The sequence below is a fragment of the Corvus moneduloides genome, chromosome 5 (assembly GCF_009650955.1).
Source record: "Corvus moneduloides isolate bCorMon1 chromosome 5, bCorMon1.pri, whole genome shotgun sequence".
Classification (NCBI taxonomy): domain Eukaryota; kingdom Metazoa; phylum Chordata; class Aves; order Passeriformes; family Corvidae; genus Corvus; species Corvus moneduloides.
The window spans coordinates 27,899,692-28,176,872 of NC_045480.1; the positions used below are offsets into that span (position 1 = coordinate 27,899,692).

A 277,181-nucleotide genomic window follows, 5' to 3' on the forward strand; every position below is an offset into this window, starting at 1 on the left:
CAATGTTGAAGTGGAGACCAGTGACAAGTGGTATTCCTGAGTCAGCATTGGGACTGGTGCTATTTAACACCTTTGTCGGCGACATGCACAGTGGGACCGTGCACGTTCAGCAAGTTCATTGGTGACACCAAACTGGGCAGTGTGGTCAATGTGCCGGAGGGAAAGGATGCCATCCATAGGGACCTGGACAGGCTTGAGAAGTGGCCTGTGTGGACCTCTTGAGGTTCAACAAGGCCAAGTGCAAGGTTCTGCACAAGGATCAGGGCAATCCCAAGCACAAACACAGGCTAGGCAAAGAAAGGACTGAGAGAGCCCCAAGGAAGAAGACTTGGGAGGTGCTGGTGGATGAGAGGTGGGACAGGACCCAGCCATGTGTGCTTGCAGCCCAGAAAGCCAGTCGTATCCTGGGCTGCATCCGAAGCAGCGTGGTCAGCAGGGCAAGGGAGGAAATTCTGCCCCTCTACTCGGCTCTGGTGAGACCCCACCTGGAGTGCTGCATCCAGCTCTGGGGCCACCAACATAAGGATATGGACCTGTTGGAGCAATCCCAGAGGAGGCCACAAAGGACTAGAGCACCTCTCTATGAAGGCAGGCTGAGAGAGTTGGGGTTATTCATCCTGGACAGAAGAAGACTCCAAAAAGACCCTGTAGAAGCCTTCCAGTACTTAAAGGGAGCCTACAAGAAAACTGGAGAGGGACATTTGACAAGAACATGTAGGAATAAAACAAGGGGTAATGGCTTCAAATAGAACGAGGGTGATCTTAGATTAGATATTAGAAAGAAATTCACTGTGAGGGTGGTGATTCACCGGCATAGGTTTCCCAGAGAAGCTGTGGATGCCCCACCCCTGAAGTGTTCTAGGGCAGGGCAGCCTGATCTAGTGGAAAACATCCATGCTCATGGCAAGGAGATTGGAACCAGATGATTTTTGAAGTGCCTTCTAATACAAACCATTCTGTGATTCTATGATTTTATGACCATGTGGATCTTATATCATGGTTCATTATAATACTGGCACATTGAAACATTTTAGTAAGAATCAGTAATTTAATATCAGGTATGGTCAATTTTACAGAAGGACAGTGAGCAAGCAGTGAGTAGTACAAGAACACAAGGAGATCTGAAAGAAGTTTGGGTTTAGGGAACTTTAATAACCTGTCTTTGATACAAAATTTTTAAACAACAAACAATGCAACTCCATAAATAAACACGTTAATAGCAAAAAATTTATATGCTTTTTCTTATTATGCTTTTTATTTATATCAGAATGGTAGAAGAAGATCTGTTGGGGTCCCTCCCCTGCCATGTAGCCCTGGGAGAGGGGCCCTGAGGGGACAGACACGGGGTTTCCCTGCCCCTGCTCAGCCTCGTTCCCATTGGTTGGTTTGTGTTCCCTGCGCGGGCAGAAGGACCCTTGGTCCTGTGACTGGAACAGTTCCTCAGCAGAGCTCCGGCCATGCGGCTGGAGAAATAAACATCTCTGAAACAGCTAGCAAGAATCTGTCTGTCCATATATATTTCCTTTCCACGGGACTCCTGGTTTGCTATATGCGTGTTGCAGTATCCCCACTGCAACAAAGATCCACTGAAGTCAGAGTTTTCTGTATTATGTTATAAAGCATCAGTACTTAGAAAAAGTATTATCAGGAAGGTAATTTAGTTTATAAGGATTTAGTTTCCCTTGGCACAGAGCCTGTCCTTCTTATTTTAGCGTGCTGTATTAGGCTACTAAAAACTTCCTTAGATTTTTGTCACTTTGCACTTATCCTTCTGTATTTTTGTTGGTCTCCTGGTAGGGAACTCTGCCTATATCAATCCATCCAAACCACTGTTTCTAGGGAAGGTCACCTTCCTTTTCTTCTATTCTTCCTTTGTCACTTCACTCTGAAAGCTGTCAATTGGTGCAACATATCAATTCTTCATTTTCTCGTATTTAGGGGCTTACCTACTGTTTTCTCTATGCATCCAAGTTATGAAGAGCAATTACTCAACCTTGCATTAATGGCTTATTTCTTAGAAGCTTATTAGAGCTCATAATGCAAATATTTGCTAATAACATGAATTACATGTATGAGTGGCACCTGAATTTGTTTTTTTACATTGTGATTTACAAATCAAAGTTGTTTCATTGCACTCCTTAGACATCTGGTTGAGAGAGAAACATTTCTTCAGCCTGTGAGGTTTAAAATCTCTATGATAACCTTACCCAGGTGGAGTTTATCTTAGTTTTATTCCTATTACCTGTTGCATTCTGCAATATCTATTAGTGAATGACTTAATTAAAAATGACTTTTGATGCTGTGTATCAGAGTGAAGAAATATGAAATAAAAGTCTAGGAGGAACCTCTGTGAAGAAAGTGTTTCTGAGAGGGCAGAAGGCACTGGAGTCGAGGCAGGAGATAAGTGTTTGGGATGGTATGAGACTGTTATGACTTCTCCAGCATCTCCTTCATGCATCTGAATATGTACATTTGAGTATACAGACTCAAAGATCAAAGCCAGTGCCTTTTTTCCATGGGCTGAACACAACCTAACAAACAAGATAGGGGAAGGGCCCTGCTTTACTGCCTTGAGCTCAGATGGTCCCATATCTTGAAATACCATAGTAATTATTGTGCATGAAAAATAATCCTGATCTGTAGCAACCTCAGGGGTTTAGTGCGACGTCTGAAGGCGTATGCAAGGGACAAGCAGCAGAGACCATTTTTTCCAGTGTAAGGAAGAGGTAAGAGTAATGTATAGGTCTGTGTTCACATTTTATGAGAGACATTGAAGTTCATGAGAAAAGTGCAGAAGAGGGAAGCAGTAAAAGAGGAAGAATAGAAAAATGAAAGGTGGTTTGATTACACTGAATTTACGTTCACAAGTAAAAAATTAAAGGTCCAGAGACAGAGCAAAATCTGGCAGCTGGAAGCCGAAGCCAAAGCCTTACATGTCTGATCACCCTGTTTGATCAAGGGCAATTCTCAGGTGAATTCTCTGCCTCTTGTTGAATTCATATGAGTGCTGGACCTCTTCCAGAAACTGCTGAGGCAGGAGCACTCTTGGGAGGAGAAATGGTCATGCAGAAAGAATGGAGGTGAATATGCTTGATGACAGATCTTTGTTTGTCTGGGCTGTGGCAAGGGATGCTGTGGGTGAGAGGGAGAACCCCAGCAGACGCCAGAGGCAGATGGCATGTCATATCCCACCTGCATGGGTGTATCAGTCCTCACACTGATCATCCCCTGACTCCATTCAAACACCACTCAGTGAAACCTGATGTTCTCATATATGTATCAAGTCATTATAGTGAAATAATGACCCTCTCTGGCTAAGTAGTAAAGCCAGGCTGTTTACAAAAGAGTTGTGGAAGGTCCTTGAAGAATCATAGCCATCACCTCTCACACAGCAGGCAGGAGAGCCAGCTGGATAGAGGTTACATGTCTGCCCAAGAACCTGAGCTGGTGTGTGTGATGGTGGGTTGGCCATCTCCATGCTGCTGGCACAGTGCACAGCGCTTCTTGCTCCATGTGGTGAAGGAGACTGCAGCCTAATGGGAAAGGGAGCCTCCATAGTCTGGACTAGCTAGTTTAGGTTTTTCTTCTGAGTATGTAGCAGCTGTTACTGGGTTTTTTTCCCTTGGGCTTTTTTTGAATAAAAACTCTCCAGCAACTCTGCATTTGAGAGCTGAGCCAGCTGCAAGTCCAGCTGAAGGCCAAACGGCTGGGACAAACCTTATTCTGTGCTGAAAGTTGAGGGAAAAGAAATGCAGCAGGTTTGTTCCGACTTAGGCTGTTCAAATAAAGCTGCATGAACTTTCACACTTTATACTATTTTTTATGATGTTTTTCAAAATGAACCACAGATGTTCTACTTTGTTGAGTTTTTTTATCCCTGGTTGAGTCACCTATTATCCAGGCCACATCTGGGCAGCTCAAACAGGAGTCTCAATGAAGAACTCTCAGAAAGAAAGTCAATATTTTATTTGAGTTTTAGATAACCCTCTGCACATACCTAAAACCATAATGAAATAAACGTAATTTCTACTAATGACATGGTGTAAAATGTTGGGAAGCAATGGATCCTATTCAAACTGCTGGTGTTTCCCATCACTTAAATTGAATCAATGAGGATGAGTTAGGATTAAATTTTGTCTACAGTTTGCAGCTTTTCTTTAAATATTCTGCTCTGATTGCAACATAGGAGTAGAGGAGATCGAAAAGTTTCTGAGAAACCTTTGATCTTAACTGTATATCTTTAGCTCTCTTGAGCAAATGGATCCAATCAAACAAATCAAACTGGAAATATTATGTAAAATGTCAATATGTTGGCAAATGGCCAAAGACATGTTCTGAAAAATGCCAAATGTCACAGCAGGGCGTGGAAATAGTCCTTACTTCTCCTTTTTAAAAAAAAATAGTCACATATTCTGTGACAAAATATGTCAACATGTTATGGCAATATCCTTTGGGGTTGATACCTATGTGCAGGAAAAAAGATAAATTATCTGGCAAGAATAAATAAATGTAACTCACTCTGTAGTCTGCTGAGTCCTTCTTAGAAAGAAGAACAGAGATCTGGCTGTAGACAGCAGATTGAGAGTAGTAGATGTCAGCCCATTTGAAACAAATGTTCCCATCCAAACACATCCCTGGGCTTTTTTACTGAGGTTTTTTGTTTTCGAAGAGTTGCGTAATAATACATTCATATCCTCAGAATACATGTTATAGTTTTAACAGAGCATTGTCCTTGGAAAGTTTTCAAAGTGGTTCTGTATATTTGCACTATCTGTAGTTAGCACACTCAAAGTCAGTGATTCATTTCCTGCCCAGTGGCCACTTGTCGTTTCATGCTTCATTTTTTTTTTTTTAATTGGCTGTACCTTTACAAATATAATAGAAAAATCACTACTTGCAGGTAATGAAAGTAAAGGAATTAAAAATGAAGAGACATAACAGAAAATGTCAGCCATGGAAACTCATTTGCAAATGCCAGAGCATACCAGTACTTTGTATTAAATAGCTGTGGTAAGTGCCTACATGTTTGCAGTTAGAGAGTCAGTAGTTAGAGCCTTGGGTTACTTCTACAGTGTAAGTTCCTGAGTGGTGAAAACTAAAAAAAGGTCCATTTTATTGCTTAATAATTGACAATTCAGTGTATTCTTGTTTGGAGTGAATCTGTTAATCATGACCCTGAGAGTAGCTCAGTTGGTCAGAGCATGGTGCTTATAACACCAAGGTCATAGGTTTGGTCGCTGCACAGGCTCATTCCCTTAGGAGCAGGACTCGATGATCCAGATGCAGGTCCCTTCCGACTCAGAATATTCTGTGATTCTGTGACTAATGCTTTGTATATCTAGCCATCAGTAATTTTTCTTTGAAGGTGCAGTCTCTCTAGAGACTGTCAGGTATTATACATGTAGGTGAGGTCTGAGGAGTAGAGTTTTACTTGTGACGTTTGGGTCTTACCAATTCCAGAGTCTGCCAAAACCAGGTCCATGCTAATGAAGTAAACCTTATTGTATGTTGGATTACCTCCCTAAATTTGGTCTATTTTTACTAAAGAAAAATATAAAGAAGCCATTGGACTCCTCTAGTCAGTCAGGTCAGAGCAAAACAGGAGTCCACAGGAGGCTTTAACCAAAGCATTCATGTATTTCTATGGCTCACATCCTATGTTTGTCCTAGGAAGTGACCTAGCAATGCCAAGGGCCATTGGGAGAAAAGCAGCAGCAGAAAGGCGAGAGGTACTAATTAACACTAAAGATACACTAGCAGTAGACAGTGAAGTGTCCTGTCATGCTCTCAGAAGGAGTTAATTTGACTGGAGTCATATACTTGACGAAGGACTTTTGGTTACAAAATCTGATATCTTTTCTATTTGAATTCAGGAAAATCCAGGAAAAAGAGGCACTGCACCTCTGAGAAAATCCAAGATTATATATGATCCCTGATTCTATCCTCCGATTTTATCTTCCTGGGAAGATCTGATCTTCAAATAACATGAGCTAGTGTCAAGAACTGTGACTGGTTTAATGTAGAAAGAGAACTTTGTGGCCCTCCATTTTGGAGGATATTGTAGAAGTCATCCACAACAATAAAGGGTCAGATCAGGGGTTTTTTTATTATTATTATGACTGGTTTTTAATCTGTTTCTGACCATGGAAAGCGGAGAGACTGAATCATCCAGATTCAGATACTGCAAAGATCAAAGAATCACAGGATGGGCAAGGCTGGCAGGAACCTCTGGAGATCACCCAGTCTAACTCTTCTGCTCAGGCTATTTTGTTCACAGCCATGCCCCGTCAGGTTCTGAATATCTCCAAAGGTGGAGAGCCCACAGCTTCTTTGGGCAACCTATGCAAGTGCGCAGTCACCCTCACAATAAAAAAGTGTTTCCTGTGTTTCAGTTTGTGTTCTCTCCCCGTAGGGGAGAGAAAACTGCTGAGAAAAGCCTGACTCCCTCTCCTTCCCCTCAGGTATGTACACACATAGATAAAATCCCCCTGAGACTTCCTTTCTCCAGGCTGAATGAAGAGTCTCATCTCTCTCAGCCTTTCCTCATTTGAGAGATGCTCCAGTTCCTTAATTGTCTTTGTAGCCCTTTTCCAGACTCACCCCAGTATGTTCATGTGCTTTTTGAACTGGTGAGCCCAGAACTGGACCTAGCACTCCTAGCACACCAATGATGAGTAGAGGGGTAAGATTCCCTCTTCAATCTGCTGGAGACAGTCCAGGTACAGTCCAGTTCCTAGTGCAGTCCAGGAGATTGTTGAACTTCTAGACTGCAAGAGCACATGCCTATCTCATGTTCAACTTCGTGTCCATCAGGACCCTCAAGGCCATATCTGCCTGATTTCCAGACCTTCAGTCTCCAGCCTGTACTGGTGTCTGGGGTTACTCTTCACAAAATGAAGGACTCTGCATTTCCCCTTGTTGAAGTTCATGAAGATCCTGCCAGTCCATTCTTCTGGCCTGTCCAGGTCCCTCTGCATGGCAGGACAATGCTCTGGTCTATCAACCACTCCTCCTGATTAGTACTTCAAACTTGCTGAGTGTGCACTCTGTCCCATCATGTAGGTCATTCCTGAAGTTGTTAAACCTGTTACTCTCTATTCATTGTTGTCTTTGGGAGATTAACAGAAGCAGGAGTGCCTGTCAATGCCCTTACATGAATGGGGCTTCTCTCATGGTGTCACAGAACAGTGTGAGCCACCTGGCTTGTGGACAGACCATCAGTGAGTGGCTTGGAGACAGGCAGTAGTATGAGCAGCCCAGGGAAACAGCTGAGAGTGAAGACAAAGGCATGGGGGTTTTGGGCTGGGAGGGAAATGGATGGCTCTACCTGAGCTGCTGGAGGACCACCAAAGTCACGTATTCAAAGCGGATAAGAAAGCTACCAAGGATTTCCAGGATAAACTGGCAATGAACCAACTTCCAGATCTTTCAGCTGGTCTTCAGTTTGTGGATCAAGGTCAGTGGATGGATGCCAGATGACTGTGAATGGCTCTGGAATTTGCCATATTACTTAAATTTTTTCTTGTAGTAGTGCAACTGAAAAGGAAGCAGGTGCTAGCAAGGAAGATGGCTGCAGATCATTAATGAGCCTAATTACTCCAGCTCTGTGTCTTGCTGAAAGTCAGCAGTTCTGGTGTGACTCATGACAAAGTGTGAAGGACCAGAAAACAACTCAGTTTGCAATGATAACAATTCTGTTTCAAAACATATGAAATGGTCAGACAGAAGAGGATGGAGCATCACAAATGTAGATGACTCTCTGAAGTGGACACTGAGGAAGCATCTGAGTGTATGAAAATCAGTTTTATGGTTAAGTCTGGGTGCATAAATAACAGTTGTAGGCTTTTTAATATTGAGTACACATTGCGTAAGATTAGCAAACAGTGTAGTCACAAGACAAAACTTCAACGATTTTCTGGAGAGTGAGGGATTCTGACTGGAGCTGAAAACCAGACATCTCATTCTTCAGTGAACAGGTAAACTCAAACATCCATTTGGAGGTCATTACAGCTTCTGAATTTGCAGTAAAGAACAGGCGTAGTATAATACACGGACAAATCCAAGCATGATTATTTTTTAAAGTGGTTTGTGCAATGTTTGGGCATTTGTCAGCAAAAGCAGTTAACAGCTTTCAGGAACAGTTGTAGGGTCCTCTCACTGAGAAAAGGACCTTGCAAAGTAAAATCAGGGTACTATCAAGCTGCATCCTGACACCAGCATCATGACTGGCTTTACTGACTGAAGTTCTTGTCAAATTAAAGCAAGAAGTGTTATTTTTTCATAGATATTCACTATCCAGCAAAGGCAATCAGCTCCGTCGCTGGATTTTACTTCTAATTTGCAGGACCCCACATGTTGCCTGACCATCTACATGAATACCTGCTGTACATGCAGCTATGCATATATGTACTTCTCTTTGCTCTCCTGGCATCTCCAGACTGTGCTGCAGGCGCCACAGAGATTGTGTAAAGCCTGGAGAAGTCTCTCTAACACACCTTATTCTCTCCTGTTGCAGCATTCTGGGCAAGAATTTGAAAAGGATGTTCTTGCTGTATTACAAGCTTCACCACCAGAGCAAACCTGGGCTGTGTTTACTCTCCTTTTTGCTGTGTGAAAAAAAACATTGTTTATCACTGATCTCAGTTGGAGCCATTTGATGGTTTCTTTTTCAGCTCACTTTGCTTCCAATTCAATAAGAACTAAAAATAATAACATAGATAATCTAATTGCAGATCAGTAGATATCCTGGCTGCTCTCAGTCTCAGAACATGTATCCCACGTACACTGGACGCACACACACTGCATGAGCTTTCTAGCAGCAGTAGCTTTTCACCTAGGACAAGGGTGACATTTGTGAACTGTAAAGCCTATCAATGTTACCCTGCCCAGCTGATACAGTGCAGAGGCTTTCTTAAAATAAATAACATATGTTGATCTCTTTCTGTGATTGCATACCACAGACAAGGGGAAAAAATGTTTAAACCCTTGAATTTCATATGCTCTGAAGAAATCTCTGCTAGAAGAAAACAGGAAAGCATTTGTAATATTAAAAATAGATTGCTTCCTGGAAGTAACAACCATGATGTTCTTATTAACTTTTTTTCCATGTTAAATGCCATATACAGAAGCAGAGCCACTCAGCTCCTACTTTTATTTTAAATTTGCCTGAAATACAAAATTTATATTGTAAATTTTAAACTTTGATTTTATTCTTTCTCATTTATTTTTATGCAATAATTTTCTATTTAAAATATGTTATTATTGGCTGTGATGGGAAAGACTGACTTTAGAGAAGCATCTCAACCTTAAATGTCATAAGTAAGCAGGGTAAATATTCTGGACTGTTACCTCAGCTTTTACTGGTTGTTGTGGCAGGTAAAAACTAAGTATCAGAGCAGAAAGATTATTACAAAAATAAATATTCTGAGTAACATTACAAATTCTGCTAAAACCCTTGTCATAGGCATTCTGAGTTTCAGTGGCAGCTTGAAGCACATTGTACCTTGCTACCCTGTTGATGCCTGAAATACAGACTAATTCCCCATGAAATTAACTGTTTATACACACTTGAGTTGTGTCCCCATGTTTTGCTTTGGATAAACAATGGCCAAAGTGGTTTATATGCTATGGTTGTTTTCCTTCTGAAAGGTGATTCCTTAAACAACTTCAATCAAAAGACGTGCGAAGATGAATGATGATTTTCTTTTTCCAAGGCTCTTTCAACCCTTGTTTAAGGTGCCTTTCTACAGTTAGGCTCAATTTTTCTATAAATGAATCATTGCTTTCTTGCCATTAATTGCAATCTTTTATTAGTCAATGATCCTTATTTTTACAGTGTAAATATTACACTTCAATATTAGGTCATTGCCAGTCATCTTGTTAACCAGATAAACCCAATGCCTTATTTCAAAAGCATGCAGCTTAATTCCAGGACAGATGAGTGTTGACGACATCCAAATGTTGATAGTAAAATTAGTTTATCCACATGCAACCCTTATCCTGTAAGTGGGCATGGCTCAGTGTTAAAACCTTGTCCCTCCAAGCACATCTCATTTGACTTCCGTTGGCCCCTGGGGCTTGTCCCTGCTGGTTACGATGTAAAGCCCTGACCAGCCAGAGCAAGCTCCATCCTGGTCTTGCTTCTCAGGTAATTTGCTACAAGTTCTGTGTGGAAATAGATAATAAAAACAAAAGAAATAGAGGCTTCCAACTACCTAAACTGGAGGACACAGAGTGAGAAGACAGTCTCTTACACTTTATCTTTTCCCAAGCCTGATCTCTTCCCAAGATCTGACTAAAACATGCAGCTTGGCCAACGCAACAAGTCATCCTTCACACCACATATTTTTTGATCTGTTTTACTGCACTCCTTTGGTGTGTCTGGGTAGCAGGGCCAGTTGGGCAGAAACATATCTGCTACCCTGCCTAGTCATCTTTACCTGTTCTCACTTCATTCAGGAGGTGAAGGGAATCATTTTCCCAGGCCAGTTGTCTTCATCCCTGAGCTCACGGTTGATGACTTCTCACCTTACTTACCAGGGACAGAAAAGGGAATGTTCAAGCGTGAATTCAAACTCCATTATCTCCCTACAAATTTGAGTTGGGTTATTGCAAAACCTCTCTCCTCCTTTGCTCCCTTATAAAATCTTGAAACCTAAATTAAAATAAATCAAAATTACCACTAAGACTAAAAGCACCACATGAACTTGACTTAGAAAAATGGAAACAAAACCAGATGATCAGATAAATGCAAGCTAATAGGAGCAGAAGGAAAAGAAATTGTGGTTTACCTAGTGAGGAATGCAGTGTTGGGAAATACTCTAAACTGCTTAAAAAGCACATCATTCCCTTTAAGGATGGATTCATGGAACATCAACTGCTGATGCAAAAAGAAGATCCTGTTTCTTTGGAGAAACACACCAAATGCTTTGGAAAGAGGATGTAGCACACTTTCTAAATCATGAAGCAGAAAAAGATACAGACACCTCATTTCTTTGTAGGTCTTTGTTGAAGGTTCCTGTTAGTCCGTACTAGCTCTTTCCTCCACCATCTCAGGATCTTGCTTGAGATGGCCTGGAATGGTATGACCTTCCCCAGAGCTTCTGTCCAACAGAATCAAATTCCCTGTGACACAACCACATCTGAACGTACTTGTGAATTATGTGCCCTGTGATTATTTCCAGGCATCCAGAAACTAGGGTGTCTTCCCAAAGTCAAAACAGAGAAAAGTGTTTATCAGTAGACCAGAAGCCACGATTATTCAAGGTGATGGTGCTGACAGGTTCTCCTCTCTCTCTTATCCCTTTTTGAAATGGCAGGTTTTAAGTTTTAGGACTGATTTAAGTGCATAATCCTAACTTTTTCCTTTTTTTCTTTTTTTTTTTTTTTTTAAAGAAGGGGAATGCTATAATATCTTTCAGCACAATTAGGTTGATATGATGCTGGTGAAATGACAACGCTTCCATTAATTTCAAGGAGCAGAAGCTGACTTTCTTATTATCCCTCATTTGCTATTCATTATGATGGGAAGAAACCTGCTTAACTGATATACTACCTGATGGATGAGCAAGTTACAGAAAAGTAAGCAGTAGGAATAATGGTTGTAATGGTAGCAATCAGAAGCCAATAAAACACATCTGATGCTGACCTCAATTAACACCAACATGCTCTCTCATTTTAGCAGTAATATCAAGTGACTGCTACAACATAGTTAAAACCCAGAGCTCCGTTTTCAAGCGATGCTTGTGACAGTTCTGTTTTCAAAACAAACAATTAGAGGCCACAAATCAGGATACCAAGTTGAAATGTGGTCTCCTGAGGATCTCATGATCCTGAGCTTGAGCTGTCAGATAAACACAGTCCTGCTACAGAGCGAGTCACATTGCTTTTCTCATTCCAGATGATAAACAGGTGTAACCTGCAATTTTAAAATCCTGCCAGGAGTGGAGCAAACATCTACAGCTGGGATGACACAGGCATTCTTCCAGTTTATAAAGGCAGATAATATGAGATACTCACTGAGCAGCAGGCTTAACCTTTGAGGTTAGAAAGTTCAAACCAATTTGTTGAGAAAAGCTGAAGGCTTATATTAACAAGTCATAGGAAAGGACTGGACAAGGAGAGGGACCTGGACTAACGGTGATATGGAAACTCCTACAGTCAAGACCAGTATTCAGGGTGGGTAGCTCAGGCTGTACTGACCTTAGCAATTTTGTTCCTTTTTGAAGGAACATTTTAGAAGCAAATCTTCCACTCCTGCTCATGGCTGAATTCTTTGCTCACATTACAGCTTGTGTAAACCAGGATCCCTTCAGACGATGCCAGACAAAAGGGTGAGCTCTAGAAACACAACTGACGTGCCCCAGCCACTGAAGGGCATTCGGGCTCCGAGTCAGATTAAAAACAGTTCAAAGCAACCTCCCCTCGCCACATACAGCGTGGTCACTGAGTCCTTGGCACCAGCTCATGAATCATGCTACAGAGTTGCACTGATGCTAATGTAGACATAGCCTTATAGACAATTCCCCTTGGTCAACAAATCCAAGAGTACTTACAAGAAATTACCCAGGTACAATGGCAAAACCAAGTGAGATTCTCCAGGATGACAAAAGGCTTACTCACCTTCCAGTAGAATTAATCTGAGCCTGCACCTTTTTTTATGCCTCACCAGCATTTGCAAGGGAGGGAATTCCCCACACAGCAGAATTTTGCCTGTCCTTCCCAGGATAATATCTCACATGACTGGAAAAAGACTCTCAGAAAAATCTTGAGCCAAACAAAACTGGGCATGTCTTTCTATGGATCACAACTGCATGTGGAAGCCCTAGCACTTGTGAGGATCCAGGCACTTATTCTGAGCTTTCCAAGGAGCTACATATGAAATTACATGTACTGGTGTCCTCCCGGTACTTGAAAGGCAATAGCGTCTGTATAATGGTATAATGCATGTAAAGATGTAACTGTGGCTCTGGCTGGGCTGGCTGCTGCTTTCTACATTGACTGCAGCAGAAAGCACACAAAGGTCAGCGCAGAGTCCAAACATTCCAGGCAGACAATCCAAGAATGAACCATCATTGGTACAAGTGAGTGATGAATAATCCAGCATTAATTGCTAAAATGTTACAGTTGTCTATGGATGGAAAGAGCAGTTTACCCCAGGCACATGATGTGACTCTTTGGGATGGTCCATGGCCAGAATTTGGACCTCGATGATCCTTGTGGGTCCCTTTCAATTCAGAATATTCTGATTCTGTGATAAAGATGTTTTTATCTTGGGTCGTAAATGGCTATACACCTCTTTCATTAGGACAGCCCACTTATCCCAGTTATTCCTTCTGTAGATATTTAAGCATATGTAAGCATATCTCCTGTTGTGTGGATTGAGGCCATCTAGCTCTTTTTTAGGTTTAAGTATTGAATTCTCTCTAAATGAAAGGATTGTCTCCTTTGAGTCAACATATCACCTGGACAGGAGCAACAGAAACTTAAGAGTCAGGTGTCATCTATAGTTTGATCCTTTAAGCTTGCTGGTTGACATCCATTAATCATCACAGAGCCTTTATTTCTCATCTAGTATCATATAGACATATTGAATAGAAAATGCAAGAGATTAGACCCCTGTGGTAGCCCCCAGAAGAGCTCACAAGGCTGAGGACCAACTACCTCAAAATATTTTCTTGGCTTTCTGGGGTTAACTGAAGGACTGAAGTGACTCTGGACCCTCCAAAAGTTGTAGCTACAGTCCAATGAGATGCAAGGTCCCTCTGTATGGTCTTTGGAAAGTCAGTGAAACTGGGAGAGGCCTCTCTCTAATGACTGGAGAAAAGCTACACACACATGGTCAGAAAAGACCAAAAAGGACAACCCAGAGCACTGCAGACAGTCAGCATCACTTTGATCCCTGGGAAAATTTTGAAACAAGTACTCTTGCAAGATATTTTTTGGCATATAAGGAAATGAAGGTGATTGGTATCAGTTAGCATGGACTTAAGAGTGGTAAGTCATGTCTGATCAACCCGATTGTCTCCTGTGATAAAGTAACTGGCTTTGCAGGTGACAGGAGAGCAGTGCATGTTGTTTACCTAAAGCCTTTAGTGAGGCTTTAGAGGTTGCTGCTCACAATGATCTTGAACCCCATGTTGAAGCTCTACACTCTGGATGGGTGGATAACCAGAGGGCTGAAAAATTGGTTGAATAATCAGGGTTTGAGGGTTAATGGGTCATCCTCCACCTAGAAGCTGGTAACAAGTGGGGTACCATGGGTGTCCATCTTGTAAACTCTTGTGTTTAACATCTTTATCAATATCTCAAAGGGCGTGGTGAAATGCACTTTCATCTAACCTCAGAGCTGGCCATGCTTCAGCAGGAGCCTGGAGCAGAGACCTTCTGTAGTCCCTTCCAAACTCAGTTATCTCTAGAACCTGTGAGAAGACATTAAATGCACTCCATGCACTTCTTTCAGAGAATATTAACATTTGTTGTGTAGCATGCATCAGCATTCTTTGCACTTCATCACAATGCCTGCTGCAGGCAATTTCCCTGTCTGTTTTTTGCCTAGTGGGTATGTCCTTCACAGGAGACCGAGATGGGTCAAAAGACTTTGTTGCTGACAGTTCACATGCTGAAGCTGTGGTTTGGTTTTCTCTCTGTTTTCACTCATGCAGTGAATTTCAGCTCTCAGCTCTCACTTCATACATTCTAGCTGTCACTATGGTTTCAAATCAGTCCAAGGTTTCCCACTTAAGGAGTTAAAAAGAGGTGCAATATTCCAGCACTAATGAGTCAAATACTATAGCTGAAAAAGGGCTGTGTGTCCTGAAATAGATTGGAGAGGATCAGTGCTGTAACCAAGTTTCCGTGTGAACCTCTGACTTTTATAAATACCAGAGACTCTTTCCTTTAGGATCCCAGGTTTACCTTCCTCATCTGGCTTGTTGCTTCCTTTAGCTGCATTGGGAGGGGACTGCTGTTTTGTAGGGAGAAGCCTGGGTTATTGTTGTCTAACTGGACTTGTTTTTTTCCACAGATACTGTCCCATGGGCTTCAGAAACTGTGAGGCCAGTGAAAGGTGATTTTTCTATGCACGGTTCTTGCAGAGACAGCAAAACTTAAAATATTGGCTGGATTAAAATCCAGGGTGAAACACTCTTGGGTTTCAATGAGAACAAAGTTTCACACAGTTCTTTCTGCAGGATGATGCTCCTCACAGGGAGGAGGTTTATAAGAGGGAAAAAATCCTGCGAACTTCAGAGAAAACTGGTTCCCTAGACTGTCTAAAAAATGTATTTGGTCATTGTGGTATAATATGTATGGCATTTAAGTTTTTGCGTAACATCACTCTGATGGTTCTTGCAGATCCTGGGCAGGAAATCACTCTAATATGATCACACTGTCTGCCTGTTCTCCCTTCCTGACCCCTGCAGTAACTTTTTAGTCAACTAACTATTTGAATCTACTATTTTCCATTTTATTATTTTATATATAGTCCAGTGCTGGCAAAAGACTTCAGATGGAGTTTGTGACTTATTAGGCACTAAGAAATCTGACCGCGAGAACAGGAGCCACAGCTAGTTCAGCTTCTACGCTTAGAGGGCAGACCTGTCTGCTTTCCCCTTTTATTTCAGTCTCAGGTAGTATTAGCATATTCTTCCTCTAATGAGTTTTATTTTAACATGACCTTGTCTGCAGAGAGCTGAGTTGAGAGAAAACCAGATGTAACTTGAGTTTTCCCTACTGCTTTCCTAGCAGAACAGCAAACATTTGTTCCCAGGGGCTGATTAGTTCCTGCTTTGACAATGCCAGTCACAGCCTTGCTTGCATCTCCATCTATTCCCAGCAATGACTAAGGAAAGCTATACCAGAGCCTTTCTAGAGTCTTGCTCTAAAGATAGCAGGGAGGGTGACTGAAATGTTAAGGTGTCAGAGTGTAGTGAAACAAGGGAATAAGGAAGAAACAACCTATTTAAATAGTTAACACCTAGGGTCTAAACTTAAAATTTTAAGGTAGAGTATTTTTAAGGGAGAGTAAAGTAAGTTGTGTCTTAAATTTCCTGTGGCCCCACCCCAGATTTACAGAGATATTTGCAGAATAAACTTGTTTACAAGCTTACATTATACTTCTCACATGGGAGAACACTTAAAGTGAGCCAGTGACTTGCTGGAAAAGGACACAGATAGTAGTGAGGTGTCAGCTGAAACAGGGAGCTGGGTTTTCCAGAGGGCAGCTTTATCAGACTCTTTGTTCTGTTTCTCCAGCCTTATGGGAAAGGCTTGGAAGAAGTCAGACAGGTGAACTGCTGTGTTACAGTCTTGTGAAGTCCTCTAACCTGTATTGCATCACACATGGTTTGTACAACCCCTGGATCCAGATCTCTCACATACCTGCTGTGCATGGCCTGACAGAGCTGCAGCAGTACTGTCAGATATTTGGTGCTTGTCTGCACCAAGTACCAAGCTTTAAACCTGACAGGGTGTTTCTGCTCAGGCTCATATTCAGGGCAGTTTTTCATTTGTCTGCAGAGAGGCTGTGGATGCACAAGTCCCACCAGCTGCAGGACTGAGCTCAGTGTATCCAGCTATGTTTCGTCACTGGGGATTTTACTGAGGCCCGAATATTGACTCTCTCTTAATGGTTGATGCCACAGGGAAACATCCATAGACACTAAAGTAAACAGCCTTTACATGTCATGGGCTTTCAGCAGTTGTTTAGAATTTCCATGCTTTAGGCTCGAGGAAATTTTTCCTTGTAAAATTACTAACTACACAGGCATCCCAATGGTGTCAATGAGCTTTCCCTCTCTGTGCATTGCTGAGCACGGTCTCATGTTGTGTTCAGTGAACTTTGAGCTAGAAGCATGGAGTGATAAGAAAAATGTGATTTAGTTTTTCCTTTATGAATTACCAATTTACATTCACCTTTTGGTTTTTTCCATCTTAAAAAAAAATGGTAAACAGGTTGACTTCTTCACCAAGACTATGTGGAAGTACAGGATATATATATTTAGCACCAGTCAATCTGCTGAGAATGAGTAGGAAACTCATCAGTTCCTGAGGCTGTAATAGGTTTCCTCTGCACAACATGTTAGCAGCCTGATGGAGCTGAGGATATTCTGCCTATGTACTTGAAATGTCAGGAATGCAGTGTTTATTTGCAGCAAAAAGGCTGAAAATCAGGGCCCAAAATCTCTCACCCAGAAGGTACTTGGCTCTTCAACAGGCTGCTAGAGAGGTACAAGCTGTGCAGCTGGTGCTTGGTGATGATGAAGCATCACTGAAATCAAACTGCAGGCTGCAGCCACGCATGTGAAGTACAGTGTCTGGTCCACTGTCCTTCACCCTCTCTTTGGAGACACAGTCATTTTTCAAGGGCTTGGAACCACTTAGAGCAATTTTAGCAGGATTTGTTTTACCAATGTATATGGTGCTCATTGCAGAGCACTTTGTGTGTTGGAAAACCCACATTTATCATCTTTTACATGCAGCCCAAAAACGGCAACACTTGCAGAGAATTAGTGTCAAGACAATGTTTTAGTTAACAATTAGAGCTTACAAGTTCACTTATAAAAGCTTCAGGGGATCATATTGCAGTACACCAAAGCACCATTCTAGGAGCTTTAGCAGTCGACAGTGGAAGCCAGAGGAACAGTAAATCAGCAGGATAAGCACATAGAGAACTTCTCCCAAACACTCTGTCTCAGTTTCCCATGATTTGCAGCTCAGAGATTTCCTGAACTTGTGATGGTGTTTTATGTATTTAGTACCTCTGAATGCTTTCTTCTGCCATTAATTTGCTCAACAGTTTGCTCAACTGATGTAAATTTTTACAACCTGTGGAAAAGAATTTCACAAGTTTACTAAGCACAGATGAAAACTGCATTAATGTGTTTGCAGCTGATGGTCACTAGTTCTTATGCTGGAAGAGATAGAAAACAGGTTTTCCCTTCAACTCTACTTCTGTAAAACAAAACCTATGTGAGGAGCGACCAAAGTACTATCTATTCTCTGTATTATCTTATTGTCTGTGACACAAATAAAAGGAATGCAGAGAACTCTTTTGATGAAGACTTTTACACATCTGAAGGAATATCTCCAAGTTTACTTGAAGTTCCTTCACTAGTGAAGAAAAACCAAGTACATAGTGGATAGGGGAAAATGTCTTTCTTACCATTTCAGAAAATGCCCCAGATGGGAGCAGTGGGTGACTCTCCCCCATTTGCAGCTCACAGCCACATAGACACACTGTGCTACATCCGAAAAAGGTTGCAGTGGTTTTAGTTTCACAAGCAGTGTTAGCTGGAGGAAGGACTGAAGCTGTGCCTCTCCACTACTGCCAGCACCCACAGCTTTCTCTCCTGCAGCTGCCGTGTCCCTTTTTATAGCTGTGATGCTCAGCAAACTATGTCCCAGGAGTTGAGTTCAAAATAACCAATCAAACAACCAAATAACCCCACCCCAATTTGTTTTCAGTCATCTCTGTCCTTTGCTGGCACAAAAAGCCCCACACAACACAGGGTAAGAGTTAAGCCCAAGAGTCCTAAGGCAAATTTAGGGAGTTTCTTCTATTGAAGAAACTGCCCAACTCTGACACTTAATGTCAGAGTGTCAGAGAAATGCTGGGCTGAGCTATACTGAAAGTATATATAGTGCAAGTACAGCTCATGAAATGAGATGTACCTTACATTTTTTGCCATGATATATAAGCTCTGATGAACTTTGATCTGCCCAAACCTAAGGATATGCTATTAAAAAAAAAAAAGCATCATATAACGAAAAATAAAAAGCACTTCATCAATTCAGATGAGAAATCTGTCACAGACACTTCTGTGGCAAAGAGTTCTTCACCTTAGGCTAGTGAATTTTTGGAGTAATTGACAAACTGGTTTATGACATGGTGATTTGAATATGCGTATTTATGTGAATATATTGATTTGCTTGAAAGCTATATAGTGGTCAGGAATTTTAATGATGTTTAGGAGTCAGAAGAGGGGAAAAATTTTTAAACATACAGCAATGATTTTTTACAGTCTACTTGTAAAACTGTTAATTGAATACAAAGATTTAAGACTGAGGACAGATTTTGCAGCCTTTTCTTCAATGTCTAAGACATCTATCTCATAACGCAAAGCCCAGTTTCAGCAGAATTATAAAGATTCCTCCTTATTTGATTTCAAAGCTGGCCCCATAACAGACTCAATGAAATACAGCTATTAAGGGACTCTACATGATACAATATTGATTTCTTTAATAGCTATATAATTATACTGAGAAGCAAATTGCTCATCAAACTTAATAATCCTCCTGAAAAATTAGCAACATTAGCCTGCAAGCAGGCTTGAAATGACTAAAGCCATTGTTCTGATAGCATTACCAAACATATATTAATAGTTGTATTGCATTAGCTGCACACTCCCTGCTGTTTTAGTACTTAACTAAACTGAAATGCTAAATAGTTGTTGCCAATTTAAGAAGTTTATCAGACAATATAAAGATGCCTTTGTGACTGCAATACAAAACTACACAAAAGTGTACCAAAAAAGTTCTGCTGGTGAAGTTATCTCCTAAGAGCTCTGTTTATGGGTATTACCCAAAGTTTAAAGAGAGCTTTTATACCCCTGAGTCTGAGTAAGTCACTGATAAGATAGGCCTGGCTTTCCCTCTGTTCTGCTGGTTCATGGTGGTAAATGGTGCTCCTGTTTGTGCTGCATTTCAGTCACCCAGCCCCTGCCTTCTGCCCCTTATCCCTCCCTGCAGCCAGCCAGGAGCCAGCACAAACAGCCTGGGAACGGGGCGACGCTGCACACAGGAGACAAGTCCAGCCCAACCCCAGGAAACCTTTCACCAGCCAAAAATAGCAGTGCTGAGAAGATGCCGGCAAAGTCGGGTCTTGACATTGACTGATGTTTGCCAATGCTGCGGTACATCCGTCATGCGAGTCAGTTGACAAAACACGGTCCTCTGCTGACTGTCCCACACCCTCCTTCCTCCCGACGGAAGCCGGGTATCTTGCGGAGACCTGCTTCGGAATCATGCCAGACAGATGTCACCTTCTCACCAAGGGGCCCTATTTACAGGTTTGGGGAGATGCAAACAGATTTTACAGGAATACTCTGATTCGAAAGGGAAAGACTGGGAGATAGCTGTCTATAAAATCCTAAATAACATGAAGGAAGCGGGTAGGGAAAATTTGATCAACGTACTGGAAAATAGCTTTGGCCATCAATTGAAAATCTGCATGCAAACAGCTCTTGCTGCAGGATGTTGCAGATGTTAAGGGTTACACACGAGTTCAAAAAGTGGAAAATCCATCAAAGGATGTTAAACATAAGGGTCCATTGCTGGTTCAGATGCCTTGCCCAACTCATCAGCTCTTAAACCATAGCCTGAACATGGTGAACAGAGAAATAAATGGAGCAAATGTACAAGTGAAACCCTAGAAAACGTCAGGAACTGTCCTTCCTAGGAATAAAGGGGCCCTACTTCTGCATGAAACATGCACTGTAAAGCAGCCTCTACGTAACTAGCAGCAAGCAGTGCTGGTCTTCCAATTTGACAGTGCAACCTGAAGGTCTCTAACAAGCAAAACCCCTTTGCTCTTCTTTGGTTCCTGGTGCTAAAGCACAACTCTCCAGTATAAGTACCTATGCATAATTAAAAAGGATATACACGATTATTAAAATTTTCTTTCAGTCTTTGGCTCCTCTCCCCTGCTCCGTGCAATACAGCACTGCCAAGTCTAGGCCGTGTCAGTCCCAAAACCAAGGCCACCTCTGCCTGCTGACCCCCACCAGCTGCAGAGTTAACCAGAGTCTACAGATCCAGGGTCTGGTACACTGGGAGTAAGTGATGGAAAACAACCTGCCATCTTCAGCCTCAAATGATTCAAACAGACTTTGCTATGTGCCCCACTATCATGGGGCACACAGCCATCACTACAACGGGTGATGCTGGGCCAAGCAGAAGTCTAGGCTGCTGAGCTCTCACTGGTACTGCTGCTTAGCGAGGCAGGACGAAAACTACCTTACATCTCTCTACAATGAGTGGCAATCATGCTTCTGACTGTAGTGTGAAAACAGACTGAGAGAAATAAAACTAAACACTCTTTGCGAAAACATTGCTAATCAAGTCACTTAGCATGACTATACTGAAAGAGAGAGCAGCATGGAGCTCAGGGAAACAGCTCTGTAGGATGGTGAACAGATTCAGCTCTCCTTGAAAAAGATAACTGAACTTCATTTCATACATTCCAACTTATACGGAAGTCTTTTTTTGACCAGGACTCAGGAAACCACACGGCACTTCCATATTACCTGGCACCAGAGGCTGTGTCTGACATTACAGCTGGGTCTGTAAATTGAATTCATTTCCCCCCTGCTCTGCCCCAAAACTTACAGAGCAGTCATCATTCACCATAACATGTCATCCTAACAAGCTGCAAGGAAGAGATACTTCACATTTGAACCAACCGGTGGCAGCCAGTGAACAATGCCTAGGTAACCAGAACACCCTTCGTCATGAATCTGATATGTTTAACAGCTAATTAAACCTGTGTAGGGATTAGGCTTTACATTGTACAGTTTTATGGCAACAAAACCTGAGCTTCCTAAGATTACATTGACCAGCTCCTTATCTCTGATGCTGAGATGTTTATCAGCACCATATGTTACAAGCTCCTGCTATGTTTCCCAATGACCTTCGGGGACTTAATCAGCCTGAATGTCGGGGGTTGAGGAGCTGAGGACATATATCACAACACAGAATGCAACACTCAGCCAGGCAGAATAAAAATACAGGGCTGAAGTCCAAAGAAAAGGTCTCTGTCGGTTAACTCCTGTCCCTAATAAATTTGTCAATTAGAAAGAACAAACGTTAACTTTGTTTTCCTTGCCCTTGCTGTTGCTTTGTGAGGTCCCATACTGCGAGGTAACACAGGGTGTGTACTCAAGTATCAGTGATGAGGGGAAACCTCAGATGATTCATGGTTTGGGAATGTTTCGCATAAAAATAGCAGATTCCAGCTTTGTATCTGGAGGCTATCCATGCTACCCAGTTACGTTTTGCAGCCTTGGAACCATAAAAAGAGATGCCATTAAAAGGAAATTTTTGTCCCCAATGTCAGCAGCTCTGTGATTGTAGTGGTTTTAGTAACATACTGCTTTTATAATTAATAAGCACTCTGTCCCAAAAGTCTCCAGGCACGGTCTTTCGGGACGCCCGCATTAGAAGACATGGAATATTATCCTAACACTTTTATTCTCATGTGAAATGCACTTGTTTGCAATTGGAGATGCATTAATAAGAAAAGCTTAGGCTGGATTTGCCAAGACATTTCCATGCAAAGGATGAGATACATTTTACAGTGTCTTTTGCAGGGAGAAGGATCTACCTACCATGCTTGAACACCCCTGCATTCTTCAGGTGGGCTGTGTTTACATTGATAAGAGCTGACATAAGCCATCTCCAAGCCCTGAAACTGCCTATTTCTGGCATGGCTGTGCCTGATTCCCCACATCCTAACCCACCAGCCATTACAGTTCATTCTGGCAGTTCCTCTGAACAAGACAAGTCAATCCCATCACTGCTTCTCCTCACTCCAACCCAGCTGCTCACAGTGATATGTTTGGATACATAATCTTCTAAGTGTCCCTTCTATCTGTAGCTCACTGGGCTCAGATCCAGGCTGAATTTCATGGATAAGGATGCTGATCCAAATGTTGACGCTTTGCTGCATGGCTGCAGGGTAGAGATAAAGCTGGGACTGGTTTGCAAGGCATTTGCAAATCTGTGCATTATATGTCTGTTGTTTCATTGAAAATATCCTTTTTGGAATTTAAAGCATCTCAAAGACAGATGTGGCATGACTAGGGTTCCGCTGAATGTGCTGTATTCAGAATACAACAAAAAGTCCAGGTGTTTTAAAGGATGTAATGGCCATGGTTTAAGAAAAGAATTGTGTTACTGGATGCCAAATATATGAACACATTTATAGAACCTTTGCTTGTTTCTGACAGTGAATATATGGTTTGGGTTGATTTTTTTTTTAGAAACCAATTTCCTTTCCTAAAGCAGGTGTGTGCTAGTTGCCACATTTTCCAGGCATATTTAAAACTATTTGGACGCAGAAGAGAGCTTAATTGGCTGATTAGGATTGTAAGCGTGAACTTAGTAACTGACATGGCTATGTCTTGAAACTTCATCAGTCTGCATCGTGGTGGGTGGCTCTTTTAGAGGTACCATGAACACCCAGGGAAGCCTCTGACTGCGTTTATATGGCACATATTGTGTGTTACACCAAGCTGGAGAGGAAAAAAGCTACAAGATGAGATGTCTAAACTGAACATCCCAAACTTTGGGTAGTGCAGGTATCAATGACACACCTCCATCTCCACCTCACTGTTAGGACTCTCCAACATGTGCCTCATCAACGTTCTCTCAGTGTCAGTACTTTATGTCCCTTGTGTAATAATACATAGAAGAGCATTTTCATTAAAGATATTGAAAAATATTGCAGAGGGGGGATGTTAAAGGATGTAGCATTGTCTGTTGAGCATACTCTGATTGCTAGACTGTTGCCTGGGAAGCAAGACAAATGTCAAATATATACATGAAAATACAAGTCCTTCATAGAACCCCTTGCACAAAATTTAGGAAGTCTCTCCCTTTTTTTTCTATCTGACCTCCCTGCTCCTGATTTCCTCGCTGTAAAATGCTTTAGATTTAGGGGGAGCAATAGAGAAACATTTACACCTTGATATCTCATAATCTTGTATTTGGGCAATGCACATAATGTGCAGAAGGCATCAGTCCCATATTCAGCCTGAGAAGAATTCAGCAGTGAGATCTCTCACTTCCTAGACAAGTGTTCTCACTATGCAGTAGCCTGTCTCATTTCAAACTGCAATAAAGAGAAGCTGAATTAAAGTCTGCAATTTGTGGCTTAACTTCCCTTGCACTTTATTTTAGCATAAGCTGTTATGTCCCTAGCAGTGGACAGCCTTGCCCTGAGAGCAAAGGCTTACACAGTGCAGAAGAGAAAGTTAAAAATTGGACAACAGAGTGAAAAGGTAGGAGCTTTAAGTACAGATCTAAAATAAAGGAAGACTTCGCTGCACAAGAGCAGAGACGACATTTAGTCAGTGAGAAGTGAGCTGGAAGAAACACAAGTGGGAAAAGATGAATAAGGCTTTAAGGGAAAATGCCACTCCCCAGGCAAAAGCCACTATACAATTAGATCAACCATCCCCAACTGAACATAATAAACTCTTTCAGAGGAGATTCAGCTTGCACAAGCAGTCTTTTCCTCTGTCCATTTCTCTAAAGGTATTTATTGCCAACTGCTAAAAACCACTGAAGTTTCCTTGACTACACATGTTCATAGACTTGAAACAAGTAGTACTTTAGAATCTTCCCTATCAACAGAAAGGATATAATGAAAGAAAACAAACCTACTTGTAGCCCCCCACTGTAAATTTCCAGTCCCTTTTAATGAAGTGAAAAGTTTTAGCTATTAAAAAATTTTGTGACCTTTGCAATGTTACAGAACACCGATACAAAATGTGAATAGTACAATATCTGTTATATAATATATATTTATATTTTAATATATTACATTTATTTCTACATAAAGAGGCTATAAATACTGTATATGCCTTATATTCATGGTTCCCAGCATTTGACATTATAGTAAGTACAAACAAAAAAATACTTAAAAAAATACAAAAAGAACTCAGTAGAAATAGCTTTACACTTCAAAATCTTGTAGTCCTCACTGTGTCTATCAATAGAGTTCTGGGACTACAAGAGCACAGGTAAGAAGTTGTCCAACAATTAGGCACAATTTCGTCACTCGGAGAAGATCAGAGCTGCCATGAAACCAGCCACGGATTCCCAAGGCTACCTAAACTGAGATCTCTGCCACTCCAAACAGACTTTGAGTTTTCAAAGTGAAAGAGTCAGACCTAAATCTGTGGGAGGGGGGATGAAATGAGAGGTAGGGTGCCCTTAGGATGCCCCACCAGAACCACAGAGCTTCCTGTGTCCTAGGGTAAATGACATTGCCTTTTCTCCCTGTTGTAAGTGGTGATTCGGGGGGAGGGGAATATTTTTTGCAGCAGTTTCAGGCAGCTCAGAGGCAGGCAGGCAGGCATTTGGTGTGAGTCAAGGGTGCTGGGGATGAAAGGGGAGCAGAGCCATCCTCAGAGGTCAGGCATGGCCCTGCCATTTGAGTCCCATCACTTGGCTCAATGCTCTGCCTTCTCCTTGCTAACCAACTTCACTGAGAAAATGCAGCTCATGAGGACTTGTACAGCAGCCTTTTTCCTCTGCCAAGGACAGAGACCATCACCCCCACCTATATTTAGCCCAGCCTATGTTTAGTCTCAGGCTGTCAGTGAGTGCCAGAGCCTTGAGCTGGAGGTTCCTTTTTTTGTTTGTGAAGGTACAAGCAAGGAATAACTCTGAGAAACAAGAAGCCAGTGCCGTGCTGTTTCCTTCCTGGAGTCCAGCCACACAAGGGGAAAAACAAACAAAAAAACCCCCACAAAAGCAGGGATGTGCCATTATTTCGTACAAGTAGAAACATTTAAGTTGAATGCCGTGATGCTGCCTGCATCAGGCAGATGCTCCACATTTCCACAGGGTCAGCTCCTGCCATGGGGTTGGCACAGCCCACACACCACGGCTGGGGCTTTGCACCCTCAGCCACCAGCATCTCTTGAGGAAAGAACCCCAGTCTGGCACAGCGCAGTTTTGCTGCCAGATGCTTCTGCATCATCTTCAGGAAAAATAAATGTCTTTTCTTACAGATGCCATCTTTCAATACGTCAAACCTGAATACCACCAGCCCAGGCAATGAAGGCACATCCCAGGGGGAGCTGGAGCTGCCAGCTTCACCCTAGAGTGGCGCGGGGCTCTCGTAGGGGAGCCCATGAGCACGGCAGAGTGGGGGCGAAGCCTCCTGGGCACACAAGAGTTCCGTTTCTTCGCTGGAGTAGACGGTGGTGTCCATGTCATCCGAGTGGTATCCTGACTGGTACCCACTTGTCTGGTTGGAGGCTTCGGACATGACGGACTCATTACTCTTGCTGGGCACCAGTGTGCTGCAAAAAAAAACCAGAAACAGGGCTGAGAGAGCTGTGGAGAGAGCCGTCTTCTGGAGGGCAGGTGGGCGACTCCAGATGGCAGCTGCTTTCCATCACAACAACAACCAAAGCAAAAGGCTGTACTTAAACCTGGCTTCAAGCCTTTTTAAACATGCATTTGATTATAAGGAGAAACCTTTTCATATGCCCTAACTTCACTAATGCATGAAAAAGATGTTTAATTTTATGACAATACAAGGAGTTAGATTGCAACCACAGATGAAATTAAGAGAAAGCTTTTAGAGGCTTTACTTCAGCTGTGGTGCAATTGTAACTGCAGTATATCTTAGTCTGCACTGAAGTAGTTCTGGAAAAAAATAATTCCTGAGAAGCTCTCAGACAGCATACGTGAGGTTTCAGCTCCATGCACACCACTGTGCTTCCTGTGAACTGCACAATGAAACCCCTGTAAAATGCTCTGAAAATACACCTAGGTACACCCTGAAAATTTGTGTGTCAGCTATTAAAAAAAAAAAAAAAGAAATAAAAAGCAAGCAGAAAACTAAAACCAAGAGTTCAGACAGGTCCTTGTGCTCAGTTTTGTGCACCAGCTCAGTAGCTTCGAGGGCTGATTGATACTATTGCAGCTGATAAATACAAGTCCTTTCTGGGTGCTGACTGGGGCTTCCAAAAGCTGCATTACCTCTCCTCTCCTAATACCAAATGCAGATGACCAGGCATACCGGGCACAATTTTGCTTTCTGTTTTTGAAAATACTTTAAGAAAAGATTTTGTCTTCCAAACAATTCTACAAACCAATCAGTCTTCTGACATACTGCAGGTAAAAGGTCATATTCAATCCTATAAACTTACCTAAAGGGTATTTTCACTTGTTTTTCATTCTCTTCCAATGCCTTCAGCTCTTCAGATGCAAGAACCATCCCACTATCTGTCTGGTTTTCCTGCAAAGATGTTGGAAATGCATTAAATGGAAAAAGAATAAAAACACAAAAAAAATGTATAATAGAAGGAAGCATGTATAAATAGACAAACTCACCTCCTGAACAACTTTTACAGTGGTTACCAAAGGGACATCTTCAAATGTTTTCACACTCACTGGGCGGCTTTTTCTCTTGCTACCTTGTCGGTACTGACTGCAAAGAAAACAAAACAATAAAATTCTGTGTCCACTATCCACAACTTGGCTGCAAACAGCACAATGATATCAGAACCCTTTTATCTCTCTTCAGAGAAGTTAATCCTTTTGTCAAAACATATTATGCAAACTTCAAAATATCTATTTATTGAAAGGGATGAACAGCCTAGAAAGTGGCATATTTCTGACCTTCTGCTCCTGACAATACTGATCTCTGAGCAAATTCTAAGAAATGACTTTGAGAAAACATCTTCTTTCCTCAGTTACACTGGAGGGCTTCACTTCCTGCAAGCTTTGCTTAGAAGTATAATAAACAGAGAAGCCTGGAGCACAGACGTGTGTCTCTTCCTTCGGACAGCACTTCTGAGACCCCTGGCTGGACCTAGGACAACAACAGCAGACTCAGCACACTGCTGCCCTTCAGCCGTGGGGATCAGGACAGGGAGTGCTAAATCTCTCTTGAAGGCTCTTCTCCAAAAGAAGCCCTCTGGTTCAGGATGACATCCATAAAAAATATTGGACAAAAAAATAAAATTTACTTTCATGGAGATACTAATACAGCAAACAAAACGGCACCCTCAGCTTTCTGCCTAAGTGAATATGGAATGAAATGGATGGTGTCCCAGTTAAACAGGGCAAATTTATGTTCTTAACAGCTAATGAAGGAAAATCCATGGAGTTAGTAGAGTAAGCTGCATCCACTTGAAGTGCAAAGCTAGGGACAGTTAAGAGTATCATTCACCCCTTTTCCCAGCTTTGAGTCTAGCTCTGCTGAATCCTGCTTATCTCCAACAGAAATTTATTTAAACTAGTGGGGATTTTACAAGTTCCTTTTGTAGCCTGCTCAGGTGCTCAATCACACTTTAGAATGATTTTCAAATATTAAACCCAAGTATTTGCTGCAAATCAAATTTTTCCTAATGCTGGGGACACAGAACAATTATTTAACACCCTCTTTGGAGCAAATTTTCATGTACTGAAAACTGCTACTATGTTCCCTCTCTATTTTCTCTTCCTAAACTTAACAAAACCAGTTCTTTTCAAGCTCTCTGCACTGGCCATGTCTTCTGCTCCTCTGCAGTGGTATCTAATCTATTTCCCATCCAACACTACCAGGACCAAAACCATCAAATGGACAATCTAGTCCACTCACCCTCCTGGACAACCTGATCTTGTACGACTAGAAGTTTATTCCACAACTTGCCTTCTAAGTTTGGAAGCTCCCTCTGTGCTTGCATTTAAATGTCCACCCAGGCACAGAGCTGCATGGCCAGCACTACAGTTTTCCAGGGTGGTGAGGACTGAGAAGCCCAGCCGCTTGATCTGAATGACTTCCCAAGTATGGGAGACCTACCTCTGCTCAGCCCAGACAAGAGGCAGCCTACAAGGGCTACAGTGAATGAGATCCTCCTGGTTAAGCAAACTACTGTTCAAATAGGACTAGAAACAGTGTGCAGGCAGAGAGAGGCTATGCATGGAGTCTGACTCCTGCTTGGTGACAGTGAGAGCTCAGCTGATGTCCTCAGAGTATTTCCTGACATTTGCTTGCATTTTGTATTAGATTGTCCCATTAAGAAAAGGCCAAAAATGTTCTACAGGAAATCAAAATGCATCTTCTCTGCTATCCTCCAGGTCAATTATTCTCTCTAAGAATGAAACTTCAATTACTTTGACTTGATTTGTTCTCGATGAATCCATGCTGGCCATTTTTTAGTTATTTTCCTGTAGGCATTTACCATTATTTATCTGAACATTTATTCCACAATCGTTCCCAGAATTCAAATTAAACTGATTTCAGAATTACATTTTTTCTGTTCTTTCTAAGAGTAGGCATTACCTTTACACTTTACACTAACTCTTCTATACCTCACCTGACTGTTTTTAATGACAATCTTTCAAGGTTCAGAAATCGCATATCTATTTACTAAGCGAAATATGGCAGATGCTAGGACATCCTGCTGATTTTAATTTACATCAGCAATCTAAGAATTCTTTAAGACTCTCCATGTTTTCCCTGTGCTTGTTATCCTCCTCCAGCTTTGATTAAGAGATTATATTTATCAGCCTTTCCTCATAGTTAGTACTTTTGTGAAGATTGAAAAAGACATCTCTGAACAGATCAATCTTTTCCACTACCTGTATAGCAAGATCCATGCTTACAAAATCGTTTTCAGCTACCAGAACGTAAGAATAAAGCCCCTAAGCATGACTTAACCTCCTCACTTTGCCTCTCCTACCATGATTTCCACAAGTGCTTTCACAATCCTATAAGACGAGAAAAAACGTTGACAGAGTGCTTTTACTTCTGTTCATAACAGGAAATGGGGACCAGGAAAAGCCATATAGGAAGTATTAAAAGTGGAAAATAAGTGTGATATTTTCAGTGTTAAATCATGCTTTTTTGTCTTTTAAACATGTATAGTTTGAACTGTCCCACTACTAAAACATGGGTTCAGCTGCAGGATCATAAGTTCAGCTGAAGTGTGAAATGTATTGTGCCCAGGTAGTCTCTTCTAGGACCACATAGAAATGTTCTCCTGCTGTACCCCAAATCATCGGGAACTCCGTCTGTGGTGAGTATGATACACGCAGCGAGGCAGAGGGCTCTGCTTCATGGAAACCACGTGAAACCTGCCAACAGACTCTGTCTCCACCCTGACGGTTGCATCCATCTCTTTCTATCCTCCTTCTTCTGAGACTGGATTGAGCAACCCAGAGCTCCCAGCATCTCAGTGGCTGCGCCGGATGAGAAAATGCCTTTCTCCCTTACATCCCAAGCCAGAGGTCCTCAAAGTGTCCAATATAAGCCCCTGAAGTGCATTAGTACAAACTCCATACTGGAAAGTCACCTCTGCCATGATACCCAACAGCATCTACCATTATGGATGTCCTAGGAGCCCACCAGAAGCAAGCAGTGGACAAAACCCAATGACAACACTATTTACATCACGTTCCTCTTGGCTATCAATTCATGACCTATTTTCCAGTATTTCATTTTAGGAGGAGAAACGCCAGAGAGATTATTAATGACAGATCTATCATCATTAATACTCTTGGCAGCTGCAACACAAGAACACTGCGAACACAACTGAATTGGACCAGTAAAACCTTCTATATGTTCTGGTTCTTCAAAAACAAATAACAGATATTGTCATGTTTTTTGCTTTTTTTGTTTGTTTGTTTTTGAATGAGAATACCAAATCTTGAAAGGGTAGCAACATTTAAAATAAATAAGAAAATCACTAATTGGGAAGGTAAGAAACAAGCTTTTGCCTACAAAAGCTTTACAAATTCCTTCTTATCCCTATGGAGAAGGTTAAATATGGACCAGGCAGCTGAAATCTCTTCCTTTCATTTTCCCTTCCCCCAGCATGAACAAAACCTTCCCAGAGGCCCCAGTAGGATGTCCACCATATAAAATACCTAATTCCTGCTGTGTTGTCATAATGGAATTTAGGATCACAGACTTCCTCTTCCTCCCTACAGGAAGCAGGTGAAGTTGGGAGAGAGAGACCCGAATCCTCTTCCATATTCAGTGATACTGACAAAGGAAGGACAATGTAGTCTTTACCATCCTGTAGAATGCAGTGAAAAAATACAAAAAATAAATAGGCTACAGAGACACACAGACATAAACAGATACATGCATGTACATGGAGAATGCATCAGCCCAACAGTGTGGGTGTTTTATTAAACTGTGAACAGTATACCACCTCTGCAGGAGCAGCTACATTAAAAGAAAGAAGCTTAATAAGAACCACTTTCAAGTAGTTTTGAATTTTAAAAAAATAGATTTTTATATGATCTACTGTAACATAATGTATAAACTGGACTTTTTATTGACATCTTTGAAAAAATAGAAGTAGATTTTAATAATGTTTGAGTCCCAGTGCCACAAAGAAAATGAACCTGATGTTTTAGAGGGGCAGTGTAATTTGCATCATCACTGATAGGCTAGAAAGGGAGAGTTTGTCTAATAGGGGAGCACACAGCCAAATAAATCCTCCTTCATTCAGTGGGCTCACATCTATTGCCCCGGCCTTGTCCACTTCTGTAGTAACTGAAGAGGAAGCCACAAGATGGAGAGCCTGAAAGGGAAGCCCATGTACCACCTGGTCGCAGTGGGCTCTTTTACTGGAATGCCTGCACACAGGTCATGCCTTAATACATTAATTTGCGTGGAGCCGCTCACAGGCAATGAAGTTTTTGTATCCTTGTTTTCCAGGATAGCCATTAAAAGCATTGCAGCCCACAACCTCACATACACGAAGATAACCATCTTTGGCACAATAAGATCAACAGGAGCTACCTGCTGGAATGCATCTGCAGCATGCAGAGAAATCAGCAGCAGAGCAGGGAACTGAGCCTGTGCCAACAACTCCCCAGCAAAGACAGCAGTAGTGTCATGGGAAGGCTTACTGGCAGGGCGGAGTGACCTGTGGTTACCACAACACAGCCTCCGGGATCTTTACACCGCAAGTCACTCTCTGCTAGTCGGAGACCCAACTGGTGGTCAGTAATGGGAGCGCTAGAAGAAGCCCAGGCTCCGTGACAGCTCCAGCAGACAGTACCCAACTATGGAATGCTGTGGTGGCTGGCAGAACAGGACAGATTCAGCTGGTGGTTTTAGCAACCAGAGAATACAGTTCACGTACCTGACGGACGTTGGCTTGCAGTAAATTCCCCAGGTGCTCCACGAGCTCTGAAAAAGTTGGTCTCTGCTTAGGATCTCCATGCCAGCAATCCAACATTGTTTGGTACCTAGAACAACAAAACCAATTAAAATACCAGCATAAAGAAAACAGCACCTATTGCTTGCTCCTGCACCTGCTAGTAGTGTGGGGTAAAGGTGGGCAGCTGGAAGAACAGTTTCTCACATTTCTGGTGTTGTATAATCTGGTGCTCTCATTCTCGTTCCTTCTTTCAGTCTTCTGCAAAATTCTTCATCAATTTTCACTCCAGGGTACGGTGATGCACCTAAAATGAAAGCAACGGTAATTTTAATGCATTAGACTCTAAAATTTTGGGATTAATTTTCAAGCAAATAACTTGTTATGGTTTGTGTTAATAAGGCAATTCGGTGTATTTGGATGTGTAAACAATTTATACTTATGATGGAAACAGCAACTGATTGAGTAAATGAGGCACATCATCACGTACTGAAATTGCATGAAGAAGCATTTCAAGCCTACGTTCCTACATTTGCATTTTGAAGAAAATTTTGGTGTTTTATTTTGATGGAGAAAATACATAGGAATTTTTCAAGAAGTAAAAAGAAAATGCAACAGAGGATCCAAGAACACTTTGACTGTTTTCTTCAGACTCTTTTGTTTAGAGATGGTTCAGTAAAATTAAAGTGACTCACCTAATGAAAATATTTCCCACAGCAGAACTCCAAAGGACCATACATCACTCTGAATGGTATATACTCTATCAAAAATGGTTTCTGGTGCCATCCATTTTAGGGGTAGTCTGGCCTAAAAGCATTTTCATAAACAAAATGGTATCACAGTTTAGCAAAACACTGAGTTTCCACAAACTTCTTTAAGGGAAAAAAAGAAAAAAGAAGTCCTTATTTCATATTAATTCTCTATCAAACAGATAATCTGAAACTTACATCTCCTTTCCTGACGTAATCTGGGTCTTTGTAGATGTCTCGAGCCAAGCCAAAATCACAGATTTTGACCACATTATTGTCTGACAAGAGGATATTACGAGCAGCCAGGTCCCTGTGGATGCACTGCAAAGAGAAGTAAACAACATCATATGCTGCCTGTGGTCACAGCTCTGTCCACAGGGCTGATCTCTTTCACATATGTGCTCTCCTACCCTCAAAGGCCAGATAATTCTTAAAACCTTTTAAGAAAAAGAAACCTCAGCATCAACAGTTGCTGATTTTAAGTGCTTTTTTGATGGTCACAACTGATTTGGCTCAGGGAGACTTGTGTTCTCAAGTCCAAACATACATCTGTTTATCCACTGTGCAGAGAGGGCCTTTGAAGTTAGCTAATTAATTATCCTAAGAAGCTGACACAAAACAGGTTCAGATCTGATTACCTTTAGATTTACTTAGGTTCACTCAAATCTGTGTACTCCACTATTTCTCTGAAAAACACCACACTAAAATGCTGACTTGATTCCAACACAAACTAATCTTTACTACAGAGAAAGAAGTCCACATCTCTACCTATGCAGAACAACAGCTTAGTTAACAACCAAACACTTCAAAACTCAAGCCTCAATAGCCTGAAGTAAAAAAATCAGGCTCTGAAAGTGGCTACAGGTTTGCTTCTAGTATGGACTGAAACTGCAGATTCTGGAAGAAGGTATTTTTACATATGCACATAAATCAAGATGTATGAAAGGCAGACAAGAGCATGTTTTTAGAAAAAGACTCTGAAGTCTGCTCTTGAACACCTAGCCTGCACTCTAGAGCAGTGTTGTATTTCCTGCTTCTATTTTCTTTTCCCATTTCTAAGTATTTTTTGTTTCTATACAGCTGCAGGCAATTCCTCACTCTTGCTGGAATTGTCATCCTTTGAAATATGTGCTCTACATATTTAGGCTCAAACCAGAAAAATACTTCTAGAAGGCCAAAATGCAAGTGAGGTGCTGTTGACTGCCAGGGTGTCTTCCACAAGAGATTATCCAAGGAGTCATCCATGAAGTTTCATAGCTGAGTATCATCTCTCCTCACATTGCCCCTCCAATCCCAGTGCACAAGGTACAAGAAACTTTTTGCTCCTCAGAGAAAAATCTTTTATTCTCATTTAGCTCCAGTTACCAGGGATTTGTCCCTAATTCCTTTAACTGTCCTTAGAAGTCAGCTCCCCTCCTCCAACCACTTAACCATTCTTCTGTGAAGTGGTGGCCCATAAACCTTATACAGATCACTAACATTTGTGTCAATAAATGCACACGCTGTTTCACTCTGTAGCATGAATAATTTGGGTATGTCTTAGAGCAAAAAGAAAATGTTGTGGGTGACTGCTAGTCCAAAGATGAACATGCTGTTTCCTTCTATAGACCTACAGCATTACTTCCTACAGTCAAATAAATAACATGCCACTCTTCCTGAGAAGTTCCTTACTTTGCGTGAAGCCAAGAACTCCATTCCCCTTGCCACCTGGAAGCTATAACAGATGAGGTCCTCCATGGTCAAAGGGTTCTTGCAAAGGTCTTCAGGACCAGCTGCAAAGAATCAGATGACAGTCAAACATGCCCTTTGTCACTGATTTCACCAATAACTGCTGTTAGGTAAAAGTCCATGTGAACCTTATGCCACACTGGACTGGAAGAGCAAATCAAGCACTTTTTTTGGCTGTATAATTATCACTAACGACCCATTTTACATCAAACTAGTCTTGTGTAAAATAAATTTTGAGACGATGGGCTACACCCTAGGCCTCCTTGCTTATTTCCAGAGTTTCCACCAGAGGAAAGATTTGCAAAACAATCCCAAAAGCAAAACAACTGAAACCCAGCTCACAAGTTCCTAGGACAGTAAAGCTTTCTGTGGTTTCAGTTGAACTTAGAAACGAAGGAGAGGGAGGCCCCACCTAGTCTTTATGAGGAAAGAATGTGCCATAGGGAGAAAGACTTCAATTCAGCAAAAAGCCCTGCTAATTTAGTGTAGAAGAACCCTAACCTCATCCTCTAGTAACCTGGAGGAATAATGTACTCAAATATCCAAAGATACCTAGGCATTTAGTTCATGCTGAAATAAACAACTCTTTGCTCAGCTTCTCATTTTAAGCAGGCATCTACCAAGAACTACAGCACTGGTGGCTAAAACCCTAACCTAAGGGCTGCTTCAGGTAACATCCCAGCTCAGAGGGTGAATGTTTACACCAGGGGGTTCTGGAAAGGGACCATGATGGTGTGGAAATGCATGTGTGACATTACCTATTGGATTGCATTGAAACTGCAAGATCATTCTCCCTGTTTACATACTGATGATGACGTCACCCTAGGTGAAATTAGCAGCCTCTGAAATGGCAGCACTGAGCATTTTGTGCTGCATCTGCCAAAGGAGGACATGGCAAATGTATCAGTGAAACCACTGCAGAGGATATGTGCATCCTGGGGAGGCTTTGAATGAGCGGATAATTCAGGCTTCCTGTTCCTGACAGACCACCTGGGCCGAGGGAAGGCAAAGCAAGCTCTCTGCTAACAAGCAGTGAAGCAAATAGCATTTCACAGTATTTAACTTCTGGGTAAACTTTAAGGAAATTCAGTTAGCACCCTGGTGCATCCCTCTCTGCACTGCCTTTGGAGTTTGTGCTCTGTGATTTTACCAGAAGATATAGGGGCATTAAACACACACATCTCCAAAAGGCTTCACACTAAAAACAGACCCTTTTCAGACAGGACATTATCTGGGACTGGGCTGAGGGGTTTGGGATCCTGATCTAGATAATCCATAGCTCAGGAACTTTGGTCAACCAGAGAATAGCCTGCACACAGCTTTGAGGGAGCTTCGGAAATCACAGAGTCTCCAATGTCCCTCATCAGCCCCACCAATGACACATGTTCCAACACCAGGAGAAGACATATCCTACCATCCTCCTCTTCCACGTCACTCAGGGACCGCTCCTCCACAAAACCAGAGCTTGCTGAGCTCTGGCTGCTTGTGATGCTGTCCAACCGTCGCTTCAGGTCAGAAGAGACATCACCAACGTAGTTCTCTTTCCCCTGCCGAAATCTGGCACATTTGGTCTAGAAATATGAGGGGAGGGTGAGAAAAATCAGAAGCTGAAAGCATGCCAGAAGCTTCTACTGGAGAGGCAGTGGTGCTCCCTATGGTCTGTGCCAAGGTGACCAGGGAAGGCAGGGACAGCAACCCAGTGAAGGCATGATCAGCTGCTCTGCTCCAAGCCAGCACTGGTTGGGGCACCAGGCCGGTGCACTGACAGTACCAGCAAAACCCAACCCATGGCCATGCAGGTTCACCAGCTGGAGCACCCTCTGCCACTCCACAGCACAACTTTTGCCTGCTTTCACAACCTCCCAGCCAAACCCAGCAACATCTCCACATGCTGGGGACTAAATGCCCACTGAGGAGCTGGTCTCCTCAGCCCCTGGTGCCCCCCACCTGTGAAACAAACATGGATGGATGCTGCCAAACCCCCTCATACACTCCAGCCTCTCCGTACTGCTATGGCTTTACCTCCTGCTGCTGCAAAGAGCCTCCTGCTAAACCTCTACCTTGGCCAAAACTCTAACAGCCATCTGACTTATTTCCTTCTTCCCCTAAGCCACTGCATGCCTCTAGGGAGGAATTCAGCCCCAGAGGCGTCTTCCAAAACATTTTCATTTTCTCCATTGCTTTGGTTTGGTGATTTTTTTCCCTGGCAGAGCTGTTTTTTACCATTGCCAAATCCCATTCCTGCCGCTTGTGTAAGCGAGGGTCAGCACCCTCATGAAACCCTGTCTCTTCCTTCAAGGCCTCTCAGATATTTGTTTATCTTTTTACCTCACAAGAAGACGCAGTGAGCTGCCTTTGCCAATACAAAATAGTAAACAATGTCTCCAAGGATAAAGAAAAATAACCCCCTGGAGAACCAACAAGCAGTGGGAAGAAGCTCTGATCTAAACACAGCAGCTGCAGGAAGATTCAAGTCTACCAACATGGCAGAGCACAGCCCAGAGGCCTCCCTCTTAGCTGTGGGTGGAAAAGGGTTGGGTCCCCAGGGTGACCCTGAGTGCTGGGTACACACAGCCAAGTTCTTCAGACAGCAATCTGACCCTCAGAGGGCATAGATCCTCCAGAGGGATCCTCTAAAGAAATAATACTCCTCTCAGAGCTACCCAGAAATGAGTTTGAAAATGCTGGTCTTCATCCTCCCCCTTCTTTCAAATCAGGGTGCAGAGGGGGTGCTGTGATGGAGCTCCTGTTTGCAAAGGACTTGGGAGTTGAAAAGCTGAATGTAAACTCATGAGTTACATCAATTATACAAAACTATTAACAGCAAAAGAAATGTATAGCCTCATTCAGCAACGAGCCAAGGGAACAGATAATCACATGATAGTAGATACCTATGGATATCTGATGGATATATACACTAAAAAAGGAGTGCAGTTATTTAAGGTGGTCTGGAGCTTAACTACGAAAGGAAAAAATTCAGGCTGATAATCAGAAAAAACTTCCTGAAAGATATGGCCAAGTGTAGAACAGTCTGCCAAAGGAAATAGTGGAAGCCCAGTTCCTTTGCACATTTTAAGCTAACAATAACAAAACAGCTACATTGCAGGGGCCAGGGGAAAGACTAGATGACCTCTGATGTCTTTGCCATCTCTCATTCCCATGAGAAGTACACTAAGACATTCAGCGTCCCCAAGGATTGCTGCTTCAGCCTGCACTAGAAGAAGAAACATTGTGTGTGGAAAAAACCCCACCAAACCAAACATGCTACTGTTAACCTTGACTCCTTACCTTGTAGGGGACAAATTCACTCCTCTTGCTCCGTAGGTAAGCTGACAGATTTCCGAACTTGCAATATTCCACAATCACCATGAGTGGGCCTGTACAACGCATAAAGCAATTCATTAGACCATTAATATCCCACCTTATCTCACAGCACAACTTCCAGCTAGAAACACATACAGTTCAAAGAGTATTCTGACAGCCAAAGGTTTTAAAAAATATCAGTAATAAAAAAAAATAAAATCTAATCAAAACACTGAAATTATTCATTTTTCTTCTGTTTAAGGGAAGAAAACAAAGCACATAATTTTGAAAATCACAGGCTTAGTTTCATATGCCAGAAAGTATAGTGGTGTGCTTATACTTGAAGCACCAATAACAGCCCAAGTTAATTGACATTGTAAGGATGCGACATAAATATTTGAATGAACTTAAGTGCAATTAACCTCTGCAATAAAATACACACACGATTATCCATGCACTTTTCTGCAGGCAGTTAAAGTACTAAAAATTTAAAACTGGAATCTTGATTTCAGACATAGATGCTTTAATGTACAATCTAAATGTGGTATTTCATGTTCAAATTTACTTCATATAGGCATATGCTGTGGTGAAAAATTTCCATCCTAGGTTTCACATACTGGCCATTTCTATTTTATTATGGAATAAACAAGGAAATAAATATTTATGGATTATGTTTCCTTCAACTACTGACTTCTGTCATGGAACTTTACAAATTAAATTTTCATCCCATTGTAAGCCAACAAGTTAGTGTCCCTGAAAAATTATTACTGAGTTACTTTACACTGAATTTCTTCCAAATTAATTTGTAGCACTAGATTTGCTAAACAAAACATCTGTCCCTGATTATAAAGTGAAATAGGTTCATCCACCCAGAGCTGGACTCCAAATTGAAATCTCCCCTCCTACACACACACAGAGGCACCAACAGCCCATCCAAAGACAGAAAGGGGAAGTCCCAGCTTGCAGTCATGCTGTAGCTGGTGACAAGACTAAGAGTAACTGGTTAAATCTGGTGTTAGACTCAGCTCTGAAGTCTGTTACACATGGGCTGTCCACTATAAAGATATATCTCAAGTACAGAAAAGCAAAGTGAGAGAACAACTAAGGGATGGAGCTGCATGGCCCTTATTCCACCTTTATTTCACCTCTGGCCTGCTCACTCTTATCAGATTTTTTTTTTTTAAGAAAGAACTACTCTTTCCAATCCTCAATTTGAATTTTAATTGCCTATGCAGCAGAAACGGAAGAAATAGGGTTTTTATTAGCACCTCCTCACCCACTAAGAAGTTACTCACCTCCCGGCTTTGTGCAGGCTCCAAGTAAATTGACAACATTGAGATGATGGCCAATATGAATGAGTATCTTCAGCTCTGACATAAGTGCTCTGTGCTCACTATGGGTTGCCCCTTCTGCAGATGTAAAGCAACACAGGTCAGGAGCATCATAGACAGAAAGGTTTTTCCCTCCTACCCATTCTCTTCTGGTATTTATCCAGCCCATCATGTGAGGAGCCTTGTTGGCTGGTAGGCTGTGTCAAAAATGCCAGTACAGCACAGGGTGGAATACAGCCCCTAGCTGCTGGCAGCCCCATTTCGCTGCTCTATTACATGTTCTTTAGAAACAATGTGTCTGGGAACCACACATTTCAACTTTCCTGTGGCAAATGTGAGGCAGTATAATATGATTTAAAGTGAGGAGAAAGCTATTCCAAATTACAACTCAGTTTGGAGCGTGCCTAAGCCATTGTCTTGAGACTTGCAGAAAACTTCCCACGAGGATGCATAAGGCAAAAATGGACATGTGCAAATTGATTGCAGGAGCAACTTTATGTTCTGAACCTAAGTGGAATTATAAAAGCAGTGGCTAGGAAACCACTATTGCTCCAGTTATCAGTGAGGGAAAGGCACATACTTTCTCTAATCATTGCTTCATGATAACACCTGTTAAACTAAACTTTTACAACAATGGGTACAATAGTTATAGTGTTGACAAATATCCCTATATTGTATATTCAAGTTGAAGTTTTAGTCATTATTTTTACCTTTAAGCATTTTGACTGCCACTGTTTTGCAGGTAGCAGTTTTGTCAATCCCAAACGCATCTGCTTCTATGACCTGGCCAAAAGCTCCACGTCCAAGAGGTTTACCTTGAAGTGAGAACACAAACATATTCTCTTGGCACAGCAGGCAAAAGTTGTAGAATAAAAAGCAACTCCAAAATGAGTTAATGAAGCAGAAATTAACAGAGGACTTGAAATGTAGACAGGATGCACCACATCCTATGGGAACACAGAGCCCACTTAGGGATCATGCAGCAGAGCAGTCCCGTGGTGAGCCAGGACCCAAAACACCCTCCAACATAGTGCTGGCTGCAGCATCACTAATGGCTTATGCAATGAAAACTCACCTAGCTTTAGCCGGTCTCTGGGAAACTCCCACTTGCTGGCATCATATGGGAGCCTCTCACAGTGCTCATCTATAGGAACTTCATCCGGATCCATGATGATTGACAAGTAGCCAGTCTTCATGTCCCCTCCGTTGGCCTGGAAAATGGTATTAGTTGCAGTTGCACAGTTTTTTGCTAGCAACGTGCAGGCAAAATGCCATTTTCTCACTTTAGAGTATTTCATTAGTTCCCAGAAATGCCAGGCTACCATTTCCCTACACCATGTCATCATGAGTGTGATCATTGTTAATTACTTGCACTTTTCTTTTCTTGCTCTCTCTTTTTTTTTTTTTAATAAATAGAACCAGATGAAACATTTTTCTCTTGCAAGGGCCTGTTCAATTAAAAACAAATTTCTGCACTCCTGGTTCCAGGCAAGAATGTTATGGCATGGAGAGAAAAAATGTGTCTGTTGATTTAAGAACAATGGAAAGAAGCAACACAAAAGGCCTCAAGTCAGCTCTCATTTGTCATGCAAGACCAGTGCTGATAGGACAGTATGAGAATTTTTTCATTACCCGCTTAACGGTCCGGAGGATGATTACGAGAAGCAACCAGAAGAACATGGCAATCACTGCAGTGCCAACGAGGATAATGAGCTCCAGATTTGTTTTCTCTTCAGCGCCTGGGAAGAAATAAATGAATATTTGAGTGATAGTTGGAAGCATATTTGTTTTGTTCATTCATTAAAGTAAAGAACGGAGCTCCTTGTTCTGAAGGTTCATTTTAAAAGTGCAACATAGAGCAAGGAAACGAAATCCAAACAAAACAAAAAGCTTGGGGGGGTTATGTTGGAATATTACAGTTCCATGTTGCTTTACACACCATCCAATTTCTCAGCATCAACTTTGTCCCGAGGACAGTGTCTGAACCTTTGACAAATATAAAAAAAGTAAAATTCACATTTTGGAAAGAAATAATTGTTTTAGAATACCAAAAACTAATTACTCTTTCTTTAGAAAGATACCCCCATCATATAGAAAAACACCCCCATCATATAGAAAATAAAGAGCTGTGAGAATGACCCAGGGAACAATCTCTCTCTTGTCTCTTGACATCACTCATCTGGGCCATGAAAAATGTGGATCTACAAGAACCCATGATAATAAGGTCTTATTTACAACGTTCCTTTTCCCATAAAATAGTGGCCAGCAGATACCACTTGAACATCTTTTAGTGCACAGAGGCAGCTCTCTTCTTCAGCTCCTGTTTGCCGCATCATGCTCCTGTATTTCATCCTTTGCACCACAGAGATTTTCCCACACAGTAGCACACTCCATTGCATGACCCCAATGAGCTGCACTAAAAACTTCTTGGAGTGAAACAGTATGTCTCACACAGATTTCAAATTTCTACAGACGTGCCCCAGCCATATTTACCACATCAGCTGAGATCTACATCGATATCATCTGCAGATAATTTCCACCCCATGTAAACATTTGCCCAACATCTAAATATCCTAAAGGGACCTATGAGGATAACATGATATTGCTTTAATTACCTTAATGGAACAGATCAGACAACCACCTTGACTGTAAAAACAGAGGTTTGTGAAGGGTTCAGTGACTAAAGTATGCAAATGTATTAATACCAAGAGCAAGGAGCTTTTAGTTTGAGGCTTCTTGTTGCAACTTTTGAAAGTCCATCGTGGTCCCAGCTACCCACATTGCAGACTAACCTCTTGCTAGGATTTATTGTTTGTCATTGCAACTTGTATTTTGGTGTGCCACAACAGGACTGGAACAAGTGACAGATGGGTCTCACAAATGCTGCTTTCAGAGTGTGATGGACCAAAGCTGGAGTCCCCTAACTCAAAATCACTACCTGTTTCAATGAAATGGGACAGCAATCACAACAGACTGCAAAAACTCTTCACTATGTTTTTCTTAGATGCTGTGAGAACAATGACATAATTTTGAAAGGTACAACATCCTATGCTAAAAAAAATAGTATGTCATTTATGTTACCTAGACAACAGAGATGCCCCAGGATAGCTGCATGTTTATGTAGCTCCGTTGTATGGGTTTGCATGTAATATAGATTGGCAGAGTTTTCTTTGCAAAAAAAGTAAGATAGATGCAGTTTTTGTTGAAAAGCTCTAAACAGCATAGTGGAGAAGAAAGCATCAACCTCAACAGCTGGTTTATGACAGCTATGACAGCACCAAATTTGAGCTTGTTAGGAACGGTCAGGACTTTTCACAAATTCCATAGCGTATTTTCAGATCTCCCATCAGGATAGCCAGTATTATGCACAATCTGGAAAGAAGCTAACACCAACCTTCCACTGAAAAAAAAGCCACTGCTTTACTGCATCCGAGGACATTGCATGCAAGGCAGGTGTATAGCCCTCCATCTTCTTTCCTCACTCGACGGATGGTTAGTGTTTTGTTCCCATCTTTCAAAACAATACCTGGAAAAAAATTATGGTTCTTAATTTTGCTATTTTTATGCTAATTTTTGTTAAGAATTCAAAATGAAACTTTCATGGTGAAAATCAGCAGTCAGTCCCATGAAAGAAAGCATTTTAATGACAATAGCAAGGCAGCAATCCTCACCTGAATCTTCCACAAGGGTCTCGTTATTTTTAAACCACGTGATGCTTGGAGGAGGAATGCCATTCACTGCACATGACACTTCTATAGTTTCACCAATGTTTGTTGTTTGATTTTCCAGATTTCCAACAAGTGTGGGTGCTATGGGCTCTGTTGATTTGAAAATACAGTAAAGTTACTGATTATTAATAAAAAGATCAATTAGTAGCCATTCATGTCCCAGTAACAAAGTATCAGATCCTTTTATTACACCAAGAGCCACAGCATTCATGTTAAGATCATAGCTCAACTTCCACATGACATGAAAGGATTAATATAGCCAAGAAAATTTCAACAGTATTGATATAAATTGCTTTAGCTGATTTAATTTGTAACTGCTCAGGCTGCTGAGGGAAGAGGGAATACTTGAGAAATTGCTTCCCTCACATTTCTACGTCCAGGGTCCTTATGAGAGGCTTGACACTCTTAGTCCATTAAACATCCATTCAAGATGGGCCATGAACATGTATAAGTATTTTCCTGAATCTGCCGAATCAACCTAGACATCTAGGTCCCAAAGCAAAGTCATCACTATTTTTGTGAAATCTGACTGATTATCAGCTTGCATTGCTTGTGCCTGAATACCAGTATCACTTATGGCAGTTTTAAATTATAGGCACTGCTTCAGACTCGAGAGACAGCCACACAAAGCAACAGCATTAATGCTATGAATACACATGTGCATATACAGCTACAGAGAAAAATGTGTTCTGAAAAGTAGAGTTGAGAAGCTACTGAGCTAAACACATTACCTCAGCAGGAGCCAAACACATCTCCTTGCACAGTACAGTGGCTCAGTCAGTGTTTCCTCACTGGCATTAATGAAAGAGTCCCTGCTGCCTGGACAAGCCCCAGAAGTGTGTGTTACAACAACCGGTTTAAATCTATTTAACACACTGAGTGCACCATTAACCAAACACATGCAAAGCCTGAACACACCAAAAACTGCCACTACTGCAATGATTTTCATACACAACCACTCATTTTGCTTCAGAGTAAGAGATTGGTACCTTGAACAGTAAGGTGCTTCACCAGGCAGTGCTGTGTCTTAGCCTTTTTGTCCTGAGCAATGCAAACATAGTCCCCTCCATCTTGCAGGGAGATGTTACGAAGGATGAGCTCCAAGGTGATGTTTTCACCATTGGTATTTGAAACTGTCTCATTCAGCTTCTGGAGAGCATTGAGGTTCTTGCAAACAGGCATGGGCAGCCCTCCAAAGGGAGTCTGTGAAACGTGAGCACTGAGTTTGTACCATGATAGCTTCTCAAAGGTGAATTTGTCTGCTGTGCATCGCAAGGACATGTTATCCTTCTCTGTCAGTTGATTCTGAGGCTGGAGATTAATTTCAAGACCCCCTGCAAGTTAAAAAAGTAAAAGAAATTCCTATTTGATTCTGCATTTTGTGGCTAACATTAACTTGAAAAAGTAATTTTGGAAATACAGATTTTGTCATCCTATCTGGTTAGAAATAAGGAAAAGAAACACTGAAAAAGAGCAATCAAATCAATCAGTCATTTAACCAATCAATTATCTAAGGAGTACAATCTCATTAAAAGCAATATATTTCAAATGGATCAAATGAAAGACTGTGTAACGAATACAGTTGCTTTTCCTGTAGAAACTTACAGCAACCTAAGATGGTTCTCAGCACTATCTTATAGTTAATTTTAAAATTTGGATTAAAATAAAATTTTGGCGTGTGAATATGGGGACCGATTGTTAAGGAGACAGAAGCTCTTTGCCACAGGTTTTGAAAATGTTAGTCTTAGCTCTTACAGTATGTCTTTATTCATTTTGTGACATTACCATATTTTCTCTGTAGCTCTTTTAAGTGACTGTAAAAGCTTAAAAGTAGTCACTCTTGGGAGAACAGCGCCCATCTTGCATCACCTTCACTGGCCCGCCACTCCACTGATACTAGCAGAACTAATCACTTGGCTGAAATTAGTGGCAACTTTAAAGGCTGCCTAAAGAAAACCTTAGGTAAACCTAAAATCCAAAAGAATTAAAGGATTTCATAAAGGACGGGAATCAGATAACAGCACTGAAGTGCCTTTCACTAGCAAACAGACAAAATAACATTAATTTAACATGGCTGTCCTTGGCAGGGTGCACTTACTGGTCACATGGAAGGAGATCACTCTCTCACTTGACCCAGCCCTGTTTGTAGCCATACATCTGTACAAAGCAGATACATTTGCTGCTTGAATCACAAGGGTGCTCACAGTCTACGAAAGAACAATCAAGCAATTTCATACCACATCAGTGCTGAAGTAACACCCAACCACCTCAACAGCTCAGCAAAGGGCTCTGCAGATATCTGCACAACCGAAAATCCCTCCAAAGCACAAGTCCATGGCATGGTAGAAGCACAGTCCCCTTCTGAAGTTTACATTTTTGTCCTTAACTGTGTAACAACCAGGTAAAAGGAAACGGGAAGAAGCAGAAGGTGGACTTTGGTATACATGTTAAAAAATATTGTACACACAATTTTTTCTGCTTTTCAGTCTCTTCAGCTTCTAATTACAGTTAATTGGCAAGATTAACTCATCTAACTTCAGACCACTAAAAGGTAGTTACTGAAATCTAAGTCAGTTATATTCCTCCATGAAGACTCTCTTCAGATCAGTGTTCAAAGGACCTGAAAGTGTGTATCTGCCCCTTGGCTTCAGCAGGAGCTTGCCTGGCTAGCTAAGAGTAGATCCCTGAGCTTAAAAATAGGTGAAAAGAGTCTCATCTCTAGTGATGTATTTCCAGATATGTGGACTGCCTGAACAGGGTTAATCATCCCCAGCCAAGTGAAAAGAAACTCTGCTCACCTTTGTTTTCCCAGCAATAGTAACGACCCGGTGCTTAATTTCAACCTGATTCCCACCCTTTCTCTCTGAGATCACTTTCCATTTCTTGCATGCATATGGATTGGCTCCTGAGCGAACCTTCCTGAAATGTAAGTAGACACATATGCATTAGATAAGAGGAATATTTGCCCTTCAAGAGAGTGATTTTGGGTTCTCCTTAAAATATGCAGGTATCTATAAGTCAGATGCATCACTGGCCACAGCTTGCATCTCTGAGGGAAGCATATGCTTCTGGAAGTATTTCTATTAAATTTCACCCTATAACCTCCTGACACCTTCATGCTCTTCAAAGTAAAGGACCCCCAAGCCTAAAGGTGAATTTCCTAATTAATCTGCCTGTGTCAGCTCAGTCGGGATGGTTGGAGGAAAGCAGCTACTCTGGGAACAAACCTCCATTCATAAATGGATGATCCAAGTTGATTTAGTTCAAAGGAAGACAGAGAGACATAGAAATTACTGAACTCCCTACAAGAATTTCTTGAGGACAGTAGCTATTGTGTAGGAAGCAACCAGGCACCAAAGGAAGAAACTAGTGGAATCATTTTAAAAACAACAACAGGAAAGAAGAATGCTTTTTTTTTTGTCCCTGGCCTTTTTTTTTTTAAAGGAAATCTGGGCTTATGGCAGGCCCAGATAAGGGAAGCTGCATGAATCTCAGTCAGGCACTCTCTCTATCATTCCCCAACATCAATCAGTGCACTTCCTCTGAGATACACTTTCACACAGATAAAGAGCACCATCACACTCAGCACTTGAGCACAAGAAAAAAAACACCACAAGGACGCGTAATTAGCATAAACAGCAAATTTCCTCTGTTTGGGATGGAGTTTTGGGCCTGCAGCCCACAGGGGGATCTGAGGGAAGGGCATGTGAACAGCTGCATTTGAAACCCCGTGCAAGTCGAGATGCCCTTCAAGAGAGCCCGACAGCAACATGCCAGCACTGCTGGATCCTCTCTGCGGGTGGCCCTCGCCTCTGCCAACAACGACCTTGGCAGAGCCTGCCTGCAGCAATCTGCAAATTAAGTACAACAATCTTTTCTTCACTGGCCATTGGGTTTGCACTCAGTAATGAGCCTGGATGAGGGAGGCACCAAACAAACCCCAACCCAACACAAACATCCCTTAAGATCTACATAAGCTGAGAAGATAGCAAGGACGTGGCACTCACTGGGGGCTGAAAGTGCACTCCTCCTCCAGCTGCCAGTGCCAGAGCACGGTGGTGGGCGGTGGGACAGCGTAGACGGTGCAGGTGAGCACTTGTGCCGAGCCGTACTTGTAGGAGTCCACAGGGGCCATCAGCGCATTCTCACCGATCTGGGGGGGCACTGCAGGAGAGAGCAGCAGGTCACACCTCCTGCTGAAGGCTCCCCAGCGTGCATGCCATTAGACCCAGGGTGACCAATTCACACCATGCCCCCGAGTGCAACACAGAGCGTCTCCAAGGACATGTGGGGAAGCAGTGAACCTGCCCAACACTTTGAGGATCAGGATACTTAGGGTCTCCTACAAAATCCCCCTTCAATCCTCCATGGTTTCAAATGCAGTTCCTGGACTCTCACCACCATTCCCAGCCATTAAGTGCACATTATTCCCCAGGCCTGATCCCACTGCACGTAGCTTCGCTGACCTTTTCAAGACCTGCTGTCTTCAAAGCACAGGCTGTTTCCTGGGGAGCAGAAAGGAGGAGATAGGGGAGGAGGAGGAGGAGGGTTGTAGAGGGCAGGGCAGAAGAGGAGGGATAGCCTGTGTGGGGCAGGAAGGATGGGTGAGGCGGGACAGGACCAGGATGGAGCGGGGTGGAGGAGGACTCCAGCAGCACAGCCAGCAAGAAGGGCAGGAAAAGAGCAGGACACAGAGGCAAAGAATAATATACAGAAAAAAACCCAAACCAAAACAAAAAAACCCACCCCACACATAGGATCATCACAACACCAACACCCAGAGTCTGCAGCCTCTTGACTGACACATCCTAGAGACAGGAGAGACAGGTCACCTCTGCCCTCCCAGGGCTGAGATTCAAGGGCTGTTCTTCCTCAGTACTTAAATCTTCATAGCCATGGGATGAATTAAGCCTAAGGATGGTAATATACCACATCCACACATGAAAGAAAGGCACCTCTGATACCCCACTTACCATTCACCAGCAGGGTAAATGTATGTCTTTTCTGCATCTTGTTAATGGGATTTGTAAGGACAACTGTGTAATTCCCTGCGTCCTTTTCAGTTGCTTCAGTGATCACTAATGCATAGCCAAGTTTAACTGTATGATTCGCATTGACGGCTTTTCCATTTTTATACCTGAAGAAAATACAGAGCACTTTGAATATTTAATTATTTTCTTTAACTAAGAAAATCTCACTTTTTCAAACACATTATATCCCAGTTCTTACCATTTAGCCTCTGGTGGAGGATATCCTTTAAACTTGACAGGAATTTTGACTGTGTCACCTAGCCTTGTCTCAACGACATTGTCCATTCTCTCCAGATGAATAAAAGGACTTTCTGGGGAAAAAAAAAAGGAATTAAACTAAATGGTCCTTCTTTGTGGACCAAAACAAAAGTGCTTTCCATTTGGGTTAGCACCTAAGAAGATGACAAATAGAAGTTAGTGATAGGGCTATGGGTCACTGGTAAAGCACAGCTGGCTCCCAACTGGACTCTGGAGAGATGCCATCATGAAAACCTAGTCCTTTCCTTCACACAGAGGAACAGACCAGTTCCCTCACCGAGGAGCTCTGGAGAGCAGAGACAAGACTCAGCTCTCAGGAAAGTGTGCCAACTGTCACACCTGTATACACATACACATATATACATATCATAAAACTCTCTCAGTATACTCATTCCAGGAAATTAGACTATTCAAAACTACAGTGTGATAAAGTTAGATACTCTCAGACTATTCTCAAGTATGTATTTGAACCACTGCGGTCACAGAGTACTTTGAAATTATTTACATTACTTGTTATAAGTTATAAACTTGCATTCAGACATAAGACAGTGATTAGCCTTTTGACTGAATTAGACTTTTGACTAAGATTTAGAATGGTTTAGACTTAGTATCTGGTATATTCAGAATAACACATGATCTCATTTTGGCTCCTGAAGAGCAGAACAGAAAGAAGCCAGCAGAAAATTCAGTATATCTTGAAACAAATAACTTTCAAACTTATTGTGGGCATAGTGATTCTTCTTAAAAGTTCCATTAATATTCTGGCTCCTGAAATCAGACCTCAGGAAAACCAGTCTCCTTCAAAATATAAATCTCTTTGTCTGACTTGGTGATTAAAAATGAGCCATTCTCATGCTGGTAATTTTTTTCTATAAGTAAGTTAGTGGAGCTGGGGCTGTGCCCAAGAGGGGGTTGAGAAAAGGGTGTAGGATGTGGCCTCATACTTATCTATTCACTTAGCCAAAGCTGTTTCCCTTGCATCATTTCCGTATGACCAAAACTCCATTTGATTCATCTATTCATAACGCAAAAGCTGAAAGTTTTATTTTCTTAGCTTCATTCATGCTGACCCAGACTCTTGTGTCACAGAGCCACCAAAATCTAGCCTTAGTTCACCAAGAGTGAGAACAGGCAGCCCTTATACAAAGCCACCTACCCAAACTGAGTTTTACAGGACCTTAAGGAAGTCAGTGCAGAAGAGGATGGAGGCTTACATCAGTTTATTCTACTGCCCACTTTCTGGTGGGATTCTACAGCTTACAGTAACATACAGCATCCTTTAAAATCTTACTATTAACTAAGGTTGTGATAAAAAAATAATCCCATACTAGTTGCAAGAGAAATACTGTAGCTGCAGTTTGGTTCATTTCTGTCATTTGATTCATCATCGAGATGCCTTCTGCATCCCAGTAATTAATCCCAAATCTGAAACAACCAACAAAACTGAAGCGGATGATGTCATACCATGGATAACAAAGTAACTGCTGTTTTTCATGTTCATACGACCACTGGATGCTGCACAAGTATATCGACCCTTGTCACTTAAGGACACACTGTCAATGGTAAGGGTGCTTACAAACTTCTTTATTTCTCCTGCAGTGGTTTTTACATCCCTAATAGTGGCACGTTTTTCCTGTAATAGACAAAAGACAGAGATGTTTGGAAATGTCATTGTTATTCCTTCTGTCACCTTTTGCACACTTGTACATGCCAGAAATTTCGTTGTATATTATCATCTTCTTTCTCAATGTTTTGAAGGGGGAAGTGACATTATACCTAGATCAAATTGCATTGTGATGAAGGCACCTGTAAGTTAGTACAACTTTACCTTGATGGAAGGGTAGTCCCATTTAAAATCGATTCCCACATTCAGCTCTGTCCTTACAGTGCAATTGAGAACAAGTTTTTCTCCTACTGCCAGCTCTACTTCATCGTGCGGGTTCATTGTCAGGTCATAAATTCGGTACCCTAGAGGAAGAAAAAGGCACGCATAAAACACGGGGGTAAGAAGAGTTTTCTTTATGGCACTCAGCACCAAATTTCCCAGGTGAATGCACCAAAACTCTACCGAAACCCCAGCTACAAAAAAGCTCCTTGATACCCCAGTGCAGCACAATAATGGGTGTACAAAGGAGCCTGGAGAGAAGTGATGTGCCTGCCCTGAGCACTTCCCAGCTGAGCCCTGTGTCAGACAGTGACACGGCAGAATGTGTGCACTTGATCAGAGCCCCTCCAGTGGGGGGAGCAAGCAAGAGACAGTGACTCACACAGTTCCTCTGCCTTAGACACCTTCTTCTTATCCTTATGAGACCTAAAACTAAAGGAGATATATACCCATTCCCAGCAGTAAGCAAGAACTTTACAGAGAATAACAGTGGAGCATTAGCAAAATTATCCAAAGTTTACTTTGTGCAGTAAAAAAACTCAAAACAGAGTATTCTGAATGCAGAAATTCTACAGATATTCTGAAATTCCTCCAAATCAGAGGGAGGACTTGTGAATTTGGTGGAGAAGTAAAAGCCTTCTGCACAGAGTAAAGAGGGGAGGGCTGCTATGCCTTCCTGACAAGCCAGGAGAGACTGCCTTGGTGCCATTTGGATACTTTAAATGGTCACTGTGTCCTCAGCTGAGGGAGAAATAGCTGCTGAGTTTCAGCTCAGACTTAAGCCTCCACAGAATTATCACATTATTTCTGGGGTTGGATGAACAACTGACAAAATATACCAGGAAAGCATAAAACCCTGTGAGAGTCAAGATACAGGTCTTTAGAGAGACAAGATAACCCAGCTTGTTGTGCAGCCTTCAGATCCACCCTTCCTTTGGTACCCCTTCAGAGCAATTTCTTTTCATCTGCTGCTGATGGATGCTTGCCTCTCACTTCCTTCAACTATGACTTGCATTGTGGATAAGTGATTTTAGGAAAAAGGTCTGCATTGTCAGAAAAAAAAAATTAAAATCCCTGGCATCTATGTAAAACACTAAAAATAGAAGCACTTATCCCAACGACCAATCAGAAAGAACACAATACATTGCATTTAAAAGAAAACTGATATAAATCTCAACATCCATTTTGCATTAGCTGCATTGTCAGTATTGAATAACCTAGTGTCCAACCAAATGTAATTGGTTCAGTATGCTGTAGAAAGCAAAAGAACATTGGTTATAGAGAAATAAAAAATTTTGGCTTACCTACAACTGCAACTATGTATATCACAGACTGGTAGCTTTCATCATCTATTTTAGCTTCACAGAAGACCATGCCCGCATAGTTGATTAAGTGACTGGGTATAGTGAAGCCTTTTTTATTATTCCACGAAATGGATTTACCATCAGGAACAAATATCTTTTCTGGATATTTCTGTTTGAAATATTGATAAAATACATAGTCAAAAATCAAACAACCCTGAATTGTCACCTCCAGCATTGTCCACAACTGCAGGGCCCCCATTTTAACATCCTAGCTCAGGGAATTAGTACACGCTTTGAGAGTGCAGTGCCACAGACGAGTACAGGTACAGCACTCACCTTGTAATCACAGACTATAAAACTCACAAGGATGGAAAGAAGTTTTTAAGAAATATATTTATACTTCAAGCAACATAGTTATGCCACAGTGATTTCAACTAACTCTTGAAAAAATAACAGGCTTTTTCCTTACCGCATGTAGAGATACATTGAGATTTGATACGGTTCCAAGGCACGGCACTACCACAGTTTTATTCTTAGTGATGTATACAACGCCAAGCTGATCACTAACTGAAGTCACAAATGGTGATCTGTAATCTAGAATAATATTCAATAGATAAATGGGTATTATTTGTCACATGATTATGGAGAAAACTTTTCCAGTTTTCTTCTTTCCCTATTATTTCACAAATCAGTTTTATTATTTTCTATGTCATAAAGCACTGAGAAAATGAGACTAAATAGGGGAGGTACATGTTTTTATAGATACTCCACCCCCCAGATTTAGAGTATCATTATTCTCAAAACAGTTATCAGCAGCAGAGTGCACTTTGGAGAATGGCTTCCCGCTACAGCAGTCCTTTTGCCAACAAAAAACTGATTTACCCTAGTGTGACTTTCCTTGCATAAGTATTACAGGAAATATCAGTTAAAAGTTGTGACATGTTACACTGGCTCCCTTGATGGCAGCATCCTTTTCAAAGTCAGACCAAAAACCAAAAAAAATAGGTCCATGACATTATAAAACAAGCTAACTCATGTACATGATTACATCTCATTTCTCCAAGTGGTAACTATAAGTTAACACTAAAAAGGAAACAGGATGCACATGGGAACGAGGGTGAAGCCAGCAGTGCAAAAAGGCAGATGCCACAATGAATGCACTTACTGAAGCTGAGCATGTAACTGGAGGCTCTGCAGTGTCTGCGACACTCAGCTGTGCTGCTGCCAGCACAACTGACAGCCCGAGTCTGAAAACTGAGCTCTAACAGCCTACACAGATTTTACCACCACAGTCAGCAAATGTAGGGAAGTTTATGGTTTGGGTGGTTTCTCTGAGTTTTTTTAATGGTATCAGTACAAATTATACATGGGATTGGATCTGTAATTTTTAACAAATATACAGTCTCTGTAATCCTCTCTCGTATGAAACTCCTGCTGAGGTCAGTAACAGCTCTGCATTCATGAGGACAGGCTCAGAGCTCAGCAGAGATATGTATGCTACATTCTGGGTGGAGATCAGCAGACCACGTACTGCATATGGCTGATAAGTTCAGAATTATAGGTATGAAAGCTCTTGTGTTGATGGCAACTAGCATACCTGAATTTAATTACTCAACATGAAAACAAGAAAAAATTTTCATAGGATCAAAAATTCTAGGATTAATAAATTTTAGCATCAAAACTGTTTTGAGACACTTGATACCCTTTTTTTCTCTTGATGCTAGGGAAAGAGACACCTGAGAGTGTAAGCACTTACCTTGAACATAAACATAAATGGTTGTAGCTGCCTGGTTGTCCCTGTAAAGGCACTTGTAGTCCCCCGTGTCATTGCCGATGACTTTGCTCAGAGTAAGTGTCTTGCAGTAGGGGCCATCACTGCAGTCTGTCACCGAGATACGCTTCTCAGCACTGCTCTGCTTGCTTGGCCATGACCACTCCAGTGGTCTCTGACCGCTGGGAAAGCAAATGTTAGAGGAGCACACACTTGTGATATGTGCCAGCACTGATGCCCTGTGGTGAACCCCAGCCCCTCTGTGGCTATGGAGAGGGGTGGGCTTCACCCCGTCACACAGAAAGAGCGTCAAACCACATAGACAAATTCACATACACACCCTATTGTTAACAGCTACAAGGAAGCTACTTGAGGTTTACATTCTGCTGAATCTAAGTGACAAAGCACCCAAAAGAGAGTGTTGAGATTATGGCTCACCAGCAGGATCCACAAGGACCCAGCTGATTCTTCCTCCTCCCAGCCACCCTACACTCCCCAGCTCTCTCTTGCTGCAACCCTCCCACATAATTTCTAAAACTTGTCAGGGGAAAGTGAGGCAGAAGGCACAAAGGGAGTGGGGAGAAAACAGGAGTAATGACAGGAGGAAGATCACACCTCACTACATAAATTACCAATCATCAAAATCATGCTAACAGATTTGATCTTACCTGCAAGTAATATTTAGTGTGTTGTTTGCCGTTATTGTGAGGACATCTTTTTGGATGCTAAGGGTTGGCTGATCCAGAGAAATAAATAAACCTGCGAAAACATGTATGAAACCCCTCAAATCAACCCACTAAACAAAGTAAATGCTACTCTATCAGAAAAGTATTATATACAGGGATATGCAGCATGTTTTAAATGGACACTTTCACATCACCTACTTAGCAGCGAAGGGTAAATAATGATTTTTCACGCATCCCAAAAAGTTCAAAAACTCTGTCATAACAGGAAGCAAAGGCAGATGGTCAGGAGCTAGCTGCAGAGCATTACAATTCAGCCAGCCAGGGTGGAGTTCCTGTTTTCTTGTGTTGCCAACTTCAAGGTCTAACAAGAGGATGTGGGACATTGAAACGAAGTGAACCTTCATTTGATGATCTCACTCCTTGGGGATTACCAACTTTTCTTATAATAAATAGAATATACTTCTTTGAGACTACTGGTCAATGAATTATGTGAAGAAACTATTTAACAGTTCATCACAAATTTGAGATCCCATGAATTTATTTTATCCCTTGATTTTCTAAGGTTATCTCTCTCCTCCTAAGCAGTTAGGCAAAACTCTATTACTACTGAACTCTCGGCACAACGGCTTGTATTGCACGCACCCGGAGCCACTGACGCTTGTGAGGGCTGTGATCTGGGTGGCAGTGCTTGCTCTGAGGCACAAGCCCAGCTTGTGCAACACTGGGGGGTACCACAGGGAGAGATTTTCAGTCCGCCCTAGCTGCTGCCATCACCTTCAGGAATCCCGCCTCACCGGGCCGAGCCGCAGCTCCGACCGTGACAGCTCGGCCGGCTTCCACGGGCAACAAGAAAGCGTGGCCAGACCGGGACATTCCCTATTTCGCCAGCATTTCCCCGTGCTTTAATCACTCGCATTCCGAGCAGGTCCTTCGCTGATGACAGGTTTCCCGCGTTTGGCTCCAGGGACATTTTGCCCTCGGAAACCACAGCTGATGCTGGAGCCAAGCGAGCAGGACACTATGCCAAGGCAGGGAGCCCTCTCCGACGGGCCAGCACCAGCCGGCCGGACAGGAGAGGCCAAGAGGACAGGACAGGAGGGGTCAGCAAGCCCGCGTCCCGTCCCACCCGGCGGCTCGCACTGTCTCATCCGCTCAAGCAGCCCCGACAAACCCATAGAAAAGCGGCACCCGCGCCCTTCGCGGCACCCGGGCATCCCCGCGCCCCCGCTCCTCGGGGTCCCGCGGGGCTGCCGGACCCCGCGGCTCCCCGACACCCCGGACCAGGGGCACGCGGGGCTCCCCGAGGGCTTACCGGGAGCCAGGCACAGCAGGACCGCCAGCAGCCGCGCCGCGCCGAGCTCCATCCCGCGGCCGCCGGGGCTGCGGGGCGCCAAGCGAGCCCTCTGCCCGACGGCAGCCGCGCCGCGTCCGCCGAGCCGAGCCGAGCCGAGCCGAGCCGAGCCGAGCCGAGCCGAGCCGAGCCGAGCCGAGCCGAGCCGCTCCGCACGCCCCGCAGCGCCCGGCGGGATGCGGGACCCCGGCGAGCGGCACCGCCCCTCTCGTGCCCGGGGAGGGGCCCGGGGCCGAGCCCCCGCCCACCCCGGCACAGCCCCGCCCCCCGGCCCCGGGATGCTCCGCTTCGGACGAGCACCGGGAGCTCTCCCTCCTCCCTGCTCGGCGGCAGGAGGGCCTCAGCAGTAAAATTCAGCGTCTTCTGGCGCTTCATCGTGCTTTTTTGGGGTTTCTTAAAATCCCCTCAACAGGAAAGATCCCAAAGGCCAGCCATATGAGGTACTGCCATGTGAGACACAGCCACGTCCCTGCTGGCAGCGGCTGTACCCCCGGGTTGAAGTGTCTGGCAGCATCAGTGCTGAGTTCACACCGTGGAGTCCCCTAGCCGGGTAGCACGTACCCAACCGCCCTGGCTGGCCACAACACCGCTTGTGGGATCCAACAAGTGCCTGCCAGAGCCACCCTTCCCACCCATCAGCATCCGCATCCTGCGCTCTGTGGGATGCTCCCCGTGGCACTAACCATTGCCTTCTCACACCAAACGCTGGAATTTTTTTACAAAAATGAACCCCCCAACCGGAACTATACCTTTTAATCAAAACTATTAACTAGTTGAAGAGAAGTTTGTGAGGTAGTCCTTTGAGAAAAATAAACACATGGTTTATTAATGTGTTATCCATGCACATAATATAAAGCCTCTTGGGGAGATAGATAAATAGATAGATAGATAGATAGATCAGCAATGAGAGGTACGTAGATGAAAAGGTAGATAATCAGGTACATAGAAAAACACAGCTGTGTATACATATATGCATGCATATATGTATATGCACCTCTACAGGCTACCTTTTCCTCTTTCCCTTCAAGTCTGCGTGGGAGCTTGTCCACAAGTGACTAAGTTAATGAAGCAGTAATTTTATTTTGCATGCAATGCAATTCCAGCTGTTTTACTGTACTGGGGAAAGAGTGTAATTTCCTTTGAAATTACACCCATGTTGCTCACAGAAAGATACAGGGAATGGGAGAAGCCAAAGTTTTCCTAGAGATCAAATAAAATCCATGAAAAGTCAAATAAGACTCATGTGATTCAAGTGGCAGCAAGTCAGCACCATGCAAATAAAAGCTGCACTTGCTATTCATATGAGCTCTTAAACCAGAATATTGGCAGCCCTCCTTAATATCCCCCCCTCCTCCATCGTACTGCGTGTCAGGTCATTGGTATTGCTGAGTGATTTGGGGAACTCAGGCAGTGAGTTCAACTACTGACCTTGCTGATACTAGGCTGCATTTAAGGTTTCTATGCTAGTGACTGATACTTAGAGAAAACCAAACATACCTACTGCTAAAAAAGCCAGTTTGGTAACTTGGTTTGTGGTGATCCTGGTTTTGTTGGGTTTGACTATAAAGAGAAAAAAAATTGGTAAGGGTTGGATGACCTGCAAGAAGTGTTTGCCTCAAAAGCAGTTTAAGTAGTCAACAAAGAAAATGAAATTGTCAGAGTAAGTTAAAAACTATTTACGTGAAATTGTTACACAGTAGACAATTCAGAACACAGTAAAATCACAGGTAGCTCACTTTAATGCTTTCTGTGTTCCTATATGAGCTTCCAAAATGCAGCTGTAGAGAATATGCCCCTATTTTGATTTTAACAAGTAACTTTTCTAGAATTCAGTCAGATGATGTGCAGCTACAGCTTACTGCAATACCACTTGGGCTCTGTTTTCATGCAGAGTCATTGCTATTAAATGAGAGATTTGGAGGGGGGTGGCTGCTTTCTTTGTTGAAAATTATTGTGGTGCCTGAGCTTTATGGAAACAAATAACCACTGTTTGCCCTAAGCATATCTAAGCCAAGATAGAGGAATGCTAGCCCTCTACAGGCCCTTTGGCATTTGCCATGTCCCCTGCCTCCTTCTCCCCTGCAGCATCCTGAGGAAGGAAAGAAAAGAGAGGGGCTGACCCTTCAAACACACAAACCTGGTGAGTGCACACATTGAGCTGAGCAGCTGGCAGCAAGGAGCTTGCACGTTGTGACTGTAGTGCATCCACAGGGAACTGCACATTTCAAAAGCACAAAGTGTTTTTATCTCCCTGAGTGATCCCAACGAGATCTCAATTTTTACACTGTGCTTCCTAAATGGGACACAATCCTTCAGCACTTTGCCTGTCTGTCAGTATAATCTTGGTAACTAGAATAATGCTGCAGGAACTGCGGCTTCACTGTATGAATTGCCATCCCTGTAGTACCAGGGACATTTGTGGTACCAATGAGAACAAGAAGGCAACTTCTTTGAATGGGGCCCTAACCCTGTAAACATTTAAGCACAAAAATAACTTTACTCTGAAGAGTCATTCAACAGATGCAGGACTTTTCATCTAATTCAAATTACTTATATGGTGTTGGTGAGACTAATCCTCTAGGAAGATCAAATAAAAACTAGAGCCAAGTATCACTGAAAATGGTAGATGTTAGGGTAAAGTGAGAACTGGAAAAGGTGTGAGGTGACTTCACCAATACATGATGTATGATGTCATATGTATTTTGCGAAACTGATTTTTCTATTTTGAGCTTCAGTGGGTCTTTTGAAAGAGGATTTTCACTGGAAGATGCCGTGTGGAACCTCTGAGACAAGAATCAACCAGAGCAGAGAGGAAAGACAGTCACCTAAAATCCAAGTGGAAGATTCATGTAAATATATTGCTACTGTGATAGCTATGGGACACAGATGTCTGGTTAAAAAACCAAAACCCCAGCGCTTTAAGGGATGGCAGCTTTCTCATCCAGCCTTTTAGGCTGTGATCTCTGCACAGCCTTTGTGTCATCCTCCAGACTTGTAGATTATCTAGCATAGCCCAGATTGCACCAGAGACTATCCATGCTGAACCACAGGGAGCTAGTGAGAGAAGCCAAACATATTAACGTAGTTCAGTGAGTACAGGATGGGATCTCCTCCCTATCCAGAGACAGTGTGAATCTGGAAAACTTCCTGGGATCTAAATCTAGCCTGCAATGGCTTCTAAAGATACTCTACCCTCTGTCTCAGCATTCTCACCTGCCTTGAATAACAGGAAAATCCATTGAGACTTTTTAAATCTGTCTTACTTCAAAAAAGTGCCTCTGCCTTGGCCAGACAATAACAGCAAAGAAACGTGGGGCTAGAAGGAGCTCCATGAAACTTCAGCCATCCTGCCACAGTGAGCAGATCTCAGCTCAGCATGAGACCAGACCTGGAGATTTGTGGGAGAACTGGTAGCTGACAGACAGAATGCAGTCAAACCCTGTGCATCACTCTGTGCTTCATCAGATTGACTGCCAGTTCACACAGCATCTCCCAGAGCCCCTCGGAGAGCAGCTTCCATCCTGAAATCAGCGTGTTCCCAGTCCCTGCGCTTATCTTCCTCCTTCCCTGCAGCCTCTTTCTGCTGCAGCCTGCACGCAGGGAAAGCCCCGTGTCCACGAACGGTCCCTGGGAATGATCTGTGCAGTGGGAGGGGGCACCAAGCTTTGCCTTGGCCAAACAGGGCCGGCGAGCCTTTGTGCATCTGCTCCTCTGATCGCCAAAGCTCATTTAAAACAAGACACAAAGAAGCAGCAGAGGAACCGGACAAGCCCTCTCCCCTTTCCTCCCCGACCTGTCGCGCTTCCCCAGGCTCTCTGGCTCTGTCAGGGCTTCCCGGGCAGCCCTGCCCGGCTAGAGGACAGAGCAGCAGCAGCCAAGCGGCCCTTTGTTTGCTTAATTATTCAACTAACAACCTGGGGGGAGATAAGGGCTGGCCCTGGCACCACCGATTATGTTCTTTCCTGCTCCTGTAACTCAAAAAGTTTGCAAGCGGTCAGCATCCCGTGCAGAATACATCTGGAATGAGGCAGCCGGCAGCTGTACTGCCTCTCGGTCACAACCTCTGTGCCACAGCCACGGCTGCAAGCACCTCAGCATCAAGTGCAGGAGTGGGTGCTCCCTTCAGCTCTGTCTACATTGCAGACTGCACCACTGCAGCAGCCTGCAGCCTTGGCCCTAGTGTGGCTTTCTTCAGGCCTGCATCCACGGCACACCGACAAACTTTGATGAGGCAGACATGGAAGTACATTTGAGATGCCACTTCAAGAAAATGAGATGGCATTCATGTAAATGACAGGCAAAATCAGAAATACATTTACTACAACATGTACTTCGTGTGTAGACCACACAAAACATGTTGGTTTGCAAGGGGCATTGCAAAGGACAAAATCTAACCTTCCAGCTAGAAATGAAATAATAACTGTCTCAGGTGAGAACAGATGTGGAAGTAGGAATGAGACAGTATAAACCCACTAATTTTCAGACAGTTGCCTAAAGGTAGAGGTTTGAATACTTCTATTTTCAGAGTATGCCAAAAATGTTGACACCTTTGCTGAAATCTAGGGATATGTCCTTTGTATTTGGCTTTGTCCATCTATAAACAGGAGGTGTGTGTTCAGTGTGCATGGACACCCCCAAAGCGGCTTTATTCTAGCTTGGCTGGGTGCTGCAGGTAACAAAACTGGAGGAGCAGGTTCATTGCTGTCAAGCCCCAGACTAGTCTAAAGTGCCTTGGATATGTCTCTCCACTCCTAGGCATGTAATTATGGTTGGAGGCATGTGGAATTTTAGGGACACACCTTTGAAAAACTGAATTTATTTCGTTGTTTATTTGCTTGTCCCCATAGTGTCCTAAAACTCTGCATAACTACTCATGCCAGGATAACAGGGTCCTACACATCCCTCATTGAAGGAGTTCCTTTTTTTACCCTATCAAGTCGCTTTTTGCCACCAAACTATTTGTGGGGCAAGGGCTTTGTGGAGAAGGGACAAATGCCTTTGTTGTTTTTGTGGCTGAAGTCTATGGAAATTTCTCTGCTGCTTGCAGCAGGAAGCAGCTCTGAAGCATCACTTTCTGAGCAGGAAGCAGAGGGTGCCTGGGGCCCCTGGTCAGTTTGGCTAATGGATGGGCAACTGGTGACAGCACAAGCTACAGATTCTTACACAGAAGTGGCGCGTAATATTTTTTTTCTTGTTTCTTTTCCTTCTTTTTTTCCCCTTGACTTTTCTTTTTCCTTTTTGGGGCTCAAAGTTAAAAGTCTCTAAAAAAAGTCTCAAAGCCTAAGTTGACAAAACTGCCGGAGAAGAACAAAAACCTTTTTTCCATTAGTTGCCAGGTGCAGCATGCTTTCACTGCATCCTCTCCTGTGAAGAGATTTGCATTCACAAGAATACCCTCACCTCCATGCTGCAGGAATGGAAAACAGCATCCTTAGGCACTTTGTCCAAATGGCTGTGTTTTTACGTGAATTCCCTTAATATTCACTGAAGGAAAACAAGGGAGTAAGTATCACACTACTCACAAAGAAGATCCTGGAGCAAAGACCTGGATTCTGGACCTTGCACCTGCAAATATGGAAGGAGTTCGATATGGAACAACACCATCAGGAAAACTGAAATGGCTACCTGTTATGGCATGGTGTCTGAGGCTTTCTAGTGACACAAAGCCAGGCCTCCCACAGCTGAATTTCCATGGTAGTGGAATTCTAACTTTGGGAAAGAGTCTGCCAAAGACATGTGTTATGAAATAAAGAAAAAATGTGAATGTATCTGACAGAGAGCCAGCTGATCCAACATATTCTTGCAAGCCATCATTGCGTTCAGAGTAAAAGCAATGCACCCCAGATCCCAGGGTGTTTGTGTGTCCCATACTACATAAGGAACAATCTGAAGGGTTTTGGGTTGTTTGTAGCACTTTTCTGCTACGGAGGTGCCTCAGTGTCTGCTAAGGATTTTATCATGTTGCAGCCTTTCACTGGTGAGAACTCTGAGATGTCTCTCCTACACCTTACCACTTCTTAAATGAAATAAATATGGACCTAATATCTTAGAGATATTTAACCACTGTCACGTTTGCTTGAAACTGGCAGAAGAGTTAAAAAATTATGAGTCAAGTAGATATAAAAAGTAAACAGACAGACATAAAATGTGATTAGGTAAGTCCTATTTCCCTAGGGAACCAGCCTAAAATTTACAGGTCACAACAACTGGAAAAAACTGCCAGCACTTCATAGGACAGCATTAAAAGTTGAAACTGGAGGAAACTCAAAGGAGAGAAACAGGCTGTCAGAAATTGTGAAAACTCAGCCTACAAGGAAAGGCTGACAGATTTGAGACTGTTCGATCTTGAAGAAGAGGAGACCAGACAGACAGGTGCGATAACAACCTTCCAGAGGGGACAGACTGGAGGTCCCTGATCAATTATCCTTATAGTCACCAAAGGTAAAAGAGGAAATAATCAGTCTAATTTTCTAGACAGGAGATTTATCTCAGATAATGGGGAACAGTTTCTGATTTTCAGGGCAGTTAAGCACCAAATAAGGTTGTCTGGAGAGTCTGGGACTGACATCAACTGAGGTATTTAAGATCAGGTCTGTCAGATATTTATAAGGGATGAAATTTAATTCTGATTTACAATAGAAGTCAGTATTAGAGAGTCTTCTCAGGTTTATTCACGTCCCATGTATTCATAATTAATAGGAATATAATTTGTGGTTTCCCATTCTTTAATAAAACAGCCCAAAAATTAGGTACTTCTTTATTGGGCCAAGTGTAATACTTCATCCAGCCTACAACAACATTTCAGCACTCCTTTTCAGCTAGAAGAACTAATGTGACCAGTCTGAGTTGATACCTCTTTTACACCTTTTTCTTGGAAGGTATCTTGAAGTGACTAGATTTCCTGTCATTTCTTGTGTGTTCAGCAACAAAATTGAAAAAAATCCCAAACCACCCAACCTCCAAACCATTATTCACATCACCCCACTTCCAGCTAGGAACTCCTGGGAGATACCTGAGGGCAAAAATTGGTGAGGACTTCTGAAATGTGTCAACGGTTGCCAAAGTACAAGCAGCATTTTATAGTGATGGTTCAAAATTACATCAAACGACTTTCCCAAATCAGGGCAAATTGCACAAAGCATGTGACTTCTCTTTCCCAACTGTTGCTTGCCAGTACATTTAAACTGCATTTGGGGAAACTCCCAAACTGGCTCCTTCCAGGTAACTCATTTTCTTCCCAAATGTTTTCACAGCCAGGATAACTGAATAGTAACTGAACATGTTTTTTATTATGGGACACAATGTAGGGACTTAAGAACGCAAAGAACTTTGAGATCCACAAAAGACGCAGCAAGGGCTCCTACAGACATAGGAGGGATCTCCATCTCTCTACCGTTCTTCTGAAGACCTTTTTGGGTACTAGCACACCTGGCTCTCACAGTCCCTCTGAAGAACTGAACCTCCCAGCAGTGAGGAAACCTTGTTTTCATGGTCAAAATTTACTTGCATAGCAGATATCTTAAATGTGATTAAACTCTTTAACGTTGTAATACAAGAGTTGATTTTTAACACCCATGTCTCAAAAGCCTTTTCTTACAAAGTGTAAAAGTTCATCACAACTAATTGTATTTGCATGTTAATATTTTGTTTACAAAACACCCATTTTGTTTATTTCATACCCATTTTAGTGAGATAACGGTCATCATTTTTTTCAAAGAAAAGAACTGTTCCACTAAGTGCAAGTTCAGCTTCTGTTCAGGTTTCCCTTCCAGGACACAAATCAGTCAGGTTTGAAAAGGAACAAGGAGAATATCACAGCTTCTTTGCTGATCAAAGTACTCTCTTTACAGAGGTACAAATCGTGTTTCAACAGTCTGGGGAAGCAGACTACCTCAATTCTCAGATTCTTTACCCCAAAGCCAGAAACCGTAACCCAAAGCTCTGGTTTCTATGGATTTTGCCTTTATGAACAAGCTGACTGATTGATTACACTATTTTTAATCACCTGACTATTTTCTCACATCTCTAATCCAAGAAGAAATATCATAGCAAATATTGTACTACCTCCTCATTGTTTTCTGCTGTGGCTGTAGCTAAATGAATCCTCTGAACATTTAGTAGCTGATGTGTGGCGATGTGGGACCAGAAGAAAAGCATCAACAGGAAAGGAAAGGAAGTGACCAGGCACTGACTGTATTCTTCACTGGGTTTGTCTCACCAAAAGTTGTCACCAACCAAAGGTTAAAAAATACATTCCACATTGTTTTCTAGAGGGGGACGCCCAAACAGGCCACGCACAAAATTCATAGAATAATCATTAAGGACAGAAGGAAATATTAAGACATTCAGTCTGACCTTTGAGAACCACGGGCAGCAAAGGGAGCCCACTGGGACACAGTGCTTCATTATTGAAGTACAAATTCTACTAGCAGAGAAGAGGAATATTTACTAGAAGCTTGAGCCTGGCTGAAGTTAGAGCCAGACAGTTAACAGCAGATGAAGGGCTCAGAGCCTGCATGTTATTCAGGAGGATTTTAGGATCATATATAATAGCAACCTTAGCACTGTGTTGAGATTATTCTAAAAAGACAAACTGTATGCTCATATATATGGGGGATGTAATATATACATTTATATTAATACACATATATATCTGTACTTTGTGAGATGTCAGGAATATTTCTGCAATTCTACTAGTATAACATTTATTAACTACACAGTAAACGTAGCTGATAAGCATTTTGAAATAATTTCATTTCACTGAATTGCTGATTCAGTTCTTGTAATACATTACCATTCCCACCCTTTCAGTTGTGGGAGTCACCAAGGCAACTCTTCCTTGTAACACTCATAGCAAGCAATGAGGACACTTTTTTCATCCTGCCCAGACTCAGAAGGAGCTGATTAAGGCTAACAATGCCAAGGAAACAATAAGGAAAGCACAGAACCTTGGGAGGGGCTGGAGGGTTTCCTAGAGAACCATCCTGCAGCTGAGGGAGCAGTGAGGGAAAGAGCCCAGCTCTGCTCCTTTCCATAGTCAGCATCACATTTTCCAGGCGAGCCCTGGATACAGAACACCACAGATTGGGAAAACTGATCTGCAGGAGGCTATGTGGTGGAGGCTGCCAGACTTTTCTCTGGGGCATTGCTTTCTCTGCAGAGGTCATAATTCAGTGGCAGCATTTTCAGCTGAGACCAGCAGTGAAATGCCAGGCAACGGAAACAAGGTGATTTTGGAATTGTGAGTCCAAGAATGACATGGTGCAAACTACACAGGTGCAGATGTAGATAGGGATGCCAAATCTCCAGGCTTAAATTGGTAGGAAGGACTTTTTCCTGAAGCCACAACTATCGCCATTAGAAATGAATGGTGAAAGCAACCATTTGGGTGAAAAGGGTGACAACCTTATAGAATTGACATGGACCTCAGATTATCTGGTTTTGGACTTTTGTCCATAAAATGCCACAGGATGTGAGTCAGCAGGAATTCTCCATAAGCCTGAAATTAGACCTTTATTGCAGGAAATACTATGCCAACTCTGAAGTGTTGGCACCACACAACACACACCTCCTTATTCTTTGACATCTGCAGACTGCCATGTGCCAAGAAAAAGGTAACTGAGCAGTTCAAGGAAGGAAGACATTGAGATCAGGGTCAGTGATATCTGCCAAGAAGACTTATTTTATTTCAGACTTAGAAATACAGGAATGTTTGATTTATAAGGGGTGAGAATCTAAGCATAAAATTACCATTTCTAAATTCTTAAAAATCACAATATTTTTAACCCAAAAAATATAGCAACAGGGGTCAGTGAAGAACAAATCTGTCTAATGTCCACAGATGCATGAACAGTCACTGTGTAGAATAAGCCTCTGTCTCTTAATTCCTTTCTCTCTGCCTCATTTATAATGTCATTTACTGTACTCACACAGTTGAACTGTGAATTTGCTATCCTCTTGTTATCATTTCAGTCACTAGATTTTTTGTGTGTGTGTGTGTCAACCTGTGAAAATATTTTGATTGAACTGGTGCAAAAATATTTCAGGCAAATCCAAGGTATGGATGTCAAAACTTGCTAAGAGAATAACACACCTACTGGTATGTAATAACATTATCCAGTTATTAAAGGAAGCAAGTGGGAAAGTACAGGTATATGGTTTCTAGCTGGTAGGAAAAAAAAAGGAAAAGACAGATTAAAAGTTCTTAAAGGACTTTGAATACTGCTTCCCTTCTTTAATCCATTTGGCCTACAAAGCATGGCGCCAGCTGGCCAGGAGAACACATGAAAAGTGGGCAGCTTTACCACACTCGCCTGGCGCCGTCAGCGAAAGTCACTTTCTGTAGCCTCTAGCCTTCCTCTTGGATGTGCGTGTCATCAGGAAAACTAAGTCCAGGCTCCCTACTTTCTCTTCCGCCCCTCTAGCTCCACATGTTTCCTGACCCTTGGCTCCTCTGCTGCGAGGGCTTGCCACCTGCACGCCAGCTCTGCTAGCACAACCACATCCTGTACCTTCCCGTGGCCAGGGTTCATTATTTTCATCAGCCCTTAGGATAGCTGTGTGATGGGAATGTATTGGGTTCAAACTGCCCTTGTGAATGAAAAGAAACCAGTGTTTCCATTGCAGGGTGCAGCAGGGATAGCTGAGTAGTAAAAAAGGAACCAAAGACCATGTAGCATCAGGCTGGTTGCCTCTTTGGGCAGGATGATGAATGGCTGGGGTGGATGGGGGCCTTGGCCTTTGCAAACTGGCATACAGGGGTTGCAGCGTGTGTGAAAAAGCTGAGCTCTGTTTCTCCAAATAAGTCTGTCTTCTTCTTCCAAGGGAGACGCTGCTATGAGTGACAGGGACAAAAAGGTCATTTGCATTTTCTCCTATATTCCCAATCCCATCTGCCCCCCGCCCCCATTTTTTCTCTGGTAATTTTCCCAGGATAAGAATCTCTCCTTGTGAGATGCTGTTTCTGAGGAAACAAGAGAATAGCCACATCTGTAGGGTGAGAAGGAGACATCATCAAGGAGGTAACTTAATGGAGAAAAAACAGGCTTAAAAAGGCAGAGCCAGAAGGAGAAACATATCTCTCTCCATATGTTCAGGCATGGAAGAAAAAGTCACCTCAGTCCAATTAGAGCTCAGCATGGACTTTTTCCTACCTTTATTGATCCAGCTCCCAAGATGGCTGCTGTTCTGGTGCTACAGCAAATTAAATTACTGCCCACTTGCAGTTACCAGGCTGTACCATTGAAGGACAGAGACTGAGCAGTGGAAACAGGTCCTCCCACATGAGTCCCCAGTGCTGTGTTCTCCAAGAGGATGAAGCAGGCCAAAGAGTAGCACAACAATCTCTAGCTGTATGGTGACTTTGGAAAGCCATGCAAGCCCACAGCATGTTAATGAGGGCTACAACAAAGCCCAATGTGTTAATGTGTTACTATGTTCACCTGTACTGCAGGTGCCAAATGCCAAAGTGCCTTGGATTTATTTATCGCATACCATAGAAAAATGAAAGGCCAGTGCCTTCCAAAAAGAAACCACAGAGTTTCCAAATGAAGTCCAGTTCTGACCTCCTGTGCACTGATGCAGACTGGAAAACTCTGCATGAACATCCTTCACTGGTTAATGTAAGGTATCTAAAATGCCACTTAAAAATAACTCGCCTTGAGAGTGTCAAAGACAGAGGAAAAAATCCCCAACATTTCTGATAGAATTATTCAGCTTTATAATCCTTTTGACCGTAACTCAAATTCAGTAACCCTTAATTTCTCTGAAGCTGATGATGACTTCAGCTCAGTGTGATGAAAGAAGAAATGCCAAGTAGTTCTTCATCTGAAATATGATCTTCTGATTGCAGTGTAGAGTCCTCACACAGGACCAGAACTTCCACCAGTGAGTAAAAAATAATTTTACCCTCGAGCTGATGTCAGATCTATTTTCTTAAAAACAACAGACAGTGTTGCATGTGAGAAAGAACCGACACAAAGAAGAGCACCTACTTTCATTCATCAGGAAGTGTTTGCACAGCCTATAGAAATCTGTTGGTTTTATAAAAATCCCACAACTTGGGGCAGGAACGCATCTTTGGAATTCAGCTACAATTGGTTTGAATAAATGGTAAGGATATTTCCACCAGAAAAGTCAATCTAGATTTCCTCAGTAGGAACAGGTTAGATTTCATTCTTAATGGCTGGATTTTACCAATTATCTACCTGAAGTCATTACTTTTAAAACTGTATTAGAGAAAGATATAATCCTCTACTGTGAGTGTGGTGGGGCTTTTTATGCATTAGGAATAGAGACATCATTTTCTTCCAAGTGAGCATCAACACACAGTGATAGACAATGAACTTCTGATACAGGGAAAAACTTGTGTCAAATTTTGGAGGTGATATTTGGGGACAGTTTTAACCTGGAAGAGATTTACTTTGGGAGATGACACAACAGCAAATCAGGCTCTCCACACGTTATCCATCACACTGAAGGGTTTGTACATTGTCCTTTTCCAGAGGTGAATGAAACTGCCCCTTATCTTTAGATCAACTTCAGTAATAGCCATATAGCACTTTGGAAATGCAGCCTTTATACCCTGGAGGATTTGTAATGGGCTGGATAAGGAAGAACTTCCATTTGATGTCAGACGGCAGGAAAGGCTGTGCAAAATGAACTTTTATGAAGGCTGGAAGTGTCTGGATTTGGTATGTTTGGTGGTAGAAAAATGCTCTAGTTGTGAGAGAGGATGCTATAGTGGGAAAATAACACAGTATCTGAAGAGATAATTCTTCTGAACATGTAAGTGAGAAAAGTAACTCAAGAGCTCTCACCTAACTGATAAAAGTTTTATAGGCATAGAAATATTTCCTTCTATGAAATACTTCTCAAGATGATCATTGTCAATCCAGAGGTCACAGTCTGTAAATATTTAGGTTTTTCTTTGGTTTTGTTAGAGCCTGACAGTCTTAATCCAGTATTAGCAGCTATAGTTTTGAGTTACCATTGACCAGAAAGGGCATAAAACCCAAGCCACCCTTTCTTGGCTATGAAAGTTGACTACTGTGTTGTGTAACAAATGGGCTACTTTGGTGGGCTTTCTTAAAACAAGGGCCCTATAGTCATATTATAGCCCAGTGAAGCCAGTGTAGGAACAGAGGCCACTCTGCCTAGTTTCTGCATCACAGTGGAGGAGAGGGAGCTGCTGCAGCCAGTGTCACTCTGGCTATGGAGGCAGCACAACAAGCAGATACAATTTCCACGTCCAACAGGGACCTCCAGACCAGCTCAGGTGCTAGATTGGAGTGGCTGATCAATGGAAGTACTTTTAAATCTTTGGATGGAGCGTCCATGTAAATCCTGTTTGAGGTGAATAAAGTCCCTTTTGTGCTTCTGGTCCTTTGATGCGCAAAGGATTTAAAGACCAGCAGTGTATTTATTTTACAATGCATTCAGCGTGTATACTTCTGAATGATAAGATGTTTTATCTGTCGTTTGCTTAATCTTTTCCTGTCATTCATGGAGATTAAGCACCATTTTCATTGTAAACATTCTCTCTGCTCCCTTCATGATTCCCTAAGGATGCACTAGTTCAGATATCCCTTCAAATAATGAACAGGCAAGGACTAATAAATATTTCACACATAAAAGGAATCTTGTAGCAAAAGGTTCTAATAGCCCCCTTCATTATGGGGAATATTTCCATCTGGTTTTTACTCGTTGAATCTTTTCTTATAACTCAGAGCCAAATACAGATTTCCAGTGAAAGTGGCAAGCACACCCAGACCTAGATAAAATAAAATGATGGAAAATAAACTGTCAGAAGCAGAGCACTTATTTGGTGTGCCCATCCCACTTCCTATAATGCATTTCTAGCAGGGGCTGTCCTATATCCCAGCCCAATGAAGCTTACTATACATTTTTCCATTGTTATCTAAAGCACACTGTGCTTTTAAGACTAAAGATTAAGTAAGGGGAAATTGAAAACATAATATATGGTACATATCAAATCCAAGTTTAAAAAAAAGCAAATAAAGAAGAATACCAGAAGGCTCATATAGTTTTCCTTCAGCTGGTTTTTAAGTAAGAGTTGCCAGTCTATTCCATTTCTAGTCATCAGAGAGCAATTAATTAGTAAGGGATAAGGCATTTCATTTCAATGGTCCTGATAAATTCCCAGTGCCCAATCTGGGCAGAAATCATGCTATCTTTGGTGTTTTTTCACACATTTTGAAGGTATTGCTTCCTTCAATTTTTTTACTGCCCAAGTACTCATTCTCTGAGAAAAAAACCCAAACAACAAAACAGTAGAGGAAGCTGTGTGAGTCTAAACATCTAATTCCTTTTCAACAAGAATCAGTAACTTTATCTGGGGGAAGTAAGTCCACAGACCCCAAATTTTACACATAGTTTCTTGTTTTGAAAGAAATGTAAACGGTTAAGAAAACAGAACTTGTGGTTTTTCTTTGAATAAAGGTCTGACTTATGAGCTGGAAAAACTCATGGTGATTTCAGTCTCCTGTTTCTCAGAAGCTGTTGCTTTTGCTGTAGGACATCTCATTGGCCTCTGTGAATCCATGAGGTTTACAATCTGGCAAAATTGCAGAATGAGTGCCTATTTTGTGAAAAGATTATAAGCTGCAATGGTTCAGTAAGGACAATATCCTTTAGGAAAGAAGAAGACTGAAGAGATAGGGACCTGGACACCTAAATGCATCGCATCTCCCTGGATATGTATCCTGCTTCTGTGGAGGTGTTCCACAACATGGACTTAGCTGGTCAGGTAATACTTAGCCAGTTCTGTGGTACTTACATCCAGACACCTCTAAAGGAAGGTGATGACGGAGCATCACTGAACACAGAAGTGGCTTTGGAGCTCCCCCTTCCACTTTCTTACCAAGTCATGCTTACCATTTGCTAACAAAAACATACTCATCAATCAGTCACTGCCAACATGGGCACAAGACCTCTGCGTTCACTCAGAGGTGTGCTCTTGATGCCATGGCTTGATCCCTCATCTTCCTTTTATGTGGTGACTGCTACTGTGCTCCCTGCCATGAGTTGAAATGAAACTGCATGAGTAGGAAGTTATCTCTTCTGGCAGCTAAACAGATTTTTAACCACATAATTTTAGCAATAGCCAAATCTGCTGGATGGTCAGCTTTCAAAATCTTGAGCTTGAATCATTCACCATGACACACATGTACTGATATTAGTGGAAAACTTTGGTTCAGGACTTGTGTTTTACTAGTAGTAGTCTTCTCAACCAGAGACAGAAAATTTTACCTACATTACCCATTAACACAGCAGGTTCAGGCCCTGATGTTGTGCTACGTATGTGGGCTGAGCTGAGACTACTTCTGAGAAAGATGGTCACAGCTTTTTCCCCACACATCCCTGTGGATTTCTTAGGGCCAGCTTTAGTGCTACTGTCCTAGAGGAAACACAGTTCTTTCCCACCCTCAACAAAGTATTGGTTTTAGGGCTAATGTGAATACTGCTGGCCAGCTGGTGCCTCAGAAATGGCATCTGAAAATGAAGCTGAATATTTCACCTTTTCCAGCATGATCCAGGCAGCACTGGAAGGGATCCCATGCTACACCTCCAGGCATAAATTGTCACTTCTCTTTATCAGCATAATCATACAGTTACAGTGAGTTGGTCAATTGAGTTCATCCGGCAGAAACAGACCTAATTCCAAGAAACAGCTTTCCATCAGCTCAGATCAACAGACCAACACAACCCATAATCATGCAATTACTAGACAATAGGGAACTTATGATAAAAACTGGGAAGCATAGATGAACTCCTTGTTGGCAGTGAGCAGTCAGGTCTGATTTGGTATATCATGAAATTGCACCAGAACGCTGCTGCCTCAACTGAGTCTAGTGGATCATGTTCCCTGCAAAGCTTCCTGTTTTCCAAAAAGTCATCCTCAGAACTGGCATAAGCAGCAGTGTCACTTGCCTTTGCAGCCTGAATCACATTCATGGTTCCCTCTTTGTACTCTCCTGTTCCTTCCTGAGGGCACACAGTCTGGAGGATTGCTCTGCCAACAGTTTTCACCAAACTTGACTTCATACAAATTTTGCTTTTCTTCCTCCATTTTGGAAGCTGTTGATTTAAAAAACCTCATACTACTAAAAAGCTAAGTCCTGATCTGATACAATCACATTTCAAGACTCTGTCGCGTTTTGACCACTTGTGAGCACCTCATGGCAGTAACCTTGTTCAGAATGCCAGCAGGCTTTCAAATGGAGAGGAAACCTTTCCAGCAAGCTCTCAGGGAGGTGTGCTGGGAAGGCAAGAGCAGATGGGGAAAGAGGCAGCTTGGGGCTCTGGCTTGTTTGATGGAAATGAAATAACATCAGCAAATTTGTAAGAGCTGACTGAGGCCTTTTTCAAAGAAGCACAACAGCTGCAGGGCTGACTTTGAGGCTGTCATCCTGTGCTGTGCGGTGCACTTTGACCACGCTCTCACAAACACCATCTTCCAATTACAGGCAGGCTCGGTCACTTTGCTGGAGAAAACGTGGGGTGAAATGATACACCAGCGCTGCAAGACATATAGTAGTGATCAACAAGCAGATCCACAGTAAGAGTAATAACGATGAGGATGTTCATAATTAATAAAAGCAACAGCATCACAGCTCAGAAGAAGAGGTGGGAGAAGTAAAAAAATTTAAAATGGTTCATTGAAAAAAACCCATTTTTCAATATGCAACTTTCTTTGCTAAAGAAGGTAATTTAATTTGGACATCACCTCTAACAACAGTTGTGATTTGACCCCACAAAGGTGCAGTTGCTTATGGTTTGTTTTTGTTCAGTCTTGCAAGGTCCTGCCCTTGCTATTCCTAAAGAGGTTTCAGCATGTGTCCTCAGTTTTAAACATATATGTATCTCCCATGGCTTTCACAAACAGGAAGAGTGTTGTGAGGCTGACATGCACTACGTTGACATGCACTATGGGACTGCAGCTTGGAATCAGCTGCAGCACCTTGTGAGATCAAGCCTTGCACGATTTGAAGCTGTGACTCAGCATGTTGTCCTTCATTATGGTCTCACTGGACTCAGAGAGCGGAGCCTAGGCTGTGCATCACTTGGAGCAAAGCAACTTTTGCAGTGAGAGCAGGAATATGTCTTAAAGGAGTGAGTAATTTTGCTGTGTGCTGCAGTTTCCACTACAGTGCCTTACTTCAAGTGCTGCTTCTTGCCTCAGGGAATATTTTCCCACTCTCTGGTGTTTATAATAATGAAAAGGCTGGTCTTGATTTGGAAAGAGCAATGTGTGCAGATAAGATAAAATTGCCGCTGAGGAACTGAGAGCAGTCCTTTCCTTGCATTACCGTTTGCCAAAGGCCATCGTCTCGTACCCAGCCTCCCTCTATCTCAGGAGCAAGCAGCAGGGCCCAGTGCTGTATATGCTGCTCAGCCAGTTTCCCAGACATCAGGAAATGAACGTTTTGACAACTTAGCCAAAATAACAAAATAGCTAAAGTTAACAGGATAGCAGCTGTGAGGACTTATTTCTCACATGGGGCTTACCCACAACTGTTATTGCATGCTGAGGTGGAATGATGGGACACTGAGCTCTCCCTTAATTTCACATATTTATTAATAGAAATAGTTTCTGTAGCAGCAGATAGGCTCACACTCTTAAAGTTTGAGGTCTGAAGCCCTCTGATTGCTTATGGAGAAAAGGCACCAGCAGTCTTTCTCTATTGCAACACTAGCATTTTCTGTCATCATTCAGGTGAACACATTTGGAAGGGGAAGGTTAAGTTTCACTACAGTTTTGAGTCAGTCCTAAGTCTAAAGGTTTTAGCAAGAGGTTTTTTATTTGGTGTTAGATTAGGTTTCTTTTGAAAAGGGGACAAACAGGAAACGGGCATCTCTCCAGGACAAAGCTGTGCTCCTGCTGAGCTGTTCCATCTCACTGCACCAGGCAGGAGCAGGGTAGGCCCCGTTCCCCACCTCCCTGTGGCAGCATGATGAATGATGAGGTCTCAAGGCTGCAGCTCAAAAGTCAGACACCAGGAAAATCCTGCATCCCTGTGAATCATGAAGACAAGATAGGAGTGCAAAGCCTTTTGTTGAAGGGTTGGGAAAGTTCCTGTACATCAGGACTATCTACACCAACACAGGACATCTGGTCTCCCAGACTTAGACAAAATGGGCCAACACGGTCTCTTACTACACCAGTAATCATAGCAGGGTTTGTGGCCATTGATGCTACTGTAATGGGGAGCAGATCCACGAACACATGGCATGACCATGAGTGACCGTCGTTCCCACACAGAACAGCTGGAGGGTGAATCACTGGAGCAATGAGTTTTGCCCAGGAGTGAAAATTTCAGTTGCTGGAAAATCATGCAAGTGTTTAGCCTAGAGCTCTGGAATTAGGAGCCACAGTCGCAGTTAGGGAGGACTCAGCATCCTGAGGCTGTAAGATGGAAGTAGGATGCAAAATGCTCCATATTACCTTCAGATGAGCAGGTCTGCATGCACTGCCACTGGGGAGGGCTTCAAGTGGGACTCGAGGCATGCTCAGTCCCGGGCTGGTAACACCTAGCCTGGGTATTTCTGTACTGGGCTCCAGAGCACATCATGCTCCCGTAAGATTTTTTGTCTATCATAAAAGAATCGACAGGTGCCTTCCTGCACAAGTTTTCACTTACATTGGTGGAAGAGAAGTGTCATGGGATAAAGCTGGAGCTGGTATAAACTGGTGTTATTTATTCAAAGTCGCTGAAACCATCTCCATTTATACTGACTGATTCGGCCATCGAGGTAAGAGAGAAGAACTTAGCCAGTGGGCAGCTCAGTTAGAGGGACTGACAAGTGGAAGGCAGAGTACAAAGTTGTTTATGGGATGGCCTTTATGAAATTCTCCCAACAATTCTCAAACATTAATGAGAAACATACCATGTGGTAACAGTGTTGACAAGTGTTATCCTTGGTCCTAGCCGTGTTATAATGCAGAGAGCAGAAGCAAAGGCAGTGTTTGTGATGCCACAGGACTTTTGTAAAGAAAGAAGCATTTATGGAAGGTATGGCTTGTTCATTCTAGACTTGCAGAAGCTCTCACTGAGGTATTGTAAATACTTGGCATTGATAACCCTTGTCCTTTATGTGCCTTGGACCTCAGGCTTTTCATAATGCCATTCTTCTTAAGACAAACCACAGCCCCCTTCAGAACAGGTTGTTGCTCTGGTGATTTCTTCTACCAGCTCCAGAAAAGAAAGTTGTATTTCATTCTTGAAGAAATAGCTGCTTAGTGGCATGATCCTGCACCAAGAGAAGAAAAATCCCTGGAAAAGGTTTTTACAAATAGAGGGCTTTTATCACCACGGTGTGACCTCTCCTTCAAGTTGGTATAAGAATGAAGTTGCGTCTCAAACATCTCAGAACCATTCTGCTTGGACCCAGCCAGGAGGATGCTTGTCCCATACTGACTGGGGGTGGAGGTGGGGTGCAGTGTATTAGGAGTGATGGAGAAGGTGAAGAAACGTCAGGGATCAGGGAGCACAGCCCACCCAGAGTCACTGGGGCTTTGCTGCTGAGCGGAAAAGTGGGGCAAGGGTTGGCTGAGCAGGGGTAGAGGTGCCACAAGCATGGGGCCAGGTCAGGAGCAAGACCAGCACTGTGGCATCATTTTAAGGACCAAGAAGGGACACCCATTTTTTCTTGATCATATAATCTTAAAACAACTTTACTGCTTTTTCTCTTACACATGCTCAAATTAACTTTGACTTGACTTCTGGGGAACTAACCTAGTCCTTAAAGTTAAGCATAGGTATAAGTATTTTTTCTGGAGCAGTCACAGTGTACAAAGCCCCTGGCAGGATCAAACATACACTACAAGGAATCTGCAGAATCCTTTTATACACCCAGGAATCTGCAGAAAGTAAATGTGCCTTTTATGCACACAAGAATTTCTAAAAGAAACCTGATTCTAGCAGTTATATTCATTTAGCTAAGAGTGCAGAAATTTCTCATGTAGCCTAAAGCAAATCATCTCAAATGTCCAATATTGATTGGAAACTATTTGCAAATGGTCTGCAGCCAAAACTTATGTGCAGAAATTACACAGCTAAAAATTCATGACAAGTAAGTCTGTTTACCAGTCATTTCTCTGGGAAATAATGGGCCAAGTTCAATAAGTCTTTCAAATTATTTCATGTAATTTTATTTCTAAACAAAAGCTGCTTCATGTCATAGTGGGAATGTCAGAGCAATGCCCAAACCAGGTGTGCAAACAGGACTATAAGCAGAAGCATAGGGCGGGCCAGAAGGAGACCCTCGGAATGTGAGGAAAGGTTTAATCATCATTAAAATCAAGAACTGAGAAAAGTCATAATGAGAAGGCAAGACTCAGAGGGCTGAAATAAATTTGGGTTTCTTATTTTAACTACCCATCCTTTGTGGTACCAAAATATGTTTCATTCAATTGATCTTGACTGATGTAACTGCATTTATTCTAATTAGGCTCTTACTCTAATGCATATTCTTCTAATATCCTCTCCAGCAGTGCACAAACACAGGTTTGCCCAAATTAACCTCGCGTTGCCCTTGAGAAACAACAGTGACACCATAGTCCATAGGTCCTTTCCTTCTTGTGCCAGCTGGATCCACACTGAGAAGCTCCTGTGGCCTTGCTTTATGCACTACAGACAGGATGCTGCTGTCTGTCCCACGGTAACAGCCCATATCTGCTCCTGCGTGGAGAGGCCCTCAAGAGTCAGCTGGGGCCCATTAGGCATTTAGCAGGATTATATTCTCTGCTTGTAGTCCCAGAGAAACTTGTACTCATTTTACTGGTGAAAGCAACTGGTGCTTTCACACTCATGGTGCAGGTCATCTCTGGTAGGGGGACCATCACTGGGTCCCTGAAGCCTGGGATGAGGTTATGGCTGAGAGGATGACATGAGGAGGTGAACTGAGGGCCAAGGAAGGGTCTGAGTGAGCCAGAAAAGCCTTTTCTCCAGCAGTCCCCACGACTCCTGCAGAAGGCAACAGTTGTGTTTCCTGAGCATAATTTGAAATGCAGGTGTGATACAGCTGCACGAGAGCCTTGGACCATATGGAGGTATATTTTATTACCAAGTAACCTTGACACACTTTACCAGCACTTACTGTCTGTTGTTGGCCTATTAGTCACTTTTCCCTTCTTGGAAAATGGCAAGAAATGTTAATGAAGAGGGTCTAATGTCACCATCTTCCTCAGCAGCCATCCTAACTCCAGTGCATGCCCACTGGAGATAGCCTTGCTTACTGTCTGCCTACTGAGTGCCTGTTTAGTCATCACTTTGCTGATACTTACAGGAAAGAGCCATTGTTCCTGGGCTTCCTCGTCGATAGCACAAGTTCCTGAATTTCTACTTGTAAGTTAAAGAAAACACTTCTGAAGAAAGCCTTTGGTTCTGATTCGTAACTGTCAACATTTTCTGACTATAATCTGCATGAATTGGTTTCATTTTTTAATTCATAACATCTGAAGCAGCAAGGGGGATTGAAGCAAACTTCTTTGGGCAAGATTATAGGTGCAGCTTACAAGAATTAAAATGCCAGAACAATAGCAACCAGCAAACCTATGGGACTGCCTGGAGGATCCTTGAGTTTTGAAAGCTGCTCAGCCCTGCACTGGTGTTTGGAAGAGGAAAGCAAGGTGCTTCTCAAGGGGTATTTTCAATGTAGCCAATGTATTTGTCAGGTTAGATCACAGGAAAGGAATATGGGCAAAAAGGAATAATTTTAATTAATTGAGTTGATAAGCATAATAGCTGCCTGGTTCAACATAATAAGGGGCACAAATAATTCCATCATTTGCCAGTACCATCTGGTACATTTGACTGGTTTATAATGTTAGTATTGTTGTTCACCTAGGAAGGGCAAGAAATTACATCTACTGGAAATTAGGAAGAAGAGAAACAAAGCATACAAGATAGAAAGCTGGGGAGGCATCAGTGTATCTAAAAAAATCACTAGGATAGATGGGAATCTGAAAAAATTGGGTAAGAATGAGACATTTTTAACAAAGTAGAAACCCATATGGGTACATTGCTTTTTCTGTAGGCTGTGTCCTGAATATGCAGTAGCCTTCTTTATCTAGCTGACATTGGAGGGAGATACAGAATTTACCTAGTTAAATGTGCTTAGATAATAAGAGTTTTTCATGTGAGTGCTGCTCTGTAATAGACATGGCCTTTGCTGAGATAATGAGTGATTTAGGTAAAAGATGGGCATACTGTATCAACTTGTAGGATATAATTTTCACTAGGACATTCTGAAAGCTGAACCTAAAATAGGGTTCTAATAATTGCACATGTCCAGGAACATTTCAGTAGATAAATGCAACAACAGCAGCTGAAAACTGTTCAACTCTTTGGCTGCTAAAAATGCGATCTGCATGACATCTACATAAAATTACAGACTCGTGTCACTCACGCCAAGCAAAAAAAAAAGCAGTAATATTGTAAAACATTTTGACACTGCTTTGGGTGCTTGCATTAGTAAAGGCTAGGAGTTAAGGCTTTTATAGACTCAGGTCATGGTTCTGACTGTGTTTTCCTCTCAGACAGACACAATTGCATCTGTACAGCCCTGTGCACACCCAGACGAATAGCGCAGCATGGGCACAGTAAGGCTGGTATATATGGTGTGATTTATCTGTAGGTGTGCAATAACCATTTTTCCTGGCAGCTGCCAGCCTGCACTCCCAAGCATCTGGAACAGTGGTGCTGCAAAAATACAGGAAAAGACACATCCCGTATCCTTGTCATATGGTGCATGGGAACTGGCCAGGCAGTACAGGAAATCCTATGCAATATGAGCAGTGCATAGCAACCCTGGCACTAAACATGCCTCGGGAGCTTGTGTGTAGGGAAAGGGGTGGCTGAACCTGTGCTGCAAACCTGTGAGCTCAAAATTCAGGGTGGTACTGTCTCTGCCTCCTCGGGGCCCAGCTGCACCAGTGCCTAAGCGTCCTTCTCATGGAGCCAGCAGCTCACTCTGCTGCTCTCACTGACTTGAAAGAAGCTACTCATATGCTCAAAATTACCCCTGGAGCAGAGCCAGACTTCTCAGCACATTATGGGACAGAACTGTCGACAGACGATCTTAACTCTCTCGCTTGTGAGAAGTTTGTACACACGCTCGGCGGAGCTGCAGGGCCAAGGTCTTGGCCTCACATTCTTGCTGAAAAGCCCACAGTGCTTTTCATGAGGATTAAGATATCAGGATCATCAGCCTGATCCGATCAGATGCTGATGCCAGTAAAACCCTCCTGCCCTATCCTCCCTGGGTATCTGTAAACATCTGTAAACCAGTCTGCCGTACCCCAGCCCCAAGCAGCAAGATTTTCAAACAGTTTGGCATTAATTTGACTTTAATACTGAAAAGTGTTAATGAAGAAATGAAATACTCAGAAACTGATATTCCTAGCTGCTATTTGTGGTCACATGTTCTGTGTTTGTACAGAAACAAATTAGAGAGTACAGCTGAGGCATTCACAAAAAGCAAGGTGCTTCTGTGGTGGGATTATGCCAGCAAGCAAGCAGTTGAGTAGAAAAGTTAAACTGGAGTAATATTTCATTGGGTTGAATGGCAGATTTTTCTTCTGCTATTAGTTAGGGCAGAATAATCTGGAGGGGATGGTGCATCCATAGAGTTACATTCTCGTTAAGAAAGAAGACCAAAGGAAGGAACACAAAATTCTTGGCCCCAACAGGACAGCAGACTTTTGTCTGCTAACCTTTATAATACTGATGTTACAATGAGGTGGCAAGGCAGAAGTGCCATGAGGCAGCCCCTGACCACAACAAAAACAGTAAGACTGTCCACATTAGCAGTATGGAGCATGTTACATTTCCTGGGCATCTTCTTATCTGCATCTTACTTGGGTTTTTGATCTATGGATGAGCGAGTCAGGAAGTGGCCTGAAAACATCCCTTTTGCCTTGTGCATGGAAATTTTGTAATTATAGGGCTACATCGACAGGCTCCCACTCCTGTCATGACACTTGCCATGGTTTATGTGGTTTAAACAAGAGGGGGAAGAATTCACCTCCCCAAACCAGTGAAATAATGAGGAACAAAATGCACTCTTTTATCTTTTTGTCAAGTGAGGCAAATCTATTATCTACCCAAGCCTGTCTGGCCCAGAGCAGCATTTTACAGGCTGATTAGTGTATAGCTTCCTGCAGTAAACTGCCTGCAGTGACCAGAACACAGGAGGGGAAAGAGAAATTTAGGGATGAGATTTAAGTGCCAGCCTTAGTTTTTATTGCCTATGCTGTATGTCAATACATATTTAACTGATAATTCACAGATATTGTACGACATGCACATACAAATGTGCATGCAAGCACAGAATAGCCTACATCAACCCCAGGAGTCACAGCTGACTTAGAACAATGCTAAATCAGGAAGGAGTGAACCAACTGGCTTTGGAAAAAGGCACCCCTGGAGCAGGTTGGAATGGCAGACAAGTTTGTAGGACAGTGCTGGAGTTCCATAGAGCCATGGCCTTCAGATTTGAAAAGAGCCAGAGTCAGTGCAGTGGAAAAGCGCTTCTGCTACACTAAAAAACTATTAGCTCTTAATATTTTATATTCTTGGGAAGTAATTATGCCATGTTGAATTTGTAAAGGATTTCCTTTCATAATCTTGTTATTATTCAGTTAGACATGTCTGTTAAAAATGGCTAATTGTATAGATACAAGCAGATAAATATATTTGTGACAACAGGAAGAACCAACCACTTGTTAAGTGTCTAATTTGTATGGCAGAGTAATGATATGACAGTAAGTTTCTTACACCTCCAAACTGTTAATGCTTTATTGCATTGTGCAAAGCAGGACAAAGCTTGAAAGTCATCAGGATCTTTTGGGTTTAGTGACTAAGAATCTTTGGAAGACTCAAAAGTAGTATTTGCTGTCAGATTCTATGACTATATGGAGTCTGTAAGCACTGTAACAGAAGAACTGGTACAAATGATAAGCAAGAAAGTGGCATTATTCCTAAAAAAGCTTTCTGAAGATGTCTCAGCAATGGAAAGAGGTGACTTGAAGGCTAACTGGGAGCTTGCAGCGCATCACTTTTTATGAGCCAACGCACAGCTCACTCAAATCAGCTCTGGTTCTGTGGAGGCAGCTGCTGTGCAGGTTTAGCAGGAGGAGTTTTTCTTCACTGAAACCAGAAAGATAATCAGCTTTTAGATCCTGGATGTGATTTTGTTAGGTGCATTGATCTTGATTTGGAGATACACTTCAAATGAGGCTTTGTAATAGAAGTTAAAGAGCCCAGAACCCTGCTGCCTTTTATTTATTTATTGTTAGCAGCATTATACACTTTGTTTAGATGTAAATATTTATTCCAGGTAAATGGGATAACCTTGGAAAACCACGGTGATGATATCATGTGTATTAACTCTGTGCGTTGTGCAAATCTGATTTACTTCAAATATTTCTATATCATCCTTGCTGAGATTGTCACAAAAATTAACTGCTGTGGTTTCTCAGATGAAGGTGAGTTAACGTAACTCCCATTATCCAGCTAAATCCAGTGGGCTACCAGGATTATAGAGGAGATGGCTTGGGTGCAGACCCTGATCTCTCAGCTCCCTGGGAGCTGCTGAGAGGTGCTGCCTCACAAAACAGAGATAAATGAAAATAGAGCAGGAAGATAATGAGAAAGATAAAATTGCACAAACCTTCTCCCTCACCCTCTCAATGAGCTTTAACATCCATTGAACATGACCTAGTCAGGCATGCAAACCTTTCACACATCCAGAAAGGAATTATAGACGATACAATCAGATGTTGTGAGGGAGAGAAGCTGTCCTAGATCAACTATTCAAGGTGTTTTCACAAGGAAGAACTGTTGCAGATATTGCAGCTCTGGCAGGCAGCTGGACTGGGCATTCCCTTCATGTTCAGTCACTTGGCACCAGTCTTAAATTGCCATTAGTATTTTTCACAAAGAACAAGTCCAGTACTCTTTTAAGCATATTATCTTCATCAGTAGACTTTCCAGATCCAGAAAGTTCTCTAGACGTTAGGCTATTGTCAGAACCATACTGAGGGGATTTGCACACTCCCAAGCAAGGCATGATATAGAGAAAGCAAATTTAACTTTAAAAGTCTGCCAAGGCAGGGTATTGACCTCCCTCACCAGAGGATTGTGTTCTTTCCCTGTGTCAACTCCAAATGTTAACCTGTTCACAGCAGAGGCATAGCATGAGCATCAGCAGCTCCTGCAGAGCAGCCAGCCTGCTGCTATCATTGAGATAACCTGCCTGTGGTTGGCCCTCACTCATCTTAAATCAGAGATAGCAGCTAGAAGAACAGTATGTCCAATTTTTTTTCCTTTTCATTTCCCCAGAAGCAGGGCAACCTAGCTTAGAGCAGGATGGGGCACCATGAGCAGTCAGGGCACAGGACTGCAGCCCAGGGATCTCACCTCCATCCATGCTTGGACACACAATCACTGCCTCACATTCCCTGGCCACAAAACAGGAGCCATGGGGCACAACCAGATGTATGATAAAGGACCTTCAGATCTACACACCTGAATGGCAGCAGAAGTGCTATGAACTAATTAATAATTTTAATATTTCTTACCTTAATATGAGCTGAGATTTTTTAAAAAATAACTGCTGAGCAAGTACAGAGGCTGATGAGCGAAATCACCAAGATCCCTTCAACACAGCTGGAATGAGAGCTGGATGATACACTTGGCACAGGAAAGATTGGTGGCAGTACAAAAAGCACTCCAAAGAATACGTAAAAGGTGTCAGCTCAGAAGAGGATAAAAGCCCAATTTTATCAGGGCAGAGGGGAAAGAAGGAACTGTAGGGAAGGGAATGTGTGTGAGGATCAAGGTGAAGACAAAATTTGGCCCAACAAAAGACTCATGAGTCCCAATGAATAGAAAAGGGAAAAACACTACTTTTTTATCCTCTCTCACATATGAAACAGAACAGAAGATAAGTTAAAAATTAGACACATCAGTTTTAAAACATAACTTCATTTGCAAACTCAATATATGAACTTAAGTTAAACTGCATCTGTTGTTCCTTTTTTCCCAGTGGACTAAAGAAATTATTGGTGATTTGACTGACAGTGCAATGGAAACTTTCAGAAAATGAAGAAAACCTTTATCACCCACCAACTCAGCACTTGCTAAGGTAAAGGACTAGGAAAAAGCATTTGGAAAAAAGCTTGTCTGAAGCCATCAGAATGTGCTCCTAAGAAACCATTTTTAGCAACCCCCTATTCAACTGGTTCCTACCCAATAATAAAGTTCCTTATTGCCTCCTTTTTCTGCACGTGGCCATTAAAGGATCAGGGATTTGTGGTTCTTTGGGATGCATCCCTGAATCACCTCCCTTCTTCATAGAAAATACACATGTATGCTAAATGCATAACTTTTTCAGCCTTTTAATACAGAACCAGATCCCTCTCCAACCTAGTGAGTAGAAGAGACTGATTTATTTCAAGTTATACTTGAAAAAATGCCTTTATTTGCAAAGTATCTGGGACTGCAAAGACACAACTGATGATAAGACTTTTCTTTACCTAGCTCCTCCTAAAATGAAGTAAGATGGCAGCAAAGCTAGAAGGAGTTCTCTTTCAATTCACAAAGCCTCTGCGTGTCTTAGCTGTACCTCAGATTTAAGCATTTAAGTCATAGCATAGCACTGGGTGGGAGAAGACAGTAGTAGTAGGAAGCTTTGCTCAGTTAGATTCATTCATCATGGATCTGGTAAAATGAAGAGTCCATAGGATATAAGTGAGTTTATTTCTGGCACATGAAAAAGGTCAGCACTCACTGTGATAAGCTGTAGTGGATCGTGATCATCAGTTTCCAACACTGGAAATTTAAGCTCTTCACTTGCATCTGAGTAGAGTGACTCTTTTTTTACCAAGTAATTGTGCAGAAAGCTATGATCCAAACGTTGTGTTTACCCCAGCACAGATACAGACTTTTATCTTGGAAAGCACAAAGGAAACAGGCTTTTCTTGCATGGCTTTGTACTGTCTTCAACCCCTGTCAGCAGTCAGTCCCAAAACTCAAGTGCCACAACACAACAGGGAATGAACTCTACTCACAGATTTTTTTTTTTTTTTTTTTTTTTTTTTTTTTGTGTGTGTGTAACTTCCTCATGCTCCCTAAGCATTTTCTATAGGGACAATTTCTCCCACTGAACAGGGAAATTACCTTTAAATATACCTTATCTCATGCCTTGCTTTGGGGAAATATTCATGTGCTTGAAGTCTGGCCAGTTACATTCTGAAAGGAAGGCTTTATGCCATTTTTCTTTGGGAAACAATTTACAGACATAACTAACCAATTCAATACTTACTGTAGAGATCAAAAGAACACCGTACTTTTTGTTTTGTGATCACTTGGTGCCAGAGCCCAGTGATGGGGGAGTATCCCGTGAGGGCCACTGAGCCCACTGCAGTAGCTGAGGCTGTGCCAGACTCCACACCTCAGCACAGGGACTAGAAGCATTGAGTTTCAGATAGTGCTGTATGATGAATAACAAAACAAACAAACAAACAAAACCAAACAAAAAACCCCAACCCCCTCCCAAAAAAGAGGAAAGTTAAAAAGTAAGGAGAGATTTTGTTTCCCCGGTACCTGCAACTGCAACCCATCATCTTCCTCCCTCATCTCCACACTGGCTGCTACCTCATGAGGCTCTATGAAGAGGTGTTTGCCTGCCAGCATTTTGCAGCTTGCAATATGTAGTTTGATGTCAAATCCACATTCAGAAATGCCTATTTTCTTCTACACAGGTGCTTACATTGGCAGCCAGGAAGGCTGCTCTTAAGTGGTGTTGGCTGCTTAACAATACAGTTTAATCTGTGTGATACTCAATTTGGATTAGAAACTGGCAATGTTTTCTCAAGAAACTGCTCCAATCTCCTTTGGGATTTCTGCTCTTTTGCATTTTATGTAAACTGCACTTATGTTTGGATCTGACAATGGGAAGTGTACAGGATCTTTCTCTTTTTAAAAGAAAATTAATTTAAGTCCAGCAGGAAGAGCTTAACTATGGAAGAGTCTATATTTAGATTATCTTCCTTTTGTGCACAGCTGAGTGTATTTCCAGATCCCTTGAGTGTCCGTCATGTAGTGGACAACTACAAAATATATCCCACCCTTGAAAGCTATTCCAAAGGCAGAAAGAAGACAAGAAAAGAATAATTATCTGCAATGATCACAAAATTTAGGAAGAAGTCCCTTCTTTCCTCAGAAAAAAATTTACCTTGTTTGACAGCACAGTTGTTGAATTGCTTTCAGTATTCTGTCATAAGAGTTAAAACTCACCCATAGGAGCACAAAAGCATTGAATAATTTAAGTTAGAAAGGATCTCTGGAGATCATCTAGTTCCGTGCTCAAAGCAGCTCCTGGATTAGACCTAACATAAAAATTAGACCAGGTTCTCAGGGCCTTGTCTAGTCCAGTATTTAATATCTTTGAGGACAGAAATTACATGGCCTTTCTGGATGACTTATTCAAGTGCCTGGTTATCCACACAGTGAAAAACTGAAAAATTGCTTGAACATAGTCTAGCAAAGAAGGACCGGTTTAAATATAAAAAAACCATTTGGTGCTGTGTGAATACTAAGAGGCTTTAACGCCTCAAGAATGTATGAATTCCAAAGGTCTCAAATGGGAAATTTAGCATTGTCAGCAGCATAGAGCCATAACTTACATAATTTTAAAAAAAAGTTAATTTGGCACACACTCATGTTTCTCTTCCTATTTACTGCTCTTTCTTTTGATCCAGTCAAATACTTCTACAGAATTACATTTACAGTTTCCAGTAGTAACATTCTATTAATTTCAGTAATATTTTAGTAATAGTTTAATGGCCAAAAGCACACACATTAACTTCCATAACATCTTTCTCTCTTAAACAGAAGAGAGCTTTAGGATGTGATATTCCAGAGAAAAACCCAAACCAAAACCAAAACCAGTTTTTTGCTAAACTGAAATTAGTTTGGCTTTAATTTCTGATTTTCATTCTAGTTTCTGTGGTTATAGGTTTTAGATGGATTTTTCTTGTATTTGTTGTACAATATTTATCAGTGCTGTGTTGAATAATAAAAACTATATTTGCTTGTGCAACAAAAGACACAGCAGAATGAATGTAATCTTTAGACATACTTATTTCAGACTTTCAAAACCCTTCAAAATCTGTCAAGCATCGAGAAAGATGGTCAAACGTGAAATTTGGAGGCAAAAACATAATCACACACTGTATTTAGATGGGTCATAAGTAGCCTCATTTAGAAACTCAAACAATCTTACAGTGGAGGTGATGTAAAAGATGAGGTCACATCCACTTCAAAGTGACCTCACTGAGAAGTTAAACATCATCTTTAACACAATTTTATAATTGAACCAGTGCTCTATCACTATTTTGGAGTTATTTTTATTTGCACTAGCATAACACTCTGGTTTTCATATATTACAACACAAGCTTGACCCTCAGACTGCTTACAATTTTTGGAGATTTGTAGAAAAGAACTAGCTGTTTCCTTTCCAAGAAGATGTGGATCATGGTACAGCTGAACAGGATCACAGAATCTTATCTCAATTGTTATGACAAAATAAACAGTCATTACTAGCTGCAAAGAAAATAAGCTCTTCTGTAAGCAGAGCAGATCCCTAGCCTACGAGTTCACAAATATAAAAACAATGCTTTATGAAGGAAAAGTGTCATGAAAACCAGTTGATCATTAATTGCTGAGGAAAGAAAAATCCTCACGTAGTAGAGACATGTTGAAGACTGTTGATGGACCAGTAGCACTGTTCACATAAAGGCGGTTTTGATTTGCTTCTAAAGCTCAAGGTTTCAGACACAAACAACCTGGTGGGCACACAGCTGTCCATGGTGCAGGGGACACTGGCAACCCCAGGTGATGTGCCTACAGCTGAACACCCAGCCCCATGCTTTGTGCCCAGAGAGGTACACACTGCTGGATGGAAAAGTAGTTGAGCTTGGCATTGCCACAGTTTTGCCAGGAAGTCCACATGCTAATGAAATACACACTTAATGGGTGTAGTTAGTAGCACTCAACAATGTCTGACAATTTGCACAGATAAGGACAAGTTCAGGCTGAGTAAGCAATTGAACCACTGCTTCTAGTATGTGATAGTGCATAAAGGGTCCGAGCAGGAATTAAATCCTCCTTCAGCTAGGTACTGTACAAACAAATAGCAGAAAGAGAATCTCCCTCCGAGTTCACCACCTTGAGCAGTGCATTGCCAATAGCAGTATCACTTACAGCTGAGACTTGGCCACATTTTCTGAGTTAATAAGCAGTGAAGCAGTATTTGGTATTAGATGGATTCTGTGAGAAATCTGGAAGCTGGCACTTAAGAGAGAAGTACTGGCAGGCAAAATGTAAAGGAACAGCTTATAATTTAGAATACAGCCATCACTTAAAAAGGACAAAAAAATCATATAGGTTATGGTATGACCAACTGATAGTCCAGGGAGAACAAGTAATGCAAAAAAAAAAAAAAAAAATCATGGAATGGCACATAGGGTGGCATTTAAGTAATCCAGGAAAAGACTGAAGACAGGGTGTTTCTTTCAGAACAAAGACAGTATAATTATTTTTTTCTTCCGTTAAACTCCTAGATATTACTGCAGAAAGGTGTGACAAGAGAAGGAAAAAAACAAGTCTTTCTCAGGACACACCTCCCTGTGCAGAGGGAAAGAAAGAAGGAGTCCAGTAGCACCCAGCCTGCACAGCATGGCAGGGGGCTTGCTCCTTGCTCACCCCTACTCGCTCCTCACGCTGCTGACTCTCCAGGCACCTCAAGTCTCCCCCCTCTCCTCAGGACATGGCCCCATGCTGGCAAGTCCCTTTGCCTGAACTGGAGCTGCTGGGGCATCCTCCAGAGAAAAGTCACTGCAACTATGGCCAGTACTGCTCCACCTGTGTCATAGGTGATGCCATGTCTTGAGTGAAAAGCTGCAGAGGGGCTAGAATAAAGCTAGACAATTAAACTTTAGGTAAACAGCAACACATTTTCTTTGTTTTCCTGTCATCCTGTTACCCTTGTCCAGACCTTGTGCTCCATCTACTCTTCTCTTCCAAATTTTAAAGAGGCAAATAGACAGATCCCAAAGTCAGTACTGCCAAGCCCTAAAGTAGCTTTTCCTTTGGACCCATGCAACTTGTGTTCCTTGGATCCCCAGCAGTCTCATCACAGAGAGCTGTCCTGGCCATTGAACACCCAGCTCCATGCTCCATATCCAGTATGGTATTTGCTGCCAGATGGAGACAGAGATAGTTTGTCTTAGCATTACTGCAATTAAGTAATAAAGCAGATTCCAGGAAAGGTGAGCTCGGGTATTGACACTTAAGTTCAATCAGAAAAAGGACGTGAGGGATCTATCTTAATCCTGGTAAAAAATGTAAGTAAAGCACCATGAAATCAAGGCATTTGAGATGCATCTTTATCCCAAACAGCAGATTTTCTCATTCCTGCAGTCCTATATCACATTCACTCAACTCACACAATTCATCTCATTATTTAACATTTTACAAAATATTTCCTGGTATGCAGACACACAAATATGGGCAGAGCATTATCCTCTAGCACCACAAACTCCTTCAGCTAACATAGAGCCACTGAGGTCCATCGAGCAGAGGCTCTGCTTTGTAGCTCAGACACACAGGTTGTGTCTGCAGGGAGGTGATGTGGGGATGATTAAGCTACAAAAGTACCGTGTGAGAACCATTAAGTGCCACAAGTTGTCTGGAGAGTGATTTTTACACTTATCAGCTTAATGGCAAGCAAAGGCCATTAGCTGCACTCTAAAAATTCCTCCCTGCTATTTGCGGGTCCCCACAGCATGCCATGGACACGCGCCGAGGGCTCGCGTCGTGAAATCCTGCCGTTCTGGGAAGGTGGAATCAATTACCATGTAAGATGTGTGCTTAGGGGAATGAGCCTTGTTGCGAACACCCGACAAGAGGTATTGACCAGGCTGTTTGCTCACATGGAGCCTGTTAGTTACACAAACACAAGGAAAGAAGATAGTATTACAGGTGAAATCCTGCAGTTCTCCTAATGAAAGTGAATTTGTTTCTCTTCCTGTTTTTCTGACTTATCCTTACTATTTGACCATTATTAGAGTGAGGCTTGTGTGCTGGTTGAATGCCAGTTTTCTTCCTCCCATTCGACATTTTGTCTCTCTCTCACTGACTTTAACTCAGAGAAATTGCAAAAGAAGTACCTAGACTTTTCTTGGGAGCAACACCAAGGAAGCTGTTGCTGATCCAGAAGGCTGTTTCAAAATACAGCTGGGAAAAACAAACCCTCAGAAATGGATCAAAAGTGGCAATTTCAGAAAGAAAAGCATGCTTTTTAAATTTTTGTGTTCCAGTGATCTTTGACCTTCCCATTTACATTTATCTTCTTCAGTTTAAGAAGGAAGCAGTGCTACCAATAAGAAAAAGTAAAGCCCCAAGAACAGCAGCTTCTGGGGAGGGAAGACTTGCTTTATCAGAAATGGCATAACCTGTACATCGATTTTAATGCAAAGCCGAGGATTTAAATTCTCTATTCTACCAGAGGATCTTGGGAAGAACAAATGTTAATTCCTGCTGTCTGATCTGGTGACACCCTAAGCATTACTCTATCCATGTGAGTAGTGAGATATCAAGCCAGTGTTAAATTCCTTTTCTTATTCTGAAAGATGGAGTCCATGGACAAGGGGAAATTATCTTTGCCTTAATGAGTTTTTCCACTTCTGGTCTTACCCCCTAAAACTTGGGGACTGACAGTCAATATAATGGGTGCAATCTGCCCTGGCTGGTCGCTGTCAGGGAACATGTGCTGAGTGGAGGTGGCCTATAACAAGAACTGAAGCAGGGTAGTTCAGCAAGAAAAGACTCTTCTGAGATCTTGGCAATAACACTTAGATGAAATTTTCAGATTATGGCTACTTTTCAAAAGATTCGTAATTTGGAAAAAAAAAAAGCGGATTTTTTTTCAGGACCAATACACATCTCAAATTTAATTCTTTATGTTAAAAGGGATAGTTTTCCAAACAAAGCTCACCATTTTAAGACTGGAAAGCAGATGATGATGATCATGATGATCATGATTATTATTATTATTATTATTACTATTATTGAAGCAGACCACCAGCATGGGCAATATCAATTCAAAGGGCTGACATCTGCAGCAAGTAATAACATGTAACTTTAATAATAGCCAATACTACCAAGCAAATAAAACTGTGTTGTTTTTATTTTTAGAAGTCTGGGAGAAAGTATGGTGGAGAATCCTGAAATACTTCTCTTACCATAGAAATACAAAAACTACTAGTTTTCTTGCATCTTTTTATTCTGCAAAACTATGCAAAGCCTGTCATTAATTTGAAAAATCCACAGGATTTTTTTCTTTGAGTTATCAACATAAGTGCCATTGACCTCAATATCAATTCACATAAGCTTCAATCTTTCAGGCAGCAAGAGGGAAGAGTGGGAGTGTCTTGAACAGAAAGCAAGAATTGAAAAATTCAGCGCAAAATATGAATACAATGAAGAATACATTAAATAGGGAATTTATAACACAAGCACTTTTTATTCCTTCATCTCTGTAACACACAGATACGCTGAGACGAGCAAAATCAAACTGAAGATGGGTGGCATGAGATGCCCTCTCATTTGTGCAGAGTAAATGTAAAAAACATTTAGGATCTTGAAGAAACAGGATGGGTTAAAATTAGAAATCAGCTCTTAAAATAGGAGTTACCTGTAAGGACTGGGCTTGAGCTGTATGGTTACAGCCTCAGACCAAGAGATGAATAAGGAGCAGAAAATGCAGAAATGTTTTTATTGTTTTTGGGGGGGCAGTAGTGATGAGCTGCTTATGGTTAAACGGTCATTTTAAAAAAGTGATAGAAAGGAGGGACTGATTGAAAACATAACACAGAGTCGGGAGAGGTATCATCAATCGTATATCATGTTTTTCCCTGAAACTATGAACATCCTCTACCAATCTGAAAGCTCTTGTTGCTCTTCAGGATATGGACCCGAAAGAAATAATTACCAAAATGCATGTCTCTGCAGTAAATAAAATTTCAACTAATTACTCTATTATAAACATATTTGCTTTTACTGACAGATCGTGGGTTTTGAAAAGTTTGAAAGAAAGACTTCCCCTTCCTCCCAGAGCTTTGAATCTGTATTGTCCATTTGATGAAAATATGAAGTCATGTTCTTCATATGACAATGCAGGAGGGAAAAAAAAAAGGAAAATGAAAAAAATAATATCAACTCAGCACCATAATTTCAGAACATTTTGGCATATTTTATGGTTTCCTCTTTACCACCCCCTCCTTCTTATCTCATGTACAGGCCCATCTACAGTAATGTTTTAAATGAAAAGCCTTTTAGTGAGCCAACTGCACCTTTCTCTAGGGAGTTCCCACAGAAATTCCTGATAACACCAAACAATGGAACTTTTTTCAAAGAGTTACAAAGCGCAATGAAAATGACATAAATTATAATTTAGAAATTTCATCCCTTTGAATACGTTTTTCCTTCATTATTCAGAGCATTTTTTTCTAGAAAAACAAACCATGATAAATCTTTCCACAGAGTAACTTAATTAAGCCAGAATACTAGCTGTAGTAGTGGGCTCCCCCAATTATTACCATTTCTGTTTTAGATTGCTTTTTATAAAACAAGCAGTTAGAGAGCTGGGGAACTCAGGAGCCAAACGTTTACAAATATTTACAGCAACCAATTAAAACCACAGAAGAGGGGACACAGCTTAATATGTGGCAGGCTTGACTCAGCTGTGTATATCTATTGCATTTAGACAGATTTGGATTTATGGATACATGGAAATGTATGTTAATAACAAATTGACCTCCAAAAATAGAAATCCTGAGCCTTGTTCACGCAAATCAATGTGTTGAACAGACTTGTGCTGCCTTTCTTCATATAGGTACGTAGGAGATGGAGAGGTGTAGTTGCTTGGGCTTGTTTCTAGTGCTCCCTCAAAGCCATGCTGTCTGTCAGGGATGAGAATGGAAGTCCAGGGGAAAGGGGACACCCACAGAGATCAAGGGACTCTGTGTGGAACATCTTCACCTGGTGGAAAAGACAGTCATTTCATGTTTTAGCTTATTGATTGCCCAGTTTAGGTGCCTAACTTACCTACATGCTGGTAAAGTTCTCCAAATGTGGACAGTTACTTCAATTGCACATAAGAAGAAGAAAAGGATGAGTTAGTCCTCTGAAAGTAAGCTCTTAAATTCACTACAAAGGCCCTGGCAGGAGGAGGGTGTCTCTGAAAACTCGCAGAAGCAGATCCCATCCTGTGAATTGGACTTCTCACCCACACGGGGAGAGCGTGCCTGCCCAAAGGGTGGTCTGCTCAAGCCAGGTTTGGTGTTCATGCCTCTCCTGGGTGCCCCTAAGAGGGGAAGAATGACCCAGGGGTACCCCTGCCTGGAGGAAGGACACCCAGCCTTGAAGGGCTGCTGCAGGCTGCATTCGCCATGGCTGCTCAGCAAGTGGGTGGATGGATGCTTATCCCAGCTGAGTGCATGTAGAGGGGCTCCTTCAGACTGGGGCAGACATGGACTCTGTTTTGGGGGAGATCTCTAGCAATTTGATTATTGCCTAAAAGTGCGGGTGTGGGTTGCTAATACTATGCTTATAATTTCTGGCATCAGTAGAGAGATTAGCCAGTCCAAGAAAGTAGGATCAGTATGGGGTTTAGGCAGACTAATTCCCATCCCAGGTTTTATGCTATTTTGATTTCTTTAGTCTTCTGCCAGGCCAATACACAGATCTGCAGGAATCGCTCTTCTTCCAGCTTCACACAGGCTTACAAATGCCAAAATTAACAAATCAAGATTGCCTTTAATTCCAGATGAGCACATCTGAATTTCTCCATCTTATGATAATATTTTGCATTTTACTCAGAAGAAATGTTTGCATACTTAAACAACTAAGCAAAACATTTCAAAAATCAACTTTTAGCTCACATCTCTCTTCCTGACTCCAAGACTACAGAGTCCTCTCACTCCTCCCAGTCAGGGTTGTCTGGTGCAAGGGAGAACTAAGGAGTTGGGCTCCAGCAGTGTCAGGCAATGAAAGAAAGCGGTTGCAGACCCCTCGTGGGTGAGATGCAGGTATCATGGTGCTGCCAGGACTGGGATCCCTCCAGACAATTCCAGCTGTGGAAGTCAGTTTCCAGCTGTGGGAACTGGTGGAAGTGCAGCGGTGAAAGCTGGGGTGCTGAGCACCACACTCCTGAGTGCTGGGGCTGGTGATCCCATCAAGTCACAGCTTGCCCTGTCATTTACAACCTGCAGTCCCAGGGCTCAGCCGCTGCTGCACAGGAGGACTGCAGCAGGGAAGGCTACTGCACATGCAGAACCTGTGCGCAAGGATAATTTCCTAACCATTGTACCCTTCTTTATTGTTCTTAGTGCTTCTTCAGCATGCAGATCTTCTATTTGCAAAGGCAGGTGCAGCATGCCAGGGCCTCCCTAGGGGTAACACAGGACGACTCTTGATGAATTTCAGACCTGACCTGCAGCAGATCTAAAATATTTCAAGTGAATCTGAGAGGAAGACTTGGCAACAATTCAAGAGGTTTGAGTTCTGGGTTGTGTAGTCTATAAAACCACCCCTGAACATTTTGTTTAAACATCTGTTGCCCACGCCAGCCTTCTCTTTCCAACCATTATAAAGGAATAGCAAAGCCTAAACTGAGGAATTTCTTAAAAATACTTCCTTTGTGTAGGGGACTGTGACAAATACTAGGCAAATCACCAAGAGATGAAGACCTAAATCCCTAAGAGCTTATACATATGGATTAAAAAGAGTGGTTTGGATGTCAAAATAAATAAATATAAAGCTGATTTTACACTACAGGATTATGCTTGGGAGGGAAGGTTTTCCTCCTGTCTTACACAACCAAACTTCAAAAGAAAACTCTCTGTTAAACACTACTGGGTTTCTGCAATCATGTGGACAACTTGGTTGAGCAGGACAAAGCTTTTTTTTTTGTTTGAGGGAAAAGCTCCATTTGGAAGGTTTGGAAGCAATTTCTGCTCTCAGTTTGCAAAGTGCAAATCAGGACAGTTTGTAACAACATGGAGCTATTGAGATGCAGGGAACTATTTACATAAGTAAGGTAAGCAGGATTTGACCCAGCTCCATGAGCTCTGCAGATAGCATTGTCCTGTCAATTTTCACTCCCTACAGCAATGAAGCCAGATAAATGGCTTCCTGCCATATGGCATCACCTTTTTACAAGAGATCATGAGGGCACTACCACTGGCCGATAGATGCTTTGGAAGGAAAATCCCACTTTGCTTCACAAAATAATTTCCAGAATGTTTTCCAAATCTGCTGAAATATATAAAGATGTCCTGGGTATGGGTACCAGGAAAAATGAGACTTGTGTGTGCTACCTATGAGGTTTGATATCTTCAGTCCCCACCACTTGACAGGTCAGAGATCAGCACATGAATTATGTGATCACTCAGGGTCACTACTGCCTATTTTTGTCAGGCATGACTCTGTATGATCCCCCCATGGGCCATTCATTTATGAGTTGGACCCCATGACCCTTGCGGTCCCTTCCAACTCAGAATACTTCGTGATTCTATATTTTGATCTATTTCTGATGCCTTCAGGGAGAACAGATACCAGCCTGAGTTTTGAACACAACCTTTCATCAGAAAGCTTAGACTGTCACATGAATGAAGTTTAATAGAAGAGTTTAGCCTGTTAGCTGGAGATCTTCCTCAGTATCCAGGCTGTGCTTTATCCATAGGTGCTTCCTCTCATCCTCTCCTGCCCATCAACTATAAACTAGCTAGTTGCTATGTGTCTCATGACTGTGTTACACCAAAGAAAATCAAAGAAAATTAACGATGTTATTCAAACTTGACTTCAGAAAAGAGCAAATCTCTCAGGAAAGCACTCCTCCCCTCTTATTTATGATATAAAACTCTAGATTCTCACACCTCAGGAAGGGATTGCTTTATACTCTCACTCTATGTAAAATTTAGCCTGCCAAAAAACAGCTGATAAACTCAAATCTCTTCTCACAGCATGAGTTTCTTAATGCCTCTGCCTCATTTGTTCATCAGCACTTTATGAGAAAATAAACAAAAACACTGTCTGTTTGCCCATTGTCATCAAGGGCATCTGAACACTTCCTGCCGGGAGAGGTGGTTGTACCACCCTTGGAGCAGAGGTGATCGCATCTTTCTTCTGCCTCTGCATTTACAATGGCCCATCTACAAAGCTGGAATCCTAGGGAGCTTAATCAAAAGCCTGAAGACACCCCAGGGTACATGTTATTGTCTAATAAGACTAAGCAGTGCGCACTGTTAGCACCAGCATGAGGCTAGTGTCAGCATCTCTGCATACTTGGGCATCCCTTGGAGGAATCCTACTGCTCTTATGGAGCAGAAATTTTTACAGATGTAAAAAGCAGGCTATGGCAGTCACACATCAATGATTTTTGATAGGGTAAAAAATAAAAATAGATCCTTGGTGCTCCCCTCTGGAAATAGTTTTCTTTCTCATATCAGTTTGGAAAGGACATTTATGCTTTTTTTCAGTTCATCCTATCAGATACCATAGTAAAGCAGTTCAGCAGTGCCCCAAAATATCCCAGGATAGCAGGTTTGGGTTAAAACCCACAGATTTCATCCCAAGTCCACTGGCCAACATTTCAATGCTTTTTAAAAGTGCAGCTCTGCGAGAGGCTCAATGCAGTTCTTACCATCCATCCCTCAAACTAGGCAGCAGTGAATGTGCAATCTTCTAATGATTAGCACAATGGAATTTTGTCCAAGAGAAATTGTTTTCTTCTTGTCTGCTGCTTTTTTTTTCTTTTTTTGCAGTTCTGGCTTTTTTTGCAACCAGTCCCCCTCAAGTCCTTTTTTTTCCCTCCACAGTCCCTTTTAACAGTACTTTTCTTCCTTGTTTTTAGCTTCTTAACTGGATAGACATGGATTATTCGACCCCACTTCTGCACCCACATGTGCTCCTGTCAGAGATGTTCAGCTGGGAGGGACATTGTTCATGCAGGCTTCGCTCATCCAGAATCGGAAACTGATTTAGATGAAAGACACCTAATAGTACTCATTTGACTCCAACCTTTATGTGAGGTGCAGCATGGAAAAGGTGCTGGGGAGGGGATTCAGTCTGCAGGGAGGCTCCTGTGCCCAGAGACAAAACAAGGGCCTGCTTCTACCCTGCTCACTGTACCCTGAAAGTGAGAGAGAGAATGTACTTGTGAGACTGTAACTGCTATAATCAGGAGGAATAAATACTCTGTCAAGTCCTATTTATACCATTCTTAGGCAACGGGAGACCTAAAGATCTTTGCATCTTTCCTTTTCATCAATGAAATGGTTAACAAGGGGAAGAGGAGCCGGAGCAGAAGTGTCCTGGGCAGACCTACAGCCGTGCTGCCATTCCACACAGCAGAGTGCCAAGAGTTCAGTTAAATGTGTTGTCCCACGACCCGGACTCCACAGCGCTCCTTGCCCTCCACAGCCACAGCGGGGCAGGATGATCGCCAGCCCACGCACTGGGCTACACCTCCATGCCCACACACTGCATTTGTGTGCAGCTAGCAGGGTGAGGTGGGACAGCCTCTCAGAACTACTGCAAAACCTGATGCAGAGAGCGCTCTTCCCAGCAGAATTACCTCCTGTAGAAAAGGTCTTTTTGTTTGAAGTCAATTCCAAAGTGATTATTAAAGGGTTTTGCAGTCTGCTTCAGTGGGGAACTGGGACTCCTAGAGAGATCTCAAATGTCCCTCTTTAAAAGTGTTTATAATCTGGTACCAAGTGTTTTTCACATGGGATTTTTGCATTTTAACATTACAATATTGCATAAATATACCCAGAGACATACATACACACAAAGAAACAGATGTATAAAAAAAGTGAAATAAAATAAAACACTAAGAAAACTAACCAAAGCCAGGAATATCTCAGCAATTCTCACTGATTTGGTTTCTTGTACTGCCAGGGATCATTTTAAAAGTCAAATTCTCATCAGATATTGAGGAGGGAGAGAGGGAAGGGAAGGAAATTCATGACAGATTGTGCTGCGAATTCCTAAGCCTGGAGTTTCGTTTGTGATTTATCATTGCTAAGCCTTATCAACCACTGATTGAGTCTTTCCTCTCTCAGCCCTTGAGGGTGCAGTCTGTGGTCTCCTGCGGTTCCCTCCCAGATGACCAGCTTCTCTAAATGCTAATCAGATGATACGGACCCTTCTGTGATCTTGTGAAGGGCTCTATCAGCAGTTTGGTAGAAACACCGTCATGTAAAAATGATACTCCCTTGTCATCTCTGAGAGGTGTCTGCCAGGAAGCAGGGTAGAAACACAACATCAAATGGTTTGTATACTGTCAGCTCCTGCAGTTCACCCTGTGATGTGCTGAATTGTGGACAAATACTTACCTGACATGACTTGTTACAGAACTGGGGCTTTTGTGAAGAAAACAGATGCTTTATAACTCATTAATTTTGTTTCTTTATTTGCTAAACTGAATGAAATTCAAACAGAAAACTCTGCTGTTCCAGATAGGATAAACTCGGGGCCAAAGTCCTAGCAACTTTAGTTTCCTCATGGAATATATCATAAACATCTACAGGCAACAAAGCCAGCAATCTCCTAACACATAAGCAAGCAATGAAGCAATGTCTCCCAACACATAAGTAAGAAGGCAGCTATGCCACCAAACCACTATTCCTTGGTGCAAACTGCCATGCTAAGGGCAGAGGAGGAATTCTGCTTTTCCTCTTTGAGGGTAAAACTCCTTTGTGATAGGGACCTGGCTGGTAGAACGTATATGTGATCCTTCCATTGCCAGCTGCTAGCTGAGTGGTCCTTGGATCAGAGGGTGGCAAGAGGCTGCCTCAAGAGCTCTGTGTCTGCCCAGCACTTCCCCGGTGTTACATCCACCAAGAGCCACCTCTGTGGTGTGTTATGGACAGACTTGTCCAGGCACTACCTGGGATGCAGGCTCTCCGAGGAGTTCTTGTACAGATCTCGTGGGGCACTTTTCAGATGCTCACAGGGTTGCAGCTCCCCATCATGGGCAAAGTGACCATCTGACCACATCAATGTAACCCCCTTTTAACCAGGAACCAAAATGTAATATAATATATAAGATAATAACAATGCTGGGTACTGCCTGCCCTTCCCTTTCAGATGCCCTTCCCTATTTCACAAGATGCCCAACCTCAGCAGAGAGGACAATGGTCTACTCCTCTCCAGCCTCAGAGGAGGGTCTGGATTGCCCTTTGTGGACAATTGGTTTCCTGGGATAGTACAGGAAGAGAGGAAGGCACCTTTTCAGGACTGGGTTTCCCACCAGAAACATGCAGAGGCATCCACATAGAATTTGCCTATGGAGTTACAAGGGAAATCCACTCCAGCTGTGCAATATTATTCCACTATCCAAATACAAAAAACATGCAAAATTTAATTAATTTCTTTTTTGCTACTACTATTCAGGTTAAAGCTATCTCAGCTTGTGTCATTGACTATGCCCAGAAGTTTCCACCTGGGATCAGTCGAAAATCATTTATTGATTTCAGTTTGCTCACACAACAAACAAAAACGACCCCCTCTACACCTGAAAGCACCCTGACAGCCTTTAAGGGAAAAGCCAACCACCTGTGTCACAATATGTCAAAAATACTCATCAACCAAGCCTGTTGAATTTAAGCAATCTATAGAGATACTGTCTTATAAAAATGGCTAATAAAATGTGTCTTAGGAACACAGAGGCATCCCCTAACCGAAGACCATGAGGAACTCATTCCCCAGCCCAAAAACTGCTTGTGTGACAATTCTGGGAGCAGATCTGCTACCTGACTCTCACACACCACCCACCCACAGACCCTGCACAGATCCACAGGTCATTTCTTCTCTTTCAGCTCTCTGCCCCTGAAGCTACAGTGTCCAGGTGAGAAAAACCACTGGGGTTTCAGGCAGCACAATGGCCCCAAGCTACCCACAATCACCACACATTATTGGAGTGGGGGGGGGTTACACTCACTGCAGGGCTCTTTTGCTTAATTAGAGGCCAAGCAGTTTCAGATATTAATTACCGCTGGCACTGCAGGGCCAAGTTCAGTTCCCCAAGCTTTATCCAGAAGTGTAGGAGACTATGGAGATACAACCTGATATGTTTATCTTTGTGAAGCACGCTCTCTGCCTCAGTCGTGTGCCAGATGTAGCCACAGCTGCAGGAAGTTGTTTATCTGCCCTCGTGACCTTGCAGAAGTGTCGGGTGATGGTAAAATCATGTTTTTATTGAACATCTCTTCTCTTCAACTGGAAATTCTTCACCATCAGTTAAAATGTATTTTAAATTCTATAAGGAAGCCAAGCACTGATACTGCAGAGCTCTGTAATCCAAATATATCCTTTACGGTGTGCTCACTGAAAGAGTTTATTTTGGTGAGCTAGCTTGAAAACATTCACCTTAGGGAAAAAAAAATTGAATGTCTGAACACCTGTGGTAGCTACTGTTATTAGCACCCTTTCTAAATCTCATAAATCTGTATATTTATTGCTCTTTACATCACCACTTTTATAGAAACTTCATCTATCCCATTAGCTGTACTGTGACATTATTCTGGAGCATAAGGAAGATCCTACGAGCCTTTGTCTGTGTTGTCCAGGACTACTGGGGCACACAGGCACTTGGTACCCCTAGGATTTCACTAAGAGTTGGAAACCAAATTATACTAGGTCCCTCTGAAAATTTTATTCTTTACAGTTCTCCAAAGGAGAAAAAGGATACTGTGTGTCAGATAATCCTGTCAAAATAAATTTACAGCTGCAAACGACAGAACAAGAGCATTTGTCAGTAGAGCTAGATACTAATATACATTGATTGATCAACACTATGGTGTAAGCGATAGTCCTGAGCATGGGAGAAAAAGAATTAAGCAAAATACAAATGGTATGCATCCATCAACCTTATCACTCAGAAGAAAAAATAACAGTGTCATTAGCTAAGTTTCCAAAATAGCCCAGTTTCCTGCTTGAAAGTCAATCCTTCAGAAACAGGTTAAGTCTTTATTTTGTTATGACATGCTGGTAAAGTCACAAGGGTGCCTTTGGTCTTTTTCTGTCAACATTAACGTGCTAAGTGAAAATAATTGATGCAATGGAAAATACTCACTTGGTGCACAATACATTATAATTATCAATATTTCTTTTTATTTGAACAGAAAGATCTTGTTTACCAAAAAATAGTGAGTAAAAGGATTTGGTAATGCTTTGTTTTCATTTTTCCCTCTACTTTTAATCCCTTCATTTGAGTTGAATGAACACAGTAATTTTAGTCATTCTTTTTATCTTTTTCATTTTTAGAATAAGCAATGCAATTAATAGTAACATAGTCACTTGAATATTAAATCTTCCACATAACATTAAAATCAAGGCACATTCATTACGCCTGCTGGTGCTGTATTCAATTAGCTGCTTCTGCCTTAGCTAGCAACTTCCAGACATTCGCAGTAGCTATGTTTAGACACATTTACTATGTGCTCATGACAAAACCAGAGCCATAGATGCTTTAAAGCTTGGAGTAGATCCCCATAAATACAAGGCTGCTCTTGAAGGTTTGCATCAACTGGAGGTCAAATTTGAGAATTACATAATTCTTCGCTGCAATCTCATTTGTTAGGGCCCAGAGATAATCTGTTTACATTTGGATACAGAGCTGATTTTTTTTTTAAAGTTAATTTAGTGTTCTTGAAAGAGCTGGGAGCAAATATCTTATTTAGCCACAGGGAAATGACAGCTCGGGTAGGAGCAGCAAAAATTCCCCACCTGTTCCTGATGAGGTGCCTCATTTCTTTTTCTGAGAGACATCCTGATGGGGCTGAATGGGTAGGTCTGTCTCTACGGTCATTTTGGCCCTGGAACACTTACTTAGTCCTTGGGAAAAGTGCCTGCTAAGAACAGCCATGGTGGCAGTACCGTGGTGTGGGTACTTGCAGTTATAAGACTCAATAGTTCCTTTCACATGGGACACCCAGTAACTATTAAAGGCCAGTAACCCTCACTTACCAGTGACATGAGAACAGACTAAACCTACAAGTAAGTTCCTCATCCAAGATTTTCTAGCCTGCCAGTGGAAAGTAAATCCTAATTTTCCCAGATGGGCAATTAGATGCTGAAATACACAGATTTAGAGCACCCATTTTTTCATAATGTTAGCTTGAGTCTGTGTATTACATGAATCTTTACTTCCTAAAATCCTCTTTTCAAAAGGTAAAGAACTCCACTCTAGGCAAAATAACCCTCAAAGTGGACCTAGAACATCATATGATTATACGTGAACACAGTAGAAACCTGCTGACTTCACAAAATTATCCTCGTGCATTTTCAGTGCCATATGATCTGGACACGCAAAATCTTTGAGGTTTCAAACCAGACAATTGGGTGGACCAAACGAACACACTGTCACTCAAACTAAACTGTATTCCAGTATTTACAAAGTACTGACTGAACTCCTGTTGCAGTAGGATGCCTTGTGCAATTCTTGGTCATATAGGTCATACTGAGTAGGAGGGTTAGATTTCTTCTTTATGCATCACAGCTTAGATTCCTGCCAGAACAGTGGGATTCATTCTGGTGCTTGCAATCAATGAGCGACCCTGCTCAACTGAAAGAGATTCAAAGAACAGCCATAAAGGACATATGTCTTTCATGGACAGGTAAGATACCAGTGTTAGTTCATATTTAAATTATCAAAACAGAACAGAGATGATTTGATCATAGGTGCATGCACTTGTGCTGAGCCTACAAGCTGGATATTTTAATCTGCAGGAGACCAAGGTATAATAAGTCCATAGAGTGAGAAGTTCGACCCACACAAATTCAGTTTAGAAATAAAGTGCAAGCTCTTTGGCTATAAGGATAACTAATCACTGGAAAAACTTACCAAAGCTTATGGGAATTCTCCACCACTGAAAATTTGTAAGTCAGGACTAAACGTCTTTTTCTTTATCCTAAAAGGTGTTCTAGGTCAAACTTTCATGGAAGTTTCATGTGTTTGATGGGGAGGAAGGTATCCTGTATGTCACAGGGGCTTTGGAGTCTATGGCACTGTCAAAACTGAAGTCACAAAGACTCATTTGGATTAGAATTATTTAAAATACCATAAAAAGCTTAAAAAAAACCCCAGAAATTATCTATTTTTTCTTTTCTCAATTAAATATCATGGCAATATACACATTTTCACAAAACATTCAATCTGAAATGAATCAAAACAGTGCTCCTAAATGCAGCATTGGGAAATTTTGGCCAGCTCTTGTTTAAAAATACCCCATGAACTCTCTGTGCTTGCTGGTGCTTTTTCTGTAAAAAGCTCCAATTGAGAGCAATACAAACTGTGATGCTAGGAGAAACTTGGGGCTGCACTCTATAGGCAATTTCAACTGAAGCATAAAACAATAGAGGTGATATTTTATATGCGGCATCACTAATGTTCAACAGCTTCCTTGAACATGAACATTTTAAAAATGAGTGTTCTGATCTTTTCTGTTATTCTGTTTCATTAAGAAACAATCTAAGAGTTAAACAAACTCTTTCACGTCTCCTCCAGAGATTTATCTTTTCATGTCTCTACCATCTATATTCCTTTTGTTCACACCATAAATCAAGGTTCCAAGCCAGATATTTGTAATAAGTCTATAAAGAAAACAGAAAGAGGTGTGGTGAGTTTATCAGCTTGAACCACACATTTAAGTTTCTGGTGTACATAAAAATTCCAGACTTAAGTCTCTTGACTCTCCCTTCCAAAACATTTCCTGTATAGTTGGGGGGGAAAAAAAAAAAAAAAAAAAAAAAAAAAGAGAGACAGGGACAGAGAAAGAGAGAGAGGGAGATTTTTGGAAGGACACACATAAAAAAGCTATAGTAGCAGGCTTTATTGGGTCTTCAGCAATGGCACGGCTTGTTCAGACAAGCCCCACTGTGCTCCCAGGCTGCAGGACTCACCAACCACATTTGATTTCCAAAGCAGAGAATGGATGTAAGAAGCCTGAGATTTATGCCTGTTCTTCATTTCCATCGCAAAAAGAAGAAAGATTCCTCTTTTGTTTTTCTGGGAGCGCACACAGGTTTTGGTACAGGCCAGCCTGGAGCTCCTGCAAGGTGAGAGCCAGCCCCCTCCATGTGCAAGGGCTCCGGGATGCTGGTGGACAGCAGCGGGATAGCTCCATGTCAGCCCCACAAACAGGAATCCAAAACCCCAGGGTGGAAAACTCCGTGCTGGACAGAAATCCCTTTGTTTTTCCTTCCCTGGCATCTCAAAAATGCTGTACAATAACAGCTTAGTACTAGTCACAGAAAGACTTGGGGAGGCAACAGAGAGCTGCATAGATTTATTTTCATTTCCTTCTAAGTAGTGTCTTCTAATTCATCATATCACTTTCCAAGTCTCTCTAGATCTAAGTGGAAACAAATGCTGCATGCAAAAGAAAGGAACTGAGCAGAGACAACCGTCCACTGTCACTGCATTTTTAGGTGTGACAAACACTGAAACTGCCTCTCCAGTACATCACTCCAGCACAGGTCACTGGGAATTAATCTCTGCTTTTCCTTAAGTCCTTAAGCCAGATGGAAGCTGTTGATTCCGTTTGGAGGTGAACTAGGGAATTTAGCAGGATAAAACTGTCTGTATTGGGGTGAAATGAAAAACTAGATGTTAGATGCATGTTTCCTCAGCCAGGATGAATTTTTGGGGAGCTCATGAGCAGATCAGGAGTTGAATTCAACCACAGGTGACCTTGGTAGTAAATGCTGAATCCAAAAGTTTGCAACAGACCCTCTGGTCACTAAGAACTGGGAGGCAGACAAGATACTGCCAGAACTGATTTTTGCAGAGGTGGGGAGGAAGCAAATGCTGCCATCCCCGGACAGCTGGTCAGGCAAGGGGCTTAGGGCAAGCAGAGAGACTCCGCATGACTGTTGCACTGATGGTCCCAATGAAATGCAGCAGTGACAAGCAGCAGGCTGGCCATTCAGTGGGCATTCACAGCTCTGACATACACTGCTCACAACAGTCAGACCTCTGACTATCGTGCTAATAAATACAAGGAAAGTCCTGAGCTTAACTCCTATCCCTGTTCAGCAAAGCCACTGAGCTTGTGTTTAATCCCTTGCTGAATAGGGAGGGACTCCTGAAATAAGACCTAAGTCAGCTGCAGGATGACTAAATTTAAAGGATCAGGGAGAGTGTCTCTTGCCCAGTTAGAGCACTGACATGCCATGGTCTGTCCTCTTGGCCGGCAACAATTGCACACCTTCTGAGGCAAGCCCATCAAGCCCAGACCCACCATGCAGGATGCCCAGTGCTTACATCCCTACGTCCCTGCCAAGACAGGGCCACTTATACCACTCTGATAAGGTGTAAATGAGTGACAGTTAAGGAGAGGTGTTTATCACTTATTGCCCTGTGCCCTGTCTACGCTGAGCACTGGCTCAGACAAGCTAGCCTAGAAGGTTTAGTGGTGTGGCTGTATTTCTCCTCACACCCATGGGCTGCACAGTTGGAAAGGAAAACCTAAATTGTTTACATAGTGGTACAAATTGCTGTGGTTTTCACCTCCCTCTCTCTTCCTTCTCTAACTGCTTCAGGAGTGATTTCAGTAGGAATAGTATTCTGTAAGTAAAGCCCAGCAGAGCTACGGGTATAACACATGGCTCCGTGTTTCTTGCACAAAGAGCAGAAGCACACACAAATAATACATCCCCATTGCTCTGACAGCCATCTTGTTGCTCTCAGTCCAAGGGGTTTGGAACCTGTTAGGATAAGATTTCACTAAAACAGCCAAGAAAAAAGCAGCCTGGAGAGAACAGCCTGCATCTCCTCCTAGGTAACAGTGCCAGCCCCAAGTGACCTCAGCTTTGTTTTGAGTCCGAACAATAAGAATGTTTATTAACTGCTGTCTCAGCTGCTGAACCGAGATGAATCACACAATGAATCTGGCAAGCAAGTGGTGATGTTAGCCAAAGCTGCTTGCAGCATCTGAACACAGGGGCTGGGATTAATCGCCAGAGACCCCCCATGCCTCTATCATATCTACCCGCTCATAACCGTTTATTTTTCTAGCCCTTAGTTCAGAGAGCAGCAGAGCAGCATGTGTCAGTGCAAATACACAGGTAAGGCACTACAAGTAATTAACTTGTGGATGACCTTTCATTTGCTTTAACACTTCCAGGATCCTTCTTTAAATTATTTTTCCCAGTCATACACACAGATGCCAATGAAGTGGACACCAACGTGCTTGCCTAGCTGTATCACAAGAAGCACCTCTGGCTTCTCACATATCTATCAAATCCAGAAGTCTGTTTCCACTGGGAGAAGACGCAGAATATTTTCAAATGTGCTTTAAAACCAATGTAAGCTCCCAGCTCCTCTGGTTTGCTGCTGCCATTTTATAAAATTTGCTTCTTAATTCTGAGCCCCCAGCTCAGAAGCTAACCCTGTGCCATCATGTGTGTGACAGACCTGGTAGGTAAGGAAATCTCAGCTCTCCTACCTAAAAATCACCACGTATTTATCACTGATTGGCTGCATCTGAACATGCTTGCAGCAGGCAGTGCTCTTCAGGCACTGTTTCTCTCTCGGCTGAAGGCAGTATTTATCACAATTCTACTGGCGTTTGTAATGTTAAGTCTCTGATAAATATTTATTGAGAAAAGTACTAGCATAACACTTTCTTGAATGAATGAATACTTACCAGAGATTTTCAGTCAGTAAGAACACCAAGGAAAAAAGTTTCCTTTAAAAATCTGTTACTGCACAAAATGAATTAGAAAAACAAGACAAGACAAAAAGTAATCAAACAGCTGGCAAAAAGGAGTACAAAACTTAAGCACATGCCAGCAAGGGAAGAAGTATACAGCAAAGGGTTTGAGAGAATAAAAGATGATGTGTGAGCTAAAGTGGAACTGATTCCCTTCTCACTCCAGGTTTCGTTCAGAACTAGACTGGGATTTGTAACAAAAGCTACAGATAAAATTAATTTCCTTTGAATAAAATCCCACTCTCTTGTACCTTCACTTGAAAATACTGCAAAGCCGGCATTCGTTTGTCTCATTTACCACATCAGACTGAAAGCTCAGATGTATTTAGGATCACGTCCTGCTAAGGTAACTTAGCAGTTTGAAGTACAAACCATATACTGTTAGCACAGATCTTGCATCTTTTTTTCCCCTTTCTAGCAATGTGGCATTAATAACAAAGCAAAGATGTTAAATTTTCTTTCCAATATTAGACTAAATTAGTTAATCAGGAAGAGTTAATTTGCCCAGATTATATTTATACAATAAGGATAAATGAAAAAAATTTTGAATATTCATAAACAGCTTTCATTTCCCTTGTGACATGTTTACCTTTAGCAACACAAATTATTTTCTACAGCTGTTTTTACAGCTGTTAACTGTACTTAGTAGTTGAAAACTTGAATTTCTTTCTAGTCACAGGTCACAGACAGTAAGGGTTCATTGAGTGTCTGCATCTTTCCCAAGGCAGGATCACCAGTAAGTATAAGCAGATACATGAATTTAGCCTACGACTTCCTGTTATGGCAGAGCACTGATAACATAGGGAAAATTACACATCTGCATTCTGGAACAGGGGAGTAGCCTGGCATTTTCAAACATAACGTTTGCCATTTTGAAGCAGGTGGTATCCCTGGCACACAGGCACATTCTTTAGCTCCCGTACAAAGGGAGAGGTACCCACTCCAGATAATGCCCAGTTGAGAAGGTGATTCTGCTACTCAGTAATGTCATTCTCATAGTCCATGACAAATGTGGGTCATGCTCCTATTTATGAGTTCACGTATAGACTGGAACACTTTCTACCACCCCAGACAATGGGACCTATGTCCTGAAATCCCTTCTGTTTTTGAGATTATTCTTCTTAAACAGGTATCAGCATTAAAGTATTATTCATTCACAATCCTAGAGGGTGTGGAAAAAGCCCACTAATGTCATCCACTTCCATGGAGTGTATAAAGCAGCATAGAAATGGTCTGTATTTCCTTGAGGGAATTTTGATTCTTCCCAATTGTGAGCCGTAAGTATTGTTATTACCTTTCTCACTGCCTGCCAAGTTTATTTAGAGCTTTCCTTCTTCAGCTGATACACCTGAGAAAGCTAACTGCCCTTCATGACTTTTATCAGCCTTGGTCTTTCTCCTCTGGCAGGCAGTTAGTGCCCCTGAACTCTCAAATCTGAAAGTTTCAAAAGGAATCTCAGGGAGAAACTGTTACTTTTGAACCCATGCCTGAATGCAATCCATCTATTCCAGGAAAATCCCAATCATTTTGCAAGCAAATATGTTCTGGCAGATTTCTAAATTAAAAAAATATATACAGAAGACAGAGACAGGTATGTCCTTTGAGAATTTTTGTACAGAGTTAGACAATTATTTGCTACTCTTAAGGGCCTGAATTCTGCCCCTGCCAAACCCTGTGGTTGTAGCATGGACCGGTGCCCTTTGACAAAGAAACTATTAATGATTCATCCCTGAGAATTTTAAGTTATCTTCCCTGCTCTCATTTTAACCATAACTTACTTATAATCTTAAGTAAAGTTGTATTTACTTTTCATTAAGCTATTCTGAAACTCAAAATTATTCAAGTGATAATTATGAGCTTTAGGTAGTTTTCTCCCTTACAAACTTCCTTAGATAATGATAGTTTTCTAAAAATCCAAATGCCAGTTCAAATAGCAAACAACAGCTTGCCCAGACTTAGCCTTCACAGAACATTACCAGTCTGAGATCAACACCATATCATGTAAGCTGAAGAAAGCTGCTTTTATTCCCAGGGTGAAACTCCAAACTGTCTCAGATGCCAAGCTAACTATGCTGGCAAGATACTGGCTAGCTGTGTTTGGTGAAAACTCAGCAAATAATACAGCTGAATAGTGAATAAACCATGTATCTTAGTATCATGGCTCTAAGACATGTAGAAGTCACACCTTGAAGTCTATGGATTCCTGTGCATGAATTATGGATTGAGATCTATGCAAATACAACAGCATTTATCCCAGGAGCACGGCACCAATCCTGAACAGGAGCTCTCATCAGAGACTGATTCCTGCTTTCACTCAGCCAGTGGAAACACTCACTTTTTATAACTTGAAAGCCAAGGGCACATAGTGATTCCCTGAATGGTGGGAAGTGCGTTTCAGTGCAACTGTCTCACATCTCTAAGCATGCTTTTTTGGTACTCTGTGATTTATGTTTTCTTGGCTACAGTATCTCAGTATATTCTGCCAGTGATCAAAACCAGTAGAGCACAGGCTAGCATTTTAAACTTCAAAATGCAGCAGTCTGATGGCTTTCATGGTTTACTTGCCCACAAATCACAGAAGTGTATGAATTTACTCCATTGTGTTAATTAGTTGAATCAAAGAATGTTTTGACAACTAAGGTTTCCAGACCCACTAGTACCAACCAGCTAAACACAGATCATTACATCCTATAACCAAGTATCTAGATTTTAAAATCCTCACCGTACGGACTTTAAGCATGTTGATACAAGTCTGAAAGACTGTGGCCTCTACTTCTACTTTCAGGGTTGTCTTTGTGCTAAATTCACATTGAATCCTATCTTAGAGATTACCAAGAAACCTAACTGTAGCTATTTTGTTCACTAAGTTTTTGGGCTTCATTAGTAAATGAAAATATTAGTTGGAAAAAGAAAGTCTGAACAAAGCAACCAGCAAAAAGTACCTGAGTAACTGAATAATTTCCCTATTCTCCCTTATAAATGAAAAAAACAACAAAACAAAACAAAACCAACAAAATCACTACACAATATAAGTGGGTAAGTCTATTAAGTCTGGAGTTGCAGTGAAATCTGCTGTGGGCTGGCCAGTAAATGATACTGATTTTTGTCCCTCATGCAGACAAATTCCTTTGAATAATATGATGGCCTGAGCTGAAAATCTCCAAAACAGAGCTTTCCTCTCCCACAATGCTCCTACAAGCATTTTGTGAAGTTCTATCAGACATTATGGACCTCAGTGGCCCATACTAGTCCAGCTTTGTGACACATAAATTTGAGCTCTTGCCTGATCTCTCCAGCTTTTCCTATACGGTTCAGCCAAGCCTTGATCCTCCTTCTCCACTTTTGCACAGCATCTTTTCAAGCTCTCTCTCCATTCTCCCTATACTAAAACCTAGTAAGTTTTGTTATAAGTGATGTCTCACAGAAGCCTATAAACTGTCTGGGTAGGTCTCCTTTAACAGGCAGGAAACACAAAGCAGTTACATTTACAGATAACTCTCTTGCATGACCCACGCTTTTGTGAAGAAGTTTTTTTTTTAACTTAGTGAAAACCTCTTTGCATGACTCATCAAACCAACTCTACATCCAGAAGCATAAATAATTTATACCCATTTTTATTCTGTATCCTTTAAGATTCTCTTTCCCTCATGCAGATCTTCACCAGGGCGGAAAATTCAGCTTAACAGTTGAGACACCCATGCTTAGGAAGAAAAAAATTGGCAATCTGGGGATACCTGTCTCAATCAGTCATATCAGGAACTCACCCAAATAGTTTCATCCATTCGCCTAATTTTCAGATGGATAAAGTTAGGTAAACTGAACTCCATCCATCAAGATGCAGTAAGTGTCACAGAGCTGAGAACAAGTATTTGCCACAGAAAGCCAACAAGCAACCACAAACGTCTGCAATTGTCGAAGTTCAAAGCCTACAAATGCAAAAATCAGCTGTTACAGACAGCCGACGCGAGGAGAGGCCGCGAGGTGGGAGCCCCGCAGCGCTGCTGCTGGGAGGATGCTGGGGGGATGCTGGGGGGATGCTCCGGGCCCTCCCAGGCAGCAGGAGCCGGAGCCCAGCGCAGGGCGGGCGGGTTTCGGGGAAACCGAAGAGTGCTGGTGCCACCTAGAGGCAATTACTCGCCTAAAAAGTGCGGAAATCGTTACCGCACATGGTATCACACGATTTGCCACAGATGTTCAGCACGGGGGCAAAAAAACCTAGAAAGAAAGGCTCTCTCTCACTGCTGTGCAAACTATATACACAATATAAGCAGTAGCACCGTACAACTTAAATCTTCATTTCAGTATAGCTTGCAATTATAAATGCAGACAGCACATTTAAGACAACCAACTGCTGATTCCTCTTCCCTTCAAAAAATTTCCCAGCCCCACAGCTGCACTCCTTCCCTTCTTCCTCCAATTATCCAAACTCTGAGGAAATAGCCAACAAGCTGACCCCATCTGGAGGCTGGATCCCACTTTCCTGTAGCAACAGCCATGGCTGGAGCCAGCTGGCGTGGAGGGTGCCTTGGGCGTCCAGAATGTACTATGTGGTCAAGAAAGCCTCGGGGATGCAACTCCACAGCCCTCTGTAGACAACCAGCTTTTCTAAATTACCCACCTGGAGTCTAGCATCTTCCTGTGTAACTCAAATCTGCTCTGCATTATAGGGGGAAAAGGGCCAGCATCCACAAGCAAAGGAAGGATTCAAGCATAAACATAAATCATTGCACTTCTCTCATCATTAAATCTACCACCTACAACCTGTGTTTTGCCATGATTACAGCAGTGACAATAACTTGCAGGGACACTGTGGAGCTTGGGGGAATGTTGCTGATGGGTGGACTCTGAGACCTTTTCATAGGAGATTAAAGCAATTTCTGAGTAGGTGTTGACCAAAACATTGTGGACCACAGCACTTTCCTGAAGCTGCTGCACACAGTCACTGCCATGGGTTGGTCCATGGGCACAGCATTCATGCTGTGGCTCTTATTTGCCCCACAGGAAATCCCACATGGCAGCAGTGCTGAAGCCAATTGTTAAAATTTAAAAGTGACCTGCTCTATCTCTTATGGCTGCAGTTTTCTCAAACACTAATTCTCTCCCTTCCCACCTTCATGTCCTGGTAGAGTGCAGAACAAGTCTTGGGCCATGCCCTCCTTGCCTGGCTTTGCTGGTAGTAACACTTCAGTCAACACATCACAGCTGGCAACACAGCTTGCCATGTAGAATTGGTGCCTTGTAAAAACACCCACATGTAGAAGATTCCTGGTCCTTATTCCTGAGAGCTTAGTTCATGAAAGAGTTATTTGATATTAAATATTTGGTAGTTCACTGACCTCCATGAGAGCTGTATCACCAAGGCTCTGGGTCAGATAAATTTGGAAGACTATTGAAGAGCCAAAAAGTTGAGTACCTGTCACCCTAAATGGGAACACAGCAAGATGCACTGTGTGTCTTCAGTTATGTGGGACAGTCCTGCTGTCATACACCAAATCTATTCCTGAGCAGCACACCTGTAGGCACTCTGGCCTTCACTGTCTCATAGGCACTGTAACAGCCACATTCCTTATCCTTCATTTTACAAACATCCCCAAAGCCCAAACTCCACAGAAAAATGTAGCTTGACAGCAGTGGAAGCCAAAGATCCACTCAGACGGCTGCAGAGCCATGCCGTATACCCAGCCAGGAGTGTTAGACCATGATTTCATGAAAATGGCAACTGCACTGGCCACCAAAATTGCTGAGCAAAGCTATTTGAAGTTTTAGAAGGTTGCTGCTTAGACAAAGGAAGGACTTGCTTTATATGCCAGACCATTGCTGCCCCTTGTCTCATCTGTCTTTTGGAAGCCATAAAAGGAGCAGACTGCAGAGGCAAGGCTGCAATGCATCTCCTTTGTGTTTCAGACAGGAGATGAGGCTGAAAAGAAAGAGGCACATCTGCAGTGTTTCAGAGAGCCACACTGCAAGAGCAGACAATGTCCAGCTGTAGGGAATGTGCAGCAGAAAAGGACAGGGTGCTTCGCATCAGGACCTGCAGAAGCACATTGCAGCTGTGACTTGCAGGCTGTCACAAACAGCTCTTTTGCCATCACTGCTTGCAAAGCAGACATGGCTGCTCCCTGCTTACACACACCCTGCTCTGCCAGAGCCAGTAGCCACAGCAGCGCTTCAGAAATGTGGCTGTGTGGAATGCAGAGATAAGCACAGCAAGGCAGCTGCTGACTGAGCTCCCCAGCTGCAGGGCTGGGAAGCAGGGATGGTGACACCCCTAACTCTTGCCCAGCACAGCCTGGATACGCTCTCTTTCCCCCTTCTCTCACCAGCTGGGGGATTACTCACACATGGCTAGCTTCTCACTCCCCAAAAATTTACACCCATCTGCCTGATATACTCATCTCCTGCTAATTACTAAAACCATTTGGCCATGAAATCCCTGAACCAGATTTAGGTTTCAGTTATACAGAATTGACAAAAGAATTAGATTGAGCTCCAAGCATTGACAAAAATGATACTGAATTTAACATATTTGTATAACCTGTCATGCAGATAGAACCAGAGAGCTACCAACACGTTTTAGCAGGAAATGGGAACTTCAGTGATTTTTTCCCAAAGCAATGTTACTGATGCCATGCGTGCTTCAGCAGAGCATGTGCTGATTTGAAGGATTCACTGATAGGATTGATTAATGAAGTCATACCTCAAAATAATCTAGGCACGGTTTATACCTCAGCTTAGTAAAGTACATTGGTAAAATATAAAATTTGCACCTCAATGTGCAAATTTGCACCTCACCTTGTAGTGAGTGAGGGGCCCAAAACTGAAGACAGCACTCGAGGTATGATGATCACTGCTCTGGTCCTGCTGGCCACACTATTGCTCATACAGGCCAGGATGCCACTGGCCTTCTTGGCCATCTGGCTACACACTGGCTCATGTTCAGCTGCTGTTGACCAGCACCCCCAGGTGCTTTTCTGCTGGGCAGCTTTCCAGCCACTCTGCCCACAGCCTGTAGCAGTGCAGGGGGTTGTTGTGACCCAGGTGCTGGACCCAGCACCTAGCCTTGTTGAACCTCACATTACTGGTCTTGGCCCATCAATCCAGCCTGTCCAGATCTCTCTGCAGAGCCTTCCTGCCCTCCAGCAGATCAACACTCTCACCCACTTGATGTTATCCATTAATTTACTGAGGGTACACTCGACTCCCTCATACAATCAACAATAAAGATCAGTAATAAAGACATTAAACAGGACTGTGCTCAATACTGAGCCTTGGAGACCAGCCGCCAGCTGTATGCAGCACCATTCACCACCACTCTCTGGGCCCGGCTACCCAGCCAGTTCTTAACCCAGCGAAGGGTGCACCTGTCCAAGCCGTGGGCTGCCAGCTTTTCCAGGAGACTGCCGCAGGAAACGGCGTCAAAGGCTTTGCTGAAGTCCGGGTAGACAACATCCCCCGGCGCTGCTCTGGGCGTAGCTACAGGGACAGCGCGCAGCGGCCGCAGCTCCCGCACGGCCGCTCGATCTCCAGGAGCCCTGCTTTTCCCGAGAACGGGAAGCGGACGGGACAGCGCCGCCGCCGGGGCGGGGCGGGGCGGGGCGGGGCGGGGCGGGCAGGGCGGGAGGGGCGGGGATGGGGAGGGGCGGGGCGGGGCGGGGCGGGAGGGGCGGGGATGGGGCGGGGATGGGGAGGGGCGGAGCGGGGCGGGGCGGGGCGGGAGGGGCGGGGATGGGGCGGGGATGGGGAGGGGCGGAGCCGGGCGGGGCGGGGCGGAGCGGGGCGGGGCGGGGCGAAGCGGAGCGGAGCGGGGCGGAGCCGGGCGGAGCGGAGCGGGGCGGAGCCGGGCGGAGCGGGGCGGGGCGGGGCGGAGCGGGGCGGGGCGGGGCGGAGCGGGGCGGAGCCGGGCGGGGCGGGGCGGGGCGGGGGCCGGAGCGGGGCCGGAGCCGGGCGGAGCGGGGCCGGGGTCGGAGCGGGGCCGGAGCCGGGTGGGGCGGAGCGGGGCGGGGCGGAGCCGGGCGGGGCGGGGCGGGGCGGGGGCCGGGGCGGGGCGGAGCCGGGCGGGGCGGGGCCTGGGCGGGGCGGGGCGGAGCCGGGCGGGGCGGGGCCGGGGTCGGAGCGGGGCGGGGCGGAGCCGGGCGGGGCGGGGCCGGGGCAGGGGCCGGCGCGCAGCGGGGCCGGGGCGATGCTGGCGGCGCCGGCCGCCGCCTGGTCCCTGCTGGCTGCCGCCTTCCTGGCGGCGCTGCTGCTGCTCCGGTGGGCCCCGGCGCCGCGGCCCGGTGGCGTTGGCCTGGTGATCTCCGGCCTCTTCCAGGACCTCATTCGCTACGGGAAGACGAAGCGCGGGTGCGGGCAGCTCCCGGGCTGGCTGCGGCTCCTCCAGGTGCCCAAGAGGTGAGGGGCGGGTCCTGCCGCCATCGCGGCACGCAGCGGTGGCCGAGCGTGTCTCGGTTACCGCAGGCGGAGGCCGCGGCAGGGAACAGCACACGCAGAGGGCACGGCGGAGTTTTATCGAGCTGGGCTCAGCTTTGTTGCAGAAGTGTTCGTCTGGTTCTGCAGATGGGGATCCGAGGAGCGTAGATACTGCGAGCGGTCATACAGAATCTGTGTGTTCCAAATCGGAACAAAAGCCTAATCTCTTCCAGTCGCATGCGAGGTCTCCAAAACAAACCTTCCTGCAAGACTCAGGTCAGGCACCTGGGAACGTGGAATCCTGAGTAACTGTGACTGTGCAAATATGCTGCAGCTTGACTGTCCTACACAAATTCTCAGTCGTTGCCTTCTCCCTTCAAGGTTTCTTTTTGAAATGTGACCAATAACAGCAAGGGAACACAGCAATCTAGATCCTGCATGAACAGTCTCTGATAAGGCAAACAGCCACTGCGTTATCCAAATCCATCTTAATGGATGTTTGGTGAAATGAAATTAAATATATGTATATGTTTAGATGTTGAATGAAATTAAATAGATGTTTAGTGAAATTATGAAAGGGGGCAATTCCCCCACCGACCTCACCCCTCCATTTACAGCTTTTTATGTGTTTCTGGTTTTTTATATTATGGGATTTCTTACTTTTTGATCAGCTGAGATTCGTGACTAGAACTAGTCTTTGACTTGAACGTGGGCCAGACAGGATCTTGCAAGGCCAGCAGGACAGGACTGGGAGGCTACTTAGCCTGAAGATCTGATTGCCCCTGTTGTAACAATCTCTGACACATTTTGTATACAAAGCTTTCAAACCAAATGTTAAATGTTAAAAAAAAAGTTTTGTGACACAGCATGTTATTCATGGAAAGGTAGTGTAGTATTTTGGTTATCAGGCTTCATGATACAGCAAATACCCAGGGGTGTGTTTAAGATGTGCAGTACTCTGAGTGAAAATAAGGACTCATGAAGGCTTTGTCTTAATCACTGTGTACTGCAGGTTCTTGTCTGAGTTGACCTTTCTCCAACAAGTTTCCCAACATCCCTTCTTAGGGAGATTGGTGTCTGAAGAATGTGCTTTTTCAGGGCATTGGTCTCAAGGTCTCAACATCTACAAAGCAATTCTCTTAATTAGTGAATCCATAACACTTCTGAAAGAATAGAGAAGATCTTAAAGGTAGCCACCGAGGCATTTTCTGTTCTTTTCATCTGTGTCTTTTTTCCAGACAAGAATTGTGTTTTTACTAGCCTGGGCTTGTTTTTAACTTTGCCATTCTGTCTTGTAAAATGTTGTGTTGCATTTCAGATTGGTTTGGCAAATAGTGAAAATTCCTCTCGTTGAGGAGGGATGGCACATGTGCTTACTGCCGTGCGGGTTTGATCTCTAGGTCAGATATCCTCAGTGTAATTGGGATTACTGAAAGATCGCAGGGTGTGTCTCTTTTAAGGTGCCAGGGCTTGTTTGTGTGCTGGTAGCACAAATCAATGTGGAGAAAGTTCCCTGGCAAGTGGCAAGATACGGGTCGACTGAGTAACAGGACAGCAGGGAAAGAGCTTGAAACTTGGAGGTGGTGGCGAGTTTTTATCAACATACAAATTCTGTTTGTCTTATAAACAGGAAGTGAGGGAGAGGGGTTAAATTTTAGTTCTGCTGTTGCGAATCAGCAGACGGAATGTTGCAGTTTCTGCTTGGTAGGAGAAGGAACTGAGAAGTGATAATCTGGAGGGGCAACCAGCTGCTGCTAATGGGCAAGGTGCTCTGGAGCACGCAGGGATGCTCGCTGCCGCTGTGATTCTGACTTGAGCTCTTTTGTGATCTAGAGATACCTGATCTGCCCTGGGGGGGGGAGTCATTTTCATTGGTTTCACTACGCAAGGGTGTTGTACCCCTTCACTGCCCCGAGAGTAATATAAAGTCTTCCCTTGGCTATACAGTTATATTCTAGTTTTGTACCTATAGTTACATTGTCAAGTCAAGGCCATCAGCGTCTTCCCATGGGATGTATTTTATGTCTTTGCAGTTGTTTCCTGAGGTCCTGATTTGTCTTCACTCCCAGAAGGACTTTTAATTTTAAAAGCAAAAGGAAATACTGGATCACTTAGTTTGAGCTGGATGTTGTAAGCAGCTGTAGGCTGTTTAACACAACCCAGTTACCTGCCTTGACTGTCATGTCTTGCATTTTGTTAATGCACAGTACGCTTTTATAAATGCATTATGGGGTTGGGAGATTGATTGTTTTCTTAAAAAACCAAAAGTGTGGTCTTGCCTTGTAATCACCCAGCAGTGTTGATGGTCACTGCTTTTTTCCTATATGATTGTTGCAGACCTTGACTTTGCAGAGGGACAAGATATTTTAATGTAGAGCACGGTAATTACTTCTAGGTGCCTTTGATGAACTTTAACATGTCATGTAATGCACCCACTGGAACTGAGAAAAGTGGGAGTGCTGTGAGGTACAGCAGCTTGGAAGGAGAAAACTAATCTGGATATGCTTTGAGTGGTGTAAATTATAAAGAAAATGTTATGTACATCACAATTAGCTGTAAGCCTTGAGGAATACCTTTGCAATGTCTCCTCTTTAGTGCAGCTATGTTAGTAAGGTAAGCTAAGCTAAGTTAGAGGTTATTTCAGGCAGCATTTCACTGGGGTAAAATGTGTTAAGGTTATTCCTGCTTGGTACCACTGAAGTCCTGAGTTCTCTACTTGGACATTTGATGTGGGCACCAGAAAGGAATGTCCTCACCATCAGGCAAGCATGTCCTGCAGCTGCATTTCCAACTAAGGAATGATGAGAACATTAAGGAAAATCCTTTTTTGCTCCCACAGGTGGTTTACTCACTTTTATGTGGTTTCTGTGCTCTGGAATGGTTTTCTGCTGATCTGGCTTTTCCGAGCTGAGTTCCTTGGAGAGTCATTCCCATCATGGATTCAGGACATGCACCATGCTCTTGGCAGAGATTCTCAGAGCGAGGACATGGGCAAGTATTCCAGCTATTATGATGTAGATATATAAATATTAAAAAACTGTATTACCAACGCTGTGCTGAATTTGTATCCAAGTGCTATTTCATTGGTCGCTTTTCAACTACGCTCCAAATTACTTTCCTGGTACACCAGGTACCTTTGTCAAGGTACCTTATTCAAGGTAGAAATATTTCTACCTTATTTCTACCATATTCAAGATAGAAATATTTCTAATTTATGGATATGATGGCTTTCAGCAGTCCTTTTAACAGAAAGGGCCATTAGCTCCTTCTGGAAGAAATCTTGCTCTGGTCAGCAGTGCCTCACCTGTACAAATATTTTCCCCAGTTAATTTAAAATGAGGGTAAAATTTTGCTGTGAGTAGAGGGAACAACAGTCTTTTTGAAGCACTGCCAGGGTAAATTGTCCCTGTCTGTTTCAAAGTTGCTATTTTTTATCTGTAAGCAGATAGTGAGCACTTCTCTGCGCTCCTGGTTCTCTTGCTCCTTTGGCTGCATAGTTGTCGAAGACTTGCAGAATGCCTCTGGACCAGCGTGTTTTCCAGTGGTGTCATTCATATTGTGCAGTATTGCTTTGGACTTGGTTACTACATTGCTGTTGGCTCAACTGTGCTGTGTCAAGTGCCTACTAATGTCAGGAATGGTAAGTGCCTGCTTAGTTATCATCAAAGATGCAATTTTGCTCTCATTTGTTTCTATTGTGGCAAATGGTTTCATAGAGGGCTGCTTGTTTGAGAAGTGTGTTAACTGATGAGACATAAAAGTACTTCCTGGCATAGTTCAAAGTAATTACATTTCAGTGTATCATACAATCAGCCAGAATTATACACAGACAGTGACACACTTTCATGTTAACTGTCATACTTATTTGCTGAAAGACATTCACAAAGATACTTTCAGGATATCGATCATATGCTTTGTGAAGGACAGTAATAAGTACCAGTTCTCAAATGCCACTACACAACTTAAGTTCTAAAACTGAAGAGGAGATTTTTGGTTTTAAGCTTTCCTGCAAGGTGAGTCTGCAAAGCTGTCTTGGCCACCTTGTTTTTCTTCCACAGAGAACTTGCCACTGCTCTGCCTTGACTCAGGCAGACTCTTCTTTCCCTTGGTACTGTAATGCTTTCATTAATACATGAGAAATTTGTATTACATGACTTGTTGCTGCCAACACGTTCCATTGGGTCTCACAACTGAGCTGCTAAATCCTCTGCATAGACGAACCACCAGCTGGTTGTAGCACTCCTCCTGTGATTAATTTTTGTGAGGCAGTAATTACCAGGTTTGGTGAAGTTTTTAACCACTTTGAACCACATAGGGTGGGGAGCAGTATGTAGGTGTATGTATGTATATTGCTGTGAGGAAGACAACTGTGTGCTTGCATGTTGACCTGAGCCATGACAACATGTTTAATTAGGATAACAATAGCTACAAACAGGGTTGAATATTGAGGTCTTGGGCTACCAATTATGTATCTCTGCACATCACACTGTATTTCAAACTGCTGGATTAATAACTAGGTATTTTAGTATAGAGCAATCAAGGGAAATGAGCTACTAGCTGGGCACTTAAATGATGCAGGATTTAAAAGCATCTTTTAAGGAATTAGAGGCTCGCTACTAGAATTTGTAAGACAGTTACATTTTAAAAAATGTATATAGTGTTTTGGGATGATGCTTGGGAAGTTACTTCCTGGGTGTATATTAATAAAACATGTTTCATTCAGGAAAAGAGCTTTCTGTGCAGATCTGCTGGTATCACATTATAGGAGTTATGATGTACATTTGGGCTTCTCTTCACCAACACAGATGTCTTGCAATTCTAGCTAATCTTAGGAAAAGCAGATCAGGTAAGATGTTTCTTTTCTGTCTACTGTTTACTTGGGGATTATCTTCTGGTTGGTTCAGTAGGCTTCTGTAGCTTCTAATACCTTAAACACAAGTGTTACTCAGTTCCTGTAGTGTGTAGATTAAATGAGGCTGTTTGGAAAAGAGATTGGATGGCTGAACTGTGGGGAGAGGGTGTGGTATGTCTGTATATATAGTTCTGTAAAACTTAAAATGAAGCTCTCTCTTCCAACATCTTAAGGATGGACACATCCTAATGATTATGGCCTGTGCCACTCCTCGGGGGCCTCACTTCTGTTTCCATGTGGGATAAAAATTGGTTTCCTAACTCTGTATTTGCACAGCCAGAGGTGGCATCTTCTTAAGTGCAAAGCTGCCAGATCAGATGGAGGTGGATGATGATGATAACTTTAATAAGGATATTGTTCTGTAACTGTGAGAAGAAGAGTTTGTTTAATGCATCTTCCCAATTAATTTCTGTCTGTCTGGTTGCAGGAAAGGTCGTAAGTCTGAGCCACAGTGTACCTTTTGGAGACTGGTTTGAGAGTGTTTCCTGCCCTCATTATTTTGCAGAGCTTCTCATATATGTTTCTATGGCCATCACACTTGGAATTCGCAATGTGACGTGGTGGTGTGTAGTGATATATGTTCTTTTTAACCAGGCACTGGCCGCTGTTTTGTGTCACGAGTTTTATCAGAAAAGCTTTAGCTCCTATCCAAAGCATCGGAAAGCATTTATACCATTTGTGTTTTAGAGAATTTTTTTCTAAAGTATCTCTAGTGCAAACTGGGAATATAAGAGATTAATGGTTTATTACAACCAAGGTAAAGTTGCACACTTTCTCTAGTTCTACCTCAATAGGTCATAATTTTAATGATAATCTCATCCATGTAACCAGTTTGTGAGGAAATGTAAGATCTCTGCATATCATACAATATAAAAAAGGTTTACTGAAGACCTTAATTCAAAGTGGAGAGATGCTAATCATGTCTTTTCTCTTTTATATCTTATGCATAAAACACTTGCTGTTGTGCAGCAAGTCCAAATACATATATGTGAAGACCATTGAAAGGAGGGAATCATTTGAACTACTGTATTTCATGTCTTGACTAATATTTAAGCATATTTCTTTCCAAGTCTTTTCTTTGAATCACTTCAGAGGGAGGCAAATCGTGTATGTTTCTGTGCTTCCCTGCTGACAATGGAAACCAGCCACTGCTTTACAACTGTAAACACAAAAAGCAAAGGAAAAAGCTGTGGTGGAGGAATGACTCATGCTCAGCAGTGGAAATAAACATACCCATTCGCTGCATTTTCTCTCCTGCTCCAAAGTGTTTTCATTCATTGATGAAGACTGTTTTATCCCTAAAGTGGGGAAAATAGTGGGAGGTTCTCTGACTAAAAAGACAGTAGAAGAGAATTGGCAGAAAATTAATGTTCTTGGTTGTGGTTCTGTTGTCTTTATAGTGGGTTATTTGAGTCCCTCGTGTGTTAGAGGGGACAGCTGTGCAGGATGACCATGACCACAACTACACTGGTTTTTAAACAGATATAATGAACTGCTAAGGCAGAGACCACACAGAAACCAGTACCTGACAAGCATTGCAAAGAAATTCTTTACTGGGGAGGTGATGTCACTCAGCACAAGGACTTTTTTTTGCACTTAACTACTGAATATTTTGGTCATTCTCATGATACTGGTGTGAATGATCAGTCTGTGTGATGAAGTATATGGGTGCTGGTGTTTCAGCATGTTGTCTATTTACATGCACTATTTTGTATATAAAAGAAGTATTTTTATACACTGAAATATATCTTATGAATTGCCTAATTAAAAGCTTATTACACTCTATTTCCATTTTGTATGATTTTTCAAAATTGAACTTACATATTTGAAAAACATGAGCAATCACTTTACACAAAATGTTGTGCCTCTCTTGGCTGTCACATCCCTCTCTCTATCAACATTCCCATAGTTACAGTTCACCATGGAACATCAGCAGCCATGTCTTGGAACTGCATCTATCTGTATAACTTTTTAAAGTGGTTTTCGAGAGGATCCTTGAGCCTGTGTCCAAATGCGTTCTGTTTAAATGGTGTTCTTGTCCTGTTTCCGAAATTGCTCCTCAAGAAGCATATTCCTGTCCTTGCTCTGGGGAGAGCATCAGGGCACGCGGCTCTCCTGGGGGCCCCAGGGAGAGCATCGTCTGGAATGCTGTGTCAGGTTCTGGGCTCCTCAGTACAGGAGTGACATGGAGCTCCTGGAGCAGGTCCAGCAAGGGCAACAGAGGTGATTAAGGGATTGGAGCATCTCTCTTACACAAGGAAAGGTGGAAGAAGCTGGGCCTTTTCGGCCTCAAGAAGAGACTGAGAGGGGAACTCATGTCTGTATCTAAAGGGGGGATGGTGCCAAGAGGATGGATTCAGGCTCTCCTTGGTGGTGCCAACCAATGGGACAAGAGGCAATGGGCAGAAACTGATGCACAGGAAGTTCCACCTGAGTATGAGGAAGAACTTTACTGTGCGGGTGACCGAGCACTGGAACAGATTGTCCACAGAGGCTGTGGAGTCTCCCTCTCTGCAGATATTCAGGAACTGTCTGGACACAACCCAGTGCCGTGTGCTCTAGGATGACCCTGCTTGTGCAGGTTGGACCAGATGACCCGCTGTGGTCGCTCCCAGCCTGGCCCGTTCTGCGATTCCGTGCTCGGGGCGCACGGCCCTGCGGGGGTCACGCATACCCGAAGCGCTGCTGTGCACTTGGCCATCAGTGAAGCCGAGACGTGTTCGGGCCGTTTCTATGCGGATTGTTTTGCCGCCTGACGCAGCCGCTCCCTGTCCCTCCCGCTGTGCCCTTTCCCTGCCTGCAAGCAACTCCGAACGGGGAAATGACGCGCTTGGACTCGCCCGCTCCCCGGGAACGCCGCACAGCCACCTTTGCCCGTCCCCTCGCGACGCCGGGAGCCGGAGGAGGGGGTGGCAACCCAGGCCGGGATCTCGTCCCGAGCGCCGCGGGGCCACCCCGCGACCCCCAGGACACAGCGGCGGCTCCCCCGGCGGGGCGGGGCGGGGGGCGGGACGTCCGCGCGCGGCAGGAAGGGGGTGGGGGCGGCGGCGGGGCCGCGGCGCGGGCGGTGACGCGGCTCTCCTAACCGGGGCTCGCGCCGCCCCCCAGCTCCGCGCTCGGCCGCCATGGGGTCCCCGCCGCCGCCGCCGCCGCTGCCGCCGCTCCCGCGGGCCGCCGCACTGCTGCTGGCGGCCGCCCTGCTGCTGGCGGCCCCGGCGCGGCTCCGCGCCGCTCCCGAGGAAGAGCCCGGTAGGAAGAAGGAGCCGCCGCCACCGCCGGCGGCGCAGGGAGCGGAACCGCGGGCTGAGGTGAGGCGGGGACGGGCCGCGCCGGCTGCCCGCGCTGTGCCCGCCGCGGCAGCTCTCGGCCGGCGTCGCGCCGCGCCGTCCGGAGGCCATGGCGTTCCGAAATTCCCCGCTTTTAGCAGAAAAAAGGAGGGCTGCAGGACCACCGCATCCTCCCCTTTTTCTGCTAAAAGAGGGATATCTAGGTCCGGCATGGGAAGGGGGTCAGCGCTCTCTTTCCCCCGCAGAAGCAGCTGAAAGCAGGCTTTGTTGCTACTCCGAGCCTGCCGGGTTTTTTTCCCCTCAACATTTAATATAAATTTCTTTGCGTTAAAACTTGTTAAACAGTGTTCTCGGTGAGGGGATTCTAGTGCCACTGATCACACAGAGGTATGGAAGAATTACTGGCATGTGGCTTGGTGTAGCACATGGAGCACGCCAGATGGTCACATACCCGAACCAGAAAACAGAGTGCTGAAAAAGGTGAAGGAGCTCTGGGAAGTCACAGTGTGTCACACAGAGCGTGGGAGCTTCTAAATATCAACACCAAAAAACTTGGAGCACTGCTGAAAGTGGAATGCTGGGAAGCCGTCATGTCAAAACATGCTGCGGGGCTGTCTCTGCTGGTGGATGTGCTGGAACAAGCTTTCTCAGCCATGCCTGGTCAAGGATGTGAACACCGACACAGAGATCTTGTGCCTTGCTTTTGATCATAGATACCTTACTGTGTGTAGAAGTGAACACTTCGGTGAGTGGGTGGGAACTGGAGTGTGCTGGTCTGGTTTCACCGCTGGAGTGTCTTAAAGTTAGTTTTCAACAACCACAGAGCAAGTGCAGAAAAAGCTGATGAAAACTTGCACAGAATTTGCCTTGGGCTCAAACTGAAAGAGCAGAAATATAGGTTAGATATTAGGGAGAAATTCTTTCATGTGAGAGGGGTTGGGCACTGGTACTGGTTGCCCAGAGAAATTTTGGATGCCCCATTCCTGGGAGTGTTCAAGGCCAGGTTGGATGGAGCTCTGAGCAATCTGGTCTAGTGAAAAACGTTCCTGCCCATTGCAGGGATCTTAAAACTAGATGATTGCTAAAGACCCTTCCAACCCAACCCGTTCTGTGAATCTATAACATTTTAAGGCATCTGAGATGCAAAGATTTTGCAAGGGAAGAAAATGATCCTGACCATTTTTGAACGGGCTTCTTACTTTCCTAAGGTATCATAGTCATTCAGTTCTATTTTGAAGCACTTACTAATACTTATATCAGAAAACTGTTTAAGGTTAAGGTCATAAAGTAGGTAAGTATTTTAAAGATTGCAGTATTAGACCTGAGCTGACCCATGTTTTGTTGTAATGGTGGTTCTCATGTTCTGGTAAATAGTGTGTAGAGTGAAGTAATGTTTTAATAATCAGCAGGATCTGGTCCTCTAGCTAAGTGCCTAACTGGCAATTTGAGGTGGGTGGCAGCCAGGAACTAGTTAACAATCATTAATGAGCATGAGAGGTACTTAAAATGTCACTCTACACAGTATGGTATGACAGGAGAAATACAAGGCTCTGTACTTCTGTCTCCTAAGTGTTAAAGCCTAATTGATGAGTGTTTAGGATTTGTTTTGGTTTTTTCTCTCCCCCCTCCCTCCCCCCCCCTTTCTTACAGAAAGGCTCCTCACTAGTTGCTCCAGTCCACATTGTCAGTGAAGAGTCAGCTGACAAGACTAATTTGGGCTTTATTCATGCCTTTGTGGCTGCTATATCGGTCATCATCGTGTCAGAACTGGGGGACAAGACCTTCTTCATCGCAGCCATCATGGCCATGCGGTACAACCGTCTGACTGTACTGGCTGGTGCTATGCTTGCCCTGGGACTGATGACATGTTTATCAGGTTAGCAGTCTGTTTTTTCCTTTTTGTTTTATCTCTTAAGAAGTGACGGGTATGTATTTATCAAAAAACCTTATTTGGAATGCACATAGTACATCCATGCAGTTTTCTCTTTTGTGGAGAGTGTGAAGCTTTTCCTGTGGAACATGGAATCTCAGATGGAATATTTAGGCTTTTGGCTCTAATGAAGTCGTTGTGTTCCCTAGGCTTCAACAGGAGTTTAAGGAAGGGGAATGAGATGGAGAGCCTAAGCACTTTGTTTGATTTTTGGACCCCTGGTTTCCTCCTGCCGAATTAGTGTGCCTGAAGGGAATGTGGGAGTGGCTTCTGTTTTTCCTCCTAAGGCAAAAGATTCTTTATATGATGACACATTTTCCTCATCTGACTTGTATTCCTGCACACGTAGCTGTTTGGATTTGTGCTGGGAACTGCATAAGTGGAAGATGAAGGGGAGGGAGTAGGAAGTAAGGTATCAGGTGGCACTTGAGGAACCTGTAGCTGTGGGCACTTATGTAGCTGTGATTGTAAAATGGAGCAGCCTTCAGGTACATCAGATGCAGCACAGAGTTTGTCTGTGTGCTCATTTCTTACCATGCCCATGTCAGAAATACTTGAAATAGTGGTGATTGGTGTGTACACACTGGAGACAGCCAGTTCACTGGCTCAGGCTGCTTGGCAAGGGTTTCTGTGAATGGTTTCTGGGTGTGTAGCTGTTGCTGTGTACACTGCTGCGATTATTGCAGTTTTAGTTAGAGCAGTTTCCACTTGCATTGTGTGTAGTTTCTCCTGCCCATTATGGCTCTCTTCTTCTATACAAATTATTTCTTCAAATCTTTCTGGATGCTTTCTCATAAAAGCTTCCTTTTCTGCTTTTATCCCTCAGTTTAGAGGTTCCCAATTATTTCTTCCCTTTTCAGAAAGGAACTTGTTTTGTTGTTGGGTTCTTCCTCCCCCACACCCTTTCCTTCTCCTATCTATTGCCCTTGTTTTATACAAGCTGAGTTTGGAAATTCCTGGGGGGTTTGCCCACCTTAATTTCATGAAGACATGCTCATTTAAACTCATTAGTTCCAAATAATCTACTTGAGATATTTTTTCAAGCTGTGCTTGACTAAATAAGCTGTCTTACAGTTCTGATTATTTCACTGTCTATGCTTATATATGTAATAAATGCTAAGAAAAAGATAGCTTTTTTTGTCTAGCTTTCTTGCATTGTTTTACTGTAGTATTTTCAGTCTTTTTAAAGAAGTTTACTTTAACTCCTGGTTAATTTAGCTGTGCAAATAGTACTGCTATTCATGTAGGTATGTGCTGTGTTTATAAGCCTGATTAATTTTGGTCTCGTATTCTTACTTCTGGTAGTGGCAGTGCAGAGTTATTTCGAGATCATGTAGTAACTTCTGAGTGTATTTTTCAACTAAGAAGGTGTGTACAAGAAAGCACACATGGTAATATGCTTTCTTTTAGCTGATTGCATGTGGAGTAAAAAAACAGCAGAAATACTTGTGAGTTCATGGTCCAAGCAACCTTGAATATAAGGTGTGGAGTTTTAATTTCTTCCCATTTATATAGGCCTTTTTCTGTCAAAAAATGCTAAGTGGTCTTACTTTGTGAAAAGTAAGTACTCTGTCCTGGATACATATTTCTTATTTAAGAACTAGTTTTGGCTTAGTTTGATCACCTTCAATACTTCTAAAAGATGCACTGTGGAGGTTGCTTTTCCATCTCTTAAGTGGGATCTGCCTTTGAAATAAAGAAAGATCAAAGTTAGTCACATTGTGTGTATGGGGGGATGAGGGAAGTAGTAATGTGCACTTGGCAAAGGAAGACAGACATGGATTCACCCAGCTGGATGGTTTGTAGATATGCCTGATAGATTTAACTTGTTGATGATCTTATTCTAACTTTATCTGATAAATTAAATTATTGGAAAGAGATGTTATCCAATATGTAAATGGAATTAACTGGGGTACAGTGTGACTAATCTAACACAATTACAGATGGTGGTTTCATGGTGTGCATGGAGAAAGGCAGGACTGGATAGACCTTGATGGGAAAGATAATGTTGTTTGGACTGGCTCTCAGGAACAACAGCACCCCAACTTTGGCTGGAGTGCGTTGTCTGCATCTTAGTGGACTTCAGCCTCTGGCATGACTGGTAATGGTTGGAGCGCCTAGTGTGTTATCTTCCAAAAACTTAGAAAATTATACAAAAATAACAAAAGACGCAATATTTATTTATCAGTGGATATTTGGATTTCAGACTTTGCTAGCAAGCATTTCTTAGAATGTGGGAAAAACAACTATGATCCTCGTGCTTATTTTTTTAAATGACACATTTGTTTTCTTTTCAGTTTTGTTTGGCTATGCCACCACAGTTATTCCTCGTGTGTACACGTACTATGTGTCTACAGCACTGTTTGCAATCTTTGGCATCCGAATGCTACGGGAAGGCTTGAAAATGAGTCCAGATGAGGGTCAGGAAGAGCTGGAGGAAGTTCAAGCAGAAATTAAAAAAAAAGATGAGGAAGTAAGTAATAAAATTGCTGTTGGTTACAGCTGGTGGAAGAATTACAGCCGTGAAGCTGCAGAACAGCACTGTCATGTTTGGGGTGTTGGGCTGTGTCTGTGATTGGTAATCTGACACAGAAAGTGTGTGGTAGATAGGACAGAAGATGTCCCTGGAGGCTCTTTTAGCAGGTGATTCCAGTCCTGTGGCAAGCCTGGCTTCTTAGGACAGAAGGGACCTTCTGCTTAGTGTGGGTGTTCTTGAGGTGTTTTTAATGCATTACTAGTAGAGGACACCGACAGTTCATTCTTGGCTCTACTTCTATTTCTTTTTATGGTCAGACGCTTTATTTGTAAGCAGTACAAGATGGACAATAATCAGAGGTTAGAGCTGATTACAACTATATATGTGTGTGTATTTACACATACATGCACGCATATACTTAGCATTTTTTTTGCAATGGTGACTGTATAAATAATATGTTGATAATGCAGCAGTCAGTGGCTAACAACGTTCTAGAAACTAAATGTCTAGCTGTATTGTTAAGTGTTTCATTTGGGTTGTTCAGATGACATTTTTAATTTTATGGTTATTTCTTTTTTTTTTTTCCCCTTGACCTCCACAGCTTCAGAGAACTAAACTGTTAAATGGGCCAGGAGATGTGGAATCTGGGCCAGGCACCACTATACCTCAGAAGAAGTGGCTGCACTTTATTTCTCCAATCTTTGTTCAAGCTTTTACTTTAACATTTTTAGCAGAGTGGGGCGATCGTTCCCAATTAACAACCATAGTCTTGGCTGCCAGAGAGGTGAGTGTTGCAGAATCCCTGCTGTTCTTTTGCCTTCTTTGGGTTGCCCTTAGAGAGGTATGAGGCAAAATACTCTTGGGAGGTATCAGATTCATACGTGCTGCCTTGATGTGGCTTAGTGTGTATCAAGACCTGACAAGAAGGGCACTGAAGCTCTGTAGAGTATTAAAACTACTGTTACATGATTGGACTGCACTGGCATTTCTAGAAATAGCTGCTTTATATCATGCAGCCGAAATCAACTGGATTTTGTTACAGTGTTGAGAGATGCTACAGAACAGAAGTTTCTTTGCTCTGTGCAGTCATTAAGTTTTAACTGGGTAACTTTAAAAGATAGTTCCATTCCATCGAACTTAAAACTCAGATACCTCTTGTTAAAATATGAGTTCATATGGTACAGTGTATAGAAGGACAATAAACTCTAAACTGCTGGGCACTAAGTAATGCTGTAAATTAAATTACATTCATTGTGATGATTAGACTGTACATAACTGTATTATATTTAAGGAAGATGAAGGCTTATAGTCAAGCTTTTAATAAACATAAGTAGCCTGCCTGTGCTCTTTCATGCATTGAGATAATTTACATTTCTTTCCCTAGGACTCATGCTTCTTTTCAGGTGCACTTTCAAACATTCCCTAGGGATAAATCAGGGCTGTGTAATGAAGGAGGCTGTAATCTGCAGGAACCTCTTGTCTCCATTACAGTGTAGGGAAGATGTTTAGAGCTAATAGCAGGAGAGGATGATCTCATTGTTCAGGCAGTTACATGCCATCTTGGAAAAAACAGAAGCCCTACAGCCTCTGCCCAATTTGCTGGGCAGGTTGCTTAAGCCCATCTTTTCATGGGGGATTGTTGGCTTCTGGTTTGCATTTCCTAAGTGTCCCATTAGGAAGTGTCTGTCATACTCTTTGGTCTGGTTTGTGAAGTGCTGAGCATTGCAGTTAAAGCCTGTGGGCTGTCATACCTGTAGAATATGAAATGTTCATAAGAGTGCTACCAAACAAATGCTACAAAAACTTAATTTAAGGTATCTTGATACTGGCTTTCAAAATCAGTGAATAATTATGATGGAATGGGGGGATGAGATCCACCTTCTGCCAGTGAGGGCTGTATAGGTAATTGCTGGCTGCAGGGATATCCAGAGACTCTGGGTCCCAATCCTGGGGCCCTGTTTCTTCTGCTGGCCCAGCCCTGCTTCTCCTGCACTTCTTGGTGCTTTCCAACCTGCCAAGTGCTTGGTGGTCACCACCTTTTCTCACTGGCTTGTGGTTTTGGTTCTTTTGGGCCAGTAAGTGTTGTCTTCAAATGATAGAATTTCTTAGACAGTTTTGCTGTTCGTCTCTTTGAGATTTCATGCATTCCTCAGGTGATGGCAGCAGCTTTTTTTTTTCCTCTTGGAGCTAAAAATGTGACATAGAGATGAGCAGAGGACATACGCTGTCCTTAACCATGTCGTTTCTAAGGAGATCTGAGAAACCTCTTTATGTAGTACAGTTGTTCACACACTGAGGAGCTGCTTGTTATTCAGTGATGTGAAAAGCTGTTGTTGACAGTAAATTATAAAATAGTTTCTTATCCTCTGGACTTTCATGCTTCCCTCTTTGGATGATGGAGGGGGGTAGAGTGTAGAGCACAAGTGGGTGAAACAGGGCAAAGAACTTGGAATGTTGTAGCTGCTGAAAGCTTTCATTTGCAGTTCAAGGACTTATTTTTCTCTTTCTTTATAGATAGGTTGGTGTTCTTCCAGCTGATGCATATTGTGTTTTTCAGCAGCTGCCACCTTCCCTCTAGAGGTTGCTTACTGTTTTAACTACAACGGAGCGATTTCTGGATCTATATTTAACAACTTAAAGATGTTGCTTGGCTGAAACATGCTATATGCTCCTATCTTAGGCTGGATTTAAGTCTGTCTCACCAGCTGATGTTCACTATTACTAGTCTTTAAGACAGTGCTGAATGGCAAAGCAGAGGAATCACCAGATGTATCCTTCATGCTTGGCAGTCTGCAACCAGGGAATCAAAGCACTGCTCCGAGGTTGTTGTAGGACTAATGGGTTTTTAACAGTGCTGATTTATCCCTTTGTGCTTTTTTTTCCCCCTCAGGATCCCTATGGTGTGGCAGTAGGAGGAACAGTGGGACATTGCCTATGCACTGGTTTAGCAGTTATTGGAGGGAGAATGATAGCACAAAAAATTTCTGTTAGGACTGGTAAGTGAAAGCTCACTCCAACCAAAAAAATGTAATGCTGGTAATGTTTGTGGTGTAAAGGGCTGCATGCTTGGGAATGGTGTTTCTCAAAACTTTTGGAAAACCTGTAAACTGGTGGTTTGGATTTTTTGGGGACTTTTTTTGAGCCTGTCTTACATCCCACCTTGTTTTGCTTCACTATTAGCTACTCCTTTTAGGAGACCAAAGGAAGGAAATACACTATTTTGAATGGTCAGTATTTATTGTTTGACAGTGGATAATAGAAATTCTGTTGCAATTCTGAGTCTAGGCCGTCAGGTGAGCAAGAGAACTGCATACTAGTGGCTTATACCAGCCATATAAAAGCCTTAAAAGCTACTCTGTGTTGCATAAATGTATTTTTTTTTTATCATACCTGCTATCTGCAACAGGCAGGACCAGTAAGGTTGCATTGGGTTGTTTGTTTTTGCTTAGCTTGGGTTGCAGCTTGCTTCCACTGTCAGTCCTATGATGTGGGAGATTTCTTGCTCCCAAGAATAATCCTGTGAAGCTGTTTCCTATATATGTTAATTCAGAATATTTATTCTGTAGTTGCAGAGGTGGTAAAAAAACCCAACTTCGTTGCTTAAAGTGAAACAGGCATGCTGTTGTGTTTGTTTTACAAGGAAGGTGGTGACAAAATGCTAATCTAACAATGATTTCATATGTGCCAAGCACAGTGTGGATCTTGAGCCACAGGAATAGCCTTAGATTAAACCAAAGATCCTTCTAGCATGTTAATTTGTTTAAAGAGTCAGAGAACATATACAGTGGTGCTTTCCCAGAATTCTGTCCCAGTCTCTAGCAGATTGTGGCCATTGCAAGCAGTTAATGTTTTTGATACTTTTTCTTTCAATACAGTTGCCTAAAATGTGCAAAAAATGCTAATTATGTCAGTCCCAATTGATGGCTTGCTATGGCATGAGAGTATTCTATCCTATTTTCTGCCCTACAGCCAAATACTCAGCAGCAGTTGTTAACCTAGTTTTATACTGGCTCAAGTAATGAGTAAAACAAAGCTTCCTTCTGTGGGCCAGAATATATTCTTGGAGATGCAGTTAGACAGTGGGTTGGCATATGGGTATCCCCATACTGAGCTGGAAACAACATCCACTGCTTGTAGCACAGATTTTTAAGTAAGGTTATTTGGGAATCAGATATTTTAAAAAATAAAGTCTGTAATGTGTCATGGAAGATAATTACTTTTTGATATCTAATTTCATCTTGGTTTGTGTTTCCTTTTCAGTGACAATCATAGGAGGCATTGTCTTCTTAGCATTTGCATTTTCTGCACTATTTATAAGTCCAGACTCTGGTTTTTAAAATTTTTCATTGCTGTAAAAGAACAAGGATTGGAAGCATCAAGCAGTTTTCCTTGTGCATTTTTGTATATAATGTACAGAATTCCAGTTAAACAAGTGCTGAAGATGACACACTGAACTTTTTATAGCGGATGATTCATGGGACTGATGCATTTATGGACAGCTTCTGCAGTGGAGATCTGCTGATTGTCTGGTTTGTTTGTGCTGTGGTGCCTGCTCCCACAGTGGGATTTGAGTGGTTTTCTCACTTGCTGGACCCAGCTCAGCTGAGTTCAAGGATCTACTCTCTGAAGTATTGAGAATTCCTCTTTTCTTCTTCCATTACACACAACCACCTTTCCTGTTTCTTCAAGAGCTGATTCTTCAGGTGTCTTAAAGCAGACTGTGTCTTGTTCCATGTTGCTCAACAGCAGGTGTTAAGGAGAAAACTGCTGGCTCCCACCTCCAAAGATGGTGGTTCCATGGTGCACCTGAGGCTGGATAATCTAACCAACAAGAAAGCTGGGACCAGTTCCTATGCCATCCAGTGGCTGAGCCAACCAACAGAGAATGTTACAAACTTAATTTAGAGGGAAAACTTCTTAATCAGGGATTTTTATCAGGAAATTGATGTGGGGTGATTAACAACCTACTGTGTTCAATATGCAATCTGGCTGGAGCTAGTGTTATTTGACTTTTTTTTTCTTTTTTTTGATTTTTAAATATTGAGGTATACAGAAAGTAATGAAGTGGTCCAACTTAACCATATTCCATTCCCAGGATTGCGCAGTAACAGAATTCTTAGGTTTAGATGTGTTCCTGATTTTTCTTTTTAGGAATAGAAATGTAATCTGGAAGAGTATTAATAAAACATAGTGTCTCCATTTGTATTACTTTCAGTATTGTTTCTGATGGCTGCCAGAATTCCTGCCACAAAGATTTACCTAGTGATAATGTACTTAAGGTGAGGAAAGTTTGCCAAATTTATTTTGGTTACTGATAAATGCCAGTGTTATAAAGACCTTGAAAATGTTGAGTGCTGAAGGTACATGGGTTGCAGAAATACATGCTTATCTCTGCTCTCCAATGGTGATTTGGATTCTGAGCCTGTATAACCCACTAAGAGCTACCTTGTAGCAGTCTTGGAAGATAGAAGACATGGTTTCTAATATAATGAATCTGCCTTTTTTTGAAGCTGAAGTAATATGGAGCATTACAAATTTGACCATTCCATTTGTATATCACAAACAGAGCAGCCCCTAATCCTTCTTTTAGGTGTCTCTTCCCAGAAAACCCCTTAATGCCACATTTCTAAAACTCTTAAGACCATAGCAGTACAATGCCAGGCATGCACAGTGGTATGAAAACAGGCTGCCATTTCAGGCTCCAGGTCTGCATGTTCACATCTTGGCCCAAAGGAACTGCATTGGTTTGCTGGTGAGATTTTTTTTTTTGATTGTTTTAAGGGGGTTTTTTGTTTTTGTTTTTGTTCTCTTTTGAATCAAACTTTGTAGCCAAAACCTTCTTTCCCTCACTCTGAGGACCCACGCTGCCCATGATGAGTTTCAACTCCTGTAGGGAGTGCATTTGTAGCAGAGGTCATGTTAAAACAGGGCAGGAACAGGCATCTGCAGGGAAGAGCCTAAACTTCTAACTGTGCGACACCTGCTTGTTGTGTTAATCAGAAGCAGTGCCGCTGTACGTTCACACAGATCTGTCCCAGGTAGCGTAACTGTGGTGCCACCTGATTTTTCTTTTTAGGAATAGAAATGTAATTGGGAAAAGACATGGAAATTTTTTACTCAAAATCCAAAAAGCCAACCCAGTTGGCCATGCTCTAATTGTAGAAGCTTCCCGAAGTTTGTGTGTGCTGCTTAATGCTATTTTTGGTATGAAAAGATAGGATTTTAGGATCAACAGGAGAATGAAGCTCTTTAAGAGGTTGTTTGTAGAGGCGAGTGTGAAGTTGCAGAACAAATCTCTGCAACTTCCACATCTATATTTTACTATTACAGACTTACACAGATGCCAGGTACTGGTTTGGCCTAGTCAAAGCAATGTATTTGGGTGCTCTCAAAGACCAGCTAGGCAGGTTAGTTTGAGTAGTGCTGTTTGGGTAGCTTTTTGATTTTTTTTTTTTTTTTTTTTTAAGCACAAACTGACGTTTTGGAAGTTTTGCATGAAATCAGATAGCTCATGAAATTCTTTGAAAGGTGCTTTAGTAGTTGCTGCTAGTTACAGTGATTGAACATTGTCAGTGCCTGTTGGAATTTTTCATGGTTTAAAGAATTGAGTTGGGATGCAAGGAAGGACTGTTGAAGGTGATGGAGGGCTCCAGTGACATATTCTTAGTAGTGCTGTGTCTTACTGTGCAGTTCCCCGCACAGACTTGGCCTTGTTGCTCCACAGTGTCTCTAAGGACTTGCACCCTGGCCAGCTCTCACCTGTTGGCTGGGTCAGGGTCTGGGATTTTAGCAGTTTTCATCAGCCTTCTTGTCATCCTAGCACATTGCCAGTGGAGAGGGGTGTGCTGCTGTTCTGTCTCAAAAATAGCTGGATATTTAGGATATAGGCAATATATAGTGTGTATGGGCATTTTTATATAAGGTAACGAGCTGAAGTTTTGATTGCCACAATCCTGAGCACTTTCTTGTTCTTTTGTAGCTGGAGAATGTGAAATGCAGTGAGTGAGAGCTCAAGTGCTGAAGGGGGAAGGCTCTGCAAACCGTTGCATCTGCAACATGGGAAACGGGCAGCTGTCCACCACAGGCTTCCCGTCCATCCTGCAGCTCTCCCTGCTGGGGTGAGATGCAGCTGATTTCAGCTGCTACCAAAGGAACCTCGAAAGCAGCATCTAAAGCAGGAATTTACATCTCTGACTGCACATTGCACGCAGCAGAGGTTTCCAAATGCACACTGCCAGCAACTGCTCATTTCCAGGCAATAGAACTAAAATGGAAATGATGGTCAGTTCTACTGGAATGGAAAATTCTCACATCAATGGAAATGTTTACAATGAGAAAAACTTGTGATTGTTATTTTCAAAAGTGCCTATTCCCAATCCTTAGGTAAAGCCTGTCTCATTACTCTGTATATGGCAAAGTGCAATTAGCAAGGACTAAGGTAAACATCTAATCTTCCATCCTGCCAGGACAAAGTTTTTCAAAGGAAACCTGTTGAACTGAAGTACAGTACCAGGTCACGAGCAAGCCTGCTCTTCCTAGGGTAATGCCGGAAGGTGTCTGAGTGCTGGGCTGGTGCCTGGGCTTGTTGTTTTGAGATCTATGAGTCAGACACCAAGTCAGAAAACCAGAAGTGAGAGAGGGGCTGTGTTCCCTGAGCACTATAAGAGGCAGCCTGCTGCTATACAGGCTCTCCCTCACCTCAGCTGCCCCTCCAGCTCAGGCTAGCTCTGGAACGCTGCCACTGGATTCATGTGAGCGGTTTTAAAACATGTTTCCAGAAAGAGATTGGTAGTTCAGTGTACCTCCATGTTTGTCCCAGATACTGTATATTAGAAAAAAAAAAAGATACTGAATCAAGAGGATCAGACTCTTTCATCCTAATATAATCAGAGTTATCCTTAATTTCCAGCGCCATGGAAATAATGATGTAATGGCACTTGCTGTACTGACATGGCATTTTTCCAGAGATGACCGTGGTACGTTACAGCTCCAGGCTCCTGCTAATGTAGATGTACATTCCCGTAGCATTTCCCATTGACGTGGGCATGTACTATAGCTGTGGTATCTTTGGGATTACTTCAATTTACTTCCCAAGTGAGAATGTCTGTGCCAAAGGGTCTGACAGTGACAGAGACTGTATGCTACAAAGAATTCTAGGAAGGCTCTTGCTATTATATGTTACCCTCAAACAGCTGAAATGATCTGGAATTAATATCACCAATGCCTGAGAGTAAGAAGTGCAACTAACCTTTGGATTGCTAATCTTTACAAGTACTTAACAGCTTCATTCTCATATGAGCATGGCTTTTGTTTTCAAGATTGCATGACAGCAAAATGCCATTGAATAGCATTGCTTCAGGTGTGGCAGCAGTTGTAATTACCACTCTTTCTCCTGATAAATTTATGGAAAAATACACTCCTATTTCCAAAGTTCAGTTTTAAGAAAACTGACAATTGTGCTTGCTACGTGCTCTCAGTCTTATCACTGATGGGTGGTGACAGTTCTTAATTACAGCTACACTCTGGGGCACGGGGGCCTCATGCCATATAGAAGTAATATACAACTTGCACAACTATTATTTAATTCTCAAAGGCAAATGCTCAATATCTTCCTCTGGGCATCCAGTGTGGTATTCCAGAAAAAAAAAGTACTGCAGACTGTAAAAATGGCTAAGTGTATTTATCATTTTCTCCAGGAATTCAGTTTCAATTACAGAATTTTCTTCCCACCCTCCTTTCCTTGAACATTTAATTAATTTGGAATTATTAATGTTTGCACTTTGATCAGTGAAAAAAGGGTCAGACCACCCTGACAGGTTACATATTATCACACAGCTCTCAACAAGTTGTGCTTGCTGCTAAATGCAAATCTCTGCTTCCTTGCTCAGTGCCATAGCCAACATTTCAGACCACCTCTACTTTAAAAATAGTAATTTTTGACATTTCACCAGCAGAAGAAATAGCCAGGGAGGGGAGTGGCACCAATTTAAAGAGAGGGGAGTTTTGCCTGTGACAGAAAGTGAGGGAAGGGCTATGCCCATCCAAACACGCTGCAGTGCTGCTCCATCCTTTGGCAAGAACAGGGACTGTAGACAGGAAGGTGTGAAAGCAGTTTTAAGTTGTGCACACTCAATCCAGTGCTGTGTGTGTAAATTCCAAGGCAGTAATGTAAACACACAAATCAGAGGTCTCTAGCCTTTAGAGTGGGGCATCAGTTTATAAAGAGATACAGAGAGAAGACAAGGAAAAAATACAGTATGCATTTTTACTGAAATCTCACAAGTCATTTGTCTGGGTAGGGGAGAGAAGATAAAAATGACATCAAGCAACTTCTCACAAGTCAGTTCTGTGGGTGGGGGAGAGAGAGTGCCTTTGGTACAGTCGTGGGAAGGGTAAGAGCGCTTCACTGTGAAACTTGGATAAAACTGACATCAAGCAACTCAGAAAAAAAATTTCTATAACCTTAGAAGCTAGAGAAAGCAAAATTTTAAATGAGTTACATTTATTCAGTTAAAAAATTGACAGTTAGTAATGGTCACATGAACACCAGGGAACTGTATCTACATTTCCTGACGTCAATATGAACGGCACTAGGGTTTTTCTGTTTGTTTTCTTTTACGTATATAAATCTAATGCCAGTTAAAAAAACACAAAACAAAACTGAAACCCAAGACCCTGTGAAATCAACACTGCTTAAAAACTCAAATTTCAATCTGATATATTTGAAAATAAATATTTTTTACCTTTCTTGTTAGAAAAAGACAACTCGCCAACTGCTTTCAAAGCAGTTACACCTTAAAGACCATTCCCAAAAATGTTTCATAAATAATTACCCATTGATTGATTGTCTATTAATGCAGCATCTCTCAGTCATAGCTGGGGTCTCTGTATTAGGCCATAAAGTATTTTTTTCAGACACAGTGTTTTGTTCCCCCCCCCTTCCTTTTTATTTATATCTTTGAATATAGCATATCATGCTGGCAAAATTCATGCAGGTGGCATAGCATGAAGTATCACAGAGCTTAAAATCACCTGTTTAAAAAAGAAAAAGACAAGGAATGTAGTGTTAAAAATCATGATCGTGAAAAAGCAACTATCCAGTCTCATGGACAACCAAGTCAATTTCAAATGTTCTCTCACAGTTGTCTCATCTACTATGATTTGTTTAAATATGTCTTTTTAAATCCAAATTCATTTCATTCTTTTCAATTTTTTCCACCAGGGATAAGTAAAAAAATAAAAGGTTAATTATTAAAACTAGTCTCTTTTCCCTTTTAATTAAAATAACCATTTTCCAGCCCTCCTACTGTACATCTAATTTTAATAATTATTTCAAATAGAGAAGCTTATGAATCTGACATGTTTGACATCTCCTGATGCCGTGACATTTAAAACACTCATAACAATACCTGGGTTAAATCTCTGAAAATATAAATGATTCTTGAATCGACTTCTAACATTTGAAAAAGGCCACATCTTTAAACCTTCAGACCATTCTCACACAATTTATAATCCTAAGGGACACTTAGAATTACTGAGCAGGCAAATGAGCCTCCAGATGATTCTCTCTCATAGGCAACTGTGCAACTTAAAAAGCCTCCTTCCAAGGAAGCTATCATCACTAATCCCTTCCCCATGCCATATAAAACACAAAGGCAACTGGTTTTAGAAGCCTTTTTAATCCTGCACTTTGAGCCTCAAAGGATCACCATAAAGAAACATTTTCCAGAAATGTCTCTCTTGACAGTTTTATGTGTTATTCCTTGATGCCCCCACTTTTTAACAGTTTCACTGACTAAAGAAATAAACTGTTTTTCAAATAGTCTTTTCAGTAAAGTGCTTGTTATTACTCAAAAAAACAAAACAACAACAAAAAAAAGAGAAAGTGCTATTTAAGTCTTAAGAGAATTTCTTCCTGTGAAAAACTGCCTGATATATCTTTATTTTATTCATTTTTACATAAAGCTGAAATGAAACCTATTTCTTGTAAGGATACTGGGTTACTAATTTTGGTGTTTGGCAGTAGGCAAGATGCCCACAGAAGGTGGTGACACACTGGAACCGTAGTGCAGAAGGTAAACCTTCTAGATGAAGTGGAAGGCATATGGAGAGTTCCTACTAGAATCCTTTCATATTTATATACAAATATAATATATATTAAATATAATATAAAAATAGCTATATTCTTTTTTCTCTCTGAAGTTATCCCAGACACTTTTCTTCAAAGCCTCACCCACTGCAGACAATGTCTGTCTCCTAAACTCTGTGCAAATGCTGCCCTTTTCACTCCATTATGTATCACCAGCCCCTTTCTTTACAAATACAATCCTCCCCTTAACAGACTCCTTCCCTTCTGTCAGAGTCCTTCTGTAACATTTCTGCTCCAGAACCTGCAGCGTCACAGCATTCATTGTCGTGCTATTTATCAGGATGTTGCAAATAAGTCTGTAGTAAATCAGCTGGGCAGAAGCAAAAGGCTGCTTAAGAAAGAGGCAATGGCCTGATCCTCTTCTCACTAAAACTCAAGGACAGTTGATTCAGCAACAGGGGAAGCTGCAGACCTGTTAAACATACATTTTTTTAGTCACTGCTTGTGAACAAAGCATCTGCATACTTGCACACAATCTGGACCAAGTTCTACACACTTGCTTTTGTAAAGTTTGCCTGATTCACAGCAGGAATTCTTCAAATGTGTGCTGTATTGTTCCAGTTCCTTAGAATTTCCCCATCTTCTATCCTTTCTCTGCTAGCTGGTAGTTCTGTAATTGAATGACCTCTCTCTGAGGCTACAAAAAGCTTCTTGATCAAAGCATACATTTCTATAGTTCCCTTTCAGCAGCCACGCTATCCCATCATCTAATTTCTCTCTCCTAGTTTAACCTTTTTACTGACAGACCTATAGCAGCACACGCAGAGTATTTGGGAAGGGGGGAATGGGAAGAGAAGTTGAAATGAAGCTTTATATAAAAAGCTGCATCATTAACTGTCTGGCATCTCTAATTTCTGTAATTCTCAGTACAATAGCTTAATACACCTATTTTACCACTATTCAGTAGTTCTAACAGCACTATTAAAGCTCTCCCAGTTTTCGTTTTTAGTGCTATATTTTCATTGTAATTGGTTAAATAAATTTGTATCTAACCTATTTTCCATTAGGAAAAGAAGTGATAGCACAGACCTCTAGTCAACGCAGCTTCATATAGAAACAGGTGGAATGGAGTGGTAGGGATAGCAGAGGGAGGCAGGATTTCTTTATATAGAACTTTACAGAAACAGGTCTCTGACAATTATCCCAGTCTGAAGAATGCCAGAAATCCCTTTAAAGAAGGGAAAATGTTCCTTGCTATGTTTGGTATTGGCATCTGTTCCTTGCTCCAGGTTGCAATAGGCTTCTTGGAGCAGAGAGCAATCTGATTCTCTTTGGTACTGTGTTTCTCACACTCTCCTTCCTTGTTCACTGCTTGGCTTTTTGGTGCCAAACATTTGCATTATGACTGGGGAATAACAAAGGTCTTATGCTGGGACACGTGCAGAGGCAAAGGCTTGCCCCAAGACGTAACCAACGGCATCAAAGGCTTGGCTAAACTGGTATTACCTCTTGTGGGTTTGGTTCATCCAGTAATACAATCAAACTGTTCCATAGTACAAAATAGACCATCACCATTTGGTTACATTCATTCAACTCCTCCTCACTATTCAAGATTAATCCAGCTTTCTCTCCCTAGCACTAGTTTTAACTGCTTTTACTGTTTTTTGTTCTTAATTAATTATCAGATCTATCAGCATTTATTTATTTTCCTCCGAAGTTCTGGTTTCCACAAACTAGTACCATAAAAGCCTACCAACATTTACTTAAATAGCACATATCTGTTGGAACTTTTTATTTTCTTTATAAAGTGAAGTTGCCTTCTGAAGTCTTAGTTCAGTGATATCTCTTAAATCAATACCTGGTAGTGTTAAACACAATCATGATCTCGCCCAAAACACACTTTAAATGCTTCCGAAAATGATTTAAGAAAAAAAAATCAGCTTATTACTCTTCCTTCCGCAAAAAGAGTCCTGTCTTTTAAGGTTTGCTTTTTTTTTTTTTTAAGAGTATTACCTTAAAGATCTTAGATTTTTTGAGAATCCTCTATTTCTGGCTACTGTCTGAGGGGGAGTACCAGTCAAAAATATTCATGGTCTCAACTCAGACCACTGTTAAAATTAACACAATACAGAAATATCTATGAAGTAGATACACAAGTTTGGTTGACAATGTGCTAAGACTTCAAAATTGAAAATGGTTACAGATTCAAGACATTGTAATTCAAGATGTTCAACATTATCACCTGAATTAAAATCAAGGCACTATGGGTTTTGTTGTTGTTGTTAAAATGACCCTGAATTAGTTCTGACTAATTTTTGAAGGAGAATAAAAAGATTCCAACATGGTTTAACAAGTTACAATTCTCACCACAGAGAAAGTGGTTAAAAAGTGCCCAAAAGGTTACTAAATGTAAATATATTTTTGTGCAAATTACTCCTATAACTGAAACATTCTTGAAAATTACTGTCATTTTTTTTTAAACCTTTTACATAAATATTTCCAACTATGAACTATATCAAAAGATAGCTTTGGGGAATAAAATTCCAAACCATCCGCAAGAAAGCAGTGCAAATTCCTATTTTTCAAATAAAATTATGAATTCATTATGAAATGATGGATGATATTCATGAATCTGAATGTCCTGAACCCTGATGCATGATCACCAGTTCAAACAGCTTCATCAATAATTTAACTTCAAGCAGTCAACTAACCAACACACTATACCTCACCGAACAAACCCTGACATCACGGACAAAGCACAAACAAGAGACTTGTGCCCACATTAAGGGTGAAAATAATGATGCATCATGTTGTAAACAAAAGGGTAGAACAGAGGAAAACATTAGTCTGAGTATGGCGTGAGAATTTAGGGAAACATATTCAAACCTACAAATAACAGATTACACTTTCATGCATCATATAAAATATTTTGCTCTTTCTCCTTTTATGCAGACATATACACAATATTTTACAGCATCTGTACAACAGAGAACTGGATTTCACACAACATTTTCAAAATATTTACTGTCCTGTAATCATCTGAAAAAAAATTAGATGGTTTTTGGACTATATTTCTGGCATTTTTTCCTGCTAATTCAAAACAATTGCTTCATGTCCATTTTAATGCTTTAAAAATGTACAGGATTGATAAAAATACCAATATTTTCAGCATCACTCTAATTTCAGTCACATTTGGAGATTTCACCTGGACAAATTACAACATGGCAGCAAATCCTTTAGAACACAGAAACTGGGGCAACTCTTGAAGTTGGCCGTGTCCCCATCATCATCTTGTGGCTTTTCTTAGCAGATTCCAGAAGTTAGAAGTAGATCTCAACACCATGGTGTTAGAAAGCCTTCATACTGTTACCTCTGTAGCTTCAGTGCAACTGTTTGTGGGGCAGCCCCTCTTGGCAGTCTGCTTCAAGAAGAGGCAGCACCCACACTACTGTGGCTGAACTTTGGAAGGATCAGTCATCTTGTCAGTTCTGTGTCGTGACAGCTGCTGCTGCTGAGACTGATGCTGCTGGTGGTGGGACTGAGTGAAAGTGCTTTGTTGTAGTGGGAAAGCAGCAGAGAGAATAAGCTGAGCCGACTGATTTCCATGAAGTAACCTGGATGTCTGAAACACGAAAATAGAAAAAAATTGTTTTTCCTGCTGCACTGAGAAACACAGGCCTAGCTGCTTTTTAACTTTTCAAAAGGATTCAATCAAAATAAACTTCAGATTTTGCCACTTAAGCTGAGCAAACAATGCAAAGATTTGTTCATACTAATACATTTAAGCAGTGCATCTGACCAATTAATAAAGCAGCTGTAATTGGTCTTTCTAATTTCTGTGGTGATAGGTAGGAACACACAGAAATTTGTCTTCATTTCAAACCACTAAAGCATAGCACATAGCGGGGCGTAAGGAATCTATTTGAGGAAATGCATGGTTGGCACAGATCACATTTATTCCCCATAGACAAAATGCATAGTCAAAGAAAATGCTGCATTTGCAGACCCAAATATTCCCTTTGAAGGAGATTTATTACTACTGGAAATGGTACATAGTTTTAATATTATTCTTCATAGAACAACAACAACAAAAAAAAGATTACTGAGGAAAAGCAATGAAGGATGGGTACAAATGCACTAGGACGTCTCAATCCTGAAATGTTCTGCAGCAGAAAGTAAAGTACATCAACTGCTCCACCTACAGAATCAGACTGTAAGATGCCCCAGTGAACAGAAGAAAAGGCACTTTTGTCCTTTTTAAAGAGTATTTGCTTCACTTCGAAGTCTAGCACTTTAACAGTTTGTATTAAAAACACTAGACTTTTGCCTAGAAAGAAATTCTAGAGTACCTACAGACCTCTTGAGATCTTCGTATTTCACATATCTGTTTGATCAGGATTAAGTCAAACTTGTATAAACTTTTAAATTTAGAAACAGAGATAGAGACACTACCAACCTGCTAAACAGCACTGTTGTTACAGTATTTATCTGACTTGTCAGAGAACACATTCAAATCTGCACTCTGGTTTGATTCAGTTGAAGTCTCCTACTACATAAACGAGTGCTGAAATGCTAGTGAAAGAAAATTTTACTCAGCCCTAATCAGAACTGCATCTATTCCCTGTGCCTATAAATGTAGGTTAAGCCTCCAAATACTTACTGCATTTTTATACACTCCACCTCTGCAGAGGATCCCAGATTTAGTGGAAATGGCATACACAGTACGGAACACTTGCAAAGCAAGAGTTTTTAATTATGTATACTCTTAAAGAATAAAAAAGACAAAATAAATTGACTTTCCCAGAGTAGTCAAAACAATGTTAAGAATGTGCACAAACTACATTTGCACTTTAAAAGACTTTACCTTTTTTTGAAGAAGGCAACATCAGAGGCCAAATTAAGATTTTTTGAACCCATGTTTTCTTGGAGGCACTGCTTCTCTAGTGTTCCAGCCACTACACCTCCTTCACCAACTCCAGCTGCTGGGTGACCCATGTGCCAGTAATTAATCAACAAATGCCAACAGATTTTCCCATCAATTCCTTCTACCTTCTATTTCTTTTTGAGAGTTCCCATTTCTAAACTTCTTGGGGTTTTTTTTCCTTCTCTTTTGACCCAATCTCTCTTCCTTCTCCACTACAACAAGGTTCTTCCCTACTCTCTGCTTACAAAGTTACTTGCTGCTCAGCCTCCCCTGTAGCCTAGACAGAATTTCACCCCTCACGTTATTGGGACATGTCTTGCTTTGGGCTGTGTGCTGCTTTCCAGACCGTATCATCTCTCATACCTTATTGCATTAATATGTCAATGCAAAGAAAATGTAAACTGTTTTAAAGGAAATACCTGTTTTTTCATCCCATAGTCAATTAAGAGCAATTCAAAGGGAAAAAGATGTAAGATAGGACAATGCATGGAGTGAAACTGCAGGAAAGACCACCTCTCCTTTAAGTAATAGGACTTTAGAGAACAGCTACAGAATAAACTTACCTCATGCATCAGGCTTATTCATAGGTTACTATTTTAAGTGCTTTGTTTTCAAGTAAAGCAACCCTGGATAACCTAAACATGCTGAAAGTGCCAGGACTTGGAAAAATTTGTAGACAGCTCTACATTCATTACCTGTAGGAATTGCTGGGGCTGCTGGGTCAGCTGCGACTGAGCTGGTTGTTGAACTGTGGTGAGCTGCTGCTGATGGTCCTGCTGACTTTGCTGCTGCTGCTGCTGCTGCGTTATTGACAAAGTCTGTGTCTGCTGCTGTTGGGCAGCAAAAGTGGGGTAGGCTGTCACCACCTGTCCCATAAACATAGTACTTGGTACCATTACTGCTCCACATGCTACCGGGGCCGTGACAAGTTTTGTTACAAGCTGCTGACCTTGAGAAAATCTGTCAATAGAAAAAGACATTTGGAGTCCCTTCAGGAAAAAAAAAAATCCATGAAGCATCACATACACTTGAGAAAGGCAGATTTCTCCAAGTCATACTTTGCTACAACAACATGGCTTTTGACAAGCCTGCAAATATGTTACTTTGGGCAAAGTTTAGTTTCGGGAGTTGTATCCATACAGCTGAAACACAATCACACAACCTTTTTAATGCTACTTTAGTTACTTTTGTATATGGTGCTGCTGCATAAGCATACCATTATAGAAAGTCATCTTGAAGATTTACCTGATTTGTCTGTCCTGTGTAAAAGTGGTTACTGCAGCAGCATTCTGGTTGTTGTTCTGTGGTAAGCTAGAGGGAACCTGCACCACATTTCCTGCTGTTGGCTGAGAAATCACCATAGTGTTGTACAAAGGTGCCGAGACTGTGTTCTGTGACTGACTGGCAAGAGAAGACTGTTGATTGTGTCCACTAAGTACATTTTGTTGATTATGCTGAAAAGAAATTTTGAGATAGTAAGTTGAAAATAGTCACATACTACAGCTGTCCTCCTCACTGTCACTGCCCACACTTCAAAACTACCAGTGGTTTTCTTCCATTCAAATGAATTCTTAAAGTACACAGGTATTTCTACGTTAACATCTTCTCCTGTTCAGATTATTTTTTTCCCTGAATTTTTCAGCTACTTGCAAACTGTTTGTTCAAAATTCATTTTATGCCTTTAGTGTCTCTGTGCCCAACTTAGACTAAAATGTGCAAATAATGTCACGAATTTCTTACTTGAAAGTTTGGAACTAGCCTACTGCTGAGATGGTAACACGCACCACTAGTCTGTGTCTTCATAAATCTCAAAAGGAAAGTATGGAATGTGGAAAAGGGTACAAGAGGAGGGTGACCACAGAGATCAGAAGTGTAAGGAGTCTCCATACACATAATGGTCAAACCCATTAGAAGTGTTTGGCATGAAGAACCAGCTTCTATGGGGATACCTCTGACAGAAGACTTGAAAATCATGAGTCAGAAGATGAAAAGTGGAGAGCTGCTCAATATATTTCCCAGTATATGAGGTGGATGACATACTGAAAAAAGCCAACATAATCACATTTCATAGGAAGTAAAGCTGTAGAATTCACTACAAGATACTGCAACTTTAGAAGTATACACAGAATTGAAAGAAACTAAATAAACTCATGGAAGAAAAAGGCTATTACAGTATAGATGTCCTACACCTATTGCATCTGATGGAAAGTGTATGTTCTGTCAAAAAAAAAAAATCACACATTCAAAAAAAGGCAAGCTAAAAGTTTTCTTGAGACTGGTCTTTCAAAAAAGTTACTTGTTAATAATTATTTACATACCTAAGTCTTAATGAAAACAAGATCTGAAATTGCATTATCAAGAACCTAAATGCACTTCAATTGTAAAGCTTCAAACATAAAGAAATTAATGACTCAACAGACATTGTTCAAAAGAAATTTGGGAGGGGATGTCGTGGTGCATTCCCCCCTTCTCCTTTCCAGGCCACACTGTGATCTGAGAAATGCTTGTTAGGCCTCGGCCTTGAAGAACCTGGGCTTAGCTCCTCCCGAGCTTATCAGCAGCACGGTTTGCTTCCAGGAACTTGTGCTGCCCAACAAGCATCCTCTTCCTTATGAACAGTCTTGGACACTGTTGTTCTTGCCTGAATGGCGTAACTTTCCTGTTCTCACACTTTCAAAGAGAGTGTCGACCCAAACTGTGGTCAGGATGAAACATTGCTATGACTAAAGTCCACTCTCTTGTGACCCTATAAACAGCAGTCCAGAATGAGACCCCTGGAGCCCTCCTGGGCCGCAGCGCGCCTGCAACCAGCAATGTCCCTCTGAGGGGGACGCCTCTCAGAGCCAGCAAACCCTCAGGTCTGCTATACTTGGAGAATCGCCGAACAAGGACAAGTCCTGGGCTGATGCCCTGACTCCTCAAGGTCCAACCCTTCGCCCATTGGGAGATGCAAAGGCATCAAAGTGAGTATGTCACTGACCTCTGAATTTTTCACAGGTACCTTGCTTGTACTGACTCTATGTCTGTGTGCATGCACATGCACATATGCTATAGCAAATCTGAGAGAAATGCTGCTTTCTTAGATATCCAAGTAAGTTAGGCCTGTAAATAAGCCTGTGACTTATGACATAAGCTTACTTAAACGCCTCTAAGTGTTGTTCTTTTGCTAAGCTGTTAAGTTCAACATAAGTTATAACCTAAGTCTTGCCAAGTGTTGCTCTTTCAGTAAGTTGCTAATTATAACTCTGAAGTTATAAGTTAGGTAAAATGCTGTTGAGTGTTGTTCCTCTGTTAAATTACTACGGTTAAGTTATAAATTAAGGTATAAGTTAAGTTAGGTGTGAGTTACATGTTGCTCCTTTGTTAAATTACTAGGTTTAAGTTAAGTGAAGTACTGTTAAGTTTGAGTGCTGTTAAGCTTTTAGGCCGTGTTCCTTTTTTATCTTTGCCCTCACTGTCCTTTTGTCACATGCACCAAAACACACACACACATATACTCCCCTAGATAGTTCTCTGTTCATATCCATTTTGATTGCCTGGATTCTATTTGGTTTTGTTGCTGCTTGTTTTTTCCTTGTGCCTTAACTGCCCTGTAAGTAGTAGAGTGAATCTTGCCAAGGAACTTTGTCGTGCTGTCACTTAATATTAAATTCAGCTTTTGCTGATACCCTTGCCGATAATTTTTTTCAACAATCTCAAACATTCATTCATAACAGGGGAATGTCAGGGAAGCTGTTGTGTTTCAGCTGTGGTTTTGAGCATATATTCTATCCAGCAAAATCAGTAATAGAATTTTACCTGTGTTGCAGTACTCTGCAAAGGCTGCTGCTGTATCATGTGTGGAGTACTTATATGGCCTGTGTTCATCCCACTTTGAGTCTGATTAGTCTGAACAACTTGGCCTTGCATGTTTATTGGCGTAAGCTGCTGAACAGTTGAAGAATTTCCAGAAGGAAGCTGCACAGAACCAAAGTTGAGTCCAGAAGCTGACTGCTGCAAGAACATCTTAAAAAATTCCACAAGTTATAGGGTCAGTATTCAGAGACTTGACACTAACTGGTAAGAATCAGAATCCTCATTTTCTACAGTTCTAAACATTAACATTCAGTATTTATTCCTTCAGAAAAAGTACCATTTAGAGACTAACTAGTAATGTAGTCCACAACTATCTAAAGACAAAACATATTTGAGATCACACTTCTATTTGTAGGCCCTTCAGCAGTAACACTAAATCAGATGAAGGAAATCTCTGAATCAGTAGATCTAGGCATAGCCCCAAAAACATAATCTTCCTTGACAATCAGGAAATCATAATGATTATACTGAACTTTCCAATTGTTGTAATAAACAGAACTCAGCACAAAAATATTTGGTTCTTTACAAAAAGTTAGGCCCGAGCCTATAACAAGGCAGAATGTGCAGCACTGAAGTATTCTCTCTAGTTTTCACATTCCTGAACAAGGTCCCTCCTCACTGCAAGGGAAGAGAGCTGTGAATCTCTCCCTGTGAGACATGGATAACGCAGTCTACTGCTGGCATGTTTACACTAGACATCACACAACACTGAAAATGGCACATGCCAGAAACTCCTACTCTTTCAACAGAATTTAAGCAACATACTCAATACTTCCATGAAGTATTTTTTCTACTCTTTAGTCACAATCCAGACTGAAAATATTAAATTATTTCCTTAAAATGTATCCTAGTTTGAGGTGATCACTTTTTTTTGTTTGGGTCTTTTAACTAGAAAAATCCAATAGGGTAATTATTTTCTTCCAAATATAGCTGATAAGACAATGACAGAAATAGAAAAATATATACTGGTTAAAAAAAAATCAGAAATCAGGTAGTCAGCTGCTAGACTGAGTAATGCATCCTCTAGACTTCTTGTCTTTCTGGCTCAACTCCTTCAAGTTTACAATGCACAGTAGAGCCACTCAGCATGATAGGACAGTTTAAGAAACAAAAGCATGGATTTGACAGCCTCAGAGCTAAAAAAGAGATGCTCATCTTGAAGATTTTTGATTAATATTCTAATGGCTGAAAAACTTTCCAAGAATTAACAACCACTCCATCGTTCTACATTTATTTAGGTTAAGTCATAAGCTAAGCTTGACCTGCTTAACACTGGGGCATTTCCAGATACATTCAGAAGCAAAACATCAGGTACCTCTGGAACAGCAGCTTCACATACTATGGATTTTAGACATATTAGGCCCAGATGGCAGCTGACAGAGAATATGGAGGATCACGCTGTGCAATTAGGTGCCCAAGACACATTTCAGATGCCTAAATTCTCTACAGATGAAACCTGTGATACACGAACTCACCTGGAGTCCTTGACCATGAACAATTTGAAGCTGCTCTTGAATCTTACGCAACTCTTCCTGCTGCCGATGAATATTTGCCTCTATCATGCGTGTTCTCTGCTCTAGCTGGTCCTTCAGATGCTGCATAGCTCCTAACTGAGCTGAAAACTGAAACACAGGCTGTAGTGCAATGAATAAATTAAAAGCTGAGCAAAAATGACATTTTATTTCCAAGAGGTAAATACAGTCCTCCACAGCAGCAAAGAAATCAAGCACTGCTCTTTACACTACTAATAAACCATAATCTGAGGACCAATTCATTAGTATGAAAACGTCACAGAATTAACATTTAATTGATGCATCAGAATTTGTGAACTAAAAATATCCATAGCATGAGAAACTGACTGTGTGTCCAAATCACACACACATATATATGTAGCCCTAGTAATTTACATGGTGCTGTGGATGTTAAAGCTCTCTCATGTTAAAAATTAGAACTGTGCCAGTTCAAAAAAAAAAAAAATTCACCCAGAGCTAAAACATAAAAATAACTTGGGAATACCCTCAATCACAAAATGCTGATGGCTGAGCCCACAGAGAAACTATTTGCCACTTCTATTCCTCCTCAGACATCTGCTACAGGCCCCAAGTCAGTATAACCTTTCGATACCTGTATCCTGTTCTTATTAGAAGCATTTCACAGACCAAGCACCCTTGTGTTATAAGCATATGCCTGAAAGTTACCAGCAGAGTTGATGGATTTTTAAATTCATGCCCTAAAATATTTTAGCTTTAACTATGTTTATGTCTATGTTGCTAATGCGCATGGCTGAAAATTATATCCCCACAAATAACAGGAAGAAAAACATGAAGTAAAAGTGTCAAATTAGGGAATTTGCTCATTTCAAGAGAATAATTTTAAAGATGAATTTGGCAACAAAGGACTCAATTTCTGAAAGAGAAATTAACATTATATTCAGAATATAGAAGCAGAGAATTGTTTAAGATGGAAAAGACTTTAACATCACCAAGGATAATCACTAACCCACCACTGCCAAGTCCAATACTAAACCATGTCTCTAAGTGCCACATCTACATGGCTTTTTAATACCATCAGGGATGGTGACTCCACCAATTCCGTGGGCAGCCAGTGCCCATGACTTGCAGCCTGTTCTAATGACTGGCCACTCTTTCAGTAAACAAATTTTTCCTAATATACAATATAAACCTTCCCTGGTGCAACTCAAGACCATTTCCTCTTACCCTGTCCCTTGTTGCCTGAGAGAAGAGACCAACAGTTGCCTTACTACAACCTCCTTCCAGGAAGTTGTAGAGAGGAAGTAATGAGGTCTCCCCTCAGCCTTCTTTTCTCCAGGCTGAACAACCCCAGCTCCCTCAGCCACTCCTTGTCTGATTCATGTTCCAGCCCCTTCACCAACTCCATTGCCCTTCTCTGGACTCACTCTAGCACCTCAATGTCTTTCTTGCAGTGAAGGGCTTAAAAGTCAACACAGCACTTGAGATGTGGCCTCACCAGTGCCAAGCATAGGGCCATGATCACTGCTCTGGTCCTGCTGGTCACACTATTGCTCATACAGGCCAGGATGCCACTGGCCTTCTTGGCCACCTGGGCACAGCTGGCTCATGTTCAGCTGCTATTGACCAGCACCCCCAGGTGCTTTTCTGCTGGGCAGCTTTCCAGCCACTCTGCCCCCAGCCTGCAGCACTGCAGGGGGTTGTTGTGACCCAAGTGCTGGACCCAGCACCTAGCCTTGCTGAACACGGCACTTGGCCTTGCTGAACCTCATACAATCGGCCTCGGCCCATTGATCCAGCCTGTCCAGATGCCTCTGCAGAGCCTTCCTACCCTCCAGCAGATCAACACTCTCACCCAACTTGGTGTCATCTACCAATTCGGTACATCTGATTTACATTTACCTCTGCAGACTCACTGATGGTGACCTCAATCCCTTTGTCCAGATCATCAGTAAATATGTTAAACAGGACTGGCCCCAGTACTGAGCCTTGTGGAACCCCACTGGTGACCGGCTGCCGGCTGGACGTAACTCCATTCACCACCACTCTCTAGGCCTGGCAACCCAAACTGTTTTTCACTCAGTGAACAGTACCTGCACCCAAGCCACAGGCAGCCCATTACTCCAGGGGAACGCTGTTCTCTAGGAGAACAAGACTGTTTAAGAAATAATAATAAATCGAGTTAATCCATACCTGAGTCATTCCAGACTGGAGCTGTAGAGTTGCAGGCTGAGATATTGCTGGCTGTGTTACTGGTTGTCCAAGAGACTGTGAGCTTAAAGACTAGGATTAAAAAAATTGTTCCATAATCATAAGAGAATGAACTTCATACTTGACCTGAAGTATTTCTTTAAAGTGTCAAATACAAAACAGTATCATATGAAAATATGATAGAAACTAGTAAATTGTTTCTTGAAATATCTAGCCTTAATTATTAGAGAATTAAGAAAACAAAAGCAACTGATTATCTACATAATATACGCATTATTTCCCGGCTGCTAAAAATATATATATAAGCAGTAGGTATAAAACAGAAATTACAACTATAAATATTTTAGAAGTCTTAATTGTATTAAGGGAAAGACTTTTTCAACGAGTTTGGAAGTTGACACCTTTGATTTATTCTTAAACTAACAATTTTTAGAAATACATCTTTTAATAAGCATTCTGTTTTTGAAGTGAATGTATTAGTTCAACGGGAAAATGAGCACCAAGTACATGAAGCATGACACTTTCTCATACTATCAAGATTTCAGAAAGGATACAGAGGTATTCACTAATATTCTTAGTCATCAATTTGTATGAATTCTCTATAGGGACACACACACAGCATTACACTGGCAATTTTACATATATATGTGCATGTGTGTGTGTGTGTATTAAAAAATCCAGAATCACAGAAAGAAGCTCCATGTGAGTGAAAGCATAGATTCATTCACATTGTTGCAAATCCTAATGACAAAACCTAAATACATATATGCTTAATTATTATATTCCTTTAAAATCTAGTGTACCAAAGTTGCATATTGATGAGGCAATTCTAAGAGATGTATTCCATGCAAAACTCTTACAGTTTAAACTGTGTTTTTAGAAGAAATAAAACAAAGCTTATATGGATTTAATAATAGCTTTTAAAGGTGAACTACACTGTTTAAGTACATTTTTCTCTGAAGTTACCTGACTGCTCAGAGATGATCTTCTTTGCGCAGTCTTTTCATGACCAGATAAGCTTTGCCTTGGAGGAGTGCTAGTGTCCACTGTCATTTTAGTTGGTGTTGCTGACAATGTTGAGAGTTAGAACAGAAAGAAACATGTTAATAGTTATCTCAATTCTGTAATGCAATAATCAAATCACAGGAAGCTTTTAATGAATAAAAAAACTCTTAAGGCTTGGACTCTTTTTTTTTTTCCCCCCTCCGACTATCCACCAGTAGTGCAACCTGATGGATTGAAATGGGGTGTTCCAGTGTCTGATATTGTACTCTTAGAAGTAAGTCTTTTTCAGAGTAGTCTGCAGATCTCTGAACCATCAAAAAGGATGTTTTCACTTGCACACCTCTCATAAAATGATTATTAACTGCCAGTTACACATTTAATTAAGTAGAGAAAGCTTTCACTTTCAATAGAAGGCAATTCTATTTTCAACAGTTGGTGCTTACACGAATGATCCGATACTGCAGTATGTGAAGATTTTCTCGAACTCCTGGAGGAAGCAGAAGGTGTAGGGCTAGTATCAAACCTTTCCAGTGCTTCTTTGAGACTCACTGTGTTTATGTGATTGTCAGACCCAGAGTCCTGACTCTGAAGAGACACACATAAATAACAATTATTTCTTTAATTCAGCACACAATGTATATTTCTGCTAGAAAATATCTCAGACCTTGCTGTTTCTAATCAACTGCCTTACACAGGTGACCGTGCAGAAGTACTGGCCTGTTTGATGGCTGTAAGCTCTGTTTCCATTTGAGGCTTTTATCCTTGGAAACCAAAGCTATATAAGCCTAGAAACCAAAACGCATGCAGACTCAGGCCACAAACTGACTACTGAGCTGACCTCCTTCTCTAGCCCCTCAATTCACTCTGAATAACAGTGTAATGAGTGAACTGCTTATTCTTTTGGAAAGGGTAAGTTTGTTCCACTAGAAGGAGCACCAACAGATGAAACTTGTGAAACTGCCAAAGGAAAACATTTCTGAACTGTCAGACTAAAACATGACAGATCATATCCACAAGCTTATAACACGCATTGAGCTTCCAAGGGCATTCATTCAAAAATAATTTTGTATACTTCTAAGAAGTGGGACAGAGTCATTGAATTAAACAGTGCCTATTTTCCTATTGTGAATTCCTTCAAGTCAACTTTCTGTGTTGACCTTGGTTTTTCAGATTATGGGTACTTCCAGTAAGGGGAACGTTTATTTAGGAATCTAATGCTGCAGAAATCAGATCTTAATAAAAACTTATGGGTGCTACCGTGTTATAGTATAACTACATGGACATTTATTCCTGAAAAGAGAAGGACATTATAGGCAGAGTACAGTTCAACACTCTTTCTAGACTTCTTTGATCATTTTAAATAGTCATATTATTTAGAGACCAAATAATTACTTTATTTAGGGACAAATGGGACAAACCACTTTTTGCTGCTGTATATTTGCTTGCGTATAATTTTTAGTATGTGAAGATGTAAAATAAAATTGTATAAAACACTCACTTTATCTGCTGTTATCTCTGGGAGAGATTCCTCAATACCAAGTTCTCGTCGTCTTTCTGCTCTAACTTCTGCATAACTAGAAGAACAAACCAAGTGTGACTACTATATTGCGGGATGATTTAAAAAATATACCTCAAAGACCAAACTCCTCAAAGCCACCTTGCTTATAAAGTATCCCAGGAAGTTTTCCAGTGATTCTTTACGCTGCTATAATTTCTCTACTTCCAAAAATACCATCAAGGTAGCTCCCATGCCAGTAGGATTACTTTAAAAAGTAACCTACCTTACAACAGTGTGCGTACAGACAATAAACTCTGGCCTGGAATTCCACTGGTGATACGTGATATAGTAATGTGTTTGCAGCCAAATCCATTGTTGTCCCTTTGTAAGGAATCTGTAGTAACATGACTTCCCTTTCCCATATTGCATTACTATAAAGATGAAGAATAAAGTTTACTGTCTTGCCAAGCTGTAAATACTCCGGTTACATAAAAAGAACATTATTTCCCAGGTTGGTATAGCCCAAACCCATGTCTAAATCCAGTATTACAACCACTATCAAGAACAGGTTTGAAAATTTTCCACCAATTTTTGCACTTATTAAACAGTATAAAGCCTTTTAAATGCTATTGGAAGAACTGAAAAAGTATTAGTCATAGAGCTGTGCACTCCAATTTACCACAATGAAACCCTGGAATTATAAGATAAAATTAAATGTGTTTCGTAGTTCTGTTTCAAAAGAAAAACAAAGATAAGGAACAGCAGTATAATAATGTCAAACTTCACTCAAAATATCACAAAATTTCAGCAGAACAGTTGTACAATTTAACAAACTTGCTCATTTTAGTGACTTAGTTGTACTCACAATGCTCATGACATTTTGCCAGATTATCTAGATCATCCACGTGGTAATAATCATAGCCTGACGTTCCCAAAACTTCAAATGGAAGATAACCTATTATCGGAGGTGCCCTAATTTAATAGAAAAATCAATGTCATTTTATTTTCACACACACAAAAGACTCTCAAAGAAACCAGAATTAATCATATAAGCTGTCTTGTTTACAGTATGTCTCTGAAAAAAAAAATTAAACTCAACACAAGCTATGAGTAGTTAATGCAGGTTAGTGAACACCAAATACTACAGCCAGCAGTATGATTCAGCTGCTATTGCTACTACACAGAAGGAACTGCACCTGTGATCCAAGAATAGGAACTTCCATTCCAAGCTGTGTCTAGATGTGAACTCTTCGTTGGGTTCTTCAACAGTGCACATTTCCTACAAAGGAAAAAAATAAAAATCTCTTAAAACTGCTCTATTCTAGTAGATAAACTGTCAAAATTCAGACTTACCTAAAGTTAGTAGATAACTCCACAATAGTTATAATGTTATTTTTAGACTGCTTCATTGGTTTTGCTTGTTTAAACGCATAATACTGAGGTAGAATCTAATCTCAACTGTGCCAAGCTGACACTCAGTTGATTTAAACGGACTAACCATGTCATGAGATTAACTCAGTATCTACAAACACAGTAGTACTAGCAGAAATCAATAGCAGTTATGCTTTTAAATTGGAACACATAAAAGAAGAGATGAAACGTTCCCACCAGACAGTCTGATTATAGTCCATGTTTATAATGGGTAAAACCCAACACTAGCAAGATGGTCACATTACTCTGAGTTTAGGAATAGGATTCTTCCCTTTAGTGAACACAAAGTGCTCTAAACCTTTTTTGTGCACAGACATGTACTACAAATAACACACTATTCTTATGTTTAGAACTCATGAAAAGTAAGGGAGTGATGTATTTCCATTGCAACAAAACCTCAAGGTATTCTGCACATCATTCTAAATGTATTCCACTCCAACATATTCAGAGCATGTCAGCCAACTTCTACTGTCCCCTTTGAGAAAGGTAAAGATGCCCCACCAAGTACTGTGCCTCATGCAGAGACAGTCACAACACCACGCACCCCAAGCCAGTCAATTCTTTTGCAAACTCCTCTAGTACTGCCTTACAAGAAGGAAGATGGGTGATGGAATACATGCATACAAATGTATCCCTCAAAGAATTACATTAAAATTAGAGATAAGTAAATCTTTCTTTTTTGGACACATGCACACATTTGTCATTTGTAGGAGCTTGCAATGGTATTTCCAGTGCCAGGAACACCCTGGGATCTATTGACAATCAGTTACAAGAGTTTCCTAAAAACTGCAATGTGGAAGCTGCTGCTACACTGATAGAATACTCGTAGGTGTGGACAAATGAGCACATTGCTGCCCCGCAAACATCTGTAACTAAAGCAGTCCTGCAGAAAAATACAGTATAAGACTAACAGAGGGACCTTTCTTTTCATTCTTTCAGGTTATAATCCAAAGAGTTTAATTGGATACTTTGCAGTTTTTTAAATAGATCTAAGTTTTCTTTCTATGAAAGGAAAAAGTGACCATACCTAGGCAATGTTTTTTTCCTCACCTTCATCACTGTAAAATCTAAAGACAGTGACTGAGAAAATGATGGATGAATTAGATGAAGGCAATGAGCTAAACAACTCTGGGCACAAATTTATGACTCTTGATGTGAATTCCAGTTAGCAAGATTTAAGCTTCAAATCTGAAACTATCCCTAGAACCCAAAGCTCACCTACTTTTCTAAAATTACAGCATTTAATAAAGCACCACTCATACTAAAGTAAGAGAAATGAAAGAGCAAGAGTATAATCCTTGAGATATACTTTTGATTTGTTGTTTCTTTTGATCTAATTATTTTGACGCAAGTCAAAACAAAAGTAAAAATCACTGAAGTGCAAGCAGTAAAACCACAGTAAAAACATCATGGTTAGAGAGCAAATGGCAGCAGGTTAGTATCCAATTACTCAATGCATTTATATTAATGATTTGCAGATATTCCACTGTAAAATACCCCTGGGCAGAAGCCAGCTTGTTCAACAAGGCGTCTTGTTGAAGTTGTCAACAAGGCATCTAGAAAAGAAAGGACTTTCATTTGTAACAAAAAGTATTTTGGCAGAATCTTTTCAGCTGGATTAATCCTGCCTTCTTGATAGAATGCAAACATCAACTAGCCAAAATGCAAGACAAATGTTTTAAACAATGTGTAGAACCAAATGCCTTCACTACGGAGCAAAATTTGTGACATGTTTTATTACGAAAGTGGTAGGGTCATATACATAAAAGAAAAATATGAACTTTAAAGATGCAAAAAGCATTGCATATCCCGAGAAATTACATTCAAGGAAAAAAAATAAAGAATCCAGAACCATATACCAACTGAAAGAAAGAGAATAAGTGACAGATGAGCAGGAAAGTTCTACCTTAAATAAGGCAATACTAGAACACACATCTCATTACTGGCTGTGCATTTGTTAGTGAAGTTACTGGGATGGTAAAATTCCTGACATACACTCATTCGCTAAAGACTAGTCAATGCTAGCCTCAATAATAACAGAAGGTATCACGAGTATAAAAAGGTATTGCCAGATTAAGTCTTCACTCTTATGTTAGTCTTCTTCAAAAGATTTCCCAAATGAACAGCACCGGTTGAAAGTCTCGAAAGATCTTAAAACTTTTGTAACATGGAAGCTTCCTTGGACACTGAAGGCTTAGAGGTTCAGATACAGGAATGAAACTCTGGCCAGAGTATAATCTGTAAGGTTTTCGCCTGCAGGAGACTGAGACACTTGAAGATCATAAATGGATGTTCCTCAGCTTCCAAGAGGAGGAAACATAGAAGATTTACTATGAACTGTCAGACTTTTTTAAAAGACAAAAGCATTCTCAAATGTCAGGTTGGTCTTTTTTCCACAATTATTTCATGAGGCAAAAATCCCACATATAACATCTCTACCAACTGTAGGCATAACAGGAAACATATTTTTTAGACCTGCATGAGAAGTAAAGTGGCAGATGAAAGATTTCCATAGTTTTAGAAAAAATAAACAAACTTTCTCTGGCATCAAGTCTGGAGAGACAAAATTCCTATTCAGCCTGATAGAACTGAAGAAGTTTCTATGATTTCTCCACATGCTCCCTACTATGCTTTTGAAGTGCAAAGTAGATAAACCACATCCTTCAGAAGCTACCACCAACAGTCTTCAGCTTAAGACATCATCAGTGCTTTAAAGTTGTTTAAATGTTCAGAGTTCTTGTATTACAGACAACAGCTTAACACTGGGCTACATGCACTTCATGGCATTACTTTACAACTGAATTGCAAAAACAAACGTTAGATAGCAGACTATCCTGAACCTTGATTCACATATTTGTATGAAACATATAATGGAATCACAATCACTGACCATACTGTACTGTATCCTGAGTATTTATTTTTATTGGTTTTGGAGAGAAACAGGATTATACTTACTGAACTACAAGTATCATATGCATCCAATTCTAAGCTTGGAAAGGCACCTTCACATTGTACATTAGTAGTTAAGCAAAATGTTAGGTTTAAACCACTGAGTTACTGAATAACTGCATAGAAACAAAAGATTTCTATTACCTCAAACCCAACTCTTCATTACTGACAAGTAATGTAAGCTTTCTTTAAGCCCTCCAAGATTTACTTCTGTGTCAAACTGCAGAAAGACCACCAGCAACAAAAAATTCATGTCCGAGTTCCAACTAAATCAATCATTTCTCCAGTGAAAGTGGAACCTTGATGTAATCTTTCATATTGCTTAAGTTCATCTTGCTAAATTATATTCCTGTGGACTTCCTCGAAATTTATTTCTTGCATATTTCTCTTTTATATTCCTATTTAGAATTAATGTTCACCATAACCTGTTTGATACTTTGCATAAAACTTAGCCTATTTCAAGTAAGAAACAGACACTTTCAGTTTCATATCATAAAATTCCTTATGGTTTTCCATGAATATTTTAAATGTTGTTTGCATTCTCTCTGAAGTTTTCCCATTTAGAGTCCATTTAAGAATGATATAAAAGTGATTTCATTTGTACATACCTTGATAAATTGAGGTGTAGCTAATCTAACTGTTGCTACAAAGCAAACTTTTTCTTCATATGAAGGCCGGTGTGATCTCTGAATAGTTCCTTCAAAACCATTGTGCGCTGAGTTGGGAACTGAGGGCAGACAGAGGAGATGACAATATAAGTATGGAGGAAAATGGCAGTAATATCACAAGACAAGTGGCCCAGTATTTATCTGTGGTTTGCTTGTAACTTAACATGCATTAAGAAAAATGCTACATATCTACATTTATATGCGCAGGAATAATAACACAGTAATAGGAGTAGTTACAGAGTAGTAATGGGAACATGACCATCCAGTTACTTACTCAAAGAACTAAAATTACAGTTAATACGATATTATTACTGACAAAGTGTTTTTAAGAAACTAATAACAGTTCTAATCTTTGCTAACTGGTAAAAATGACTGGATTACACTTTCTTCAAAAGTATCTTTAAAATTTATCTTTTGCATCAGGTTTTGCTAATTTTTTCTTTTGAATTCTGAGGTAAGTATTTACTTTGTAGACTTCCATCACATTTAAGCAACACATGCTGAAGACATACCAAGTAACAGAACAATCAAAGGCACAATTACAGATGTGAAAGAATCAGGATACTGAGCTGAGAACAAATTCCACTTATTGAATCACGGAGATGGAATCAAAAGGAGGCAAAGGATGGACTAGACCTCAAAACAGATTAACCTTATCTTTCATTTCCATCCATTATCAATTTAGTTTATCTTTACTAAGGCCTAGAGATGGTGACTTCAAAACACTGTGAGGTCTTTCAAAGCCTGACTGGTTTTAATTCAGCTCTAGATTAGAACTCCTACTAAAGTTTCTTCATGCAATTTCAGCTTACAGCTCCTTGCTCTTTCCATCAGAAAGAAAATAAGCAGTTTCCTTCCTCTTTATCTTAGCCCTCGTTCTTTGTTCTTCAGAGTTTATCTTGCCTTGTAAGTTAGATTTATAAACTACTTGTTTTGTTGCTCTACTCTGAACTCTCTCCAACTTCTTTACTTCTGACAAATAAGTATCAAAACTTGGATGAGGACATGCAAGTGCTAAGAAGTGCAGTGGGATTATTTCAGGTGGTTTTGACTATATTTTAGAAAGGCTTTTGCATTTTCAGATTGGTGGCTGGTCAAGGTGATTTGGTCACATTCAGTTTACATTCCACAGTAACCCCTTTTCCTAAAGGACTGCTATGTAGCTTGCTGTAGCCATCCTTGTTCATATAGTTTGATATTCCTAAACATAGTAACTTGCATTTTTTCTTAGTCAATTTTTCTGGGTTTTTAGACCAAAATAATTTCTTTTCTAAATTTGGGGATGAATTCTTCTCTTGTTTTTAGTGGACTATTTCATGACTTCAAACTATGTTCCATTGTTCATAACATTAATGAAAATACCAATCAAATCCAGAAGTTGTCCATTAAAACTGCACTTTGACGGTGAACATTGGTAACCTTTCCAATCAGTTTCTGCAGCTACTCTCAAGCAATTTCAATTAACATGTGCTTCCCTTATACGTTTGTGAGAACAGAATATGATAACAAAACCGTATTTGAAAAGTCCATCATTTATTTGTGCTTTATCCTCTTATCCATACAGTGTGTTACTCTTTGGTAGAGGAAGCTGAACTGATTTGATGCTATTTCTACCTGGAAAATCCACAGTGGTTGCCATTCAATTCCCTGCAGCTTCCTGAAACTCATATATATTTTAATTATTTGTTCCAGAGTATTTCCAAATATCAAATTGCAACCCATAGGTCTGCAGTTTCCCAACTCCTCATTCCAAGACTAGCACTATATTTGGCCTTTTCAGGACTGTTTCTTGTATTTCCTATAATATTACATAACTGTATTTGCATTAAGACTCAACCTCTTCCCATTTTGTGAGAAAAATAGTGGTATCAGATAAAAACTCCACAGATTTATTTACAACATACTGGTTTTCATAATATTTTTGGGTGATCTTTCTAAGAATCTACTACTGATCACACTGCAGATCCCACTTGGACACAAAAACAGGCTTCCCAAGTAAATAGTCAGCACAGCCAGGCCAAACAGATTAGAGGTGCAGCACAGACGAAGAATATTATACATAGCTAATAAAAATAATTTCAATGGTAGGGAGTAGCAACTCAGTGCAGAAAACGGTACTGGCCCACCCACTCATCTGAGTGGTAACTCCTGTCAAGTGAAAGCACAGAACTGAAATGGGGGGAAAACCTACATTTTCCTTCCCAGTTGCCTGTGTAATGAGAGCTGCAGGTATTCAGTACCACTAATCTTCAGGTTAGACGCCTGCTTAAATATGGCTTATGATGAACTAAATTCAGGCTCCTTATTTTAAAACATTTACTTAAATTCCTCTAACATTCTTTTAAAAAATGTTTTACAAAATACTAGTTTCCTTTAATTGAAAGCATTAAGCATAATTACTACGTTTTGCATTCAAATACACAGACCCGTAATACCTGATAGGCAGTTTTTCTTCTTTTCCATTACACCAATACAGAAGTGATAAAATTCTGCTTCAAGATCTTCTTTTGAAAGCTGGATTTTAGTTTACCTACATTTTGCACCATGGTCCCAAGCCAGTTTAGCTGCGGAGCTGCCTAAGTATTCCACTCAAACACTGCTGAAATTACTTACCATGATTCAAACACTTGAAATTTCCTATAAATTTTACATATTCATATGTAGGTTGCTCTTTTGGATCTATTGTTCCTCGCAGCATATGGCAACAGAATTCTAGCTGATTTTTTGCTAGAAAAAAAATAAACAAAGTAATAGGCTATATGCTTGATGAAGCACACAGGCAACATGAAATGGAAAGCAGGTATAATAAAGCTGAATACATATTGAGATACTGTAAGTGTAGTGATTCCAACTGGCTACAGCCTCTGCTTTTAACCAGCATGACAGTAACTAACCTAAAGAACTCCTTTAGATTTTGTGCATGAAGGGCTTTGAATATTAGCAACATGAAAATCTCTGAGAACTAGAGCTGTATTAAAGAAGATGCCCTGAACTTAAGTTCACTAAAGCACATGCTCCCAAACTCCATTAGCCTGCTATGTATTTATTCTTGCCAACTGCTAAAACTGTCTGAATAGAAGCTCTATAAACAATATGAACCCTTCTAATACACAGGGAAGTTATAGATTAAAAGGCAATGCACCTTTGAAAATTCTACTCTAGAGCAGGGGGGACACTAACACTTCTGTTCTTCAGGGCTCTGAAGCACATCTCTGCTCAAATAACACTGGAAAAACTGATCATGTAAAATTCCAAGTAAATAATTTTTAACACAACTGCTGTACTGGTTTTATCTGGGATAGAATTAATTTTCCCCACAGCAGCTCACATGGTGCTGTGTTTTGGATTTTGACTAGAACAGTGTTGCTAACAGGGATGTGCCCATTATTGCTCAGCAGCACTTACACAGTGCACAGGCCCTCTCTTTATCTCCCTCTGCTCCACTGGTGAGGAGGCTGGGGGTGCCCCAGCAGCTGGGAGGGGACACAGCGGGGAGAGCTGAACTAAGGGATATCCCATACTGTATGGCACTGTGCTCAGCAATAAAAGCTGGGGAAAGGAAGAAGGGGGAGACATCTGGGTTTACGGCATTTGTCTTCCCAAGTAACCATCATACATGACATAGCCCTGCTTTCCTAGAGATGGCTGAACAACTGCCTACCAACCAGAAAGAGCAAACTAATTCCTTATTTTGCTTTGCTTGTGCACACAGCTTTTGACTTCACCTGTTAGTCTGCCTTTATCATGACCCACAAGTTTGCTCACTTTTACTCTTCTGACTCTTTTCCTGTTCAACTGGGAGGAGTGATCGAGCAGCTGTATGGGGCAGAGCTGCCTACAGGGGTTAGCCCAAAATTACTACTTACATTTTAAGTATTCCGGTGTCAAGGAATCACTTTCCAGCAGATGAGAAGACAATATTTTATAAATTTCTGAATGTTCCCCCTCTGGGATAAAATTAAATACACTCTGATCCACAAGATCAGACTGAAAGAAAAAGATTTAGTAAGTGTTAATTCAAGACATCAATGTCACAAAGCCTACTATTTTAATGCAAAACAATTCCACAGTTCATTACTGACTCAACAAAGTCACCTGCTGGAATACATATTAGTATTTTGCAAGAAAAAAATCTGTTCTGATATGCCTGCCCTGTGGGGAGTGGTAAATGAATTCCTTGCTTTGATTTGCTTGCATGCATGGCTTTTGCTTTACCTATTAAACTGTCTTTATCTCAACCCACAAGTTTTCCTGCTTTTACCCTTCCAATTGCCTCCCCCATCCCACTGAGGGGTGAGTGAGCGAGCTGCTGGGTGAGGATGAGTTGCCAGTTACCACATTTTATAATCGGTTCCATAGCTACATACACAAAACCGCAAACAACAGAGATGAATGCAGCAAAACTGAACAACTGATTATATGCATAAATGCATTTGGTTAAGTATTCAAAAAAAGAGGAATCATAAAATGTATGTTTAGAATTCATAAATCACACCTAAAAACCAAGAACAAACGTGCCTCTGAGAACCTGTCAAATTCTACGAAAAGAAAAAGTTAAAATCACAATTACCTGCCCATTTAAAAAATTCTCATACTGTTATCATGCATACTTTAAGAGAATTTATTTTGTCTCTTACCACAGTAAGACAACTAACATTTAACAGAACTTGTCCTTCTCTTCTAGAAAAACACGCAATTTAACTCGTCAATTGTTTGCACTTATTAATTTGCTTCACTTCAGAATAACATTATTCAAAGGTAACTTTAAAAACTTAAATGAATGTTACATGTACCAGTGAGCAATCTCACCCAGATTAAAGATGAGCGAATGTGATAAACCCAAAAGTATATACTGAACTTAAAAAGCAGAACCAGCAGCAATGTATTTATCAGAGTGTGTTGTCAAGAAAGAAGTAAAAAAGTAGTTAAAAAATTTCAATTATTTAGATCTTTAGTAATACTCTTCTGACTCATGTAGAGGCTGTGAACTCTAAAGGGTCCCCTGCAATCAACTGTGTTACTTCAGCTACGCTGAAACTGATGCTAGGCACTTCATAATCCTTTCTAACAGAGTGACAACTGCATTCTGCATTTCCAAAGGAAATGTTTAATATAGAAGACAGACCAGTAGGAAGGAGTTGTGCTGAAGAAAAAACAGAAACGCTAAAACAAAGCATACATCTGTCCCATCTGTCTGTTGGCCCAAAAAGCCAACAATTAATCAATACTTGTGGGATATGCCACAAATACTCATATCAGAACACCAATCAACCACAGACAAACTGGTATGTTACCAAAAGCAATTTGTTACTTACTGGTAAATGTTCAAGTAAGGGAGTTATACTTTCAGACACATATATTATATTTCCATCTGTCATAATTGCTAAAAAAAAACCATCAAGAGCCTGAAATTAAACATAACGGGCAGTTAAATAAAAAAGAAACAGCATCCTAAAAATGTTAAGCTATATTCAATACAGAAAATAATGCAGACCAATTTTAGTTTAGTTTATTGCAGAAATGGGAATGTCTTTCCCTACTGAAAACCCTTAATCTTGTTTTTACACTAAAACGATTACAATTCCCATACTGTTCCATCGTTAAATAATCTGTGGTTTCAGAAGCAAATACATATATAGACAGCCACTGTTTTCCCCAACTCCCACTCTGCCTGCCTGTTATTTTTAATTCCATCACCATTTTAGATCTCAGAAAACTCATAAAAATGAGCTAGAGACAAAACCAAGATGTGGGAAAACTACAAGAAGAACAAGTAAAAGAGTCAGCAAAATCAATGAATTTTAGTGTTTAAAAAGCTCAACATTCCCAATCTCAATGAAAGAAGCTTGTATTGAGATTTTACTGAGACTTGAAATCTGTGAGATACAGTTCTGACTGCCTTATCTTTACTGAACTCAAACTTCTTTCCTTTGAATATAACACAACGTTTCAATTGAAAGCTACCAACAAAAGCACAACAGAACTGTATTTCTAAACAGGAAATTTCAAAGCTCACATCTTTGAAAAAAACTCTTATATCAGAGGACTTTTCTGAAAATTTTTTAAATACCAAAACGCACAACTTGTAACTTTTTTTATCTGTGCATCAAAGCAAAGGTTTAACTATGGAACAAAAATAAAGAAGTGTTTGTTAACTTGCAATATTTTTCATTTAACTATAATTAAAAATTGTTTCACTAACAAGATATAAATGACTTATGCTCATTTTCAATGAAATAATAGCTTATAATTAAAGTTTCTTTCTAGTAGTTTTGCAACTATTCATGTAATCTTCAGAAAAGTAATGCTCTCAACCAGTTTTGGAAAGCATAGCAGGTAAAGAAATTAAACACTTACTTATTGCACTCAAGTTACATGGATATGTTGAGCCTTTTTCATAACTAGAATTTTAATTTATGCATAATAATTCTTTCTCTAGCACCTTCCTTATGCTGCTAATTTAAAATATCCACTTCGACAGTAAACATGTTCATTTACAGACTTGCTGTTATTATGTTTATTTAATTGAAAATGTAGTTCAAAGCAAAGCTGCTTTTCTGAAACAACATTCTGAAACTCTGCTTACATAGGAACTTTGATGGCTTATCTTGATGAAAACATATAGTTACAACTCAAATATGAGAATAAAAACATATGTCATCAAACTGAAAAATTTCATAATGGAATGACTTCCAGCAAGGAATTCTTCTACTCCCAGAAAACCAGAAATAATGTACCTCTAACATTAACTGTGTGAACTCCTCATTACTAAGGAATGTCGGTTTCCAGTCCTGTCGAATTTCACTGGCATCTGATTGTGCAGTAATTTCTACAATCAAACACATACACAGCATAAGGATTCATACTTCCAAAAGCCATTATTTTTCCCCTAAGCTACATATTCATAGTTAAGGAACAGGAGAAAGTTCTCCAGTCTCCTCTGTTGTTCATTCATTACATACAGAAGTTGTTCCGTAAAAAGAAAATAAATGTCTTCTTCCATGTCGTAATAAAATTTGTCTTCTCTTTCCTTCGACCAGTTTGCCAGATTTCAAGGCAATACTGATGTTAATGACAGTCAGTAACAGATTTTGATGATGAAAAAATACTCTTTCCCCTGAGACTATAATGAAATGTTTTATAAAGAGTATTGTTTACAAAGATTTAGAAAGCCAAAATTCCTGATCAGTTTATGTCATTAAAACAGCTAATCCTCAAGTATCTTGGCCAGTCCTTGTCATTCTAACCCTTGCACTAAAAATTGTCATTGTCCTTTCTCCTTTTCCTGCTCTTTTCTGGTTATACTTAAAAAGAGTCGTTTTTCAACAAGGATTCTTAAGAGCTCTACAACAGACTCCACTCTAGAATTCCTGTCTGTTACAGACACATAAATGAATTTTGACATAGATGAATTTTGAGTAAAGATTCCAGCAGGAGTTGAGAAATACATAGATTAACTTCCATACAGAGGTGAGAGAATCAACAGCTGCTAAGCAAAGCCTGACGCCAGGTTCTGAAACTGATGCTTCCTTATCAACTGATAACTAAAACAACAAGAAGCAGGACCTCATAGCTCTTCAGTTTTGAGGAATAACAAGAGCATCACAGAAGTACTGGTTGTAAGAACAATCTTGGACAAGTAATCAAGTATTTAGACAAATCAAAAGAACCAAACCAATTCTTTAAGGTTTTTGATTTTTAAAGGACAAGTCTGTACAAAGATCGTAAGCTAGAGTCTTAGTTCAGGTGCCTCAAAGAGCCAGAAAACCTGGAATTCAATTAAATATGCAAAGAGCTGGAGCAGTTCGTAGTTTTTTTTACCACACTGAAGTGGGAAAACTTTACAAAAAAGCTTTAGACTTAACTAAAAGAACAGTAAACAACAGCAACATCATGCAAGAAACTGGCCGAAAGTGGAAAGCTGCAAGAAGAAGTGAAAAAAAAATCAACAAGTAAGACCTTCCAATTATCCGATCTCACAAAACATATAAATTCATCAGGCTTTTGCAATCTGTTTTGAAATGGTATCACAAAGCAGAAAGAGTGGGCTGGAGAATTAAGAAAACCTATGTATAATCCCAAATGTAGCTTTTCAGTCAGAATGAAGATACTGAACACTGAGGGGCAAGTCACAGGACTTGAAAATGAAAAGCTCTGCCACCAAAGTGGAGGCAAAATTCCAGGAACTTAGTGCATTCATTCCACAGAACACAGATAATCTTCACTTTAAACTGGAAAAGTCTGATTCATTGGCTCATTCTAGCCCTTATAACCATCCTACTTCAGAATTAAAAAGACTGTCTTTTGCATTAGAACAGATTTATGCTAAATAAAAGCTGAAGTTCATGCCTTTAACAAACCATTCTGAAATATCTTATCACAAGTACAGGTGTTCTTTTACATTTTCCATAATTAGGGCAAGCATGATACTAGCAAACAGAGCCAAAGCAACAGAATGAACCTGTTTCACTTGGCAACTTCAGAGAAATGCCTAGAAGTTCTGGCAGAAGGTTGCACTCAGAGATAAATGGTGGTAAGGCCACATTCCTGAGCTAGATACCAGAAGGAGGAGCATAACCAAACTTGCACATTAAACTTCAGTCTTCAAGTTCTGTATCTGAAGCAATTCTACACCAGCACCAAGAATTCTCAAAACAAATTGCCAGCCAAGCCAAGATCTATACCATTTATCTGTGGGTTGTAGGAGTATCAGTCTACCACCTGCAATTATAGGCAGCTAAATTCTTCAGTATTTACTAATTTTAAAAAATTTGTTTACAAATTCAGTGAAAGATGACAGGCAGTACTAGTCAAAGAGAACCTCCCAGTGATACAATGTCAGTGTGTTTAGCCTCCTGTATCTTCCCAGTGAGAAACAGAATCCATATTGGCCAATAATAATTAACTCAGATAGTTCATTTGGAGCTGCTGCCAGAGTACCAAGCTTGGATAATGTGGAAATAGCCCTGGAAGAACCAGAAGCAATGCAGTTAAATCCTGGTGGCTCAACATAGTAGGATTTCAACCATAAAGCAGCTACTCAGTGCTGAACAATCCATTTATCCTAGGTCATTCAGCTTTATTGCAACATATCCAAGCACTTCAGGAGATAAAATATTCTTCTGAACTTTACCAACATTCTGTCCAAAACCACTTTAATGTAAAATGCTGTACAGCAATGCTAGTAAGCACTGACAGTCAGAGCTTTAGGGACCTTAATATGATATGTGCAGTCACACAGAGCTGCATTCTGTCACACTAAGTGAAGGACAAAAGTGCCCTGCCCTAAAAGGCATCCTTCTCCAAAGCTGCTTTTTGCCCCTTCATTCTAAAAAAAAAAAAAAAAATCTCAGCACTTTGAAGAGAAAAATATGACTGCTGGCTGGCTGACACACGTTTGTTCTGCATTCTATATTTTATGTCAGGAATTACCAATACAAGATAAAGTAATTTTGAAACAGAACCAACTTTCACAAAGGCCTTACAACCCGAAGAACTGGCTTTTACAGAAGAGGAGCCTTCATACTGCTTTTCTTTTCTTATGAGACAAATGTATCTCAGCAAATTAAAACAGCATAATCAATATTTAATTGGGAAAAAAAACCCCCAAACCTATGAATTCTCATACGAATTATACCACCCTCCTTTTTCATGTAAATTATGTTTACAATTTTAACAGCAATGTTCAGTACACATTTGGTGTTACTGGAAACATAACATTAATGGAAGAGATGTGCTAGGGTATGGAAAAACATTTCTCATACCTTAAATTGACACACATACTGTTGATAAATACATAGCTATTCATCCACTTAATATCTCATTTTATAACCTTATAGTTACTTTTTTTGACCCTACTGCTTTCTAGTTAGCATACATTCTCAGAAATTACCCAAGGAAATGAGCAAAAGAGTCAATTTTCTTCAGTTTCTAATCTTGTTTTTGCAGTGTGAACCACAAGGTGCCATATTAAGAACAAGTGTAGGAGCAGGAACAGAGATTTTTTTATATATATAATATCTAACAGTCATAAATCAGTGTACACTTGGTGGAAGAATTTTTTTCATGACAGAAATAACCTGTAACAAACTTCAGTATAACATATATGGGTATATCCCACCGTCAGTTGATGCAAACAGCAAAGATGTTCAAGGATATCGATTGTTTTGACATTTCACATGACCTTTAAACAACAACACACACACAGAGCCTTATACATCCATGTGTATATCTTAAAACTTTAAAAGTTTAGCTAAAAGTATTTATAGATTTTCTGGCATTTTTCTCCCAGCTGGAAAAAAAAAAAAAAAGCCAAAATGCCCATAACTCCTGGTCACTATGCTCTCTGTATCGCACTTTCTCTCATCAAGCAACCAACCCAGTAACACTGCTGGAAACCACAGTGCCCTATCGCCTTATCATCTTTGTTTAAGCAGCCAGTTGTGTAGGCGGCACCTGACACAAAAAGAAGGAGCATTAACTTCTCTTGGAACAGCTTTTCAGTGCTTTATCTTGCTTCATGTAGAACCTGGAGAGACAAATCAGCTGTTCAAACCAGGCTTATCTAAATACCCAAATAAGTATTTCGAGCAAGTACTTCCACTAAAATGGATCAGCAGTTTTCCTGTGAAGCAAAACTTCAGCCATTTGCACCCATGTCTGTCCAGAACAAAAAACTTCGAGGTTATTTCAAAAATAAAACTTCTCTTTGTGAAACAGATTTCATGTTTCACAAAGAGAACCATGGGACAAAAAAACTCAGTACTGGCTTTTGCTAAGTATTAGCAGAAATACAGGTACATCTCCGCTACCTAGATGATCTTAAGAATATCTTTCTCCAGAAGCACTTCACATTTTTTTGACAAATTCCTTCAAGGAGCTGCAGAATTTTTAATATTTTATGTAATAATTGAGTATCACTTTAAAAAGTAAGAATTTATAAATAACGTTTACTGTTACAAATAATTACCTTTGTGCTTCCGTAAAAAGTCAATGCTCTTCTGCAGCACAGTGGACTTATCCATCTTCCGAGCATTCCCTGGAAGCATGGAACCCAACTCTTTGATAAGTACATTGAACTGATCTCGACGTTTCTTTTCGGACTTGTTTCTAGACACTCTGAAAAGGAAACCAGAAAATATTTTATAACAACTATGAGACTTTCTTATACACTGTATACTACTGCCAGGTTCCTGATGCAAACAGCCCCTTAAGAATTTCTGCTGTGATAACTGTCAGAAAAACACCTACTCTGTATCTCAGACACCATTTTTGAAGAATGGCTTCCTCCTTAAGGAACAGTGCAGCAAAGCCTTTGGAATAAAGCACCTTTTTACAAAACACAAACAACTGAGCCACACTTGTAAATACACAATATATCTGAAAAGTAACAGTAGAAGAAATGCTGTTGAGTAATATGTTTATTTATATAAGAGTAACATTTTTATTGTTTAGAAATCACACTGGTAAGTTAAAGCATACAAGTATAGGACATTTCTTAGCTTTAAATAACTTTGAAACTGACCTTTTTGCTTTATCTTTGTCATCTTCTTCCACCAGCCCATCAAAAATGCTTCCGTCATTTCTGAAAGAAACAAAAAGAAATAAATGTTGGAGTGAAAATTCATCTCCTTTGAAGTTCAATCACAAAGAAAGGGGAAGGAGAAAGAGCTGACTATTCATCATTGTCATCATCTCCATTACATCAAGAAAGCAAGGAACTCTTTTACTGTGATGTCTCACAAGGGCCATCATCAGTAACCTGAAGCTAAGTCTTCTGTGTTCTGCTTGCATTTACTAAAGAAAAAGCAAAAAACCTTACATTTCTGACACAATTCAAGAGATTCTCAGACTGCTTCTCATAAGAACTTACAGCCCTATGCAAACACTTAATTGAACAATGCTTCATTTTGGTTTGTATCTTCTTGGTTATTTGCATTACCTTACCCTTTTGAAAACATGGGAGAGGATATATGTAATTAATTTTTACTTACTGGCAATTTCTATTCTAATTACTGAAAATCTATTTTTCTTAAATTATGAAGTATTATTAGTGGAAGAGAGCTAAGGAATATGCTATACTTCATCCACATATGTAATTTCATAAATATACAATTAATATCAATGTTAAACAGTAACTATTCATTATACTTGCTTCCTCAGTAATTATCGCATAAATTTCTTAGCTTGGCAACTGCCTATCTACTGCTAAAGAGGTGTTAAAATACCAAAATAAGAATGTGTTTTCCTTTGAAGATGCCTCAGTATCCTTCATACAGTTCCTTTGTTACACTTTCTTTTGCTTTGAAAGTGAAGTCAAAACTGTTCTGTTTTCCAAAACTGCTGTATAATGGACTTTCACATGTTATTTCTGTAACTTCTCCCTGCTTCCAGTCTATTTAGTGCTGTCCACATCAACTTCTGTGTGTCTATCCTTAGGAATTTCTTACCCTAATGCTTCTTTCCCTTAAGCAAAGTAACCTTTCTAAAAAGTTTACCTCATCTCTCTGATTCATAAACCATCAGGCAATTGTACTGTACATTATGATTACAGTGATGTTAGGAAGTTACTATTTTGTATGCTACTACATAAACATCAAGCTTTTAGAAGCAATTAATATATTCAAAAGGCTGAAGTTTCAGTGAGATGCCAAAGAACTTCACTAGAAGAAGTGACAAGTTAGACAAGCATTATAGAAGTTTTATCCATTGCTTTTACTCTTATTTTTCCACTGACATAAATTAGATGCAAGTTTCATTTCCCAAAGTCTCAAAAATGGTAATACACAGGACATTAAGTACAGATGTTCACCTACGCTGCTAAGAGAGTGCAGCGCAAGGAATCAAGTAGAAAAACATGCCTCAGTTATTACTTTTCCCTTGAAATAGGTTAGCAGGTCACTTTACTATCATCCACAGCAACACTAATCATTTAAATGTATTTGCTTTTCTTAATCAAAAACTAAGTACTAAAAAAATTGAAAGTTCAAGTAAACATTAAAAATCAGCTCAACTTGCACAGATGTTGTCCCATGGCTGAAAACAAGTAGTGCAATTTAAGATTAACCTCAAGCAATCGAAATCACTATTTTCAGTGACTACAAAATGACACATCTAACAATTACCAAATTTATTTGTCAAAAATAGCCAAAACCTCACTCTTCATTTTTTGCATAAATTAATATCTAAATGTATTAACCATACAAAAAAGACTATTAAAGAAAGAACTGAACAGTAATTCTCCCAAAACTCTCCACATCTATTAACATACCTGTCTGCAATGGAGCTCATTTTATGGGTGCTTATGGTAAAAAACATAACATATCACACTTTAGTCTTGTGGTAGACATTTGTACGCTTGCCTATAAGAGAAGAAAAAATATCAAACTGTGCTGAGGGAAAAAAATGTGTTTTCCATTAGAGCATATTGATGTTTTCATTTGTTCTACAAGCTGTTCCTAATCTTCTCCTCTCTTCCAACCTTCTGCTCTGCCCTCCTACCTTCTCTAAAGTAGTCTCCATTACCATCATAACCTGGGCCTTAATAGCTCATTTTACATGACAGGGTTCAAGAGAACATTATTAAAGGCTACAGTAAATAAGTCTGCACTAAACAAACAGAAACCTTTTTAGACTCTGAATTCAGATATAGCTTTTCATTTTTAACTTTTTCCTAAAGAACCCTCATAAGTTTGAAGGCTCAACAGATGTGAAATACACTTAGGAGTACACTCTCTTTAGAAACAGTGCAAACAGAAAGCATTTGGGATATAGTTCTTTACAACTATAATTTATTCTTACTGCATTTTTTCTTGAGCACTTTGTTATCATAGACACTTGAAAAGATAACAGTAAGATACCAATTAGAATGTGATCTCCGTACCGTGAGAAAGTTAATCTGACCATTTCTTAAAGCAGTGACATACTCAAGACATGAAGTTTTTGGTTTTCCAGATGTGCATTTGACTTTGAATTAAGAATGTGAACAACGTATTATTAGTGAGAGAAGGAATATAACACAGGTTATGAAAATACTAAAGTCAAACATAAAACAGTAGAATTAAACCTTTTCCTTTCATTTGAAGTCAGTTGTCAGAGGCTGCTAAAACAGAGCAGCAAGATTGTAACACTGGCAGTGATTAGGGAACAACTGCATGCAGCAAGTTTTATATGAGCTGAACTTGCAGATCCTTCAGGAATTTTTAGTAGCCTACAAACTTAATAGTAAAAAGGCACTACATTTATTTCCAAGATGATCTTAGTCCATTTAGTGACTCAGTATTTTCTGAGAAGGATTTGTTTGTTTCTGAGAGTACTAAAACCAGTGGAATGAGCAGTGTCAATACCGCAACAAATATGGCAGCAAATGCATGATGAGGGAGCTGAGCAAGAAAGCTTGTGATTCAACCAAATTGACTCTGAATCTTCAACAACATATGGTGTGGATTTCCCTCACAGGAACAGCATTTTTCACCACAAAGTTTCATAACTTGAGCGCAGCCGGAAAGTATATGGGAAAGCTGTGCTGCAGCACAATCTCTTTCAAGGCACATCACAAGGCATGCTGGTGTTTTTCCCCAAATGCCCCACTTCTTCAATTAGTATGGACCACTTTTGTCTTGCCTTCACTCACCAAAATCTAGTGCTACAAAGACACACTGGCAGCAAACTACTTCTTCCCTCCAATTCTTCAAAATAACAATTGCATCAGCCATACTGACAAATTAAATTTCCCACATTAGTTGGCCAAGCAACAGAGTTGTAACATTTGAACACCAGCCATAAATGGCATGAGAAAAGTAAATTATGAAGAAGTGTCTGAATTTTTGTCAAAAGTCCGCAACAACAGACAGGCTGCTCAGCAGTAAAAGCTAACTATCATGACTGGCATGGAACTAAGTTTAAAATCAAGACAAAAGCTATAAACCTGTTTTCATTTAGCTTACATGGTAAGCACTAATACAGCTATGCACTAATTACACTTCTAGCCCTGTGTTAATTTTTATACAAAAATGGTACCTAAAATTACAGGGATCAAGAGCAATATGAAATTCTGTAGGACAAATTATACACTTTCCTTAATCTGCAAAAGAAAAATACCTGTACCGTTAAATACAGAAAACCTTCACTTGCGACATAACTGACATCTTCATTATGCAGAATCAGAATTTAAAAGTCAGTATTTTCACTTCAACAGAGCACTCAATTCCCAGAATTCAATAAAATTATTGATTACAATATACAGATCCTGTATATTGCAATATATACAGTCAGAACTGGCAACCTAGATCTGGTATCCAAGACAAATAGTTTAAAGTACTGAAAAGTACAAGAAATGCACCTGTAGCACCCTTGTTTCTCATCTTTTAAGGTCTGACTCTTCTGTCTTTGCACCCAAATTTGCAAGACACTGAACACGCTCAGTACTTATACATGCCAAGGATAAGACTGCAGAGATAATTCCACCAAAACCAGTCAAGCTGAAAGTAAACACCAAATAAATAAAGGACTATGTCTATTTCTAAGATTCAGACTCAGTCATGTTCTAGAGAACAAAAGGTACTACTTAACACTGCTATGCAGCCCATCTGTGTTGATAACTGAAAGCCATGGGAACCTTATTAATTATAAGAACACAATTTTACCTTTTACACTTTGGGACTTGTTAAAGTATGAGGTTTAGGGACAATGCCTGGTTCCTGTGAAGCACAACGTGGAGTTAGATGTATCCTCTTCTGCAGAAAATAAATTCCAAACTGTCAAAAAATAACAAAGGAAAGCTTTAAAATTAATGAGTTTAAAAGCTATATACTTCTTAATTTTTTAATAAAGACAAGCAATTCTTTTAACAAGAGTAATCTCTAAATGCAATATTCTGCTTATCAAAAGTACCTCAAGTATTTCACTATCTGAATTGACCTTGCTTTAAGGTTCTTCTTGATAAGCAGGATATTCTGACACCGTTTCATCTTGGCTTTAAGCTATCACTTTATGCCTGTCTTTAGTCTTGATGTCCTTTTCACTTTTGAATTTGGTTTCACCCGTACCATCTACATCTTCACTTCCACTTGCTACCTTCAAAGTATATTTATACACCATTATTTAAACACCTTTTCACTGAAGTTCTTATTAGGATCTCTTCTGGCTTTCTCTGTTACATCTTCTCCACTCTATGTCTCCAAAATTACTATTCTCAGGACTCCAGAATGTGTAGAATGTTTCTGCTGCTGACAACTAGCAAAGTTGCCCAGTTGCATTATTGCCTCTCCCTCAAACACAGCCATTATCTCTTTCTTTCAAAACTCACTTCAAAATCAATTCTTGGAATGTATCCCAAACTTGCTTCACAACTGTACTTCTTCCATACAAAGACTCTGCACTGACATAAAGTTATTGCCTACTTCCAGTCTCTCGATACCATTACATTTCATTTATAGTTACTTCTCTTGAACCATGCCACTTTCTACATTTTTAAGCTACATGAAATCAGGTTTTTTCCCCTCATCTTTATCCTGTTTCCATCTGCCTTGCTTACTGGTCCTAAAATAAAACAAATTCACTATAATATGTACTTCTTCCATTTCTGAAAAATTTTATTTTAAAGTATATTAAATTCTAAAAAGGAAGCTGGGATCTATAAACTGAGGTTATGCTACTCTTAAATTCACTGATGATTTTTATGGAAAATACCAGAATTATCACTTATTTGATTTGAAAAGTGCCTTCTCCTGCACCTAACAGAGGTTCTCAAGTGGTTAAAATACAGATGAAAATATTAACATAGGAAGTTAAAGCATAGCAGAGCAATCTGCCAGCAGGATAAAAACAATTACAGCATGATTCAATGAAGCCACTCGTTCTTGTCTGGCCAAATAACCTGCTGGCCCATTGACCTACTTTTTTAGGGGCTTACAGCCTCCTCTCCTATTTTGTTTTGTTCCATTTGACAAGTGCAAGCATTAATAGTGACAGAAAGTCCCATGGAAGTCTGCAACATGAAACCAGTGTTTTTAAACTGCTTGGAGTGGAATAACTCTGCCAACTCTCACCCAGTGCCTAACAGAGTTCTAATGATGAAAATTTTAGACCTCCTCTCTGCAGTATGTAGAGGTGCACTTCTTTTAAATCACAATTACACACTTAAGATAAACATCACAGGTCTTAATCACAGAACCATCTTCTATAATGTTTCAAAAAAGGGAGCTTTTACACATATTTCAAAAAGGTATTTTAAGAAGAGCAGGAAAGGAATATGTTTATATCATAAATGAACACATGCAAGCTTAAATCAGACCAAAGAGAAGCTAATTACAGTGGAAAAGCTTTTATTGCCAAAACCACATAGATCTCTAACTTAGTAGAAATAGCATGCATGTGAAAGCCAGCCTACATGCCAGCACTGGCAGCCACAAGTGTTCAAAGGTCATTGTTCTGTCTCCACAACTCATTAGTTTTTTTAAAAAAATAAATTACATCTGTCTGTCACTTGATACCATGTGTTTTGAACACATACAGGCATGTTTTCCAGGTTTTCTGTAAACCAAGGCAGCTAGAAACTTACTATCTTAAAGGAAGCTGAGGTCCTCAATCAAAAATCTTATCTGCTGCCACGGATATGCAAACCATTACTACACCAAATTGCTCAATCTGTACAAAAATTACAAAAACTAGCAATACTGCAACTTCTGCACTATGCTGACGTATCACTCATGGAGAGGCAATAAGTTATTGCATCCCAAGTCATTGCTTGGCCAAATAAAAAAGGTTCTGTATAAGTTACAGGGTAAAAAGCCGTAATTCAAACTAAAGTAATAAAGTTCACACCATCTGATAAAAAATTCCATTTTTTACACTGAAAGAATTTCAGTACCTTCAGTCCAATTTTATTATCAATATTGGCATGTACACTGGTAATATTAAATACTGGAAACAAATTCAAAGATTGAAGAAAGTATGAAATTACAGCACAGTCTTGCTCATGACAGATGTTCTGTCAGGACTGGACTGAAAAAATCAATGGGACAATGGTGAACACATTGCCTGTACTTCATTTTGTATAGAGCCAGTAACTGAAATCCCTATGACTCCAGCACTTCATTCTATTGGTAACACTGATAAATATTTTTGAGGAAGAATAAGTATTGTCCTTATACTGTAAAATATATTTTTATAGAAAAACCTTGATTTATGTAAAATTTATGTCAAGGCATACAAGTAATACATGATTTTGCAGATTACAAGCCTCAGAAATAATGTGACGTGGCTTGTATTATTAAGACAAATAATTTCACACAGGGAACATCACAGGAAAAACATATGAAGCAATACAGTTTTCCAACACTACAGTTTCTTCTGTGTACAGTGTACATAAATAGTGTACAGAAATAGATCAACTTCTTTAATACAACCTGATCTCTGTGCTATAACCCAATTTTGCCAGGGGAGCAAACTAGTTATTATAATAATTGAGGATTAGCTGTAGAGAAGATCTTGTTTAAAGAATCAAAGTCACAGCACCCAATGCCCTGCACAGCTCTAACACTAGTCACCCACCAGGGTAAGAAAGACCAAGAGCAGAAACATCACACTGAGCAAACACTCAGCAGAACCTGACTCCCAATGTAAGCACAGCATCAGAAGCCCTGCTCATTATAGAGATTCTGAGGATAATTATAAACCATCCTGATACTCCTTTCCATGAGCTTCTGATCATTTGGATTATAAACTTCTGGGGTCTTACTCTACTAGGACACTATACCATAATTGGGGCAAGCAGTGATCCAGCCATTATCTCCTGCCCAGAACAGTACAACACTATCACTCATATTTTCCATTTTGCTCTTTGCTTCATTGGTTTACCTCCAGCCCAATCATTCTTCTCTTTATTTTTCTCTTTTTTGGAGGTGGGGTAGAGGGGAGGAGAAAAGGAAGAATTTGCTCTGGTTTAGTTTCTCTCCAGGAACCACAGACTTTTGTAGAGAGCAAGAGATTTTTAGACAGATAAACCATAACCACCTGCATAACCACCTCTCATCACATAGTTTGGTAGAACTACAGAACAAGCAAGCAGGTTTCAAGGTAGTTGCTCCTTTGCTTGCAATGATATGTACACCAACAGAAAGCAAATTAGGGTAATGACTGATTAATCTTTTCTTGCTAAGCAAAGGCTGTCTGTGAAAATATGGTGGTTTTAAAACTGATGTCTCCTTTTTTGCCTCAAAAAAAAAAAAAAAAAGGGCAATTGAAAAAAAACCCCAAAAGATAGGGCTAAAAGGAACTTCAAGGAATGCTGTTCAAACTTTGCAGCCGAACAGGTTATTCCAGCAGCTAGGAATAGTCGCATATTGCAACCTCTCCTCTACCACATCGACAAATCAGTTTTTGGTCTGTATTTGTGGAGATGACACATCCTAGAAACGTCATTTTCTGAGATAAAACATGCTATAGCAGCAGGTGTTCATCTTCCAGTGCTTCACAGGACAACCGAGGAGAGGGCTGCTTCTAGCACAGATGGATCCTAGATGGCTTTTAATAGGAAAATTTGTGAGTGGCCATGAGTAGTCTGCTGTGGATGAGCAGCTTCCTTAGGTCCATCACCTTTTCAGAGAGTACTGAAGAACATATAACGGAGAAAGAACAGTAGAACAGAAGACTGGTGGTGTGGGTTGCCATTACCTGAATGGCAGTCTCGTGTCTTCCTCCAAAAGGACTTTTGGGAAGAGAAGAAGTCCAAACAGTCTACAGGAAAGATGAAATGCCTGTTAGGAGGCCTGCTATGGTAGTAGTCAGTGATATCACAGATTAGTTGAGTTATAATGACATTTGAAAGAGTGCATACTATTTGCACACCATCATTCACAGTTCACAGAAGCTAGAAGAGGCTACAGATCACCTTGGGTAGCAGAAAATGTAACAACAGAGGTAAAGAGAGGTTAAGTTCTTAGAAATGGTTTGTCACACAGATGTGTCCTAGTCTACTCCCTGACAAGGTAATGGACCTAAGCAAGCTGTTCAAACAAGTCTGGTCAAAAGTCACTGCAAATATCATCTTCATAGAAGCATGAATTATGAGGATTACAGGAAAAAGCAATTCTCTCCTGCATGCTTCACATATTAAGACTGTCCCGCCATCAGGACAGAGATTTCATCAGGAGAGAGATTTCGCTACAATTTGGGACTGACCACAGTTTGCAATTTCCATCTCTCTAGCTCACAGATAATGAAAACACCCCTGCTCACCACTCCACTGCTCCAGATCATTCAGGCTGTTCTGCTGCCACTCTTCTACCCTTCTCTGTAGTCTGTACCTCCTTGCCCTTACTCAACACAGAGGTGGCCCCATAGCTCCCTTCCTGATACAGTGCAGCTCTCCAATCTTGGTCCAGACTGCAGTGAAGATGCATACAAGAAAGCTCTAGTAAGCCTGAGACCTTTACCGGGGCTACAGTGATTACACGCTGGTGGAGTTCTGAGTCTGGTGAGCAGTGAAGTTAGGCCTCTGGAGCCAGCCAATATGAACCTCAGGGACACTGCCCTCTGGGACAAGCAACAGAGCTGGCGATCTGTACGGATGTCCTCCACAGAGCACAAGAGCTAACAATCCCCAGGCACAAGAAATCAAGCAAGGAAGGCAAGAGTCCAGCAAGGATGAGAAGGGACTGCTGGTCAAACTAAAGGGCAAGATGTAAATGCACAAGCAGAAGCAAGGACAGGCATCCCAGGAAGACTGTAGGGATGCAATCCAGTTGTGAAAGAATGGAATGAGGAAGGCCATGGCGAAGCTGGAGCTGAACTTGGCAAGGGATGCAAAGAATAACAAGAACAACATCTATAGGTATATTAACGACAAAAGGGAGGTCAAAGAAGGTGTACACACCCACTACACATGGCTGGTAAACTGGTAACAACAGATGAGGAGAAGGCTAAAGTACTCAACAATTTTTTGCCTCAGTCTTGGCTTGCAACCTCTCTTCCCACACTTCTTGAATGGATGGACTGCAAGACAGAAACTAGAGGAACAAGGTCCCTTCCGCTGTAAGGGAAGATCAGATTCACGATCACCTGAGGAACCTGACTGTATGTAAGCCCATGACACCTGAGATAAGATGCATCTCGGAGTCCTGAGAGAATTGGTTGATGTATTTGCACAGCCATTCTTCGTAATATTTGAGAAGTCAATGCAATCAAGCAAAGTTCCAAGTGACTGGAAAAAGGGAAACATTGTACCTAGATGATCTTTATGGTGCCTTCCAACCTCAATCACATGATACACTCAAACCTGGCCCACACTTGTCCATGTACCCCACTGATCTGGTCTCTGACTCACCAAACTGACTTCTCAGAACATCCTCAGACTTGCCACCTCACCAGGAATTTGCTAGCAATCTGGGCTCTTTGCCTGAGACTGGCTTCCCTCCAGCTCCCTGGGAGTGACCAGGAAAGCACTCAGCAGGTTGCTAGGTGTCTAATAATTTATCCTTGGCTGCGGGGTGCTGAAGCACTTACCAGGCTTTTTTCCCCTCCATCCTTTTCCAGGCTGTCTGTATTTTGCCTTCCAGGATCCCAACTAACTACACTTAAGGTGTCTCCATCAAATTACTAACAAAGATACTAAAAGAAAGTGATACAATACAAATTTTCTGAGTCATCAGTGAACAAGCTCCCCAAATCAGAAAAACAAAAAGGACAAACAAAAATAGTACAAACCCAAGTTCGTAAGATAAATTTGAAAGGCAGCATTTAATAACCTATCCATCAGAAACAGCTGCTATTCTTCTGCAGTCTCATTTAAAATATTTTCTTAGCCATTTGCACGCAGTTCCCTACAAGAGATCCCCTTCCTTCAATAACAAAGCTATAAGTGTGGCAGAAATAGTATTTGCAAATCCTATGCAACTAGTCTGTACAAAAAAAGACAGTAGCTACATGTTATGATCCCACTTGCTCCCATTTTTATAAGGCTCCACCCTTCCTTGGCTCTCACTGGAGGTGTGCACCCCTTTAGCTCTGGCCACACACTGAAGCAGATTTGTGAAATTATGTGTTTAGAAGAATGCACATATCACACAGTTTTAATAAGAATGAAATAATAAAGACTATTTAAAAACTGTGGCTCCATGTACCTTTGAAAATTGGCACAGCTAAGAAACAGTACCCCTCGACAAAGAAGAGCAGGAACCTCTTAGCTACATCTGCCACTCCTGGATCTATAACAGGGTACCCTGGATTAGACTTGAGTATGTGCTGTGTTTGCACATCTAAAATACAATATATATTGCATAATCAAATCTGGCTTAAAAGTACACCTACTGCCTCTTTAAATGGTGCTTAACACAAAAACAGGACTTCGCAACAGGAGTTTAGGTCAAGAGAAGCTAATCACTAACCAGTTAGTGTTACAATTCAAAACTGAAAGGTTTCACATCCCTGTGTAAATCCCCATTTCCTTTAATGGAATTCTGGGAAGATATAACCTGCAGTCAGCTAGCCAGCTCAAGAACAGATCCTAAATTAAAGCTCACTGTGCTAAGGAAAAAAGTGCTATAGATGGTATAAAATCTGCAGTCTGGTATTCTCTCACAGGACTCATCTAAACTTGGTACATTTTACAATGAACAAACAAAACCATGCTTCCTTCTTCCTTCTTAGATGGAACGGAGAAGGTAGACAATTGACAGGTTTTTTTCAGGAATTCAAAAGGTGAAAAAATTCCACACACATGTTCTTAGATTTAAATTCCCTCCAAATATTATAACTATCCCATAAAATTATTTACTATACACAAATCAATTTTTTTCTACAGAATAAAGTTACCAGACAGTAGAAAAATTGGTTTCTCAATATTAACAGAAATTTAAAGAAAAAACTTTAAAGTACCAAGATATCTATCCTGAAGTTAAAAACACTTTGAAATAATTAGTCCAATTAAAAATGTGCATATTTATGAAACTGAGCATTATGAATTTTAGATGCTTTGTATCAGACACAAACATTAAACAATCAATTTTTCTAAAATGGTTTGTCACATTTTCATCAAAGCATAAATACTACAAAGAATGCTAACAAATCAAACCAAAGAAGAAAAATTTATTAAACATTTTACTCCTATACTGGAAAATAAACATGATAATTCACCAAGAAATGAGACAGATCAAAGAGTCAAACATTGGTTTTCCTCTACCCCAATAATAAAAGGGAAGAATGACTAAATACAGAAAGTCAACTACTTTTTGAAAATTGTCCTGGAGAAAATTACTTATCAATTTCAACAGACACAATTATTACACATTCAAAGCAAGATAACACCAAGGAAATTCTTCTTCCATTCCACGTAAAATTTCTGTTTGATGTTGATATAAATGCAAGCTTAAGTTTAGAAAATGAGGCTTTATCGTTATTATCACTGCAACAAGACTCACCTATCCACCTCAATTAATCTTCCTGAAATACATGAACCTACACATTACGTGAGCAGTTCAACTGCCAGACTTTTAGCATGCAGATGTGTCTTAAAAGGTGGGAAAGAAAGGTAAAAAGAGATTATGAAATTCACACAAATGAATCTTTCTAAAATTCTATCCTAGACCAGAAAAAAAACACCCAATGAAGATTTATTAGCTTTTACATTCAAATGAACACTTGCACTTTTTACATAAAGAATTCTGACTAATCAAGAGAAAACTTCAGTCAAAATTTCCTGCTCTGTTCTCATTATCCTATTCTAAAACTTTCAGAAATTAAGAAAGTCAACAGTTGGCCAAGAGGGTCTGTAAGAAGTTATATAAATTATGTCCGCACCCAGTGCCTTTATCACAGAATCACAGGTCAGGCTGAGAGGGACCAAAGTGAGACATCCCATCCAACCTTCCTGGTGAAGCAGGGTCATCCACAGGGCACAGGGTTGTATCCAGGCAGTTCCTGAGTATCTCCAGTGAGGGAGATTCCACAGCCTCTCCGGGAAAACTGGTCCAGTGCTCAGTACCCACACAGTAGAGAAGTTCTTCCTCTTCAGGTGGAATTTCTTGTGCATCAGTTTCTGCCCACTGCCTCTTCTGCTATTGCTTGGCACCACTGAGAAGAGCCTGGATCCATCCTCTGACATCCTCCCTGCAGATACTTACAGACATTGATGAGGTCCCTTCTCAGCTGTCTCTTCTTGAGGCTGAATAGGCCCAGCTCCCTCAGCCTTTCCTCACAAGAGAGATGCTCCAGTCCCTAATCATCTTTGTTGCCCTCCACTGGACCTGCTCCAGGAGCTCCATGTCTCTCTTGTCCTGAGGAACCCAGAGCTGGACACAGCACTCCTGATGTGCCCCACCAGGGCTGAGTAGAGGGGCAGGATCAGCCCCCTTGACCTGCTGGCAATGCCCTTCCTAACGCAGCCTAGGATACCATCAGCCTTCTCATCCCCATGGGCACATTGCTGGCTCATGGACAGCTTGTTGTCCACCAGGACCCCCAGGTCCCTCTCCACAGAGCTGCTTCCCAGCAGGTCAATCCCCAGCCTGTGCTGGTGCACGGGGTTACTCCTCCCCGGGTGCAGGACCCTGAACTTGCCTTCACTGAATTTCCTTTCTGCCCATCTCTCCAGCCTGTCGAGGCCCTTCTGAAGGGCTGCACAGCACTCTGGGGTATGGACTGCTCCTCCCAGCTTTGTGTCATCAGCAAACTTGCTGAGGAGGCATCTGCCCCTTCATCCAAGTCATTAATGAATAAGTTAAACAATTCCCAGTATTGAATCTTGGGGGACAGCACTAGTGTCAGGCCTCCAACTAGACCCCGTGTCACTGATAGCGACTCTCTGGGGTCAGCCAGTTCTCAATCCACCTCACGGTCCACTCAACCAGACCATGCTTCCTGAGTTTGCGTACAAGGATGTTGTGAGAGACAGTGTTGAAAGCCTTGCTGATATTGAGGTAAAACAATATTCCACTGCTCTCCCCTCATCTCTCCAGGTAGTTGTTTCATCATAAAAGGCAATCAGGTTGGATGATTTGCCCTTAGCGAATGCACGCTCCTGACCACCTTCTTGTCACCCACATTGATAGAGATGACCTCCAGAATGAGACACTCCATCACCTTTCCAGGGATTGGGATGAGGTTGACTGGCCAGTAGCTCTCTGGGTTCTCCTTTTTGCCATTTCTGAAGACCAGGGTGACATTTGCTTTCTTCCAGTTCTCAGGTCCTTCTCCTGATTGCCCCAACCTCTCATGACCAGCCTCATTATGGCGCCCCCAGCTCTCTCAGCACTTCTTGATGCAAGGCCCCATCAGGGCCTATGGACTTGCTGATGTCTAGTTTACGTGGATGTTCTCTAACCCAATCCTCCTTGACCAAGGTAAAGTCTTCCTTCCAATATTCCTTCACCCTGGTTCTCTGAGTCAGATATTCCCGAGAGCTGGTCTTGTCAGTGAAGACCAATGCAAAGAATGCATTCAGTGTCTCTACCTTCTCTGTGCCCTCGGTCACCAGGGTCTCCTTCCATTTAATAACAGGCCCTCATTATCCTAGGCTTTTCTTTTGTTATGTGCTTGAAGAAGCCCTTCTTGTTGTCCTTGACATCCTTGATCAGATTTAATTCCAGATTGGTCTTGGTCCTTCCTGTCTTATTTCTACTTTGACAAACTCTCTATATTGATTCCAAGCGGTCTGACCTTGCTTCCATCTCCTGTGTATTTCCTGATTACACTTGAAATATGACAGGAGTTTTTTTCATTCATGCAGGTCTCCTGCCCCTTTTGTCCAATTTCTTGCTCATTGTTGTTGAGCCTTGAGGAAGTCATACTTGAATATCAACCAGCTCTCTTGGACTCCTGCTCCCATGGGATTCCTTCAAGAAGATCCCTGAAGGGGCAAAAGTTAGCTCTCCTGAAGTCCACAGCTGTAATCTTACTTGCTGCCCTGCTTCATCCTCGCCCCTTACAGTCCACAAAGGATATAGCTTATGAGTCTTAAATCAGGTTTAAGGGACATCATATTATTCTATATCATCAACTTACTCCTTTAAGGTACAAGTATCTAGCACATCCAGAAACATCTTACCGCTTCTCAGTTATGCCCACATGAAAAAGTGAGGGAGGGGTTAGAGGGGAAGTGGCACACCATGCCAGACAACTAAACAAAATGAACTCAAGGGATTTTTGTAGGTGGTTGTTTTGTTGGGGCTTTTTGCTTGTTTTCTGGGTGTTTTTTTTGGTTGGTTGGTTTTCTTTAAATAGGAGACAAAGACTTATTCCTAAGTGGTCAGGATATTTACCTAGAATGTGGGAGTAGTAAGACTAAGTACTTCCTCTGAATCTGTCCACAGATGAAGAGCTACCACATGAAAGATAGCAAGAGCAATACACACACAGACCACACAGGTAACTACATGGCTACAGAGACCAGGCACTTCATGCCCTAGCAGCTACTTATGTTAGTAAGCACTTCTACCAATCTCCTTAATCAAGCCAGAAGTTTTCATAATGTTAGCCTTTGATCATTACTCTGACCACTCATTTCCATGGCCATATTAAATTCCTTTTTTTCAGCTAGCGTTCATATGTGATCAGTTGACAGAGCCTAAAACTGGTCCAACCCAAAACTAACCCAAATGTTGTTTCATTCAGCTAAATCAACTACATTTGTTTCGCCATTTGACTGCTCAAAAGCTGTGTTGGCACAGGGGAAGGGGAAGCAGCAAATCACAGGTTATATATCTTTTGGCAACAGTGCCATTTCATGCTGACCTACACCACATGTTAAATTACAACCAGGGAACAAAATTAGGAAAAATGAGATTCAAATTTGTGCTCAAAGAAATGAGCATTGTAGCTACTACTTGAGAAGCCTGCTTCGTATTTAAATGAAACATCTTTACTCTCCCATGCACTGTTTCATCTCATATGGCAATCCATGACAAAAAGCTTCTGGGCAGAATGCGGCTTATTTTTATATAGTGATCCAGACTCATGGATCAGCTTCTGGATATGAAAACAAACCCAGAACTCAGCCTTAGAATCAATGGGAATCTCAAGCAAAATGTAAATATGTACACCTGATGTGTTGCTTAGCTGTCAAACTATCTATCAAATAGCATGTTAATTAGCATCAACTTGGATGGTTTTAGGCTGATCCTCAGTACAGATACTTATACAAGGATATTCCTCTAAATTAATAACCTGAAACTAAGAAAATTTGACGAGTGATTTATACAACCAGTAGCTATTTGTAACACTTAGAATTGTACAGGTATACCAAATGGACATAACTTTTTAAAAACGATGACAGTTGCTAGCAGCAACACCCAAGAACATGTGACAGGTGTTTCAGAAAGTTAGTATTTTATCTGAAACTTAATTATCATGTAGAAATGCATGTATGTAAGTAAAACACTTCTAAAAATATTTAGTGCTAGTCATCACCTTATTTTTCACAAGTTGATTGCACAATCCATGATTTGTGCAGCTGTGGCACTGTTTCTGACGCCTAAATTTCCCAGCATGGGTGACTCATGCACAGCTAAATTATTCTATAAAGCTTTTTTGAAGAGTGGACTGTTTGCCTGCCTGAAAAATGGAGTAGGCAGTGCACTTCACTGGAAAGCATCTTCAAAAAGAAAGAAGTGAGACTTCACATTTCCATAAAATGAGAGAGTTGGAAAATTTTAAGCTTCAACACTGAAGTGTAGTCCAAGTCAAAAATTACCGAACAAGCAGCTCCTCCTCTTCCCCTCTACCTCCACCCACCACTTTCCCCAGAAGTCCTGCAAATCATTTTGGAGACCACAAAGTGGTAACAAAAGGAAAATGAATGAGGTAGCCAAAAAAAAGAACAAAACAGAACATGGGAAGCACTAGGGGATGGTCATTTCAGTGTATTTCCACTGTAAGAGAAGCGCAGGTTTGGGACCACTTGATGAAACTGAATAGCCACAAGCCTATGGGACCTGATGAGATGATGTTGCCATGCCACTCTCCATCATATTTTAAAAGCCATGGCAGTCAGACAAAAACCCTGTTGACTGGAAAAACAGAAACATCAGTCCTATTTTTTAAAAAATGGAGAAAGGAAGATCCAGGGAACCACAGAACAAGGAACCTCACTCTGTGTCTGGGAAGATCATGGAAGCAATTTTAAGGCACATACAACACAAGCAGGTGATCAGAGACAGCCAGCACAGCTTTACAAAGGGCAAATCATGCCTGACCAATCTGGAGACCTTCTGTGATGGTGCAACAGCTGACGAGGTTAAGACCAAACAATGTCATCTAACTAGACTTCTGTAAGGCCTTTGATATGGTCCCACACAACATCCCTTTCGCCAAATTGGAGAGACATAGGTTTGAATGGTGGACTATTGGAGGGAAAATGAACTGGATGGATGGACACAGCCAGAGAGTTGTGGTCAATGACTCTATGTCCAGATGAAGGCCAGTGACAAGGGGTGACTGCATCCAGCTCTCAGATCCTCAACACAAGAAAGACATGGACCTGCTAGAGCAGGCCCAGAGGAGGCCATGAAGATGATCGGAAGACTGGAGCACCTCTCCTAAGAAGACAGGCTGAGAGAGCTGGGGTTCTTCACCCTGAAGCAGAGAAGGCCCCAGAGAAACCTCACTGCAGCCTTCCAGTACTAGAAGGGAGCTTTTTAAAAAGAGGGAGAGCAACTTTTTACACAAGCAGACAATTACAGAATACGGAGGAACAGTTTGAAACTGAAACAGTAAAGGTTTAAATGAGATATTAGGAAGAAATTCTCTATTCAGAGGGTGCTGAGGCACTGGAACAGGTTGTCCAGAGAAGTTGTGGATGCCCCATCCCTGGAAGTGTTCGAAGCCAAGCTGGATGTGACCCTGAGCAACCCAATCTAGTGAATGGCATTCCCTGCTCATGGGGGAGAGGGATTGGAACTGGATGATCTTTAAGGTCTTTTCCAAACCAAGCCTTTCTATGATTCTATCCAAAAAATATGGCAAAATACATTTTTGTATTAGCATGCTTACTATTATATTCCTACCGTTAACAAGCTTTAACAGAAGAACTTAATTTTCTAGAATTCTACTGTCTGCCAGATCCTACAGTTTATCCCTTAATACAACTACCTGTAATTGAAAAAACAAGCTTCTACCGTAAATAAAACCCCAACATTATACTTACAGAATTCCAAATTTTAATTTCACTAAAGAAAACACTAGAATTACTCTTTTGTCAGAACTTTCAACAGAAGAATGTGGGCTCAACGGGAATTACAGTGATTGCAAGACCTGAGATAAAGAACAAGCACTTCCTATTACAAAGGCAAGAAGTGCCTTAACAGGGAAAGGGGACACCCCTCCCCCCCCAAAAAAAACCAACCAACCAACCCAAACAAAACAAAAACACAACCCCCAAAAAATTAACAAACCAGAAGAATTTTGCAACTGATACAGAGAGGAAATAACTCTTGTTTCAGATAAAGAATGAATAAAACCAAGACAAAACAAGTTCACTTTTCTTGTCCCTAGGATCTTTTGGCAAAACACTTTGTAACCACTTTGGGCACAGATGCTAAGTATCCCTTTGCCCCTGCTACAAGCAAGATTCCGAAGGAAATGGAATCAGCCAGCATTTAGTCAGTCATTGGACTTGTTCAGGTGGGAAAGATGATACATTAATGTAACAAAAGAGATAGTGCTGCATGAACTAAACAGAAACAGCCATGCAGCAATAGGAAAAAAGTATACAAAATCAACTCCAAATTTAATTTAATTTTATTGTAATCATTCTCTATATATACTTAAATGGAAATAAAGGAAGAGTATCTTTACTTAATTCAAACATTGGAGCACTGAACACAACGGAATTTCTGAATGTTCAGGAAACAAAGCTCAAAGAAAAATTACAGTCTGAAGTAACACTGTAACATTTAACATTTTTTAACAGTCTGTGTTTCTAAAACATTATCTATTTATGTAGATAACAAATTTTCTCACTTTTTCTTTATTCTTGAGCAGTAGAAGCATACACTCCTCTGAAACTTTCAGAGCTTGTGCTAAGTCCAGAAAACCAACTGAAATCACCTTCTGAGGGTCACCAGAGAAACAGCAAAAGACAAACAACAAATTCCGTCTTCTCATATATGAGTATGATCTTCAAAATGTTGGGTATAGTCAATTTAATTGTAAATTAAGTTGATTAATTATGATGAGAATATTACTCTTCAGGCACTGGGAATTTTTATAATGAAGGCTTTCAATACCTTGCAGACTAATTCAATGTTTATAGCAAAGTTCTGTCATATATCTCCCATTCTTTAAAAAATATTTTAAGATCATGATACTGACTGAAAGACAAAATGTATCAGGAAATTCTACACCAAGCTCTTATAAACTTTGCAGCTACAAGTTTTACGACAAGAATTTTCAAGATTAGATTGGGGGGGGAGCAGGTCACAATTCAGCTCATTTTTGTACTTTTGGAAATTCAGATTCTATCCTGGCACCCTATATAAACCCTACAAAGTTTCAAATGAATACTCAAAGTTATTTCTGTGAGAACTATTTGTCCTTTTTACCTTCTAGAATACTCAACAAAAAATCCTATCAACTACTTAGGACCACACTTGCTACATTTGTGTGACTTTAAACTCTCTTCCTCAGTTTTTTAATTTTTATCTTTTACAATTCACAAGTTTTTCTTTCACAGAATGATCAGACCACATGATTTCTATGTACCAAGATACATGTTTCTGAGTGCTTATTTCCTGCACCTCAAAGTCTTTGCACTCTTGAGATCCCAATGTTAAGGAAAGTTCCCTGCCTGACCATCCAGGAGCCACTCTGGCAGTCACCCCCACCATCAGAGACCTTCACTGCTGGGACCGAGGCCCCTTCACAGTGGATGGTTCTATCCCTCATAGGCTCTTTTCCCACTTAATTAACAAAACCTGACTTAGATCATCCAGCACTTAAGTCCCTAAAAGCAACATTAAGAAATATTTATAAAAGCATTATAGCTATTTCCATTTACAATTAATGTATCAGCTATCAAAAATGAAAATGACAATCAGGTTTTATTTAACTCCCTTCTGCTCACCATATTGCGAGAATGGTTTCAAAGACCTAGGATCTTGCTAGTGGCCTATTAAACACTGGTACTGAGCAATGGGATACCAAAAATTATCAATATTCACAGGAAATCCTGAAACTAACATGAATTTTACATTAAGGCCACATGCTAACAGGGTAATGAAAACAGCTGTATTGTATTTAAGCACACATTACAGCTTGAAACCATTTACTTATACCAAACACATTAAAAAAATAAACAAACTTAGCACTTCAACATAACAGTGAAATAGTTTTAAGGCAAGATTACTTAAAATAATGGAATCTTCCTAACTTACTGGCTTACAACTCACATTTTGACTCTCGACATTTTTCTTCATTTTAAATTGAGGCTTATATCTCAATTTTGAACAAATTAAATAATACTGCAAATAACTTTATTGTTTTTATTAAAGCCAGTGATTTTTTTTCAAACAGTTTCAAAATGTTGCTGCTACTTGTGCTGTTACAACCTTAGTAGTTTTGGGAAGATTTTAATGATTATATTAAAAGGCTGTAGGTTTAAACCTCCTTATCAACAGAAATCTTAACTGAATCTCAGAAATTTTCTGGAAAAAATGCTGAAAGCCAAGATTTAGATTCTGCAAAGATCTAATAAACAAGAAACATAACTGAATTTAGTCCTAATCACTGGCATAGATATGTGGGATATTATGCTACCATTAAGAATGCAAAATTCTTGGGAAACTCTGAACTTAAAATTAAACAGGGCAGATGGAAAGGACTCTTTCAACTGCTATGTAGAAATAAAATTATTTAACACCAGCACCTAAATATTACTTAGATTTTCAAAACCTTAACAACCAAGGAACTCATTCCAGGCAAAAAAAAAAAAAAAGTCTGTCATGATTCGTGACAGCTAAGGCACGAGAAAGAGTAATAACTGCAAACACCTGCGAAGACCATCACTTTTTCGGTTTTTGTCTTGTTCTTACTTAATGGCTGCCATAAAACACTGGCCTTGGGGTTTTTGTCAATGCAGATGAACAGTTCAAGCAAAACATTTGGGGTGGGAAGCATACATATTTTAGAGTTCCATACCAAAATTTTAAAATGAAAGAAACCGGAAGACTCCTCTATTTAACAATTTAAAAATATAAACATGGCAAAAACCCAAACTAATCAATCAGAATTACAAAAGGCAGTTACGATTTAGTCGTTTGAACTTCCGTCATTTATAGTATTTATTGACAGTTTATATTAACAAAATTGAAAAAACCAGTATTCACTGACAGTTTATATTAACAAAATTGAAAAAAAATATTCTTGGCACTTCAAAATTTTTCAAAATCAGCACCCAAACTTATGGCTGGATTTGTAGCAGAGATACACAGATCTTAGAGATTCACTGCCCTCATCTACTGACCTATAACCAATGTGAACAATTATGACTCTGTCCCCATTAGAAAGTAATGTGAAACCGTAGAAATGGATCAGTAGATCAAAGCAGCTGGTGCTGACACTCCCATGCTAGCTGTTCAAGAGGGTTTATTTCGGATTAGATTTCATCTGGTCTCCAGCAGCAAACATCACTATCACATGGACCATTCAAATTTTTCCAGGAATTTCATGATTGATGCAGAACTCTATGTCCCCAGTAGAGACAGAAGAGCACTCTGCACCTTCAGCAGAACTCACAGACTAGTCTTCTGAGAAAGACATGGAGTTCAAACACATTGAGCAAGTACATGATACGGGGAGACAACAGTGAGATTTCCTCCAAAGCAGTTTTAATCATCCAAATCACAACTGTAATGTATATATTGGAGTTACACCCTACCTTTTCAAACCGGACTAATCAACAGAGATGTCATGTCACAAAAGAGAATACTTGATGGCACTGAAAGGCTTTAGAAAAATTCTGTAAGCATTCTTCAAAATGCCTCACAATTAAAAAAAAAATTATAAAATACCATTTACTGGCTTCTACAAAAAATTTATTTCTCCTGTGCCAGAATGCAGCAGAAGACATAAATCAAAATATCCCTATTCCTTAGGCTTCATTTCTTTTTTCTTTGCTTATTTACTTCATCTTTTATGCCCTGTTTTCTCACTTCAAATATTTTATTTCTCTTCTTCTTTCTACCTTATTTCTTTCAGCCTTTCTCTCATTTATTCATTCATTCATTTCCTCCTATTACCTATGCTATTAAATACAGTAAGGGAAAAATAAATATTCTTGCATCTCTGAACTTTCAGACAGAGGTGTCAGTATTGTTTTTCCCCTGGAAATTCAGATAGTACAGTCTGAGTCACATTTGTAAGCACTACTACTGTGATTTAACTTGCCCTAACTCAAACAAAATTTAAAAGGGATAAAGGTAATCACGGGTATACTGCAATGACTCAAATTGATTTCTAAATCCAGTGGTAACCAACTATGGGAATTGAGAAAAATCAGATTAATGACATGGGAATATTAGTCTACTGTAAGACTGAAATCAGCCCGGTTCTAAACATCATCTCGGAGAACAACCACAGGAACACAGAAATACTACAGGAAGCTAATCAAGCAATTTATGGAATGCAAGAATTTCATTAAAGAAACACTAGATAAAATATATTTGGTGTATACACAGCTTTTTACCTTAGATGTAAAGCCAGGAATACATTGCTTAATCTCTGCCCTTTTTTCTCTTGGCTATGTTATTTATTTAATAATTTAGTCCTCTAGATTTTAGGTTATATGCCAGAGTTTCTCCTAGAACTGTAAGTTACAAACAGGATTTTTTAATCTTTTTTTTCACATACAATCAATTCATTAGTTCCTTAGAATAACCAAAATACTCAGACTCACCTAGTTTCACTGACATTCAGTATACAACATCCAAATAAATTTCCAGAAGATTTTGCAAATGAAAGAATGGGCTTCTCTCTACATTTGCTAAATTTAGATGAAAACAAAAAAAATCAGTTCTCTTTAGAGAATTGTCTTAAAATTGTCTTTTAAGAAAAACACTATACAAACTTTCACATGCACATAATTTGAAAATTTAAAGTATATTGCCTTTCCATTTCAGAAGAAATATGGTCTTCATGTTCTAAAAATGTCACTTGAAAAGCAACACCATAGATGCACAACACACAGAGGTTTTCAGGATGCTCAAAAAGAAGTATTTCATAACTTTTAACCACACACAGCCTGCATTGCTCAAAATCATCAATTTTATTACGATGTGTTGTGAAAATAAGAGTAGAAATAAAGAGAAAAAGCAAAGAATAGAGAAAAATTGAATGAAAAAATGGACAACACTTATGGAAATATACTGCTGAAGCAGAATCTGAAGGACCAAATCAACAGTAGATGGGTGATAGGGTTAAGGAAAAGCACAAAGAGTACAGAAGAAAATCTTCTTACTCAAATGTTTGTACCTGACACTACAATGGAGTGGAGGAGATTAGACCTGTTTACTTCTCACAGTCCAGCTACAACATGCTCAGTAGCTCTGTCTGCTCATGACTAAAAGGATTTGGAATAGATCTACCTCATCTGATTTGGACAGAAGAAATGGTTTTAGGAAATTCACTGAACTGGTACAAAACGTATTTTCAGAAATCTATCATGCTGCCTAATGTAAGTGGGATAGCAGAAAAAAAGCAGGCTGATACTGCAGCATAACAATTTGTTTCTCCTAAAAACTTGAGTGCTTGCTCCAGCATATGCAGGTGCTTTATTTTTCCAGTGGCAAGATTGTCACTGCATTTTGCATCAAGAAAACAGTATGTTCTTCCCTCTCAACTCATTCTCTTGACACAAGCTGATGTTTGGTTGAATTTTAGGTGAAGGAGACATATAACACAGAGATTTAAGTCTTACTAAATTATAAGCAACTAAAACCAGGGTTCTGGAATAGAAAGTGTCAAGCATCATTAACTGCAAGCACTGCTACCTGTAATTCCATTCATGACCAAACTTCATGCATGACCAAGCACCTCCAATGCATTATAAGCTACCAGGAATACAGGAAGGTTTTCTGCCAGCAAGAAAAAATAATCCTGCTGCAGCAAGATTGGAACAATGTCTGATCCACAAAAATAGATCAATTTCTTGGGGTTTTTTTTGACCCAGTATAAAAGTGTATGTTTTGAGCCAGTCAAAAAACAACACAAAATCTGAAAAATAACACCTCCTTAGAAAGATGAAACATAAAAACACATTTATGGAACCTACAGAGGGCCATGGCCATGATCCTCATGATACATTGAATCAAAACCCCTTTGTTGCTCAAAAGATGAACCATAAGCAAACTACCCTGCTGTTCTGTGCTTCCCTCCATGTGATGCACAAAGCAACCAGTAATCTTACTGCAAGATACAACATGGACAAATCTTGCAAAGATGAAAATCTGCACCTCCTGGCCTATCCTCAGCTGGACAGTACACAGTGCCCAGTCAAGGAAGTGGGGAGAAGCAACCCTTTCATAAAAAAGGTGACATGTGAACAGAGATATTGATACTTGAACCCAGTAAGATGCATTCTTCTTCTATATCCTTACATGAATGGGGTATTAAGTAATCTCAACTTTAACAAAAGCATCTGCAAAAAAAAAATCCAAAACAAACAAACAAACAAACAAAAACCACTAAGAAAAGCAGTGAGCATGGCAGTACATCTGCTCAGTCACCACAACACAACCCTGGGAGAGATATTAGTTTAGCCTCCAGAAACCACAGGGCCACATTAGCACACTGCATGGCTGGGGACAGTGCCTTCATAAGGTCTGGGTTTTCTTCCTTCTAGTTTCCAAGGCAGCTCAGGTACAGTTCAGTTGTTTCATTCCACGCTCCAGTGTACAGGATATATGCTTATAAAAAGCTTATTTGAAGTTTATTCTTGCCCACACACACCATTAATTTGAATATCAAATTGAAGTGGAATGTCTACCTTGCCTGAGGTTGAAAATAGATGTTTCTGTTTAAAGCATTACTGTTCTAGTAGCAATAGAATCTACATACTTACTTAAATTACCTAGAAATACATTGTGCCTTGTAGAGTGGGTGGGTAGCATTAGTAGTCCAAATGTGATGTCATCTGAGTAAGTCTTCTTTGGCACAATCTTCTGAAAAACAACAGAAAAACCCACAGTTTAATAAAAGTTATTCTGTTCAAAACAACTTCCGGGGATGAGCCCTTGATTATTTCTGTTTTCTCTCCTGCCATTTCAGTCATTTTATATGCATCCTTAAATTGTCCACAATTTTACTTTCCAATTCCTCTATTCAACATAGTGAAGTAAATACTCATTAAGGAGAACTTCAGCATTGGATACCACCTTTTATGTAGCTCTGGCGCTGTCTGAAATCCAAACAAATATGAGACAAATGCAATATCCCAATGGTAACATAAAATTTACAGACGTAACGATGTCTACAAAGCATTAATATTACAATTATTGCATTACAATTGCTTTGGATTATATTATGACCTTGCAGATCATCAATAATACACTATGCAAACTTCTGGAAAGAAAATGCATCAATAAAATCTTAACTGTGTGTACTACAGTTCAAACAGGACACGTGAGCTACCTCAGAACACAACCTGAAACTCTCAGAAAACATGGCATGCAACAGCACAAGACTCCCTCCACTCACTAATCAAACTCCCCTCGCTAATAAAAAAATAATTTCAGTAAGATATGCTGAGCAAAAGCTAACTATACAACAGAGATTTCTATACACAAATATTCATTCAACGAAGAAATAGCTCCCCACCTGCTACAGATCAGAAATTCTGTATTCCTACACACCGTACTGTGTTTTAAATACACATGCACCAACTCGGTAATATCACCTAACTCATGACAATCCTGCTGGAAAATCTCCTGCTAGTTACCCACTGTTGATATTTTCTATTCAGCACTCCCACATGGCAAAGCATATCCTTTAAGGCATACATAAATCTATTCCCTTCCACTGTATGCAAGGATAGGTGGATTTCCTTTGACATAATATAACCAACACAAAGTAACTTCTAAACCCGCTCTTTACCACCTTGTCCCCCAGTACATATAACAGAAAGAAGACGCTGTCAAACTGAGGAAGAATGCCAAAGTTTGAGGAAGATCTACTGCCAAATCTAATGGGATAAGAAATGCAGACCATTATCACCTACATATCTATTTTTCTACGTAGTCAAATGAAATACTCTAATGTTAGAAATCAATGTTTTGAATCAAATACCAGTATATAGATAAGAAATGATAAACTATATTCTACAGGGCAGGAAGTCTAGGTGCATTTAAAAAAAAATCTATCCCAGTTTATGAAAGATTATTTTTCATTTCTTATGTTGGCAACACGAAGTTTAATGTATATCAATCTGAATCAACCATAAATCTAAATGTCTATATAAAGGCACTACAAATTTACCTAAAATAATTTGGAAAAGCAATTTCAGTTATTTTAGTGAAAAAAGTTTGTGATCTTTTTGACTTAGATAAAATGATAGTATGTCAATCACCACTGATGTTAAAAACTTCATAGTCGCACCCTCAATTGTACTGAAATTCATATGAAATCCTCCAGCTTGTAGAAAAACTGTGTGTAATAGAAGATAGTGACAGAGCAACAGGAATGCCTGAGATGAAATTTTCAGGCACAGCTGTCTGTTGTTTTGCCACTCATTTTAAAAGCAAGTTCAAGTGACAGCTAAATTTCTTAACGAGTTAAAAAAAAAAATCTTCGTACTAGAATTTATGTCCTAACCTCCCTGCCAAACTGATCAAAACAGCATATACTCAAATCCTTTTCCTGTCTCATTTTTCTCTTCAGAAGAGCTAAACCCATCAACATAATTTGTAAGTTTCTACAGCTCTTTTTCCTGCCCTATTTCTAAAAACCTTCTAGTTATTCTTCCTCTTGATTCAGACTGCTTTTCTGATTTCACTATGCTTTCCAGATCCTGTAAAATATTTTGCTTCTTTTCCTCCAAATCCCTGTATTATTTGGACTTGCTTTATGCTGTCTTTTGCTTCTATATTCTCCATATTACTTGTTGCTGATCTATCTTATGTTCTTAGAAATGAAACTTTAATTCACTCACTATAACTCGCTTATTAATTTGAATCCTTGTCCCCATTTCTGAGGTCATTCTCCTCATTTTCTATGTCAGTAAAATTCAGATCACAAGCTTCTCAAGGCTGAAACTCTATCTTATTTTCCATGAAACATCATTAAAAGCTTTAGGGCAGCACAAAATGTTTAGCTAAAGCTTCTGAGCTGGAAAAAAAGACTATATAAAAAAATGAAGTAGAACATTTTAACAACATGAACATTTCCAGAAAAATATATTACATGTAAAATTGCTGAGATGTTAGAGAACTATCAGTGGAACTACCGTACTAGCTCCAAACCATAGCTCTAAACACACAACTACTAGTAGTAGCTTGGTTACATACAATGGATGTTGCTGCTGTGGATGGCAAGAAAACTTTATTAAATCACATTACTACATTAAAACTGACAGGAAAGTGTGTGTGTGTGTGTGTGTGTGTGTGTAAGAGAGCATCTGCATTCCTATTCTGACAGTTCTTGGAAGCTGTGATTCATGCTGCTACTTGCTTTTCTACTCACAGTAGAGGAAAATCCAGTTTCCTTTAGAGTATTTGTTGTTACTATGAAACCTACTTTAAAATAAGCACAAGCCAAAACCACCGATTTTGCAGTCTGCTATGATATTCTAAAAATGAACTATTTTAACACTTGAAATCAATAAATTACAACTTGTTAAGATTATGCTGGTCACTAAAGGCTTGACAGGTATATTTCATATTATACAGCAGAGAATTCTCTAGAAATGAAAGCAGCACAAGCTAATAAAGTTTTCTTCACTTTTACCATTACTAAGTTTTTGAGTTTTTCTAAACCAACCAGCAGGAGATATTTCTCTATTGAGACTTGATAAAAATCTTCAAGTTGAACATAAAAAGGAAGATTTCAGTCTGCTGTTTATCATGCTAAATAGGTACTGCAAATACAGGCCAGACAGGAAAGAAGACGAGAAATGCCATTCTAGACATAAGTTCAGCTCCTGCTTTTCAACCAGTAACTCCGTGTCACAAGACAGAGGAGTGAGCTTACTGGAAATCTGACTTGGGAAACACTGTCTTTTGTTCTTATACTGAAAGACAGTATTATTATTATTATTATTTTGCCATAATATCACACTACAGTATTGTTGGTCCCGATCCCTTTCCAAAACAGCCTAATGTTCCTCCTGTCTCCTCAAGCCCTGATGACACACACAACTCCCGCTCTCCTATCCAACACAGACTTACTGCATGCTAAAAAAAACAGGTCAGTACCAAAAACCCATTGCATTATCTTGCTCTCAAGAGCAGGCAATGACACATTTTTCTCTACCCAGCTTGCCTATTTTCCCAAAACCTGTGGTAACATTACAGTCTGCAATTTCCATCCCTCCTACAAACATGGCTACAACTGGTCAACTATTTCAAAAGCTACTGGTGAATATGTAAGGAAGGAATGAGAGAAAACAAGGAAAAAGCATAAATCACATTTTCTTAGGAAATCAGGCTTAAAAAAAGGTAACTCCCTACAGCTTTTAATCGAGGAAAATTTCTTAGTTGTTTACTGAGCCAAGAGAAATAAGCAGATTGTGGCAAAATATTTTTTGATTTATCTTTTTACACTTCATACATAGGTTTCAAACAAAGCTTTGGGAAACTATGGACTGGGAAAGTTACCACATGAAACAAGACAGGTTTTTTCTCCTAATGTATCTTGAGGCTTTTGGATGACTGATGAAAATCCAAACCTTTAACATGTCTCTAGTAAACTGAAAAATTACATACCTTCTACCTTAGCACACCAGCAGGAGTTTACCTTCTCTGTATTCACAACCATCTCTCAACAGCAACCACTAAACTCCTAGAACATTATTCTGCCAGGGTGCACGTCAGTAATAGCCAAACCTCAACAAGCAGTTGCTGAAATTGCATTTAACATGCAATGCAATAGCCACCAAACACTTCAAATGCCCTTAAATGCCAGAAACTATTCTTTACTATTTCATTAAAAATTTTATTCAAATGTAAAAATGGAGACTTATGTTTTATTTATAACACCAGCAGGATTCTCAGAATTTGAAATACTAAATTAGCTGTATTAATGTATTTTGAAGTATCTTTTTTTTAGGCAGCTTAGTATCTCATACTCTCATTAAGATCATAATTTAAGATGTAAAAATATATATTTCCTCAGTGTTTCTAATGCACATTAGGAAACTAACATATTAACCTCCTACAAGAGCCACTTCTTACAGTCCAGCCTGGCTCCTCTATGTTCACAAATACTTGCCCCAATGAAGAAAGTGCTGAAACTTTCTGGAGATCTACCAGTTCGGCAGACGATGACACGCTTACGGGATGTGGGATCATTCTTCTGCAAGCAATGGAGATACGCTCACAAACTTGTGGAGCTACAAGCTAAAAACATCTTGTAGATGAGGTCATTAGCAATACTATTCCCTACTATAAAGCACTTAAAATTCTGACATCATGCTGGATGATCACCCCATTCCCAGGTATTCCTCCTTTTCTAAGTGTCCCACAGCAAGACCACTACCATGCAATGTGGTTAGCAACTTCTGCTGCCTGCTCTGGCTGTAATAGGCAGCACAACACCAAAGCAGTACAGTCTTCACTAAAACAGGGCACAAAAAGGGGATTCCATACAAAAGGATCTACAATTCTTAAGTACCAAAGCCAGGGAGAGTTGTATCACTCAGCAAGACTTTTACAAAAGTTAATAGAGATGCAAACTGTGTAAGTAACCAGTGAACACAGTATTTTGCCTTCACCTGTTTCTGAAGGCCTAGGGCACAGGTAAGATTGTAGTCACAATCCTGGTCCCTGTCCTTGTCATACACATAGCTAAGCTTTTCCCAACAAAGCAGGAGTAATATATTCTTTTAACATGCCAGCAGGGGAAAAGATGTGCTCTCATTTTGTCCAGCAGCACCGGGTTACAGCATACTAACCTGGAACACAGAAAGTGGAAAGCCAATCTCTACTCTGCCAAATGGTGTTTAAACCATAATCTCTCAGCAGGCTCTGCATCACATTGGGAAGATGCATCAACTCCTAACTTCTCACTTCAGTGGCAATTTTCAGAATATGGAAGCAAAGATAAAAAGCAAAGCTTTGCTGGACAGAGCAGCACCAGCAGTATGCATGCCTCTCTAGGCAGAAGGGCAGCAAACACGAGACACAAATCATGGTTTCCAGTTCGTAATGGCATTCAAAATTTTAAATAGAACACAGGCCAGAATACAGGTGTATATATGTATCATCTCCTTTTCCTCCAAGAAAACAACTGGCCTAGTATAGCTCTTTAGCCCAATTAGACTTTAGTCATCTTGTCTGCAAGGAAAAGTGAGGTTCTAGGCTTTGGAGTTTTGTTGGTTTGTTTTTTATTTTGGGAGTTTCTATTTTTTAAAGGAGACATGAACAAAACCTCTTCCTCCTTACTCCTTTGTGCTCCTGAGCAAAAGGGAGAGTCACCACAGGGTTTTGGTCCAAGTCCAATTCCATAGGTGTGCCTGAGGTGTGGTTTGAACATGCCTTTGAACAAGTGAAGGCCTAATTTACAGATTGCCTAATTTATGAATAGTAAATAGATTTAGAAGCCAAGATGCTCAGTTGTGATAAGATTCTGGAAGATGTGAATGAGAACAAAACTTCAATGTTCAGCTTTGGAAAACTTCACTAGTGAAAACCCAGAAACCTCTAACATGGCTACAAATTTTATTTGAGGCTGGACACACAAAATCCATCTAAATCTATTTTTACTCCTCTATATTATTTTATGGATCTGGCCATATACCAAAATAACATACATCAAAAACCATCTCAGAGGTACCTGCAAACATCCTTTTTAATGGAACTCTAGAAGGACCTCTATAGAAAAATGACATCACATACATTTATTTTAAAATTCCACTTTAATTGGATCTGTCTTACTCCAAGAAGTATTCTCTTCTATTCTAAAAAAACATAATAGTCTAACGCCGTTTATCTTGTAGTACCAAGCTGTCATTATCGGTAAAATGACATTAGCCTCAAAACTGAAGCCTTCTCACATACCCTGAGATTATCAAACACACAGTTTTAGGAACAAAGCATTGAAGTAGCCACATTTATGCCTAATTTGGCTACATTTTTATCATGAATATGAGGAATGCCCATAGTATCTACTAAACTTCAAAAGCATCAGTCTCTAAATATAAGTCATTATCAGTCTTGAATCTCATATATATAACTAATTTTTAAGGATCTATATTTAATAAAATATTAATACTACTAATGATAATTTCATAATATACTCAGCAATGTTTCTCAGAACATCAGTACACAATAAGAAAACTAATTCACTGATTTTAATAACAAAATCTAACTGTTGGAAAGAGTCCAAAGTGTGCAGATCTAAACTGCTGAAAGAATCTGTGAAGCTTTGTTGCTTCCACATAATATTAAATATATGACAACCACAGAGGACCAAAACGTTTTATGTATATGATTATATATTCTAAAAGTGGCTATAAAAAAGAATTTATAATATACACAAAAAGTATGGTAAGAGAACATTAAGACTATAAATTTAAACACTCAGGCGTGAGGTATGCCAAAATTAAAGTGGCTTTTACATGACAAAGGAATTTTGTGGCAGCAATAGGGATAGAGAATTCAATCCTTCAGGGCAGCACACAGCTGCATGAACCCTGAGTCTCCTTTCTCTTCCATGATTTTGCATTTCACATCTTTTAAGTCCTACAACAAATAAACAGTGTAATGTCTGACAGAGTTTCATATTATTACAGATTCCCACTGAGTTAACAAAACAACCAACCATACTAGTAAGTTCCTTTCCCCACATGGACCACCCACAGAAGGTGGTGGAGGTGAATGAGGTACCTTCCTAACAGATATAGCCAAACTTGCTTGAGCCAGAATTACAGAGAGACACTGGAATCTTTCATTTGAGATTCTGCTAAGAAGTTGGTGCTTCCAACACGTCTTTTTATTCTGAAAGACCATTGGCTCCAAAATAATAATGCCAATATTACTAACAATAATTCAGCATTAGCTTAAGATGAGAGAAACAGCTGAATGGTTTGGTCACTGTCTGTAGTCTCACACTTTTTTTCTCCTCTAAAGATAAAGCTACTGTAAAACAGCTACTGTTCTCCCAAAAGCCTGGTGACCCTCCTGGTCTTGTGCCACCCCTTCAGGGGTGAAGCAGCTCATGAACAGTGAAAGGTTAAAAATACTTTGCAAAGTAAATAAACAGAAAGTAAGAATGGTAGGAACAACCACTACTGACTTTGCTATGCCACTACCTGCTAATATCACCAATCCTCAGAAACAGTTCCGCATCTGCTTTCTCATTTGGCCTTTACAGTATTCCAGTGTTCATAGGGAAGCTAGTACTTTAAAAAGGCTAAAACACTAAAGTGAACTTTTCTTTACTTCAGAGATCTACCAAAGTCTTTGCCTCAAGAAAAACGAACTCATTACAAGGTGATGAAAAGGCATTTTTCAGCTGTAATTCCACTTCTTCTGAATGATATCTTGTATTTAAAACTGTATTAGGATACTAATTTTCTATTCTTAGAGGAGAGCTATCCATAGTCTTCATCTATTAAACTAAGTTGAAACCATGAGGCACTGACAACAAATTATATGTACCTCCTAAAGGAAAGCATAGATAAAAAAGGAGCTGTTTCAAATAAGGAAATTACCTAGTGAAGAAAACTGCATTTTTGATTCACAACTATTTTCAACACAAGTTTATTGGTTTTTAATAAAAAATTCACAACTTTCCAAGTTGATAAAAACATTTCATATAAAGAACATGTGGAGAAGGTGGGGGGCAATAACTCTACTACTAGTTTGTATCTTCACCTTTTTGCAGAAATTTAAAATACAGGGGGGAAAAAAGCAAAAGCTCAAAGCTCTTAAAAGCAGCAATTTCTTTTGCAAGACCAATCCAACCACAAAGATTCATGACTTCTGTGAAATTCTATACTAAGAAGCTAATTAACTAACACTACAAATTAAATTACCACTCAGTTTTTAAATTGCTTAGTACAAAGAGAGTAAAGTTACCTACAGCAGAGGTTTTGGGGTCCTTAGAAGAGCATTAGTAATGAAAACGCTCTGCTTTCCTCACATTCTTTTATTTTGCCTGAATGTGTTAAGCTTTTCCATGTAAGAACATGAAGCGGAAGAAATAAAAAACAAGACATGGCTGAATGGCACCTTAAACTATTAAATATCAACCCGGAAGTTTGGGGTTTTTTTCCCTGTTTGAATTGCTTGTTAAGAAGCAGTAACCCTTGCCTTACCAACAAAATTCTCAGACAAGTTGTCATATTCTACAAAAAGAACCTAAACCAAATACATTATGTCTGGTAATCTGAAAGCAGTGTCTGTAACAAGTTTGAGGAAGTATCTTAAGTGGATATGTATGAAAATTAATAATAGTTAAATTAAAAAGCAGAGTTACTTTCAAGTAGAATCCCTCAATTACAACAATCAAATTCTGTCCAATTTCAAGTAACAGGCCCAAATCCCACAGATAATTATAAACAAAGTTAATATTATTTCTGTAAAACTGAACATTGTGAAACAACTGCAACTGCTCATACTGAACTTTGCCAGGACTACCACAGTCAAGATGTATTTCTCAAGTACTTCTTTCGCTAGGGTATTTGCTTAAACAGTCCTCTTGCCTCCTGACACACCTGTTACCCAGAGAAATTATACAGGTTAAATATAACCACATTAAAAAGAAAAAAAAAAAAAACCAACACAAAAACAGTAGTTAATTTTAACCTGGATCATTTCCTCAAGCTAGTTAGGGGACACAACTCCAAGAACCATTGTGCTGGTGCAGCTGAAGCAAGGAAGAGGCAGGCCAGGTCAAGTCAATACTGCCACCAAAAGCACTGCTCGTCAACCAGTCATTTAAGAAGTCATTTAAGAAAAAATACTTTAAGGATTTAGAGGATCAGGTTCTACGATCAGCCACTCCACCTCTACCTGCCATTTCATATTCCAGCCAAAACCATACCTGACTTTCCCTGTGCTTCTTGGTAGGTTAATGCTTACCAGCACATGAAAACAACAGCCTTACAAAATTCTCATTGCAAATACGTTTCATTAGTTCACAAACACTCCTCTTCATGGAAAAAAAAACCATTTCCAATTTATATCGAGGCCTAAAGTAGCTAGAACTTGAAAGTGAAACCAACCAGAAATCCTGATCCACCTTAACCCAAACACAAAACTGAAGTACCACGGATTTCTAGTCCCTCGCTGGTCGTATTTCACACCCGCATGCACGGAGTATTTAACACACTGACTTTAAGGCCGCAGTAACTCGAAAAAGGGCTGGGGGCTAGTAAGAATCCCTCAGGTTTTACGAGCGTGAACACGCTGCAGTTATCGCAATAAAGTTATCGGAACTAAAAAAAAAGGTGAAAAAAAAAAAAAGCCTACGAAGTGCATACGCAGCCCCGCAGCTCCAGCCCACCTGCCGCAGGGAGAGCGCCGGGCACGCTCTCGCCACCGCCCGGAGCCCGAGGCCCCGCAGAGCTGTCCCGCCGCGGGGAGGGCCCGGGGCCGAGCGAGCACCGACCGCCGCCCGTCCGCCGTGTAAACACCCGCGCTCCGCAGCGCCGCCGCGGAAACCTCCCCCGCGCGTGGGGCGGCGGGGGCAGGCGGGTCCCCCCGGCGCCCGCGGGACGAGCCGCCCCATGGAGCGGCGGCGGACGGGCCGCGGGGGGAGGTGCCGCCCGCAGCTCTGCTCGGTCCGGCGCGGCCCGGCCCTGTGGATGCCGGGGAGTCCCGCGCCCGCCCTGCCCGGTTCGCGGGCGCGGGGCCAGGCGGGCAGCGCTCCCGACGCGCCCGGGAGTTGTGACAGGAGCAAAGTGGGTCACCGGGCCTAGCGGGTGCCCCGCGAGCGCCCCCCGCCCCCGGCCGCGGCCGTGCCCGCCCAAGGGCAGCCGCGGCACTCCCGCCCCGCCGGTTCGCGGCGGGAGACACGCCGGCACTGTCAAACTTCCACCGCTCGCCTCCGCGCCGTCCCCCCGCCTTGCCCTCGCCACCGCACACCGGGGCCCGGCGGGTCCGCCCGCACCGCCTCGCGCCGCGCTCGCTGCTCACCTGGCCCCGCGCTGCCGCTGCCCGCCCGCGTTGCCCCGGCGAGCGTCGCTCCCCGCGCGCAGCCCCCCACCCGCCGCCCACCGGCACTGACTGACTGGACCTCCTGCTCCTGCTCCTCCGGCGGCGGCACCACCAGCACCCGGGCCCGGGAGTCCCCCCGACACCACCGCGCCTGCGCCGCCGAGCCCCCACCGCCGCCGGCCGCCGCGGCGCCTCGCGCCACCGCGCGTGCGCCGCGCGCACTGCAACCCGCGGCACCCCGGGGCCGCCGCCGCCGCTGCGCGTGCGCGGGGACGGGACACCGGGGAGGCGACCCCCGCTCTGCGCGCGCGCCTCGCCACGCGTGCGCAGGGGGGTGGGGGCGGAGTGCGCGCGCCGCGCAGGCGCGGGGGGCGCGCGCCTCCCTGACCTCGGCTCACCTCGCCTGAGCTCACCCCGCGCCCCCCGGGGGAAATGGCGGCGGCGCGGAGCCAGCGGGGCCGCCGGGCACCGGGCGGGCACCGGGCTGCGGGCGGGCACCGGGCTGCGGGCGCAGAGACCCTTCCCACCCGTGCCGGCACGGTGAACCCGGCACGGAACGCGGTCACACGCGCATTCCCAAAGCGGAACAAGCGGCATCCCGGGTGCTCTCCGGGAAGTGCCTCCCGAGGTATTTAGGGGTTCAAGGAACCCGTCCCAGCGGTGGTCCGTCGTTTCTTCTTTCCTGTGCATAAACCGGTGAAACTTCTCAGAGTGTCTGCCTCAGCCCTTTTGTGTGTACGAGGCTTTTAATACCATTCGATAAATACGCAGCAACTATTTAAACATAAACCTGTTACGCCTGTAGCAGAACGTAGCGGTGAGCTGTTTTCTGTAAAATAAAATGCTCGAGGGTAATGTTAAGTAATCCCAATTTTTTTGTCCCAGTTACAAGGATTTTATTTTTCTGTTGATGCCGGAATAGCAATATATGTAAAAGTATCTACAGAAGTTTAATTCGTGTTTGTGTCTAGAATGAAATAAAGAACTTGACTGCAAATTGTCATGGATTTCCTTTCTGGGTTACTTTTCAGATAGTTCAGTTTCCCAACCTGAGTCACAACTGTGGCCAAAGTCTTACGCAAAGATACTGTAGGGACAGGAGCTTCTTTACCAGTAATGCTCCCAAAGAGCTAACCATGAACTTTTCCACTGGAAGAATTCTAAAAAGCATTAATAAAACCACTTGGTTTTGTTACTGATTCATAATACTCTAATTCTAGCTTTCAGTTGAGGAAAATGTGACATGAGAAAAACTAATAATACTCTTACTCGTACAAAGGATAATGCTCTTGTGATGAAATGTAGTGGAGATAATAGGATACAGCAGGAATGGAACATCCAGGAGAAAATGTGGGAATATTTTCAAATGCATAATTATCAGAACTAGAATACAGCAAACAAACCAGAGGCTAAAAATAACATCAGGCTGTATCTATCAAATTTGCCAGAAGGTCTTTAGTAACCACTGATGATTCTTCAGGAAAAAGTAGAGATGCTGCGCTATCTCTTCACACTTTGCATGAATGGGTGCATAACAGCTGCTTACTGTGATGTTGCAGTAACAAATTACTCTTTGACAAGATCAAAACAGGCAACACAGCTGTGGAGATGACACACATTTGTATTTTCTGCCAAAATCATGGCCTAAGCAAGGTCATTTTCTAAATGCTACTTCTCTTCTGGAAGTATTTTATAGGATCCTGAAGGAACAGGACAGCTTAGAGGTATTGTGGTGGTTTTATGAAGCTATTCTCCTAGAAATACTATTAGTCTGCTCTTGTCATCAGTGTGAGTTTGCTGTGTAACGATAGTTCTGTTTCACTCACACAGGCTGTGTGACAGCCAACATAACTTTTAAACAATGCCAAATTAAGAGCAGCAGATCTTTTGTGAATTGGTAAATGATAGGACTGGATTGGGCCGGAAATGCAGAAATTTTCAGTGCACTTCCATTAACTATGGCCATTTTTCCAACAGAAATGCCATCACCATCCTGCATGTGATACACTTCAGAGCCACAGAACAAACACCTGCTCAGTGTGCTCCTTTTTGATCCACAATGGCCTATTCAAAAGAGGATCTGTTTGAGGAAACTGATTTTGAAACTAAATTTCACATCGCTCCAGAATACTAAAATGAGTGGATGTTGACTTGAAAGCCTGTCACAATCCACGTAATCCTTGTAAAGTAAGGTTGGCTAACATTCCTGAAACCTTTTCTTCCAAACAGTGTAACTGACTCAGCACCAGAAACATCTGGTTTTAAGGTGCAGATTACCTTGGATTTTGCTGCTGCTTTGTCACATCTGATGGCTGTGATTACAACCATGTGGTCGCTTTGCTTGGACAAAGACAGGGTCACCAAAAGGGAGGTTTGGCTCTTTTCCTGTTGCATCTGCTTCCACTGTCACACACTGTGCCTGTGTCCCTTGCAGCAGCCACTGTAGTGGGAAGGAGGCTGACTGCTGAGAGGAAGCAATGCTACTTTTATAGTAGCCAGCTTTGATACTTGAAGTGACTGTGCAATCATATCTAAAGTCCCTGATGACCTGTTTAAGTTTAAAACTACTAGCTAGCATTCTAGTTTGAAGTGGCAGATAACAGCAGATAAGCCATTGTCTCTGAAATGCATCTACTAGTTATCTCTTTGAATCTGCAGAACAAAAGCTTCCAGAAGTGATATCTGCCAGTAGGTATCTACCAATAGGCTTACCAAAGAAGTAAAAAACCATATTTGAACTAACTTATGTCAGAACAGATGATCTTAATTAAAATTTTCTCAAGCAGTACAAGGTTTCATCACATCAGTGTTTTTTGTGTTGTCCAACTTCTGCTGTAAAAACAAGTTACAGTTTATTCTGATAATTGCAATAAATTCTCAAAAGAGAAGAAGGAACTGACTTTTAATAAAGGCCGAGATATGTCTCACAACAACAAAAATTAGAGCCAACCCAACTTTATCTCAGTGAAATATCTAACCATGAAATTGCAAAATACCTGTGCTTAGGCAATATTCTTACATAAATTCTATGCAAAATCTTTGCTTTTTGCAGTACTGTTTTTTTTCTTTCAAAAATAATCAAATACCTTTTCTACCTTTAAAGAGTGGCCTTTAAATCTAATGATTACAAAAACCATAAAAAATTTACATAATGTGAATTATTTAAAAGTATTTCTCCTACTTTCTGCTTTCATATATATTCCCCCATGTTCAGCTATTCCAATGAACCTACCTTGTATTTCACCAGTTTATATACAAGTTTGCATAACTGAGACTTTTCCTAATGGGTTTTTGATTTGTTCAAGTCAAAGGGGAAATAAAGGTAGAATAATCCTGTTAGACTACTCCTAATGAGAAAAGAATCTGCAAATAAACAGTGGATACCACTTTCCTAGTGAAATTCAGAGATCTCAGTAAGGTTACATACATGGTGATAAGCACGCACAGCAAAATAAATCTTTCATGTGTTTGAACAAAAGTGAACGATTAACTCTCACAAAGTGAGTTAACAAATTGAGGAGTTCAGATGCTCTGTGATTCCACTGCCTCCAAACAATTGCTATTTCGTTAGTCTCTGTATTTAATTTTTCTAGGTATTGTTTTTTAATTGCCAGTTCAATTCTTTATATTGAAGTATTCTACATCTGATACAAGAATGTAATTAGCTTGGCCAATAAAGATTAATTATAACCCAAACATTCTCTGGAGCATTTGTAAGCTTCTTTTACATACTGCTTTCTGCAATATGCAGACGCTTACTTCTCTTCGCTTCCCATACTTTTGCCTTCTCTGAAGACATTTCCACTCCTGCAAGTGTTGCTGCCTAATTAGAAAGTAAAAATAATACTAAGTAAATAATAATAATAATCTTTGGAACACTTTACATGCATTTTAAAATAATATCTAGTGCATCTCAATTACTTAAATTATTTGAGTAACTCTTGAGCTTGAGGTCTTATAATTTTAGAGCTAGAAAGGCTTCTATGCCAATTTTTATTCAATAATATAATATTAAAATAATTTTTCTTATTTCATCAGTGCCGGATTTGGGAAACTTGAGTAACAAACAAATTGTACAAGCATTTATCATTTGAGATTGTAGGAACCCAGAGTGCTGAGAGTATTTCTCTGCCTGTTTTTAAGGGTTCTTACCCCCTTGTACAGCACTGTTTTAACCTCCAACCTTGGAAAAACTTACCAACGATCAGACAGGAACTAGAAAATACAGTGGTGTGAATTAGGTGATAGACTACTATGTAAGATTGTCACAGGGTGAAAATTTAGAGGTTTTGGGCTTCTCTTTGTAGTAAATAGATAAGAGTAAAAAATATCAAAGTGGAGGATTGTTGTTGTTCTCTAAACCTTCTTCTCCTTCTTCTACTACTCCATGTTCTGCAGTAAAAGTAGTGCGGAATGATTGGATAGAGAATTCCGCAGTTCCTGGCCGTGTTACTGAATAATTGGTAGTAAAGTGAAAATAAAGTATGTTTTTAGTAACTATTGGTTAAATTATCTTTAAAAGGCCATGTAAATCTTGATAATTAGACTTCACTCCTGCTTTCTGTGCGCTATGCTGTACCTGGGTCACGCTAGTGGCTCTGTTCCTCTGATAAGACTTAATAAACAACTATCCAGCAGCATTGAAACTCCAGGAAAAGTCTTGGTTTATCTGTGAAACTCCTTGCAAGGACTTTTAGAAAATTCTCTCCATCAGGAGGGATTTGATTTATGGCACGGTTCAGTGTCAGAGATGACACAAGAAAACATTAGAGCAGGTACTAAATATTTGTGTGATTCTGAAAATGAGATTAGTTTAAGGAGGAATTACAGTACTTTTACTAGTATTTACCAGACAGTTTTAAAACAATTAATGGAAACTGAAATGTAAAATCAGTAGATGGCAGTCTTTGTCTATAAAAATACTTGCAAGGTAGAAAAGGAAAAAGCTTTACTGAAATTTGTTGAACTAAAAGTAGCTATTAATTACACTGACTGAAAGCCACTGTAGAATTGCTTTTCACAAAAAAAAAAAAAAATATATATGTACAATGTTATTATACTCTAGCAACAATACATGATAGTTTTGATTCACAACTTCCACATATTTATATGAATTGTTCTCTGAGAGTACAGCACTAGATACACAGTATTAGTCCTAGAATTATTTTAGTCATTTTAACAATGCAACAGGAGTAAGTAGAGGTAGAATCTAGACAGAGAAAATGTTTTGATCACATTAGCTTCTCTATTTTGTGTAAACTGCACGTCTCATTTTTCTTAGTTACAATAAAATGCTGTGCAGAACTCAGCAGAGTACCTTGTAAAATATGTACAAAAATATACATGTGAATGTCCAGTGTATTGCTAAAGTCTTGGTACAAGGTGCCAAAGTTTTCTGAACTCGAATACATAAACACATTGTACAGTACTGTAAGTAAAACGACTGGTGTACTCCTATTAAATAGTTGAATAAGGTTGATTGTGTCACAGTTATGCCTAAGAACAGTGTGCTGTATATCACAGAGTTCCAAAATTGCAGCATGGCTGGACTTGGAAGGGAGGTCACCTGATTCAAGCCTCCTGCTCAAATAGCATCAGCCTTGAAAGCAGGCAGTCCAGAGCCATGTCCAGACAGCTTCTGAACATCACCAAGGAAGAAGACTATGCAACATTTCAGTGCTTGGTCAACCTCAGTAAAAAAGGGTTTCCTGATATTTGGAGGGAGCCTCCAGCATTTCAGTTTGTGCCCACTGCCTCCGGTCCTGTCACGGGGCACCACTAGAAACACCTTTGCTCTGTTTGCTTTATACCCTCCATTCAGGTATTTATAAACATTGATTTGGTCTCCCCTGAGCCTTCCTTCAATATAAACTTCAAATGAACATTTCCATGAAGTAAGAAATAGAAAAGCCATTAAAACCTACCTCGAATAAGAGGCAAACCAAAAACAGTAGCTGTTTATTAGGGATCCACAGCTGGCTTTTGAAACCACACAGGTTTATTGACTGGAGCATCTCTCTTATGAGGGAAGGCTGAGGGAGCTGGGCCTGTTCAGCCTCAAGGGGAGAAAACTGAGAAGGGACCTCATCCATGTCTATAAGTATCTGCAGGGAGGATGTCAGAGGATGGAGCCAGGCTCTTCTCAGGAGTGCCGAGCAATAGCAGAAGAGGCAGTGGGCAGAAACTGATGCACAGGAAGTTCCAGTTGAATATGAGGAAGAACTTCTTTACTGTGCGGGTGACCAAGCACTGCAACAGGTTGCCCAGAGAGGCTGTGGAATCTCCCTCACTGGAGATAGTCAAGAACTGGATGCAATCCTGTAACCTGTGCTCTAGAATGACCCTGCTCTAGCAGGGGTGTTGGACGAGATGACCCACTGTGGTCCCTCCCAGCCTGATCCATTCTGTGATTCTGTGGTTCTGCAGCTACCACCATTACAGCACAGAAATTGTAATGTATGATATAGTGAAACTATAGTAATTACTATAGTAATTCATAATAAATTTCATTTTTATTTCAGTAATATATTTAGAAACCATATTGTACCAGAAATGAGTGCTATGCTAGAAGCAGAAATGTATTTTGCTCATAATGGTCAAATTAATTATGTAATCAATTAAAAATTCTGAACATTTTGATTCCAGCACTAAAATACAGTTTTCTTCTTTAATGCATGCCATCTCCATATAGGTGGCATGGACCCCATATGCAAATCTTTCAGTTTTTCTTTTGGAGGAAGAATTCCAGAATCTCTTGATGTGTCATTCCATTCAGTACCCCTGACCCAAGTCCCTCATGGCACTCAGCTTCAGCTGCTGCCTGCCCTGGGCAGCTCGGGGCTGGGGTGACCCTCGGTGCCGCGTGCATGGCTGCCCGGGACACTGCCTCCCCTTACACTGGCTGAAGGAGATGTGAGGGCAGCCCCAGCCCACCCAGCCCATCCTTCATGGGTTACTGCTGAGGAAACTGATCCCACTTAAAACTATTCCAGAAGAAAAGGAAAAAACCAAACCCTGACAAACAGAAGATTAACAAAATCCGAACAAACCAAATGTCAAAGAGTGACCTGCTCCAGGTGGTGGTTTGGGGTGACCAAAGGCAGCCACCCCGCTCCCAGCCCTGCCCGTCAGCCATGGGTTGCTCACATCCTGCCTGCTGGAGAGGGAGCTGTCAGCCCTGTGATGTAAGGCACTTCTGGAAAAAGCTTAAAACAAATAACCTAGTTTAATACAATACAATATAAAAGGCATTTTGCAGCAGGCCCTGCACTAGTTCTGAGCAGGGGTCATACATAACTAGATCCTCTGTTCACAAATAATTATGCCAGTTCAACTGGAGACACAGTGAACTGCAGAGCAAAAACAAGTGGGCAGGAAGAGGAAAAGGTCTTCTCAATCTGGCTTCCTTTGAGGCCATAACTTTTCCAGCTACCTTCTGAAGTTTCACTGCTCATCCAAAACTGCAGGAGCAGGAGTAGTAATGCTGAGGCCAATTCAAACCATGACCAGCCAATACAATGTTAAAAACTTTAGTCCACTGCTAAACTGAACCATACAAGCACCGGATGGTTTGGGTTGGAAGGAACCTTAAAGAACATCTAGTTCTGAGTGATGAGTTACTTTCAATGTAATTACAACCTCAACAACATCATTTAACACAATTCTGATGTGAAAATAAACTTGGACAGAGAAGCTGGGAAGATTGTGAGGCTAACTTGTGCTTCTGAGTAGAGTTTCTTTCAGTCTCCATCAAAAGCAGTTGAGTTTTCAAGCAAATTTTAATCCCAGTTGCAATTAAGTCTTCCTCTGAATGAGAATCATAGTGCATCTGTGTTCTTAATAGCTAAAAATAGATGCCATTATATTTTAGTTGAATTCAAGTCAAGATATTTCTTCAATAACTTGTTCATGTTCCTTTTATTAAGGGAAAAGGGATTCTCATCTGGTTTTTTTCAGCCAGTGAAACATACAAATCACAATGTATTCTGGAAAAAATGTGGTAGTGTATATTGCAAACATTCTCATTAAAACAACTCTCCGGCTGAGGGCCTTTATTTAGAAGGGAAAATTTGCTTAACAGTGTTATTAGAGGCAATGTCTGTTGCATGCAAACACTGACTCTTTTACATGTGGTTGTAAACATCATAACACTAGGAAACAAAGAATTTTAATATGCTTTTAATATAATCAAGAAAGTAAAGAACTTCTTAACAGAATCTGGTTTAAGAACATTTACATTCGAGTGATTTCTGATTGTACATTAATAACGAATAATTACTGTAAGGAAAGCAGTTTGTCCATGTACTCAGCTTTCCTGCAGTTTTAGTTCTAAATCAGGAATCTAAAATCCTGAAAAATAAGATAAAGCATTAGCTGTTGATATAACACTAAGTTGGATATAACACTTAAAATATGATGGCAGTATAAAATACGTTAGAAAAGAGAGCATGATAATATTGGTCTACATTTTTATATCTCTCCAAATTGTTGAATGCACTGAAATTAAATCATGAAGTTTGCACTTAGTTTAGTGAGATTTTTATCTCTGTAAGATTAGGGGATTACTTTCAGGATGTCAGTTTACTTTTTAGTATTCGTTTGACAGGTAGTTGACTCAGTTCTTTCTTAGAGATACTTATCATCAGCAGCACCACTTTCCAAATTGTTTACAAATGTGGGATATTTTCCATTTCTTGTTGCCTGAAACACCTCTCTCCTCTCTGTTCTGGGAACTGAGTACCTACAGCTTCTGTTCACTTCATCTATAGATAAGTGTATTTAACACATCTGGGAGAAGTTTGTGGGCAGAAAGCTAAGTCGATTACGCAGTTAAAGGCTTTCTGAGACAACTTCTCAACAAAAATATTGTGGTCTATTTGGATAAAAATGAACTAATTTACATGTAGATCATGATTAAAAGTATTAAATAAATACCTCCTTAGCGAAAATCCACTGATCTCTTTCCATTACGTGGCTGAAAGACAAATATTTAATAAGTGCTCTGTAAAACTGACAGAATCTAGTAACAAAGCCCCAAAACATCTTGGTGTGTATAGAAATTGGTACATTTCTCAATAGCGTCATTGTGATTATCATCAAAGATAGATCTGACATAAGTTATTGTTTAATCTATATCTACCTCTGGAGGAGAATTATACACTAAAATTTACTGCATATCAACTGAAGAATGAATTATCTATCTTGTATGATTTTTTAAGGGGGAGAAAGCTGCAAGCAGTCACTTCAAGAGATCATTAATCCTTATTCTTATTGCATTTTCTTAAAATGTGCTGATTGTTATTATTGCATTGTAAGTGTTTGTTGCTATTAAACAAATACATGTCTTTTTAGACTGTATTCTTTGATATAGGCAGATTTTCTCCCTTTTCACTGTGGTGTTTTTCAGAACTATTTTGCACTAGCGAGGGACTTGATACAACTTCTACGAAAGTTGAAAAAAAATTTCTTCATGGGCTTAATAAGGATTTGCCTTTTACTGTGGAAGGATGAATGCACCAATGCTAATATTACCCATAACTTTGGCCTGTCATAACAAGCCTAAGGATCCAAGCCTGATACATAAGAAATGTAACTATACAAACTTGTGGTCTTTTCATTAGAATTAGAGAATAATTTAGACTGCAAACAAGGCATTTAAGATCTTTGAGTACAACCCTAGCCACATTCTTATTTAAAGCCATTAGTCACTTTGTTATTTAAGTAGAAATACTAACCAAAATCAAGAGAACTATTCAAAGGTCTGACTTGCCACCTTCTCAATTTTGCTAAAATGAAGTAAAAAGGCTCTATGGCATAAAAGCTGTATTCAGTCTCATGAGAATTTCTCTATCTAGTTTCTTACCTTACTGGTCAAAACACAAGGAAAATTGCAAGGTCAGACCTAGCAGTGTGTAAGCATGGAATCCTATCATGTGCAAACATACTCTGTTGATGATGTTTTTGTAACATAAAGCATTGTAACAATGCTTTATGAAGATTTTCCAAAATGCCATATTTTCTAGAACTTTCTCTGACAATTAGATATGAAATAATCAATGACGTCTTAAGGCGTAGCATGGTATCATGTAGACACAAACCTATGAATATGATTTTTAAAAAAATTCCTACTATGCCTTTATTTTAATTCAAGAAAATGTCAGGAGCAGACCTGGAGAAGTCCTGTAGAGTGGAATGCCCTTACTGAAAACAATTTTCCTCAATCACAGTAATTCTTTCTGTAATTCAGTGGTTTCTCTACTTTTTTTTTTAACTTTCACCACCAAGCAAAAATAAAAAATTCAAACAAACCATACCCTGTAGAAAAAGTAGCCTCTACTTTGAATAACTCTGGGTCCTTCAAGTTCTTCCTGGAAAAAAAAAGTATTTTAAATTATATCTACAGCTGTAAATTACTACATGCAAGCGTGGTTGTTTACATACACATAAAAAGTAATTCTTCAGAACTATATACAATCTTACCCCTTAAATGCTTTATGTGCATTTCTCTTCATGTCAGTGACAAGAAGTTTATGTTGTCATGTAGAAAGAGCAAACATGAATGGGGCCAAATTCCACCTGAAGTTTTAGCTCAGGTCAGATTGCTTTAGAATGGTACTAGAAATGATGAACAGCCTTTGCCTCTGATGTGGGAACCTAGCTTCCCACATCTGATTTTCCAGGTTTCATTACCCAGGCACATCCAGGGTCTTCATGGTGATGGAGTCTCTACAGATAGAGTTGTTTTTTTCATCTTGCAGGAGGACAACAATGCAAAGCTTAAATATCAGAAATACTTGGGCTGCTCCCAGGAATGAGATCCCAGACTGTTCTCAAAGGTGTACCATAACCACCCCTCTCACATTAACTCCCAAAGAGCAGTGCTTATGATAGTCTGTCCTGTCTGTGCTGCACACAGGGTGAAACAACTGTCTAGTGATCCATACAGCAAGGAGGGTAACAAATGATGAAGAAAATAGAAATTCCATTTAAATGTAACAAGTACAAAACATGAAGTATCCAGTTGCTTTAATGAGACCTTCATGATTAGAGAACACATTAGCTTAATCACAGTATTTTATTTGCTTCTGTTAGTATCAGATGGGAGTGATGTGTCTGTCCTGCAGGTGGGGAGACAGTCAGTTTGAGAAACAAAACAGTCTCAGTGTTATGCTTAACAGAACATAAAATGTAGATGGCTTTTATTTAGCAATGAGGGTATTTCTCAACTAAAAACTGGGGTGCTGTGATCTCTTGTGTGAATATCATAAGGTGAAGTGTCATGGAAAGGAATCACTTCGTGCTCTATTCTAATGCTGTGAGAATTGTGTAAAAGAGAATGACTCCCATCACTTCCAAACTACAGAAGTAGATTCAATCCAGGGAAGCTTTGAAAGGAAGTGGGGTTTAACCTATACATCATTTTTGAGCCTTGATTTTAATTCTGACTTAGGTTCACCACATATAGCATTATATTCAGTTTCTTGCTGTATGTAAAATATCTGTATGATTTTTGTTTCTATTGTTCTTCTCATTTTAGCATTACCTGGGTTTGAAATACCCATCTTGTATTTATAATCTGATTACTACTATAATTTTTTATATTTCAAAAGGATAAAATTTTTTCTGTACATTGCCTTTTAAGTGTCTTACAGTATTCATATGTCATTTTTTTCTACTTTTTCTACTCAATGTGTGAACAATGTGTGAAAACAGGAACAAAATAGGCAGCTGTTGCAAGATTAAGAAATTCATCTAGAACATAAAAGGAATCAAGGGTACAATTACTAGTGAGAAATTGTGATTTATGTTAATATGTCATTTTCTTCTTACAGCCAGACACTTCATGAAGTGTCTGGCTGTAAATAGTGTTCTTGTTTGAGATCATGTCAGAAGTTTGATACTAGAAAACAGGTGAAGCTAAGAATCTGTCGTTTTTGTAACACCCGCCTTCTAAACTTCCAAGAGTTTGGAGATGTTAAAAAGAAATAAATACCTGCCATAATAAATATGCATGTTCACAAGCCTGTGTGTATATATGTACACAGAAAAATATGTATTCATGAAGATGTATGATTACTCAGAGTTTTATTTTAATGCCTGCCCTCTAGAAGGTATTTTGCTCAGTCTCTTAGATTGACTGCCAAGAAAATGCTTGAGTTGTCTTTCATAGATCATATCCTACCAGGCAAGCTGTAGCTCAAGAGAAGTCAAAGCTGTGAAAAAATCTGGTGTTGTTCCAAACTGGGAAGAAAGAATGAATTTAATAGAGCGGGTTTCCTCCTTCACCCATCCACCTTTTCAATTACTTGTCTAGTCAGGGAGAGAGGTGGATGTGTTTATGCACAGCAGGTTCTGTTTTTCGTCCCAACATGAGGAATAAAAAAGATCAGCAGCAAGATAACCCTTCCTGAAGCACATTCTGGGACACCAACCGAAATATATAAGCAGAAAGGTCTACAAGGGCATTTTTAGAAAAGCTAATGAGTCACAAAGCGTGAGAACACAAGCATGCAGAGTTTAAGTTTACATACGTCCAGTTTGTATCTCTTCAGTCTTCTCTCATTAAGCTGAGGAACGAGTTGCAGTAAAGGATGCAGGACAGACGACTGAGAGGACACGAACACACATACATGAGCAACAGTGAAATTTAGCCCTTATGATGCAAAAAAAGTCTCTGCAATATTGGCTTATGGACCAAACATGCACCAAAAAAGGACTGAAGATGTTCATCGAGAAACTTATTTTTTTTAACATTTTGACTTGAAAATAAGCAGGTATCAACATTTATATTTACACTATGCAGAGTGGTGGAGGAAAAAGCTATGCATCCTACCTTAACTAATTGAAAGTTCAGAACCATTTACACACTCCTGGAATTATTCAGACTTTGATGAGTCTCTATGAGTTGTACTGAGAATATTTCCATGCAGTATTCCTACTAACACTTCTAAAATTCTCTACTATGGAAATTAGCAGCTTCAACCTCTGTTGTACTGAAAAGTTCATTTTACTTCAAAATAAATGGCAACGACAAAATTGGGTTGTCTGCTAGAGAAAAGTGTGCAGTAGGAATCCATTCTTGAGTGACATTTGTAACCATGGCACTGGTCACTCTATCTAAGCTCCAATCATGAAATTTCTTGTTCAACAAGATTTTAAGCTTGCCGACAGCCTAGTTAAGTACAGTGGCATTGTGTGCAGCCTAAGTGCTCACCCTGGAAAAACACAACCATGTGGGATTTTGGAAAGAGGTCCACAGGGAGAAATAAAGAATAAAAACCTGTGTTCCATTAACCAATTTAAACCTTCAACTCATATAAATGTAATTTAAAAAATAATGCATTTTCGATACAATACTTCTTACAAAAGTAATGCAATTAAGATATATGGAGTAACCAGAGTTACCAAAGTGTTATTGTACTTAATAGGTAAAAAGAACTTGCTTATTTGTAGCCAATTTTGTGCTATCTGCCAAAGGTAGGCAAGCCTTATACATAAAAAAAGTAGGAGTCTGATGTGAGTGAAGGAGTTAATGGACATCCCAGCTGTCCACTTGGGCTCTGTCTTGCAGACAGTGGAGAGAGGTTATAAAGCTGAGGAATGATGGATCTCACCTAAGTTAGTATCTCTGAGAATGGCTAGAAAATAATCATCTGAACAGCTAAACCAAAAGAAGTGAGAAAGCAGTAATCTCTGGGGGCAGTGGCAAAGATATGCAGGATGGTGGTGAAGTGGGATGCAGTAGGGTGAAGTGGGATGCAGTAGCCTTTTAAGCAGGAGCAGCAGCAGAAATAGCTCATTTCACTGTGCCTTAACTACCCTTAAATCCTCCAAAGCAACTCTAGCATGAAAACATTGACCCCAATATGAATGACACCACTTTCTAGGAAATACACCACGTATTTCTGAAGAAATGTAAAGAACAAGGCAAAAATGGACATTAGCATGTAAGAATGATTGTTAAGAAACAAGAAAATATGAATACGTTTAACTTTCTCGAAATCCTATGGTGCATAGATGCACCCAGGTAACAGTATGTTTGCACTTCAAAAGCGAGAATGGATCACATGTACTTGACTTGGTTTATGACAATGCTTTTAGAGCAACAATTCTTTGCCATGGTTTAAACTATATTTTTCATTCAAAATATAATCCAAAGTCCAAGTGAGACTTAAATACTATTTTGCCTGCTACATATTTATGACCTGCAAATGAATTAATACAGTTTAATTAATAATGAATAAAAATGCTTTAAGAGTATCTAATAGTTATGGTCATGTTCTCAGCTTCTGTAAGTCCACATTGTTTCACTGCCTGTGCTATGTTCCAAAACCTGAAAAAAGTGTTTGATCTCACTCTTAAAATTTGAAACTACAAGATTAAGATTCAGTTGGGATTCCATGAATGTTTGGTGGGGTTTGTTGGAATTTTTTCCCACACCTGTACAGTACTGATGATCCTCTCCCATATTATTAAAACACCTTCTGTACTTTGAACATGCAACTCCCGGTCCTGAGCTTGCTATACAGTTGGAGAGACGACTGCAGAAAGGAACATTGCCTTGGTTTTATATACAAGCACACATGTACTCACTCACAAGGAGGTGCTATGCCACTTACCATGATGTCTGAGTTGCCCGAGTCATGAGTCTTAGAATAATGAAATAAGAACTGTTTGAAAAAATTAAAAGTGGGGTTTTACTACAAAACAGGGCAAGAGTGTTGTGATTTTCTTGCCTTTTTTTAGAGTGATTGTAGGACATGTGTAGATATCTTACCCTTTTGGTGTTGTCTTTCTCATCTAAACCCTGTGGGAATAATAGTTGGTAGAGAGGCTTTTATTCATTAAAATAAAAAGCACAATGGATAATTTTGATTACATACATAATCTTTTCAGCACTGGGTTGGAATATTCTTCCTTGGCAGATGCATTATATGTCTTTGTTTATCAATGTAACTAATAATTTCAAACTCTGTAGAGAGCATTGATTACTCTGCCCTAGAAGAGTTAGATGTGTTTAGCAGATGTTCCCTTGTACATCCCCAGACTCTCGTAAATAAATTTCTTTGTCTATTGAGAATTCATTGTTTTTCTAATCTAGAGCAATAAAAATGCCTAACACCTTGTACCCAGCCTGGAGATTATTTTCCAAACATCGATGTATCCCTGCTGTCTTTACAAGGTGTTACATTCTGACAATGTAGCATTTCAGAGTAAAAACAGATAGAAATACTTCCTGCACTGAATGACAGTTTTCATACTGAGTCCTCAGAATTCATTGTAGACAATGGCACGGTGAGAGATCAGGCTTCAAAAATGCTAAGCAGTCTTGTGTGTGTTACCTGTGGTTTCTGGAGAAATCCCATGACCAAAAAACAAAGTTCTTCCAGTGTACTGGACACCTAATGCAAAGAAAACAGGAACTCAGCTATCACACTTGCAATTCTACTACGTATAACAAACAGTATCAAAATAGTAGAGTTACCTCTGTCTGACTCACCCGAGGTTGAGAATCTGTGGACAGGTAAGCAGAACATGCATCATCTATCTGTAAGAGTTCACACACTTTTTTTAGGAAGTCAGAGTAATAAAAACAAGTGAAATATGTATATTTTCAGAAAAAGGTAAGTGCAGCAAGCTACAAGCTTGTCTATTGTAAGGCATCCTCATAGGTCCATTCATTAAATACTTTGCATTCAAAGGGGGAAGGGCCTTAACCACATAAAAAAGAAAACAACAACCACAACAAACTTATACTTGCTTGATCTGAACAAACATACCTATCTGTGACCTTTATTCCCTTACTGACCACATACTCCTCTTAACTACAAACTTCTCAGACTAAGTCATATTTTAAATTATGGTTGTAAGCATCTGGGGCATGAACTATGAACTTGAATCTCTTCTGCAATATCTTTGTATTACACAAAACTGTGAAGAAAATGGCAAAACTAAGGAAAGGGATTCAAGGATCAATCCTCAAACACAACTCTTTCCATCGGATTACAGCATCCCTGCAGGTGTATGACACATGCATCCCTTGAGTGATTATGATATGTGCTGGCACATCTCATGCACACCAGTCAATTTGTGCCAGCAATTTCCTAAACACAGTGTGAAACAATGCTACTCTTTGTCTTCACCAGTCTTTTCAAAGCTGTCTTCATTCAGTGCTGTGATAATCTTGTCTTGGAAGAAGTACTGAACAAGTGATTCCTACCCATCCTCTCCCTATGGTTCATAACTTTGTATTAACTACATCCTCCTTCTGTTGTCTCTTTTCCAAGATGAAAGAACACTGTAATACTACTAATTTTTAGTGGAGTTATTAATAGAGAAGGCATAAGAAATGGAATAAAAGGTATTTGAGTTCACAGAAATAATATTACTGGTGCTGAAACTCCTGAGTATTCTGTAAGGAAAAGTCTCCAACGCTGCAACTAAAGTCGCACAATTTAATAATGATGACAAAAATCAACTTAAAATTTTATTAAATAACTTTAAAGTTGTATCAAGAGTAACCTCCATCATTATAAGCTATTGTTTTCATGTAATGTTTGATAGTGTAAGATGAAAAAAATCTTTGCCACTCATGTTGTTCACAGGCTGCGTAAAAAACATAATGGTTTGGGGTCTTTTAATAGAGCAGTTAATGCAATTGTTCTTGCAATTTTATTGTAGATAAAAAGCCCTAAATGACACTAATTAGCAATGAAAACATAAAAGAAAAAAAGAAATTTTTTTAAGAAAATGCATATCTGAGCACTTCAGGACAGGAGATAATCCATTTCTCCAGAGACGATCTATGAGAAAGCATTAGCAGACATAGTGAGAAAACTAATAGCTCACAGAATTCCCTTTTCAAATAGGTTTTGCTGGTAACACATCCTCTCTCTCCTTCCTTCATCTTGCATGTGTTTGAGTGTATTAGTTCAGCTTCACTACTTTCAGAGTAAGAAAGCATAGAGGAAGAAGACAGCAATGAATGAGATAAAATTAGGCTGAAGTAATTTTGGAAGCTTATGTTAAAAAGAGTGTACTTTCATCTTGGGGGGTTGTTTGTGTTTGGGTTTTATTTGTATATTTACTTGACTCAGAGAACTACCATAGCTGAGTAGCAGAACAAGCCAGAGAGTGCTTTGTGTTCAACACAATGGTATCTTTCAGCTAAAACCTTTGCAGAAAAAGCAAGGGTTGAGGAAAAGCCACAATTTACGTTAATTCCTTTTAAAAAAATTAATAGTTTCTTTTATGGATCTTCTCTCAGGTTTTCTCTTCTGTCTCAGAAATGTAGCCTGAGAGTAGAAGATTGCAAGTTGCTTTGTGTTGGTTAAATAACATAAAGAAACAAAAGGAAGTAAGAGACAAGTAAAGAAAAAAGTACTTATTTACAAAGTTCTCATATTTATAAACTCAGAGCCATTCCTGCAACATACAAGATTTATTTAGAGGCAGGGTTTCTCCTGAATGATCCACTAGTAAAGTAGCAAAGAGGGAAGAATTATTATTTGCACTTTAAGAAATTCTGGTGAACAAGTGTGAGTCAGTCATTAGGTTGATTTAGGGTATATAACTATATATCTAACTCTCTTTCCTTAGACCATTTCCAGTTCAGCATAATTCTGGTTATAATGGTAACTTTTATATTGCTTCTATGATGAAATTTTACAAAATTTAGTATCTTATGCATACCATTTTCTTCACTGAAATCAACAGGACCTTTGTCTTGGTTTCCAATCACCACAGGGACAAATCTTTCAGCTAGCAAACCTTATCAAGACACGCAGAAATGTATAAAGCAACTTTTTAATCCAGAATGTAAATAACTAATTTTCAAAAATTCCTTACTATTATCAGGATCTTACTTCCCAAAAGACCATTTTTTCCCCTAGAGACAAATGTCACTAGGGCTCGTTCAAGTGCCAGTCTGGAAATAGGTTAGGTTTTGAGTCACCATCTCCAATAGGAACTATGGGGAGATAGCAGAATGTCTCCTGTAATGGTCTCAATCAGAAGAAATTTACTCTCTGCATCTGCCCCCCTGATGAGTCACTTGCTTTCCAGTGTTATCAAAAGCTACTAAATTAAATGTCAACACAATAGTTGAAGGTTTCAGCAACACCAGGGCATGCAAGTGGCAGGATAAATCCTCCCCACATGTTATGCCCTGCCACTCCATCTGTTCCAAAAGGGCAGGGAAGAGCCTGCGTTAACACATGCGTCACAGTCCAGGATCAAAACAAACGTTCCTTTCAGAGATGAGACTGAAAGTTATGATACCAATCAGTAGCCAAATGTTAGAGGGGCTAATTGACACAGTACATTGTCCTTTACCTAGTAAATTGAGAAGCTGGGGTAGGATTGAACAATGTCCCAGCCTTGTGTGCAGAACAGAGGATGCAAGAGGAAAGACTGGATGAGTTGAAACAATTCCTGAGTATCATGTACAGACTATAAAACTACCAGATGGGTCACTGTGATGCTTCCAGGGACAGTGACTGCCTGGTCATTCACAGTTAAGTGACAACTGTTATCAAACATAGCTCTCCATTGAGACAAGACAATCTCTTCTCAGAATGACATCCCAACAATCAGTCCAGACCCTGAAGGAACTGTTCAGAATATCTGGAAAATTAAATATTTCACCTCTTTGCTGATGTCAAGATAGGAGACATACAGGAAGACATACTGGAAGAAAACACAGCTGAACTCTGTGCAAGAGAAATACTGGATGGGATGGTAAGGTGGGACTGTAGCAAGGATGGGCACAGAAGAAATGGGAGGATACCACATGGCAGATCATGCTTACCTCTTTCAACAGCTGCAAATCCTCATCTGATTCGAGTGCTTGGGATGGCATCGGTGCACCTGGAAGCACAAACCATGCTCAGCGATGCTGCACAGCAGAGGTCATTTGTGTAAGTGTCCCATGTCAGAGATACCTAGCACAACTAGCAACTGCAAAGGCCGAGAGCTGCTTGCTCCAAGGAAGCCCGTGACCCTGGGAGTTCTGCCGTTTGTCCTGTAGTTTTTGCCTGCTCTGTTTCAGCAACACAGCAGGACGTTTCTTCACAAGTTCACAGCAGATATGGACACTCACACGTCTTAGCAGTAAACAGTGTGGAAGTTACTTAGGTCTCACTGAGACCTGCTCAGAAAATCACATTCCAGTGCCTACAACCTCAGGCTTTCTGAGAACTCTGCTCACCTCCAGCACATGCACTGTGAGTTGAGGATCTAGACCCTACCTCTTGCCTTCATGTATGCTACAACTGCAGAATTGAACAGGCAGTATGTAATGTACGATTGCATATAGTTAGTGCCCTTGAGATGAACATGGTGTTTTGAGAATATATGTGCATATGAATACATGAATTGTATATGAATACCATACATGTGTAACTGGCTTTGTTTCCTCTGTCTTGCATATGTGATGTGGAAAAGTTTGGTCCCTCAGTAGATTAAATGTGTTATTAACTGCATAATGATGCAGTGAAGCTGTGCTTAACTTGGGGCAGCTCCTTTCTCTATCTCTTCCCACCCAGGCTGCAGACCTGGAAGTCACTGTTCCAGGGTCCCTTCCAAGTCAATGTCCAAAATACCCCTCTTACCACATTGTTATTTTACCTGGCAGTGTATTTCTGATAGCAGGGTATTGTTAGAGTCTCTGTAAATAACAGAAATGAGCATCACCAAATTGTGAGTACACTAGACACCACACAATGGTATCAGTGAGGGGATGTGCTGTAACTCCCATGGGAGGGAAACTGCTGCTGGGGAGGGTGATGCTTTATCTGTACATGCCGAGCTCTGCAGGAAACCCTTCAAAGTCATCTAATTTATACCTCTGCCCAAAGTTGCTGCCCATGAGCCACACTTAACCAGTTTATACACTGTTCCTAAAGATCTCAGTTTTAGAGAGATTTTGTAACCTCCCAGGCAGTCTAAAATTACATGTGGTCACATTTTTAAAAGAATTGAACCAAATTAAACAAAAAAGAGGTGAAGCTAGAATGTCCAGTGAGCATGGTATGAATGCCCATCATGTTATTTATTTTGCATTTACCCCTAATAACAATAATCACAGCGGTAGTTAGTTCCAGGCATTAAGGGATGGATTTCAAAACAACATTTTTGTACTGGCACAGACTTAAGCTGACTAATTATTATGGATGCTTGCTTTGCCCCAAAAAAAGAATTAGAGGGACTCTTAATTCCACACTACATAGAAGTGGGATTTTATTTTAAATTTTTGAGTTGTTCACATAAAAAGGAAACCGATTCCCAATTATTTGTTTCATTTCAAGGAAAAATGCCAAATAAATTAAAGGTGCTACAGTTGTCTTACTTTGTCTTCTTCTCTTAAATTAGTGCATTCAAACTGGAGTATTACCTGGGACTAGTATCCTGGTTGCAAAGCGTAGAACAGGGCAACACTTCAAATTAGCACACCTTCCCCATCAAAGCATTGCCTGCCTATCTCTGAACACTGTTTCTGCCATTGCCTGGTTCCCAAGGCTTTTCAGGGAGAGCTAAAGAAATTCATTAGCATGAATTAGTAAACGTTAGGGCACCAAGCAAGAAAGCCTGACTACCCCAACTTTCTCTTTTTTTTTTTTTTTTGGCCTGTAGCATAAACTTCTGGATAGAGAAGATAAATTATTTCACCCACTCCTCACTTTCCTTTACCCTTCTCCACATATTCAAAAATTTTTATTTCATGTGCAATCCCATCTGTTTTGTGCACCTAGGACTGTGTTCCTCCGAGGACCGAGCAGTGTTCCTCCATCACCCCATCCAGAACAGGGCTGCAGTACCTACAGGACTTCATTAATTTACACAACAGCACACACAATGAAACATTAAGTTGTTTTGCAATATATACAAAATAACCATAGGGGGAAGGGGAAAAAAAAAAAAAAAAAGCAAGAGAGAGAAGAGAGAGAGAGGAGGGAGAGGAGGGATAGGAAGGAGAGAGAGACAGAGAAGGAAAGAAATGTGTGTTATTGAAAAAGAGTCCTATTCAAAGGGAACATGGAGGAGAAAATCCTTCAAACTAAACAAAATCAACATTGTCCACAACCCATTTGCTCTCTTATCCTTCAATTCTGCCATCTTTAAGAAATTCAGCTTCTTTCAAGGCAGTAGAATGCCAGATGCACAGCCTGGGACTGACTTCTTACATCTTGTCTTCCCTCTATTGCTCTCCCTAAACAAGCTCCTGGCAATTGTTTGTGTAAGAACAGTGATGAAATACTGTGTGCCATTGCCCTTCGCTACGCTCCTCTTCCTTCCCTCCCCTCTTCCACATCTTCAGAACTTATTTTTAACATAATATTAAGTATGCTCTAATTCGATTTCTTTGATTATTGATATTAAAAGAAAACACAACAAAGCAGAACAAAACCTCACAACTAAAGCAAATCCCACGCATATAATACAAACAAAATGGAAATAGTCCTTGCACAGCATTTTGTAATGTTACTTTGCAAGGTGTAAGTAGCTAATCTATCTGAGGTGGGAAAATAGAGTAAAGAGAGTATGGTTTGTTAAACAGGCCACTAGATGCTTCACAAGAGCTCCTTGCTACAAAAATAGCAACTTTCAGGATTCCTCACCTGATAAATATTGCTACATGTAGGACTGCCAGAGGGTCCTAGATCCTAATTTTTCCTGCAGTTTTGTACATGCTGTTTCATCTCTTTTCTTGCCTTTTAAAAATCAGAATAAATGATACTTAAAATTAAATCTCTTTTTAAAAAAGCCTATTCCCCAAGCTGCTGGAGTGTTTTGCCAGGACAGAATAATCCTACCGGGATCCGGGAAGAAGTCCCCCAGACCTATCCCCGAAACCGTCCCCAGCAGCTGCGCCCTCCAGAGCACCCTTGCCCCTCTCAGCGGCGCCGCTGCCGCCGGCCCGCACGGCTGGCAGGCTGCGCGCACCCTGCTCCCAAATCATGCGCAGAGCTGGCGGAGCAGGAAGGGGTTGCGAGCGGGATGCTCCTCACCTTTGCAAGCAGACATCGAGGAGGCGAGGAGGACGAAGAGGAGAAGTAGCGGGGACCCGGGCAGCGCCGCGGCGTCTCCTGCCTTCCTCAGGCTGCGCTGGGGGGTGGCCGCGGGGGGCTGATGGTGGCAGAGGTGTCCCATGTCCGCCGAGTGCCCGGCGCCGCCGCTCTGCCAGCCGCTCGTCTGGGCATGTCCTCGCTCCCTGCCCCAACTTTTTAAATGTCCCCGACACGTGGACGAGCTCCAGCCGGGCTCGGGGAGGGCTGCCCCGCTCCCCCCGGGGGCCGGCGGCTGGTGACTCACCCCGCTCCGCCCCGGGGCAGGGCCGCTGGACCCCGTGCTGGCACGGCGGGTGCCCCTGCTTGGCACAGAGGCGAGGCGCTGGCCAGGCTCCAGGCCCTTTATTAAACCCCCTCCTTAAAAGCAAGTCCATGTTTTAATCCCCCGGAGCCCTGCAGGAGCCGCGGTGGCTGGTGCGGAAGGTACTGCTCCTCCACTGCCGTGGGTGTTCGGAGCGACGGAACGAGCGGCAAAGGGCGTTCAAACACTGTCCCAGCCCGGTGTACGCGCGAGAAGAGGCGTGATTTAAAGTGGGGAAATCGGACCCATTAGCTGATTTGCCCCCAGCTAGCTGAACGTGGGAGTAAATCTCGTGGAGCTTTCACGTGGGAGAAACCGTCGGTGACTGGGATGCGGGGCTTCGGGGATGCGCACCCCTCTCTCTGCCTTGGCACCCGCCGAATGGTCACTGAGTTTTCTGAAGACTCCCTGGCTGCAGGGGTGTGACTGCCTCCTGACTTTTCCTATGCCTTAAATACACACGCAATGCCACACGACGAAATAGAACTCAGTGATATGGTAATATTTAGAGATTAAAATCCTAATACCGTGCTTAGCAAGGTATTTTACTTAAAATACAGCTGCAGACCTTGGTCCCTATTTATGACTGTAGATAATAAAAGCAACTACATTATATGACAGTCAGAAGTACAGAGACTCCAAATCTGTTAAGGCACTCGGGCAGTTTAGTCCAGCCATCCCTGAAACACAGGCTCTGTCTTACCAGAGTGGCCACCCAAGTCTGACAGTGCCTCCTCCTCCTATCAGGTCCAACAAAGGATGATTGCCACTCCCAAGAGTGAGCAAGGTGCTCAGGCTGATGCTGACCTGTTCCTCACACCAAGCCCAGCAGCAAGGTCTGACTTTGAAGAACAGTGCATGTCTGGCTGTCTCTGCTTTCTCACCATTTGCTCCAGGAAGATCCTGCGCAGCTGAGGTGCTCCTCCAAGTCTAAGTTTCAGTTTCAGGACAGCAGGTCCCAATTTAGAACCTATCTTTATGATTTATTTTCTCTTGTTTTTCGATTCATTCCTATATTTTCACTTGGTTGCTTTTTTTCTGTCAAAGGAAATTAGTACATCAAAGTCCAGCAATAAGACGATGGTGCAATAATAGTGACTGCCATTTTCCAAAATAGCTTGCAACTCTTTTTTACCATTTCAGTGGGTTGTGACTGGGGGCTAAATAGTGTGTGGTGGAGTAAATCTGCCTGACTGTTACTGTGAAACAAAACAAAACTTTGATTTGTAGCCATATAATGTTGATGTCTGCTCTTTGCCTTCACCTTTAGTTGTATGTGAAACAAAGTGGGCTCTGCCACCCTAGACGCTTTGATAGCCCATCAAAACTGTGAAATCTTTGCCAAGCAGCATGCAAAGATGCTATAAAATTCTTTTAGCAATAGGAGCATCTTCTCTATCAGATTCAGTAACAAAGCTTTCCTTTATATGTCTGGGAACAGAGCCAGTGCTCATGTCAATGGAGAGCCAGTTATCAGACCAGTACATAAATTGAAGAAGCCTGTATTTTGTATGTATGATTGTATTTATATCTACCTAATTAAAAGAGTTTTTTAAAAACAGTCTTTATTGAGGGATTGCATTTAGTTCTGGTTTTCGCTAATAAAAGCAGAACATATTTAGTTGAAGAAATTATCATAAATGCGGAGTCATCAGTGCTGAAAGGTATCTTCCTAATCTATCTTTATTCAAATGCATGAATCAGTGTCCAAGCTCTAGCCTAAGGAAAGATTTAATTTGTTATGCATTTTAATTATTACAGTCTCGTTAAATATTTAATAGATTGTGAAATAAAATAAATTACAGTCTATTATAATTTGAGCATAGGATACCTGTAAATATTCTGCACCTGTTGAATAGTGCAGAGTGTTCTAAGAATACTTAAAAAAAGGATACATCTTGAATTAAACTTTAGTTTCAGGTGAAAGGGTTCTGATGAGTCCAGAAGTTGCATTTTTGCACAGTGTGTTTTAATACTGCAAACTGAAAAATTTTGCTGAGCCCACTTGCACAAAAACATATTAGGAGATTTTGAAGATGATGAGAAAAAATTTCCAGGTAGAAGACTTCTGGTCTTCCATTTACCATTAAAAAAAAATCTAATATTTCTCTCTTGCTTTGATTTGTATTGCTTGATAATCTTTCATCTGAAATGGGAATTTTGTTTTCTGCAGATTCTGTTAATGGGCAGAAGCAGTAGCCATTAAACATTCAATCCTATCTGTGCCATGAGTTACATTGTCTGAATCCTAACAGGCTACACTCCTCCAGTACTTCCAATCCAGTATGAACTCCATTTCATTGCAGACTATGCCTTTTTACTAAAAGCATCAGTGTAGTTTTGCATTTCCTGATACATGGGTAAGGCAAACTGATCAGGGCGTAGCTGTAATCCTCCCTGTAGTATACTAGAAAAAACAATATAACTTCTAACAAAAATGTACATTTGCACTAAGCTCAGACTATGTATTATACCAAGATAATATTTCTACTGAAATTTGTGCAAATGTTGACAGAGCAAGTTCCCTTGAATCCGTGTTTATAGGAAGCTTGCATGGTTTATGACAGTCACCTTTTTGCAAGGAACTCACTGAAATTCAAGTAAGCATTCTTGTAAACAGGAGAAAAAATACATCTTTCTCTATTGTATCTGGTTTTGTTTTGCTTAATTGCTTGATGAAATTAATGTTACACTATTGCAGGAACAAAACACATCCTCATTAAACGAATAGCTTGGAGGATGTTTTGGATGCTGTAATTAGCTTCTTTGAAATATTTATGTTCTTCCTAATGTTGCTTGAATAAATGTTAATTATGGCTAGTGGAAAGGAAATCAAAGAGCTGAGTATGTGAAAACAGCATCTTCTCTGTCTCTGCAAAGGCAGGGTCAGGAGGTACGTCACTGAATCCACTCACTGCATGCATGCGCGAACAGGCAGCCTGTGAAGAGGTCAATGCATACTGGGTTTTCTACGACTTTAATTTAATAAAAATTATGAGAAATCATTCCTCCTACATCTGAACACAAGCACTAGGAGTGCTTTTATCCATACTGCATTTTCTTCACCAATATATTCCAAACTTACTGGAGAGCGCTTGAAACGGCTCACTGCGTGCAAACAAGCAGATGTTTCTCACAACTTCAGATGGGTCCATTAATGAGTAACTTGTTAATCCCTCTGTACAATGGGCAAGTTGCATACATGGATTTTGTTCTTACTCATTTATGTTCTAGGGAATTAAATTTTGTGTAGGGAAGTCTCAATAGTTAATTAATGCCTGCTCAGACACAGTGCTCCTTCAAGGTATTCTCTCCTTTTTTTACTAATAATGAATAGAAAGTTTGTGTCAGAACAGAAAAAAATCCATAAAGAAAAGTCACTGGAGCCCCAATTCAAGAATAAACATCTCTAAATGGGCTTTTATTACAGTGTTGACCTAGCACAAAGACATAATCACTCAGTAGTAGTCTTTAGGGATATCTCCCTACAAATAGAAAGCAAACAACAAAACCCAAGTCATACAGGGCATGATAGACCCTGTATTTTCTCCAAAAATTCCTTTTTTATTTTATCTAAGATGATGCCTCAGCTCTTCCTTTATGAATAAGTAAAACATAAATGACCCTCTAATGAATTAGATCTTGCCTGAACTACTGGAAATGAGGACAGAAAACCCAGCCCCTGTGCTAAGAGACACTCCACCAGGGAACAGTGATGGGACTGATTACAGCAAGTGTTCAGGGCTCTCTTCAAAAGTTACAGAATGTTTTGCATAAAAAATTTCCTTATGTAAAACAGAGATGGCTGAACCCCTTAATGACTAAAGAAAATTTGCTCAACAGATGACAGTAACTAAAAACTGACATCTGATAAAAACATGATAATCTTTCCAAAATTGTGGCTACCTGTGAATACCCAGAAGAAATGTGTAATTTTCATGGACTCGTGTTTGTTCTAGAAGTGGAACTGGTCACAGATGATAAATCTTTCTCCAACAAATTCACATCATTTTCCATATTTTCCACCAACATTCACCATTTATTCTATACAAACTTGGGACTGGAAACAGAAGAGTTTATTGTTTAATGAAGTCCTGATGATTGTAAAAAAAGAATATAAATTTCTATTCAAAGGAAAGCAAAAATCATCTACTATAATTACTATGTATGAAGTATGGTCACATAAATTTTTTTGTAAAAGGGTATTCTTCAAGATAATCCCATCTCACTTTTCTCTCCTCAATATTGCTTTCAGAATCTACTGGTATTATTAACTGAAAAGACCTTAAGCAAGAAAATAAAGGAGTGAAGGTAGATGAGTAATGACACTTAGAAAATGTCATTTTCTCTTTACACCCCGGTGAGATGACTTGGTTTTACAATGGAATCATTTCTTTTATAATGAGAGACAAACTCATATTGTGACCTCACAGTTGTTTAGTGCAATTTTTTCACAATATGCACATAAATCCAGCAGAAAGGAATCCTGAAAATTTGGTTTATAAAGTTCAGATTTAGCCAAAGTTTTGAATTGTCATTCATTTCAGAAAAAAAATATATAATCCAGGGCTGAATTTGGTTCACTGTCTAAACTCTAGTATTTCACCAAAAGTTTCCTCCCAGCTTTCTAGTGAGGTACAACTAATGCCAGCTGCAGGAAATTTCTTTGCATGGGTGCACTATGTAAGCGCTTGCTTGAAAGTCTGAAGGAAAAACCATAGGGAAATATTTTGGAGGAATGGACTAAAATCCTCTTCCACTGTCTTCCAGAGTCTTCCAGTCTGAATCCTTCCAAGATTCTCTGCCCAAAGTCTTAAGCAATGGGATCCCAGTGGTCTGCTGTTTGGCCTGTTTAACTGCTCACTTTCTTCCTAAGACCAGAGCACTCGGGTCGTGTCAGATTTACTTATAAATCATATTTATTAAGAGAGCAGAAAATTGAAGAATAATTCATAGATTTTTGTTATGTCAAAATAATCATAAACAAAAACCCAATTCTACCAATCCCTTCATTCTTACCCCAGCACCACAAAGCTGCTCTTGCTATGAACTCACAGGGCAGGGCACCTTACTGTTCAGGGTATTATTTCTGTACAGAGCCTGCAACAGTGGTTTTTTTATTCTACTAACCACTGAATGCAGAAGAATGCCAAAACCCATCAGTAGATTCTTTACCCTCAATACTCAAGACATTTCTATTCTCTTAGTTTAAGGTTTTTTGGAGTCTATGATCTCGTTGTTTCAACTCTGAAGTTTAATAGCTAATACAGTTTTCTGTGCAAAGTTGGATTTTGGAAAGCAAATTCTTCTATTCACTTGTCTTGAGATCCACTGCACTGCAGTCATAAGCCCATGTGGCCATGTCTTGAAAATTAAGTATCACAAGGAGGGTTTTGTGAGGTGTCTTACCTGTCCAATCTGAGACACCATGATTGGACACATTAACTTTCCAAAGGCTTTACAATAATAAACTGACACTTAGGAATTACTAAAACCTTTTATATACACCACATTCTTTATTATCCTAAAAATTGAGTAGTTTTCTGTGCAGATTGATCAAATACATCACTGATGATCAGCTCAGCATCCTTGCCCACTCCTTCCAGATTTTATTGAAAATCCTCTCATTATAAATCTGGCTGCTCATAATATATGATGGTTTACACAGTTACTTCCAGGAGAAATGGAAGGTGACTTTCCTTGTAAAAATGCTACTTAGCAGGAAGAAACATTTGCAAATGATGAGTGATACAGGTTATTACTACTGCTATGAGTGGCAGCTCTCCCCTTAACAGCAAATAAAACCCAACTGTCTGCACCACTCTTGCATTCTCCATCTCCAATGACAGCCCTGGAGTGAGAAAGATCATTACTGCTTATTCTTATCACGGAAGTGAGCCCGCAAGGGCTATAAAAAGGGCAGTAACTTAATATTTTAACATATTGTAATGGGTTAAATATAGGTTAATTCCAGGAGAAAGACATGGTTTTGGTTTTGGGTTTTTTTTAAATACACTTGGAAATTTAGGACAAACTAGTTCTAACTGGCAGGAGGAGTATGATACTGTCATATTCTTCAGGGAAAGATCAGTCTGCACTAATGAGATTTTCCTACCTAAATTCTTTTAGTTCTGATTTCATATTGCTGTCTTCCCAGACAAAAGAACTCCTCAAATACACACATCATCTATGAAAAACCTCCAGTTTTATGGATGACATGAGATTTTTTAAAAGCAATTATTTGTTTCTGTTGGTGAATATGAACAACGAAGGCTACAGAAATCAGGGATGACAGAACAACTCCAATAAAACTTTGAAGCTGGGAGCTCCAATAAAAAATAATAAATCAATCCAAGAAGTTTGTGCTTAAAAATGCAGATTTTTTTTTCAATGGGCTGAAAACTGACAGCAACTTATGAAAAAAATAGTTATCAGCCTAAAGCACAGCCCCTAAAATGAAAGAAGGCTGCAATACATAATACTACATAATAGGCAAAAATATAAACCAGGTCAAATTGTGTCTTTTCTTGAGGAGATGTGATGAAATTATCAGAAAGGAATCTTTAACAAATATGAGTAGAAAGGAGGTTGTGTCAGGGTTAAAAGGACTAGAGCACACTTCTCTCTCCAGAAGACAGTTTATCATTTCTGCACGCATTGGCATATAGGGGACACGTAAAGGTTATTTTCAGACTTGCCTTGGGCTGAGCATGTTTTTGTAGAATAAGGTAATGTAGTCCTTCCCAGGTAAAAAAAGAGAATGCAAAGTACTGTTAAATCAAAATGAAAACTGTATACAACTTTTCTGCAATAAGAAAATTGGGGCAGAAAACAACCAACCTTTTCATTCAGGCCCAAAATCTACTTTCAATTTACATTCTGGAGATGCCAGCATTAAAGGGACTTCCCTTTGAGATTAAAGTCCTCAGTGTTGCTCTCCTAAGTAACAACCCCCATAAAAAGGCCAGAGAATTTCAGTTGGGAAATGTAAAACTAACGTGTGCAGTCTGAAATCCATTTATACTCCTTAAGGAACCAAAATTGCTTTACAACAATTTTTGATATTTAAGGTTAGCATCATTTAAGGTTTAAACAAAGCAAAGTTTGTCTGAGCTTGAATCACTATGCAAATTAATGCGGTGTTGAAAACAGAGGTTCAAATAATAACAGCATTCAGTGACACATAATCCTGGGGTTTTGTCCTTTCTGGGCAATCTTGTAATAACACAGAGAGCACGGGCAGCCATCAGCTCCATCAGGAGTGACCACGCGTAGATGCTTCTGAGCTCCGCTTTTGCTGGGCTTGTTTTCACTGTGGCAGCTTTTTACTGACAGATCAGCTGAATCTCATTACTTCAAGGAGTCACGCTTCAGGAAGTGAACACCTTGAAATGTCACGACCTTTCCCTGACAAGAAAAAATGTCACCAAAGAAAATGCACTAGAAGTGAAAGACAAAGACTGGGGATCGCAGCTAATGAAAACACGTTTATTGCACTCTAATAAAATAATAGACTTTTAAATGGAAATACGATTGCCACTTGAATGGCAGGTATAGAATACGTACAGTGGTTTATCAGTCGATCAGTCCCTTGCAAAAGAGCATCTACTGCTCTGTTACTCTGGTTTGTCACAGGTGAAGCAGGGAACTAATGGAGATACACCAACTTGAAACTGAGATGGAGCCAATTGTTAACATATTCTGTTCTGGAAATTCTTACTCTGAAGCTACAGCTGCAGTGTATGTCAGGGTTGGAGAGCTAACATTTCACTAGACATTTTGCTAGACATACATGGTCTGACAGCTCCTGATGTTAGTTCCTTGTGAGGAATGCTCTGAATCTAGAGACAGCTTCTGATTTTCAAAAGTATTAAAAGGAAAAAAATTTCAGGTGCTCTGTTGGCATGAACTACACAATTATGCTAAGGACAGGTATCAGGGGACTTACATGAATTTACTCTAGATGAAATTTAGCTCCAGAAAATCTTACTGTCTGGTGGCTTAGGGCTGAGCACTATGTACAATAATCTATGTAGAGTTTTTCTCTATATTTATATACAATATTATATGCTGCATATAGAATTTTTGTACTTTTTTTTTTTGTAGAATAGATGTTTTGTAGAATTTTGCACACAGAATAATTGATATACAATATTCTATGCTGCATATAGAGTTTTTCTCCGTGTTCCTCCCAAATAGCAGTCGAAATTTTGGACCTGATGCAGCAAGGCAATGAAGCGCCAGCATTGTCTTTCCTTAGTGGCCAGCACCAGCTCTGACATCTTAAACTGGAATTTGCAGCATATGACTCCAAGCTGAACAAAGTCCTGGGCAGATATGTGAGAGCAAGGGCAGCTACAGGGTGAACTGCCCTGCATTATGAAATCAGCTTTTCATTATGCAGTCATCACCATGTGCCGAATGATGACACACGATAATCCAAACTTGTGAAGCTCAAATGAAAAGCATTATTTTTCGCTGATGAAAGTGAAATCCCATGGAAGCTACATGGAAATATTCCCCTGTCTAATTGCCCAGACAACTTCTGTTATCATTGAAAAACACAATGCCATGCCCTGCTTCCTTTCCTGGACTATGTTTTTCTGAAACTTTGTGTGCATTTTCCAGTGCCATGGACAAAAATATTTGGGCAGGATAGTACTTCTACAGGAACAGATACTTAAATAGATTAACTACTCCTGGTCTCCCCCAAGAAGGAAGGTAAAACAGAGTATGTGTTACCTACTTTACTCAAAACCAGAAAACAGAGCTAGAAATTTTCATCAAAGGCCAACAAGGACAGCCAGTAAGGTTTGAATGCCTTGTCTTGGTTTCAAAACATGGATGCATATACCCTTCCCCACACACACTCTACATTACTTAGCTATAACAAACAGGCAGGTAGAAAAAGAAACAAGGGATGAAAAACTCCTTCCTTCCACTGGGACAAGGCTCTGTACACATTCAGGAGGCTCCAACATGGAAAAGAGGCGCAGACCCCTCTTTTTGCTCTATCCAAGAAGGTTTGAAGGGCAGGAAGCACTGATGAGAAACTCCCTGCAACAGATACCCTGGTTGCCTCTGCAGCGCGACTGATCACCAACATTCGCAATTTTCCCCTTTCAGATGGCATGATTTAATGACTTTCTGTCTTAATCTTCTGGCCCGTTTTGGGACGGAAGTGCTAATTTTTCTGTCTTTTCAAAGTTTGATTCAGAAGTGGGAGTTGGGACATCATCTTCCACAAAAATTAGCACACTCCAGACATTTTGAATTGATACAAATCACACTGCACATTTCCAGATTAAAGGTCTGAAAAATTGTAATTGCCTGTCTGTTAGACAGACTTAGAGCCTTTCCTAGCTGAAGGACACTTAGTCTTAATGCTCATATAGGCTTAATTCCATATACTGTGGGTGACTCATTCTTTCTTCCTTTTAAAAAATCTGTGTGTTGGTAACTATCACAAAGCAACTGTAATATGTGTGTTATGCCTGTGCAATGGGTAGAGTACCTGAAACTAAGAATACTGCTTTATGATGCATTTATTGTTTGAAAATAAAGGTTCTTTACTTTGATTTTTATTTGTTCCTGCCTTTCTCCCTATTTTGGCAGTATCCCTTTCTGCAGCCCCAAACATATAAGTCTTCCCTTTGGGATTCTTTGGTATGTCTCCAGCTATGTATGATTCTTTGATATATCTACAACTACAGCCTTCTGTACCTGCAAACCATTTCACTTTCATGGTAGGCAAAAGATTGAAGAGATTTTTGCAGCCTCTGTATCTCTTCCAGTTTACCAGTCCTGATTCATCCTGAATTACAATACACAGAACCATTTAGGAAAAGATCTTTAAGACTGAGTCCAACTGTTAGCTCAGCACTAAACCATGTCCCTAAGTGCTGCATCTACACTGCTTGTAAATACCTCCAGGGATGGTGACTCCACCACTTCCCTGGGCAGCCTGTTCCAGTGCTCAGAAACCCTTCCAGTGAAGAAATTTTCCCTAATATTCAATCTAACCTCCCCAATGGGCATTACATAAAGATTTTCACCATCTGAGGACAAACTTTGTTTAGAAAAAGAACAGTCTTAGAAATAAGTGTACCCAGGAAGCATGAAAAACTATTAAAGTCTCTAACAAATCTATTACTTTGTCACTATCCCTAATTACTTGTAAGTATTTCTTAATCTTGCAGTAACAATGTAAAAGTACGTCTTTCTTCTTTTGCTACTGCAGACATATGGGATGACCAGGTTACTTGTACATCATCTACAACCCATGGAAAAAAAAGTTAAAAAATAATGCCCCTGAAGTCAGCTGATTCTAAAAGTCAAGCAGGAATTGGCATCTCTTCTCTGGGCAGATCTAAGTCTTTGAAATGCCTTTCATAAGGGCTGCAACCTTTGCCATTGTGGCTCTCCCTTTCTGAATTGCTTGATGTTCCTCGTGTTGTCAAGGAGACAGTGGGATGATTACAGTCCAGACCCAAGGAACTCGAACCTCATGCTGTGTTCCAGCCATTTAAAAAGCAGTAGGCTTGTGATGTAGGAGTTTAAAATGAGCTTCCAAACCTCAGTTGTATTTTCAGATATGTAATACCTGTGGGGGAAAATGGTTGGAAATTGGGGCTGTAGCAATATGCATTCATATACTGTTAAAGAAATGTGAGCTCTTAATTTCAATCTAGAGAATCTACACACACACATATTACAGAACAGTTCTTTTCTTTCACATTCTCAAGATACTCCTAAAGAAGCAAGTCGGTGAGCTTTTAAAAATAATGTGTCTGATGAATTTTTTTATTCCTCATATATTAGGAATAAAAATTCTTTTTGCCTTTTTTTTTTTTACTAAAAAGCAAATTAATTTTAAGAAATGTGACTCACTTTTGGGAAGGAGGAACATGAGAAAAAAATATTCTTGTTTTTTTTGCAAAACTTGTGACCTTGAATTAAGGTTTCCTTACTGCTCCCTCCACTCACCCCATCCAATCAGGTGGATGTAGCAAAACTTCAGCAATTTGTTCATCTTTACTGTTGAAATAACTGATAAATGTTAAGAAAAGAAAGAAAACAGGCTTTAGGCAAGGATATTTAAAACAGCAATGTGTGAAAATCTCTGAGGAGGCTGCACTATTAATGAATAGAAAAAGATTATAGTAAGAAAAAACTTGAGCTATTGGTCTAAATTTACGCATGGAGTAAGTGTGGATACCCCAATATTTGTTTTTCCATTCCTATACCAGATCCAAATGTAGTCCAGTGTCAGAGCCAAAGTGGAGTTTTTGCACAAGTAATCTTGCACTCTTACACCAGATCATTTTCAAGGACACCAACTGATGTGATGCCAGCTACATCAGACAATGCTCCAGACTGCAGAAAATAAATTTTAGAAAATGGATCTGAATACCATAGGTACATGGAATACTGGCAGTGGAAATTAAACACAGTGAGAGATGAAGCATTCTAATTAAAGGAGTAGATTTGTTGTTAAATAACCAATGGACTCCAAAACCAGAAACTCTTTCCTGCATAAGAAAACAGAGGTGGATGAAGTTGCACACTAAGTCCCCCTCCTTCTCACTGCTGAGAAATTAACTGCTTTTCCTGGTCACCAGTACAAGACCAACATGTACCAGCTCTGACTGTGCTGCAGGGATTAGGTCACCACACTGTTTTCCTGGTACCTTGGTAGTGCAGGAGATACTTCATGTTCATCAGCATGTAAATGGGGGACACTGAAGGGCATCAACCTCCACTGCCGGCTGAGAGAAGATTCTTTAAAGGTGAATAACTCCGTGTTGCCTGGACAGTTTTCTTGAGCTCGAGCAAGCCTTGCTTTTCCTCTCCTTTCTAACCAAATGTCAGAAAATTATATCCTTCAAGCAAGAATTATCCATTAAAAGGCTTCATGCTGGCTTTCAGTTAACTTCCATGGAAAGGAAAGGTACATGTGCCTTACCTTGATTAGTTAGGAGAAGATTTATGAAGCAGGTATGGCAGCACAAGCACTGAAGTGATTGTCAATATAGCTGTTTGTAGGATTTAGCAGTACTAATAGTGGATCTAAACAGAAATAATAACAATTTCCAGCCTGCTTTGAGTTCGTTTATTTCATAATACCAACAACACACATTGAAATTTTGGTAATAACCCATTTAGATTTTTAACGATCTAAGTTTTTGGTACTGGAACTGCAGATCACTAAAGAACAGCTCAAAACTATAACTATGAGTCCTCATACTAATATTCTCCCTTTTATGACACCCAACCAAACTGTTAAATATTTAACAGTGTAATGAGTAGGAGTGTAGAATGGGCCAATTTAATGTCTCTTTACTTGGATAAGATGGCTCTTTTGTTATCCTGTGCATGTGGTGTTAGCAATTGTGTATCATTAACCAGAACAGCAGATAACGAGTTCATCTGCACACTTTTCCAATAGCCTATTTTCCTACAGCTCTAAAGGCCAAGTTTCTTTAGATATTTTTCTCAAGTGAAGAACAAATGTCAGGTTGACTTAAGAACTGTTATTTTCTTAACTTTCTTAGTTATGGGATTTTTCTCCTAGCTAGGCAAATACAATTTGTCTTTGAAGATAACCCAACTATTATAAACCATCTCCCTGCAACTCCCAACAAATTTCTCACACACACGTTTTCAAATTTTGCCTCCCTCACTGGTGCAAATGGTTGCATGTACTAATGTATTACTTCAAGCAGCCTAAATATGTGGAACATACAGCCTAAATAAGATACATGTGAAGTAGTGGCACTACAAGCGATGCCCAACGCCTTAAGCATCCCAAGATACTTTTAGAAACAGTAGTCCCTTTGGACCAGCTCTGCTGTAGCTTATCATCTAGCATGTGTCATTTGACTTCATTCTCCTCTTTCCAAGTAAGAGGGGAAATTAATGCACTCACCCACAAATTATGCAAAGTATAGCACAGCTGGGTACAGCAAAAAGACATTTCATCCTAAGGCGATAAGGGGCTCTGACATACCTGGAGACATGATGTTCCTGAACTGATTCTGACAGGCTTCTCTCTCATGCCTCCTCCCCTTTGCCCTGGAGATGGTCAGCAGTTAAAAAAGGAATAGAAACTGAGCACCACCTAATTTATGAGAGCAACATAAGGAATTTTCCATCCTTCAGATACAATCCCACACTGAAAGCTGTAAATAAATCATGCCATATTCACACATGTTTTTAACGATGATAAGAATATTCTAAATTATAGATGATGAAATCAGCTACAGATTTACACAGAGAGAAAACTGTAATAAAGTCTCATTCATTCCCCTTAACTTCCAGGGAGTTTGATATACTATGTAAGAGAGTGTTTCAGGGGAAAACTGTCTGCTGAACATCCTGAAATGTTTTTTAAGGCTTCATCCATTCTATACTTAATACTTCACCAGTGGAAGTCTGCAATAGACATTCATTGCCACTAAAATTTCAGGCTTTTGGTCACTGGCAGACTATAAGAGTAATCCTAAAACTGTAATGGTAAATTCTAAAATTGTCCCTATAACTTACCAGATAGTCTAGAAAGAAAAAAGGTTTTGGGAGGGACCCTGGAGGCAGAGAGCAGAGGGCTCTCCTGGGGCAGAAGAGTTGGACCTGGGCTACACCTTATGTGCTGTTAGGGGCAGGAGAGCCCTGTTAGCTGGGGAGATTGTCTCTCATGGTGCACAGCTAAAGACATCTGCACGGCTGATGTCACTTAGAGAGCTCTTGGCTCAGGGCCCAAAGGCCCTGGGCCAGGCTCCCTGGAAAATCAACTGGATTTGGAGAATTTAGCAGAGGCTGTAGTACAGCTAGGATGGAAATCAGTGATATAAGGACCAGACCAGGGCTGTGATTTGGAGGATAATCCTGAAGTGTCCCAGGATTATTGGGCTGAGGCTGTCCCCACACCCCCCGTACAGTTAACGTGCGATAGTTCAGCTGAAAGAGTGCTTTGCCTGGGACACAAAGTGTCTTGGATAACAAAATACAAAAAGCCAGTTCCTGCTGAACTACACCTGAACCTTGAGCCTAACCGCAGCATGAAGAACCCAGAGAAAATAATCTGTCTTCAGTTTAGCCCACACTTGGTTTGGTAATTTATTTTTTTTTCTGCTACAGCTCAGAGCAGAACATGGCCCCCAGCTTGATGAATAATAAAAATCAGAAAGATGACAAGGGCAAAACCAGTTTGGTTCATACCAGAGTAGGAAAGTTGTCCTGAATTATTTGCCCTGCAGCTTTTCCTTCACTGTTGTTGTTGCACTCCCATGTTCACACTGTGACACTTCCAATAAATTTACCTCCAGTAAATAAGTAAAACATAAAAGATCTGTACTCTGTGGAACCATCAGTAAAGTGTTCAAGTTTAGAAAGCTTTCTCCCAAAATCTGTATTTCAGCACTACCCAGCCGCCTGCCTGTTGTTCAGAGGTCCCAGATGACCTGTTTTACTGCTGGCTTTCCATTTGCCCAGCCTGGGAGAGCTGCTTCCGTGCTTTCCCTTATGCTACGCCCACACTGGGAGGACACTCTGGGGACTGGAAGAGTCTCTCCAGGTGGGAGCACCACCACGAGAAGGACAACCCACGGAGCTCTTTGTGGCAGGAGCCCAAGCACAGGAGGAGCTGCCCCAGCAACTGCCCATGAAATCTGCACATGCGAATCACTGACACTCCTGCCACTGCTCACCCCTCATCACACCTCACACTTAAGAGCTCTTCTGGCACGAGCTTTTACTCATTGCATGAATAATAATTACAGCATTACATACAAAATAATTGAAGTTGTTGTAATAATTCCCCACTTTTCCAGCTTTGCCCCGGAGCTCAGAAAGCCTCCTCATGACAACTCCCATATCTGCCTGCTCAGTGTCTTTCTGGCCCAGGGTAAAATTGGTTTCTCATAATGAATGCACTGAAGCACAGCCAAGAAGCTGTTAGCTTTACTTCATCAGGGGTTTTTAATATTTTTAAAAAATGAACTGCTATGTAATCACTATCCTGAAGTCAAATCCTAGAGCTCTTATTAGTATTGTCTGAGTAAAAGGGTGTAGGTAGCTGTTGGGAAGGTTTCCCCAAGTACATCTTGGGATTTTGACATCTAAACTGTTTAAGATGTTTATCCCATGGAGCACTAAAAGTTCCTGTTCTGGCTATGGGAGCCTGACTCTGTGCTATTGTCCCTGGCCAGGTTTCACTTAGGTCACACCTTTCAGGCAGCAGAAATGAAGAATCAGTGCAGGTTTAATTTTCCTTGTGGATTCAAGGCACATCTGAGGTACACAGCTAATTTCAGGAGCCATGAAGGACTAAAGCAATGAACTTAAAATACTCGTGCAAATCCTCGTCCCGTTGTATGGCACAGCTTGGCAGTGCAAGGCCGCAGCTGAAGAGAGGACAAGGGTTGACATGGACTAGGACTACGGGAGGGTGCAGTGCAACAGATGCAGCAAACCTACACAAGAGACAGCTGATACCTTCCCAAAGCACACACCCACACGAGGCAGGCTGGACATGTTGGTGTAGTTTACTCCAGGGTCGTCTTCTCTACGGACATCTGCAGACCTTATACATGCATAGCAAGTGTAGCAATTATAGCACTAGTCACTCAGTCTCTCCTGTCTGTTATTCTAGGCATGATCCTGTAGGATACATTAGTAGGAAGAATAATTTTTTTAGTTACAGAAATCTCTCAAGAGGCACCTTCTATTTCTACAGGCACATTTTAAAAGAAAGGCTCCTTGAGCCTATTCCTTCAAGACACTCTTTAAAGATCTCGTCAGGGAAAAAAACAGTATTTGACCTTATTTAGGTCTCTTTCAGTGGTATTATTATCTTTGAGGGCACGTTAATGGATCTTGAAGGTAACTTTTCTCTTGCCCAGGTTCTGGCAGTGCATTTGCCCAAAACCCCCTGAAATTTCAATTCAGTATTTCAGTGAGAATCATGAGGGAAGGGAGTGCATTTCCAACCTCTGTAAGCCTCATTTCATGATATAAAATAAGACAATAAAGTAACTATCAATGGCAATACATTGTTAAGAGGTTCACTCACCTTCCTCAAGGGGCAATGACCTTTATAGACTGACTCATTCATAAAAAAGAATCTTTATTTTCCAGGGTCTGTCCTGCCTCTTGTAAAAAACCTTTGGACTCACTTGATTCCTATCTCTGGGAAAGCAATTTATCTCACTGTTTATGAGGATATTGGAAAACAGGAAGTTGTGTGTATCTTCCTAGCACAGGCAGGATCTTTATGTATACACCTTTCAGGGTGAAGCCACAGCACTTGAGGCCATTCTTTATTAAGACTGTAATTGTGCATACAACCTATAAACATTATGTCAGCACATGCATCCAAATCATATGTTGGCTTAAAATAAATTATTGGGGAAAAGAATAATCTATTGTCTTTAGCTCTGAAAAGAGACTGTTTGGAGTTATGTGTGCCATGCTTTAACTTAAACATGATGGTCTCTGTTTAGAATAAATTGTATTTCATACACAAGTACACACAGGAATTCACTAGATCTGCAAAATTAAGATTTTCAGAAAGGCATATGGTATTTGGGCAGTGTATAGAGAGCATACACACAAGTTTTAGAAAACAAAAGATTATGCAGTACTTATTAGAAGAACAACACGCGGCTTCTATTTTGAAGATTCATGAGGCTATATTTTCACATTACTATAAATATAATCAATGTACTACACTGAATATTTGTGTATAGACTACCGCCAAGCATGGGATTTTTATAGTCCAGTTCAAACTGCTGAGGAAATGTAAAACAAGCTGCAGATGGTTTGCTCAAAGAAGGCAGCAAAGCAAGCAAAAAAAAAAAAAAAAGACACCAACATATATAGCCCATGAAAATAGACAATGAAATAGGAGTATGCACAGATTTCTAGTGGATTTACATTATACACACATTAAATAATTACAGTACTACTTAATTTGTGTGAAAACTAATTTTAATACAAATCTTTGATTTTTTGCTTTGGAAAAAGAAGTGATACCTTTGATTCATTACATTTCCACATTTCCCATGCCCTTCAAATCTAAAAAAACCCCAGTTTGTTCTTTGAAGCGTAATTAAAATAAAAATAACATCCTGGAAATCTCTACCTTAGGCTAAATAGTTCTCTGCCAAGTCCTTCAAATTTAAAGCAAGAGCGTGTATTTAACTTCTGTTCATTTCTCTTATTGCAAGTTTAACCTGTTTCATTATAGCCTTTCCGGATATATTGCACTTAAAATCATGCACCTCTGGCCTTAGAGGAACCTATGGCTAACCACAGGCTCAAAATGATGAGAAAAACAGGCACCTCTGCAGAGAGGTGCATGAACTTCTTGGTTAGCTCTCATCTCTTTTAATGTGAATTTCTAGTGCTTAATACAGCCAAGTTGTACAAAAAAAAAAAAAAAATCAAAACACTTTTCTACCTAGAAAAAGAAAAGTCGGTGTCTGTACCCAAGTAAAACAGATGGCTACAGTATACACCACAAAGGCCAGCTCCCCTCTGAGTCTGGCATTCATTTATTACAAGGCCTTCACAAGTCCCACTTGGTTGCTCCACAACAGTCCAGTCCAGTGTGCAAACACCAGTGGGAATGTTCCTGTTGTGACATTGTTCCCATGCTCAGGTGCAGAAAGATTTTGGATTATATATTGCCAGGTCTCCTGCCTGACCTGCAACATGTGGGATAGTGTGGTAGAGCTTGCCAGCTCTAAACCTGTTTCCTCACAAATGGCAACCTTTCCATTTTTATTGTACTATTATTGGGACTGACAATATTAGTGACATTAAATTCTTCTCCAAGCCTCTTCAGTTTTCTTTGTGTTCTCCCAGAAAAACACACAAGTCTGTGTGGTTCAGAAAGACTCACTTCTTACATTGTAAGAAATTGCTTCTGTTTCATTACTGGTATTTTGTGACTATTTTCACATAACACAGGTATTCTGGTAAAAAATCCACTGTTTTCCCTATAGTTCATATACAAACATCACAATTTACAACTTCTACACTTACACAGGTACATTTACGGTAACTTTGCAAACTACTTCTAGTCAAATGCTGATCCAGCTCAAATATTGCTGACCTCCACAAGTCACCCCCAATTCCAGTGACAATTTGCTCTGGCAGGATGGTAGTCCTGTGATTGCCTGAAGCAGATTCCCACAGCACTGCTTTGAAATAAGTCATAATGTGCAGAGACTGAACCTCAGGATACAGTCTGAAGAGAATCAGTGAAGACAGAGGCTACGATACACTATAAAACATATTAAACATCATTTACTTTTTTGTCTCTGACAGCACGTAATAGCAAACAGGATATAATTGCAAAATCATTTTTACTTGCCAATTAGCAAATAAGTCAGAACTCCAGCACATGTCATTACAGAAATCTCAAGCTGCATGCGGAACATCTAAGGTGTTAAGCCAGTGCTGCAAGGTACTTAAAGTAAGTGTTGTGGTTAGGAAAGTGCTATGACTCCCTGCAGAGATAGGTTAAGCTAATGCCAGATGGAATGGAAACAAAGCAAGTGTTGTTTTGAAGCAGGATGGTTCCTAATTTCCCTTTCCACAGTAATTGGACAGGCAACCCTGCCACAGTGCAGAGGAGGAAAATTGGGCCTTGAAGGTGCATAAAGATATGTAGATTGGTACAACAGGAGTCCAGAAGTCATGACTCAGTTTGTGGTTGCTGGGCTGTACAAAGCTCCAGACATGCTCCCTTGGGTACTTACGGACTAAGATCAAGAGGCCAGGGCAACCATCCAGCCGCATCTTAGCCCACCCTACAAACTCTTCCACCTGAAAGGTAAATACTACTAAAATGGTAGTATTGTGCTGGGAATTGCTGGTTTTAGAAATCTGCTTGTTTTTTTCTGCTTGTTTCAGCTGCGAATCCCTAGCGACCCCTAGCACATGCTGATCCACAGTGTTTTGGAAAATGACATCCAGCAGACAATTAACCCCTTCGCCCTCTACTGCTCACTCTGTGTCTGACACTGTGTCAGTTATTTATGTTCCTCATGCTAGCCATGCAGATGTCAGCACAGCTCAGCATACACGTCACATCTTACAGCTTCCACCGGGGGCACAAGCACCAGGGCTTGGGCCCAGAGGTGAGCTGGACAACCTTCCAACCTGGATGAACTGCTGAGGCAAGCAAGTGGAGTGGTTCTTAATGGAAAAAGACTTTTCAAGACAAAAACCCTGCTGTTTAAGCCCTACTCTCAGCCATGCTGCAAGCTCAGAGAAACACAAGCTCTGTCTGAGATGGTCTGCTTTTGCCTTGTGACACATATATGCAGCTACCAGCCATCACCCCTAAGAAACACATGTATGGTTAATCATCTTTCTCTTTTGTTTTACTGCCCATAAGGTCTTTATGATATTAAAATGAAGTAATTCAGTATTAATTTAATTAACAAATAATTTGTTGTTAATTTAACAGCTAACTCTCTAGACAACATCTGTATTTAAACCTCTACTAAACTTGTATTTTAAAATTGTAGTATGCTAATTTTCTAATGCCTGCCTTCTTTTGAATTGTGGGAATGTTGAAAATGCTCCAATTGTTTTATTTTCCAGGAAGTTATTCTCATGACATTTGTTAGTTAGAATCAAAATAAATGACATAATATTTTTGTTAGAATATTTGATTATTTGCAAAACTTGTTTTTGCTATTTTAGCACAAGCTGTCTTAAGAATAAATTGAACTGAGACAAGTAACAATGCAAGTTTGATGTTAGTGATCTTTGTAGTCAATAAGAATCAGACTCACAAAAGTCTTAATCTGCAGAGTCACTAAATGTATAGAAAATGCATGGAGCAGATAAATTACCTTTAAACCTACATGAACAATTTGGAATATTTTCCCTGGTGATGTTTCTGAGCACCATACAATCTTCATTTCACTATAGCTGTACGAGGATGAATGAAGTGAAAGTAACTTTGATTTTAGCAATAAGGGATAGTAGGAAAAAAAATCAAGATGAAGAATGAAGGCTTCTATAACGTAATTTGCTGGTTTTCAGAATTAAATCTAGCAGAAGTAGCAATCACTATTTCAGATTTATTTCGTCTTACTTAAATAGCCAGTCCCTGCTGTTTGAAGATCAGCCATCCATAACCTCCCCATGATATTTGATGGAGCAGGACCATAATCTGAAAAATCATTTGCGTTCATGTGTTCATCACACATCTCCATGGTCCTATGCATCTACAAGTAAACGATTTTCCAGAAGCACACCGGAGCATCATCACCCTTCACTTCACTGAAAGTGAAAAGATCTATTCACCAAGTAAGTAATCCCCATTCAGGGCTTCCAAAAAGAAATTAAGTAAAGAAGGCCTTGTGCATCTCCCTAGCTGTTTAATGATGGGTTTGCTCTTCAACATGATCCCAACCTCCAGACCAGCATTCTTTTCACTAATCAGGCTCTCTGTTGGGTGGATGTTTACCATGGCTGGTGCCACACCTCTGGATTTGACAGTGCTTTTCTAGTCATTCTCTTTTCAGGAGTAAAAGTTCATTCAGCTGCCTCAGAAATGTGTGGAGGACTTAAAAGAAAAAACCATCAAGAGTGGTTTCTGAGGAATACAAAAATCTTTTTCTAGATGTTCCCATGTATTATTGACGTCAAATACTGCCTACATCTGCATGTGCATTTACTACCAAGTGATCTGTATTTACCACAAATATCAGATCCAGAATTGTAACTAATCCAATCAGAGAATGGACAATGTGCGAGAATTAACAAATTTGCATTACATAGCTATAGATAAGAGGTAGAAAGATGAAGTACATTACCATCAGAACAATATTTTCTTCTGTCTGAAAAATGATGGGTTCATTTTGAACTTAATGAACCCTTGCAAGGAACAAGTATTCGTTTAGAGACTGGTTAAAGTAGAACCAAATGAGATGATCATCTATGTTCTGCAGAGGCATTTTACTGATACGATTGGGACAATCACTTTAGTTTGAAATGACAGAAGAATTATAAAAATTATATGTATTCTCTTGAGCTGTCAGGTTTCAGGCCCCGTAAGTTTTTTTAGCCAAACTTACACAGGGTTTAAGGAGGAGCTGTTGTAGCTTCAATGGCTGTGAACTGCAGAGGATAACTATTAGTCTTCCAAAAGCAGAATCTGATTTAACAGTGCAGTAGAATGGCATTCCTCAAATACCTCCACGAGGCTTTAAGAAACCCTGCACTTGGGACGAGTGAGGGCAGCACATGTGGAAATGTGCCACTGCTCACTGCACCTCTGGCTACCTTGTGGCATATCTTCACATTTCAGATTTTAGGAGCAGGGTTCTGTGGGGTACAAGTGTAAGGAACTCTAAGTGAGACAAAAAGGCTACTGTCACTGAAATTTGTGTGGCCCCAAGGAAGCTGTCTGCAGTGTTTGCCAGCAGGGCCAGAGTTTGTGAATACTAACTCACATCTTGAACAGTACAACACGAAGCATCATCTACTATAAAACTGGTAGGAAAAGCCATGGTGGATAGTGGAAGGAATCACTCCATAGCCTATGCAGGAGGACCTAGGACAGTGTCTCAATGCACTGTTATTACTTTCAATCCTGCAGTAATTTTTGTCAATGAGGCATCAGTCACCCAAGACTGGTACGTGCATCAAACAAAGGCCAGAGATGAAATATATGCAGTCAGAAAGAATGCAATAGTTTGGGGGGTTTTTTGTCTGGAATATTTATTTTGGTTGGAAAGGGCTGATTTTTTGCAAGCGAAACACTTGCACTTTGAAAGTTAAAAGTTGCAAACAAACCCTAAACCAAACCAAGACTCAGGGAGAACAGGGAAACTAAGAGAGGATACTGGTGGGCATGACAATTATGCAATTAATATAAGCCTGGCACCAAGCTGGTTTTTAGACTTGTAGACATGCACTGTTAATAATCTAAAGAATATTATTTTTGTTGCAGCTCTCCACTATTTGGCACTTATTAAAAGAAGAAATATATTATTAACTTTTATGTCAGGTTTTTTTCATTAAGCATATTGTGTGTGTGCTTGTGTGTGTGTACAAACATAGTGAAGAGCCTAGACATTTTCTCTAACAAACAGTAAGATCCCAGTCTCTTTTCCTCCCTTTCCCACAGAAGTATTAGTCTCTGAAGCAGGATGTAGTATCCACAGCATCAACTTTACCAAAGAGCCAGATTTCCATTTAAAGCCACAGGAGACTGTACGTAGACAGTATCTCTAAAAATCCTGTTCATCAAGCCTGTATTTGTTTTTGTGAAAGGAGTCAGAATGACATGAAAACAAAACATTCTCCAGATTTATGAAATGCTGAGCACTTTAAAACAATTTTTCTATTCCAATAACAAGCAAAGATGTTTCCAAACTAATTTTCCTAAATGCATGTTGAAAATCTTCACAAGGGAAAGCATTTTATTATTTTACCCCTCAATAAAACAAAATTGCTTTCAACTTAAAAATCCCCACAAATCTGGCTGACAGCAATCTTGGTAACATTCTAGAGGCTTACAAAATGCTATGCAGTAGAGTAGAGGCCACTGCTTTCAGGGACCAACAGCTCGGTGCAGAAACAGCACCTTGTGATCCACTTTGTCGTTCACATTGCAGCAGAGCTCAAGTGCTGCAGTTGAAGCTCTGATTCTACAAGGGTACTGATGAGATGCCTCTGTCTGTGTGCTGAGTGCTGGAAGGCTCTCAGGAGAGAACAGGAGTAGGGTCACCGTCAGGTCAAAGCCTGGCTGGGAATTACTCTTGGCTTTGTAAGCCATTTTCTTGACTTCTTGATTTAGAGCATTAGAAACCAGCTGCATCTCGGACTGTAAATTCTAGGTTTATTTGGCAAAACACACCAAAACCTGTCAGCTTACTTTAATTTGCCAGATATTTCCATGTCATACAGTCATACAGCACAAAACCTGAATTGGCTTCAGATCCCATTTGCTGTTGTATTTTATGGTTATGAGAATACACCTTCCCTGTTGTACCATTAACCTTCCCCCAAGGCTTTCTTTATAAGGTAATGGCCAGATTTTCTGGTTTTCAATGTGTAATAGTTATACTATTTTAAAAATTATTTTCTTGATAATGAACAGACTATATCCCTCTGTTGGGTACTAAGCATCCTCTTAAACATCCACTTTGCTATACCTTCACACACATGTACAAAACTTTATGATGAGATCTCCACTAGCTAGAAAGCACCACAGCTAGTGTTGATGAAGATACTTGAATTAAACACCTGAAGAAGTCAGCAAAATAAAAGACACATGGAATAGAAATAATCCGTTATCTCAGCTATTCTAGGTACATCAAGCATTATAAGGAATATATGCAAATTGACCATCAGGTACAAATTATTATTCAAGCCTTATTTTTAAATGGTTCAGGAAGCAATAGGCAATACCTGTAAGGGTGAGGAGAGAGGGGTTGCATGATTTATTTTAATTTATTCTTTTTTGGGGGGAAAAATAGCAAGCAAAGAAGGACAAGAAGGGAAAATAGAGGCACGTGCTTTTAAACTATTGTACAAACGCAATAAAAGGGAAGCCTGCCTGGCTTAGTAGCTGCCTTGTTTCTAAAAGGCTACAGTACAAAACTGGGTATGACAACTTGCTAGACACTCACATTTTTGTGTTTATTTAAGAGTTCAAATTTTTGTGAAAATAATGACAGAGAGAGACTCTCAGGTTAAAATCTTCCTCTACACTAAGTAGAAACATCTCAAGAGAGGCTGTGCAGTTTCACAGGTAAAAGAAATATTTTGTAAGGTGTTCGAAGAGCACAAGGCTGGGCACAGGAGAGGAACTTATTTGAAAACATGGCTTTTGAAATTGTTGCTGGCAACACAACAAATCCTCTAGCAACAACATTTTGAGTATTTATGGGGGTAGACAAGGCTTTTACTATTTCCTTAGCTTTGTAATTGCATTTAAGTTAGTAGAGTTATGATGAGTGTCTGGCTTCAGCCATGTGCCGATGATGAGAAAGATCTGCCCTGACTCAGAAATTCTGCTTTCACCCTTTGGCTTTGCAGCAGAGCTGTCACTTCCCAGAAATGCTGTCTGCTGTTTGATCTGCCTGCAGCGCCTCGTTACCTCTCCCTGCCAGGTCTCCGAAGGCACCTCTGGCCAGCAGAGAACGACACGGTGCTGCCATTGTCTATTAAACCAATTGAATAAGACGTTAAAGGAATAAAGTGTTTAAAATATTCATTAGTTTTTAGCAGCACATATATCTTCTTAATTAGCTTTGCCACTGGATCAAATTAACAAGGTTTTAATGACAGTTAGTAAGTGATACATTCATTAATTTAGGAAATGATTCATTTTCTCTGACTTTTTAAATTCCCTTCTAATAAAATAAATTCTGGCATGAGTTTTTCAATTAGGCATGACATCCTTGTTTCACATGGTGTAATACTGCAGCTTGAACACCAGGATAGGGTGAGTACATTCAAGCAAAAAAAGTGATTAATTCCAAATAATTGTGTGACCTCTGAAGTCAAGTTTTTATTTTACAAAAAAAATTGTTTGTTCATTTTTGACTAAAGATTTATCAGCACATTTAGTCTACTTACAATTCTTCCATACCAACCTAAAATATGCTTATGTATCACTTGATTAATATTATTTCTTAGACATTTTCACATATGCACAACATCAGCACTATACAAAGAAAGAAAGAAAGATAAAAGAAGCACTAATCATAATAAAGAGCCATTATTTCATCATTACCTGGCTGGACCAGCTTCCTGTCCAAATCAATCAAACTGCTCACATTAGTACCAGGCTACAGCTTAGGAAAACATATTTATTATGATTATGCATTTTATCAGTATTTATTCAGAAACATGTAAGAAGGTCAAGCTAGCACTCTTCTAGTAATTTTTAAAACAGAAGACTTTCTGTTTTGAGATCTCCAGCCTAAGAAATTGCATAAGACAGTCCAGTCTGTGAGGTGTAAGAATTGCAGGAGTCCATACAGTTTTGCTTTAATGAATACTTTTTTTTTTAACATCAGATTATATGAAGAAAAAAATAAAGGGACAGTATTAGTTACAGTATTAACAAACAAATACCAGGCCTATATATTGAGGTTGCTCTGATTACCCAGAAAATTCATGCTTGTAAAAGATACTCTCCCTTTCAAATGCTGTGGGGTCTTCAATCAGCCTTTAATCAAGATGTGAAATCTTAGCTGTAAGTCTTGGCTCTAGAAATTTACAGTGCTTCCCAGATGGCTCTTGAGGTAGCATCTTTCCATCCTTGAGAAACTCTTTATAGTTAAAAAATCTCTAATGATTGATTCCTGAGATGTTAGAACTACTTCCAGCTTTCAGTGACTGTTCCAAGTCTCAGTAGACAGACGTAGCCATGTGACACTTCTCTGTGGTTTTGCTTTTTGACAGATGAGCAAAATCCTGCAGCCTGACTGCACAAAGCTGTGCAGAGGCTGCTTTATAGGAAAACCGTAACATGGAAATGGGGGAGGTCCTGTCAGCCTAAGAAACTTTAAACCTGTCAGACTTACATGGCCGTCAGACTTTTCATTAGCACTGTCACAGCCACCCTCAGTACTGTGCCTTAGAGTGGCTCTTAATGTACCTTCTGGAAAGCAGGTGTATTTTATATACTTGCTGATATGACAGTGACCATTTGAGCTTCCTGAGATAATGCTTGTTCCTGTCCTAGAGAAAGCAAAAAAACCCAGAAACTCTTGGGAGCAAAGCAATCTCCAAAATTACTTAGGGCAATTTCATGCCATGGAAGTGAAAGAAATTTGTGCATTTCAAACTGCAAAAAGCTGACTTGAAAGCAAATTTTTAAACATATTTTTCAGTTCATGGCAAAATTTGAAGCCTTGTGAGTAGAAACATAGTGTTTATGTAGCTTGTTAGAAGCCATATGGTACACATTTTAGTTATAGCTCAAGTTTTTAACAGCCTATTCTTCAGTGTACTTGGAGCAATGTAAATCAGCAGCAGATTTACTGTGCCAGTAAAGCCACCACCAGCAATACAAATCCAGGAAAAGGCTGGCAATATAATGGTGGTATATCCAGGCAGATAAATACAGTAATAATGCTACAAAGCAATTATTTTCTGAGCTATTAGAACTGGATGCATTTGCATCTAGTTATTAAAAAATTCTCCCTATTGTTCAAAGAAAAAGTATTCTTTTTTAATATTTGTTTATGTTACATTTCAGTAGAAAGACTCTGTAATATCTCTACAGGGAGCAGTGTACTGGAGAGCCTCTATTTTTCTGAAAAAGGCACTGCAAATCTGTTAAAAATGAAACACAGTGTTATGCTTGTTAATAAACCTTCTACTCTGCTCCAAGACATTGGGATGAGATTTTATTTTCACTGAAATAGAAGTGAATTGCACTTTTTAATTGGGATCTTCAGGTCTTTCTGTAATACAGAAGGCAAACAACAATGAAAAGTGAGCCTGAAGCGCAGAGGCAGTGCACACACCTTTGGTTGCTTTTTTTGAGAGGTTTTTGCACAGACCTCCAGACACTCCAGCTTTGTCTAGACTCTGACCTACTTTGTTTTAGGTTTTGCTGGCTTTGTAGTAGTGTGTGGTGCAAGACCTACATGACTGCATATGCTAAACCTATCTAGTTTAGTATAATTAAAGTTTTATAGAGGTGCCACAATAAAATTCTCGTTAATAATTTTATCTATCCCAGTTTTCCCTGTGATTTACTCTTTTCCAACTGAGCAGCAGTATCTGGAAATTATGCTGTCATATGGCAAATTTACGGAGATCTGCAAAGGAAGGACCAGTGTACTCATAAGGTGCTTGATTCAATTCTTTTTAATATCCAGAAGCCACAAAAAATTTAATTTTTTAGGGCTTCTGTCCTGCAAAATCCAGACTATTTTTTTTCTAAATTAAATTGGACCCAGGGAAAGGAAGAAAATCTCCCTGTAAAGATTAGACAAACATGAAATAACATTAGAAATGACCTGCTAAATACTTTATGAAGCCTAATTTCATGATACATCTGCGGCTTAACTAAAACTGCATTGCACTGCAAAGCGATGGCAACTCAATCTGATAAATTTCCTGGTGTCATTCTTTATAAACGACTTCATTCTTGGGGCAGTATGTGAGTGTTTTTAAAGCAAAAGGGAATCAGCAAATACTGGTGCCAAGGCAATCCTTCTCCCATATATAGGGTAAAAAGGGAGACTCTGGGCTAACAGCGGCAACTAGAGGGAAAGAGGAGTGACTTTTTTAAGGTGTCACTATCAGAAGCTCAGAACTGCTGGGTGGGAAAATCTCCCATCCCTTCTAGTCAACTGGATTTTTTTCAAAAGTGAGATAAAATCCAGGAGAGAGTGGGAAAGGACAACACAGAATCATCTTGCTTTGGCATGAAGAATGGAGAAGGATTTTCAAATAGCATGCAGAGAGAGGCTGATCCAAGACATTCTTCATAGGTTGTGGAAATGGGTTGAAGAGCCATCCCAGGAAGAGGCAATTATGTCTGCAAGACTTCTGAACTGAAGTAATTTTGTGTTTTGATTTTCATGGCCAGTTTGGTAGTAAGTGGACCAGGTGAATTTAAAGCATCTGCTGTGAAAGAACAGCTCAAGGCATATATTTGATGCAAAATTAATATTGTTTCTCATGCACATACTCACACACACTTACGTACAGTTTCTTCAGTAATACAGGAATTAAATAATACCCATTTTATTCAATTAGGTGTGTAATCACATCTGTTTGGAGGTTTGCACAGCCTGGACAACCCAACAGTGAGGTTACAATCCAAGAGCCTCCTAACTTCCAGCAAGACAACAGCATGCTCAAAGCTGTGCTTGATGATGCAGCACAGAGTCTGTGATGTTGTTGTGGCTTAGGAAGAAAATTAACTTTATCCTAGCCACAACCAGAACAGATGTATATTAGTGCTACCAAAAATACCAAGGCTTTCTCCTCACTGTATTTGAATCCACTGACTATGCCTAAGTCACAGGAACAAATTCTGTAGGACGAAGGATAGGTGACGTCTTCCATTGCTGAGATCAGGAAGCAATATCATATAATTTCAGGCATCAGCTAAGCAAGTTTCATATGGATCAGAGCCAAGTCATATGTTGGGGTTGGCTTGGCCACACCTGCTGCTGCCAGAAGGCAGTTCTGTTGCCTCCCTTCTCAGTACCATCCAGATGGGTTCAGCTGGGTGTTTGCTCTGCCCATGCTTCCAGCCAGCTGCCTGCAAACCGTGGGCCAGAAGCCACGTAACTGCATTAGCACTGGCTGTGCCTGCAAGGGACAGAGGCTCCCAAGCCCAGGACGGGCTGTCACCAGCAGCTCCTGTCCTCCAGAGGCAGGACATGTCAGAGCCGTGGGGACAGTGCACTGGCTTGAAAGCTCAAGTTCTTACATCAGCTCCTGAAGACAAGCTCATCAATTGCTAAAGGCCAAATGTGCACCAAGCCATAATTTTTTCATAAATGCTGCTATCATGAACAGTTCAAAGTGCTCCAAAGGGAATACAAGTATTTAGATTCTGCCCTGGTTTCCTCCAAGGACAGGGCTAAGTTTCTGCAGTAGCCATGAGGGGCAGACTCTGGAGCTATGTGGGCATGTCCAAGATGTTTTACTATTCCATATCATCTTACATCATGGCCAGCGAGTGGGGCAAAGGGACTCTCTTGCTTCCCATGTCCCTTTTCCAGGGAAGCAAGCAGCGATTGGAATGGTGTGGTAACACTGAATCCAGCTGGAGGGTCTGTCCAACATGTTTTCATTGTCTAGATCTGTGAGCAATTTTTGCCTGTAAATCACCCTTTTTTGTATATTTTTGTTATTTATACGGTTGCTGTTGCTATTTGTTTTCTTATTTCAGTTTCCAGTAAATTGCTGTTATCTCAGCCTGTAACCTCTGCCTCTTGTGTCTTCCACCGGAGGGGGGTGGAGAATGACTGTGGGAGGAATGGTGTCAGAGACTGAAATATTATAATTTAGGACTTAAATATTTTCTTGAAGGACTTTCAAAACTGTATTACAAAAGCTGTAAAGAAGAGCACTGCACTCTGAATGGAGCCCTGACTGAGGCCTTACACTGCTCGCTGATGAAGATAAGATAAAGCAACAACTCAGGGCTGGGGACATTCACTGAGCACAGGCTTAACACCTCCAAGGTGGAGACCACAGCCCCAGGGCTATCAGCTGCCAGGCTTGAATAGACCCCCTGCACCAAGGGGTGGAGGGAGGAGAGGCTTTGGGTATCTGGGAAAAGCCTCTGGTCAGAGGGGCAGTGACTGCCAATCCTCCCCTGTGCAGAGGAGCCCAGCTGAGGGGTCCTCACTGGGGAGATGTGGGGGAAGCTTATCCACAGCAGAAGGGGTGACATGGCCCATCACAGGGGCCCTCCAAAGGGGTCCCCAGACCCTGCCCCAGAGCACCAGAGATGATGCAAAAGACCCTCAGTGTTGCAAGGGACAGTGTCAAGCTGGCCCCTGCAAGGGAGACACATGGGCATTTCCACCTGGCCCACAGCATGTATTAATCCACGGGATTCTGCACTTTTGGGCATGTGGTGGCGTGGTGTGGCAGCGGGGTGTGGCAGCGGGGTGTGGCGGCGGGGTGTGGCAGTGTGTGGCGGCGGCGACGGGGGACCCTCACCACCAGCAGAGCAGATGGAGGGGAGCAACGAGCTGTTGTTGGGACCCTTGGATGGGTGATGTGCTTCCACCTAACCCCTGTCACCCCTCCCGGTTCCCCCACCCCCCACGGACACTTCTTTTTTCCATTTCTTTCTCTCTTTCTTTTCTCTTCCCTTCTCTTTGCCTCTTTTACTATTAAATGAAATATATCGATTTTTTGGCATGAACATCTAGCCTCATTTGGTTTTAATCTCGTTTCTGGGAATATTTTGAACCTTCTAAGTTCTTTCCAGTTTATGCACAGAGACTTAGCTTTCTTTGCTTTTCTGGGTTTAAACCGGATCGTAACAGATGGGGCACTAAATTAGGGAGTGCTGATCCTAAATCATGACATATTCTTTTCAGATAAAATGTATTCGGTGGCTGTGCATCTACCAGGGAACAATGCTTGGCTGTGGTCAGTTTTAATGCATAGGTAGATTTCTGCCTATGCATAGTCAAGGATTTTAAGCATTTCTACACTTACTCCATCATTTTAAGTGATAAATAACCTTGTCTAAATTACTTACAATTACTCATCATGACAGCATAGTACAATCAGATGAGGTATTGGTTTATCAGTAAAATATTTCATAAAAGTGTCAAACATGTTATTACGTGAAGCATTACACTTTATGATATGAAAATAAAGTAGTCAAATGAAGATAAATATCTTACCATAAATGCAGTAGATTAAATTTAATGACAAAGAAATGTTGATAATAAAATTGCCTACTTTTCGTACTTACTGGTTATATCTAGCAAAACAATTGTCATACTGATTTTTTTGAAAGTGAAGTCCCTTTCATTTAGAAACTCATTACAGAGCAAATATTTTAAATTTTCAAATAATTACTTGAAGTGCTTTTATTGTTTTTCAAAATGAACGAATGTTGCAATAGAAGAACACCCACAAAGAGAAATCAGACAAAATTAGCTCCTGCCTCAAGTAATGTTTATCTTAAGAAGAAAAACAGTCTACATCTGCTACAAGTACTTAAGTGAGCTCTAGGAGACAGTTTTCATAGTCAGTTGCACCCACTTTTTAGAAACACATCTTATTTTCACTTGAATTTGTCTAGTTTCAGTTTCTGGTCACTTACTGCCCATGGGTGATGTTTCCCATGGGCAGCTCACACGTGCCTGTCACTGGTTTGCCCAGGTGCCGATCAGCTGTGATGTGGATGCCAAGGGACCAAACCTGGCTCTGCAGGAAGCCAGCCCAAGCCAGCCCACCAGCTCAGGCCGTAGCTACAAGGGCTTGTCTCATTCCTCCACATCTCTGGGGAATCCTACTCTCCCTTTATTTGAGACAACAGCAGGCAGACCAGGTTTTCCTGTTCTTTAACCATTCCTGCAGCTCTTCTTTCAGTCTTTCCAAATTTTATTGTTATTCCTTAACTCAGGTCTTGATATTCCTCTGTTTTATACATTTGCAAATTAATATTGGCTCTTCCAGCTACTTGTCCAGTAGTTTGCAATGGGATTTCATGGTCAGTTGCTTCCCATCATAAATCTGCAGCACTTCCAAGGTTCCTATTTCCTAGGATGCTATGCAACAGCCTGTAAAAATGCCCTGCCTACTCTCATATCTATTTGTGTAACTACATAAAAATACCAAAGACATGTATTCAGTTACTCAGTGCTTTTTTCCAACATCTTTAGATTTGGTTGGTATCCTAACTTTTGCTCAGACAATACTAGTTGTCCCATGACCTCTGAAGTGAGGATACAATAATACCATATTATTACTAAAATTACTCCTCATTACTCCAAGAATTAAAACTATTTCTGCATTATCACAGCAAATATTATCTCCCTTTTTCGAACTCCTCCCCAGAAGAGAACAGAAATATGTATTAAGCAATTCTGCCCTTGGCAGGTTAAAATTAAGAATTCAAGCAATTGCACCTGAAGTGCTCCGGTATCATCATCAGATAATTCAGATAAGTAGAATTCCTTCTGGTCTTCCCAGATTTGTTCACGTTTAATTTTGCCTTTCAAAATATGATCCCTATTTTTTTGTGACTGTTCCTTAATTCTTGCTTTATGATCTTCAACAATACTTCTAGAGGAACATTTTTTAAAAAATATCTGGATTGTGGGTTTGGCATCTTGTAAGATGGACTTGAGGGGCTGCTAATTGTTATTTTCATTGTTCTGTTCAAATCCTCTTTCCACCTGATTATGCTAACATTTTTTTTTGAGCTTTTGGAAACCATTCCTTGTAAACCACCAAGTACAACTGTTCTTTAGAATGTTCATTACATATATCATATTAATATAACACACATATATAGTAGACACCAGCTAATTATGCATCTTGAATTTTCTTTATAACTTTGTCCTAAGAGTATTCAAGACCACTTGCTGCAGAAAAGCAGACTGAAGACTTAGAGCTAACAATCTCCTTGCTGGGACCGAAGTTAAACAGCATAATTTCTTAGCTAGGAAATATTATAAAACTAGAGTGAGCAATGCTGATGCCTAGTGGTGAAGAATGAAATAGCGCCACAGAAACACAGAATTGTTAAGGTTGGAAAAGATCTCTAAGATCATCGTGTCCAACTATTAACCCAAAACCTGCCAAGTACAGTGTTAAACCATGCAGTCCTCTTATTTGGCAGGGCAGGAAGGAGGTAATTGGTGAATTAATCAGGACAAAGGCTATTGTTAAAATCTTTCTTTTTTCTCTGTGTGTGTTTGCATGTGTGTGTATATTGAAGAAAAAATGGAAAATCTCAGTTGGAAGAAAAATGCTGGTAAAGGTAAACAAGGACACAAAAAAGTCTGACTGTCAAACAATGGGATTTGAGAAAAGGCCAAAGACTGTTATCACTAAATGAAAATGTCTCTCCTTGTCAGAAACACTGGTGACAAGCAGATGAATTGAAAAATCAGTGACAAATAGATATATGACTTTCAGCAAGACAAACTGCTTGGGAATGAAAAAAAAAAAAGAAGGGATTTTGCCACAAAATGGTGGATTTTATTGTAAAATGGAAAAAATTTTGAAAAATCAAATTTTACCTGCCCAAGTCAGAGACTGACAAGGACACTGCCGCCCAACGTCTTTGGAACAACAACAAAATAGGATCCATGAGCCCAAAAATTTCTAATCTTGTTACTGCCAAGAGATCACAAGACCTTACCATTCCTTTATGAGAGCTTTATGCACAAACAATGAAAAGGGGAAAAACTGAAAACATGGCTTTCAGTGGGATGCATAAGGCTACCTAAGCCTGGCTTTTCAAATGGAAGCTTTGAAAAATCATTAAATCTGCTTGAAGCACTTGGACGTGGATAAGCATGAGCTGAAATCTGAAAGGGATGAATGCATAGAAAGCACTCTCAGACACCTTTCTTCTCACTTCCTTCAGGAAAAATGCAGATGCTGTTCAAAATTCATTATAAGACTTTAAACAATTTCTACAGACAGAACTCACCCTGGGAGGGGGCTTCCCCCCTCCAGCATTGCTGTAGGTGAAGCAAAGCCTGAGCCGTAGGTGCCCTCCAAAGGGTGCTCAGTTCTTGGGCAGGTAACATGGTGCTGGAGGGACCAGGAGAGGTCTTGGTGTCATACCGGTCAGTAAGAGTGCTGCAACTAAAGTCCTCCAAGAATCCACAAGAAAACTTGTCCAACACAAGGAAGCTTGGTGGGTGAGCAAGCACAAGCAGAAGGTGAGATTGGACATGTGTCTAAATGGGCATTTGAAGTTACCTGCACTTAAAACTCTGGAGGCAGATTGCACGGCTGTTGAGTTATTGCCAAATGGTTAATTCCCAATGACAATGTGGACAGCAGCCTTTTGTTTCCATTGAACTGTGAAGATATAAGCCTTCCTTTTTTGATTAATATCCTTGTAAGTTTATTATAGTACATGCTACATGAGTCAGCATCATTCATCTATCGAGAGCTGAGGCAGGTATGAAATGCAACATTAAAAGTTTCATGCTGAGGTCATCTATTACACCACATTTCCTTCAGGAACACCTGTGGTTTCTGCTATCGACATAAATATCTGTAGTTAATTACAAAATCATTAGGATTTGACAAGTCCAAGTTAATGGCTAAATCATATGAGAAATTTAACCAAACATGTATAAGAAAAATTTTTGTGAAAGAAACTGTTGCCTCTTGAAGTATGAATATGCAACTACAGTTCTTAGATGAGAGATGTAATCATGAATACTGATTTTTGTGTGCTCACATAATGTGTAAAGATCTTGAAAATACATTATGCAATTGAGTTGCAATTTTTGTTTAAAATATTTTACTCTATAGAGTTGCCAATTTTGTTTACATCTACTTTCAATAGACTTAGGACAATAGAGAAAAAACAAAGACAATTGAAATATTTGCTTATAAATACTACATCAATTCTGAGGAAAAAAGGTCATGTCATCGATTTTTTCAGTTCCTGCTCCAATGACACGATTACTTTCTCATCATCATTCCTTTCAAGAGACCTCTGACAGCGGTTTTTTCCTTCTCCTCCCTGACCAGGCTGGGTCCATGAGCGATCAGGCAGCACCATCTGCTGGGCATTTTTTCCTCCCTATGACATCCGATTGCCTTTTTTTCTGAAAAAAAATGACAACCAGGTGAAGGCAAAGCAGAGTCAGCTGAGGTTTGTGCAAGATCAGGCTGGTTCTCATGGGCTCTAATCTGTTCCCCCTGTGTCTCTTGGATAGGAATGTCTTTGCGTCAATTAACGTGTTAAAGATTTATTAACTAAAAGCTAATTTTTGTTCAGCTTCATGGCATTATTTCAAAGTAATTAAGGTAACTATAAAATAATAAAATAAAAGTAATAGGATTTTCCCTGCTTTCTACAAGTATGTACCATCACACGGAGTGGTGTTTAAAAGTTTATAGCTGTAACAGATGGGGGGAAAATCGGATATTGCCTTCTATAGTTTACAAGATATTTCATCTCAAAGCTAGCCACATGTAGGAAGTAAATGAAAAACTAGCTGAGAACTTTCCAGCAGGGCATACATATGTTTTGTAACCTGTGAGCCTAATCCCAGACATAAACCTTTTTCCACCACATCCTTGTTACGAAAGCGGCACCAGCTTTCATCTGCCACAGGAAATCCTGTCTTTAATCTTGGCACCAGATGTCACCAGCTGCATAATTAAAAATTGCAACTCTGTGGAAAGAAAGACTCTTCTGCTGGGAACCCCCCCCACATGTTTTGGAGTAAAGAGCCTGACCTCTACTAAATGTGGTTTTGCTGCTCACAAAGGAATATGTTCAGTGTGCACCTACTCCCTTTACAATCACTCTAATCTTCCATCAGTGTTACGGAGAATACACCTGATGTAGGTCTAGAAGGGAATAGGATGGCACACATGGTCACATACTGGAAAAGTGGTTAAAAATACTAAGCCAGCAAAACATATAATCTGTTTGCATTGATGGGAAGGATCTAAAAGTGTTTCTGTTTGAGGTACTATGCAATTCGACAAGGAAGATTTTGTCCACAAACACATTTCTAGGGGCTTGGTTTCTCACCAGAGTTTTACTTAAAGATCAAATAAGGTCAAATAAGCCACAAGTTATTTCACCTCCTGCTGCTGCTGCTCATTTCTACATCTATATCAACCTCTCCTTCTGCTGGCAAAAGCAATTATGAGGCCAAACTGGTCTGGGGAGCTTATTGCTTCCTGCTGCTGTTGGATTGTTTTCAACTTGGATTAAGCCCTCAGTTCAGTTTCCCGCACAACACAAACTTGTGCTCTCAGGTTGCAGAGACAGGACAAGCAAATCTCTGCACATGGAAAATATGCTGGTAACACACAAGTCAACATGAGAAATTTGGACAGGAGGACATATATCAGTAATGGTGGCAACAGAGCATCCTGGTCCCTCCTAGTCTCCTTCATCTGTTACCCCAAAAAACCCCAAATCTATTCCAAGAAGGAAAGTTCAAAGCTCTTACTTCAAAATATTACTTCTAGTACAAGATGTGCATTTTTATTACATCATATGCACGGAGAAAAAATACTATTTGATTAAATCTTTTGCCTTTACAAAAATTATATGAACACGTGCGGTCACAAATTGCTGCCAGAAATGCCTGACATATTTCAGTCTTCTTAAGAAAGAGTGAAATATTTTAGAAAAATAAAATAGAAAAATTCTAAAGACAGGTTTCAACACATAACATTTCTAAAAATAGTGCTGGGAACAAATCCTCTTCCCTCAGCCAAGTTTGCTGAGTTACTGTGAAAAAAGTAAGGCCGCATCACACTGGGATTCAAACTACAAGTATACATCAGTAATGTGCTTACATCTAAAAGCAAAACTAAACAGAAAATGTGGTAATGGAACATTAAGCATTAGAGATGGACATGATTTATGCTGCTTACCAGATATGTTTCTGTCTGAGGTTGCCAAAAGTAACCCCAGAATGAATTTTGGACTTCAAGAACGCTGAAAGAAGGTCATATAAAAAAGAGATGGCAGATTCAGAAGAAAATAATATTGTCAGGAATTAGTTCCTGAACAATGTTTTGAATTGTCTCACACCTTCTGAGATTATACCCTTTTTTTTTCAATTTACAACATATGTTCTAGGATATAAAAACATCCTAAGATCCTCATAGTGCAGCTCCTTAGGTGAAAGTAGATTCTAGGGGACCGAACAGGAACAGCAACCACCTGTATAAGCTGAAGGCTGGAGCAAGAATTTTGACTGTGGAAGTTGTTCAGGAAACACTTTCCCTTCAGCTTCATTAACTTGGTTCCTTGTTTCTGATCAGGCTTTAGAGACCTCATCGTCACACTCAAGGGTCTTACAAAGGGAAAAACCTGGTTTGGGTCCAGACCCTTTGCCACCTCTGGCAGCTACTACACAAACCAGGGAAGTCTATGAGAATATAGAATGAAAAAACTGAAGAGATGAAAAAAAAATTAGAACTATACTGATATATGAAATGTATCAGTAAATTGAAAGAATAATTATTAATAATTAGAGTAGCCATGCACTCTTTTGAGATACATTGTTTTCTCTGTATAGATTTGGAGTCCATGGATTTTTGCAGTTTAAAACCCATGCTCATTTTAACAAATTTTTGTGGGTATATCTGGGTAATGGCACCACCCTTTATGCACCCAAAGACAAAAAGAGTGTGAGGTCCAAACTACTGCTCTGTGTATGATGTTCTGAAGTGTTTGAGATGTTATGGTAAAAAAGACCACACTGACCCAGTTAGAGGAAGGGGAGCATGTGGTGGACTATATTCAGAAAACGGAGGAAAATTCTTTTTTCCATAAAATTATTATAAAAATAAGATCTGCTGTTACTAATTGAGAGTCTCTCACACAATTCATAAAAGATACTAGAGACTTATGTGGTGGCAGAAGTCAGAAATCAGGAAATGACAGGCTTAATATTAATACAGCCAGTTTTGAAGACTTCTGTATATAGATCAGTGCAGAACAGACTGCTGTCATTTTGTGCTGTAAAGAGAACTAAAATTGGGATTTTTATCTGACAAAAATATGAGAAGTGTTGTCTTGACAACCTTCATTTAGTTTAAAGATGACTGCTTCTCTTTTGGTAACTTTAGAGGCATAAGAACATTTTAAAACCAATAAAAGTTTCTCTTCCAATAGTTTGTACCAGTTTAATCGAAGTGCAATTAAACCAAATTTTAATTGTCTGATGTGACTGGTATTTGTAAAATGGGTCTAATATACCCATTTTCATTTGTTTGCAACCAGCCAGCAGTGCAGTGCAGTTTATTATTATAAATACTTTATAATTATAAATTACTAAGAAAATGTGCTTGGATGTCATGCATCAAGCTTCTCATCATTACTATTATGTGCTTTTATTTGTATTTGAGATGTAACTATGGTGATACTAACACAAAGAAATTTTTAAAACTCTGATTGATATAAGAAATAGGCAAAAGACAAGCAAAACACAAAATTAAGATGCTTTAAAAATATCTATTGTTTTCCCTGTTAAGCTTCTCTTTCATGTTTCTATTATGTTTATCATTTAATTGATGCATGTTCCTACCTTGCCCTTTATCTTCAGTTTCCAAATCAGACACCTCTTATGAAATCAATACTGTTTTTAATGCCACAAGTGAATTAATTAGCAGTGTCTCTTTGGAAGGGACATGGTTAAATTAGAGCTGGATTAGGCTCACTACACAGAAATAGTTATCAGCACTCTGCAGTTGCCTATACATTATGACCTGATTCAAACCCCAGAAGCCAACTAGAAGACTCCAGTTATTACCAGTGGATTTAGACCAGATTGTCAATGAAGCTAAATAAAATCCGAAGAAAATTAAGAAAGACAAATAGATCATCTTATCTATAATACCTGGAAGCACCATAGCCAGGTCTGACTGTCTGATTGAAATCAGCTTTTTAAAGAAAATTTTATCTTGGAAAGACATGTATTGTGCAGCATTTTTTCATAAAGCAAATATGCAAGAATATGATTGAGAGATACACTGAGATTAGCTCAGTTGGTCAGAGCATGGTGCCAATAACACCAAGCTTGTGGGCTCAATCCCCATACAGGCCACTTATTTAGGAGTTGGACTCAATGACCCTTGTGGGTCCCTTCCAACTCACAATATTCTGTGCATGCTGTGAACCTGGAAGAAAAAGAAATTAAAGCTATAGCTCTCGAGAAATGTGACAAGTAAAAAACCAAAACATCAGTAAATCTCATGATAGAAAAGCTGGTGTCAGGTTCTGGGGATGTGTTATTCAGTTTTAATGGTGGTTGTTCAAAGACAGTGATAAAAACCAATATAACAAAACATTGCTACATGAAAGTAACATGAAAGACTTAAATTGTGCCAGGCCAATATCCACACCAGATAAGAATGAGAAAGGCTGGGATTAGTTTGTGCAGCCACCCATGCCATAAACCACGCTCCTTCTGTTCAAACTTCTCTAAACACATCACTGTATATAACAAAGTGGCCATTCTCAATGTGTCACTTGTCCTCCAGGCGATGCAGTATCATGGAGACCAGCCACCACCTGCAGAGCAGATGTATCCATGGAAGGCTTGAAAATCAACAATTTGCAGAAGAAAAAAACATAATTACTCCATTATATAGAACATGAGAGAGATGTACAGTATGAAAAGGCTTGTTGAAGGTGAGAGTAAAATGCCAGGATCAAATTTTGGGAGTTTCTGAATATCCAGTCCCTTTTCAGTCTATTTTGCCGATCTTCTGCCTTATTTAGCTCATGATTATTGTTCTTTTAATGCTTTTAAATTTAGGACAAAATTACACTGCAGTCTGACTGCCAATCAGTTACATGCGTAACTCCATTTCCCTTCATAGACTTATTAGCAAAAAGGTGAGACAGGCACCTTACAAGCAAGATTTAGATTTTGTTCATGAGGATACTCCAATCAAACCACAGAATTCAGTTTGAACTCTGCTGGTGAAAACTCTTGTGTGGTCGTTAATTCTCAAAATGAAAGAGAACCTATTCCAGACAGGAGGGTGTATCCATCCTGACCAGGAGACCACTCTACATCAAGGAGTTATTGACCCACACTATCTTATTGACCTGAACTGGCAGCTGAGGTGCTGCACACCTCGCGTGGCCTTAAGGCTGGGCTGCGCTGAGCCTTGTTCCTTGGCTGCAGGACAACCTCAGCCACCTCACTGCAATACTGGAGCCTGTGGGCAGCACCCATTCAGTACCAGCAATTAGATCACCTGCATGACCTTGACTTTATCGAAAAGCATGGGAAGAAGTGCTCACCTGAATATCCTTTATGTCTTATTTTCTGGTAAGAGAAGTATGTAATAGCTCATATGTATGGAAAGAATGGGCCTCTGTCCATGGAGGGGATATGGAGTGCCATGGGAATTTCCATCTGGGATCTTTCTGATGCTGAAAGAATGCTGTGTGCTCAGCATCTGAAGGGAATTTACTCACCATCTATAATCTTTTTTTATGATGTCTTATTAAAGAGCTATTTTATTAAGTAATTTTTATCAGTCATTTCTTCAGAAAGATCCCTCCTCCATCTCTTTCTCACCTCATGAACTCTGCTGCTGACGAAGAACAGTTTTAAATATGAGTTTGCACTTATTTAAGTAAAATTATAAACTAATACATAACTTCAGTTTCAACTTTTGCCAGGAATTCTTTAACTCAAAGTTTACCTCTAAATCTAGCACGTGAGTGCACCTTTCACTGCCCATGTTTTTTTTAATCTCTCAAAAGGAACACCCAGCTACCTTCCTAAAAAGGTGCTGTTTCAAAAATATGAAGCACAAAACATCGTCATTGAAAAATTCTTGGTAGGCATACATCAATCTGGAAACTGTTGCTCAATAACCTTGTGAAGCCATAACAGAGCTTCATGCTGCCTTCTGAAGCAACTTCCCAGGCTTGGAAAGACCCCTCAAGCCCTTCATGCTTGGTTTGCTCCTCCAATTACAAATTTCTTCCAATTACAAACTTCTTCAAAGACTACCTAGCCTGGAGGTGACAGCAATGCACCACGTAATTAAAGAACAAAACCTGAGAAACAAATCTTTAATTTAAGGAGCGGGTGGAAGCTCCACGTTTCCCTCTGCTAGTGTGCCCAGCAGCAGGGCATGCCTTCAGTAAGACAGAACCTTCTTTACTTTAAAAATGTGCCATCAGGTCTATTAGGGAAAGCATCAATAATTAAAGTTAATGCCTGGAAACTGGCATCAGCTACGGGCATGATGACTCAAGCTCTTGGAGATCCATTCATTACATTCAACTACAAAAGCTAGAAGTTATAAAAAATGCATGAATAAATTCTTTAAGTATTAACACGCTACTTCTTTAAATGTTTGCTCTGACCCAGGTGGCGCTGCTCTGACTTTTTCTGCAGCTTCTTTTCACTTAAATGACCTTAGATTATTGTAGCTGTCTCGCAGGATTAAACAAATTACTCCCTTTAAAATGTATTATTGAAGGATCCTACTTAGTAAGAAATAGAAAATGGTCTTTGGCATCCTCTCCTCCAACTCATTATAAAATGATAGATTTCACAGCAAGGTTTATAATCTCAAATTTAAGTATTTTGAGCTAGATAATGCCATTTGCTAAATTCCCTTCTGGGCTTGGCAAAATTAAGTAAAAACAAGCTAAATACTCCAGAATTTAATATGGACCAAGCTAAAGCAGTAGACACAGTGGCACAGTATAACTTTTGGTCACAGGTGGTAGCTCTCAAGTGTCTTTCACATTAAATCAACAGCAATAAAAAACAAAAATAACTTTGTGGAAGTTTGGGCATTTCTGATATGGTGGAGTGAAAACTTTTTTTTCTGTGATTTTTGGGTTTAAGTTTCTAGATGGCATTAATTTCCTGGTTTGATTATGTTTGCTTGTAGGATGGTATTTCAAAATTCCTCACTGATGGGTTAATTTTGGCATTTTTTTCTTCCCTGGCAGGGTTTGGCTGAAGTTTCTAAATTCACAGATTCACAGAGTGTTTTCCACTTCTTTCTGCACTTGAAGCTTTCTTTTCAGAGAAAGAGGAGTCAGTAGTATTTTCCGGATGAAAGAAGAGCCAGCTGTTTCAAAGAAAGGGTTTGAACCTTTCTGTTTCTGTCTCTGCAGCCAAATATCCAGAAGTTGCAAGCTACCCATCATTCCTTCTCAAAAAGGTAATCTAAAAAGAATCCAAAATTCCAAAGGGATTACTTAGCATCTGGGTAAAAAGTAACTGAAGTAGTTTCAGCTGTATTATATTACTTTATCCAAAACAGAAAGAGAAATCTGGACATTATAGGAAAGAGATGTCTTGATTTAGAAGGCATATAGTGAAAATTTCACTTTTTAAAATAGTCACCATGTTTAAACACTGCTACCAAGTTTCAGAAAGAGACGGTCCTTAGCTCACATACCTATGTGCTTGTTCTAGGTTTTATGGACCACCTTACACATCTCAAGTGCAGACTTGACTATTATTGACCATTGGCCTACTACCTAAATGTTACAACATCTTTTTTGTAATCCTATTGTATATCCATGAATCAATTGCTGCTGAAATTGTGCAGTACCTTCCTTTTTTTCAAGTACGCATACAGTGGGTTTGATTTTTAAATCCCGTTTACACCCTACACTGCAAAATTATGGGGTTTAATCCTACAATAATTTGAGATAATTTTTTGGTTCTGTAATGCACTGAACTCTCAGTTCCCACAGAAATTAATGATGGTTGAAAGACACAGTGCTCATCCCTACCTCACAGAATTGGGCCCAAAAAAGCAGTGCAGGGGGATTTCCTTCTCCTCAAAACAGACAGCTGAGAATATAACCAAAAGGCTTCCTATAATGACGTAACAATTCACTTCTGGTAACAGCAGCAAGGATCTCGTGTCAGAGTTAATTTTGACGAAGGCAAATGTAGTGAAGTGCTCCCTAATGCAAAGCCCTTTGATGAAAGCACATTAGGTCAGCATTATCAGCAACTGGAGAACTGCATAAAGAGGGGTTGTGTCCAGAAAAGTGGCCCTGTAGGAATGACACCTTTACATCACACAATACTGATCTTACATACTGGTGTAAGCTGCTACATCACATTTGTTCACCTTTTCTGGTAAAAATGCAAAGGCACCATGTCTTGACTATTGTTACTACCACAGAATGAATCCAGTTACAGAATATAAAGGATTCATTTTTGAGAAAACCTCTTCATCTTTTAAAATAACTTCCAGACACATTTATGTATATGTATTTAAACAACACCAAAAAAGCAAATTTATATGCAGTTTTCCATGGAAACTTTCGAGACTGACAGTAAAATACAAAACATTTTCATTCAGAAATTGAGGTAAATGCTGATGTTTCTTATCAACACCAAAACTGAACAGCTTAGTTACGTCATTTGTTATCTAGTTTCTAACCTAGCCAGCAGGTAAGTAACAGTTATTGTATGTAAAGGTGACAGTGTGGCCCAGAAATGTCTTAACAGATGAGGCTAAAAAAGTGAGAGTTACTAATTCCATGTTTGTAATACTTCTGTAAAACAGAACTACATTTTAACTCAGTATGATAATTTTACTTTACTGGATCTCCTAAGACTTCTGAATTTTTTTCATTGAATTCCTAAAGAATTCACATCAGCAATCTACACAGCTGAATAATAAACTCTTAGGACATTTGCTGCAATAACTAACTGTTTATTAAATCTAATTATACTACATACCTTATTTGTTTAAAAGCAATAAAAATGATAAGCCAAGTAAAATTACAGAGGATTGGCATTTAGCATTAAAAACAGACACTGTCTGACCTTCATGTGACTAATAATAGGAAAACTCAGAGCCTAAACTAGGCATATAATTTCTTTAAAGAACATTTAGAGATGAAATTGATCAAGATATATTCTATTTTGACTTCAAAGGCATTTTATACGTAGCTTGAAATCCCTTTAATTTACTCTACTACACTCGTAGTGACTGCTTTGTCCAAGAGTAAAAGGGCTGCCTTTGGGAGTGGGTGGGTCTGACATGATTTAGGGACCAGTACTTTGGTACCTAGAATTATGAAAGATACAGCACGTCTGAGTTTTGGCCCAGAGGGCAGAAAATTATCACATTATCATAATGTGTTCAGTATCACAACTCCGAGAACAAATTAACTAACTGCCCATCCTGACAGTTTTGTCTTATCTCTTATGAAAAAATATCCAATTAACGTGGTTCTAAAAACCTTTCTACAATCATGTTCCTGTTTCACTCTCTTTACAAAGAGTTTTTGAGTATTAGTGGACATTTTCTTGCTCCACATTTTGTTTTGATCATTATAGGTATGACATAACAATTTCATCACCCTTCCCTTCACAGAAAGCTTCTATACATCGATAGTTTTATTTAGCCTGTGGAGAAAAAACAATGAGAAGGTGAAGCAAATTTTCTCCCCAACAATTTGATTTTCTAAATCTCTGATTATAATTTCATGGACCCTTAGTATTCCTCCTTCCCGTGGATCCCAAAATATGTAGTGTGCTCCAGGCACAGGTAATCTCCAGGAATGCTTCAGGACTTGAATACCACAACTGCAGAAAGGATATTCCTGCAGTGCTTACAGTAGACAATGAGCCAGCAATGTGCCCTTGCTGCAGAGAAGGTAAGTGGTGTCCCGGGCTGTGTCAGAGAAAGCATTGCCTGAAGATCGAGGGTGGCAATTCCTTACCCTCTTCTGAACACTGGGGAGGCTGCCTGCATGCTGTGTCCAGTACTGGGATGCTCAGGACAAAAGAGATATGAGCATACTGGAGAGAGTCCAGTGAAGGGCCATGAAGAAGATGGAGCATTTCTCCTATTAGAAAAGGACTATTTAGCTGGAGAGGAGAAAGCTCAGGGGCATCTTATTAACATACATAAATGCCTGAAAGGAGGCTGCAAAGAGGACAGAGCCAGGCTCCTTTCAGGAGTGCTCAGTGACAGGACCAGAGGCATTGGTCACAAACTGAAATGCAGGACTACCCCTCTGAAAGGAAACACTTTTTTACTGTGAGGGTGACCAAGCACTGGAACGAGTTGCCCAGAGGTGTTGTGAAGTTTCCTCCTCTGCTGTTGCTCAGAAGCTGTCTGGGCATGGCTGGCTCTAGGTGGCTGCGATTGGCGAGGTGGTGGGTCTGCGTTGGACAAGATGACGTCCAGAGGCACCCCCCATCCTCAACTGTTCTGTGATTCTGTGATAACAATCTTTATATGCTTCATGGGGACTTAGTATAAAAGAAAAAAAATATCGATCTTTGTCTGAATATTACAGAATCTTCATTGCAATTTGCATCAGCTGTTACTGGACAGTGCTGACCACTATGTAGCAATATTGCAAAAGGGGGAGTTTACAGCAGATGCTGCTGCTTTGAGATCTCTTCAATATATTTGCTGACTGTAATTGCCATTGCTAAAATGCTGAAGAAGTTTGTCCATGCTTTTTATTTCTTCTACATCAGTTTATTCATGCAAGGGGTGAAAACCTCCACACTGTACATCCAAATCCCAAGAGCTGAGCAAGCTTTTAAACTCTTTTTCTATATTCCATTACTTAGTTCACCTTAAGTAGACCAATTCTTACAGAGTTTAAACTTCAATCTCTTTCCCTATAAAACAAAGAACCACAAGCCCTTGCTGACTCTATGACATTAATAATGCATAAAAATGTAGATGGACATCTACCATGTGAGTGGAAGATATTCTCTCTGCTTTGGAGGGCATTTCCCCATCAAAATACGCATAATGAAATTCCTAAGGAGCAAAGAGAAGCGGAAGAAACATTCCTTTAAAAGGGCTAGACTACCACTGTCGAGCTATGGATGTATTAAATACCTGTAAATGCAACAAAAACGTTATTGTAAAAAGTTACATTTTTCTCAAGGTCACTTAAACTTTTAAAATGTATCTGTCATCATAAAGAGAGTAGCAAAGCAGCTAGAGGGCTTAGCAGTTGTGGAAGACAGTCACTATCCCTGTATGGACCACTCAAAGCACAGACACCTTTTAGACCCAGATAGGAAATGAGTGGCTGCATGGTAGCAGATGGAAGAGATGGGTTTTCCTCCTGGATGTATCAAGCAAATAACAGAGATCTGCAGACATGAAATTGAACCTATCTTCCACACATACAGACCTAGTTTGTCTTTTGTGGAAAGTGATTTACACTGCTATGTGGGTCAATACCTGGCTTTTGAGCTATTACGAGGCTTTCAAAGTAACCAAAGCAGCTTCCCTCCAGGAGCCACAGTATTAGAAGACAGGAGAAAGACTGATGTTGCCTGGCGGAGAAGATGAGCTACTAGGCATTTTCAGTGTTGCCTGTGGTGCAGTAATTGAGACCAGACCTATTTCATCCGCAAAGGAAAGTTGTGCAAGTACCGTTTTCTGGATTAGCTTCTCCTTTACTACTCAATTTTCCAAGGCATATGAGATGCTTCTTTCAGTACACAAAGATTTTGGCATTCAGGTTATAGAATCAGAAAAGTTATCTGTCTTGGAAACAGTTAATACTAAGGGAGTGAATTATTAAAAGTATGATCTTTTTGTCTCAGGACACAGGATGATCTCCCACGCTCATTCCTATCTCATGATGAAATGGGATGATTCTCATCCTCTGCTCCTTTGAGCAGCTGTGTCTCAAACAGCACTTTCAAATCTGAAATTAATTCAAAAACTTTGAATCTTAGAGCAAAATACCAAAAAACTTCCTCTGATTTAGTAAGTATGATATTCTTCAAAATTAAAATTAACATCTTTTTTGGTTAAAAAAACCACAAAACAATAAACAAGAGGGGGAAGGAAAAAGACATTTTTCTTGTTCTGTGCCTCAAGGGCTCCACTGATCTCTTTTGGGTTTTCCTCAGGCTCTTCCAGCTCCTGGATGCAGCTTACTCTTCAGGCTCCCCAGGGATATGGTCACAGCACCAAGCCTTACAGAGTTCAAGAAGCATTTGGACAATGTTTTCAGGCACATAGTGTGACTCTTGGGGTGCCCTGTGCATGACCAGGAGTTGGACCCAATGATCCTGATGGGTCCCTTCTAACTCAGGATATTCTGTGATTCTTTCTCCATTCCTCTCTACAATATTTACACATGGAACAATATAATTTCTTAAACAGCATATTTTGCAGCACAGGAGATTATTATAACACATGTATTACTTTCACAGTTTTTTGAAGAACAAGAAAATAGTTTTTGATATTTTGGTTAAATTACTTTTTTAAAAACATCCACAAAACCATGACCATCATGAACCAATACACTTTGCCAAAACTTACAAGATGTTGCCATTGACAATCCCAGATTGAGTTACATTATTGTAGAGTAGCTTGACGATTATTCAAAGCTTGACTTATCTCTGAGAATATTAAATATTGACTTTTATTTGCTTAGCATTGACAGAAGAGTCCGATTATAAATACTGAACCTTTTATACCCATCTAGAACCATTATTTGATTCCATTAAATAATTCTGTGAAGTCTCTCCTTGCTTTCCAGTGTATCTCGTTAAACGCACCAATAAGCAAAAGCACTTTTGGGCTATCACTGAAGACCACAAAGTATCCTACAGATACACTGCAGTGTTCTAATAGGGCCAGTAAATTCCCTCATTTCTCCATTTTCAATGGAGATAAATCAAGTTTCTTACCTCAATGTTTCCTACAGAGAACATAATCAATTAAATCCAGTACGTGGCACATCTTGCTATAAAACCTACTGCTTTCGTTAGAACAGGAATACACTGTGTGAATAGAAAACTACTTAGAGAGAATTCTAGCCTCAGGGACTCATCATTTGAATAACAACCAGGACACTTGAAAATGCCTTTAGTAAATAGATTAGAAATGCAAAAAAGAATCCTAGAATGGGCAACAAAAACTTTTGCTTATTTGTAATCTTAAAAAGAAAAAGAAATCTTCAGCTTTATATCTAAAAGGACTTCTATGTTAAATTGTAGTGCAAAGTTTTCCCCAGCTTGCCATTTCTTCCTGTACAGATGTTCTTTCTGTAGAAGTAGAACAAATATTGCTGTCCAAGGGGCTGCAATGCCATCTACCTGAGTTTTCCCATTCACCAATGGAATTGAAGCTGTGCACACCAAAATTATCAGATACCACTCGTCAATACACATTCATGTGTGCAAAAGTGCAGATTTCACTATTCTCACAGGATTAATATTATTCCATTATTAATAAAAAGTATAGCAAGTAATTGTTAAGGCACTGACAAAACTTCTTTGCTTTTGAAAATAAAACCTCAAAGATTTTAAGGGCTTCTTAATTAATTTTTTAAAATTTGAATGTACATATATAAAATCTCCCTCTTCAGCTTTCAGAGGCAAAAGTCTGAGCTTTGAAATTTTCACTTTTTCTGAATTTTCTGAACAGTATTAAATAGCGTTCACCTGGTGCATGTCCTTGTCTTATAATAATGGTTCCAATTCCACAGCTAAAGGACACATATATAAAAGCAAAAAACTAAACATGGTGAAATATCATCAGTAAAAAATTATAAAATATTGGCAGCAAAATGTAGACTTTGGAACATTTCTTAGAAAACCAAGTATAAGATTCCTTCACTGAGACTTTATTAAGGGCTGTATGGCTAGCAAGACTACGTCATACCAGAGTCAGAACAGTCCACAAAGTCACTGATACATGCACCTCTCCTGTGCAATTACTATCAAATAAAACAACACCAAAACACTTGATTAGTAGCTTGCAGTCGTATTTCCTTCAGCTGTTCTCCAAAACATCAATCACACTTTTACACTAAACACATAAATACCAATTTTCACATAAAGCCTTAGGACACAGCATTCTAAAAGCCTGATTTTTTATTTTTTCCCTGAGGTATTGATCTTCAAGGTCTTTCAAAGACCTAAAAAAGGAAATAGCAAAGTAATTGCAAAAATTCATTTACGCTGTCTTGAGACATGTCACACATGCAAGCCATCCTTACAGAAATGTTTACAAAGGAGGAAATTTTCCAGTGTAGCGGGTCCCCCAAACCACAGAGGCATCACAGTTTTCCAGAGGAGTTGAGTGCCTTAATTACCTTTGATCTCATCAGTAGACAGGTATATGTGCATCTTTTAGAACTGTATACCTATATATTTGTTTTCACAATAAATCCTGGAATGGCAGATATAGGCTGAGTCAATAACATTAATCACATGATTGTAAGTGCTTATGATAAAAGAGGTCTTAATAGCAGTCATTTGTTAATAGCTGGTGTGCTGGGTGCTGCTCAGCAATCCAGCTGGGATCCACCTGGATGCAGAATAGAGTGGAGATACAAAGTGATTTTTTTGCAGCAAGAGCAAGTATGTGCCTCCCACCTCTCTCCCTGCACTGCCTTGGGTCACAAAATGTCCTATTCAAAATGTCATATAGTAAATAACTTCCTAGGCCCAAACATATGATGAGTTTCATACTGCTAAGCCCAGGTTCATACAGTCTTCATCCACCTTCACCACAGTTAGGCATAAACAAGTTCAGTTATCCTACAGGGCAAGAGAAAGAAGCACGGAGGAGATCTGAAGACTTGCAAGCATGCTCCCAGGGCTTATCAATACAGCAGTTTTGCACTGCAAGACCTACTTTTCCCTGTATTCATGGGCTTTTGTCCACATCATAAGCCTTGAACAAGGCAACCCCCTGGAAATTAGAGAAAGTTTTGCAGGGAAGTGGGAGATGGATAGGATAGGATAGGATAGGATAGGATAGGATAGGATAGGAAGCTAAGCAATCTCTTGAATAGTTTGAAGGATTTTAAATTTTAATCATCATCTTTAGCATTTTAAAGAGAATCCTCTGTAGCACACTAGTTTTACTATGCAGCATAGCATTGATTTTGCTACAGTGGACATTTTTTTCTTAACTACTTTGAACACAGTTTGGGGGGGCTGTGGCTTAATTTACAAAATATCAGAAAGACAATTGTCAACATTTTACTTTGCAAGGTCGAGAGCCTGAGGTATAATTAACATTTTTTGATGTGACTTTGGGTATGGTTTTATTTGAAAATACTGCCTGTTTGGCAAGTTATGCAATGTTCTTTCCTCTACATTTGATAAATTATAGCTTGAAGGTGTGTTTTACTAGATTAATACTGAAATGTTCTGCTTTTCTTTGGAATTATTTGTAAAAAAATTCCATGTTTTTATTTTAAAAAGGTTCTTTGAATTTTAAGAAATATTAAGAAATATTTGGTAGAACAGAACACTGATTATACTGCCAGTTCTGTGAACTGACCAAAGAAAAATAAAACCAGCTTGCAATAATTTGGAACTGTAAGCATTAGAAAGTGACATCTACTTTTAACAGTCACCTTTGTGATAAGTGAGACAGATGATGTTGCAGCCTCTTAAAGGAGGCAATATTTGTCAATATTTGACAAATGCTATAGACCAAGTCTCATGCTTACAGAAAAGGTTTAGCCTATTCATGTAACTAAACAAAAATCTATTAACTCTAAAAAGCCTATTTATTTTGTATCCACTAAAAAAAATGGAATCAAAATTTCTTCTCTCCTTATTTTAATAAAAAAGGATTACTCTATTTACAGAAGTATATTAAAACTTAGAGTGCAGAAAAACATCTTGTCCCTCTATGTGTTTCTTGTCCTGCTTAATTGTGAGAAAAAACTTGATAACCCTATAGAGAATGTCTTCGAACTAGTTTGAAAGTCTAAAAAAACTCCCCCATAAGTAAATCTCCTATCTTGAATATTCATTGCCCTGGTATCAAAGAACTGTTTTCACACATCCTTAATTATCTTATTTCACCCTTGTTCTCTCTCTTTACCCTCTCCAGAATGTTTCCCCCAGTAAAATAACAGCAAAGACTCAACCCAAATTGCTGCTTCAATATGACAAATAGCCACAGTTCTCTCAAAGCACTGGCATATTTTAGTACTCTAGTATTTATGTCTAATAATATATACTGAAAGGCCAAGTTTCCCCAGAGTATACACACTGCCAGTGTTCAATACTGTCATCTGGTCTTCTTTCATACCACACCAAAGGCTGCCAAGTGCAGCTCCCTCAAGACTGAGAAACTGATATCAGCTAGATTAGCACTCTCAAACTCAAGGCAGGAGTGACAGCTCCAAGCGAAATAGTCTAAAACATCAGGACTATCAGTAATGTTGCACACTCCAAGCAAATGCTCTTTCTCCTTCTAAATTATATTTGCATAAATACAATGGTTATGTATATGGGGCAGCAGCATTACTGGATTAATTATTTATCAGCAGAAATCTATTTTCCTTACCTGCCTGCAATCTTGCTGGCTTCTTTGCTTGGAGCAATTATTTAGTAAATACTTAAGCTTTTCAAAATCTGTGCTCTGAAACAATGGAATATGCAAACCTTGGGCTCTGCAAACATGTGGGTTGCATCCCATTTTCCCCACAGACACTTAAAATATTTTAATTATAGAAGTTTCTACAGTAGTTATGGGGAAGTATCTGAGATACAAATTTTTGGTTTCTTCAGAAAAAGTCCTGAAGTACATCTTAGTCTATAAAACATATTCTTTACAAAATACAACAACATACAGGTTGTGAAATACTTAATATTAATACTTACTATTTGAATGCTTTCTACTGCACAAACAAAAACTCAACCAAGAGCTACCACCTTCTGAGTTTCAGCTTTTACACAGCAGCTGATTTTTCACCTGCTCTGTCCACTACAGAGTCTGTGTCTGAAATGTGTTGAGCTTTCTGGTGTGCTTTTTTTTCTTACTACTGCTTCAACAATATAGGAAAAAGGTAGAATTTGTTGTGATCTGTCCAGGCAGACCTCTACACCTGGCCACATCTCCTGTAAATGAAGGAGCCTTTATGCAGGGTCAACCAGATCTACAGCAAAGTTGGGGACTGAATGGGTAAAATGAGGAATAAGTCTCCTTGAGTAGACAACATTTGACAACATTTTGTGTCTGACATTGCATACCACAAAAATGGGTAGAAACTGTAATATTTCTATACAGGATAAAAAGTAACTTGTGAAACAACCTATCACAGAAGAAACCTTTTTTCTTTGCAGAGGTAAGTCATGGTTGTACGTGTTTTAAACTATCCAGAAAAGCAGACAAACCTATGCTCACATTGTCCAGTTGAAGGAGTACACATGGGTTTCTGAGAGATTTCTCTGAAGAGAACAGGAAATAAAGAGACTGACATAAGTAAGGCTGGGATGGGGTAAAAAGGAAATTCCTGCCATGAACCCATGAAAATAGACGAAACAGAAGGCAGAAACAAATGGTTAGTTT

General features: G+C 40.5%; 5 protein-coding genes across 20 annotated transcripts; 2 read left to right on the forward strand and 3 right to left on the reverse strand.

The window, feature by feature from the left end:
* Nucleotides 1-24,460: 24,460 nt before the first annotated feature.
* Nucleotides 24,461-55,103, reverse strand: KDR (kinase insert domain receptor). Its single transcript, XM_032109572.1, has 30 exons — nucleotides 54,987-55,103; nucleotides 53,657-53,747; nucleotides 52,974-53,170; nucleotides 51,687-51,811; nucleotides 51,218-51,386; nucleotides 49,857-49,996; nucleotides 49,493-49,661; nucleotides 47,970-48,081; nucleotides 47,714-47,877; nucleotides 46,748-46,904; nucleotides 45,539-45,659; nucleotides 44,839-44,947; nucleotides 43,730-44,074; nucleotides 42,684-42,830; nucleotides 42,407-42,538; nucleotides 40,645-40,751; nucleotides 40,088-40,223; nucleotides 39,723-39,827; nucleotides 38,977-39,090; nucleotides 37,667-37,755; nucleotides 35,793-35,949; nucleotides 34,322-34,422; nucleotides 32,849-32,971; nucleotides 32,597-32,708; nucleotides 32,109-32,208; nucleotides 31,887-31,992; nucleotides 30,655-30,806; nucleotides 27,133-27,229; nucleotides 26,949-27,037; nucleotides 24,461-26,093 (listed from the first exon to the last, which is right to left on the reverse strand). Exons 1-30 carry the CDS (start codon nucleotides 55,036-55,038, stop codon nucleotides 25,889-25,891), a joined length of 4,023 nt encoding a protein of 1,340 aa, XP_031965463.1. The 5' UTR covers nucleotides 55,039-55,103; the 3' UTR covers nucleotides 24,461-25,888.
* Nucleotides 55,104-113,055: 57,952 nt separating this feature from the next.
* Nucleotides 113,056-120,001, forward strand: SRD5A3 (steroid 5 alpha-reductase 3). Its single transcript, XM_032110094.1, has 5 exons — nucleotides 113,056-113,286; nucleotides 116,144-116,295; nucleotides 116,750-116,944; nucleotides 118,028-118,150; nucleotides 118,644-120,001. Exons 1-5 carry the CDS (start codon nucleotides 113,078-113,080, stop codon nucleotides 118,901-118,903), a joined length of 939 nt encoding a protein of 312 aa, XP_031965985.1. The 5' UTR covers nucleotides 113,056-113,077; the 3' UTR covers nucleotides 118,904-120,001.
* A 1,325-nt stretch (nucleotides 120,002-121,326) lies between these two features.
* On the forward strand, nucleotides 121,327-131,117 carry TMEM165 (transmembrane protein 165). The gene is made up of 6 exons (XM_032110108.1): nucleotides 121,327-121,524; nucleotides 123,154-123,379; nucleotides 125,731-125,906; nucleotides 126,511-126,693; nucleotides 128,800-128,905; nucleotides 130,170-131,117. Exons 1-6 carry the CDS (start codon nucleotides 121,342-121,344, stop codon nucleotides 130,244-130,246), a joined length of 951 nt encoding a protein of 316 aa, XP_031965999.1. The 5' UTR covers nucleotides 121,327-121,341; the 3' UTR covers nucleotides 130,247-131,117.
* Nucleotides 131,118-135,106: 3,989 nt separating this feature from the next.
* CLOCK (clock circadian regulator) lies at nucleotides 135,107-203,470 on the reverse strand. 12 transcript variants are annotated; one of them, XM_032110099.1, is made up of 25 exons: nucleotides 203,307-203,470; nucleotides 193,076-193,175; nucleotides 190,913-190,999; nucleotides 176,704-176,766; nucleotides 172,674-172,784; nucleotides 170,300-170,390; nucleotides 168,554-168,613; nucleotides 167,999-168,147; nucleotides 163,767-163,858; nucleotides 162,345-162,434; nucleotides 160,896-161,016; nucleotides 159,643-159,756; nucleotides 156,970-157,088; nucleotides 153,178-153,260; nucleotides 152,847-152,953; nucleotides 152,265-152,412; nucleotides 151,982-152,057; nucleotides 150,927-151,068; nucleotides 150,445-150,545; nucleotides 149,461-149,550; nucleotides 147,253-147,411; nucleotides 145,721-145,927; nucleotides 143,168-143,376; nucleotides 142,618-142,882; nucleotides 135,107-140,620 (listed from the first exon to the last, which is right to left on the reverse strand). In XM_032110099.1, the coding sequence occupies exons 6-25, from the start codon at nucleotides 170,344-170,346 to the stop codon at nucleotides 140,444-140,446; spliced, it is 2,556 nt and encodes an 851-aa protein (XP_031965990.1). In that variant the 5' UTR covers nucleotides 170,347-170,390; nucleotides 172,674-172,784; nucleotides 176,704-176,766; nucleotides 190,913-190,999; nucleotides 193,076-193,175; nucleotides 203,307-203,470; the 3' UTR covers nucleotides 135,107-140,443. The 12 variants fall into 12 exon arrangements, with proteins under 12 accessions (XP_031965990.1, XP_031965988.1, XP_031965994.1 ...); XM_032110097.1 differs by lacking the exon at nucleotides 176,704-176,766 and having other exon boundaries at nucleotides 193,076-193,172; XM_032110103.1 differs by lacking the exon at nucleotides 176,704-176,766 and having other exon boundaries at nucleotides 193,085-193,175.
* A 7,755-nt stretch (nucleotides 203,471-211,225) lies between these two features.
* Nucleotides 211,226-225,937, reverse strand: NMU (neuromedin U). Of its 5 annotated transcripts, none has more exons than XM_032110160.1 (10): nucleotides 225,335-225,931; nucleotides 222,136-222,194; nucleotides 218,812-218,874; nucleotides 218,669-218,728; nucleotides 218,104-218,133; nucleotides 217,946-217,996; nucleotides 215,858-215,932; nucleotides 213,641-213,694; nucleotides 212,262-212,301; nucleotides 211,226-211,676 (listed from the first exon to the last, which is right to left on the reverse strand). In XM_032110160.1, exons 1-9 carry the CDS (start codon nucleotides 225,474-225,476, stop codon nucleotides 212,266-212,268), a joined length of 570 nt encoding a protein of 189 aa, XP_031966051.1. In that variant the 5' UTR covers nucleotides 225,477-225,931; the 3' UTR covers nucleotides 211,226-211,676; nucleotides 212,262-212,265. The 5 variants fall into 5 exon arrangements, with proteins under 5 accessions (XP_031966051.1, XP_031966052.1, XP_031966054.1 ...); XM_032110161.1 differs by having other exon boundaries at nucleotides 218,827-218,874; nucleotides 225,335-225,923; XM_032110163.1 differs by lacking the exon at nucleotides 215,858-215,932 and having other exon boundaries at nucleotides 225,335-225,929.
* Nucleotides 225,938-277,181: the final 51,244 nt, after the last annotated feature.

Excerpts from the sequence above, each read along its gene's own strand:
- TMEM165 (XM_032110108.1), top strand. The coding sequence starts at position 121,342 with ATGGGGTCCCCGCCGCCGCCGCCGCCGCTGCCGCCGCTCCCGCGGGCC. Across the intron at positions 121,525-123,153 it reads GAGCGGAACCGCGGGCTGAG|AAAGGCTCCTCACTAGTTGC; the intron begins GTGAGGCGGGGA and ends CCTTTCTTACAG. Across the intron at positions 125,907-126,510 it reads TTAAAAAAAAAGATGAGGAA|CTTCAGAGAACTAAACTGTT; the intron begins GTAAGTAATAAA and ends TGACCTCCACAG.
- SRD5A3 (XM_032110094.1), top strand. The coding sequence starts at position 113,078 with ATGCTGGCGGCGCCGGCCGCCGCCTGGTCCCTGCTGGCTGCCGCCTTC. Across the intron at positions 113,287-116,143 it reads CTCCTCCAGGTGCCCAAGAG|GTGGTTTACTCACTTTTATG; the intron begins GTGAGGGGCGGG and ends TTGCTCCCACAG. Across the intron at positions 118,151-118,643 it reads TCTTAGGAAAAGCAGATCAG|GAAAGGTCGTAAGTCTGAGC; the intron begins GTAAGATGTTTC and ends GTCTGGTTGCAG.
- NMU (XM_032110160.1), bottom strand. The coding sequence starts at position 225,476 with ATGGGACACCTCTGCCACCATCAGCCCCCCGCGGCCACCCCCCAGCGC. Across the intron at positions 215,933-217,945 it reads CGGGCAACTCAGACATCATG|TCGTCTGTCCTGCATCCTTT; the intron begins GTAAGTGGCATA and ends GTGTCCTCTCAG. Across the intron at positions 212,302-213,640 it reads GAGGCTACTTTTTCTACAGG|CCACGTAATGGAAAGAGATC; the intron begins GTATGGTTTGTT and ends TTTGTCTTTCAG.
- KDR (XM_032109572.1), bottom strand. The coding sequence starts at position 55,038 with ATGGAGCTCGGCGCGGCGCGGCTGCTGGCGGTCCTGCTGTGCCTGGCT. Across the intron at positions 51,387-51,686 it reads TCAATGTATCTCTACATGCG|AAATATCCAGAAAAGATATT; the intron begins GTAAGGAAAAAG and ends TATTTCAAACAG. Across the intron at positions 39,828-40,087 it reads CAGAGACCGGCTAAAGCTAG|GTAAACCTCTTGGACGTGGA; the intron begins GTGAGTTTTCAT and ends TCTCACTTCAAG.
- CLOCK (XM_032110097.1), bottom strand. The coding sequence starts at position 170,346 with ATGTTTTTTACCATAAGCACCCATAAAATGAGCTCCATTGCAGACAG. Across the intron at positions 168,614-170,299 it reads ATGAGCTCCATTGCAGACAG|AAATGACGGAAGCATTTTTG; the intron begins GTATGTTAATAG and ends TGTTTCTTTCAG. Across the intron at positions 140,621-142,617 it reads AGCCCCAGCAATTCCTACAG|ACATCCAGGTTACTTCATGG; the intron begins GTAATGAATGTA and ends TTCGTGTTTCAG.